The sequence below is a fragment of the Mirounga leonina genome, unplaced genomic scaffold (genome assembly GCF_011800145.1).
Source record: "Mirounga leonina isolate KUSES-001 unplaced genomic scaffold, KU_Mleo_1.0 Mir_151, whole genome shotgun sequence".
NCBI classification, from domain to species: domain Eukaryota; kingdom Metazoa; phylum Chordata; class Mammalia; order Carnivora; family Phocidae; genus Mirounga; species Mirounga leonina.
Genome location: NW_023270377.1, coordinates 64,691,071 through 64,942,405, shown reverse-complemented (window position 1 = coordinate 64,942,405; position 251,335 = coordinate 64,691,071). Strand labels below are relative to the sequence as shown.

General features: G+C 37.4%; 1 protein-coding gene across 1 annotated transcript; it reads left to right on the top strand.

Moving 5' to 3' along the window:
* The first annotated feature begins 92,530 nt into the window (after nt 1-92,530).
* Nucleotides 92,531-241,227, top strand: CSRNP3 (cysteine and serine rich nuclear protein 3). Its single transcript, XM_035007866.1, has 6 exons — nt 92,531-92,551; nt 97,040-97,128; nt 171,501-171,671; nt 222,618-222,877; nt 237,622-237,918; nt 239,982-241,227. Exons 2-6 carry the CDS (start codon nt 97,116-97,118, stop codon nt 241,062-241,064), a joined length of 1,824 nt encoding a protein of 607 aa, XP_034863757.1. The 5' UTR covers nt 92,531-92,551; nt 97,040-97,115; the 3' UTR covers nt 241,065-241,227.
* The last annotated feature ends 10,108 nt before the right edge of the window (nt 241,228-251,335 follow it).

Genomic DNA, 251,335 nt, shown 5'->3' with positions numbered 1-251,335 from the left:
GTTTCTTACCTTAAATTCCAGGGAGGGAATCTGGATGGCCTGGCTACATACCCGTGCTTGGAAGGAATCATGCCAGCCCACTTTGGATGGTTGTCTTGAGATAGGTACCCACCTGTGCATATAAAGGAATGAAGAATATTGAACTTACTAACCATAGGTTGGGGCCAATCTGTTAAAGGCATTTTAAATTAAAATGAGAGAAATATTCTGGATTCTCTGCCTAAGTAGCTTAAAAGATCCCTGTAAGGAACTGTGAAATGGACATAAGAACCAGAAAATGACACTTTCACCGTTAATATTTAGACCTCTCCTTCAGCCATGTAATCAGGTAAAAGCAATGAAAAATGTATCTGATAAGAAAATTGTATTTATTAAGAAGTTGGCCAAAAACATTAAACATTATCAAGAAGTCTGCAAAAATATTATATAATATATCCTTCTGATTTTCTGGTTTATATATGTTTTATAACATGCACAATATACTATTACATTAATAAATTGGTAATTATTATGGATATATATATGTATAAAATTAGGGACATGTTTAAAAATTAACTAATAGTGTTTATATTCCAAAAAGTTATAACCTACCCACTCGACTATTAGCTTTATGAGGTCAGAGGTCCTTTCATTTGTTCACATCTCTCACTTAGCACCGAACATTTAACCATGTTGAGAATCTCTTGTAAGCCAGACCAGATACAATTTTTTTTATTGTGTGCCACCATCGCAAAGATCCATGTTTCTTGGAAAGGGATAAATCAGTTATAGTAGTCAATTACTTCTGCAGAAGAAGTAGAGATATTGTGGAGATATTGTGGGGGACCAAGTGCCCATGCTGAACAATGCTCTGTGCCATGGCTAAGCAGTGTGCAAGGGCAGAAATCCCCCCATGTGACCTAGAGCTGAGAGTTGGAATGGAATGGAAAGGGCACTCATACAAGAAGAATGCAAGCATCACAGGCAGGTAATGCAAGGCTCAAGAGCTGGCAGTTTCTGGTCCTGGCATGACCACATGGGTAACAGGGATGTAGAATTCGGCATCTGGCTACGATGGCAGGAGGTAGCATATAGGCAAGCTAAGGGTTAACATGGATGTTGGCAAGTTAGGACACAAAAAAACATTCTGGGGAGGAGCCAGACATCTGGAATCCTAGAGGAAAAACATACTGAATCAGGAAACAAAATGGGAACTAGCAGAGACCAAAAGCAGATCTAGTGTCGAGGGATGAAGCTAAATAGGCAATCGGATCAGGGAAGTCAAATATTGACTTGTAGGAAGCATCAGGGCGGCTCTTATTTTTGTTAAACTGCTGGTCTCTCAGTAAATTTTTCTTGGCCTCATTGGAAACAATTTGTAAGTATGAAGTAGATTTTTAGAAACATGATCGAGGCCCATTCTCTTTGTTAAAATCTTTTGAAATGCCACCATCTCACCGAATAGAAGTCATTCAGGTAAGGATCCTAGATGGTAACAAACACATACAGTAATAGGAAGAGATTTTCTATTATTAAAAATATAAGATCCTTGGGCTACTTTCAAAGATTCCTCATAAAATGTCCCTAAGCTGCTTTTTCTGGTTTGTCATTCATTTTATGCTTCAAAATATCTTAGACTCAAGCCACAGCCAGTGTTTAGTGTTTAGTCTCACAAGACATGTGTATTCAGGTCTCCATATTTCAGTGCCTATGGTCTCTGTTGTAAACTAAAAAATTTAATTGGGCTTTGTCTTCAGTCTCTGGGAACTAACCTCTAAATCCTTGGAATGTCCCAAGTGATAGCAGTGTTTTTGTCATTCACAGTGGTCTCTGACTGTTTATACTAAGGAGATGACTCATGGGGGGCCCTAGATCTTTCTGCTGAGATGACTCAGGACCAACCATGTGATTTGAGGGTTGGGGTTTGAGCCATGTGATAGCAGCCCAATATCCAGGGAGAAGGGAACTGGAGACTTAGTTCAATCATGTGGCCAGTGATTTATTCAATCATGCCTACGTAATGAAACCCAAATAAAAGTTCTAGGCACTGAAGCTTAAGTAAGCTCCCTGGACAGTAATACTCTGCGTACTGTCATACATCAATATGCTGAGAAAGGGACTCCTGCTTCCCGGGGGCGTGGAGGGGGTGGGAAACTTTGAATTTGGGACCCTCCCAGACCCCACCTAGGTGTCTGTCCCTTTGGCTAGTTCTATTTGCATCCTTTTGCTATAATAAAATAATAAAAATAATAGCACTTTCCTGAGTTCTGAGTTGTTCTAATGAATAGTTGAACTTGAGAAGGTAGTGGGAACTTCTCAGAATTGTAGCCAGCTGGTCAGAACGCAGGAGGCCTGGGGACCTTCTAACTTACAGCTGGGATCTGAAGTGAGGGCAGTCAGGTGGAGGACAGTGCCCTTGACCCGTGAAGTTTGGCTCAACTATGGGTAGCCCTGCTCAATGTCCCTCACCCAGTTACCCCATCCCCCCCACCCCTCTCCTCTCCAGCAACCATCAAAATAAACCAAGATGAAACTAGAGACGGAGACAAACCGTAAGAGACTCTTAATCATAGAGAACATACTTCTTCCTTTCTGATTTGATTGGATGCCTTTTAATTCTCTTTCTTACCTAATTCTCTGGCTGGGCCTTCCAGCACTATGCTGAATAAGAGTGGTGGGAGTGGACATAGTTGTCTTGTTCCTGATCTCAGAGGAAAAGCTTTCAGTTTTTCACTGTTGACTATGATCTTAGCTGGGGACTTGTCAATATGGCCTTTATTATGTTGAGGTTCACTTTCTTCATTTGTTGAGAGTTTCTATCATGAAAGAATGTTGAATTGTGTCAAATGTTTTTTCTGCATCTATTGAGATGATCGTATATTTATCCTTTGCATACTAATGTGATTTATCATCTTTATTGCTTTGTGCATGTTGAGACATCCTTGAATCCCAGGGATAGACCCCTCTTAATGTGCTGTTGAATTTGGCTTGCTCATATTTTGTTGAGGATTTTTGCATTTTTGTTCATCAGGGATATTGATCTGTAGTCTTGTTTTCTTGTAGTGTCCATATCTGGTATCAGGATAACACTGGCCTCCTAAAATGGGTTTGGAAGTGTTTCCTCTCTTCAGTTTTTTGGAAGGGTTTGAGAAGGATTGCGATTGATTCTTTAAATGTTTAATAGAATTCAACAGTGAAGTCTTCTGGTCCTGGAAATTTTTGATTACTGATACAACGTCTAACAATTCTACTCACTACTGGTCTGTGTCCTGTCGTGTTTCTTGTAACCTCCCATTGATAGCTGCACATTTGATGTAGCACTCACCTGTCCCGGGCTTTACCGGCTGGTTTTGTTTGCGAAAGAGACTTCACTTACTCGCGGTGAGTGGAGAGACCCTCTGGACGGAGTCTGGCGGTTCCCGCTGCGGGAAAGGCTCAGCAGTGCCGTTTCCCCGGGGCTCCCGCAGCTGAGGCCCGTGTTGGGGAAGATTTCAGCGGTTCTCAAGGGCCCAGGATGTCTGTTCCTGCAGTAGTGGTGAGAACGGTTAGATCCTCTGGTGGCAAAGGCTGCTAGAGACCTCGCGACCTCCTTCCTCCCATGGAGGGTCCAGTGGCCGACAGGATCGCTCCTCAGCGCCAGGTGTGGTTGGCAGGCGCCCTGAAGTCACAGGAGTGCTGCTGTCTGATGTGCTGTAACCGCGGAGCAGCCAGAGGGCCGCCCGGAGCGGGGGCGGTCAGGCGCGGGCCAGCCCCCCGCGGCCGTGGCTCGGCTACTAGGGACGCTTGCGTGTGCACGCGGAGCAGCTGCGCGGTTAGGGTCTGGCCTGGGGGTGCCTACGGACCGTCCTGGGAGCCAAGGTCTGGAGTGCAGGTACGTGCTCCGTGGCTGCAGCTCTGGGGTGCAAGGCCTACTCGGGATTGGGGGTAGCGGACCTGGCAGCCCTGGTCCCAGGGCCACACAACCGTAGCTCCGTCCCGGGGGTCCGCAGCAGTGAGGATGCCCCTGGGGACCTGGACGGCACCAGTCACGTGGCCGATACTGATCCTGACACGGGCAGTGATAGCCCCTGCTCTTCTTGCTTTCTAGCCTTCTTGGGAAGTCTCGGCTCTGCCATTACCCAGCCATCCTTTCTGTGTGGTTACTCTCCATTCTTTTTTTTTGGGGGGGGGGGGGCTCCACTGTGTTTCTGTAAGGTGAATTTAAATCTTGAGCCCTCCTAGGACTATTTTCATTCATGGATAGCTAACTGTATTTTCTTTTTCTTTTTCTTTCCTTTCCTTTCCTTTTCTTTCTTTCTTTTTTTTTTTAATGGGACGGTAAAAGAAAGCTCTGCCATCTTGCTGAAGTCCTACATCCAATAGTCAAAAGACGTTTACTCTAGGGTCAAGATTTAATAAAATTAATTTTTACTGCTTCATTAAGTACATCCTGAAGTACAACTGGCTTTTTCCGTTTTTCTCCTGCACGTGTGTGGCCCTAAGAATACAATGACTAGAAATGCAGAACAGTTGGTAGTACTGTCGATATTTGTGTTAAGGCACCCACGGTCTGACCCTTCATTGCTTCTGTACCATCTATGCAAATGTCAACAAAGTTAAGGGGCGGGGGGGGGGGGCGGGGAGCAAATGTCTTAGTGTTATTATGAAAAGTTTTTTGACCGCATGGGCCTGCTGCAAGAGTCTTGGGGAACCCCAAAGTTCCATGGACCACACTTTGAGAACTGCTTCTTAAATAGAGTTCCCTATTGCTTGGTGGTGCTTCCAGTAGAACGTAGGCTTCTTGGGATTAGGGATACCCCCTGTCTGCTTTGTCATTTTACTTTCAAAGCCTAGAGAAATGCTCAGCATAAAATACTGCAAAATAAATATGTGCATACAAAACAAATGAATTTAATGTTAGCTATATTTGAAGCTTGAACTGCACTGTTTGCTTACAGTGTTCCCCTTATAAATGTCTATCAGTTACTTTGGCTGATAGAAAAAACAAAACAAAACAAAAAGACAGACTATATAAAACTGGTTTCTTAAAAGGCTTTCCTTGCATGTGGAGATATCTTAAATCATAGTCAAAATGATCGTCTCTAATTCCATAGGGAAACTAGTCTTGTGTCTGAAAGCAATAGAAGCTGCTTGTGACCCATGCTCTGGTAGCTTCCTCATCAGTGAGCTGTGCACAGATGCAAAACACATTCTTCTCTTTTACAAAGCTTCATTTAAAAGGCAGTGCAGAGGGCGCCTGGGTGGCTCAGTTGTTTAAGCGACTGCCTTCGGCTCAGGTCATGATCCTAGAGTTCTGGGATCGAGTCCCGCATCGGGCTCCCTGCTCAGCAAGGGGTCTGCTTCTCCCTCTGACCCTCCCCCCTCATGTGCTCTCTCTCTCAATCTCTCTCTCAAATAAATAAATAAAATCTTTTTTAAAAAATTAAATAAATAAATAAATAAATAAATAAATAAATAAATAAATAAAAGGCAGTGCAGAGAGTAATTACAGAAAATTTAATATCCACTTGCTTTTTCAAGTACTTTTTTAAAGATTTTTTTTATTATTATTTATTTATTTGAGAGAGAGAGAGAATGAGAGACAGAGAGCATGAGAGGGAGGAGGGTGAGAGGGAGAAGCAGACTCCCCGCTGAGCAGGGAGCCTGATGTGGGACTCGATCCCGGGACTCCAGGATCATGACCTGAGCCGAAGGCAGTCGCTTAACCAACTGAGCCACCCAGGCGCCCTCAAGTACTTTTTTAAAAACAAATATCTGCTTCTTATTTCAATTATTTGTCACTGTGAATAACATAATACTATTTCTCACTGCAATGCTAATTTTATTTGTTGGGTAGTGAACTTGTCAGATAAAGAGCATAACACTCACCATCAGAAGTCGGCTGCAAGGACAAGTGCCTCTACACCTTTGTGCCTGCCGTATTCTCGGCAGAGAATGTTCTCTCCCCGCTTTCCTGGCAGGTAAACCTTACCTATCATTCAAGCCTTAACTCAAGTTTTACCTCTTCGCAACAGCCTTTCACTCTTCCCCATATGCAAGTTATTTTTCCATCTGTTTCTCCTGTCATTTATGCATACCCGACTATAGCACTTAACACGATGAATTTTAGGTCTTTACCAGTAGGGATGGTGTGATTTTCAACTTTGAATCCCCAGGACCTGGTAGAGTGCCTGGAACACAGTATCTGTTTAACAAATGGTCTTTGAGATTGTTGTTGTTGTTGTTTTAAAAAAAAAAATACAACATTGTTATACTGTTTCAAGAATCAGGCAAAGCTGTTTTATCTTCTGATTATCATACAGCTACATCATGATGCATGCCCTAGTACAACATTACCACCTAAGAAAAGCTGTAGATTTCACAAATGCTGTGTAAATCCTGGCAACCTTGGGGCGCCTGGGTAGTTTAGTCAGTTAAGCTTACGACTCTTGATCTCAGCTCAGGTCTTGATCTCAGGGTCGTGAGTTCAAGCCCCACACTGGGCTCCACTCTGGGCAAGAAACCTACTTAAAAATCAATCAATCAGTCAATCAATCAATCAATGCTGGCAACCTTGAGTAAATGCAAAGAATAATAAAGTAGCAAGAAAAAATAATGAAAAATAGTTTCTTGAGTGTTTTTCAGAACCTTCGAGGAAGGAGTGATTTCTTTTTTATCTTTTTTTTTAAAGATTTTATTTATTTATTTGTCAGAGAGAGAGAGAGAGAGCACAAGCAGGGGAAGCAGCAGGCAGAGGGAGAAGCAGGCTCCCCACTGAGCAGGGAGTCCGATGTGGGGCTCGATCCCAGGACCCTGGGATCATGACCTGAGCTGAAGACAGACGCTTAACGACTGAGCTGCCCAAGTGTCCCAGGATTGCTTTCATATAGAGAACAGTCTGACTCCTTGCCACCAAGCCAAGAGTGGTTCATGGATCAGCAACATTAGTATCACTGAGAACTTGTCAGAAATGCAAAAGTCTCAGGTCTCACCCCCAAAATAGACATTTTTACAAAGTCTTCAGGAGATTTGTAAACTCATTCATTAAGATTGAAAAGCAGTGGTCTCATCTCTTAAAAATCACATCCATCCATTCTTTCATTTTGGGGGTCTTCAGAGCAGCTGCTCCCATATCTCTGATCTGTGATTTGTAACTGATTTATAACTCTAAACTTCTGCCACTGGGTAACAGAAATATTCCTGAAAAGGAAAACAATCCCTGAAAAAGAAAATAAAGGAAGGACAGTTAGGAGGATAGGGGTCCTGGGAAGGATGTGGAAGAATAGTAGTCCCAGTGGGAAGATGCTATAGAAGGTGTGAGAGCCTTCTAGAAAGCTCTAGAACATCTGGAAGTTTGTTGTATTGTCAGTGACGAGTAGGACAAATTTTATTTTTTAAGTGTATGCTCTTGAAGAAAATTGCCTAGCCTACTAGAATCCAGATTACTTTGCTCAGATTCAGCTTTTTAGCAATAGTATTAATTAAAATGAAACTACTAAACTGCTGGTGGTGATAAAGTCATGTGAGTTCTGAAAAACATTTTAAAGTCTCTGATCTTTAAAGAGTAAAAGGATAAACCATTGATTTACCAAAATTGTTCTATTTCAGCTCACTTGTTTGTGGTCTGTGATTTAGCAACTCAGAAGTGGTTTTTTCCCTGAAGCTTCTTAAACTGGTGACTTTGTGGTTTTAACTCACTACACGTAGCAAAAAATATGAACTTCAACATGAGTCTAGTACAAATGATCTAGGAAGCCTCAGATGCTGACTTTTCACAATGGAAGCAGTCTTTTTTTTTTTTTTCATATACTCATTGCATGTTGCTTCATATTGAAGTGGTCCAGAATAAGCCAGTGGGCATAAAAGTTATTTTGAGCCAAAGACATTTGAATTCCTGAAATCCCTTATCTGCCTAAAAGCAAAGCCTCCCAAGAGAACCCAACTGTCATAAATCCCCTCTCCACCCCCACCCAGGGGCAACTCTAATCAACTCTTCTTGGAGACCAGAAGTCTACACACCCAAGCAGACATTGCCACAAAGCTATCATATTTTTCATCTATTTTCCTAAAGACCCATTCCAAAAGTCATTTTTTTTCCATAAGTGCCCCTTCATCCTCCTCTAACAAGTAATTTCTTCCTCCAAAAGTGTCACTCTGCCTATCCCCATCCCCAGTGAAGATGGGATATAAGCCCCAGATTCAATCACCTCCCTGACTTACCTTTCTTTGTGAACTCCCAAGTACATATATAATTAAATCTGTTTTTTTTTTCTTGCTAATCTGTCACTTGTCAGCTTAATGAGAGGCCTTCAAACACTAAACATAACAGGGTGAAATTTTTTGGCTTGCTGACAATTTACTTTTATCAAATTTAAAGCAATCTAAATTAGTATTAAAATGGTGGATATACCCAGACCAGAATTAGAATGTTTTAACCATTATATACCTATTTATCCAATAAAAGTTTGGCAAGTGTGAGATGAATTCACTCTGCATAGTCAGTAAATCCATATGAAGCAGGCGGTGGTGTCATGGACATCAATGGTGCATTTACATTTATCATCAGTAGTGATTCTTCAACTATTCGGGAGTCACAAGCTGGTGTTTTCTTCAGCCCCATGGTAGTAAAAGAAACACACTGAATTTGAATACCTTTAGGAGAGGCTAATACTCTGCTTTTACATCATTCCTACTACTCTGTAGTGTCCTACATGTTTATGTCATTCATTTTACATATTTTTAATATCTCCCTGGCCCCTGAAGACAGTTGGGCAAGTGTCTCCTGATTTCAATCAGATTGGTAGAGATAACTGTGAGATATCTGCTAAATTCTGAATTATATTATCCTAAACATAGAGCTCCATCTAAATACATATCATGAAATTTAATTTCAGCAGACCCTTGTTATGTCAACATTATATAAAGACAGCAATAATTCCCATTAACAACAAAATAATAATCCAACTGGACTTTTATAGTAATGGCTCTAAAACTTTGGGGGATTACAGATTAGGGGAGAATCTGATGAAAGCCATATACCTTCTCTCCAGCAAAATGTACACACTTCCCCTCTCCCCCAAAATGTTTTGCAAGCCATCTCAAGTTATTTATAGGCTTCCTACAGCCCGTTTTTAGATTTCTTTTTCCTAAGTACTTAATATGGTAAAAACGAAAGAACATATTTAAAAACTGAGCTTTTGAATAAACGACCGTAAGTTTGGGTTAGTGTAAGGGTGACACGATCTTGGATCTCGGCACTTTTCTCATAGTTTTGTCTTCTCAGATTGAATGCTTTATGTTACGAATTCTTGGAGAAAGGACTCTATCTGTTGTATTTCTCTCCCAATGCAAAGCGTAATTCCGTACCTGGTACTACTTCTACTACTACTACTGTATTTCTAACCTTTCATATTTGACAAGTGCATCTGAAAGTTGCATCTAGGTTGGAAAGGTGACACGTCCCGGGGTTTGGAACGCTTTAGTGCTTGCTGTCGGTAGCAGCGCAACATGAAGGGTATTATTAAATATATTTTTTATAAAAGATGGGACATTTATATTAATTTATCATTACTATTTGACTACATAGCTTACCATTTGACATCTATGCTATGTTATGCTAAGTCTGCAGATATTTTATTTTATCTTATCACGTGCATCCGTACATGACTGCAGACCCCACCTCTCTAACCACTGTTGTGCAGGATACTGGGCCATCCACGTTAGTATTTCTGAGAGCCGATGGGCAAAAGTAAGGAAGTGGCTGCAATAGAAACTTAGGTACATGTGACCTAAAAGCCACAGAGTTGTCCTCACATACAAGATACTCTTTCTTGAAGAGCTGTGTTGATATAAAATGATTTATACTAGATGCGTGTGATTTATTAAATATCCTTCAGGAAGAAGCAGGTCTTACTATAAATCAAGACTTTGTTTCATTCCTTCTTAATATAAACACTAGCATGAGCACCTTTGTTCTTAAAAAATAACCGATTTAGTAAATATAAAAAAATCTTTGAATTCCAAGAAAAAATTAACCAAACATTCTAATATGCTGGATTATTCACCTCATCATTTGTCTCATTTAATAAGTACTATCAGTTGAATCCTGACTTCACAATGTAACAACGGAAAAAATTTGAAAAGCTGACCATCATAAAGAGTTTCGAAAATTAAATCTAATGAATTGACTGGTATGCAGTGTTTACTCGATATTGGTTCCATCCTTCTTCCCTTATCAATGTGATGGCATAAGGATTTCAGGCAAAATTTTCAGAGCATTAAAGTCAGGCAGCATCTGAGAACACTAGCTGTATGGTCTTTCTAAATATACAAAATTAACATTGTTCTCTGTTAAGTTTTCCCTCCAAATACTTAAATAAACATGTGATTGTTTCCTTTTGTTCAGAAAGTATGAGAAAGATTAAGCCTCATCTATCTTGGCTGATTTTGGTTCATTTCTATCTGAGGAACTCAATAAGTGTTTTTCAAAGTTCTTTTAAAGAAATTAAAGAAGGGACAATATATTTAAGCAGCACCAAATCTTGGCTTGTCCTCACTTTTCTCCTTATAAGAATAATTAAGGAAAGCTTTCAGAATGATTGGTCATTTAAGTGACATAGACCCCGAGGAATAGCCAAAGCATAGATAAAGAAAAAGTTAAGGAAAGAGCATTCCAGAACCAAGGAACAGCATGGGCTAAAACACAGATATGAGAAGACAAAAATTATGTACAGAAAATATGAGTAGCAAGATTAATCCTGCAGGACAGTGGTTGTCAAACTGTGTTCCGGGAAGCCCGAGATTTGTGTGGAGTGAATTAGGTGCCATGGTAGAGGGGAAGGGATGCAAGTATTCGGGTCTCCACAGAGCCCTTCAACACCTACAAACCTGGAGCATTTCCACGTTTGTTTCTTTACATGTTGGGGTTCCATTTATATTCATTTTGAACAAAGTTTTCCACACTGAAACAAATGGAGGAAAATTGCTGTTGAAAAACAACTTTAGCTAGCTTAAGCAAAATAAAGATGATTATAAAGAAACTGGGCATTTCTCAGAAACCAAGAACAAAAATGTGGGCAAGAATTGAGCCTGTTACTCCAAAGACAAGAATTTGTAAAGCCGCAGGCGGAACTGAATCCAGGACATGAAAAAAAAAAAACAAAAAAACAAAACCAGAGTTCAGAGAACATGCTTTCTCTGTCTCTCAGTCCTATTTCTCTCTGTGGACAGATTTTATTATTATTTTTTCGGCAGAGAAGTTTTATCTGCTACTCTGTCAGCACGGTTGGCAGAAGCAGCCCAGTCAACGCTAGAATGTTTACATGGTGCCAAGGACTGGCTGATTGGAGCTCTGATCACAAGTAAAGAGAGTGTAGAGACTGAAAAAAAAAAAAAAAAAGATAAGCGGAGAATCGGTGACCTGTAGGACAGCATCAACTGGCCACATTTATGTGTAATTGGTGTCCCGAAAGGAAGGTGGGAGGAACAGAAAAAGTATTTAAGGAGATAATGGCTGGAAATTTCCAAGTTTAATAAAATGTATAAATTAATAGCTCAAAGAAGCTTAATCACCCCAAACAGACTAAAAGAAAACAATATCAAGACATATCACAAGCAAATTGTTGAAAATCAAGTCATAAAAAGACAATCTTGAAAATAACCAGAGAGGGCGCCTGGGTGGCTCAGTTGGTTAAGCGACTGCCTTCGGCTCAGGTCATGATCCCAGAGTCCCGGGATCGAGTCCCGCATCGGGCTCCCTGCTTGGCGGGGAGTCTGCTTCTCCCTCTGACCCTCTTCCCTCTCGTGCTCTCTGTCTCTCATTCTCTCTCTCAAATAAATAAATAAAATCTTAAAAAAAAAAAGAGAGAGAGAGAGAATAGCCAGAGAAAAAAAGGCAGACTGAGTACAAAGGGGAAAAAAAGAAAGAAAAGAAAAGAAAAGAAAAAAATGAAAAGGAAAGAAAAGAAAAAAAATAATGGCAGACTGGTAAGAAGCACAATAGAGCAGTATCTTCGAGTACTTTAAAAAAGAAAGAGAAAAACCTTTTATTCTAGGCTGCTTATCCAGCAAAATTGTTTTCCAAAAAATGAAAGTGAAATAAAAACTTTCTTAGACACACAGATGCTTAGAGAATTCATCCCCAGTAAACCTTCACCAGAAGGAATGTTGAGGAAAGTTTGTTAAGTAGGAGGAAAATTGTATCAGAGAGAAATATAAATCCTCACAAAAAATGAGGAGTACCAGCAATGGTAAATATCTGGGCAAATATAAAAATGTATTTTCTCATTTTTAAGTTCTTTAAAAGATACTTAACTGTTTAATACAAAAGTAATAATACACTGGAGGGTTTAAGCACAGGACCAATGAATCTGATGGGATAGCACTCCAGTCATTAGGGCACTCATCAGCTGACACTGAGTTAATAAAAATAAAGATGATCATGTCTGGATCTGATATAATGAAGGGGAGGCCTTTAAAATGAGGTGAAGTCTAGGGCACCTGCGTGGTGCAGTCGGTTAAGCAACCAACTCTTGGTTTTGGCTCAGGTCATGATCTCAGGGTTCTGAGATGGAGCCCCGCATCAGGCTCTTTGCTCAGTGTGGAGTCTGCTTGAGATTCTCTCTCTCCCTCTGCTCCACCTGTTCATGCTCTTTCTCTCTCTCTCAAATAAATAAATCTTTAAAGGAAAAAAAAAAAGGAGGTGGAGTCTAAGAAAGCTGTTTTCCTGCTGACCGTAAAGAATGAGCCACCCTGAGTTCTACAAGTGCAAGGATATGCATTCTACCAAAAACGACACAAGCTTGGAAGAGGAGGTTCGAGTCGTGAGGCTCAGATAAGACTCCAGCCCTGGCTGACACCTTGAATGCAGCTTTACAGGCCCCGAACAGAGAATACAGTAATGAGCTTGGGACCTACAAAAACTGAGATGATAAACGGATATTGTTTGAAGCTGCTAAATCTGTGGTAATTTGTTACATAGCAATGAAAAACTAATAAGCCCATACAAAGGAGGTGCTGAAGTCCCATTCTGCTAATTATGCCATTTACCCTCAAAAAAGCATTTCTTTACCACCAGTGCTAGCTGTATGTTTGTAATGGTGAGAAATTCCCTCACTACATACAGTAAGAAGAAACTGGAGAGGAAACGGTCCAAGACTGAGTTGTGTGACATTCTTTCCCATCATGTAAAAAGTTGTATAGGTAAAATTTTCTGTTTTACCTCTCCAACTAGATTGTTCATTCCATGCGAGGGGAGCATGTGCTTTATATTTTTTGTGACCATTTAAAAAGTACTGAGGCACCTGGGTGGCTCAGTCGGTTAAGCGTCTGCCTTCAGTTCAGGTCATGATCCCAGGGTCCTGGGATCGAGCCCTGCATCAGGCTCCCTGCTCAGCGGGGAGCCTGCTTCTCCCTCTCCCTCTACACCTCCCCCCCCGCTCCTGCTCTCTCACTCTCTCTCTCACGCTCTCTCTCAAATACATAAATAAAATCTTTAAAAAAAAAAAAAGTACTTATACTGTATGTTGCTCAAAGTCTACACAGTGTATGATAGAAAAGCAAATTATATTTTTTTAAATGGGTGAATCGTTCACTGATTCCCCAAAGATGGTTAATATAATTTAGCTAAAATATTTATTTCCGTGACTTTCAATTTCAAGATGCTGGTTAACATGCACTCAACTATAATGCCATAACCTTTTCTGACACTAGACACTATTTACTCACAAAAGGAATAAGTGTCAGTCACCTTTAGCTCAATGATTATTTAGTAGTTACAAATTTTTAACATCTATAGCAGGTAGCATTAACACAATGCTTATAATACACACATAATTAATATCCACATCACTATCCTCAATTGGTAATTCATAAATGAGAAAAGAATTTCTAACTTATTGACTAGATCTCTAAGGAAAACTATTTTCTCTAATCCATTATTTTAACAACTATTTTAATTTAAAAAGGAACAAAACATTTTTTCCTTAAAAATAAATATACATTATGTTACAGGGGATAAAATTAATATTTAACATGCCTCATTATTTGCAAAAACATTCTGGCCTCACACTTTATAATATAGAAATTTGTAGGTCTGGGTTTAACTTCAGCTTACTTAGATATTTGGGTTTAGAAGTCCATCTGAGCTGACAAAAAAAAGATGCAGATCCAAATGGAAAAATCATGTCTGTTTTTCAATTTTTGCTTACCAAATCATTCTACTCATTTCTCCATGTTGTCCACTAAAGATTTTTATTGAAATTCAAGCAAATTTTAATCTTCCTCAAATTCTATCAGGTTTTTTTTTTTAAACTAATCAAGTGTTAATTATACCTTAATTTTGTTTTGTTAATTATATCTTTAAACAGTGGTTCAAAACTTACTGAAATCCTTTTGAAGATTTTTTTTTAAAGTAAGCTCTTTTTTTTTTTTAGTATTTTTTTTTAAGTAATCTCTACACCTAATGTGGGGCTTGAACTTAAAACCCCAAGATCAAGACTTGCATGTTCTACTGACTGAGCCAGCCAGGAGCTCCTCCTTTTTGAAGATTTTTAATCAGGGTGCCTGGGTGGCTCAGTTGGTTAAGCAACTGCCTTCAGCTCTGGTCATGATGCCAGAGTCCTGGGATGGAGTCCCATATCGGGCTCCCGGCTCAGCAGGGAGCCTGCTTCTCCCTCTGACCCTTTCCCCTCTCATGCTGTTTCTCTCTCTCTCTCAAATAAATAAATAAAATCTTTTTTAAAAAGATTTTTAATCAAAGTAGAACATTTGGATTCCATGTTTTTAAGTGTGCAAATTTTTAACAACGAGCCTATATAATGATAGGAACATTTATTTTAAATACGCTCTGTCCACAGCCTGCATTTCTTGCAGAAAAGAGTTACTTTCTCTTCATTGATCAACTTCTTGGATCTTAGATTATTCTTCTTAATCAGGTTGGGAAACAGCTTGCACTAAGAGCAGGAAATGGTATGAGTTGTGCCATTTCAGGTGGCTTACTTGTGGTTACATTAGTTGCAATGTCTTCAATCAATAGCAATTCTTTTCAAACCACTAACCCATTTTCCGAAGGCTTAGGTCAGTGAAAACTAGGGAAAATAAATCCATAAATCTACCTAAATAAGTCCCAATGAACTGCTCTGTGTTGTAATAATACATGAACCAGACAGAGTATTGCTGTCAACACCCCACGCTCCCCAACCCCCACCTCTGACAAAGGTCCCTCTTCCCTCCTGCAGTAGGTGATTCATGACTGTTCAGGACTCACTTTGAGAGAAAGAGTTCTGAGTAAAGCTTAATGTCTTTCTTAGTTTTCAGATAAAAATATCTTTTTTTAAAAAAAAGATTTTATTTTTATTTATTTATTTGAGAGAGAGTGAGAGAGAGAGAGAGCAAGAATGGGGAGAGAGAAGCAGACTCCCGGCTGAGCAGGGAGGCCGATGCTGAGCTCTATCCCAGGACCCTGGAATCATGACCTGAGCTGAAGGCAGACGCTTAACTGTCTGAGCCACCCAGGCGCCCCCAGATAAAAATATCTTTAAAAAAAAAAAAGAGTTCTAGTATTTTTCCCCCATCTTCAATAGATATCTTGAATAAGCCATTTTGAAGACTGATATGTGTGGTCACTTCACCAAGTCCTAGTGGTGGTTGACAGAATTTCAATTCCTGGGTTCCATCCAGAGCTACTGAACCTGAGGAGATGGGGCAATGATTAAAGTTTTAAAACAAGCTTTACAGGTGATTGTGATGTACCACAAAGTGACAACTTGCCTCCAATTAGTAAACCAAGCAAAGTAGAGAAACAAGCTTACATCAGAATCATCTTGGGATGCTTGTTAAAAATATCTAGATGCTGGCTTCTATCCAAGACAAACTAAAACCAAAAATCTCGAGGGGTAAGACCTGGAATTTTATATTTTTTAAATGATTTCTCATGCAGGACCGGGTATAGAAACCACTGCAGTTTATATTATTGAAATGAGCTTTGTAATAAGAATTGACGTTTTTCTTATTCCTCTGAAAATTCTCTTGCTAGCAAGCTTTTAGAGTTCTCTGAGATTCTGTGGTTCTCAAAATGCAGATCCAGGGTCAGAAGCAATAGCATCACCCGGGAACTTTAGAAATACAAATTCTCAGACCCCACCCCATCTTACTGAATCAGAAACTTATGGCGCGGGGCCCAGCGGTCTAAGTTTTAGCAAGCCCTGCATGCAATTCCAATACACATTTAAGTTTGAGATCACTGGTTGAGGTCAAGTAATGAAAATTACTTGTCCTTTTCTTCTGTGTGTGTGTTTGGAGGGCGGGGAACTTTATAAGAAACAATTTGATATTGAATAAATAACTTAATTCCTTAAAAGTTGTATTACTGGCAATGAATGAAGCATCATGTTTTCTCTCTGTATTTCTCGTTATGTTGTGTGCTGCATGTGTTGACAAGAATAGCACCATTTTATATATTTGCATTGGGGGAGTCTGAGATCAGGGGTGAGGAAATCTTTTAAGGTTAAATTCTCACAAATCCTTCCTCCCAAAGACCTTGTGCCAGGCCGTGATTTCCCAGCAGATGTTTTCCATTATATAGCTACTGGGTCATGACAGACTTTCCCCGGTTTGCAGTTGCCATGACAACCACATTTTTTGGTCTGCAGAGAATAGTATACAGCTCAGAGGTGTACGTTTTCTCGTAGTAATGGAAATGTTGATCCATCAAAGAAATTGATTAGTTGACAACTGTACATTTGATAAATCAGCAGTAAATTTGAAGGATCACATTTATTGTACATGGTTTATCCAGTGGACAGTATGCTGTTTCCACTAAATTTTCTAGACAAATAAAGATCCTGTGGTAAGCATACCAGCTTCTGAGGCTGTGAAAAGCTGGGGAAAATGTTTTGTTATTATTATAAACCATATTTTATACGTAGGAGGAAATGATTGTGAGTAGAAATAGCTACAAATTTTATTCATATTTTCTGTTTTACATTCATTTTGAGCCTATTTTGCCCTTGGTCACTTACTATAAAAATGAAAGCAAGTATTAATTTGCAAAACAATGATAATTTAATAACATCGTAGACTTGAAAACAATATACGTAACATCTAATTGTTTGTAATTTCATCTGGGAGCTTGTTATCTAAGGTATCATCAGGTTTTACATACACAAAAAGGCTATGGCAAAACATTTTCAGAATTAAGGCCCTTTGAAAAATGAACCAATTATCACTTTCAAATTAAATCAAAAGAAAGTTTTTTTTTTTCTCTACCAGTATATGTCTGGACATGGTAATTTTTCTCTCAAGTATTATTCATAACATACTGAAATCATGTTCCGCTTTGTTTATGACATATATGAGAATGAAAATCTTTCAAACAGAGGTATTTTAAGTTGTGGTAATTACTTTCAGTCCTAGGTCCCATGAAGTCTTGGTCAAAGTGTAATGTTCATCCAGTAACTGTGAAATTGAACTCTATTTCTTGTACTACCACAATGACTGGGGGCAGGCTTTATATTCTACTTTGATTTTTTTTGCAATAGTTTAATACTTTTTGTCTTGGAATAATTTTGATTAAGTATAATCATGTATATGCATCACACTGATAGGCAATTGTTTTGTTTTAGTCAATTCCTTATTTCTTGAATTGCATCATTTGATATAAATGAAAATTTGAAGATGTGTTCTTTGTCTTGGAGCATATAAAATTCTTTATATTCTTTTCTTGGCAAGTTTCTTTGAATTACAGACCTTGAAAGTATTGTATTTTTGGTCTTTTTTCCTTATATCAGGGGTATGTAACCTGTATTATTTCCTCCTCATAGATTATGTGCTTCCTGAAGTTCAACAGTATTTCTTTGGTTTGTCTTTGTTTTGCATGCCTCGTAGTACCTAACACACATATAGGTGCTCAATAGATCCTTGTTATAATCAATAGATAGAAAATCTTTTATCCCTCTGTAGATTGACTTCAATGGATGTTAATTTGCAACTGCTTTATACCTCTTTTTATTTTCCAAATGTTCTGAGATGAACGTAAATGATTTTATAATATGAAAAAAAACTAATCTAAGTTTCAGGGCACCTGGGTGGCTCAGTCAGTTGGGCATCTAGCTCTTTATTAGGCCAGGGTCATGATCTCAAGGTTGTGAGATCGGTCCCTGTGTTGGGCTCCGTGCTGAGCATGGAGCCTGCTTGGGATTCTCTTTCTCCCTCTCCCTCTGCTCCTGCCCCCTCTAAACAAACAAATAAACAAACAGAAAACTAATCTAAGTTTTAAAATAACAGAAAGGAAATTCAGTAGCTACCTTTCTATCTTGATGTTCTCTTTGTTCCATATCACTTGGTATATGACTGCGGTGTTTGTAGGTATCTCTCACCCTTTATCCGCCCCTGAAATTGTAGATTAAATTTTTGAAGGGAATAGTTCTATTTAAGAGAAGTTATACATCTACACTCAAAGGAAGCTGAGAATTCCCCTCTCTCCCCATCCTGTTCTAACCCTTTCCATCCACCTCTCATCCTGTCCTGCTCCATGTGTTTGTGTTTAGTGAAAAGGAGAATCATAGGATTTCAGACCTGGAAGGGACCTAAGAGATTCTTAGGTCACAGATTGCAATCTTTATGCTCCTGGAGCCAGGCAGTACTACAGTGTGTGAAGTAGGTCTGCTTGGAACTGTGATGTCTCAGAGAACAAGCCATATCTAAAGGAGGGAGTGAAGACACAGCTCCAGCTGATTACTGCTAAGTGAGAATATAGGTGAACTCTACCAATTTTTTCAAAAAAAATTAAAAATGGATTTGTAGGTAAACATCCCAATTTTTAAATGTTGGCAGCTGATGCCTGCAAAAAAAAAAAAAAAAAAAAAAGGTAATGCCTGTCAAACGAAACATATCTTCAGGCCAAAATGAGGCCATGAGCTACCAGTTTTCCCATGTGGTTAGACTACATCCTCATTTCGTAGATGAGGAAACTTAAGCTCAGACTGATGTAAAAAAAAACTTGCCTAAGACCATCCTGGATCTTAGACAAAAAAACTCCAGTGCTCTTCAACTATAGATGTTGGTGACTTGAGTAGATATATCCTTAGGTCAGGAAGGAAGTTTGTGAGCATATCCTCTGTGGGAATGGAGTGTCTGGAAACCATTTTATATCTTTGATCATGAAAACAAGAAGGCATTTGTCTTGTGGATCAGAAAGTAGAAACAAGGCTTTGTTTGAGTAGGTGATGTGGTCCAACATCTGAGAGGAAGAAAGGGTAATATTGTTTACTTTGTAGTCATTGCATTTTTTTAGTAACTCCAAACTCTTTTTTGTTCAGTAAAACCTAACAATCTCTGAATTTCAGTTAGAGGTTTGCTAATGGAAGGAAATTTGTATGTTCTATACTACTTCTACTGGATTATTATTTCTATTTAGGGATTACTTGTAATTTAGAAAAAGAGAAAATTATTTCCTAAAATTGCACGAATGATCTCTTTCCCTGAATTTCTATTATCACATTGCATTTTGCTTTTTGCTTAAAGTTTCCTTTCCCTAAATACTCAAGAAATTTCCTATAGATCTTTGGTAGTATCAAACAGATCATTCTTATAAGAAGGTTTCTATTTCCTTAGATAAAATTTTAGCCACTGATTAGATTTTATATTCAAATGGGGTCCAGCATGCATTGCTTCTTGTTCCACAAACTATACAAGATCAACTAGGACCAGAAATGGCTGAAATCTGAAGATGAGAATATGACTGCAAAGATTAAGGAAGGCCTAAATCACAAAATACATCACAAGGCACACTTCAAATCCGTAATAAAGATGGCTTTCTACATCAGTGATTCTCAGACCAGATTCCTCAAATCACCTGGGAAACTTAAAAAATACCAGTGCCCAACCATGGATTCTGACTTAATTGATCTGGAAGCTGGGCACACATATATCTTATGCCAGTCCATCTCCACGTACTGGGACCAGCACATGGTAGAAATAGTAATGGGTCCAGGAGTTAGATAAATTCTCCTCTAAATCCTTACACCAATCACTGTCGTGTATCCCAGGATATCCAGCATCAGTACCTAAAGAGGAGTGACAAATCTGTCTTGGTCCCCTATTGTATTTGCAATACCAGGAGTTACAGAGTTATGAGAAGTTGGTGAAGGTTATGAGGTTAACCACATACCCCAGCCATCTAATTATAACACTTGTGATGGTCTAAGAACTGGCTGATTGTCAAAACAGTTCTTGAACACAAAGGTTAGGTCAGAGAGGGAGGCCAAATCCTCTAGTATGGCCAGTGCCACAGGTCTTGAAGTGAAAATGCTTTTGGGAAAACATTAGTCCTCTGAACCATACTCCGTGGTGAGGCCTTCATTCTTGACTAGCCTTGACTCCACAGGATTATAGCTCCTAGTGTTCATTTATTTAAGTTCACCAACACAAACATCTCTCAGAGGGCTGGATTCGGTGTCGTTACCAGGATGTGTCCCCTCATGGATTCAGAATCCTCATCTTCTACCTCCTCTTCAGTGGCCACTCTGATAGCTAAATTTTTGACCCAATAATATCAAAATTCTTATTACCTTTATCTATAGAATAACGAGGGCAAATTGCCATAAGATTGTTCCTCAGGGATCCCATGGTGATTTTCTGTGCCAGCATTTAAAGAGTTGCCACTTATTTTAAGGAAGAGAGAAAATATGAAAAAATATATTTATCCATATTTTATATATGTATTCATATATGTATATATTTTATATATATTTTATCCATATATATATTTATTTACATTAAAGCTCTGAGCAATTCCCTAATTTACATTTAATTCTCTGAGTGCCTTCAGATAGAGGTTTATACAGTAGAGATAACTTTTATAAATTTCAACACTTTAAGCTTAATACTTTAAGTTTTAATTTTAAAACCGGAAGTTTTAATACTTAACCTCAGAAGAATATGCCTAGTGAGCCCAAAACTTTAAATTGGTATTTCCCAAACTATGTTCTGCAGATCTTGAGTTTTATGGTTTATTAACAGCTGCCATATATACTTACCTACAGGTGTAAACACACCCCCCAACAGGATTTACTGGATTGGGAAATGCTGTCTTAAACAAATGTAAATGAGCTTATTTACTTTAAGATTTCAAAAGTTTTTGCCAGTTAACATTAGAAAGATGTAATTTAATACATTTTCAAAATTATTCAACCAATTAATCTGTTTTGGAGGACCATGTAATGAGACTAGCGTTTCTTAAAAAGAACTTCAGAAGATGTCCAATATGATGAATTGGAAAGTCATGGATTTTGGAATTCCAGACAGTGTTCAAATTCTAGCTCTGTCCCTTGCCCAGTCACGCGGCCATGGGCAAGTACTGGGTTTCTTGAGTAGATATTGAATAAATAATATCTGTCTCACAAGATTGACCTGAGATTAAAAGAGACAAGTTATATAAAAATATTGGGACACAGAGGTCCTCAATATATCAATAAACCTGAATTCAATCCCTTTCTTCACTTCAGGGGCTTCTGATGGCTCTTCATGCATAGGTCTATGTATTTATATGACTCTAATCAGGTTTCACAGATGGATCTTATTTTTTGACTTCACTCAGTTATTTACCATAAATATGCGCCTGTATTAACTAGTCCATACAACTTAACAGGCCATCTAGTATTTCAGGGTATTAAACACTAGTTTCCTTGGATAATCATTTATTGGTGGACATTTGAGTTATTTTCAAATTTCCCCTTTCCTAACAGTTTTGTATGAAAAGCTTGGAACAAATTACTTGTTTGCTTTTAGGTTATTTTCTAGGAGTATATTCCCCAAAGTGAAATTACTAGGTCAAAGGAAAGAAACCATTATATAGTTTTTGTCACAAATAGCTCTGCAGAAAATTTGAACCAATTTACAATGTCGCTTAAAATATATAAGCGTACCTTTATACCTTAACCTGTCACCAATGGATTTTTAGTGCTTTTGCTAGTTTAATAGGTACATACTGGTAACTTAAATTTGCCTTAAGCCAATTTTATTTAATACCCATAATGCTGTGGATTTTTGAGTATATCACTTTACTATATTTTTGTGTAAGTGTGCTAGCTGTTTATTCTACTTCTTTGATGTTTATTGACTAAAATCTGATTTCCAGGGTATAGGATCTCCAGCCAACCTCATGTTTTAGGGAAAATATGGATAATATGTAGTAACTACTTCTGTGGGATGACTAGCAAGCTTTGACACGTGACATCAACCCTTTGTTCTCCCACCACTTCCCTTCCCCCATTCTACCCTCTGAACTTGAACTTAATGGATCTCAAATTTTTTTAAATACAGGAGTGATTCTACAAATATCCAGTGCTTGCTTAAGTCTCTGCTTATGGTTGGCCAAAAGTGTTTGTGATGTTAAAATTCCTCTTAAAACTCGGAAGAGCCATGATCCCAAACTTATATCAATAATTTATACCCATGGGCAACCTTTAAATGGGATCCTGATAATTTTTAAATTAATATGGAGAGTGACTAAACTATATTATATAAAATTATTACAGAGGATTGTCTACTTCATGTGTCAAACTCTGCCTACAGTATTTTTCCCTATTGCCAAGGCCACTTGGCCACTGTCAGGTCTATTCTTTAGGAACCAATCCTGACTTTAGATAGTAGCTTCCTTCTCAGTATTATATAGTTTAGCATTAAGTTACAAGTCCTGCTAGTCCAGCCTTGGTCATGAACTTCAGTACTGATAACTAACTTACCTGTCTTGAACCCAAGCATTAAGGTTGGTGAAGGAAGGGTTGGTCTGTGACCTGTTGACTGACTATAGATACTGACTTTCTGCTTGTCCTACACCTTAGCAAATACGGACTCATCTTATTAACTACTAACAGATGAAAAGCTAGGTGAATCATAATCCAAAGCCTGAAATCCAAAGTCTTTGTTTTTCAGAGAAAAGAGCATGTGTTATTTACATGGCAAACTGAACAGGTTTCTCTTGCCAAGGTGCACAAAATGAGAAATCTCATATATCCCTACACATGACTCAAATATTGCCTTCTCTATATTGAGGACATATGCATGCTCTGAAAAAGGACACATCTGTAGGACTATGTACTGAAAGCAAAGAAGCAGGAGAGGGAGACATAGAGGGATAACCCGGCAATCATCTACAGAAACAGTTCACTAGATGTCACCCCACACTTGAGTCAGGATTAATGTTTTTCTAACAGAACACACTATCAGGAAAGGGGCCTTCTGTTACCAGGAAAAGAACTCTTGTTTCTCCCCAACCTAAACTGGTGGAATATCTTTGTGTTGAAAATTATTTGAAGTCATAAAAGTAACTTTTGGCTTTAACCAAAGAGTTTTTGATGTCCATGAATTCTTGACATTTGAACAGGGATGTACTATGCTAACCTATTATGTAATTTTATATAGTGCATATTTATTACATAGAAATTTGAAGATGCAAATAAGCAAAAGAAAAGAAAAAAGGCCTACATGACATGACCTCACCTCCAGAAATAAAATTATAAACATTTTGATACGTTCTTCTAGAATTCTTTCTATACACACAACACTAAATAGTTGGTTCATAAAGTACATTTTATTTTTTCCTCGTCAATACATTTTTACTGTGAATTTACAATATCACTTAAATGGCATAATAACATTTTATTATTTATTAATCAATTCTATATAATTAAACATTGATACTATATGCTTGAGATTCTAATATGTTGAAAAAAGATGTGAGCCTCAATGTGTTTTTCTAATATGTTTTATTTTAATATTTATGACATCACCAAATCTTACTTAAACCATTTTAACATCTTTCTTTGAAGAAATTGTTCAGACTTTTAAAAATCAGAGAGTAAGCCACCTTTATCCACGTGCTCCATATCAAAATCTGTGTTACCACTGTGAAAATTAATAAAGGGAAATCTCACTAGAATGAAGTCAGGAGGTTCAGCAGGGAAGCTCTCCTGCCCTACCATTCCTATTAATTGCAAATCCGATAGGAAGAGAGGGACCTTGTCTTGGATACTACTTTACTACCCCCATCCCCTTACCCCCACCCTCAACAACCCAGCCAATGAAGGACAGTCACAACTCAGCCAATGAAAAGCCACTATACTTCGAATTCCCAGTTTACTCCAATGGAGTTTTTACTTATAACAATCCCTCTATAAAAGAGTGCTCCTTTCCTTTGTTCAACAGACTTGTCTATGATTTTTGTTGTAGCTTGGTTGTCCAGCATTGCGATTTTCTGATATTCCCAAATAAATTCATTTTTGCTGGTAAAATAACTGGCTTTTATTTTTTTTTAAGGTTAACTTCACCAAGTTTTTGATTCTGAGGAAGAAAATGATGGCTTGCTTGATGTGAGTATTCACTCTGAGGAAGCCTGCTATGGCCCAGGTTTCTTGTATGAAAATGGGCAGGGCTGGGGAAATCAGTGGAAGGCTCTAATGTCCAAAATATTGTGTGGATGTCCTTTACTGGCAAGAGACTATAGACTTCAAGTTTTTTGAAAGATGTTAGTGATATATTCCAGAGAATAAGATGTTCCCGTGTTCAAATCCCTTACTGAGTTAATTCAAATAATTTATTTAATTTCTCTGATCTCATTTTCCTACCTGTAGATTAGGGGGCATGATATCTACCATGAAGTGTCATTGGAATTAAACAAGATCATGCTTTTAAAGCTCCTGATTCATAAAAGCACCAGGAGTTTTTTTATTTATTTAAATGGATCATTCCCTTTTTCAGAAATATAATCATGCTTTCTCACATCAGTTCAGTGTATGAGTAAGTAATACATGTTTAACTCTGTACAGTACTTCACCATATTTTATCGATTATGAGTAAACCATGTTTGCCGCTATTATATACATGTGGCTTTTATCAATAGGCTTTTGATCTATTTACTCTAAGCCCTATACATCCTTGCAATTTTGGTCTTCTTCTGATGTTAGTTTCTTTTCTCCCCCTCTCTTTTGAATCTTTTCCTACCTGGCAAACAAATGAGGTGGGAATTTGTTAATCCCTATTTGCAAGCCTTGCTCTTCTAATACCATTTTCTTTCTATTTTTCCTTCCTTCCTTCCTTCCTTCCTTCCTTCCTTCCTTCCTTCCTTCCTTCCTTCCTTCCTTCCTTCCTTCCTTCCTTCCTTCCTTTTTTCCCAAGGTGGGCTTATCTGAATGTTTCCAGAAGAAGCTGGTAGGTGGCGGCTTTCATCTATGCCTTTTACCTTGGATACTGTGCAGACCGTGGGGCTCCAGGTGTTTTACTCTTCACTACTGCTGTAACATCGAGACCTAAACATTTAAAGAGAAGTCAAAATAAACACATCCTGTTCCCTTAGTCGGTGGGTATTTATGGAGGTCTTAGTATGCACCAGAGACTACCTGTGTTGTTAAGTGTTCAATTCTTCTATTAAATTCTTCCTTTTAGGTGTGTTTATTGTCATTTCCAGAAAGAGAAAGTATTTATTCAGACTATAGTATTATATTCCATATATACCTTAAATTCAATCTGTGTCTGATTGTGTCTGATTTATGAGGTGTACTAGTTTTTACCTTTTTTATGAATTTTGACAGAAAGATTGGAAACATTTAGAATCCGTTCCATCATTTCAAAGTTTAGGAAGGATTTATCCTAAGTTTATTGAATAAATGAGTCACCTACTTACCCCCATTAAACAAATTTCCTGGTCCCTATAAATTGAGATCAACTAGTAGGAATAAAACTAGATATTCAGGGGGCTCCTGGAGGAGCACAGTCAGTTAAGAGTCTGACTCTTGGTTTCAGCTCAGGTCGTGATCTCAGGGTTGTGAGATCAAGCCCCATGTCGAGCTCCATGTTCAGTGTGGAGTCTGCTTAGAGTCTCTCTCCCTCTGCCCCTCCCCATTTCAAATAAATAAATAAATCTTAAACAACAACAACAAAAAAACCCACTAGATATTTGGTCTTGAACCCAACTGTAAATTGACATAGAGTAGTGTTATTTATTCAGTTATATTTTGCAACATCTTTTTACACACCTGGCAGAGTGCAGAACAGTGGAGATTCAATGATGAATAGAACTGCTGCCCTGACAGAGGCTTCGGGGTAAGTGATGGGCTGAGCTGTTTTGCTCCATCTGATGGAAGGATGATAGAAACTTCCACAGGCTTTCCCTTTTACACACAGCTAAGGGTTAAATTACAAACTCAACACTGAGTCACTAAGTGTTCCTAAAATTAAGTATTTATTAGTTATAAAATCAGTACACTACTAATATGTACTGAAAAATCTATATTACTATTTTATTATTTATTCTTTCAGCAAATATTTATTTTAAAAATATCTAGCATTTATTTTTTATTTATTTATTTATTTTAAAGATTTTATTTATTTATTTTACAGAGAGAGACACAGCGAGAGAGGGAACACAAGCAGGGGGAGTGGGAGAGGGAGAAGCAGGCTTCCCGCGGAGCAGGAAGCCCGATGCAGGTCTTGATCCCAGGACCCTGGGATCATGACCTGAGCTGAAGGCAGTTGCTTAACGACTGAGCCACCCAGGCACCCCTCTAGCATTTATTTATAATTGTTACATGCATTATACTAAATATATATGTGTTAGAAATAGAAATATTGTCTCTTTAAGCACAAAAACAACCCTACAGAGAAGGGTATTATTACTGATCTAATTACACAGAAGAAGAAACCAAACTTTAGAGAGGTTTACATGATAGAGCCTGGACTGGAATCGAGGCTCTAGACCTGGGCCCATGCTTTTAATTCCATTGTACTACATATTAGGGATTGAATGTGAGCAAATCAAACACTTGCCTGACCTCATGGAGCTTATAGTCTAGTCGAGGAAACAGATACTAACTAAACCATCACACAAATATATAAGCACAAATAGTAACATGGACTTTGAAGTGCCAATACAGGATGTCAGAACAAAACTGTAACAGGGAACATGATAGAATCTGACAGGGCAAGATAAAACATCCCTGAAAAAATTAAATTTGAGCTGCTTTCTGAAGTGTAAGCAAGCATTAAGTTGGTGAACATAGTAGGAAAGGGAATGGAGGTGAGATAAAGCATCCACAGATAGCGGGCAAGGCCATGAAGCAGAAGAGTATGGTAGAATTAAGGGAAATCCAAAATGGCTGAGACAGCTCTGATGAAGAAGAGAGTGGCATGAAAATGGTGAAGCATTCAAGGCCAGACTGTGCTGGATGATCCAGGCAATGTTAGGAATGCTTGTCCTTTTCCTAAGAGCTTTGCAAATCCATTCAGTGATTTTAAGCTTCTAGAAGTTCTAGCTACCTCAAAACCCTTGGGAATTTTGCAAACTTACTATGCAAATATAAACACGAAGACATATTTGAAATTTCTTCAATTTTTGGCAAGAACATTTCATTATAAGTATGTCGTGAGTTTTCTGAGGTCTTCATTTGAAGTTATTTATTACTTTAAAATTTTAATTACTTTTAGCTTATCTTCATTAACTACTTAGTTGGTTATAGAATTTTTGGCTAGCCCCATCCACCTGGAATGTGTATAAATCAATAATATTTTTGGTTTATAATTTTTTAAAAGATTTTACTTCTTTATTTGTGTGTGTGAGAGAGAGAGGGAAAGCCAGCACACAAGCAGGGGAAGTAGCAAGCAGAGGGAGAAGGCTCCACGCTGAGCAGGGAGCCCGATGTGGGGCTCGATCCCAAGGCCCTGGGATCATGACCTGAGCCGAAGGCAGATGCTTCACCAACTGAGCCACCCAGGCACCCCAGGTTTATAATTTTGAAATATTACCTCAAGATTAAGGTATGTTATAGTGTAAATATTGTCTTAGTCCATTTGGACAGCTTATAACAGAATACTATAGATTGGATGGCTTATAAACAAAATAAAAATTTTTTTTAACAAAAGAAATTTCTCTCTCACAGAAGGCTGAGAACTCTCAGGTAAAGGCACAAGGAGATTCAGAGTCTGGTGAGCGTCTGCTTCCTGGTTGATAGAAGACCATCTTCTTACTATGTCCTTACATGATAGACTGCACAGGGGAGCTCCCTGGGGTCTCTATTATAAGGGAAGTAATCTCATTCATGAGATCTCCAGTCACCTCCCAAAGGTCCCATTTCCCAGTCCCGCCACATTGGAAATTAGAAGTTCGACATACAAATTTGGGGGGGGGGGGCGGGCACAAACTTTCAGTCCATAACAAACATGATGATGTCTATCCATATTTCTATAGAAAATGTATGCAAAATTTCACTCTCAAAATTTTATTATAAGGAGGCACTATATTATTATCATTAGGTATTTTTCTTTCCTGCTTTAGAATGTGGGGCATAAGTAGAGTATGTTTTACCAAAAGTCTTTATTTTCAGTGTGCCAAGTTCAAAACCTATTTGAGAGCCATATGTGCCCACATTGCATGGGTCAGTCATGAAACAAGCCGTTACCACATAACAATGCTATTTCTGTAGTGGAGAGGGGGACAAAAGACAGCAGGGCTAGCAGGCAAAGAGACACCACCACCATCACCACCGCCACTGCCACCCCCAGAAGACTTCCTGAAAGAAACAGGAAGGGCTTCAGACCAGGCAGTGTCTGTTCTGAGGCTCTATGGCTCAGTGGCATTTGCTAGGTTTTTTTAACAGAGGAGAGCAGAGGAAATAAAATGTGTGAGTGCATGGAAATGAGAAAGTATTGCATAATTGCAAAATTATGATGAACTTAGAATTCCAGGAAGTGAGCAAGGCCATGGCAGGTGATAAGGCAGGACAGGTATGCAGTTTGTGAGACATCCAGGGGGAAGTGTCGAGTTTGTCGACTTTGGAAAACAAATCTACTTTTCACTGAGGTAGATCTTACGACCCTATAACAACAGGAGACCTATGACCAATAGAGGAGCGAGAGTCTGCGTTAAACCACGAGACAGTCTCTTGAGAATGGTAAATTATTTGACTTTCATGTGAGAAATCACATAAAAATATTGTGATAGATATTGTTCAAAGGGAATGCACGTTGCTGAGACTCCTTAAGCCTCTTATTTTTATGGAAATCAGTAGTCAGGAAAAACACAAAAAGGAGATGATCAATATGTATGTACAGAGATTTGGCTCCTGATAAACACCCATATGATAACATCGGGTCTACTCAGCACATTAATGAAATTTGGCAAGATTTATGAATTGTCTTAGCAACCTCCCCAGGAAATGGAATTTGGCTGATGTAATGCCATCTTAAGAAAGGCCAGATCTGCATATCATTAACATTTGTGTTGGTGGGTTCCCAAAAATGGGTGTAGTCTGACCCAAAATGAATGTTATAATAAAAGCCCCCGCTTGCTACAGGAGTGTGAAACCATCTGAGGGAAGCAAAAAATTAGACATTTCTTCAAGCACAAATGGCTGGTGTCAAAACTAGTTGCAACACTGCTATGTTCAGCAGCTGCACCTGCGTGGTAACTAGGGAGCTATCTGGCTATGAATGTTTGTTTTACACATCAGAATTTAAAGCACAGGATGGAGTACACTGGGCAACATCTCATGAAAATGGAATGGGGTTTTCTTCCTCCCTCCATAATTTGAGCCTCAAGCCTTAAAACAGGAGTACACCATGACATAATGGTGTTTTCATCTGTGGAAAAATACATATTTTTCTATCCTAGTAATGGCATTTAAAAGGGAAACATGCCTATTTGGTCACTGACCCCTCCCATATCATAACTATCTTGGAATTTCCTTTTTAAGCAATCTTTCCTAGAGACCCAGTATTGGCCCGAGACCAATTTACTCTTTGCCAAAAAAAGTTATTTCTCAGGCCCAATTATCTAGAAAGCTCATGAAATGTGTGCCTTGGCAGGCTGAAGAAAAAAGATTTTGTAATCAGGTTTTCCAGAGGAACTCTCAGAATTTCCAATCCAAGATCCTGTTTTGGTTGGAAGAGGGTGCACAGATAGAAACATTAAGAGAGAGAAATGAGAAGTGTTGTCTCTTATATAACTCCAGGCAGATTTGCTGTATCCAGTCCCTCCTAGTGGAAGTGAAGGGAATGGTAAAAGGAAGGGATCTAGAACTAAGGATTTCCTAAAATGCCCATACATGACCATTTGGGTAACCTTAAAGAAAGGCCTAAACATTAGAAGCAGGATAAAGGTTTCTTTTGCTGCAATTTGAGCCAGGTGAGTATGTCCAAAGCAAAGAGGATCAAGAGGTTAGTCTGAGATCTGTATCAGATAGAGGTCCAAGAGATTGATAATGATCTGGAACTTGGTTTATTTATATCCAGTTGCCAGTTGCAACACCAGCCATGTGGCTAAGTCCAAACAGGAGCCACACCTTCAGCTATTCAGAAACTCCCTTGAATCCTTTTACTTCTGCTCCCTTATTTCTATAGCCTAGAAAAAATTATCTTCCACCCCCAAACCCAAGATCTACTCCCTTCCGTTTTTTCTTTCTAAGGAGAAGGATACTCCTTTAAGGAAAAAAGAAAAAAACAAAACAAAACAAAACAAAACCGTTTACTTAAAAGAAAATGGATCTCGATCTCTAGAGTTTGCTAAGCCTATTTCTTGTCATTTCTTACAATTAGCTTCTTCCAATTTCTGCCTTTGAACAAACCTCCCAAACTCTACTGCAGAAACAAAAGCATCCTTCACACTGTTCTACTTAAAATCCAGCATGCATCTCACCTCGTTCAGGAAAATACCCAGAATATACTAGATCTAATCATGTACTGAAATTCTGTATTCAAAAACCTACATTTCATTTATCACTAATCTGATTGACAGAAATTCAAAACTTTACAAAATACTCTGCTGGCGAGGCTGTGGCAAAACAAACAGTAGCACTTCGCACGACTCTGACGGTTATACAGAGTGGCAGAACCTCCTTTAAAAAAGGAATCTGTTAAATTCTAGCAAAATTACACATATGTATAATCTCTAACCTATTATATTTTATTATTTTGAAAGATGATAAATGAAGGGGAAAAATAGATTCACTTTGCCCCGTGTATATGAACTCTTAAGGCAGAATAAAAATTGAAGTAAGTTATTCAATGTACGAGGAATGATAGCTTTAGATTGTCACTAATTTTCAGCTTCCACTCAAACAATGGGTCTAACTTATAATTATGAATACTTAATATCAAAAACAAACAAAACAAACCCAAGTCATACTTATACTAGTAGAAGTACATATACAACCTAGGAAGTAAAAGCCTGAAGGTGATCAAAACTCCAGATGCAAATACAAGAGGAGCATAAAAACACTATGGAGATACAATCAGCAAAACTGGAAACTAATTGAGCAATCTCGTTTTCATGACAATATAATTATTTGCAAAAGTTCAACAAGAATCTGTTTTCCTTGTAAGAAGACACAATTGGAAAATTTAGTTATGTTACCAAGATTTTGACGAGAATCCTATTTGAGCATGATGTGCATAGAATCAGATATGATAGGTTTTAAGAAACCAAGGTCAAGACAATAAAGCCCCCTTTCAAAAAACCTCCTGGTCTCTTGCTGTGAGGGTTTCTGGCACCTTTGATGTGAGTGAGGACGGTCACTTCCTGGCAGGTTCAGGAACCTCAGGATATTTGGAGACTTTGAGAAGAGAGGAATTCACCCAAATCTATAGGTATTATACGTAAAGCCTTAATGGCAAGTCCTTGGCTTGGCTCTCTCGCTGTGAGAGATTTTTAAAAGTCCAATCTGAGATTTCTTATGAAGAGTGGCAGCAAAGCAGATTTCAGAAGGGCATATTATGGTCGTCACTATTCTTGTTGCACTTGTGTAAGCAATCAGACCAAGTTTAATGAGACTGGATTTATTTTGCAAACAAATTAGTCTTACTGTGATTATTTTTGATAGAAACGGGGGTGACTGTAGATAGAAAAATTATGTTTCATTGGAAAACTATCACAGACCGTTGAGGATATCAGATTCTAGTTCTGTGCATTGTCTTTGAAAAGGTTTTGTTATCCCATCTCTAAGCTGGACTGGATCCTGAACTCTTTTAGTTTCCTCAAATATCTGGCTATGACTCTCTGAACTAACATTTCCAATTGTATCCCACTCTTCTGACCCAGAATAACTGAGAACAAACATCATCCTTTTCCCGAAGCCCTGCCGGCTGACGTTGGACGACTCACTACAGACGTAAGAGAAATCACCACAACTGTTCAGGTATGGACAAGCTTCCTGCCTGATGCTGTGTGGGCCACTCAGAAAGTTCACCAGAATACCTGATGACATCACCAGAGACATTCAAACTGCACAAGATGCTTCAGGTTTGACATGCAGACATCTCAACAGACTGCCCTCCAGACTCAAAGTAGGTTTCTAGTCGACTCCAATCCTTAACTTTTGTTTTTCTTTTGCTTCCATGTAAATGCCTCCTATGAAATACCTGATTGCTCCCAACACATAAGCCCAACTTTGGGAGCCCACCCAGCGTCACCATTTCCTGAAATGAGACTGACCTGATCTCTTCTCAGATCTAAGAGACTGGTATAGTGAATTGTCTACTAACTCAGCTTCTAGACTGTGAAACTTCCTCAAGAAGTTTCAAATGTAGAGAATGAAGGGAAGCAGATGATGCCACCCCAAAATATGACTCTTTGGCACAAGGTTTATCTTGGGGTGGTTATTTTGAGAACCAGAAGACACAGAAGAAACTCTGAAAACAGTAGAGGTTACTCTCTTGTAAGGAAATTTAAAGAGGAAATCTCCATGTGTCTAAGGGTATCTCTCTTTTTATACCAGGAAGAGAGGATGACTAAACCGCAAGAAACTCTTGTCTTTGGAGAAGGCATCAACTTAAATGTGTGTAAGAAACTGTACCCTTGTTTACTGTGCTTTTCCTGGGGACCTTCCTATAACTGGCCTTCCCACACCTTTCTTTCATCTTTAGCTGAAGATGGTCTTTAGGCCACCCTGGGTGTTACTCATTTTAACCTGGGTATCTCCCATGTATATATGAGGTATACATGTTAATAAACTTCTGCTTGTTTTTCTTTCATTAATCTGTCTGTTGTTATAGGGGTCTCAGCCAAGAACGCAGAGGGTTTCCTCCTCTACAATGCAGTACTGTGAAAGGACTGAAATCTAAAATGGAACCAGAGGATGTGAAATGGAGAATCTCATGCATGTGCCCTCAGAAGAAACAAATTTAAAAACTGAGAGCCCGATTTCCCACAAACACCTGATTCACAAAAGACCGAGACTTATCTTCTGTCCAATGAACATCCACCAAGAACCCCTCCCAATCTTAAGCCAATGAACTTCCTGCTTGGATTCCGGCTGGACATTCCCCCTCTTTGCACTCCTTGCCCATAAATACAGCCCAGCCCAAACCCTCAACAGCCCTGCTGCCTACAGCTTGTTACCGTAGGTGTTTCCTGCAGAAGTGGATAGGTATGTGACTGACACAGTACCAGTCATGAGTTGATTATTGGTGAAGCTGGGTGATGGATACACTGGAGTTATTTCATCTATTCTCCTTAATTTTGTATCTTTTTGAAATTATCTTTAATAAGACTAAAGAAATAAGCTAAAGAATCATGTATATTACCTTGTGAAAATATAGATTTTTTGGGCCATGATTTTAATTTTGCAAATCTGAGATGAGGAACAGGGATTTGTTTCCTAGTTCAGGTCCCAAATGTTTATTATGGAGGTTATCAAAAATATATACTTTTGTGTATCTGAATTATAAAATAGTGCTTGGCATTTGTATCTGTCATGATTTTCAGGTGTGTTTTTATCTTCACAACTAGACAACAGTTAATCTTTATTCCTGTTTTTCCTGCTATTTCTCTAGTACAGTTCCTTTATATAATACATATATAATATATATTATATATATACACACACATATATAATACCTTCAAACATATTAACTTCTTATTCTTCTTGAAGAAAGTGTATATGCCTTAATCCAGAAGAAATTCTCCTGAAACTCACAAAACAAAGGTAGGATGCTGAGACATTTTATTGTATAAAGGCTTCTCATCAGTCAATTGCCATTTACTTCAAACACTTAGGTGAGAAAAAGATCACAAAACATACCCTATTCATTTTTATCCTTTTGTAAGCTTAAGAGTTTATTCTTAATCCCTTGCTTTAAAGAAGTCCATGACCGCAAAGTGATATTTATAATAATAATAATCACTTCATACCATCTGCTTTGGGATGATCAGAACTTAAAATCTCGATGTCATTTTTTGTTCTTGCAAATGGAGATAGGAAGAAAAACTGGGAGGATGAAAAGACTTCAGAATTGTGTGTGTGTGTGTGTGTGTGTGTGTGAGAAAGAGAGAGAGAGAGGCAAGGGAATGCAGTGATTTAGACTGGATTGGTTTAAACTGGATCAAAGAATTTAAACGGGATGCAAAAATTGGCCCTGGCCAATTACCCTCTATGGATTGCTTTAAGAAGTCAGTTTAGGGTCTGCTGGGTGTCAAAGTGGATCAGCTGCTGCTTTCTTTTACTTTGGGAGAGAGGAAAACCAAAAGTTATTCTTTGAAATTTATAAAGACTGAGACCTACCTATGTACACTTTAAAAATTTGCATTAGGATTCTCAGTTTTGAAGGACATTTTGAGAAAAAGAAAATTCACCTGAAAAACTTCTACTGCCCATGTCTATCGGGATGCCTGCTGCCATTCCAAAATTTTGAATTACACAGGAAACTTTGGCCAAACCTCACCTTATAGCCATGGCAAGATGGACCTTGTTCCTTTTGCTGTCTTGCAAAAGAACTCTTCTGTTTGCAGTGTGTGGCAAAGGATACCATTTATTTTCTTCCTGTATGAGCAGGACAAAACAAATGGACTTAAATATTTCATTTATCAAACATTATTATGTTGCTACTTGTTTTCTTTTACTTGCTGAAAATTCACATTTAAATATTTTTTAGAAATTCCAGGAAGTAATGCGTTTGCCCTCGTTTTTATCTTTAACATAAACAGCCCTGAATTGCTAGGATGTCTTGCTGTGATCATCCCAGATTTGTAATAAGTATCTATTTGCTGATAAGGAAAGAGTGCCTCTGCACAACACTAAGGGAGAAATGCCTCCCTAGGGGTTATGGCTGAGATCAACTTGGAGGTAATAAAATGACAAAGCATCTTTCATTTCTATCATTCCCTCCGAAATGACTACAGAACAGGATGTATAGTCCTGAAGTACCCATCGTAAAGATTTACACAAATTGTTCCTTTCTTTCAGATTGCTGTTACTTTCCTCGGTGTTACATACTGTCATTAAATTCTCCACCCTCACTATTACAGCTTCCATTACCACCCACATGGCACTACGGCTTTATCCATGGGTGGCAGATGTTATCACCATATGTCATCCGATCAATTTTCCATTCAAGGGTAATGTAATGTTTGGGGGAAAGCCAACTCACATTTTAGTAAAGGCTTTCTCTGTAGTCCTCACCAGCCGTAAATGCAAGCTTCCTTTCAACTTCTTGGCTCTGATACCTAACCAAAAATCAGCAGGCATCTTAGAGATGCTTTGCATGTTTCCGTGTTAGTTGGGCTCTCTCTCACTGTCACCTGCCAGATTGTTTCCCATTAAGGAGTTTGGCACTATTTTGCTTCCCTCTCCTTTTATTCATCTCAGAATATTCTGGACAGAGAATCATTAGCTAGATGAATACCCAAGGAGAGTAGCAGTTTCAGTCTGGTTCACAAGGCTGTTACTTCTTGTTTATTTCTAGGATCTATATCTCACCTCCTTGTTCCAGAAGTTGGCATTGCTCAGAGAGTTTGAAATTCTTTTTCTATATAATTCTAAAGGGTAGCCAAAGTTAAGACAAGATCAATTTATCCATACGGTTCTGATTTGTGCTTGCACGTGCTCTCTCCCTCTCTCTCTTTCATTCTTTTTTGTTTCTTTTTTTTTTTTTTCTCTACATTTTCTCCCAACTCCAGTCTCACTCTTGCTGTGGATTTTTATCTTTCCACACTTATTGAACACTTATTATTTGCCACTCCTTGGGCTATGTGCTGCATATTTAAATATTAAATACAATTCTTCCAAGCTTTAAAAATCTTAAAGATTTTCCTTAAGTTGTTTTGAAAGCAGTCCAGTCTAAATCACTGCATTTCCCATCCATGTTGAGTAATTCAGATGTGGGGTATTTGGGAGGATAGGAAGTGGAAACAATTACTTGTTTTTATTGATCATGAAATGATCGCCCTTCCAAGTGCTCCCACTGCCTATAATTTGGTAAAGAAATTTCTGTTTACATTATCCAAACTCATCAATAATTTAAAGACTTGGATTATGTCTTTTTTCCATTTTTGTACCAGTTTCGAGTTATCCAAATCTCATGGCCAAACTCATTTGAAACCCCTTAATTCCAATGATCCCTTGATTTGCCTTTCTCCAGATATTTTCGTTATTCTATGTCTTTCTCAAAATGTGATCACTGGTAATTACTATGGTGTTTCAAGTGTAGACGGCAAGAAATAATGTCTTTAGGCACCAAAGTGGTAATCTTTTCTTGAGTTACAAATGATGTTCAAACATCATCATATTTTGAAGTTTAAATTACTTATCCTTAAGTTATAACTTTATATCTACCTAGTACTTTATTGTTCATTCATGCTAACCTGTAAAGTTCTCTATAGCTTATTCTCATTTATTTCTTATGGCACTCTCCTGGAAATATATGTAGAATCAGAACACTTGGCTATTTTGCTGTTCCTCAAGAACATTTTATTAATACTACTTAATTGTTGCAAGATTAACAACACTATTTGCAGCTGTTTTTAATATGAATCCCTGCAGAGACTAGGTTATCAATTTTATTTTTATCCAGAGCATCTCATCACTAAGAAAATTCTTTATTTTTGATACAGTTTTCCACAATCCTCTTCTAACTGAAGTGTCATATTTTATGATAGTATTGGAAGCAATTTTTAAAAATTACCCTTACCCGGGGCGCCTGGGTGGCTCAGGCATTGAGTGTCTGCCTTCGGCTCAGGTCATGATCCCAGGGTCCTGGGATGGAGCCCTGCATTGGGCTCCCTGCTCAGCGGGAGGCCTGCTTCTCTCTCTCCCACTTATCCTGCTTGTGTTCTCTCTCTGGCTGTCTCTCTCTGTCAAATAAATAAATAAAATCTTAAAAAAAAAATTACCCTTACCCACATAAAAATTTATACTCTTAAATCTCTTTAACCAAGGGATCGTAAGGCACATTTTTTTTCCTTACAAAAATACATTGTAACCTTTGCTATTTCAGTTACTGCTGTAGTCCAAAATCCTTTTTGTTATACATTCTGCTGGGATGCATCTCGAGGGTAGGAAACGCATCTGCTGTTTAGTTTGGGTCTCTACACATTGCTTAATTCAGCACTCCACTTCCATAGTGTAGATCATATATGTATATGTAAGATATAATTTGTCTCCTTTAGAATGGAAACTCCATAAAATCAGAGACTTGCTTTTGTTTACTGAAGTATTTTAATACCAAGTACAGTATTTTTCACATAAAATGCTTAATACATATTTGTGAATTTATACTTTTGGAAGTACATTGTTAATTTCCTACAAGTCACTAATGAATAGATTCTTGTTAAGCTGCATTGAACCCTAAGTGATTTTATTAAATATCACTGAGCATCTCTTGCTGTCCAATGGTTATCATGGTGTTCTCACATGGGTAGAAGCCACACTAATTGATGGTCTACTAGTGTCCTGGCACCCAGGCAACTTAACAGCGACATGCAAAATACTTTGGCCTGTTGCACCAAATTTTATCATCGAATCCTTACAGACATTTGGGTGGTTGCCAACAAGTCGTGCTGGTCTGTTTACTAAAGAGTCTTAGTCCTTTTTTTTTTTGAGTCCTAGTATTCTTTAACACCTTTTGATTTGATAGTTCCGAATCCCAATTTCAAAAGGCAATTTAAGAATTCTTTAATGACTTCCTCAGTAAAGTTGGAGTAAAAAAATAATTCTCTATATGATTTTTAACCCTCAATATGCTTGAGAGACCAGAAACATGAAATAGTTCATTGATCCTTCAGCTTGAATTAATATATTTGAAGGTCTTTTAACTTTGACAGTTTGGTTCCTTGCAAAGGTCTTCTTGCTTCTGAACTGCATAATTTTGGATGCATCTGGACTACCACTCCTCAAGATGGTCCCAATTCCATTCACTTGGCAAGTCCTTGACTTTCAAAATATTAGGTTTTATTAAGATAATCTCTTTAGCCAGTTAAGCATGAATAATTTTTATTTAATCATTTGGAGTGCCAAGCCTCATTTGTTTCCTTAGTGGTCACTTGTATTATCCTGAAACCTTACCTCTACAGCTCAACTGGAGGAAGCTTCATCCAGTTAATGCATAACATATTGACGTCCCTTCCTATGAAAACCAGTTCTAATTCTGAGACTTCCTTAAACACTGGCAATTGGGTTATCTTTTTTTTCCAGTTTTTTAAGAATTCTTAAATTATGTCATAATGGTATTTAACCTTTAGAGATTTTTCTAATATTGCCTTGTCATGAAGGATTTTTAAAGTCGCTCAGACTACTCTCAGAAGGTCTGTTACCTTTGCTCTTGGCAATATGTGGCTGAGCTCCTGTGGTGATCAGGAGTCCAACTGTCATTATTCCTTAGGAAAGAGTCTCCTCTCTCACTATCAGCCTCTGTTACTCTTGTCACTTCTGTGAGAGGAGTGGACAAGGCAGAGACCTGCATCAGCAAACTAGGCCACTTTACGCCACTGTTCATATTCAGCTCCTTTGAACTGAGACAGCCTGGTGATCGGTGTGCTAGAAGATCCTTGTTCTGGGTGTATATAAACACTGAGCTCGTCTTCGTTTCTTTATTTCCCATTCGATCTTACAACCACTTCAATCTGCCTCTTGCCAAAACTGCGTACTTTCAGTTCACCAAGAACTAAACCTCAAATTCAATGGGTGGCAACAGTGTTTCTAAAACTCAAGTCAGAGAAAGACAAGTACTGTATGATATCACTTATAGGCAGAAATTTTTTAAAAAGCCAAACTTGTAAAAACAGAGAAAATGGTGGTTACCAGGGGATGGGGGTTGGGGGGACAGAACAGATGTTGTTTACGGGTACAAACTTACAGCAAGTAGTAAATAAGCCCCAGACACACACACATATAGACAACAATATATATTATAATCGTCAAACTTGCTAAGAGACTAGAACTTAATTATTCCAACTACTAAAAAGAAAGGATAATTATGTATCGTGATAGAGGTACCAATTATCACTACAACGACATTTATATATTACAGTATATAAATGTATCAAATTAACATGTTGTACACCTTAGATTTATTCCATATTATATGTCAAATATATTTCAATGAAAAAAACTAAATGAATAAAGAATAAAACTAAATTGTGCATCAAACTCACCTGAAGATCTTATTTAAATGCAGATTGTGACTCAGTTTCCTGGGATGGGGCCTGTGATTGTGCATTAAAACAAACTCCAGGGGAGGCCTAAACTGACTTCAGTGAATTGCACTTTGTATAAAGCAAGGCACTAGACCCTGACAGAGCCTTTGATAGGGCATCTTTCCAAAATCCTCTACTCCTTTGGATTTTGCTAGACCACTCTCTTCGTTCTCCTCCTCCTGGCTAATTGTTCCTCCCACAGTCTTTTCTTCCTTCCACTTCTTCTGTTTGTTCTGAAATGTAAATATACCCCAGAGTTTCATTCTCAGTCTACTTCTCTTTTCAGAGTGATGGTTCTCAAACTTTAGGGTACAAAGAGAGTTGGCTGGGAAATTTAGTGGAAATGGAGCATCCCGAACTTCACTCCAGAGATTCTGATTCAGGAGCTTTGGGGTGGAGTCCATTAGTCTGCATTTTTTTAATTCTGTTCAAGGAGTTTCTTGGGCCACACTTTTGAGAAGCACTGACCTAAGAGCACTCACCTACTCTCAATGCTTTAACCATGCTCTAGATGTTTCCAAATCACACCTACACTCTGGACCTATCCGTCATATCAGCTGACTACTTAATATTTCAATCTGGATATCAAAAAATGAAAACCGTCTAAGCTAAATTTGTTAACCTCCTTCCTCACCCAACCTCTTCTTCTTCCTCTGAAATAATGATGAAATCTGGTTAGAGTTTGTGTCCAAGGAATACTTGTCTACTGGGGATTGCTGCCTACAGCACGGTTGGCATAAAAATCACCCCAGGAGAATTTGCTAAAAATGTTGAGTCGCAAACTCCTCAAATGCCGATTCCTTAAATCTGCAGTGAGGCCCACAGATCCTACTTTTAACAAGGCTTCCAGCAATGATTCTGATTTAGATAGCCCCCAGCCCCCACTTTGAAAAATGCTCTCCTAGGGATTCCTCCAGCAAGTCCTAGCAATAGGACCATAGAGGCTTTGAAAGCATTTTCCACAGCAGAGAGGTTGGGTGTGAATAAAGGTTAGTCTAACCTTCCCCTTATCTCTAGTAGAGTCTCCCAAAGATACTCCAAATAACTGCATACACTAAGTGAAATCAGTGCACTTCTATCTAAAGTCAGTCTCAGGTCAAGTTACTGGCCACTCCCTGCTAAGAAGATTGATACCCCTAAACTCTTTCCATATAGTTATTTCTGGACCACCAATGATTTGCTCCCATGTTACTCTCGGAGATAAGGAATACTTTCTTGCCACTTCTTTTCTCTCCCTGTGGTCTTATTTCCATGAAGATACATTAGCGATTTAAGAAACTGAATACCAAAACCCATAATATCTCAAGTAGACATACCACTAAGGGGGAGAAAATATCTATCGTTTAATTTATATCTCCCCAAGGAAACTTTTTCAGACCACCTACACTAGCAGAAGCTCAATTAATAATACTTTTTATCTTTTTTTTTTTTAAAGATTTTATTTATTTGACAGAGAGAGACACAGCGAGAGAGGGAACACAAGCAGGGGGAGTGGGAGAGGGAGAAGCAGGCTTCCAGCAGAGCAGGGAGCCGGATGTGGGGGCTGGATCCCAGGACCCTGGGATCATGACCTGAGCTGAAGGCAGACGCTTAACGACTGAGCCACCCAGGCGCCCCAACACTTTTTATCTTAAAGAGACATGGTTTGTATTCTATTTTTAAAATTAAGAGTGCAATCTGTGTATAGTTTAAATTCTTTGTTAGTCCTAACGTAACCTCCTTAAAGCTGTGGACGAATTTGCTTTGTTGCCTTAAAGAATTTTAACTGGATGCTTTCCTCAGTTGTCCTTTTATACATGTTACACCCTGAGTTCAAAAGTGAAATGATTTTGCCCAAGGTTATTAGAATAAAATTGGAGTTCAATTAGTCACTTTGAGACATGGCAACTAAGTGGATGATCCCTTTTTAATCTTTAACAAGCTCCATTATTCACAAAGGCAAATTGATGCCGGCTTTTAAGGAATCTGAAGTAATGCAAACCACATAGCTTTGAAATATTTAAATACTCTAATTCTCAGGAAGAAACATCTTTTTCATACTGATTAGACTCTGAAACTGGTTTTAAATGAAAACCGTGCCAAACAGAGGTTGGAATGCAAATACATTACATTTACATCAACGGGAAGGGTCTTGATTCATTTTAATTTTATCTCTTTGCAAACTGCCTATGCATGATGTTATCTTGATGTTCAGTCTCAACCTCCTCTATCTACATATCAAAATGTACAACGGAGAGATCTTTTTTGTTTTTTTCCCCTTAATAAAATCAGTGGGAGCTGGAAAGACAGGCAATTTACCTAGGTTTTATCATGAGTGTTTGGCTTTAATTTCAGGTGCTTGAGACACTGATGATTAACCCTATTTTCCTAAATCCAAAGCAAGGCATTTTTCCTTCAGCTGAGTTCACCTGCAGATATGTCTTTTTTATAGTTTGGAGCTATTCTTTGAATATCTTTCATCTCTTTATTCCTTTGCTCTTCGTGTTCCTGTTCTCCACTCCCTCTCTCCCAGCTGCCAGGATTTGCCCTCTGAGAGAGGGGGGGAGGGAGGAAACAAGGGATGGCAGCAGAGCGGGGAGCGTGAGCCCGAGAGCGCCAGGATCTGGCTTTGTTATTGGCTGGCTGCTGCCTGATGGATGGACGAGGGAGGAGTGAACTCTTCAGTCTGTTCTGACGGAGCTCAAGTACAGAAACCATATTTACAGGTAAGAGCAAAAAAGAAAAAAAATCTTTTTCTTCAAAACAGAATGCTTCTCAATGCCTGTGGAGACAATTCCATGATACGAAAATTATTCTGAAGACGTTTCTCGAAAGTGTGTCCCATTCATTGCTGAAGGGAGCTTTGCAATGAGCGGTTTTTTTCTCCCTGCCAAACCATTAGCTGATAAAAACACCAGAGGCACGTCTTATACCCTGTTTAACTTTCTAGGAAAGTGTTCTTGAAGCAAAATTAATAGACACCATGAGTCGCCATGTGTCTTTTTTGTTTCTCTCCAAGTTTGTGTGATTGGGGATGAAAGCAAAGATGAGGAAAGCCCGGTAAATTCCACAGGTTCGGAGAAAATGGAGCTTTCTCTGAATATACGACATAAAATTTCATGTGGTGTCTTTTAATATTTAAAATACAGTAAATGGTCTAGGAAAATAATTTTTGTAGGTTGTAGACTCTTTAAGTGCTGAATTAGAGTGGATGATTTGCGTTTAAGCTCTTTTATTTAACTTAACTCCTCTTGATAAATCTCATGCTATTGAATAGTTGTATCATTTTATTTAGTAAATTGTAAGCTTATGTGATGAGAAAATAGCAACATGCATAGGGCTGTTTTCATTTTAAAAGCTCAGAAACCTGTTTGTGAAGGATTAAACATGGCTGTAAAAAAATAGCATCTTAATAGGCAAATTTCATTGGCAGTTTCATTTATCAATCAAATATATTTAGATAAAGGATTCTTCACAGCATTTAAATTGTTGGTAATATCCCTAGGGCAATATATATTTTTTTTAACAGCTCAGAAGTTATGATTTTACTTCACCAGTTGCTTGTATCTCTTAATACTGTCTTTGATTTTCTCTTAGGGAAAATAGGTGAGAGTTCTAAATATATAGACTAAATGACACACTTGCAGTAAAAAGAAGAAAAATAATTTTACTACAAGTCATTTAATTTTCTAGTTATTTTAATTCATAAACATGGGGCAGTTAAGGGAGGGGTGATCTCATTAAAATCAAGCTTCTTTTAAGAAATATTGCTACTGACCTGGCACACTGGCAATCAAGACTTGTTGATTATAATAAAATAAAAGTCTTTTACTGATGTAAATGATGTGTTCAAGTATTTTTAAAATACTTCCTTTGAATGAATCACAAACTAACAGGGATGAATATGTATCATATCTAAGAATTTTTTTTGATCCTGTCTTTGCTTTTTGTTTTTGTTTGAGAAATGGATTTTGTTTTTGAAAGACCAACAAAAGCAAAACAGTTCTTGAAAGATTAAAAAAAGAGAGGGGGAGAAAAACTACTGAATATTGGGAAAAGATCATCTAAATGAATGGAGAACTATCTTAAATTTCCTAAACATATTAAATATAGCTAATAATATGTTTACACACTTATGTCCTATTGACCCAAGCAAATACACTTGCATGGTTTATTTTGAACTATTTCTGGATTTCAAAAATCATTATACAATACTGAAGTGTTGCTATGTTTCTAATTATTGATGGAATCTTCTGAGCTTGTTTTTTTAAAACAAAATGATGGTAGAAATTAATCTACCCCTAGATTGGGATTAAAGGTGATATATAAGACCAGATAGTTGTCACCTCCTAAAATGTGTTAGAAAAAAATAAATCAAAGCAATTATGTTTTTTGGAAATTATAAATTCCGAGTAAAGCTACCTCCAGGAATGAAGGGGAATTGATGAAAATTAGAGAGCAGAGTTCCACATGGTTTTAAATTATTCTGTTTCCTTGGAAACCAGCTGCTGCAGATGCATTTTGCTTTCTTTGGCTAAAAATATCATCCTTTTAATAATCGCTAAGGGAAAGGTTCTGAATAAAACCAGAGTACATTGTTGCTGCTTTTTATAATTTCCTTAATGGTTCACATATTTTGGATGAAAAGTAGATAAACCCTTTCTCAATCAGCATTTCCTATCATCCACTGGCAGACGTCTGCATGAGGCGTCTGCGTGAGACATCTCCATGAGATAACTATGGTAGGTTTTACTGCAGAGACTACAGGAAAAAGAGTGTGTGTTGGGGGGGAGTGGGTGTGTGTGGAGGGGGATGAGGTGTGTGTGTGCGCGCGCTGGAGTGGAGGCAAGAGAGGGAAAAAAAAGCATGAAAGAAAACAGTTAAGAGCTTCCTGTCCAAGTGAAGGATGAAACAAGGCAAATGAAAACCATGTAAGGCTGTTCTGTGAGAGATGGCAAACACAATACCATTTGTTTTTTCCTTTAGAGCATTTTTAAGATTCAAATATAGGTTTTTATATGTTATGTGTTTATATGTTATGTATGTTCCTTTTGCATAATACTTTCCTTTTTCTATTTATGTTTGTAGTGGTTAGTAGTATACTGAATGAGACAATAAAATTATGAAACATTTTAATGCATCAATCTAATCATAGAAAGAAAAGCTTGAGATCTATATTCAGGCTATGGATAGTGAAGAAGATCAAATTCATATTTTGACAGATGAAGACTTATTTAAACTTAATGTCCATACTGTTTCTATAATGGAATAATTTCCTTACATTTGGAATCTAATATATAAAAAATTACACATCACAACAACCTAAAAACTGTTTTAATATTATTAACATAATGTATTTGAAATTTAAAAGGAATTATTATAAATACACATATATTCTTTTCATTTTATTTGAAGCCTTTTGCTTTACTTGGAAATAAAATTTCATTCTATGTGGCTTTTTTTTAATAAGAAGTAAAAATCACAATTATCATCATATTTTACCCTAGGCAATTTCCTAAATTAAAACATTTTCATTATAAATATTTTTTCTCTCGGCTAATTATTGAGAGGGAAAGTCATCATAAAGCTGTTATATCTTTCCTATTATTTTATTATAATTCAGGTAAGATTCCTATTTTCTCTTTTACCTCTCACTTCAATGTTTTTGACGTATAATACTTTATTTTCATAACAGTAGCCTTAGTCTATTAGATTTATTGTTGGCAATGCAGCAAGTAAAACACCACATGCTTAAACTATATTTTAATATATTTAATATCTAACCAATACATTACTTAAATTAATTTGGTACATCAGAACATTATTTTTCACAAGGAGTTAGGGTGATGGGAGGTGTTTAGTTTTCATCAATTAACATGAACAAAGCCCTTCAGGGGCAACACGTTCAACATAAAGACAGATGACGTTAAAGAGCACACTGACAACAAAGCAGATGGATGAGGAGATGGGTCGTACAACCTGTGCGGATAACCCTTATTGCAGGCACGATCAAAGTTATAAAGTGCATTTCAGGCTCCTGAAAATAACACATTGCATAGGCTCACCTACAGATGATTTTAAAATACAGTTGGTTAGTAGCATCTCTTTGCTGCTCCGTGGCTCTTTATTTGCTGCAAGTAGCTTGCCAGATTCGTAGGTATGTTTACATGGGTCTCTTAAGTCTCACAAAATGTATTCAGGAAAATGAAATAGTGATAGCTGCCCCTATAATGTAGGTAGACAACTTTATATCTGGTCATGGAAATATGCTAGTTTGGCAAATAACCCCACATTGCTGGGAATGGACGGTGGGATTTAAAAGAAATGAAAATTACACCTGGGTAAGAAAGCCTGGGTCTGGTTTCCCAGCGTTCAAATCGTGCTGGGTACTCAGGTAATTCAAGTAGATGAACATTTGCTTTAACATTTGTACTATGGTAGGCCATAATTCAAAAATATTGTTGATCGGAAGTTAGTTTTGACTTTGTATATATTTAATAACTGATAATTATAAGAGAGGGCTTATCTAGGTATAGAAAGCAGGTTGGTCCAAAGCAGCATCATTACATTTTAATTACCACTTTGTACATCAAAAAGTAAGAACTGGATTTGATTATCAAGCTAATGATCACATTTGGATGTTTCCCATACTCTGTGAATCAGCTGGGCAGATCATTTGATTTGTCAGTCAATTATTCAGATCTTAGTTGTTATAATAGACTGAAGAGTTTGACCCAAAAATTGCTGAGTGTGCATACTCTGAGAATACCAACTCAACATAACTTTTCAAGCATTTAATTCAAGATTATGATGACCTTGATAAATGTCAATGCTAATTCTAAGAATAACACTCTAGCAAGAAAAACCATGTGACAGGAGCTCAACTTTGCCATTCCTTTTCATCTTATGGCTAAGAGGTGAATAAAACCTATGTAATAGGTTCTATCTATGTAATAGAACCTTATTTCCAAAGACTTTCTACTTTAGTTAGATCAGGAGATCAAGAGCTTAACACAGGGGCTCCTGGTTGGCTCAGTCAGTTAAGCATCTGCCTTCAGCTCAGTTCATGATCCTGGATCCTGGGATCGAGCCCTGCTTAGGGCTCCCTGCTTCGAGGGGAGCCTGCTTCTCCTTCCTCTGCAGCTCCCCATGCTTGTGCCCTCTCTCTCTCTCAAATAAATAAAATGAAATCTTAAAAAAGAGCTTAACCCACTAACTTCCAATAGAATAACAAAAAGTGGTACACACATTTCAATATTTCTCCTGACTTACATTGCACATTTGTACAAAAACCATCAGCCACCAGGCAAAAGTAGTTCTTATGTGAATTTTTGTATCTTTAAAGAATATTGATTATAAAATCCTTTGGCAAGTACTCATTTTATTTTCACATATTCCCTTTGAATATTTTAGTCTTCTGTTACCGTAGAAACATGGGACTGGCCTGTAGAGATAGTTTCTTCCTAGGTTCCTCATTTTACCTATGAAAGAAAGGCACAGAGAGGGATTCCCACAGAGATTTTTTAGTAAGAAACTGAGCATTTGCTTATGCAAAATAACAACAGCCAAACACTATGTGTTTGTATTAAATATTGGATATAATGCATTAAATACTGGATGCAAGAAAAGCATCAGTTTAGGAGGACTTTGGAAGAAGGCGAAAAAGCATGGTGTGGCCAGATGGTCCACAAAGCATAACAGCACAGGAATTTTAGAGTTGCACGGAACTCTCCACTTTAGACCTGCCCCTGGTATCCTTTTACTGATCTCTTTGACTTACTGTCACAGTCTCCTTGACTTTTTGTGAGCTTGCTGTCACCATAAAAAATGCATTTTAGTTTTGTTTTCTAGTAAGTGTTGGTACAGTTAGCTGCTGTCATGTTGTGGATATATCACAATATATTTAATAAGTGAAACAAATAATTTCCCAAACAGGACTCCTGAATGCATTTACAAAGATTTCCTTTTCTCTCCCAGGTTGGGCTAGCCACAGAAAATCAATATCTGTCATCAGTCATTACCCAGGTAATACTGGTTGTGATGCTGTCAGCATATTAAGCCAGAAAGACTCTAGAAAAGGTTTTCTAACATTATTTAGAAAAGCCTTGTTTTACTTTCCCAAAATTCCTTTCTGGTAGCTCATAAAACTCATCCTTAAAGTTTGAGATTCTTTGCCCACTGTTACACCTAAATCAGTAAGGGCCCCAAGTGGACTCTCCCATGCTACACAATGAAGTCCTCTAGGGCTCAGTGTCACATGGGAAGCTGAGCCTGGGGACTCCCCTTTTCAGCTTCTATATTCAGAGATCTCCACACAACTTCTGTGCAGAGTCAATGAAAACAATCCAGAACCACCTCGGGCTTGTCCTGTGCTTCCTGCTATGGCTTCTTGATGTGGTCATGACGGCCACTTTTTTGACCTCTCCATAAATTTTTATTCAACTATCTTAACTATAATTCTTGGTGGCAGGGGTGTCCTTTGTCTCTATCAACAACATCTAATATAATGCCTGATACATACTATGTGCCCCCAAATTGTTTTGCTGGCTGACTAAGGGAGTAATTATTTCAGGTAGTCATCTTACCCTTGTCTTGTACCCTCCCAATGACAGACACCCATTCCATTCTGAGATAGTACCCTCCTTCCATGGGCTTCTCTGTTAAGGCTTTTCAATGTAACAATGTCCACGTCATGTAAATGTTGTTAAGCCATGCAAAATTACGTATTGCAGACATTTTATTGTGCAAACTCCATTTGAGCTCACCTACTCTAACAGGGGATTTCATCTGCATACGTTCCACATCTCATGACTCCCTGTTCTGTGCTGTTTCATTATCTATTACTCTGTTTTTGACACACACATCATCATCATCACCATGTATTAAGTGAATAGATTAATTGTATATTAACAGAATTAATTATAATTTTTGTATTAATATGTAATAAACATTAAATCATGTTTGCATAAGAAAATGTAGTAATATCTATTTTACCAATCTCTCAGTGTTCTCATACATATACTCTTATTCAATTATTCTTCACTCTCTTGAGTTAAGTTGTTCAGCAACATTTGATTAAAATTAGAATTATTCAGCATTACTTTTCTTCTGCTCTGGGCCCTTGTTCTGCCATTTATATTGTGTTCTGGTGAACAAGTCTAAGCCATAATGTTTGGCAAGTGACAATGCTGAATTACCTACAAAGAAATCAAGGTTGCATGCTGAGAGTTTATATATCCATTTTACTGGGGTTTCATATGTCTTGAGGTAAAGGTAGGCAGATAATATAAGACTAGTGGAAGTCCCAAAGTCTACCACAGCCAGGTAGAACTGACCAAAAAGAAAAAAAGGAATGTTATGCCCTGATGTGAGGTCTGGGAGTTTAAAGAGAAAGAGTGATTCCTAATATACCATTACTGTGGTCATTTATGTGGGAACTATACTGTGGTATACATATATACCCCTTAAATGAATGATTTAGTCAGCCAGTCAGCATGCCTGCTTCTAGAAAGGCATACTTTGAGCTAACGGGGTATTTTAACTTTGGCTGACCTATTAGTTTTTTAGGTAGTATAGTGTAATAATTGATGGGATGCATAATGGACTTTGCCATCAGGCCGACTGTCCTTCAGCTCTTAGACATGCCATCTTACTCCCTTTGTAAATTTGAGCAAGTGACTTAAGCTATCTGAGCCTCTTTTTCTTTCTGTAAAATCTGGTTATCAAACTTGGGTGATATTGTAAAGACTGATAGATATATGTTGAACACTTTTCACCACAGAATTTGGAACATAATATGGAATTGTGTGGAATTTTCATTGTTATTACTAGTCATCCTTTTCTGTTTATAAGCTAAGAATTAGAAACTAGGAATGGAAGAATGGAACCAAACAATACCCAGGGTTTTTTATGGCCTCCTAAGTATTATTCTTTATTAAGGTATTAAAAAGCCCATAAAATTCCTCTTGATTGGCAAGTTTTTCTACTCTTCCACATTAACTGCAATTAGATCATTGGACATCAGATAGTTAAGTTAGTATTGTATGAGATGATATTTTTCCATGTTTTCATAATGGTGAAAACAAATCCTAGAATCATTAATGGATAACAATGGCAGGACTTTCAAAATATCAAACTGGTAAAGCATTTTTCAAAGTTCTGAGAAATGTTATTGAATATTCCATGAAAAATATATTCTATGCTTAAATAAATTTGCAAGAATCTGGACGAAATTTAAACAATACCAATTTCTGTATAGCTTTATTATGCTAATGCACAGTGAGATGCTTCAGAAAGGATATATAGTATTAAGAATTTTCAAGACTTATTTGAGGGCACCCGGGTGGCTCAGTCGGTTAAGCATCTGCCTTCGGCTCGGGTCAGATCCCAGGGTCCTGGGATCAAGTCCTGTATCGGGCACCCTGCTCAGCAGGGTGTCTGCTTCTCCCTCTACCCCCTCCCCCTGCTCATGATCTCTCTTTCTCACTCTCTCTCTCTCAAAACAAAAGACTTATTTGATCATAGACTCTCTTTCCAACACAAAACTTCATCCACTAAAATTTTGTGGATCAAGTTTGGTATATGCTACATTAGTCATTTTTAAGACAGATGTGTATCTGTAATCTCCTGAAGATCTCTAATTCAGAGGTTAAAACATGGTATATGCTTTAATAATTTTTCAATATGAAAATAGTTCTGATGTTTCCAATATAAAAACATTTCCAAGATTACTCCATGAATTGCGTATTCTTCATAAGAGTAATATATCCAAATTTTATATTCTCTTTTTCCCCCTATGGTTTGTTTTTAAATCTCTACAAAGTAGCATGTGCGCTTATGTTTCAAAATATTTGCTGTCACAAAGGAGCCTTATGTCCAAAATACATAAGTAACGTACATTCTAAGCTTCATCTTGCTCAATTATAACAAGGAAACAATAATACTCATTTCAGAGTCATTATAAGTGCAAATGAGACAGCACATACACAGAATTTAGTTTCTGACACCAAGTAAGGACTCAGCAACATTATTATGATCTATTTATTTAAAAGAAAATCAATTTATTAATTAAGAAAAAAAATAGAACATAATGGACAGTATGAAGAAATCCCAAGGGATTCTGATTTAAATTCTAAGAACCGACTCGGATGTAAAAAGTGTTCATGACCTATTTCTTCTGTAAAAGTAATGTAAAAATACCAAAAATCACAAACTGGAGTGTGTTCCTTCTAGCTATAATAAAATGTCTCTAAACACAAACTTGATGTACACTTTACTGGGAAAAAGGATGTTAGGTAACTTGGACAAATGCAGACAACACGAACACACAGAAACCCATTAAGAATGGAAAGAAAGCTAATGGGAAAAAATAGTTCTAACTCACAAATATTCAGAGAAAACCAATTTCAAGCAGTAAGATACCATCAAAAGTCAAGAAACAGTATGGTGATTAAAAGTATGATTCCAAGTGCCAAAATGCCTGGGTTCGAATGCCGCCTCTAAGACTAATTAACTCTATGATCTTCGCCTAGTCAGCTCCTTTCTCTATGCTTTGGTTTTTCTTTGGAAAATGTTATTAATTATAAAGTCTACTTCATATATGTGCAATGAAGATTAAATTAGATGATGTTATACTAGTTTTTTTATTACTGTGTAACAAATGACCACAAATTTAGCAACTTAAAACAATGCCTGTTTATTAGCATATAGGTCAGAAGTCCTGCACTGTGTGGCTAAGTTCTTTGCTCAGGATCTCACAAGGTGGAAACCAAGGTGTCAGTTTGGCTGAGTTCTTGTCTGGTAATTCTGGGGGGTGGAACTCTACCTCCCAGGTCATCCTTTTTGGCAGAATTCAGCTCCTTGTGGTTATAGGACTGGGGTCTGTGTTTCCTGCTTGCTGGGGCTGGAGCTGCTCTTGGAACTCTTAGAGGCTGTACATGTCCCATGTCACAGGACCCCTTCCATCCTCAAAGTCAGCTACAGAGAATCTCTTACTTTGAATCCTTCTCACCCTTAATTCTCATCTCTAGATTTAAAGGGTTCATGTGATTAGGTCAGGCCCACCTAGATAATCTCTTATCAGGTCACTGATATGGGACCTTAAGTACTTACTCAAAATCCTTTTGCCCTGTAATGTGAACATAGTCACAGGAGTGATATCTCACCATATTTGCAATCCTGGGGGTGTACAAGGCATACACACTGGGGGATAAGGATGCCACTTTAGAATCCAGTCTAATATATATGTGAGATGCTAGAACAGTGCCTGGCATATAGTAAATATTATATGTGTATAGCTCTTATTCTTACGGAGTATCTGAAAAACTCACAGATATTTTATTTTATTTTATTTTTATTTTTTATTTTTTTGAACATTATTTATTAGAGAGAGAGAGACAGAGGGAGAGTGTGAGCAGGGGAAGGGGCAGAGGGAGAGAGTATCCAAGCAGACTCCCACAGAGTGCGGAGCCCCACATGGGGCTGGAGCCTGACACGGGGCAGAATCCCACGACCCACGAGATCAGGACCTGAGATCAAACCAAGAGTCAGACGCTTAACTGACTTTTGTTCAGCTATAATGCTATTAAAAATAGCAATGCCATATTCATGGTAAGGGTGTGGTAAAATGATATCCCAATGCACCATTAAAGAAACAAATTGGTAGAACCTTTCTGCCAGGTAATTTGACAATGTATATTGAAAGCTTAGTACTTCCACTTCTAGGGCTTTATCCTAAAGATATAATCAGAGATATACACAAAGGTATGCAAAGAAAAGTTAATTATACTTGATTTATAATAATAAACACTTAAAGAGAAACTAAACATCTCCCTTTAGAGTTTTAGTTAAATATTATGGCATAGCCATTCAATGAAATGCTATGTAGCCTTAAGCACAAAAGTAAAATTGAAATAAAATAGTAACACATAGTTTTTGAAAAATATTGAATGAGAAGGATCCTCATGATAGAAGTGGAGAAATTATAGGTTACAAAATTGCATATGCAGTGTTAATCAACTCACGCTTTTTCCTAGAATGCTAGGTGGCCTTTTAGCAAAACATGCTCACTTGACAAGGGAGGGAACAGACCCTGACAAGCATCGTCAGATTGCTGTAGGTACGACTAGGTTTCTAGAGACTTCTTAGGGAGCCTCAGCATCCTTCCTAAAGTTTGAGGTAGGTTTTTGGCTAGACAGGGTCACTTGACAAGGAAGGAAACATACTCACATGTCTGTCCATGTCCATCAATCAGAACAACATGGGCATCCTCAGAAGACTTTGCATCATCTCTCCTCACTTTTTTTTTTTTTTTTTTTTTGTGCTGTTAACATTCATTCAATGCCTCAAAATGCAAATAGTGTGGTCTGGTCACTCATTCCTAATGTATAGCCCTGCTTTATATTAAAGTGGCTAAATTATGGTCTCAGTCAAGATTTTAGAGAATGGTTTTCGTTTGTTTCAGCTATAATGCAAGATTCTGCAACACATAATAATACATACCACTGGAGGAGGTAGAAGTGAACGATTATGAGGAAAGCACTGTAGTGCACATTCTACCACTATACCACAGCTGTTAGCTGTGAGAAAATGTTGGCTCAGAGAAATTAAGTAACTTGCTGAAAAACTACTATTAGAAAATGGTGAAAACAAATTTTTGAGCAACTGGCTTCCCTCTTTTCATCATGTCATGATTCCCAATGGTTCCTGAGACTCTATATTTTTAAAGATATCCTCTGGAAATGTTAATGATTAACCTAGTTTAAATCCTCTGCAGTATGTATGTTCCTTGTACCTGAAGGCAAATTAGTGGTGACAGTAACAACACAGATTGTTTTTTTTTCTCTTTTCCAGCTCCAGCTTCTCAGATCTTAAATTTCAAAGTAACAGATGTGTTTTTAATTGGGGATCAAGATTACCACCACAAATTCAGATTAAAGAAATTCTTCCCATTTCCCTCTCAGTCAAATGGTCCCATAATCTTTGGAACTAGCATTTCTCCAGACTCTAGAGCCCAGGGTAGTTTCTACTACCTCTTGCTTTCTGCAATTAAATCCTTGATAAAAATCAATGCCCGGATCTCCCAAGTCACTTAATTGTCCATTTCTCCTTTGGGGATTTCCCTCTATCTTTCTCAGACTCTTCTCCTTTGCCCTACTTTCCCTCCGTATTCCCAGGACCATCCATTCATTTTTATTCACCTTTATTCTGCCTCCTTCTCTAGCTCCAGCAATCTGTCCCACTCTTGTTCTAGTTTTTGCCAATTAACCTCAGTAATCAACCCAAGGCTACAGTTGTATTCTAGCTCTATAGGAAGTGTCCCTATTGCAGAGGAAATAAAAAGAACATAAAAATACATTTATGTGGTTGTGGATCTTTACTATTTAGATATTTGGGCTCTCTGGTATTAGCATTATCTAATAAAAAAATCAACCATTGGGTATTTTGTTCTGTAAAACTTGCCTAATAACAACAAATATTTAAGTTCATAGGGGAGATCCATATAAGTTCTAAACTATTATTTAAAAAAAATTCCATTTGTAGAAAGGTCAATGTACAGAACATTCATAGTAGTTCTGACCTCAAAATGGCAAATTATATTTTTACCTTTACATTCTTTTAGCAATCTGTCTTGACTCAGTTACTTCTCAGTACATCATCAATTGAACATAAAAATTAAGAACGTACAATTTTCTTCTCTTAAATACTAATAATCTCCTGCCTTTTGAGGGTCTGGGTTTGTGTTAAAGTATTAAACTATTGTTTCAAATATTTTAATTCAAAATCTGACTGTTCTATTTGACGGATATACAAATTTTAAGTATTTTCATATTAGAGCAGTACTAAGAAAATTATATTTTATATTCTTCTCAAAAGGAATTACTAGATATAGAATCTGTAATAATATAGTATTCCCATTAGGTAGAGCAAGAAAACCGAGAGAGAGAGAGAGAGAAGAAAGAAGAAAGAAAGAAAAGAAAGAAAGAAAGAAAGAAAGAAAAGAAAGAAAGAAAAGAAAGAAAAAGAAAGCCAAAGAAAACTTTACTTTTTTGGACCTAGGAAATGCAAGACCTTTTTGGGGACTCTGAAGTAGAATTATAAAACTTCTGACTTCTAACAAATACACAAAAAATAGCATAATCTTTTTGATGCTTGCAAATTTAAATTAAGCCATCTGTATTTCCCTGTTTGCTAACATTTTCTTCCAGCCACATGCTCTCAAAACAGTATTCTATGTCCTAGGGTGATTTAATATTGTTTAGGACTGTTTCCACTTGACTATGTGGATGGGGAAAACTCATCCAAGGACATTCATAACTTTTCTTTGGTCTTCCTTCCCACTTCTTAACTGCAGAAATCTGAATGGGGAAGCATCTTAATCTCACAATTTAGCTTCTCCTGCATGATCTCATGTCTGTTGCCATGGAAATAAGTGTAGTATTGCAATTTTAGTCCTACAACCAGAGCACACTCCAGTGGGATCAGATTGGCAGACACAATCTGTAGGATGAAATCCCTCTCTTTCAACAAGTGTCTGCTATACTTTGGGACATTTTTTCCCCCTTACCTTTCCTTTCTTTGTGTTTCCTCTGTGTTGAAGTCTACATCCCATCTCTCTTCAATGACTTTGTCCAAGATTCTTCAGGGCCACCATGGCCTAAAAGCATAAATACGAGAAAATCCACATAAATTATTTATATTGATTTCATATCACCTAAGGAAAATTTTTCAAATAGTTTCCTATAACTAATAAACTTAAGTTTTACCAACATTTTAAAAAAATCTATCAACAGTTTTCAGTCTTTAGGATCTTTTCTATAATTCTTCTAAAATCTCTGTAAGTCACCTGAAGATTGGAAAGTCACTTCAACCAAATAATGAACGGTTATATTAGGTTACTACATGACTTTTTAAGCTGGAGACTGTCTAACTTTTAAACAGATCCAGAGTCCTATAATCCCTGCAGTAGCAGGTGATTGTTGTATATTTGACTTTTTAAAAATCTAGAATAGGGGCACCTGGGTGGCTTAGTCATTAAGCGTCTGCCTTCGGCTCAGGTCATGGTCCCAGGGTCTTGGGATCGAGCCCCACATTGGGCTCCCTGCTTGGTGGGAAGCCTGCTTCTCCCTCTCCCACTCCCCCTGCTTGTGTTCCTTCTCTCTCTGTCAAATAAATAAATAAAATCTTTAAAAAAATAAAAATAATAAAAATCTTGAATAAGTAACTTTAGAAAGGATGGTGAATCAAATAGTTATTAACTCCTTGCCTCTATTTTCCCATGGATAATGACCATTGTCCATTTATTCTCTCTTTTCTGCCAAACTAAAAGAAATATTCCTTTAGAGTGACAAAGGAAAGCTTACTTTTTTATTGTTAATTTTATTTGCCAAAGCAACATCATAAAGTGGTACCAATGTATCTGAATTGGTTCTATTTGAAACCTAGCAGCAGGATGGCCTTCACTGTCATAAAATAATTGTTAAATCTAAAGACAGAAGTGGTTCTAGGTAAAATTAAGTAATCCTATTGCTTTGGGAAGCACTTTGGTTCCCTTCTCCTTCTAAACTCTTTCTAAATTCTTCCTCCCCAAAAGAAACTATGACCTCTCCAGTCCTCTGACTAGTCAGGTTTTCTGATTCTAACTGCTCATCTGAGGCACTAAGTCCTCTCTAGGTATGTTCCTTAATTCCAGACCTTTCCCTTTCCCCATGAAATCTGTTGTCCCTTTACCATTGGCCCTGTGTTTTCTTATGAAATAAGAGGCTAATGGGTACACCTTTAAAAAATATAAGTCAGATCTTGTCACTCCATGACTTAAGGCCTGTGGTGGCTTCCATCTCATATAATGGCCGAAGTCCTCCCAGGTGCTACACAATCTAGCCCCCATTCCCGTCTGCCCTAATTGTGCACTATGCCCAGCCCAAGACCTTGGCACACATCATTTTTTTTTGTCCTGGAATTCTTTTCCCCCAGATATCAAAATTGCTGGCCCCATTACCTTCTCCATATCTTCATGATATCCTTCCTTGCTGTGACATTAGCTCTCCAATCAATTAAAAATGGAATATTCCCTATCAGCCAAACTTGTAGTCACTATACCACTTAACTGCTTATTTTTCTCCATAACACTGATCTCCATATGACATATTATATATTTAATTTATCTGTTTATTATTATTTATCTGACTTTTTATTATTATTTACTTATTTGACTTATCTGTAGCTAGTAAATAAGCACCACTGGAGAAAGGAATTTTTTTCCTGTGCTCTAATTTATCATTTAATGATAAGATAGTCACTAGTTCCTGATAGAAGCATCTATTGAAATGTTTACTAGGGGCACCTGGGTGGCTCAGGTGGTTGGGCGTCTGCCTTTGGCTCAGGTCATGATCCCAGGGTCCTGGGATCGAGCCCCACATTGGGCTCCTGGCTCAGCGGGGAGCCTGCTTCTCCTTATCCCTCTGCTCTCCCCCTGCTCATGCTCTCTCTCTCTCTCTATCTCTGTGTCTCAAATGAATAAATAAAAAATCTATAAAAAATAAAAAAATGAAATGTTTACTAAATAAATAATAAATAACCTCTAAACTAAGGGCAAAAAACAAACAAATCTCATTTCTGTAGAATGGCATAAATGACTAAATGAGGACCCTCAGATTCACTTTCTCAATAATTTGAACTGAGGTGTACGGAAAGAATGAGTCAACTAGTGTTCAGAGTTGAAACTTGCGAGATACAATGAAGTAGAGGCAGATCTGTCCAAAGCCAAAGCCACGCACCCACTGGGGATATAAGGAATCAGAGAACAAAGAACAGAGAGAGTCAGTCAGCAGAAAGACTTGGAACAAGTATATCCCAAGGAAATGTAGCTACCGCAACAGGAGACTGTGAGGTCAATAAGAGGCCCAAGGAGGGTAGCCAGTCCCAAGGTCGCTACGTTTTCATGAAAGTCACTCTAGTTAGACTTGTTCTGTATTACCAAAAGACATAGATAGGCCTGCCATGCTGAGATATAATGGCTTCAGATGTTACCTTTCCTTGGTAGCATATATCGTGCAATGGCTTTTGTAAAACCAGTTTGTTCCTCCAGCTGATATTTTCTAGCAAAGGCATTTTGGGTATTGTGCTGAGTAACTGGAGAAGAGAATGTTTTGATTTCTTAGTCTGTGAGCCCTTCTGCGTCACCTATCTGAACCATTCTTTGTCATTCTTCTAGAGCCAGTCCAAGTTGGGCTTTAAATTACAACATAATCTAAAAATTGCTCCTCTAATTTTATAAACAAGATTAATAAGAGAAAAGGGGATGGGGAATGTAAAACGTAACAGTGCAAAGGACTGCTTCTGAATGTGAAGGGGACACCAGCCAAGCGTTAGAGCAGCTTCAGCAGGGAAAGCATGGGGCTGGAATGACCTGGACCTTAGTAGCAGCTTCCCCCTTTGGCCTGACTGTGCATCCCTACTTCACCACAGTTCATGCTTACTACCAGCTATCTCCTTGGTTATGAGAACATTTATTATTGTGCTTATGCTCTCAGAGTGATACAGGCTGGCGGGGTTTGAGGATCCAGAGGGGTCCCGCAGGACCAGCCAAGAGGGTCCTTGGCTTTGCACAGGATAGAAGAGAGGAAGAGAGAGCAGAGTTTAGAGAGAGAGAGAGTGCACATACAGGCAGAGCTTCTGGGAGACTTGGAAGGGAAAAAAGAGTGAGTCTCATCTTTGCTAGGGGCCTGGGGTTTTTATTGAGGATGGTGGTCTGGTGCACATGTCTTCTCAGGCATCCAGGAACAAAAACAAGTGTTTAGGTGTCCTCCATGAGTCACTTAGGCTCTGGAGGCAGAGGTCCTGGTGAGTCAGTGGTCTTGGAGAACCCTGCCCGGTCACTCCTTAGATGTTATCTACTGTGCTGGAAGACTCCAAAGAAGTCATTAACTCTGACCTTTACAAGGAGTAGGTGCATTATCTGTTCTATAAGGCATGTGTAATGTGGAGACATAGGTCCTAATAAGAATAGAAGCGGGAAAAGGAGCCAAAAAAAAAAAAAAAAAAGCAGTTTTTCATGGTTTCCCTTTAATTTTCCTGTCTCAGTAGGGTAGAGGAGTATTTCCTGATACCTTTGTTACAAATAACAGTAGACAAGAAAGAAGACTGAGATGACTTCATGATTTTATTACATCTGACCCTCTTTACTCATTGAGGCTACCTGTTACTGGAGGAACTGCTGATCATCTTAACAGTTACTCTGTAGCTATGAAGAAATTATTATGCTCAGAGGTTTAATGACTCATCCAAATTGACATTAACAAAATTTTTTAAATACATCAGGCTACCTCTGACTGGCTTTCACTGACCATGTTGATGCAGAGAGTGAGGAGTCTCAAATTAATATTTTATCCAGTAAAAGATTTAGGGACTGTGGTTTACCCTGCATAAAATCTATTCAGCCAAGCTCCTGGGCATAGGACTCAAGTATTCCCTGCAGCTCTGCTGAATTGACTAGAAACATGATAAGACATCTAAATTCTGCAGGTATAGCCAGCCATTCCTAGCAACCAATTTGATTTTTGACGGACAAAGAGCCCCAGGAAAGTAGATGCCTTTGTACCCGAGAAAAAAGAAATCTCAAGCAAGACAGACATGCCCTAATCAGTATGCTCTGGGTATGACAGCATGCAAGTGAGTGATCTATTTTGTTCTGAACTCTAGCTCTGTCAATGACAGGACACGATTTACTAGAACAAATCAAATAAGTGTAGTGGACTCCTGTTTTGACGTTTCAACACAGTGAACCGTATTTCCTTTTGCAGTGCTCTGATTCCACCTTCTTAATTTGGGCTTTTTCTTATAAAATGCCGTTGTCAGAAATGAGAATGCAAATAACAATGAATCAGGGTAGAATTGTTTCCAACACTCTCAAACATTACGGGGAGAATAATTTCTGCACAGAGATGATAACGTGGTAGATGCGGTTCAAAAAATTCCAGCCTCAGAAAACGATTTGGAGACTTGGACTATGCCGTGGTCAAACGTTTCAGGGCTCTGTTGTTCCTGGTCCTGTTACAGGTACATGTGACAGCGCTGCAGCTATGAGTGGAATTTTAAAGGGGAAGTTTGAAGAAATTGACGGCTCCTCACCCCGCTCCTCCGTGAGGGAATCAGATGATGAAGTTTTTAGCTGTGATGGTGCTGAGAATGTTGATAGTGTCAATCTGTCCACTTGTAATGTTTTCACTGGTAAGTATCTGAAGCTGTATTTCAGGCTGTACTCTATCTAAACTGTGTTGGACGGTCGATTCCCAGAGTTTCTCTCTTCATCCGCTGCCTTATATCTGCTCCAAGTTTTTCATCATATCAGACTTATTTGTAAAACGTGCTATCATTTTGGTTCATTAAATCTCAGTAGCATTCTTCTGTTCATCTCTATGGGGTGAGCCTGAGAGGCAGAAATGAGTCCAGCTGAAGGTAAGCCATTGAAAAGGATTTCCTCTGGGCCTTTAGCCTTCTAAAATCCATCTTTTTGAAATCTGATCAGCTGAGCTTTTTTGAACTTCTGATAATACTGGTCAATGAGCTATGGAATTTGCAGCGCTCAGTCCAGCATATTTATTTCCTAGGTGACAAAATGGTGTTTGTTTTTAGAAGACTGCTGCTCTGAACTCAAAGCCTTGAAAGCCCTCAGTTTCTGTCGTTTGAACACTGGCAAACCTCAGACTTGAGGCCAGGTTCATGCCCTATAGTAAGTGCCCCTTTCTGCACGTATATATCTTTCCTAAGCAGTTAATGTGAACAACATCATTTGCCTTTGTGTGGTATGTTCTAACTTAAAATTCTAGCCACTCCAAACTGCCTTCCTTGTAACTGATGTACATGTAACTGATTTTGGAATAGGTGAATCTTTTCCAACATCTCTGTGTCCATTCAATCCCAGTCATTAGGGAAAGAGGGATCTCTAAAATAGCTTTAGAAGTTAATCATCCAAAACAGAACTAAACAAGGTCACATAAAGTCCCAGAGGATGATGGATATCAACTTCCTTTTAAAGCTCCTTTCCAGAAGTAAAGTTATAAATTATCCAACACAAAAGAGAGGTCTTGTGGGTTTTTCTTTCCATAGTAGTTTTTTCTATATTATTTTTCTGAGGCATTTGTGTTTGGGGATTTTTACCAAACTTACCAAAACAACCTTTTCAAATTCACACTGATGTTCATGCAATGTGGCTCTACAACCCCTGAAATTCCATTTTTAATACTCTTTCCTCCACTCCCAAGAATTTGAAAGTTTGATATTCATGAATTCTCCCTCATCTCTGTGAGAAGCATTTAGAATAAAAATAGGTATAATTTTATAAGACCGTTTAGACTTTGTATCATTTATCTCTTGACTAAAGTTGAACTTACTTTTATGAACTTGTGGGAAGTATAAAAAGTAAGGAGGAGATAAAGGAAAACTTACAAGAAGGGAGAAAGCAGCAGCTGTTTTGAGAATGGGATTCTCTAGTTACCTAAGAAGGTTATTGTCAGTCAGTAGTTTTGGTGGGTAGGTTTGTTTAAGATTTATCCCTAGCCTTTCACCTCTTCTAAGCGACTGTCGCCCTTGCTTTCACCCGCAGTGCTGAAGAGTACTGAGCAATGAATAATGCTTAGACTTCTTTATTGAATGATTGGATTAAATTTAGATAATTCTTTTCTTCTTTTTTATAATAATTATCTTCTTTGACAATAAACATTGTACATATTTAAGATGTACAATATGATGTTGTGATACATGATGCATTGTGAAATGATCAGCACAATCAAGCTAATTAATATTCCATCACCTCACGTAGTTAGTTTTCATTGTTGATGGTGGTAAGAACACTTGAGATCTACTGTCTTAGCAAATTTCAAGTAGGCAATACATTATTTTTATAATTTCAGACAGTTTTTAAAAGCCAGAGAGAATGAATCTACTGGCTGTCTTTATCCTTAGTGTATATTTAAATACAAGATCCTCAAGGATGCTATTGAATACCTTGCCTGTGTACCTTGGAGAGTTCTCCTTCACCAAGCCCTAGAATACTGCAGGAGCTGCCTAGAATTTTTTGACTTTTTCCCCTTAGCCACTCCTAAAAAACGTCATCAATCTAGACTCTATTTCTTTGAGATACCATCTCACCAGGGCAGCAATTTCCACATGCCTGTGTTGTTTTTTTTAAACTTTCAGCATGCTTTCAACCTCCCTGGTGTCTATGTCTCTCCAAAAGTTACAAGTTGACTCTCTCCTGGAAAAATCAATTGTAGGACTCTCTATGCAAGATATCTATTGATTTCTATAGATTGTGAGTTCACAAAGTACCTATAATGTTCATTTAAACACCATCAGACCCTACAATTGTGGCTCAAGATGCTTTCCAGATGAAGGTGATGTTCTGGTAGCTTCGAGGAGCTTGAAAAATTATAGGTCAGGCACTTGTTATGAGCACCTGAGCACCCTGGAAAGGTAAAAGTTTGAGTGGAAAGAGGTTTTATTTGGATAAAATAAACTATTTGATAACTATTTGGACATCTGTTCACAAGTTTTCTGTTTCATCCCCATCATGAAAGTCTGTGGAGGAGGAGGCTCCAGGGTGCAGAGAGGAGAAGTCAGGCTGATAAAGAAAGTTGCTTCAAAGTTTCAGTAGCTCTCTTCCAGCACTGTTGCTAATGTACTTTGCTTAGTGAATTTTCAAGGGTTTTGAGGGAAATGTTTACCAATGTGACTCTGTAAGGAAATGGTATGCGTAATCGAACAACTTGTGATTGAATGTGTGATCAGAATCATGATTTGAGATAAATAGTGGGGAGGAGGGTAAAGAGGAAAGAATGGATGGAAAATGTGATCTATGGATGGTTTCCTGTTATTGTGAGATATTCTTAGCTTAATCACCAATATAAACCTTACTGATTATTTCATAAAGTTGGGCAAATGGAGGAAGAAAACCCATTTTAATTTCTTTTGAGAGAATCCAACACTGTGTAACAGAATAAGACGAAAACACTGGTGAAGAGTCAACCTCATTTTGAATTCAAAGAATGTTAGGACTAGTAGGGCCTTTCAGAACATCTAGACTGTTTCTTATTTTTACAGATGTGGAGACCGAGGCCCCAGCGAGAGTAACTAGAGAAGAATCCAAATGTCAGCTATTGGCAGAGGACTTTGTTGTAGATCCTTAGAGTCTACCTTTCTACTAGACTGCGACTGCTGCCCTCTGATGGGGCTGTTGTATCACTGACCACTAAGTAGGACCCAAATCATCAAGAGAGAGATATTGGCTGTATCTTTCGTGCCAGCTCCTCTTAGAAATAGAATGAGTTTATCTTTTGGTGAAAGGGCAATTGGCATTTCATCTCTTGTCTTTTTTTTTTTTTTTTCAGTTCGTTTCTAGTGAAAGTGCTAGTATCTCTTGGATGTAATATAGTGCCGGTGATGAGTTTATGAATAAATTCAATGAGCTAAAGAAATAGTGGACAGAAAATTCAATTTGAGTGTGAATGAACACTTTCCCTTCCCCTTTCTGTAAGTAAGTGACAAGGCAGACTGTTGAGATTTCCCTTGTATGTCACTGACATTGATGGAAATATCTTACAGCAAACATGTTGTTTTACATTTCCGTGAAGGAAATTGGTTTGTCTTGGTGACATAATGCTACTTGTGATAATGTGAAAATGCTACAGTGAAAAGAAGATGAGATGAAGTATGCAGTGTGCATCTTTAACAGCAGCTAACAAATAGGGGGTTATTTCATTTACTTTAAAAGTAAAACCTTTGTATATTCCACTTTTGCCAGAGGGGTGAATGGACATCCTGGACTCCCTAGGAAAAAAAAAAAAAGATAATGATATCTTTCCATCCCTTGAACGGGTGGACCCTACATTACTTGTTCAATAATTCAAGACTTCAGAAACCCACTTACCTTGCATTTTGATTAGACTCACTTAGTCACAGCTTCTGGCTGAATGCAGTAATTATATTCCATTTTACTGCCTAGGTACAGAATTGGCTTTTATATTTGCTTGTTTGTTTTAAGCCCTGAAAAACTTAAATTTGGCTTTAAACTTAAAAGCACAATTGGTCTGAATTTCAAATACATTTTTATATATATCACTGTCATAGTGAATCTAGAAAAACAACACTTATTGCTTGTGGTTTTAACTCTCAGTTAGCAGCCATAAAAAACTGAATGTAAAGGTGTTCCTAAGTGAAGTTAATGGTACGATTTCTCACAGTATACAAGTGATAAAGCCCTAGTAGGATGGGATCCAAAATATATCATAGCAAATCTTCTGATTTCCCACATCTGTTATTTACTCAGGATGTCTATAGATGGAATTGATAGGGTAGCTGTATTTTTTTTTTAAAGATTTTATTTATTTTTATTTGACACAGAGACAGAGATAATGAGAGAGAGAGCACAAGCAGGGGCAGCAGCAGGCAGAGGGAGAGGGAGAAGCAGACTCCCCACTGAGCAGGGAGCCTGATGCGGGGCTCAATCCCAGGACTCCGGGATCATGACCTGAGCTGAAGGCGGCCGCTTAACTGACTGAGCCACCCAGGCACTCCGGGTAGCTGTATTTCATAAGAGCACAAGAATTAGAGTTGCTATTAAATATTAAAGACACCATCTTCACCTTAGTGATCAGAATATTTTCATCTGACAATGTAATTTCTTTACAAATATTTCATAGAGTATTTGCATGTTTTATAAACCTCTTGATAAGAATCACATCCTTATTTTGGGGTCACCTAGGAATAGTCACAGACAATAAATAGATGATTGCCCAACTGCAAAAGATGGTGACTTAAAAAATGGATCCAAATGAAATTGAGGTGATTAAAATTCTACTAACCATTTTCAAAACCCCATGATCTTTTGCCTTTGGTTTGAATACCAAAGGTTGACTGGCTTTATACTTGTTTATGATGGTGACGATGAAATCATAGTGCCTGAAGCAAATGTCCTTGTGTTTCTCAAAAGATTTTAAAATTCATCATGCAGATTAGGCACTCTGATGCCTTCTGACAGCTCAAGGGAAGTATATTTGTGTGCATGTGAATGCAGAAAAGAATTAAATCTGGTCTTGCTTAAAAAAAAAAAAAAAGAGCCAGTTGGTGCTATTTCTGAATTGGCTGCGATATTTAACCATTTCACTCTGGAGAGTACATGTTTGTACTCTGAAAATGTTCCTTTTTTTTTTGTCTGAGGAATTTGGGAGTAAACTGGGAATGTTTTAGGGCCACAGAATTGTTGTAGCATATGTCTTATATGTTCAGCTACAGTGATCTGGCATGAACTAGAATTGTTAAATATCTCAATTTTACTGAATTCATTTGACAGTGGGATTAAGGTTAAAAGTATCGTTTTCACATGTAATGAAGAATGAACAATCATAATAAGTATAATTAAGACAAATATTTGATTTTCAATCAAAGGTCAGCTCATAAAAATTAGGAAGACACTTTTAAAAATGATATTTAATGTTCAAGTAGGAAAGTGTATGAATTAAAATTGTAATGGATGCTCAGTTTGTTGTATTTGGTTTTATTTTATCTCACAAATATAATAATAGAATAGTAATAAAGATTGATTTATGTAATTTAGAATTCTAGGACTTTGAATGAAATGTTATGAAACTTGATTTACATAATGAACTATTAAATCACTTTAAGATCCTTAATGGATAGCTGCCGTGGTCTTAATTAGCATGACCAAAAAAGCAAACTCTATTAAAACAATTTACAAAGCAACATGAAAGCTAGGGAAGATTGCTAGACAGAGTGCTAAAAGCACTAGATATTTTTGGCTGAAATGCAATAGTGAGTCCCATTAGTTGTGATATGGTAAAGACCTGAAATGCATGTAAAACTACATATTTTTATGCCATGATTGGATGATCATGGTAATGGATATATTGTAAGATGTAAAATGTACACATTTAGTATTAAATCATCTTAATAAAATTACTTTTAAATATTCACAATCGAAGAATATTTAGTATATTTCATCCTAAAATGGCTCTGATGCTTACAGCTTATACATTTTTTTTAAATGTATATACTTTAAATCTTAACAATGTCAGGTTTGTGGTACTTAATTCCATCCCTGAGAAACTTGGTTTGGAAGAAATAATGACTATTAATTTTAAACATGGTTATTTTTTCTAATATAGCCGTCCTATTTCACAATTTCTTCAAAGATGCTCTTCACTATTTTCTTGTTATGTCAGATCTGACTTTCTGCTGTTTGCTATTTCTATGACAACCGTCATTTTAGTGTGGAGAGAGTAGTACCTATTTTAAATATATATACGTTTTCAGATACACACACACATTTCAAGAATATTTTACTTACCAAAATAGTTGATCGTTAGGCTGGCAATTATCATGGTCATTAATCAATACTAAAATTAAATGTTATGCTAAGATCATGGCTACATTAGGACATATATATCTTACATTTGTCCTAGATTTTTAAAAAAATATGCATAAAGCTAGAGAGGCTGCTAAAGAAAATCTAAGAATTAAACTTGACTTAAGTAATTTATGGGTACTAATAAAGAAACATACATAGTTAGAAATTCCCCTCAATTATGAGGTAAATAAAAGTTTTGATGAAAAATTTATAAATGAATGGAATCCAAAAAGGATAAATACAGCCTAAATAAATATTGTTATATTTCAAATAACTTTTTTTAAGCATACATTAGCTTCGTAGCCAGAATATGGAAAATGGTTGAAATTTATCATTATAATTATTTTAAGCTCCTTGATAGTAAGAGCTGTAACCTATACTCACCCCACATTGCTTAATGGTAATAATCACAACAAGCTTTATTGAACATTTATAATTTGCCAGGCATTGTGCTAGATGCTTTAAACAAATTATTTCATTTCATTCTGATATTAGGTCTTAAATAAATTTATTTCTGATTGTCATGTTCATGTCTTTTTGAAAAAGGAAATGTTTAATTGAGTAAATGATTTATTGTTTTAAACAGGACATGAGTTAACTGAAATAGGCTAATTGTAGAGAAATTAAGATTTTTGGATACAATTGGGGTGACCTTCAACAGGTGCAGACTCATAGGAAAAATGTTTTTATATCAAATTTTCATGAAATTTCCAATTTATGCACACAATATTGCCAGTATAAGTAAATCCCTCTCCAACCCCTCTACGTAGCTTTGCCAACCTTTAAGTTTATTCATTAAGTCAGAATATTCTAAGATTAGAACATTGAAGTATTTTGAATCAAGATGTTTAACATTTACTTATTACTTTTAAAAGCTGAATGTATAAAAATTTTAGCTTTAAGGATGATTTTTGCAATATTTTTTCTTATGGTGAAAAGTAGTATAGAACCTAAATACCACACAATTAGTTAAATAATCTATGGAAAACCCATACTGTCAATTACTATGTGGTCAATAAAAACAGTTGAACAAATGTATCTATTGACATAAATATATATTCACATTAATAAAGAAGTTTGCAAAATTATATTACATTTTCATCCCATTTGTAAAATCATATATGTATGAGGTAGGTATAAAATAAGATCTAGAGGTAAAAAGAGAAACATATTTTCTGTAGAAATATAGAAAACCTTAAGAGACATTTTCTCTGGGTAATAAAATTGTGGATAATAAATTTTGTTATTTATATATTTCTCAGTTTCACAATATCTATATATTTTCTCAAATTATTTTCTTATATTTTTCACCTAATAAGACTTGTGTTCATTAATTATAATAGCTTTCTGGATTTTTCACTAATATAATTACTGCTGTTATGACATGCTCATAGATAAATCTTAGAATAAATCCTTAAAAATGGAAATCATAGTTAAAAGGGTATCATTTTAATTGTCCTCCAGAAAGCTTTACCAAGTATATGCCTACTTTAAGTAATTGAGTGCCTATTGCCCCACATCTTGCCCGTATATACCCCTTGGCCAATTTGGTTGGTAAAAACTGATTCCACTGGTGTTTTAACTTGAATTTCTCAGAATACTACGAAGCCAACTACTTATATGTTTATTTATCTGCTTTTTTTCCTATGTATATAAATGGTCTATTTTGGTTCTCTTCTTATTATGATGATGATTTCTCTTTTATTGCTTTATAATATTAAGGATTATTTGATTAACACATATGCAATAATGTCTTTCCTATTTTGCCATTTGTCTTTTAACTCTGTTTATGTTTGCCATAGAAATATGTTTATGTGGTCAAATATATCATGGATTTGGCTTTTAGGAAATGCTTAGGCAGAACTTCTCTGCTCCCAAGATTAACTGTGCAAAAATAACTTCTTCTAGAACTTTCATAACTTTCTGTTATATATTTAAATCTTTAGACCAGTTGAAAATTATGTTGGCATATTGTGTGAAATAGATAATTTTCCAGTTTTCCAAAAATCACATACTGAATAATATATTTTCTATTCATATGAAATTGTAGTCTTTTCTTGAACCAAATTCTTACATACAATAGGGCCAGTGTCTGTGGTCTCCTTTCTGTTTCATGATCTGGGTGGTCATTCCAAAACCAACAATAGTGTTATGTTATGACTCTATAGTAAGTTTTACTATCTCACATAAGAGTTCCCAATTTTCCTTAACCAGAACAGAAACACCACACACTACCATACTCTTTAAAGGCTTCTATAAGCTATTTCACATGATCATTATTTGAATTTTAAAAGAATACTATCAAGTTACCAAACAAACCATTGCTATGACATTGGAATTACATTAAATTTGTAGGTTAATTTGGTTCACAAGGAAGGTTAACATCTTTGCTATATTGCTTTTGCATTTTAGGAATGCCAGATAATCCTTTCATCTTTAACTGTTATTTTGCCCACAGTAGAGTTTTGTGCTTTTCTTCTTGCCATGCATTTTCCTTGCTGAGTCCCTAAGTTTTTAAAATATTTTTGTCCCTATTATGAATGAAACTTTTTTATATATGTTGTAACAGATTATTTTTGGTACTAAAGAGACATTGTTTTTCTTTTTTTAATGGAAATCTTCCCAGGGTTGCATCTTTATTTGGCCATAGGATATTCTTTACCCTACTTGAAGGAGGTATCTTTCCATTAAGAGTTTTTAATTAATAATCACTATAAAGTTACATCAAAATCCTCATTAGTACATATCAAAACAATCCCATTTTTTATGACCTGTGAATATTATGAACTGAAAAATATTTTTCCAAATATAAAACTATTATTGCCTAGAGTCTATTACATCATAAGGTAATTTAATCTCACATGAGGAAGGGCGCCTGGGTGGCTCAGTCAGTTAAGTGTCTGTCTTTGGCTCAGGTCCTGATCTGAGGGTTCTGGGAGCCAGTCCTGCATTGGGCTCCCCCTTAGTCGGGAGTCTGCTTCTCCCTCTGGCCCTCTCCCCCGCTCGTGTGCACTCTCTCTCGCAAAAATAAAAATAAATAAAATCTTTAATCTCACATGAGGATCAAATTTAGTCTGGCAATGTGTGTGCATTAAAGGGCCCTTAGAAATGTTCAAGGTTAATTTAAAATCCATTTTAAAATGTGTTTCATTAAGAAACAACAAAGCTGAAGGCAACACTCTTCCTGATTTCAAACTATATTATAAAACTATAGTAATTAAAGCAATATGGTACTGACATAAAAACAGATACATGGATCAATGAAACAGAATAGAGACCCCCAAAATAAACTCATGCATATATGGCCAACTAGTGATTCACAAGGGAGCCAAAATATGCATTGGAGAAAGGTTAGTCTCTTCAGTAAATGGTGTTTTAAAAACTGGATAGTCACATACAAAAGAACAAAAATGGATTCCTATCGTACACCATTCACAAAAATTTCATTTTAATTTTGAATGCCTTTGAATCATTATCTCATTTAATCCTCACAAGACAACCTATGAGATGAGTGAAGGTGGTGATCTTGGTGGGATTATTCCCATGTTACAGATGAGGAAACTGAGAAGAAAATAGCATAAACACACCTAAATTCCCACAGTTTATACATGCTGGTGCTAGAATTAAAACCAGCTCATTTGCCAGAGCCAGCATTGTTAACCACTACACTCTGACATTCTTTCCTGCTTTGTCGAAGATGAGTTGACCATAGAGTTGAGGGCCCATTTCTGGGCTCTCTATTCTGTTCCATTGATCTATGTGTCTGTTTTTGTGCCAGTACCATACTGTCTTGATGATGACAGCTTTCTAATAGAGCTGGAAGTCCGGAATTGTGATGCCGCCAGCTTTGCTTTCCTTTTTCAACATTCCTCTGGCTATGCGGGGTCTTTTCTGGTTCCATACAATTTTAGGATTATTTGTTCCATTTCTTTGAAAAAAGTTGATGATATTTTGATAGGGATTGCATTAAATGTGTAGATTGCTCTAGGTAGCATTGACATCTTCACAATATTTGTTCTACCAATCCATGAGCATGGAACGTTTTTCCATTTCTTTGGGTCTTCCTCAATTTCTTTCATGAGTATTTTATAGTTTTCTGAGTACAGATCCTTTGCCTCTTTTGTTAGATTTATTCCTAGGTATCTTACGGTTTTGGGTGCAATTGTAAATGGGATCGACTCCTTAATTTCTCTTTCTTCTGTCTTGTTGGAGGTGTATAGAAATGCAACTGATTTCTGTGCATTGATTTTCTATCCTGCCACTTTACTGAATTCCTGTATGAGTTCTAGCAGTTTTGGGGTGGAGTCTGGGGTTTTCCATATAAAGTATCATATCATCTGCAAAGAGTGAGAGTTTGATTTCTTCTTTGCTGATTCGGATGCCTTTTATTTTTTTTTTTGTTGTCTGATTGCTGTGGCTAGGACTTTTAGTACTATGTTGAATAGCAGTGGTGACAGTGGACATCCCTGCCGTGTTCCTGACCTTAGGGGGAAAGCTCTCAGTTTTTCCCCATTGAGAATGATATTCGCTGTGGGTTTTTCATAGATGGCTTTTATGATATTGAGGTATATACCCTCTATCCCTACACTGTGAAGAGTTTTAATCAAGAAAGGATGCTGTACTTTGTCAAATGCTTTTTCTGCATCTATTGAGAGGATCATATGGTTCTTGTTCTTTCTTTTATTAATGTATTATATCACATTGATTGATTTGCAGATGTTGAACCAAACTTGCAGCCCAGGGATAAATCCCACTTGGTCGTGGTGAATAATCCTTTTAATGTACTGTTGGATCCGGTTGGCTAGTATTTTGGTGAGAATTTTTGCATCCATGTTCATCAGGGATATTGGTCTGTAATTCTCCTTTTTGATGGGGTCTTTGTCTGATTTTGGGATCAAGGTAATGCTGGCCTCATGAAATGAGTTTGGAAGTTTTCCTTCCATTTCTTTTTTTGGAACAGTTTCCATTTCTATTTTTTGGAACAGTTTTTGGAATAGGTATTAATTCTTCTTTAAATGTTTGGAAGAATTCCCCTGGGAAGCCATCTGGCCCTGGGCTCTTGTTTGTTGGGAGATTTTTGATTACTGCTTCAATTTTCTTAGTGGTTATAGGTCTGTTCGGGTTTTCTATTTCTTCCTGGCTCAGTTCTGGGAGTTGATACATCTCTAGGAATGCATCCATTTCTTCCAGATTATCTAATTTGCTGGCATATAGTTGCTCGTAATATGTTCTTATAACTGTTTGTATTTCTTTGGTGTTGGTTGTGATCTCTCCTCTTTCATTCATGATTTTATTTATTTGGGTCATTTCTCTTCTTTTTGATAAGTCTGGCCAGGGGTTTATGAATCTTGTTAATTCTTTCAAAGAACCAGCTCCTAGTTTTGTTGATCTGTTCTACTGTTCTTTCTGTTACTATTTCATTGATTTCTGCTCTGATCTTTATGATTTCTCTTCTCCTGCTGGGTTTAGGCTTTATTTGCTATTCTTTCTCCAGCTCCTTTAGGTGTAGGGTTAGGTTGTGTATTTGAGACCTTTCTTGTTTCTTGAGAAAGGCTTGTGTTGCTATATACTTTCCTCTTAGGACTGCCTTTGCTGCATCCAAAGATTTTGAACAGTTGTGTTTTCATTTTCATTTGTTTCCATGAATTTTTTAAATTCTTCTTTAATTTCCTGGTTGACCCATTCATTCTTTAGTACGATGCTCTTTAGCCTCCATGTATTTGAGTTCTTTCTGACTTTCCTCTTGTGATTGAGTTCTAGTTTGAAAGCATTGTGGTCTGAAAATATGCAGGGAATGATCCCAATCTTTTGGTACTGGTTGAGACCTGATTTGTGACCTAGGATGTGATCTATTCTGGAGAATGTTCCATGGGCACTAGAAAAGAATGTGTATTCTGTTCCTTTGGGATGGAATGTTCTGACTATATCTGTGAAGTCCATTTGGTCCAGTGTGTCATTTAAAGTCTTTATTTCCTTGTTGATCTTTTGCTTAGATGATCTGTCCATTTCAGTGAGGGGGGTGTTAAAGTCCCTTACTATTATTGTATTGTTGTCGATGTGTTTCTTTGATTTTGTTATTAATTGGCTTATATAACTGGCTGCTCCCATGTTAGGGGCATAGATATTTACAGTTGTTAGATCTTCTTGTTGGATAAACCCTTTAAGCATATATAGTGTCCTTCCTCATCTGTTATTATAGTCTTTGGTTTAAAATCTAATTTGTCTGATATAAGGATTGCCACCCCAGCTTTCTTTTGATGTCCATTAGCATGGTAAATGGCTTTCCACCCCCTCACTTTCAATCTGGAAGTGTCTTTGGGTCTAAAATGAGTCTCTTGCAGACAGCATATCGATGGGTCTTGTTTTTTAATCCAATCTGATAGCCTGTGTCTTTTGATTGGGGCATTTAGCCCATTTACATTCAGAGTAACTATTGAAAGATATGAATTTAGTGCCATTGTATTGCCTCTAAGGTGACTGTTACTGTATATTGTCTGTGTTCCTTTCTGGTCTATGTTACTTTTAGGCTCTCTCTTTGCTTAGAGGACCCCTTTGGATATTTCTTGTAGGGCTGGTTTCGTGTTTGCAAATTCCTTTAGTTTTTGTTTGTCCTGGAAGCTTTTAATCTCTCCTTCTATTTTCAATGACAGTCTAGCTGGATATAGTATTTTTTTATTATTATTATGTTATGTTAATCACCATACATTACATCATTAGTTTTTGATGTAGTGTAGTGTAGTGTAGTGATTCATTGTTTGCGTATAACACCCAGTGCCCCATGCAGTACATGCCCTCTTTAATACCCATCACCAGCCTAACCCATCCCCCCACCCACTCCCCTCTAGAACCCTCAGTTTGTTTCATTCTTGGCTGCATATTTTTCTCGTTTAGTACTCTAAATATATCATGCCAGTCCTTTCTGGCCTGCCAGGTCTCTGTGGATAGGTCTGTTGTCAATCTAATATTTCTACCATTGTAGGTTACAGACCTCTTGTCCCAAGCTGCTTTCAGGATTTTCTATTTGTCTCTGAGACTTGTAGGTTTTGCTATTTGATGTCGAGGTGTTGACCTATTTTTATTGATTTTGAGGGGGGCTCTCTGGCCTCCCGAATTTTGATGCCTGTTTCCTTCCCCAAATTAGGGAAGTTCTCTGCTATAATTTGCTCCAATATACCTTCAGCCCCTGTATCTCTTTCTTCTTCTTCTGAGATCCCAATTATTCTAATATTGCTTCATCTTATGGTATCGCTTATCTCTCGAATTCTGCCCTGGTGATCCAGTAGTTGTTTATGTCTCTTTTTCTCAGCTTCTTTATTCTCCATCATTTGGTCTTCTATATCACTAATTCTCTCTTCTGCCTCATTTACCCTAGCAGTTAGAGCCTCCATTTTTTATTGCACCTCATTAATAGCCTTTTTGATTTCGACTTGGTTAGATTTTAGTTCTTTTATTTCTCCAGAAAATGCTTCTCTAGTATCTTCCATGCTTTTCTCAAGCCCAGCGAGTATCTTTAAAATCGTAATTCTGAACTCTAGTTCCGACATCTTACTAATGTCCATATTGATTAGGTCCCTGGCAGTTGGTACTGCCTCTTGTTCTTTTTTTTTGAGGTGAGTTTTTCTGTCTTGTCATTTTGTCCAGAGAAGAACAGATGAATGAGAGAACAAAATGTTAACAGGGTAACAATGACCCCAGAAAAATATACATTAAACAAATCAGAAGAGATCTGAAACCAGGGAAAAAGAAAGGGAAAGAAAGAAAAAAGAAAAAAAGAATAAGATCAAATATGATCAGGCTGGTGAATAGATCAGTGCCACACACTAGATTTTGGGTGTATTTTGGTCTGTTAGAAGAAACTGCCTCCCAAAATTTTAAAGAAAGAAGAACTTATATATGTACAAAACTAAGGGTAAATATGAAGAAGGGATAGACTGTGACTGTAAAGATGAAAATTATAAAAGATTTATAAAAGGAATTAATAAGATAAGAAGTTAGTTGAAAAAACAAAGAAGAGAAATTAAAGAAAAAAGGGAGAGAATGTGTTCAGGCAGGAGACTAGAACAAAGCCATACACTAGAGATTCAGGGTGTATTTTGGTCTGTTAGAAGAAACTGTATCCCAAAATTTTAAAGAGAGAACAACTTATATATATACCAAAAATAAGGTTAACTACAATGAAGGGATAGAATATGACTCTAAAAATGAAAAATAAAAAAGATTTTTAAAAAAGGGATTGATAAGATGTTGGTTGAAAAAGGGAAAAAGGAAAATTCAAAAAAAAATAGAAAATAAAAGAAAATTAAAAAAATTAACTTTGAAAGACTAAAGAATCAGGGGGAAAAAAGCCATGAATTCTATGTGCTGTATTCCCCTAGCGCTGGAGTTCTGCCATTCTCATTGATCGGTAAACTTGGTCTTGGCTGGCTGTTCTCGCTGATCTTCTGGGGGAGGGGCCTGTTGCCATGGTTCCCAAATGTCTTTACCAGAGGCGGAATTGCCCCGCCCTTCCTGGGTCCGGGCTAAGTAATCTGCTCGGGTTTGCTCGGGAGCTTTTGTTCCCTGCAAGATTTCTGTACAGCTTTGGAAGACAAGAGTGAAAATGGTGGCCTCCCAATCTCCGCCCTGGAGGAGCCGAGAACTCGGGGCCCCGCTCCTCAGTGTGTTCCCAGAGAAAAGCAGTCAGTCACTCCCGGCTTCCTGGTCTCCAGCCACACTCCGTGCTCAACTGGCCTGTGACCAAGCGTTTCTATCTCTGGCATCCAACTCTGTGTGGAGTCTCCAAACCCAGCAGATCCCTGCGGTGCACTCCCGTGCCACTCCTCCCAGGGGAAGAAGGAGAGATCATGGTTTATGGCAACCCCGAGCTGAGAGCCCACTCCTCAGCTCTGTCTCTGCAGCCGGCTTCCCTGCTCTGATACCTGGGAGCTCTGCCACACTCAGGCACCCCCTCTGTTTCTGTCACCCTAAAGGTCCTGAGACCACACTGTCCCAGTGAGGGTTCCAACCCCTGCTTAGCCACTGGAGCAACGTCCCTCAGTGGAGCAGACTTCTAAAAGTTACGATTTTGTGCTCTGCGGCTCTATCACTTGCCAGTAGCGGCCAACGGAGACCCCCTCCCCCACCGTCTATCCTCCCGAATATCGCCTCAGATTCACTTCTCCGCACGTCCTACCTTCCAGAAAGTGGTTGCTTTTCTGTTCAAAGAGTTGCTGCTATTCTTTTCTTCAATCTCCTGTTGAGATCATAGGTGTTCAGAATGGTTTGATCCCTATCTAGCTGAATTCCTGGGACCAGACGAAATTTAGGTCTCCTACTCCTCCACCATCTCGCTCCTCCCCTCAAAATCCTTAATTTTTGAAGAACTTGCTACATTAAAGACAAGTGGTTCTTCAGTCCTCCTTTACATGAAAACTAGTGAGAATAAAATGAAATGCCACTGGAAATGATAGAGATTGAGATTCTGGTCAAGTTTAACCCATCTATGCTGATTGCCACTAAAATTAGTTTCGTTAAGTGCCGTACCTCTGGTGTTCTTGCCCCTAGTACCTCCATGACTGAATGGGTATAAGTTCTTCCCATATATCAAGAGTCTATTAAGATTCTATCCCTAAGAGAATTAATGGAGAACACTGTGTGTAGAAGACTATGGCGATGTATTACAGAGTACCAGCAGAGTAAAAGCAGGCTCCTGTCCCAGGGAATATTCTCACTAGACGAGTAGTCCAGACTAATAGACATGAAACCATACTGAGAAATATCATTTTTATCTGGCAAATTATGTAGAATGGAGAAAAATCATCTCTGATCTCCAAAGGAAACTTTGACCTAGAAGAAGGTGCATCATTGAATGGAAAGAGCCTTGGCGGGTGGGGGGAGGTTTGTAAATTCATTTTTTTTTAAATTTTATTATGTTATGTTAGTCACCATACAATACATCATTAGTTTTTGATGTAGTGATCCATGATCCATTATTTTCGTATAACACCCAGTGCTCCATGCAGTACATGCCCTCCTTAATACCCATCACCGAGCTAACTAATCCTCCCTCCCCCCTCCCCTCTAAAACCCTGTTTGTTTCTCAGGTCCATAGTCTCTCATGGTTCATCTCTCCCTCCAATTCCCCCCGCCCATTTTTCCCTTCCTTCTCTTAATGTCCTCCATGTTATTCCTTATGTTCCACAAATAAGTGAAACCATATGATAATTGACTTTCTCTGCTTGACCTATTTCACTTAGCATAATCTCCTCCAGTCCCATCCGTGTTGATGTAAAAGTTGGGTATTCATCTTTTCTGATGGCTGAGTAATATTCCATTGTTTATATGGACCACATCTTCTTTGTCCATTCATCTGTTGAAGGGCATCTCGGCTCTTTCCCCAGTTTGGCTATTGCGGACATTGCTGCTATGAACATTGGGGTGCATATGGCCCTTCTTTTCACTACATCTGTGTCTTTGGGGTAAATACCCAGTAGTGCAATTGCTGGGTCATAGCGTAGCTCTATTTTAAAATTTTTGAGGAACCTCCACACTGGTTTCCGAAGTGGCTGTGTCAACTTGCATTCCCACCAACAGTGTAAGAGGGTTCCCCTTTCTCCACAACCTCTCCAACATTTGTTGTTTCTTTCCCTGTCCATTTTTGCCATTCTAACTGGTGTAAGGTGGTATCTCAATGTGGTTTTGATTTGGATTTCCCTGATGGCTAATGATGATGAACATTTTTTCATGTGTCAATTAGCCATTTGTATGTCTTCTTCAGAGAAGTGTCTGTTCATCTCTTCTGTCCACTTTTTGACTTGATTATTTGTTTTTTGGGTGTTGAGTTTGAGAAGTTCTTTATAGATCTTGGATACCAGCCCTTTATCTGTAGTGTCATTTGCAAATATATTCTCCCATTCTGTGGGTTGCCTCTGTTTTGTTGACTGTTTCCTTTGCTGTGCAGAAGCTTTTTATCTTGATGAAGTCCCAAAAGTTCATTTTTGCTTTTGTTTCACTAGCTTTTGGAGATGTATCTTGAAAGAAGTTGCTGTGGGCGATGTCAAAGAAGTTACTGCCTATGTTCTCCTCTAGGATTTGGATGGATTCCTGTCTCACATTGAGGTCTCTCATCCACTTTGAGTTTATCTTTGTGAATGGTGTTAGAGAATGGTCGAGTTTCATTCTTCTGCATGTGGCTGTCCAATTTTCCCAGCACCATTTATTGAAGAGACTGTCTTTTTTCCATTGCATGTTTTTTCCTGCTTTGTCAAAGATTATTTGACCATAGAGTTGAGGGTCCATATCTGGGTTCTCTATTCTGTTCCATTGCTCTGTATGTCTGTTTTTGTGCCAGTACCATGCTGTCTTGGTGATCACTGCTTTGTAATATAGCTTGAAATCGGGCAACGTGATGCCCCCAGCTTTGTTTTTCTTTTTCAACATCTCCTTGGCGATTCGGGGTCTTTTCTGAGTCCATACAAATTTTAGGATTGTTTGTTCCAGCACTTTGAAAAATGTCATTGGAATTTTGATCGGTTTGGCATTGAAGGTATAGATTGCTCTGGGTAGCATAGACATTTTAACAATGTTTATTCTTCCGATCCATGAGCATGGAATATTTTTCCATCTTTCTGTGTCTTCAGTTTCTTTCATGAGTGTTTTGTAGTTCCTAGAGTATAGATCCTTTACCTCTTTGGTTAGGTTTATTCCGAGGTATCTTATGGTTTTTGGTGCTATTGTAAATGGAATCGTTTCTTTAATTTCTCTTTCTACAGTTGCTTTGTTAGTGTATAAGAAAGCAACTGATTTCTGTGCATTGATTTTGTATCCTGCCACATTACTGAATTGCTGGATGAGTTCTAGTAATTTGGGGGTGGAGTCTTTTGGGTTTTCCACATAAAGTATCATGTCGTCTGCGAAAAGAGAGAGTTTGACTTCTTCTTTGCCAATTTGAATACCTTTTATTTCTTTTTGTTGTCTGATTGCTGTTGCTAGGACTTCTAGTACTATGTTGAACAACAGTGGTGAGAGTGGGCACCCTTGACGTGTTCCTAATCTTAAGGGAAAGGCTCTCAACTTTTCCCCATTGAGGATGATATTCGCTGTGGGTTTTTCATAGATGGATTTTATGAGCTTGAGGAATGTTCCCTCTATCCCTATACTCTGGAGAGTTTTAATCAGGAAAGGATGTTGTATTTTGTCAAATGCTTTTTCTGCATCAATTGAGAGGACCATATGGTTCTTCTCCCTCCTATTATTAATGTGTTCTATCACATTGATTGATTTGCGAATGTTGAACCACCCTTGCGTCCCGGGGATAAATCCCACTTGGTCGTGGTGGGTGATCCTTTTAATGTATTGTTGGATCCTATTAACTAGGATTTTGTTGAGGATTTTGGAATCCATATTCATCAGGGATATCGGTCTGAAATTCTCCTTTTTGATGGGGTCTTTGCCTGGTTTGTGGATTAAGGTAATGCTGGCCTCATAGAATGAGTTTGGAAGTTTTCCTTCTGTTTCTATTTTTTAAAACAGTTTCAGTAGAATAGGTATTATTTCTTCTTTGAATGCTTGGTAGAATTCCCCAGGGAATCCATCAGGCCCTGGACTCTTGTTTTTTGGGAGGTTTTTGATCACTGCTTCAATCTCGTTACTGGTTATTGGCCTATTCAGGTTGTCAATTTCTTCCTGTTTCAGTCTTGGCAGCTTATAGGTTTCCAGGAAGGCCTCCATTTCATCCAGATTGCTCAGTTTATTGGCAAATAGTTGTTGATAATAATTTCTAATAATTGTTTCTATGTCCTTGGTGTTGGTCGTGATCTCTCCCCTTTCATTCATAATTTTATTAATTTGGGTCCTTTCTCTCTTCTTTTGGATAAGTCTGGCCAGTGGTTTATCAATCTTATTAATTCTTTCAAAGAACCAACTTCTAGTTTCATTGATCTGATCTACTGTGTTTCTGGTTTCTAATTCATTGATTTCTGCTCTAATTTTAATTACTACACTTCTAATGCGTGGCTTAGGCGTCGTTTGTTGCTTTTTCTCTAGTTCTTTAAGGTGTAGAGTTAGTTGGTGAATTCGGGATTTTTCTATTTTATTTATTTATTTATTTATTTATTTATTTATTTATTTATTTATTATTCTTATGTTAATCCCCATACATTACATCATTAGTTTTAGATGTAGTGTTCCATGATTCATTGTTTGTGTATAACACCCAGTGCTCCATGCAGAATGTGCCCTCCTCAATACCCATCACCAGGCTAACCCATCCTCCCACCCCCCTCCCCTCTAGAACCCTCAGTTTGTTTTTCAGAGTCCATCATCTCTCATGGTTTGTCTACCCCTCCGATTTCCCCCCCTTCATTCTTCCCCTCCTGCTACCTTCTTCTTCTTCTTTTTTTTTTTTTTCTTAACATATATTGCATTATTTGTTTCAGAGGTACAGATCTGAGATTCAATAGTCTTGCACAATTCACAGTGCTTACCAGAGCACATACCCTCCCCAGTGTCTATCACCCAGTCACCCCATCCCTCCCACCCCACCCCCCACTCCAGCAACCCTCCGTTTGATTTTTCTATTTTCTTGAGTGAGGCTTGGATGGCTATGTATTTCCCCTTTAGGACCACCTTTGCAGTATCCCATAGGTTTTGGACCGATGTGTTTTCGTTCTCATTGATTTCCATGAATTGTTTAAGTCCTTCTTTGATTTCTTGGTTGATCCAAACATTCTTGAGCAGAGTGGTCTTTAGCTTCCAAGTGTTTGAATTTCTGCCAAATTTTTTCTTGTGATTGAGTTCCAGTTTTAGGGCATTGTGGTCTGAGAATATGCAGGGAATAATCTCAATCTTTTGGTATCAGTTTGAGACCTGATTTGTGACCCAGTATATGGTCTATTCTGGAGAAAGTTCCATGTGCACTTGAGAAGAATGAGTATTGTGTTGTTTTAGGGTGGAATGTTCTGTAAATATCTATGAGGTCCATCTGGTCCTATGTATCATTCAAAGCTCTTGTTTCCTTGTTGATTTTCTGCTTAGATGATCTGTCCATTGCTGAGAGTGGAGTAGTGAGGTCTCCTACAATTAACGTACTGTTATCAATGTGACTCTTTATTTTGGTTAACAGTTGGCTTATGTAGATGGCTGCTCCCATGTTGGGGGCATAGATATTTACAATTGTTAGATCTTCTTGTTGGATAGACCCTTTAAGAATGATATAGTGTCCTTCTGTGTCTCTAATTACAGACTTTAGTTTAAAATCTAATTTGTCTGATATAAGAATTGCTACCCCAGCTTTCTTTTGAGGTCCGCTGGCATGGAAGATAGATCTCTATCCCTTCACTTTCAGTCTGGGTGTATCTTTAGGTTCAAAATGAGTCTCTTGTAGACAGCATACGGATGGGTCCTGTCTTTTTATCCAATCTGCAACCCTGTGCCGTTTTATGGGAGCGTAGGCCATTCGTGTTGAGAGTGATTATTGAAAGATATGAATTAATTGTCATCATGTTGCCTGTGAAGACGTTGTTTTTATAGATTGTCCCTGTAAATTTCTGTTGTAGATCACTCTTGGGGTCTTTCTCCTTTTATAGAACCCCCCTTAATATTTCTTGCAGGGCCAGCTTAGTGGTCACATATTCTTTCAACTTCTGCTGGTTATGGAAGCTCTGCATTTCTCCATCCATTCTAAATGAAAGCCTTGCTGGATAAAGTATTCTTGGCTGCATGTTCTTCTCATTTAGTACCCTGAATATGTCTTGCCAGGCCTTTCTGGCTTGCCAGGTCCTGTGGATAGGTCTGACATTATTCTGATGTTCCTCCCTTTGTACGTAAGGAATCTCTTCCGCCTAACTGCCCTTAAGATGGTTTCCTTGGTTCTAAGATTTGCAAGTTTTACTATTACCTGCCGGGGTGTTGGCCTGTTTTCCTTGATCTTAGGAGGGGTCCTCTCTGCCTCTAGGACTCGAATGTTTGTTTCATTCCCCAGATTAGGGAAGTTCTCAGCTATGATTTGCTCAAATACATCTTCTAGCCCTCTCTCTCCACTCCCTCCGGGATTCCAGTGATTCTGAGAATGCCTCATGGTGTCATTTATTTCTCTGATTCTATTTTCATGGATTCTGAGTTGTTTTTCCCTGGCCTCCTCTTTTCCCTTTTTATCTATTATACTGTCTTCCAGATCGCTTATTCTCTCTTCTGTCTCAGTTACCCTAGCTGTTAGATTATCTAGATTGGATTGGATCTCATTGATAGCATTTTTAAGTTCTGCCAATTCACCTTTCATTTCTGCCCTTAGAGAGTCTATGTTGCCATTAATTGATTTCTCCTTTCTAGCCATTGTCTTCACAATTGCTAGCCTGAATTCCATCTCCGACATCTTGGTTATATCTGCATCCATTTGTAAATCTGCAGCATAAGTCTTAATCTCTGAGTCTTTTCTCTTTTGGGGGCTCCTCCTCCTAGTCATTCTGTTGATGGGTGTTTGAGGGAATGTATAGAGTCCAAATTATTGGCCAGAACCCAAGCAAGATGCACCTGTTTTCTTGGGACCTTAGGGTTGCTGGCCTCTTGTTTTCCCAGCCTGTCTTCTGCGGGAGGGGCCTGCCGCGCTGTTACTCAGGCAACCCTGTTTGGGCGGAGTTGCCCTGCGCCCCTGTGGCAGGGGATGGGCTCAGTGGGAATCAATCTTTGGGGTTTTTGTTCTCTGGCGCCTTTCCCTGGTGGCTTTCCGAGTCTCTTCCGTGAGTCAGAGCAGAAGAGACCATTTCCAACCCTCTGCCTCAGAGCAGAGAGACCTCAGTCTGTTCTTCAGTGAGCCCTCCAGGCCACACCGTCTCCGTTTCTGTCCGTCCTGCTATAAACTGCAGCGTCCTGGGTTGTGCGCCCCTCCGCAGCACCCCCAGTCCTGCCTCCAGGTCCGGGCACGTCTCTGTCCTTTGTGCTTCTAAAACCACCAGCTCTCCACCACTAGGGGTCCTGTCCCGGGGACTGCAGTTCACGTGCGCAGGACTCCGCCGCTTGGGGTTTCCACCCCAGAGGTTGCAGTTCACCGGCGGGACCCCAGCGCACCGGGTTTCTGTCTCAGAGGCTGCAGTTTGCGTGTGCGCAACCTTCACTCCGGATTTCTGTCTGGGCGGCTGCGGTTTGCGTGCGCGCAACTCCGCCAGTCTGGTCCTCCACCCCGGGGGCTGCCCTAAAGTCCTTTCCCGACGCTACTGGTCTGCGAGTCTGTGCCCGTCCGCAGCGCGCGAGGCTGTCACTCACCGGCGGTGTAGGATCCCCACATCCAGGCTCCCTCCCGCTGCCGTTTATCCTCCGATATCTGCCCGCAGAATCTCGGCTCTCTGCTTCGTACCTCACAACCAACCGCCTGCAATATTCTGTTTGTAGAGATCCAGATCTTCTTACATCTCAGGCTGGTTTCGTGGGTGCTCAGAGTGGTCTGGTAGATATCCAGCTCAATTCCGGGGACCAGTTGAAATAGGGTCCCCTACTCCTCCGCCATCTTTCCCCCCTCCTAAATTCATTTTTCAAACAAAAATCCTTATTGGCAAGTGAGATCTTACTCTTAGTTCTACATAGTCAAAGCAAACAAACTGCTAACCACCTTTAGGATTCCAAGGATTTCTGTTCTATGAAGCAAAACCTATTAATTTCTATTTTCCACTTAATTGAGGAGTAGTAAAAAGAATAAGTACAGATATTGATTGATATGCAAGATGGAAAAGTTAGAAACAATAGTGTTCAGCACAAGTAAACAGATACGGTAGTTGACTGGGCCTCCTTTACCTTTTCTGCAAATGGGTTAAGGATAAATCATTCACTTACATTATTAAAAAAATTCTCTCTTGAATTGTTGAAGTGGGATAAAAGAGGATGAAACTGCTCTGTTTAGCATCCCACATATTATAGCTGCAGATTAACTTTAAATACATTTTTGTTTCTTTGTGGCCAATTTTTGTTTTGATAGCCTCCATCTGGCATTGATCTGCATTCCTTTTGTAGTCTGATTACCAGGCATGAATCAAAGAAATCAACCCACTCCTCTGTCTTAAGAGGCTGGGGGAAATTACCTTTTTAGATTCCTTTTTTTTTTTTTTTTTGTATTTAAATTCCTTATTTAAGATAAAAGAGAAAGAGAATTCATTCAATATTATGTCAACCAAGACCTGTCAGCATAACCATGTTCATTTAATTTCTTTTACTGGTAACACATAACTATATCCATTCTTTAATTTCTTCTTTTTTTTTTTTACTGGTGATATTCGACATTTGTCCTCGTCCTCTTTAAAATATTCAGTTAATGGTCATGGTTGTGTTAGTCAAGATTTTTTATTGCAAGGCGAAAAAGCCCTAAATAATCTAGTTTAAACCAGAAAGAGACCTCTTAGTTCATGTAATCAAGAAAGACAGGGGTGAGGTCATATCAGGCAAAATTGTTGTGGGGCTCAAGTAGCAACCTCAGCGCTCTCCCCGCCCCCTCTGACTTGGTTCTCTTCTCATTATGAGAAGGCCTCATTTTCTCTGACTGCATATGGGATTATGGGTTTCCCTAATCTGCACAGGATATCTGCCTGCATGTAGACACAGATGTCTTCCTAGCACTATGTTCTTGAAGGCAAGGAACAATCTCTTCTAATCCTGGCTCCAGCAAATTAGATGATGAAATATCTCGTCTTTGTGAAAATTATCTTAGTGTGTCAACTGTGTGCCCATTTGTGTTCAGATCTAGCCTGCCCTTCCTCTGAAAATTGTACCTTGCCCACTGGTTTCCAGGTGGATTCAACAAATGAGAGGCACTGGTGGGACAATATAGGGCAGGATGAAGGGATAAACCAGAGTATTCCCACCCACTCATCCATGCTTCTGCTGATACTTCCAGTGGCCACCACATCTCCACCATAGTTAAGCCTTTGCTGTAATGACCCTACTTTTGTGGTCACAGACTCCATGGAGCAGCCTTTCCCCATATCTAGCTCCTATGAGGTAGCACCAGGTTTTGAGTTCTGGTGACGTCCATCCTTCTGTTTTGCCTCCAGCTGTAGGAGTGTTAGCTTCTTCTTACTACTACTGTTCTCTGAGTTCCTTTGTTTTCTGTTTTGTTTGGCACCTCAGCTCTTAGAAAATCGTTACAACCAGTTCACCATATGAAATTCCTTCCATTTGGGGGCGCCTGGGTGGCTCAGTTGGTTAAGCGTCTGCCTTCGGCTCAGGTCATGATCCCAGGGGCCTGGGATCGAGCCCCACATCGGGCTCCCTGCTCAGCAGAGAGCCTGCTTCTCCCTTTCCCTCTGCCTGCTGCTCTGCCTACTTGTGCTATCTCTCTGTCAAATAAATAAATTAAAAAAAAAAAAAAAAAGGAAATTCCTTCCATTTGGACCATCTAGCATTGCCTCTGTTCTCTGAATTGGACCCTGCCTCATAACTCTAGCCTGGGTCACCTGCCCTTCACTGAACCAATCACTGTGGCCAAGGAATGAGGTTCTTTGATTGACTAGATCATGGTCATTTACCCACTATTGTGGTAATAAAAAAGGAGATGTGGAGTATGTTACCAGAAAAAAAAAAAATAGGAGAAAGAAAAATATGTTGGGCCACCAAAATAATGGCTATCATATAAGTAATTCATTTTGGTACCATAGTTAATAAACATGAAAATCTAAATTGATTTTTCAAAAATAACACTACACAAATAAATCATGAATAGTGGAAATATCTCATGTCAATCGCTTTTTAAATTTGTAAATACTCTATCAAAATTCTGCCTTTTTGCTTATAAAATAATAAGTATAAAATAAATGAGAAAATTAGGGGAAAGGAAAGCAAGGTAAAAACAAGATTAAGTCAGGAGTGACATTAGGTTACCCTTCTTCTGATTAAGAAAGAGAACCAATATGTTAAAGATCTGCTATGAGTCACATGTTGTTTTAAGTGCCTTATTTATCTTTCCTGAAAAATACAAAAATAAGAGTTTATATGCCCATTTAACAGATGAAGAAACAGTGTTTCTTAACCTGATGTTAATTGCCCAAAATCACAAGGTAAGATGAAACCATCAGTAAGATGTTAACGTCTGTGTTTTTGATACTCCAGAGCCTAAGCCCTTTATATTATGTTATTATGCCACTAATATTTCTCCCTTGAACTGTACTGAATCAATATTTCCCTGCTTGTATTTAAAAAAAAAAAAATCTTCACTTAGGGTTCATTCATATTCACCTTCTGGTAAAATCACTTTATTATAGAGTCATCTATCATGAAGTCTATTAACAGACTTCTGTAACAAAATTCCCTCATATAATATTCAGAATGAATCCCTCTTTCCTTTATTCACACTTCATACTCAGCATTGGCACAATGTGTAACAATATGATGTTACAAGCAGACCAATTTGTAACCAAGTTAATTACATGATTGTATACACCCCACTTCTGCCTGCCACAACATGCAATGTTTCTGAAATATGAAGAAAGTACATAAACATTTATGAAATAGTAGGTGCTGGGCACTTCCTACAGGAGCATATCTGTGAGGCTCCTTACATCTTATTGTGGCAGAGAAGATAAGAACATATTCTATAACACGATGTCTCTGATTTGTTCCTCATTATTCTTTAAGGGAATGCAAGTTGTCAGGGCAGCCCCAGCAACCATTCAAGACTTTATCTGGGTGTCCCTACCCTGTGGGACAGTAACAGTATGGTTTCCATGGGAGGAAATGCCCACCATAACAATTAAGGTAGATACCACAGGCTGCTTCGACAACTAAAAGTTGAGTGAACAAATTCTGAAAGTTCTTCCTCTTTTATTCCTGTCCGTGGATATTGCTTTTTCTTTTTTTAGGTTTGATTTCTATTTTCTGCAGTATACTAAAAGTACACCGACTAACATAGGCTGCAATTTAGCTGTGTTCCTAGGACCATCTGTAAGAATTTATGCATTTCCTGGGAATCTGATCAATTCTAGCAGTAATCCTCTGTTTTCTCTCTGAGATTAAGGAGCCTGCAATCAATTTTATATTTAAAAGTTGATTTCTGCTTGAAAAAATTGGGGGCCCAATGTCCAGAAACCATTCTGTGCTTCAGAATTGATTTCCTGAATAATTCTTTCATGCAGACACACATGCATTTTTATGTGAAATCATAAATATTGTTTCACAAAATCTCTTTAAGTTCTTTCCTCCCTCCCTTCCTTCTTTCCTCCCTTCCTTCTTCCTCTCTTTCTCTTTCTTTCTTCATAGTATTCCACAGCACAAGTTTACCCCAATATAGTCATCTATTCTCCTGCCAGTTGTTTTTTAAGTTGTTCTCACTTTCTTGATATTAAAACCTATGCTGCTCTAAATATTCATGTACATAGTGTATGTTCAATTTTATACATTGTTCTATCAATTACTGTTAAATTATTTTGATGGTATTTCCCGGTTTCAACATAATCCAGACATAATTTAATTAAAATATAATCTTATTTTGAGCTCCCTCCCTCTCTCTCTTTTTCTTTTTCTTATCCCTACTTCCTTCCCTCCCTCCCTCTTTTTTTCCCCTTTCTTTTTATTTTGCTTGGTTTTTCCCTTTTCTTCCCCTGTGTTCATCATCTACATCTCTTGCTCCTGTAGGTAACTCTTATTTTCCTAGTTTATATCCTTTCATTTTTTTTCAATATCAAATAATTATAAATAAACTTACTGTCACAAAAGATTTTTTTATCAAAAGTGGATCATCGTATATACATTTCTCTTCATCTTGATTTTTTCATTGAACAATACCTTATGAAAATTCCCCAAAGTATTTTTCATACCTCTATTTTATTCTTTTTGATGATTGCAAAATATTGGGTATATCCTGTTTTTATCAATCTTTCCCCTATGAGTGTTCATTTGTTTCAGCTTAGTTTTTATGCTACTATGAGCAAGGCTGTAATGCATGTTCTTTTGAAAAAGTCTTTATAACTGGTGCTTGATTTTTTTCCCTCTTTTTTTTAGAGGAGGGAAAGAGAGGGAGGGGTGGGAGAGAGAACCCCAAGCAGGCTCCATACCCAGTGTGAAGCCATCACAGGGCTCTATCTCACAACCCTGAAATCATGACCTGAGCTGAAATCAGGAGTTGGATGCTTAACTGACTGAGTCACCCAGGTGCCCCAATGCTTTGCTTTTTTTAAAAAAAAAATATTTATTTATTTATTTGAGAGAGAGAGGGAGAAGGAGAGAGTCCCAAGCAGACTCTGCTATGCATGGAGCCTGAGGCGGGGCTCAATCACACCACCCCGAGATCATGACCTGAGCTGAAACCAAGAGTCGGAGCCCCAACCAACTGCACCACCCAGGTGCCCCTATTGCTTTACTTTTTTGAGGCTAGATTCTTAATAGTAGAAGCACTGACTTAATAGATATTGGCATGTTGCTTTTTCAAAAGACAGCAAAACACATACTTCTACCAACTTTGCATATGATTATACTTTTCTCCATAAGTCCCAAGCAGAAAGTGTTTATTTATTTATTCAAAAAGATGAAGTCCTTCATCTCATGATGTTTATTTACATTAGTAGTCAAGAAAACTAGTAAGTGAATAATATGATGATGACACAAATATACTGTGAAGAAAAATAAAGCCAAGTTTGGCGTATAGAAATAGGGATGGCTATTTTAAATAAGTTGGTCATAAAAAGCTTCTGCAAGGAGTTGCTATTTTGATAGAGGTTTAATGGAGTGAGGGAGTGGGCCATGTAATATCTGGAGTAGCAGGAGACTTCTAGAGGGAATGAAGAACAAATGCAAGACGTCGGCAAAGAGCTTGATACTTGTGTGGATGGACAATGGGGAATCAATGGAGAAGGCATAGACCAGGTGGGAGGCTATTGTCGAGTGACAGAAGTGAGAGATGTGGGACTTGGGGAGAAGTGCTCAGATTTACGATAAATCTTAAAGGTAGAGCTGATGGGAGATGCTGATGTTTAGATGGGAGATTTAAGAAAAAGAGATAGACATGAATAAGTCTTGGGCTTTTTAACTAAACTTTATATTTTGGAATAATTTTAGATTCACAGCAAAGTTGCAAAAATAGCACAGAATTAGCTAAAACCTTTGCTCAGCTTCCCCCAGTGTTAACATCTTACATAACCATGATACAGTTGTCCAGACTAAGATATTAACATTGTATCATTTATTATTATATTAACTACAGACTCTTTTCAGATTTATTCACGGATATCCTTTTTCTATTCTAATAAGATCTACTCAAGGATACCGTGTCGAATTTAGTCATCATGTCTCCTTATTTTCCTCTGTTTTCTCAGTCTTCCCTTGTTTTTTATGGCCATTACTTTTTGAAGAGCATAGTTAGAAGTTCCTCAATTTTAGTTTTCTCTGGTGTTTTCTCATGATTACATGGGGTGTGGAAGAAGAAAGCCACAGGAAATGAAATGCTCTTCTTGTCCAAATATATGAAGGACTAGATGATACCAGCATGCTGGTGATATTAATATTAGTCATTTGGTTAAGATGGTATCTGCCAGGTTTCCCCAATTTATCATTACTTTTTTTCCTTTTCTCATATTCTATTCTTTGGAAACAACTTATTTAAATACAGCTCACACTTAAGGTGGAGGGTAGGGATCGAATTCTACTTCCTGAAGGGGAGAAGTATCTACATTTATTTTTTGGAATACTTGTAAGAAAGATTTGTTCCTTCTCCCCTATTTATTGATGCAGTCATTTATTTACATGAGTATAGACTCATTGATATTCATTTTATTCTTTGTGTTATAATCTAATACTGCCATTATTATTATTATTATTATTATTATTATTATTATTTGCTTAAATTATTCCAACTTTGATCATTGAGAGTTCCTTAAGGTTTGTTCTTGTATCCTTTTGACATGCCTGTGCCTGTTCTTTTTTTCTTTCTCTTCCTTTCTTTCCAGTACCATAAGATGCTTCAAGTTCATTTTGTGTTTTCCCTGCCCCAATCCTAGAATTAGCCATTTCTCGAGGAGTTACATTTTCATTATGAGTCACTGGGTAAACAGTGATGTCATTTACTGCACTGGGAAAGACTGGAGGAGGAGGAGGAAGCCTGGAGTATATTATTTTCTTTCTTTCTTTCTTTCCCTCCCTTCCTTCCTTTCTTCTTTCCTTCCTTCCTTTGTTTCTTCCTTCTTTCCTTTCTTTCATATTATTATTATTATTATATTAACATGTTAACTTTCAAAAGCATATAAGCCATTCAAGCGGAGATGTGGAATAGGCTGTGGATATAAGAATCTACAGCCCAGAGAAGAGGTTCAAGCTAAAGAGCAAAATTGGGGATTCATAAATAAATGGTGGTATTTAAAGACATAGGACTGGATCTGCTTTTGTAAGAAAGAATCAGGGAAGAAATATCAGACCTCAATCTACTAAAGGATTTTGACATCAGGAAGATTAGAAGAAATTAGGCAAAGAGGTTAAGAAAGGGCAGCAGATGAGGTAGGAGATAAGCCTACTTCGTGCATGGTATCCTAGAAGCCAAGTTAAAAAAAAAAAAAGGAAAGTGATTATCTGATTCAAACTTTCTTGAGAGAAAATTTACCGTTTGGTTTGTCAATATCCGAGTTCACTGCTGACCTTGGGAAGCGCTACTTCAGTGGAGTGGTAAAAATGAAGCCTAATTTGGAGGTGTTCAATATAGAATTGCATCTGAGGAATGGAGAATGCCCTCTCTGGGGAAGTTGCTATAAAATGGAGTTGAGAAATAAAGAGATCAGATGGGGAACTGATGTAAAGGGATTTTTTAATTACGTTTTTAATTTTAATTCCAGAATAGGTAACATACAGTGTAATATTAGTTTCAGATGTACAATATAGTGATTCAACATATACATCACTCAGTGCTCATCAAGATAAGGGTACTCTTAATCTCCTCCACCTATTTCACTCATCTCCCCCCACCTCCCTCTGGCAATCATCTGTTCTCTATAGTCAAGAGTCTGTTTCTTAGTTTCTCTCTCTCTCTTTTCCTTTGCTCGTTTGTTTTGTTTCTTAAATTCCACATGAGTGAAACATATGGTATTTGTCTTTCTCTGACTGACTTATTTCACTTAGCATAATACTCTCTAACTCCATCCATGTTGTAAATGGCAAGATTTCATTCCTTTTTATGGTTGAATTATATTCTACTGTGTATATACACCACATCTTCTTCATCCATTCATTTACTGGTGGACACTTGGGCTGCTTCTATAATTTGGTCATTGTAAATAATGCTGTACGTATTAGGGTGCATGTATCCCTTCAAATTAGTGTTTTTGAATTTTTTTTTTGGTAATGAAATTACTGGATTGTAGGATAGTTCTATTTTTAACTTTCTGAGGAACCCCCATACTGTTTTCCACAGTGGCTATACTACTTTGTGTTCCCACCAACAGTGCATGAGTGTTCCTTTCCCCCTCATCCTCGCCAACACTTGTTTTTTCTTGTGTTTTTGACTTTAGTCATTCTGACAGGTGTGAGGTCATATTTCACTGTGGTTTTCATTTGCATTTCCCTGATGATGAATGATGTTGAACATCTTTTCATGTGTCTGTTAGCCATCTGTATGTCTTTTTTGGAGAAATGTCTGTTCATGATTTCTGCCAATTTTTAAATTAGATTGTTCATTTTTTGGATGTTGATTTTATCAGTTTATTTTATTTTTTTAAAAAGATTTTATTTATTTATTTATTTGACAGAGAAAGAGACAGACAGAGAGGGAACACAAGCAGGGGGAATGCGAGAGGGAGAAGCAGGCTTCCCGCTGAGCAGGGAGCCCGATGCGGGACTTGATCACAGGACCCCGTGATCATGACCCAAGCTGAAGGCAGACGCTTAATGATTGAGCCACCCAGGCACCCCAAGTTTTTTAATATATTTTGGATACTAATCCTTTTTTGGATATGTCATTTGCAAATATCTCCTCCCATTTGGTAGGGTGCCTTTTAGTTTTATTGATTGTTTCCTTTGCTGTACTTCTAGAAGTTTTTATTTTGATGTAGTCCCAATAGTTTATTTTTGCTTTTTATATTCTTTGCCTTGTATCTAGAAAAACAGTGCTACAGCTGATGTCAGAGAAATTACTGCTTGTGCCCTCTTCTAGGATTTTTATGGTTTCAGGTCTCACATTTAGGTGTTTAATCTATTTTGAGTTTATTTGTGTGTATAGTGTAAAAAAGTAGTGCTGTTTCCCTCTTTTGTATGTGGCTGTCCAGTTTTCCAAACACGTTTGTTGGAGAGACTGTCTTTTTTCCATTGTATATTCCTTTCCTCTTTTGTTGCAAATGAATTGACCATATAACTGTGGGTTTATTTCTGGATTTTCTATTCTATTCCATTGACCTATGTCTGTTTTTGTGCCAGTGCTACACTGTTTTGATTACTATAGCTTTGTAACATAATTTAAAGTCTAGAATTGTGATATCTCCAGTTCTGTTTTTCTATTTCAAGATTGCTTTGCCTATTGGGGGTCTTTGTGGTTCTATACACATTTAGGATTGTTTGTTCCAGTTTTGTGAAAAATGCTGTTGGTATTTTGATAAGGATTGCATAAAATGTGTAGATTGTTTTAACAGTACTTGCTCTTCCAACCATGAGCATGGACTGTCTTTCCATTTCTTTGTGTCATCTTCAATTTCTTTCATCAGTGTTTTATAGTTTTCACCTCTTTGGTTAAGTTTATTCCTAGGTATTTTCTTATTATTGGTACAACTGTAAATGGGATTGTTTTCTTAATTTATTTTTCTGCTGCTTCATTATTAGTGTATAGAAATGGAACAGAATTCTGGAACAGATTTCCTACAACTTTATAAAATTCATTTATCAGTTCTGATAGTTTTTTGGTAGAGTCTTTTGGGTTTTCTGTATACAGTATCATGTCATCTGCAAATAGTGAAAGTTTTACTTCTTCCTTGCCAATTTGGATACCTTTTATTTCTTTTCATTGTCTGATTGCTGCAGCTAGGACTTCCAGTACTTTGTTGAATAAAAGGGATTTTTTAAAGTTGGGAGATATTACAACATATTTGCAGACAGATGGGAATAATCTGGTAAAATGGAGGGGGGAATGATGATGCAGGAGCAAGAGGGAATAACTGAAGTAGCAAAGACCTAAAATTGGTGAGAGGAAATAGAATCCAAGAGAAGGGATTGATCTTAGGTGGGAGAGAGGAGTTTCTCCATTATAACAGGATTGAAGGCTGACTATATGCGTATAAATATCAAGAGTATACAAGATACAGGTAAGAAGAGGAAATTGAATTGTTCTTCCAGTTTTCTTAGAAGCAGTATCATAAACTGAGAGAGAGATGGGCAGAAATGTTGGGGAATTGCAAAGAAGTAAAGGTACTTCTGTTAGTGGTGTCAAAGAGTTGAAGCCTATGACCATATATCAATAGTTATGCCCGTAATGCAGTATCCTACATTTTCTCTAGTCATAATCATCTGTTCGGCGACTACGGGTAGTTTCATAGTAGAAAGAGATCTGAATTTAACCAAGTGATTTTTTTTCCTCTTTTTTTTAAAAATTTTATTATGTTATGTTAATCACCATACATTACTTCATTAATTTTTGGTGTAGTGTTCCATGATTCATTGTTTGTGTATAACACCCAGTGCTCCATTCAATATGTGCCCTCTTTAATACCCATCACCAGGCTAACCTATCCCCCCACACCCCTCCCCTCTAGAACCCTCAGTTTGTTTCTCAGAGTCCATAGTCTTTTTTAATCCTGCTGATCTGAAGAGGAGAGAGAAAACTCCTGGAGGTGAGTCTATATGCAAGGATAATCTGCCATGTTGAATAACAGACCCTAAACTGGGAAGTGTGAACATGAGTGGTGGGGAGTGAAAAACGTGTAAAGGTTGAGAAACATTTTTGGTGGTCAAGTGTACGCTCTAAACAACTTGCAACATTTTGTTATAAAGGTTCATTAAGGCTTCCCTATAACCTGCTTGTGCCCTGTGACCGCAGAGCCCGAAACAACTTTTTAATCTCTTTTAATCTGTTTTATCAAGTTTGTACCTCTTCTTGGGTCAATTTCACTAATTGGAAATTTCCTAGAAAATTATATAATTCTTTAGGTTTTAAAGTTTTTACCTAAATTTTCACCTAGATTTTCTTATAATTCTTGCAAATTTCCCATAATTATCGTTGTTTTCTCCCACGTGTTAAATAGAGATCCATCTGAACAATTCTAGAGAAATGTGTGTAAAATTTTGAGCACAGCTGATTGAGTGGAAGAATCCCATGGTGACTACCTGATACATAAACAGCCTAATTAGGACTGATTAATTTGTTTCAGTAACTCTTGTCCACTTTACTGAAATGGAATGACTAAGTGCTCTCATTTTAGAAAGCTTTCTTGGTCATGTGATACTACTTTATTATAGTTCAACACATGTTAGGAAGACACAGAAATTCATTTTTTGTGGTTTGGTAAATGAGTAGATGCTGTTTGTATTTTGATAACTGCACTTCGACATGTGTGTGAAGTTACAAAATTAGAGTGATCTTGTTACTTAAGAAAGAATTCTAAATAGAATCAATGTGACTGTCAGTGGGATTTTATTCTTTTAGAAAGATAGCGTCAAACTTTACATGGCAGATTGGTCTTTCCTGCTAGATTCTTTTGCCCTAGGCCCTTTGTTTCTGTCAGGAAGCTGTCTTTCAGAGAGAATAATGCTTTTGCCGGTTGCAGGCATATTAATTATGCAATACTATATTTTAAGATGCAGTTGCAAATGCAATTAAACTACTGTATTGAACTTATAAGTCTTATTATCACCTTAGAAATAGTGAACAGCAAATTCACATTTCCTCACTTCTGTTCACAAAGTGACCTTTCCTTTTGACATACTGAAACTGATACGAAGCAGGCTTCCAGACATGCAGAAATGGTCAGCTTGGGGATCTCAAATTCTGTGATCCTCAGAGAAACAAGTTTATTCTCAAAATCTTGGCATTTGCAAGAGATTTTTTTTTAAAAGACAGCAACAAGAGTGTCTTAAGCAAGTTGTATTTCCTTATAGTTAATCAATGAATCATCCATTAAAAATAATACAAGCTGATCTGATAGCTCAGTCAAGGCTACCACTGAGATGTGCCTTCAGTAACCTCAGTGAAGTCTAGCATGCCTATTGATTAAAACATGCCAACAAGAGCTTTGTGCCTCACCGACCTACTAAAGGTGCCCTTTAGAGAAAATGTTGACAAACACGGGAGAGTGCTTTTACCCTTGCCACTACAAACAGCTGCTGGGATTTGTAGGATTGCTTGCAGTAATGTCCCTGGGCAACTAGGAAGTCAAGGAACCGGACACAAGGAGAGGTGGTATTCCCCATTCCCTCTAGCTTCGCAAGACTGCAGAAATTTCTAAAAGTGAAAAACTGGGTCTCAGGGAATTTCTTAATCGAATCCCAGATATTAGAAAAGACCAGATATGAACCATGAATGTTAGGTGCACATTCCTAAATGATAACATAGGTTTATGTCAATATTACTTTTCATAGAACTTATAATCCTAAACCAGGATTCTTTACATGAGTACCACAAAAATTTATGAAGACAAATGATGGTGCATTTACATTAGTGTGTACATGTATACATTACATACATTCGTGTACATGTTCCTAGTCTTCCATAAATTTCGCTCTCCTTGAATATTTTACTTAGTGCCTAGGATGGTTATATTTATCCACAAATCAGTCCCGATGTCACTTGTCACTGCTAAGGCCATCCATAGGACTGGGATCCCACTCAAGTACAACTTTAACAGGCTATGCTAGGGGTATGCATCTTAGGTCGTGATTACTTCATAGACATAGGATTCCAGGAAAATGGCAGTCCCCACCAATCTTGTGTACATCACCACTGTTGTGCCCAGAGGGTTTGCAGAGGAAGAATAACAGCCCCTAGGTCTTTCTGAGATACATTACCTAGAGATTATTCCTTTACAAAGTTGCCTGGGTCTCAGAGTGAGTTCTATTGATCTGTAGATCTTAGCACAACTCTTCAAATTCTCTCTCTCTCAGTAAGTGTACCCACACTTGCTCACAGTCTCATACAGCCCATGTCCCCAAGTCACATCCAGAGAACCAAGCTGCTGGGTTGGAATGGTTTTCAGCAATAACTACTGCACATTGCCCCAGAACTAGCACGATCCTCAGATGCCCAATCTTGGGAATTTGCATTGAAAATTACTTGTTCTTCCAGAATTATTTTTCCTTTGTGATGGACTCCTCCCAGGGGCTCGACTGGCCTCAGTTTGGGTCAACCCTGTCCATCAAATATATGTTTATGTATTTGACTTTCAAACAGGTCAGAGTTTGGGTTCCTTTTTTCCATTATCAAGGGTCCTTTGGCCTCTATCTAAATTACAGGATAATTGCAGGTATGTAAATAGACTACCCTCAATGTCTATAAAAAGTCTTTTATTTATTTGATTTGAAAATACAGTTATGTTTTCAATTCCAATTTTAACAATAAGCAGTCAAAAAGTATTTCATCTCTTACTTCAGGTTTAGCTACATGTCAAATATATGGCAGTTTTCATATTTATAAAATAGGGAGACTGAACTAGATAGCAGTTTCCCCATTTTTTTAAATAACAGTAAAAACTTTTTATTTTTAGGATAACATCTTAAACAATACCTCACTAGGTAAAAGTGACATTTAAATAATATGGAATTCATTAACAAGAAAATTTGAGTTGAGATTATGAATGACATTTATAGACATATTCAACTCAGCATCTAACTTATTTTTGGTATTTTTTTTAATTGCAAATAATTTGTAAAATCTTTATTCAGTGGATATATTACAAACAGGTAGAGAGATCTGTTAATATACTTGCTTATTGGTTTTTAATTGCTTGACCTGCAATCTTAGGATATGTACATGTCATTAACAGAGAAGACAGAAAAAGTTATATTCTGAAATATTCCTCAAAATGAGTGTAACAGGTGATACAAGAGATTGTTTCAGTGGTCTTTAGTATGTCATCATTTGAGGGTATAATGTTCTCAACAGAGTTTAAGATATTTAAAATTATATTTAAAACTGAATTTTGAATCAATCTCTCCAAAATTTCTCAAGTTCTTCTGCTGAATCTGGAATTCCTCAGAACCAAACTAAACTCAGTAACCTCTAGTTAGCTCTATAATTGCAACTATAATTTGATAACATTTGTGAGTGAGTACCACGGATATTCTAGTCTGCTCTAAATCCATGTATAATGTAGATGTACATAAAGTTAAAGGAAGAAAGAGGCTCTCAGAGACACACTGTTCCTGAGACCTTTTTTTTTTCCTTAAAGATTTTGATGTTTTAAGCTTGTCTGAACAACATTCACTCACTTTGTTTGTTCAGGCTATTTCTTCATTCAAGTAACTCATGTATAGTATTTCCACACTACCTATTGTTATTGGCCATGGTCTATGATGGTTCATTTCTGGCTGTTGTGGAAATAATAAATGAACCCCCTTCACAAACTTCTCTATCCCATCTTTAAGGAAAACTTTTACATTTGTATCTGACATAATGATTTACTTCAATATTTTAGAAGGGAAAGTTCATTAATTCTTTAGAAAAAGTGATTATGTACATTTTAGTTTGAGAAAAATACTAGTGTATAATCATAGTGAGGATTTCATCACCTTTTAAAATTATTACACTAATCACTTTGAATTATGGCACTGTAATTTTTAAAATTAGATTTTTCTTAAGGCATGTTTATTTTAAAGAATGATTTGTCTAAATTATTTTCTTAAAGCCTAAGATATCTTAAAACCAGGACATATAAATATTTGAGTTAATTTTATTATTAAATAGTTTCCTTTAAGCAAATCAAAAAACATAATAAACATTCATTGTGATTGCTACCAATTATATAGCTATGACATTTTGGATGATTTTCCTGGATTTTTGTGTGTCTTGAAGATATGAATCCCCTGGAAACCAGAAAGTTATTGAAATCTAGTGTAATGCTGATTAATAGGATGGAATGTCTTGAACTTCTTGTGCATAGTAGTTATTTGTTTATTGATTAGAAATTTGCTATATTCTTCTAGGATGGATATTCTTTCTGCTAAATTATATACAGTGTGAGTAATTAGTTCTATATTTAATGCTTTGTTTATATTCTAGGATTCCTACTGATTTTCCTGTGTCACATTATATTTATACTATGTAGTTAGCTTTACTTTTTGCAAATATAACCTTATGTGACATATTGAGACATGTTTTCTTTTTTAAGGAAAAAATAAGGAGATGTCAACAGACTGAAAAGATGTTTTCAGAAGCATAGAGTCTTCAGAAAGATACTGGAGTTCATGAGATCTCAAGGTTAGCAGTTCACACATTATTATTTTCATGCTTTTATAGATCTGAGATATAAACTGCTCCAAGTTGTTCCTGCTAATGTGTAATTGGATGCTAAGGACACATGTTTACTTAAAATACATATTTTAACAAGATCTCTTCAAAATTTTTTTAAAAATTCATTTATACCAGAAATATAATATTTAGTTCACTTGGGAATGGTTAAAAGAAAATATTGTTTCAGTAGAAAACCATTGGTTATTAAAATTTGCTTTGCTTTTTATAAAGGGCAGCACTGTTAAAATAAAAATAAATAAATATTAGGCATCTTTATAAAATTTTATTTCTGATTTGTTAAGAAATGTATACCTACTCTGCAAATTTTTCATTTATTTTGTATCTTTGGCTGCAACATATAGCATGTGCACAAATAGTTTAGAAGGATAGCTGATCATCAATCTTTCTACAATCCTTTGAATCCTACTCCCTGACTTTCCCTAAGTACAATCAAATAAATTATGCTTTTGTTGGAAAATGTGGTCTTAATAAAATGACAATTCATATGAATGAGCAGAAGAATATTTGAGGACCTTTTCTATGTTGTTTAGAGTCCTAAGTCTGGAAAAGCAAAGCAAAATAAAACAGCTTATTAAACAACTTATTATAATAATAGCCTACCATAAAATATTCATTTGGAAGTTTGAATTACAGTGTAGGTTGAAATAGTTTATTCTCATGGGATAGCTTGAGAAAGTGGATGATTTCTACCTTCTTTACTTTGTGGGACCCAATATCAAATATTCATAATTTAAAATGAAAAAGTATTGATGATCTTTTATTTTGATTGCCTTGGTCAGGCTTGTCTTCTACATCTTCTACATCTTTTCCTCATTCATCCAAGGGTATATTCATTCAAAATTTATTTAGTACTTACCATATGCATGGCAATGGGCTAAGTGCTTTGGTTGTTTCAAAATGAATAAGATATGGTTCCTGTTCTCAAGAATTGCCCCACCAATATGTTACTCAGAAATTAATTTTATTATTAACACAAGCAACAGATAATTAAAAAGACAAGCCAGATTTAAAAGGGCATGTAATGAATTCTAAAATGCAATGAGAATTATATGGGGATTATTCATATTTTCACATTATGGCTTTTATTAACCTAGCATAGTGAAGGTTTATACCAATGGGAGTGTTGTTACTCTATTACAACCCACACCCGATTGACGTTTTATGAAGTAGCTCTTTAAGTGCAACACAAGTAATATGAAATTTCTAAAAAGAAGCTTCTCTTTTGCCACAACTACAAATTTAATGTTGTAGGAAGTCGTTAATGCAAACACCTATGAAAAGAACAAAGGTGAGCATTACCTACTTGGTGTTCTTTATTTTTATTCCAATACATTTAACTTCTTTATTAAGCTCACCAGAGAATTAAATCATTTCCCCAATGACCTAGAAAGGCATGTATGTAGGCTTGAAAAGGATTGAACGCTATAAACCTCTAAGGGATCCACATGCAAATAGTAGCTGGATGAGTAAAGAATTTGCAGTGGTGTGGGAGTCCAGACTGCTTGAAATGGCACTGCATGCTTCTCATGAAAAGCATTTAAGAAGGGGATAACTGAAGAAGTTAAAACAGATCAAGTCATTAAAAACAGTAAAATTGTTTTTTGAAAAGTCAGTGAAGACCTCTCTTGCTTAATTGTGCCATTAGACAAGTGGTTAGATTAATTTACATAACAACTACAATTATTCAACAAATATTTATTTATCTAGTACCTACTATGTGCATGGGAGCAGCAGTGAATAAAATACACCAATATCCTTGCCTCCGTGGAAATTATATTCTAGAGGGTGAAAATATATAAGCAATAAAAAAATTAATTATATATTATGTTAGGTGGTTAGAGTGCTATAAGGGAAAGGGAATAGAGAATGTAGAGGGATGAAATTTTAAAATAAGCCTAATGACTTAGTACTGCATAATTTACACAAAAGAGATAGATACTACCTTTGCCCAAATAGTGCCAACTTTTCTGAAAATGAATGTGATGAAATACAATGCCTACTGGTAAGTTTTCTAAATCATCATTTTTAAAGTAAATGTTGTTAATGTATATAAAATAACTAGTGCTTGTCTTCCTTAATTTCAGCAGAAGGAAAGGATGTATTTTTAAAATGATAATACACTTACTACATGTACATAAAATGTGGTCAAAGAAAGGTACAATTGAACATGGATTAGTCCAATCACTTACTAAAGGGGTAGAGGCTATAACTATTCATCTGTGTAGGGGAGAAAATTAATCCAATTTTTTTAATTGAATAAATATTATGAACCTAAAGTAGTTACAGATGTCTATGTCAATACATATAGATGACACATGGTGTTAAAAAGCTCTATATTATTGTCTTTCTGTTGTTTCATCATCAGTCTTACCATTTTAGGAGAGCTCTAAGTACTGGGACTACAGACAGAAGGGAATTATTTAAATACCATCTCATTCCTATAGTACTAATTTTTTAAAGGACACATGTCTTCCTTTGTACATTTAGTAGAAGATACATGGAGATTTGGAAATTAAAATAAATTCATCTATTTGTGATCATCAGCAAATGAGTCATCAAGTTTCTTTTGATGTAATCTGGTTGGAATTTTTCTATGAAACGTTAAGAAACATAAAGTACAGAGCACAGGAATCTGGAGGTGTGTATGGCCCAGAAGACCTGTGCATTTTTTGCAACCCATCTAAACTATAGATGAATGTATCACATAAATTGATATTATCTTAAAAGCCATTCAGTATTGACTTTACTGGATAGAATTAAAAGGTTTAGCCAACTTGCTATGCAGAAAAAGAGGTTAAATCAATTCTTTTTCAGTGTTAATAAGATGTTAATAAGTGAAAGGAATATCTAATCATCCAAATAAACAAAAATTGGATTAGGAGTTCTCACAACCTAATAAATATTGCAACTCCTTCAGTATTCCAAAAGGCAGGTATTTTAAACAGCTTATCATCTAAAGGAAATAAATGTCCAGTATTGGAGTATTACAAGAATGATGCAGTGAAGGTCACAATTGTTTAGAAAGTCTATTTTAATTAAATAAGAGAATACTTATTACATGTAGTGTGAACAGAACAGACAGTCAGCTCTATGAGTTTGACCAAAAGAGGCAACTGGTACTATTTGCTTTGGGAAAACCAAAAGAAAAGAAAACATGAGAGATGCAGAGGACTGGTGGAAGGCTATGGAGAAAATAAGGACATCTTCTTTTTCTTTTACTAAAATATTTTTAAAAAATTTTTAGTTTTTTAAATTTTTTATTTAAATTCAATTTAGTTAACATATAGTGTATTGTTAGTTCCAGGGGTAAAATTTAGTGCTTTATCAGTTGCATATAACAAGGACTTATGTAATGTCACAGTGTCAGAGATAAATTCTTTCCAAACCAATATTAATCTTTGTTGCATTCATCTGAAAACTTCAAAGGAAAGAGCTAGAAGCTCTTTTGTTTAAGGGTAACTGAAATGTGACTTTTCAAAAGCAAGTGGAAAATTTAAATTCCCTTACTTTCATCCTCCCTATATTTGCTTTATAATAGTTAAACCCAGGAATCATTTACAAATTTGTACCACAAATCCAGTTCCCCGTGGGCTGACTCTTCCATCCTTTCGCAAATCACCACCCAAAAATACACATCTTTGAATCCCACGTTACCTGGCATGCCTATTGCCCTGGGTCAGTTCTTCTCCTCCCCCTTTCTTCAGTGGTTCTCCAGATGATTTCCTACCATTCTCAATATTCCGTCAGTCTTATAAATAGTTTTAACTAATCCAGGTTTCTCAACCTCATCAATATTGACATTTTGATCAGATAATTCTTTGTTGTGGGGGCAATTTTGTGCACTGTGGGATGATCAGTAGCATCCCTGACTGTTCCAACCCCCGTTGGAGGGACACCAGGGATACTCCAACCCCCATTGGGAAAACCAAAAAATGTCTCTAGACATTGCCTAGTGTCCCCTGGGGACAAAATTACCCCAAGATGAGAACTACTGAACAAACCCTAACCTCCACAACCTCAATAAACATCCACTCCCTATCAACCAGAAAGCCTCCTAAACACCTTCAGCATCTTGTTTTCAGTTAAACCTCAACTGAGACACCTGACAGCTTCTCTTGTCAAAATGAAAGTTACCTCTGTCTGACCATCTGTGTGCTTTTAGTTTCCTTTTATTTGCTTATGCCTGGCCTTGTACCTAAAATGTGTCTTACAAAATAATGAGTGGATATAAAGTAAGTGAGGAAAATTAGGGAAAGGGAAAAATAAGGTAAAAACAAGATTAAGCCAGAAGTGATGCTAGGTTCAAATGACATAAACCCTTTTCTTGTCACTTCTTTTTCTTTGAATTCAGGGAGACTTGGATCTTTCCATGTTCTCCGAGTCTTGCTTGAAATTTAGCTTGGACACCAGCACCTTACTGTCTACATTTCTACAGCCTGTCCTTTCTCACTGCAACCTTCAATCCAAAGTAGAGTGGACCTTCTCTTCTCTTACACCCAGGCGCAAGAGTGCTCCAGGAGCAAATAATCCACTCTGCAGATTTATGGTTTTCTAATCCAAGTTAGCTCCTCAATAGCATCCACTAATCCTTCACTCTGACTACAGTCAGCCACTATTTCAAAGGTTTATCACCCCACTCCAGCCATACAATCTCCCCCCTTCATTCTCGGTGCACCTGTTATTTTAACAAGAAAATTGAGGTCATTGTGTGGAAACTACTTGTGCCTCCTTGCAATTCCCTCCAGCATCAAACAGCTACATCTATCAACATTCTTACTTTCTTTCCTCCTATCTTAAATGATCAGGAATCCTTTCTATTCAAGGCAAAGCCTGTGTTTGATTGTATTCCCTCTCACTGATGCTGAGGCTTTGGCCATTAGTTACTTCCTTTTTGTCCTTTATCTTCAACTTCTTCTCCCTTGCTCACTCTTTTCCTTCAACCTGTATACATTCTTCAGATTTCTATCCAAAAAAGTAAGTCAGCATACAAAACAAACTGACCTCTCTCTTCACTAGATTTCACAGGCACTACTATTCAATTTCTCTCCTCCCAACCCATTCAAACTCTCCATACAGCAGTCTACATTCATTATCTCTGGTTTCTAAGATCCAGTCACTCCTCAGCACAGTGCCATCTGATTTCTAACCCCATTTAGCAGAGCACGCTCTCTCTAAAGGCACAGATGACCTGGCAGCCCGTATCTTGACTGGCTCTCTCAGGGGTATTTGACACTGTTAAGTTCATTTTTCTTCTTCCACATCCTGGACTGTTGTGACACCCCACCTCTTGGTTTGCCTTACACCTTGTAGATCCTTTTGTAAAGGCCCCTCTGACAGGTTCTGCATTCTCTCCTCTCTCACAAAGTCTCGAATCACAAACTCAAATACTGATAAGTGGCCATAGGTAATATAAACGAGTGAAGTCAGCTAATTTAAAACAATAAACAATGTAGAGGCCAAATAACAGGCCCAAAAAAGTTCTTGAAATTTGACTCTTGCTCAAATCACAGTGCTCCCCAGAGATCCACCCTCAGCTTATTGTTCATCTATCCTCCCCATTGTCCCTGATCAAGCCAAACCACTCTTACAGTTTTGTTAATTACATAGATGATAATGACTCCAACCTTTTTCTTCGATTAGGCGACAGAATTACATATTACCCACACGTGTCTATAGGATATCAGTGCCTAACAAGGACACACACACACACACACACAAACAAATCATCAGAGCAATGAAATGGAATAGAAAGTCCAAAAATAGACACTATATACATGCAATAATAAAATGCAACAAAGAAATAATCATAAGTCAATGGAGAGGCCCCTCAATGAACGGCTATTAACACTCCAAGTACACGTAATTAATTAGTGTCTGCTAAAGAGGGCATTTCAAATGGGGGAGGGGGAATGAAGCAGAGAAGGAAAACGGCTTACTGAATAGAAGGTACTAGAACAATGTAACTATTTGGAGAAAAATAAAGTGTGATCTACGCATCATATAATATTAAAGTAAAATGTAGGGGCGCCTGTGTGGCTCAGTTGGTTAAGTGTCGGCCTTCGGTTCAGGTCATGATCCCAGGGTCCTGGAATCAAGCCCTGTATTGGGCTCCCTGCTCAGGGGGGAACCTGCTTCTCCCTCTCCCTCTGCCTGCAGCTCCCCCTGCTTGTACCCTCTCTCCCTCTGTTAAATAAATAAATAAAATCTTTAAAAAAAATAAAGTAAAATGTAGGTAAAGATTTAAGATATTATTTTAAAATATTTTAAATTATATATTTTTCAACATTTAAATTATTATTAAACATTAAATAAATTCAATAGCTTTCAGGTTTTTATGTACCTTTGGTTTAGGAAAGCATTTAAATACTGCAAAAAAGCAAAGAAAAATGAGAAGTCATTTATTTAGCTTTATATTTATAAGCAATAAAATTCACTCTTCTTGTTTATAGTTTCATGAGATTCGATAATTGCACAGAGTCTTGTAATCTTTACCACAATCAAGATACAGAACAGTTCTATCACCCCCAAAATAACCTTGAGCTGCCCCTTGTCTACTCCACCCTTCCCCTGAAATCCCTGGCAACTGATCTGCTCTGTGTCACTATACTTTTGCCTTTTCCAGAATATCATATCAATAGAAACATACAGAATGTAATCTTTCACATCTGGCCTTTTTCAGTTAGCATAATGCATTTGAGATTCAGTCATGTTGTTATGTGTATCAATAGTTTGTTCTCCATTATTGCTAAGTAGTATTCCATTGTCTGTATGTACCGCAGTTTGTTTATCCATTCACCCATTGAAGGACACCTGGGTTGTTGAGCTCTTAATGTTTGGAATAGAGCTGCAGTTAGCATCCACGTAGAAATTTTTGTGAGAAACTATGTTTTCACTTATCACGGGTAAATACCCTAGTGAGATTGTGTATTGCATGTTAAGTATATGTTTAACTTTCTAAGACACCATAAAACTGTTTTCCAGAACAGCTAATACCGCCTTGCATTTCCACCAACAATGTATGAACATTTACTTTGCTCCATGCCTTCACCAGCATTTGGTGTTATCAGTTTTTATTTTATTTCAGTCATTCTAATTGTCATGGTGGTTTTTAATTTTCAGGTCCTTAAGGAATAATAATATTGAGCAATTTTCTTTGTGCTTATTCACCACCTATACCTTTATGAAGTGTGTGTTCAAGTATTTTGAAATATTTTGGCCAACTTTTCAAAAAGACTATTTTTTTAGGGCAGTTTTATTTAGATTCACAGCAAAATTGAGAAGAAAGTCTAGAAATTTCACATGTATTCCCTGCCCCTACATGTGCACAGTCTCCCCCATTATTAACAACCCCTACCAGAGTGAGACATTAGTCATAATTGATGAACCTCCTTTGACATATTATAATCACTCAAAGTTCACAGTTTACATTAGGTTTCATTCTTGGTATTATATATTCAGTGGGTTTGGACAAATGTATAATGCCATCGTTGTAGTTTCTATAGAGTATTTTCATTATCCTAAAAATGTTCCATCTATTTACTTTCCTCCCCACCCCCACAATCCCCTGGCAAACACTAATTTTTTACTGTCTCCATAGTTTTGCCCTTTTCAGTATGTTATATAGTTGGAATCATACAGTATGTATACTTCTCAGATTGGTTTTTTTCACTTAGTAATACACATTTAAGTTTTCTCCGTGTCTTTTTTGTGGCTTGATAATCCATTCCTTTTTAGCACTAAAAAATATTCCATGGTCTGGATGTATCACACTTTATTTATCCATTCACCTACCTGAGGACATCTTGGTTGCCTCTAAGTTTTGGCAATTATGAATGAAGCTTCTAGAAACATTCATGTGCAGAACTTTTGCTTGGACATAAGTTTTCAACTCCTTTGGGTAAATACCAAGGAGCACAATTGCTAAGTCATATGGTAAGAGTAGGTTTAGTTTTATAACAACCCACCAAATGAGGGCCCCTGGGTGGCTCAATCAGTTAGCCTTTGACTCTTGATTTTGGCTCAGGTCGTGATTTCAGGGTCGTAGGTTTGAGTCCCAAGTGGGGCTCCGTGCTCAGCGGGGAGTCTGCTTGAGGTTATCTTTCCCTCTCCCTCTGCTCCTCCCCCACCCACTCTCTCTAACAAAACAAAACAAAACAAAAGAATAAAATAAAAAAGAACCCATGAAAATGTCATTTGAAGTGTCTACACCATTTTGCATTCCCAACAATGAATGAGAATTCTTCTTGCTCCTCATTCTCTCCAGCATTTGGTATTGTCAGTGTTTTGGATTTTGGCCATTTAATAGGTGTAAATAGTACCTTGTTTTAATTTGTATTTCCCTGATGACATATGATATGGAACACCTTTTCGTATGCTCATTTGTCATCTGTATATATTTTTTGGTGAGGTATTTGTGCAGGTCTTTGGCCATTTTTTAAATGCTTTGCTTCTTTTTGCTAAGTTTTAAGAATTCTTTGTATATTTTTAAAAAAATATTTATTTATTTTTAAATCAGAAAGAGAGTGAGCACAAGCAGGGGGAGTGGCAGGCAGAAGGAGAAGCAGGCTCCCTGCTGAGCAAGGTGCCCAATGTGGGACTAGATTCCAGGACCCTGGGATCATGACCTGAGCCGAAAGCAGCCACTTAACCAGCTGAGCCACCCAGGCAGCCCAAGAATTCTTTGTATATTTTATTTTGCTCTATTTTTTATTGAGTTGCTTTCTATTGTTGAGTTTTGAGAGTTCTTTATAAATATTTTGGATAAAAATCTTTTGGGAAATGTGAAATTTGTAAACTTTTCCCTTTCTGTGGCTTGTTTTTTATATTCTTTACTGTTTTTCATAGAGTAGGGGTTTTTGACTTTATGAAGTCTTATCTATCAAAGTTTTTCTTTTATGGGTTATGGTTTTGGTTTTGTATCAGTAAATTCTTTGCCTAACCTAAGGTCACAAGGATTTTCACCTATTCTAAATATTTTATAATTTCATGTTTTACTTTTACGTATATGATTAATTTTGAGTAAATTTTTGTATAAGGTTCAATATTTTGCGTATAGACATCCAACTGTTCTATCACCATTTTTTTAAAAGGCTATCTTTTCCCTATTAAATTGCCTCTGTACCTTTGTCAAAAATCCATCATATTTGTTCAGGTCTATTTCTGGTCTCTGTATTCTTTCCCACTGATGTATGTACTTATATGTTTTCCCATTATCACATTGTCTTGGTTACTGTAGCTTTATAGTAAATCTTCAGATCAGATAGTGTGCATCCTCTTCTCTTTCAAAATTGCTTTGGTATTTTAACTCCTTTGCCTTGACCTATAAATTTTAGAATCAGCTTGTTGATATCTGCAAAAAATCCTGCTGGGATTTTGATTGGAAAATTCATAGATGTATATTAGAAAATGCTCCAAATACAACTTACATAAGAAAAGACACTTGAAAAAATATTTGCAGCATATGTAAGTACAAATGGTCAATATTATTAAAATATAGAGAGTTGTTAGACATCACTGAGAAAATATAAACTTCATTAGGATAATTGGCAAGGCCTTGAGGGAACTTTTTACAAAAGAAATTCTGGTGACCTCTAAACTTGAAAAAGAAAATGTTCAACCTAACTAGTAGTCAAAGACACTTGATAAATAATGCTCATATAAACATATAAAGCTTTGGGAAATAGTGTAGCATACTGACAGAGAGCATCATTTTTAAGGTCAGACTGAACTTTGAGTTCATTTTCCACTTATCTGTGAGGTTTTAGGCAAACTATTTTTTTAAAGATTTTATTTGTTTATTTGAGAAAGAGAGAGAGAGAGTGCATGCACAAGCAGAAGGAAAGGCAGAGGAAGAGGAGAGAGAAAATCCAAAGCAGACCCCATGCTGAGTGTGGAGCCTGACGTAGAGCTCAATCCCACAAGCCTGAGATCATGACCTGAGCTGAAATCAAGAGTCGGAAGCTTAACTGACTGAGCCACCCAGGTGCTCCAGGAGTTAGGCAAACTTTAAGCTTTCTGACGTTCAGACACTTTACCAGTAAAGTAGATACAGAACCTGGCACATGGTAAACACACAAATCATAAATTTATCTAATGTTATCATAAATATATCTAATATTGGTGAAGATGTGGAGAAATGAACCATGTCACACTATAGGAATGGACAGGTAAATTGGTTCAACTTTTCTCAAAAACAATTTGTTATTATGTATAAATGACCTTACTCTCTGTATACTCTTTGACCTAGGGATTCCAAATTTTTAAAAGCCTTAATGAAAAAGTCAATTATGAACAAAGAGCTATGTGTACAAAGATATTTACTGAGATGATATTTAAATTAATGAAAATGAGAAACCTCTGCATGTCTGGAAATAATGAATTAATTAAATAAATTATTAAATATCCACACAAAGCAATATTCTGATGTGGTTAAAATAAAAGTTTTTCCACAACATAGTTTATTATTGGAGACCTAAGTGAAAAAGGAAGCTATAAAACAGCCCTCACAGTGTGATGCCACTATGCTTTCAAATGATGTGTAATGCATGGAAGAAAGGATGATTATGTAAATGCATTTGTATATATGTGTATGCACATGCACACACACATGTAATAAAACTGGTTATATATGGGTGGTTAAGTGTAGATTTAATTTATTGCCTTCCTGGTATTTTTCAGTAATCTCCAAATTTCCTCAAAATGCATCTTATTATTATAAGAAAAGATAACTTAAAATGTGAAGTATGAAAAGATAGAAAATCATAAACTACTCTAAACTATAAAAAGATAAATAGCCAACTACTTAAAACATTTCATAGGTGACAGTGAAGGGTGATTACCCTTATTATTTAAGGAAATCCACAAATTAATAAGAACATCAATAAGGCTCCTTAAAAAAAATGGGGTAAAAGAAATGAAGGAACAACTTGCATTAAAAAAGAAATATAAATAGCTAATTAACATATAGAAAAGTTCATCTTCAAAAGTACTCAAAGAAATGGGAATAAAATGTAATTTTATACCTATCAAATGAGCAAGATTTTTTACTGCATATCTGTTTCACTGACATATCCTCTTAATGGAAATATGCTAGGGGCAAAATATGTCAAGAAACTTTCATATGCTTATGCTTTCTTAACTTAAGCAGTAGATTTCCAGACAAGAGGAAATATATCATAGCATTATATGTAATTGTTTGAAATATTGAAAATAACATACATGTTCTATATTAGGAGAATTGTTTTAAAAACTGTGTTACATCCAGAAGATATCACATTACACAGCTACTAAAATTTCATTTACAGGAAATCTCAATGACGTGAAATGTCACTAAATATGACATTTATTAGAATATGTTAGATGAGAAAAATAGACATAAAAAGTGGAGTTAATATAAATTATATATACACAAAGGACCATTAAAATAAATAAAGGACAGGGAGAATAAATCAAATGATTTACCAATATATTATAATAATGTAAATATTATAGTGTCTGAAATGCAAAAATTTCCTTTCAGAAGTAGAATGACAAGTGATTTGTTCTTTTTTTATTCATTTCTAAATGTTTACAATTTTTATGTAAATCTTAATTTAAAAAAGAATCTATCTCCTCCCTGGCCCAAATCTTTTGCTGCTACTATGTTCACCATCTCAGTTATAAGTAGCCAGTCATCTTGACAGGTGGGTGGCTCGGTCGGTTAAGTGACTGACTTTTGGTTTTGGCTCAGGTCATGATCTCAGGGTCCTGAGATCAAGCCCCATGTCCGGCTCTGTTCTCAGTGCAGAGTCCGCTTCAGATTCTCTTTACTGCTCCCTCCAGCTTGCATGCTCTCTCTCTCTCTCTCTTGCTTTCTCTCTCTCAAATAAATAAGTAAAATCTTAAAAAAGAATAAGTAGCCAGTCATCTAAGTCAGGAAGTTACAAAGTAACTAAGATTACTACTTCTTACTCACCAGCCACTTCCAGAAAATCATGACTGAATTCTATGGAGTTTCTTCCTCATGCTACTTTTCTTCTCCTCCTGAGAACTGCATTGTCACTTCTTTAATTCTGTTGCTCTTCATCTCTCACCCAGATAATGTGATAGTCTACTGATGAGTATCACAGATTCCATTTGTGTCTTTTCACATCCATTCTCGATACAGCTGCCCAGAAGCTCAATCTGAAACAAATATCTGACCATGACCTTCAGTTACCCTCTTAAATTTCTTCAAAGATTTCTTATACATTTTTAGGATCCAAGCTCTACCACTGAGCCAGCCAGGTGCCCCACCACAATCTCCTCTTCACACAGAGAGGCTTAGATCTAGTGACTTTTGCAGGAAGTCTTTCTGTGTTCTAGCACCTTGTGTTTATGTCTATTAGATAATTGACCACTTTATTTAAATTACCTATTTACATGTTATCCTCCCCTCAAGACCAGTGAGTTCCGAAGTCTAATGCATATAACCTCCTATGGGGTGAGCAAGTGAGAAGCAAAGTAAAAATATTAGTATCTTTCTAGAATTTAAATAAAAATTTGAAAAAAATGAGTTGCATTTAACCTTGTTATTCCTATTATTTTTATTTTCACATGAATATTATAATAAAAATTGTTGAAAAATAACCAAATTGATCGAAAAATATTAGTATCTATATTTATGATTTTTTATCATTTCTAACTTCTATGTCTAAATATTCATATAATTTAGATAATATAATACATTATATTACATATAAGTACATATACATATGTATATATATACATTTACTACATATATGCATATATTTTATATATATATGTATATATATATATGGGTGAAGTACATGCAGAAACTTTCTTTTTTACTGGTGGGGATGTGTGATTTAAAATACATGAAGACAGGGTGCTGGGTGGCTCAGTCAGTTAAGCAACTGCCTTCAGCTTGGATCAAGATCCCGGAGTCCTGGGATCAAGTCCTGCATCGGGCTCCACTCAGGGGGAAGTCTGCTTCTCCCTCTGCCCCTTACCCAGCTCATGCTCTCTCTCTGTCAAATAAAGTCTTTAAAAAAATAAATAAAATGCATGAAAACCTTTGCTCTGAACCTTTTCAAGAGCAAAGGATAAATAAAATGTATTTTTTTTTTTTTGTAGACACTTGCATTGTTGTTTTTTTTTTTTTTTTACTTTTTGGTATTTTAACATGGAAAAAAACCCAACACATATAACATTAAATTTACAGTCTTAACCATTTATAAGTGTACAGTTCAGGAGTGTTAAGTATATTCATATACTGAATGAAATACTATACCCATTAAACACTTATCACTCCCTTCCCCCCATCCACTCCCACACCCACCCTTGGCAACCACCTTTCTACTTTGTTTCTGTTATTTTGACTAGTGCAGATACTTCATATGAGTGGAATCATACAATATTTGTCCTTCTGTGACCAGCTTACTTCATTTAGCCTAAGGGTCCTCAAGGTTCACCCATGCTGTAGCATGTAACAGATTTCCTTCTTCAAGGCTGTATAATATTCGTGTGTGTGTGCGTGTGTGTGTATATACACACACACACACACACTATACCTTCTTTATCCATTCATCCACTGATGGACATTCGGGTTACTTCTACCTCTTATCTGTGAATAACGTTGCAATAAATATGAGCATGCAAATATCTCTCAAGATTCTGCTTCTAATTCTTTTGGATATATACCTAGAAGTGGGATCACTGGATAAAATGAATTTTTTTTTAATGTCATTTGGTTATAAGCAGAGAACCAAAACTCAAAATGGAAAAACAAAACAAAAAACTGTATGTCGGATAAGAAAATATGTGAAAATCACCACTTAAAGAAGAAAAAAAAAAAGAAAAAAGGGGGTGGTCTGAGAGCATGGCCAAGTTAGAGACAGGACAAAATAAACATTCCAGTATACAAACTCTCTGTGAACTTCACTGAAATTAAAGTTTTAGCAAACTCTTATCTACATTTATGCAGTTAGTAGTGAAGTTATTAAAAATTTGGATTAAGGTGGAAAATTCTCTCATTTACTAACCTGATGTGTATGAGAGTTAGAGAGAACTTAAAAGAGAAAAACAGAAAGCAACAGAGGAACTGTCCATACTAAAGTAACTTTCATGATTAAGAATGTTTTAAAATTGTGAGGACTATAAAGTTTTAACAGATACGTGCTTATAGTATTTCAAAGGAAGCTAAAATTCAACAGTGTTATAGACTAGAAGATCTATGGGGATTTATAAAAGGGAGTATACATTTTTGAAGCAAATGAAATTTTGAAGATAGAGTATGTTTGTTGACCCCAACTCTATAAGCTCAGAACTCGCAAGACCTTTAAAATTCTTTTCAAGGAGCTGTCCAATTTATATAGTATGTACATATGCATGGGGGATATCTGCCAATCAATTCCAATACTAATCTGATAGAAGAACCAGAAGTCTAAACCACAGAGAGTTCCATTCAAATAAGTTTGATTACCTTATAGTGAATGACTCTCTTAATTTTAATAAAATTATAATTGCAGTTATGTATAATTCCAGGCAACAAGTGTAGGAAAAATGTAAAGAAAAGTCAACTTTTGGTTTGTATAAGAGCAAATGGATACAAATGAATGAATAAAACATTAAAAGCTGTGTTTCAGTGTTGTTTTCAGGGTAAAGTTGAAAGTATATATCTAAATATAACATCAGATGTTGGAAAGGAATTTTTCTCTCTGATTAGTTTTTAAGAAACATTTTATGAACATGATGAATTTGGAGGCCCTCTTGGGTTTTTTCCCTATACAATATTGTAGCTCTATGTTTTCCTGCCCCCCTCCTTTATTTTAAGCAGAGCTGATTCTAATTTAATTGTTTTTAGGTTTTTAACATCAAGTCCAAAATAAGCTTCTAAAACTTTGTGTTACTCTTTGAAAATTCTCTTCTATTCTAAGCATACATTTTCTGAAAGAATGCTATTTTTATCTCACTCAAGATTACCTTTAAGAATCAGAAGAAATGAATCCATGGTATGAGATAGTTCTCATACGGTCTCATATATTAGAAAAATATAAAAATAACAGATGGAACCTATTTCAGAACACCTAAAAAAATCCCTTAGTATTAAAGTTCTTTTATCTTCCAAAATGACTTTTCAAAACAGGGTAATATTTTATATTTTGAGCACAATCAGTTAAGGAATTGTTCTCAACACAAGTTTGCTTTCCGGTTGTCAATACCATCTAACTATTTCTTTTACACCCAGCAGAGGTGGTAGCTTTATACCTTTTTCTTAAATATAAATTGAAAGTGTTGAAAAATGGCTGTAATTTTATGCTTTATTTTATCTCTAGGTATTTTATTTTTCAGGTCTAAAGAAAGAAATATGGCATAAATAACAGCCCAAAATACAAAAGTACAATTAGAATTACATACTGACTCATTCCCAAACTCTCCTTAATCATCATCACCCTCATCTCAGACTGACTGAGGAACTATTCTGCTTTGAAATCCATTTTTTGTTGCACCCTGTAGCAATGGGAATCCTTTACTTGAATCTCTGTGCTTGACAATCTCATAAGGGTCAAGGGCATAACAAAGTGCTAAAAGAGGCCAAGCTGCCTCATGCTCACATTGTGTGCTCTGTGTTGAAACTTCGAGTGGTTTATTGATGCAGTGGGACTAGAAAAATGAGAACAGAACCAATTTTCTCCATGGCCTTCACCCTTTCTCACAGACCACAAGATAACTACTGTTATCAAAAGGAAACTAGAATTTTCCTCTTCTGTTTTTTGTCAAGCTAAAATAATGGGATTTCTTTTTTCTTCTCAAGGATGTTTTACTAGGTTAAATATCAATCTTAGCAGGATATTACTTATATTCGGGACAAGTAGTGTATTTCCATTTCTTTTTCTCTATTACTGATATGTGAATAATACGAGTATTAAAATGATCTTACATTTAAGTTTAAAGATTTTATACCAACTTGACAAAAGTTAGAAAATTTTGTTTATACACGAACAAAATATAAGATAATATTTTTTATGGTTTTCAATGTATCATAAAAGGTTTGTGTTGATAAAATCAATACAACACATAATAAATCCTAAATCTAGGAGAGAATGAATTCTCATATTTGTAAAATTTGAGAAAAAATACAAAGAAAGAAAATTAGGTTAAAATAAGATGTTATATAGTGAAATTAATTATCTCATCAAAGATTATGCTACTTTCTCTAGTGAAGGAATATCTTGCTTTAAAATTAAAGAATCAAAGTGAGATGTATTTCACTAAGACAAGGGCTGAAAAAACTGGCAGCCCGAGAACTAAAGATGTATTTGGTTTGGCCATCATAGTCCCTACCCCCCGCCAGTCAAATTTCCACTACTTCCCCTTTTCTTACTCTGTGTTATTTCACATATTTTGTTACCTGTCCGGTCCTGAAGTCATCTGAATTTGTAACCTCAGCTTTAAAAAGTTATTGCATGATTTCCAAAACATTGACAAGTGTGTAGAACAGATTCTTTTATATATTATCGGTAGACATGTAAATTCTTTACAACACCTTTGAGGGTATTTGGCAATATTTACCAAAACTTTGATTCCTTCGACTCTTCTCGCTCTCTGAAGTTATTCTACAGAAACACTTATATAGGTGCATAAAGGTTGTTCACTGATACATTGATGAAATTAAAAATCAGAAACCTTCCAAGTATCTGTCAATAAGGTATTAATTAGTGTAATAAATTCTAGTAAATCCATATAATCAAATATTATATAGCTCTTTAATAAAAGAATGAGGTATTTCTAATATACTTTGATGTGAAAAGATATTAAGTAAATATTAAGTAAAAAAAGAAAGTGGCAAAATATTTTCATGTTTCTATGAAAAATTAAGTCATTAAAACAGTAATACATTAGTATATTGCTAATAAATATCAAACTGGTAATAATGGCTACCTTTGGTGGGGTGGGTGGGGTTATGACAGATTTCTTATATTCTAAACCCATATCCCTATAATATTTAAATTAGTAGAACAAGCATATGTAACACATAATAAAAATCTAAACTATAGAATCCAAAACACTGAAACTTTCTATAAAAATTTATCAGCTAAAAAATCACTTTCTTATATTTAAACTTGTGTCAGAGCTTGACTATTGATACAGTAAGAATAATGGTATATAATATGGTTCAAATCGTAAACAATCTTTGGGTTATGTTTACTAGCTTCTTGCTACTTTATGTCTTCTTATTTAAAAGAATAAAATGCATTTTTAGAGGTATAAGAAAATTGTTAAATTTTAACTCATTCTTAGGAAGAAGAAAACAAATATTTAGGGACATATTTTTCATAGACATAAGAAGAGAAACATGTTTGGAGCTTCATGAAAAGTGTTATGCTGGGGACCAGGTCTATACCAAATGCTTTAGATATCTCTTCTCCTGACTCACATTTTAAAATTCTGTAATAACCTGTTTGGAAAGGAAAGAAAAAGTGTAATCCTCCTACTGTTGAGAAGAAAAATTTGTCATCTCTGACTTAATCATGAACTAGGCAGTAAGTTACAAAATAAACTGGGCAAAATTTAGATGCCCTGTCCTTGTAAACCATTTGGTCTACAAATGGACAGATGATATACAATATGACCTTCCTGTCATCAAGGATAGGATCAAGAGTGAGTCAAGCTTGCATGCAAGAGAAGGAATTTGTGTGCTAGCCTTGGAAAATTTTATGTCTGACCTGATCTCAGTGACAGGTTTATTGCCATGATGAGAAAGAATTAAAACCTTGCTGGCCTAGAGAGGAACTTGAAAATAAAGAGGGGAATCATAGTCTGGAAAATGAGATCATGGCTTAGACTATTGTCATCATTATCAACAGCAAACATATACCAAGAACCCACCAGATGAAAGGTATTGAATTAAGTGTGGTGAGCCTGATGTGATAAAACCCACATGAGAAGCTGACAGAATGATATATAGTCACATAGTTGACTTAATAGTGTATTTAGTTATTCTAGACATCATCAGAAGTGGTAACATTTGAACATTTCTGTCTCCCATGACACCACGTCTCCTCTCTCAGAAAAATGCACACAAAAGTTTGCAGGTGAAATCAGAGGTTCATTCCTCCATAGATCCCTGGTTTTACTTTAAAATGAGTTTCTTAGGTTAACACTCGAGATGGAAAAGACAATCTGGATTTGAGCGCCAGCATATATGTACATTTGTGTGCCAATAATAAGCTTCTAAAATTTATTTTAATTAAATATTAACCAAGTATGTCAACACAAACTTTCTGAGCATTTGTCAGTTTAAACAGAAAATGTCATATATTCTAGTTGCTTGTCAAATGGTAGTGTTGTTGTTGTTGTTGCTTTAATGTTGTTAGTTCAGGGCGCCTGGGTGGCTCAGTCGGTTAAGCGACTGCCTTCAGCTCAGGTCATGATCCTGGAGTCCCGGGATCGAGTCCCGCATCGGGCTCCCTGCTCGGCGGGGAGTCTGCTTCTCCCTCTGACCCTCCTCCCTCTCATGCTCTCTCTATCTCATTCTCTCTGTCTCAAATAAATAAATAAAATCTTAAAAAAAAAAAATTTAATGTTGTTAGTTCAGGACAGGCAGCCTCAAAGTTTTAAAATGCAGATTCATTTGGCCTCAAATAACTCTTATCTATTTATTATTAATCATGCGGAAACAGGTTGCTTCAGAGTGCATCTGGGTATGCCTTTTACTCCTTTCCTAAGAGTTGATGACTAAAGTTTCTACAGTGTTGCCGTAAATTAAAGCTGAATATACTTTTCACATGATTCTACCCATCAATGAACATGCTCATATCCAATGGCCACATGAAAACTATACTTTTTCATTGAAAGTATTGGTTCTTGGGGCGCCTGGGTGGCTCAGTTGGTTAAGCGACTGCCTTCGGCTCGGGTCGTGCTCCCAGGGTCCTGGGATCGAGTCCCGCATCGGGCTCCCTGCTCGGCGGGAAGCCTGCTTCTCCCTCTCCCACTCCCCCTGCTTGTGTTCCCTCTCTCGCTGTGTCTCTCTCTGTCAAATAAATAAATAAAATCTTTAAAAAAAAAAAAAAAAGAAAGTATTGGTTCTTTCGGGTGACAAATAGATAATAACTGTCTTTAAGACTTTAGGTGTTTATTGACCTCACCTTTATGAAATTACTCTTAGAATTTCTAGAGTATGTTATGTGAAACATGTGTCAAGCCCTTCAAATCAGTATCATGAACAGAAATGTATATAAGGTTGTTTGAGCTCTGACTCTGCCACAGAGATGCTGATACAAACACAGATTCTGGCAGAATCTGCTCATCTTCCCCAAAGGGATATTTAATCATGATCCACTATACGTAACTCCTTCACGTTTGTTAGCTATTGGACACATTCAATGTTATATCCTAGGAGAACAAGATCTTAAAGTATGTTTTCAATTAAACAGATGAATAAATAATATGCTTTCATATTAGTTAATATGTATTAATTAAGATCTGCTCTAAGACTATATGTCGTTGCACTGGGTACAGCTATTGTTTCCATATTGTATCAGATGTATGGCAGTCCGCAAAGGGATATTGAAAACAGGATACTTAAAGTGAACAGTTAACCAGGAAACTCTGCATTCCCTTTCCTCTCTGGCTCAGTGGACCCTCCAGAAGAACTTTCCACTGCAGTTCATACATCTATTTTTCACAAAACTCTCTTGTCTCTGCTGCCCAGGACCAAAGATAAATCAACTTCTTCAAATGTCAGGAAAGAAGGACAGTGGATAACAAACTTGACTGCTACCGACACATTCAAGTCCATGCTGCTTTTTCGTATTTGTGGCAAAGGGACAAAGGAAGGGGGAAAGTAACCGCTTACTGAGCGCCGGTGGTTTATAGTTTCTGACTTGGTGAATACTGAGCTTTAGGGATCTGTTGGCCATACAGTAAATATATTCAGACACCAAACAACAGGGAACCCAAAGGCCCTTAATGCCAGAAACTTCACCTTGAATTTCCCAAAAGAGAATATCCCTGGATCCTAGATATAGAACGAATCATATTTATCTGCTCTGTTACATCAGTGTTGTATTGTGAGTAGCTGAAAGAAATAGTTTTTACCATTACCAATTAATATTTTCTGTCAGTATTGTAAGTGTAAATGGCGGAAAAGTTATTACTAACTTTAGACTCATTTCTTATGAATTATTAGCAATTATACAGAATGTAACACCTCCTCTCAATGAGCTCGTATTTTTTTTTTTACATCTAATTTATGGTGCCTCAAAGGAGCATCATTATGCTCCCTTTTCCGTGCCCTCTTGGTGTTTCCTCATCTCTTTCTCTTGCTTTTCCTTTTCCCCACCTTCCCCTTTCCATTTTCTTCTCTTCTTATTGATCTTCAAGTTTCCTTCCCTCTACCTTAATTACATGTATGACCTAGAACTGCAGCTTGCCTTCCATTTTTCTTTTTGATTTGTTCAATCCAGAAAACATTTATTATCTACCATGTGTACATACCATGCTCAGTGCTTGCTGAGCATTGTAAGTGAAGAAGAAATAATTTCTGCCTTGAGGAAACTAGGGAGCTTTTTTTTCCCTTCGGCTCCCAAGGAGTAAGAAAAGCAAAGCTAGAATGCTTGAGGATAAAGGAAGAGGACAGAGTCAGCCTCCATCGTTAGCATTCTTAGCAAGGACCACTACTCCAGCAGTAACCTCAGTAGTTCAGCTGTGGCCACAGTTCCTTACAGGGACAGAAGCTGACGTTTGATGCTATAGCAGTGCCTATAAATACAAATACCCCTGAGAGAAATCTAGTTAATTAAGCTCTCCTTATTTGGGATTCCCATGGTGCATTGTTTAATTTCTTTTATTATTATTATCATTATATACCATTCTGCCTATAATTGTGCCATTTCCCCCAAACCAGTAGGAGAAAAGTGGGGCAGGCCATTTTGAGACTCTGGGATTCTAATTTCCAGTGATACCTTCATCCCTCTCATTAGTATTCTCGCTTCTTCGAAGATCATATTAGCCGCCTCTACTTTCTCATATTCTTCATAAAGTAATTATCCTTGTGTTCTCTATGACTTACCCACTGCCCACACTTCCATTCTATCTGTTCCTCTATAACTCTTAGGAAGGAGGAGCATGTCCAGTCTGTCCAGATTATTTCCATGTAGCTTTAAGAACCATTTTCTGGAATTGCTTTTGAAATGGATCATTGCCATTTTCAATGGCATTCCTCCTTAGTATCTTGCCTTGACATTTCTATCATGTTTTTCACAATAGTCTCCAGGAATAGAAACGGATATTCTATTCCTTTGCTTCAGCTGAAGTGTCCCCTTCCCCTTAATTAAAGAATAATGAAACGGCTTCTCTTTACACTGAGTCTTGACATATTTTCTGGAATGTGATGATACATTTGTGAATACTATTTTAGGGACATTCTCCTCATTTATGAAGGATCTAGCATCTGTCACCATTGCTAAGTACCTGCCTTAGCAAATTCTCAAATAGCAAAAACTGCTATGTATAACATTTCAGCCACTTCTTACTTTAAAATCACCCCAAATATATTTGGGGTTTTCCCACACTTGTTAAAAGAACTTTTCTTAATGATGGACTAGCAAACATGAGCTATCATGGGGTAGAGGTTGAGAAAGTAAAATGTTATTTAAGTAACCATGTCAAGCTTAAGTTTTCTTTGAGTCTTGCCCTTTTTCTTTAAAATTCATGCAACTCTTTGCATTCAACTCCATGGCATATTTACATTGATTATAAAACAATAGGATGTTTTGATTACTTAAAGCATTTTCTCCAAAGTGTTTTCAGTAAAACCATCAGATCAATATGCACTGTTTTTACTCTGTGGTTTCATGTTAAGTCCAACTTGCCTCCCCTGATAGGTGGGAAAAGACAAGAATTTGCTTTCTCTTTCACCCTGTTCAACTAAGGTAGAATTTTCATAGCTAACCTACTTGATTTTCTTCCTAGTCATGTACACCCCCACTTTTTCCCTCACTCTTAAATAAGCTGACATTTTACCTGACATTATATAAAAGCCTCACCTGTTTGTCCAATATTTAATTATTTTTCCCAATGCTTATATATTTTGAGCATTTTTACATAGCTCCTTCTAGATGTCTTTGATTAAGAGCTCCAAGAGGACAAATGCTTTGTTCTTTTCTATAATTTACAGTGTGACTTGCATAGCTAATGTATAACCAGATGTTTAATAAATGCATTTTGATGACGATTTTTAAATTTATTTTCCAGCTTCCTTTATATAACCTTCTTGCTTGAACTACTGTGGATTTCTATTGCACTCCAAGTGGTTCGCTGCCAGAGACATGGTTAACAATAAGAGAAAAGTAGGCAATAACAGCAGTAATTGTTGATATCAAAATGGCATAAATTTTAAAAATTAATTTAATATGTAAGAGAATTTAATTTTGATTTGAGACTAGTTCTTGGCTGAGGACGTCTGTTAGTGACTATGTTGGGACAAGTTGTAAAAATCCTTCTTGACTTAAAACCAAAGGTGCTAGAAATCAGGATAAATCTGCAGGTAAAGCCTAATCCTTGAACTTGAGAGATCTCCAGAGCTGCTGATAATATGCCAATAAACCCAAAGGATGAAATGCCAGAAGTAATTGACCTGTAGGCCATCCCTAATAAAACAACATGAAATTACAAGTCTCTCCAGCCCAAACCTCTAAGCTATTGCTGTTCCTGGAGAGAAGAGTGCATTGTTTCACCAAGGCAAGGTGTCAGCAGGCAACCGGTGCTCCCTCTCTTTTTTGCTCGAAAATGGCATTGAATAAGCTGTTGAACTTGTTTATATTATTTGCTTCAGTGCCTTGCCTTGGCAAATTACTCCCTGTCTTTATTGTTAAATTCAGTGCACTGGTAGTGTTTTAATTTTAGTTTGTAGCCTAGTGTTTAATGTTTCCACCAGTGTAAGCAATATTGGATAAGTTGATATTCTCTCTGAGACAGAAGCTTATACATTTTATCTGGTCCTCTCTTTGGAAGTCTTTTACTTGCTCCCTAGAAAGTCTTTATTTTTTGCATTTAAAGGTATCCTAATTTTATGGGAACCATAATTAGTACCTATAATCTTGTCCTCTGCTCTGCTGCTATAGGCAAGGCATTCTCGTCCTTATGTCCTTTGAATGCTTAATGGCGAAGTCAGTTTCTCCCTACCGTTCTTAGCTCACTAAGCTCTGGAGACAAACAGACTTGCCCCTCTATTTCACAAGACACCTCATTGATCTTTCCAGTTTTATCACACCAGTTCTTTGTTTTCCACAGGAATCCCTGCTGGCTTGTCCCTACAGGATTCTTGCTGTATTCTGAATTACCTAATTAGTCTAAATCTCTAAACCTGAACTCTGGATTCTGTAACTCAGAGGGAGAACTTAGCTGCCTGGTCTTGCCTGGAAGAGACAATCCATTTTCTGTCCTTGGTAGTTTGATAGTCCTTCTGTATTTATCTTTAACATAGTTTCTAGATATTAGTGTGATTTGTGCATCTAGAAATAGCATCCCAGGAACATTTTGTGTATATTTTAAAAAGCCAAATAATTTTATGTGGCAGGGTTTCCTTTGGAAAGTGTGCCTTTCCAAAGAAAAAGTCAAATAATAACATACATACATTGCCCTGACTGCTTGAGTTTGGAATAGTTCATATTCCATCAAACAATCAACCTCTTTTGCTTGAATAGCCATCTGCAGGGTCAGTTGCTGTTCAGAGTTCAAAATCTAGCTCAATCCCAATCTGGCCTCTCTCTACCTCATTGCCTGGTAGGTAATCACATGCTTTCTACCACATGGAGTTTTTTAGACAGTGAGGAAGGACTGTCAGGTTCTATTACTTATTGCATAACTCACGTATTGGAGATTATAGTTTATAAAGGAAAAGTCCTTTTGCCTTATTCTCTACCTGATTGATGGCTTTCCACATAGCTTCTAGAATTTGGTCTTTCAGTGACTCATGAGCATTATAGAGATTGTCCTAAGGCCTCTCTCCTTTGTTTTCAGCTACTTCAGGATGACCTTAAAATTGGTGGTCTGCCTATCACATAATGGGTGGTACCTCCCACCAAAGTTTTCTGCCCATTTGAAAGCACAGATTCTTCTCACACATCTGGAGCACTGCGGGGCATCCAGCCCAACTGACACACAGCGTGAGATGCAAAGATGAATTAGGTCATCTATGCCTACAGAAACCATGGATATTGACACAATAGCTGCTGAGCTCACATGTGGCCATGACAGATGTCATGTCCCTCAGCAGCTCTTTCTACTCTTAAGTACATGGGTCATAACCTAAGCCGTTGTTTCCATCCCTGTATTGTGCACTCCATGAAGGCACAAGTCTCCACAAACCCCAGGTCTAGGGTAAATGCTCACATTTGCCAAGTTAGTGGGGCAGACAGTGAATTATTGCTTTCCACAGATTTTTTTTTTTCAAGATGTTTATATAATATCAGAAAATGAAGGTTCCGTAGGTAGAGGGCAAAACTGCCTTCTTACCACTGAGGAAACTGAGACTTTGTGTGGTCCAGTGATTTGTCCAAAGTCTTAGCCAGGTCTAGAACTTGGAAATCTGTTTACTACTGTAGTGTCCTTGCAGGCAGTTTTGAAATACAGCAATCACAGCCTTGGAGCAGTGATTAAAATTGTCAAAGACTATTCTTTTCAACTTGCCCATTCCCTTCTAGAACTTTTGATACATCACCCTAACACTTCTGACATTCTACTCCCTCTTCTGGAAAAATTAGTTTGCCTATTTCAGAGTATCCCTGATAGGATTGTTCTGTGTGAGTGAATGGCATGAAAAAACTAGAGGTATTGAAAACCAGGCCTTTGAGAATTAGATGAGCTTTCTTTAAAAAAAGAAAAACAAAACACACATACACACACACAAAAACCCATACCCACAAATTTTTGTATATAATTTCCTAAGACTCATGAATCTCTTAAAGCTCATGATTACCACTTGGTGTTGATCTTGCTAGCATTAGTGAAAAAAAATATATATATATGATACATGTTGTGAAATATATATAGTGATGCACAATAGATATGTGTATGTATATAAGACATATGTATATAAACATCTAATACTTAAACCGAAAGACTCAATTCATAATGTTAACATTAGCTGCGTTTTTCAGTTGTCAGTATATTATGAACCTCTTTTCATATAAGCAAATATTCAATGACCTCATAATTTTAATGGCTGAGTAATATCACACTCAGTATGGATATATCATATTATACTATCCAGTACATATTATAATATGTTCTAAACAGTGAGGTTGTTTATATTTTCCCACTATTCACAATGATCCTTAGAGTTAAATTTTTAAATACATATATGATTGTTCTCTGTGCATAAATCCTAGAAATGAATTTTAAGACATTTGATAAGAAGCGCCGAACCAATGGACATTTATCTTACATAATTCTAATTGCAAATGATTGTGGTATTCTCTCTCAGTAATAGATTGTTATGTTGGAATAGACATGATTATTTAGAATAGTCATACCTTTTAAGATCTCTGGTGACAAGTTTTTATGGAGTATTCAGGAGTAAATCTGAATGATAGTTTTCTGAATTTATCAGGAATCTGTGCTTTAATACGTAGTAGTGGATTCTCAAACTCCTCTGAATCAGATCAAACAACCGGTTGGCTCTTATTAGCAGTTTAGATATGTTGTGTGGCTGTGTCCTCTCCTGAATAGGCTGAGGGTGACTGTTATCTGGCTTCCTGGAATGGCTGAAACATCAGCTGACTCATATTTAATTTGAGGCCTTGGGATTTTCTTCTACTTGAGCTAGACCAGGCTGTCTCGTCCATCTTCCCTAACTATGCCAGACATCTACCTGGACTGCAGAGCTCCAGCTGCTTTTATCCCTAAGGTCTTCCTAGATTCTAATATTTGTTAACCTTTCATTAATGAAATTTTTATCTAATTGGTTAGCTTTTTTAAATTAATAGAATAAAATGCTTGTCACAAAAGGCATACAACTTAAATTATACTTAGCTAGTAAATATAGAAATAAAAATTAGTTGAAATGATTTACCTAAGATCTTGTGAACATTTAAATTATATTTTAATCAGGATTTGAAACTGAATGTGCAGTTATTTTTTTAAGTAAACTCTATGCTTGAACTCATGACCCTGAGATCAAGAGTCACACGATCTACCAACTGAGCCAGCCAGGCATCCTTGCATGTGCAATTATTACCACATTTTAAATATCATTTAGTTATAGCTTGAAAAGGTCAAATATATTATTTTCTGTTTATCTAAAAAAAAAAAAAGCTGATTTATCTGGAGGAGGGGCAAAGACTTCTCAGTCATTGAATTCAATTATTTTCGTCCTAATCAGGATTGTGTTGATTCTTCTAATGAAGCTAGAAGTTGATCTAAATAGTAGGATTTAGCCTGTTTTAAACTTACAATAACATCAGTAATTTTAAATCATTCATTGAATAAATATTGATGAAGCTTCTACTTACTATGTGCAAGGTACTATTCTAGGGCCTTGAACACATCAATGAATAAAAGAGATCCAAATACCGCCTTCCAGGAGCTTATTTTCTAGTGAAAGGAGACACACAATTAGCGACTAATGTATTCTATAAAAACAGAAAATATGTGAGGAAGTGATATGGACAAAAGGAAAATAGAACTGGGGAAATGGGATCTGAAACACAGAGTAGGGAGGAGATTGTAGTATTAAATAAAGTAGATAATTTAGGCTTTAATGAAAGGGAGAAAAGGGAAAGAAGTGGAGAAGGTAGCCCAGGGTTACCTGGGGCATTAATGTTCCAGGCAGAGGAGCCAGCCAGAATGGAGGCTCTCGGTGGGAGGAAGCTCCCATGACCACAGTGCAGCAGGGAGGCTATGTGTGGCTGAGGTGATGAAGAATGACTAAAGGAAGAGTTGTAGGTGGTAGTCAGAGCGGTGGAGGGACTTCGTTTATATAGGCCCTTTTGGCTAATGAAAGACTTTATTACTCTGAGTAAACAGAGGAGCCCATGAAGGGTTTTGAGAAGAGGGTGGTGTCATCTGATTTAGAGATTTAAAAGGATCCTCCAGGCTGCTATGTTAAACATTTCCTGTACAAGAGAAGGAAGACAGAAACCTTTTAGGCATTTTAGACTGAGTGATAGCCGTGGAGGTGAAAAAGGGGTCTAATTTTAGATATGTTTTGAAGGCATTCCAGTGGGATGTATTGATAGTTTGCATGTGCTAGAAAAAGACAAGAGACCAAGATAACGGAGCAACTGGGAGTAAAATATGATCAGTAGACATAGAGAAGGTCACAGATAGCAAGATTGAGCAGAAAATCAGAAGTTCAGGTGAGGACATAGTAAGTTTAAAATATCTGTGAGGGGCGCCTGGGTGGTTCAGTCTGTTAAATGTCAGAATCTTGATTTTGGCTTAGGTCATAATCTCAGGGTTGTGAGATGGAGCTCTGTTCGGGCTCTGTGCTGGGTGTGGAGTCTGCTTGGGATTCTCTCTCTCCCTCTCTCTCTCTGCCACTCCCACTCCTCTCTTTCTCTCTCTCTCTATAAGTAAGTAAGTAAATAAATAAATAACTGTTATATATTCAAGTGGAGATATTGAGAGGGGCAGCTAGATATCAGGGCATTGACTTCAGAACAGTCTGAACAGAATATATGGGTTTGGGAATCTTCAGACTACAGATGATGTGTAAAACCATGAGGAAGCATGAGATCACAAAGGCAGTAAATATAAATTAAAATAAGAGCCAAGATTTGAGATCTGACCCTCTCCAGTTTAATTAAGGTGTAGGAGAGAAGAGCAGTACCACAAAGAGGAAACTGAGAAAGACCAATCAGTGAAGTAGGATTGAAACCCAAAAGATGTGGCTCCATGGGTCACAAGTGAAGAATGTGCATCAATGAGAAGGAAGTGATTGGTTTTGTTAATTGCTTCTGGCAGGTCAAGTAAAAGGCAGATTAAGAATTGACCATTGCTTTTAACATCATGGAGACCACTAATGGCCTTGATGAGAGCAGTTTTAGTGTGCTGGTGGGATTAAAGCACAATTTAGGAGGGTTTAAGAGAGAATGGGTAGAGAAGATTTAGTGTGTGCATAGATAATTATTTCAAGGTGTTGAGCCACAAAAGGGAGCAAAGACAGCGACAGTAACTGGAGGGGAGAAGGTATCAGGAGAAGGTTGTTATTTTTTTAAACAAAGAAATAACAGAATATTTACCTGAAAATAATCCGATGGAGGGTGAGAAATTAATGACATTGGAGAAGGAAAGAATTACTGCTTCAACTTCCTTGAGCAAGCAAGATGGGATAAGATCTAGTGCATAGAGAAAAGGAAGATATTGGAGAGATTTTAATATACTTTGACACTGTGTAATGTCAGGGGGTCATTCTAAATAGTTCAAGGAGTCCAAGATTCAGAGTGGAGGTTGGGGGCACGTGGATAGGTATCTGGGGTTGTTATCACTTTTTTTCTAAGTTATTAATTTTTTTTTTTTTTTTTTAGCTCTTAAACAGTGGCCATGAGGATAGTGACCAAATCTATTTGATCTGCTTTGTGTGTTTGGTGCCTAGCATGGGTCCTGGCACATTAAATACGTACTTAATAAATATTTTCCAATTGACTGATTAGATGAAGGAGATATTTTCTTTTCCTCTCTTTTACCTGTATTTCTTAAAATTAACCTAACATTTATTACTTTTTTTTTTTTTTGAAACTTCAAGCTCTTTTAATACGAGGCTCTCTGGGCATTTATTACTTTTTAAATGAAAGAATGAGCATTATTAATCTTAAAGAGATCAATGGATCCAGGAATCTATGATTGATGATTTCAAGCAAAGTGTAACATTTGAGAAATAGTCTACCTTGGGTGATTTGCTAAATACTGTATAGTTGTGAACCAAAATTAAATAATAATAATTTTTTATATATAATATTTTATATATAAATTTTATTATGTATAATAAATTTATATATACATTTTTATATACAATATTTTATATATAATAAAATAATAAAAAAATAATTGGCGTGGATGCCAATAATGTGGTAGGGGTTACATTTATGTAGTAAAATATTATAATCACCTCCATTTCATAGATGAGGGAACTGAGACTCACAGATGTTAAGTAACTTGCCTGACATCACAATGTGAATTGAAGACCTGGACTCATTCTGGGTCTGCCTGACTCCCTGCTCCTTTCACTCAATCCCCCACTTCACAAATCTGTCTATTGCAGTTCTGGTTCCCTGCATAAAAATATTACCCAAATGCCTAATGCGATGTTTTCTTCAAATCAGACTCATTCTGAGCAGTTTCTTCACCACAAAAATTCAGAACTGGCTGTTTTATCCCGGCTTAAGGAATATTTTAAATTATTAGTCTTTTAAGAGTTGTAGAAGCACATTTGAATGAGTTCAGAGCATTGTCCTCAAATGTATAGCCAGATTGTGTTTTATGGTAGGTACCTATCTTTATTACTCAAGGGGAGGTGGGGGAAGAGAAGCAAATTATAGTATTGAAACCCATCCATAATTTGGGACCCTGGAAAACTACAAAGCAGAAAGTGAATTACTTGTGCTTTTTTCAAAAGTGGAATTCCAATTGACCGAGAGAAAAGTACGGAACTTAAGTCAATTTTAGCTATGTTCTGATTTTTTAAAAATTTGATGTACATTCGTAAGCATTGTAAAAATCTTTTCAAATAACATTAAATATATTAAGCAAAAAGTGAATGCTTCCTCCATATCTCCCTCTGATTTACTCCCCTCGTAATTGGTAAGCCCAGTCCATGCTGATCATGCGTCCTCTTTTTTTTTTTTTTAAGATTTTATTATTTATTTATTTATTTGAGAGAGAGAGAATGAGAGAGAGCACATGAGAGGGGGGAGGGTCAGAGGGAGAAGCAGACTCCCTGCCGAGCAGCGAGCCCGATGCGGGACTCGATCCCGGGACTCCAGGATCATGACCTGAGCCGAAGGCAGTCGCTTAACCGACTGAGCCACCCAGGCGCCCGATCATGCATCCTCTTAAAACTTTTACTGTGTTTAGTAAAAAAAACCCACTATCTTAGTGTTCTCTTCTTTGGAACATACTGATGAACCACATTCAAGTTAACACCTGCAGAGTGTATCATATTGTGAACATGTCATTACTCATTTAACTATTTCTATATAAAAGGACATTTGAGAGTCTTTTCAAAATGTCACTATTATGAATAGTGCTACAACAAGCACCTAAGTATTTCCAAAGAATATGTTCCTAGTAAAATTACGAATTGAAAGTTTTGGGCATTTGAAAAATTTGACAAATTATGCCAAATTACTGAACAAAAAGACTGTGTCCTCAACAATGTAGGCAGAAGCCTGCTTTCATAGCCCTTTGTCAACACTGGACATTATTAGTCTTAAAATCTGCCAATCTGGGTGAGTGTGTGTGTGTGTGTGTGTGTGTGTGATTGGTGTCTGAGGTTTGTTGTTGTTTTGGGTGTCTGGGTTTTAATTTGCATTTTTGTGATTATTGGAGATATATGTATTGGCAGTTGGTATTTTTTTTCTCTATGAAGTACCTGAATAGAATTCAAAATATGTCCAGCTTCTCAATGATCTTCTTTTACTTTTTACTGGAATATTCCAGAGGGTACCTGAATTTCACCCAGAAAATAATAGTATATATGTCCAGGTCATTGTTTTCAAAATAGAAAGTATTTCTTTTTGTGGAATCTTTTCTTGACTATAAAAGTAAATTACGATAATGGTAGAAAAGAAAGATCCAGGTGTGCAGAAAATTTAAAAAATTATTAAGAATGCCATTAAGAAAAATGTTAAAACCACTTACAATAACAACAGGGGTAGCCACTAGTAACATTTGGGTTAACATCTATATATGCTTAACATGGTTTTGTAGTACACCATTTTACAAAAGTGACAGAAGATTACACATATCGTTGTGAAACCTGAAGGATTATTTCAAATTTTAATTTATTTTGTTTTTATTGTGAAAATAATGCACACTCATGGTAAAGCATGCAAATACATAGAAATGATGTAGAACTCGAAAGTTTCTGCTGTACCCTGCCCTTGGTGATTTTTTGGTTTGTTAAATTACTTCCTTAAAACCTGCCTTACTATTTTGGCATTCTGACTCATATAGAAAGCCTACTTAAACAAGAGTGAGGTAGAAATCCCCTCAAAATATGCACTGACAATAACTAATCCAGAATTTTGCTTTTCCTGAAGTTTCATAGATGAAACATAGCCTTGGGGCTTGAAGACATGATTGGAGTCCCATTTCTGCTATTTACAGCATTAAAAACTGCTTCATTCCTCCTCAGTTGTAAAATGAGATTAGTAACACATCCTCTCCAACATACTCTGTGAATTAAATGCCAATACTGTCTGACACATGGGGAAGTGCCCAATAAATTTGATTTGACTTTGAATTATCCAAACTACTCTATCTAACTGTATTTATCTTATAACTAGACTTATATAGGAAATGATGTTATGTTCACCTCATTTATTCATAACCCAAAGTCTGTCTTATCACAAAGATGGCAAAGAAGATTTTTTTTTTAAGTATTGTATCATAAAACTTAAGAGCTTCACCAGGTCATAACATTTATTATTTTCAAGCAAAGGGAGTCTAAACTGTTTTGAAATCATTTATGTCATCAAAATTAAGAGATGCATAAATATGAACAAGCACATAAAACCTACAAGTAGCCTCTGGTTTTGTTGTTCTTCTCGTTTTTATTGACATGCGAGTGACATATTTAATTATGATATCTTAATATTTCTGTGAAGCATCTATTGTGGACAGGATAGCCTCTAAATAAAAGGTTTAGCCACAATGATGTCAACAGTTAATACAATCCATATTCGTGGCATTTTTCAGGACTACTCCTTCAGGAATTTCTGTTCCGGTCTAAATAAAAGGGGAATTAGCTCTGGGGCGCCTGGGTGGCTCAGTTGGTTAAGCGACTGCCTTCGGCTCAGGTCATGATCCTGGAGTCCCTGGATCGAGTCCCGCATCAGGCTCCCTGCTTGGCGGAGAGTCTGCTTCTCCCTCTGACCCTCCCCCCTCTCATGTGCTCTCTCTCATTCTCTCTCTCTCAAATAAATAAATAAAAATCTTTAAAAAAAAGGGGGGGGGAATTAGCTCTTAAAAATATTTTCCCATTGCTTACTATCTTATCCTTTTAACTTTTCAAAAACTGTTTTCTAGGTAATGTCTATGATTTTTTTTAAGTAGTAAAGTAGTAAAGATTTTTATGGCTTACTTAAGGGAAACTACTTTTGCATTCTTGATTTTTTGACTCTGGCTACTTAATCTACTCTTAGTAGATAAAAGGCCTTGAAGGGAGAATTTTGAGCTGGTGTTTCCTATTGTGAAGATGTTTCTATTTATAACCTGTGCGAATAGAGACTGCATTGTTACGAAGTTTCCATCTTGGAACTCTGTTAGATGTGGTAAGGACCGGAAATGATTGTCATTTTTTTCAGTGTGAAAATATGATAGTGTTTCCAAGACTCAGAACTAAAACCTATTCATTTAATTGGGAGGGTTGAAAGTCAGGGTAATAAATGTAAATTTAAACTTATGTGACCAATTTGAAAGTTTGCATCTATAGTCCACTAACCCAAGGTAATAGCTATTGTCTGCTTATGAAACTAGGCTAATAGAAAATTTGGCCTCTCTAACACAGTTAGTGCTGGAGTTCAGTCAATTCTTTACTTTACTTGAGAAATATATCCTAGTTATTTACTCAACCTTAATTTAAGCTTAAATGTGGTAGCTCTCAGTCACATACAACATTATTGTTCTTAAAGCGCTGTTACATTTTTCTTCTATGTTATTCCATTTAAATCTTTGCAAAATTGCTGAAAGACCCATCTCTTCACTAGCACTCAAATTGGGAAGAATCGAAGGGGTGGGGAATATGACACAATCTAGCATGGGAAGGAGTGAGAGACCATATTTTTCTCTACCCATTAAAACCCCCTACAAGGCCACGCAGGCTCTAGAGTACAATGAAGATTCATTGTTACGGAGGAGCTTTCAATTTTTCTGTAGTCCATATGGTGCAGATGATGTGTCTTTTCACATTTGTATTGACGTCTAGAGATAATCATCAAAATGACCTTGGACATGTGCAGAGGGAAAAAAAAAAAAAAGAACAATCCAGCCCATGATTTTCCTGTAGTCTGTGGCTCTTCACTAAAGTATCCTAATATTTTAGACTGGGAAACATATCAAATCTTTAGCAATAAAATTATTATTACATGTGTAGAACCATGAGTATTCTAAGATCTGGCTGAATAACCTTAGCCTTAGCAAGGAATTCAACATGTAGTAAAGTGATAAACATTCTTCCCAGACTATGCTGATCATTGTTAATGACTTGAGGGCAAAAAAAAAGGACATTTGAGGGAAAAAAATAATTTAAAAAAACCACCAAATTTTCAAATGTCACTGGCAATGCGTGAACAAAAACAGAAAAGAGAAAGAAAGAAATGCAAGCCAACTGAAAGAAGGCAAAATGTTACTCTGATATTGTAGAATGTTATTGAAAATAAGACCTTATTTTAGAGAGCAATTTAATATATCTGTGAGCCTTTGGATGAATTATGATGTGGTTCTGTGGGAGAAAGAAAATCAAGGGGAACAGAGTGGACAATTTATTTTGAGTAGAGTGGGGATGATATTAACAGCTCAATTAAGTGCCAAGAGTTTAGAATTAGCTAAGAGTCATTGTCTTCCTGGGACAGATAAATTCTAGCTGTTTTAACTTGCTTTATGTTTTTCACATAAATGTGAACTAAAATGTGCTTACATTATTCTGTTGACAACAGAACAAACCAAAAAGGCTACATTTGCTGAGGAGAAATGAAGATTCATCCATCTTTGTTTTCTAGATCATTGTCAAGACACAAATTCTTTTACATTTCTATATTTAGATTAATGTAGCTACATTTCCACTGCAGAAATCTGGCCCAATCTATTCTGAATCTTTCCCATTCCTACCTGTCCTACTTTCTCCCTCTGTCTCCAGCACTTGTCACTAGCTGGCTGTCTTGGGAGGTCACCATCACTCTGTAGGTAAATAATGTTTTTTCATCAGTTCTGTACTGTGTTCAGGGCTCTGACAAGAACAATTGTTTGATAAAACAGCAGAGGTCAGCTTTTCCTCAAACACAGTTTTTCTGCACTTTTCCTTTTATCATGTAATCTTGCTTTTTCTACCTCACCTCCTGAAGAATTGTTTTGCTTTACCTCTAAAGTCACTCCTTCAGGTCTACCTTCTCTTACCATTTTCTATCATTTGTTTTCAGAGCTAAACAGCTTTTACACTTCCTTCCTGTGCTACCACTCTCTGAGTCCAGATCTACCTGAGCTTTAAACATAATCCCAAAGTCATACCACATGGAGTGGTAAAGCTCTTGTTTCACACTTGCTAGATCAATCTAATACCCCTAGTCAGTTCATCTCCCCTCAGAGCCCGAGGATATACTATTACGTGTTGTTCCCACCCAATACGAACTCCATAAAAGAATATTTAAACAGACATTTTGAAAGATCCTACCAAGAGAAAATGAAGTATCCTTCACACCTTATTTCCATAGTGCCTTGTCTATTTCCCCCCAAATCTTTTAGTCTCCTCCAATACGCAAGAGAGTAGTGGGAACTCCTGCTGTCTGGCTGTCTGCCCCTCATCTTTCTCTTTTTCTGTTGTCCCTAAGTGCTAAATCACAAGAGAAGATGGAAATTACACATTAAAAACTCTCTTGTGTATCCAGCAATGGCAGAAGTCCATTTCAAAAGCCCCTACAGATCTTGATAATAACTATTTCTTTCTAATTCTAGCTGTTCATTGTTCAAATAGAAAGCTGGGAGCAGAACAAAGTTGTATTTCCAGAGAAATCTAACTGGTAGCACTTCGTAACAAGGTAAAAATTATGCTTACTAAAGTGCTGATTTATAAACTATGACTATGTCATAAAATACTGGGTTATCACACTGGATCTGGTAGCAAAACAGGAATATGTGGATAATTCCAAAAAGAATAGGTCAGAACCCCATACAAGTGTAAGCTATAACATCAACCTGTCTTTAAGTGAGCCAGATACATAGAGGGAAATCTTTAAGAGTATTGGAACAGCCACAGAAATTAAATAAATATGAAAAGTGTGAAAAAGCAATCATGTTTATTTCCAATGAAGAGTCTAGCCTATTAATTCCCATGACATGATGATAAATCAGTAAGAGAGCCTATATCCTTGGTTTCTGAAGACTTTATAAAGAATACTGTCCTCCAAAGTATGGAAATTTCACTTTACTGGGAAAGCCAGTGTCTCATATAAAATCTCTGATCACTCCCCTTGCCCCACATCTTTTATTTATAAGCATGTTGGGCAGCGTTGCTCAAGGAAAATTTAATTAAGAGACGAAAAAGCTATTAGTTTGTCTGTAAATAGGTAAATCATAATTATATGGAATTCCTTGTCCATATAAGATTATATACTCAAATAGTCTCATCAGAGGATTTGCACTTCTTGGTGCTCTGAAGCCCACCCCTACTACAGACCACTGCAGCCATCCTGATCAGTCATCTGGATAGAAAACCAAAGGTCAGTTGCAACACAGAGCTCATCCTGTCAGTATTAAGGTGAGTCATGCTTTGGTGTTGGCAACATAGTTGTCAGCTATGGACAAGGTAGGATCATAAAAGCTGGTATTTATTGAGCTCACCATGTACTGGTTACTCTGTTAATCACTTTATGTTCATATCTCCTTTCATCTGCAGCAACCTGAAAGGTACAAACTATCATTATCTTCCTATAGAGTTATTTACAGGCCCCATATCACTCCTTCCTTCCCTGAATATTGTAGCATTTATCTCACTGTTACTCTCTCTAACATCATGCCTTCATAATTCTTGGATTATATGAAAATCCACGTAGATGATATCCAGTAGTAGCTTTACGACTACCTTCTCCAATAGTGTTATCTTTTACTTTCCTTCTCTGTACAAACCATACAACTTTTTATAACCAATAACTGCAATCCTTCTATGATCTCAATCTCAAAAAGCCCATTCTTCAACCACTAATTCCTATCTTTCTAGCTCCTTCCCTCTAGTAATCTGATTCTTATAATTCTTCAGCCCCATTAGGACCTACCATGCATTGATCTCACCACTTTTCCATTCATGCCTTCCTTTCTTCCTGAAATAAACGAGATTCCATGGCCCATCATTGTAATTACTTTCTTAAATTTACCCTCAACTCCCTTTGCCTACCTCTTTTGCTGGCATGACTCCAGCTCAGGTTCACACTCTGCCTATTTCATACCTATTCCTAGCCAAACATGCCTGGAAAAATATGTGTAACTATTTATTAAAATATTTAAATTAATAACTACTAATTTCAACTGAGCCTTGTCTGTAGTCACTAATCCTATCTTATTTTCCAGGTCCACCCAGTTCCTTCCTATCTAGATTCTCTCTTCTTACAACAAAACTTTAACACCTTCCCCACCATCTTCAAGATCAGCTTTTGGTCTTGTTTCCTATTTCACTGAAAAGATAGAAGCAGAAGAGAACTTTCATAGGTTCTCTCCCCGCCTACCCATACCTCTACCTTCTATTTGTCATTATGGATGAACTCTTTATGTTTCTATTCAAGACTAGATATCAACTCGTGTACTAGCTCTCATTCGTTGTTGCTTACTCAAAGATATTTCTCCAGTAGATAACCCTCTCTGCTATATATATATTATCAATATATCTACTATATCATCTCTATCAGCATCTGAGTATACTTTTTTCTTTAAAAGTGAAAAGTATCTTTTCTCCCACATTACCTTCTACCTACTGCCCCATTTCTATCCACTCACTCAGCAAAACTCCTTGAAGGAGCTGTTTACACTCTCTGGTCAGGCATTGCCCTTACCACTTTATCAAAACCTCTTGTCAAGGTCACATTGCCCTCCATGTTTCTAAATCTAATTGCAAACTCTCAGTCTTCCACTTACTTGATCCATCAGTAGCTTTTGAGAGAAGTGATCACTCCCTCCAGAACGTTGTCCCCCCCACCCCAACTTTTTTTAAACCTTCTTTACTTTGTTGGCAGGAAACCACACTTTCCTGGTTTCTTCTTACCAGTTTTGCTGCCTCTTCTCAGTTTCCTTTACTGGTTCTTCCTCATTTCCCCAGTCACTACATATTGGAGGGCACAAGCCTCAGTCCTCAGACTGCCTCTCTTCTCTGTTTACAGTCTAGAGGCTTTAAATATTTGTTCAATGGAAAATTTGTATCTTTATCTTAAAATCCTTCCGTGAACTTCAGCTTAGATAGATAGATAGATAGATAGATAGATAGATAGATAGATAGATATAGATAGAGCTACCTATTTGACTTCTCCACCTCAACAGATAATAGACATCTCAAAGTTAATTTGGCTGAACCTGAACTCCTGTTCTTACCCATCCTTTGGAAAACTTTTGCAGGCTTTCCCAGCACGAAGTGCTAACACCCTCCTTGAAACTGCACAAATGAGGATCCTTGGAATCAAGTTATCTCCTCTCTTTTCTCTCACTCAACATCCAGCAAATCCTTTTGACTCTACTCTAAAATATATTCAGAATAAATCATGTTTGACCATCTTCACCTGATCCAAGCCACCATCATCCTTCATCCAGATTACAGTAACAGCCTCCTAACTTGTCCTTCTTTCAGCCCTTGCCCTGCTACAGTGTATTTTCAACACTGCAGCCAGAATCATCTTTAACCTTAACCAGATCATTCATTCCTTTGCTCAAGACCTTCCAGTGACTATTTATTTCACATGGAATAAAAATCAAAGTCCTTTGAATGGGCTACAAATGATAGCACTGTCTCTTGCTCTTCTTACTCCCTAACCACCTTGCCCAAATCCCTGATCTTGTCTCCTCTTCCTCTCTCCCTTGCTTACTGTTCTCCAACATTTTGCTCCTATGTTATTCCTGAAACATGCCAGAGCCTTTGCTGTTACTATTTCTTTCCAGAATTTTCTTCACTTCAGCTATTCTCATGGCTCATTTCCTTATTTCCTTCAGGTCTTTGCTCAAATATCACTGAGTGAGGCCCTCTGTAATCACTGTATTTAAAATTTGCTAACCACTTCCTATGTTTCACTTTACTCCCCGTCCCTTGTGTACTTACCACTATATAACATACAGTGTAATTTATTTAGTTGTTTTCTTTTTACCTACTTATTTTGTCTCTTTTGTCACCTACTTCCACTAGAATGAATGTTCCTAGAAGGTGAAAAAAAATTTGTGTCTAGAAGAATGCCTGGAACATAGTATATGTTTAGTATTTTTTCAAGAATGAATTTAGTTTCCAGTTTAAAGATGAGGCTTAGAAAGTATAAGCTCAAAACCAGAGAGCAAGTATGCTTGGCTTGCCAAGTTCTTCACTTCGGCCTGATTACTAGGTACTGGAGGAGGAGCTGGAGAGGCAATGATGAACCTACCTTGTTTACTCAATAATGATGAAGCTGAGACAGTTACAGAAGAGAGAAGTTGTATCTTCAATACAATTTGGTAAATCAAATGGAAACAATGAAGAAAGGCTCTTACAAATTCAGAGGTGGAATCTGAATAGATAAGTAGGCATTAGCTAGATGAAGAAAATAAATATTCTAGGTGATAAGAATAGCATGTACAAAGACATGAGGTATATAGTTGCATTTTATGTTCCGTCTCTATTCCTGGGGGATAATAATAATTCACACACACACACACACAGAGGATTGGATAGAAGATAAGACGGAGGCAGGAAGCAGAGTCCAAGTGGTGAAGAGACTTGGTGCCATGCTAAGTATCGTGACAGTGAGTCACTCAGGAGTTCATTAGGGGAGTTTCTTGATTACATTGGTTTTAGATTGCCCACCTGGTGGTAGTGTGAAGGGGTGAGACCAGAAACTAGACTAGTGCAATAGTCCAGTTCAGCAAAGAAGCGCTGGCTTAGGACAGCAGCAGTAGGGATGCTGCTGAAGAGGCAGATGAAAGAAACATTTGGAAGGCAAGCCCGTTATTCTTAGTACTTAATTAAGTAGAACTAGGAGTGACAGCAGGAAAGCACTGAGGATGATTCCAATTTCTTCACTTCAGCAGCAGGGGTGGTGTCACTGGACTAAGACCACAGGATGTACAGGTTCATTGTTGGACGCACTGACTTTGAGTTGCCTCAGGGAAATCCAAGTGGTGAAATGAGTTTGACTATCTAGTGAGATGTCAAGATCGGAGACATAGACATGAAGGTCACCTGCATAAAAGTGAAAAATCAAACCTTGAGAATAGATTAGGCTGGCAAGGCAAGAACAGGGTACAGGAAACAGTGGGCTGGGAATGCTGGGGAATACCACTTGGGAAGGGTTGCAGGAAAGAGGGTTGGATGACGGGGAACTGCCATGGCAGTCAAGAATCAAAAGTCAGAGAGGTGGAAGATAACCAGGGGAATTTAATGCAAGTGACAGAAGTAGAATATTTTCAAAAGGGGAAAAGGGAAAAGTTTCTTCTGGAAAGGTCAGTTTTAAAGAAATGGTGGGAGCACATACCTTATTAAAGAATGGATTGAGAGATTTTAAATTAGAATGATTTTCAAAAATACTGGCTATAAAGAGGAGAGAAGGGGGCAATATCAAGATGGCAGTGGAAGATTTTGTTCTCTGAATGAGATAAGAAACCTATGATCTGGGCTGATGTTTACACTAAGATTACCCACTAATTTTTTTTCCTTAAAAATTTATTTATTTGAGAGAGAGAGAGAGTACATGGGGAGCAGGGAGGGACAGAGGGAGAAGGAGAGAGAATTCAAGCAGACTCTGTACTGAGCATGGAGCCCGATGTGGGGCTCGATCTCACGAGGCTGAGATCACGACCTGAGCTAAAACCAAGAGTTGGACGCTTAACCCACTGCACCACCCAGGAGCCTCTACCCACTAGTTTTTAAGGCTGGTACCAGATCTGGTTGGCTGGTTTATCTATTCTGAATGGTCAGAACCCAGAGTCATTAGTCAATGCTCAGAGTCCCTGCTAAATATTTTCAATATTCCCTCGATTATAGGATATGAGGAAGAAAATAGAAAAGAGGAATGGCAAACTTTTATAGCAGAGGTCAGCAAACTAAGGCTGAGGGCCAAATTCGGCCACTACCTCTTCTTATATGGCCCTCAAAGAAGGGCTCTTAAGTGGTTGAAAAAACAAAAATAAGAACATTTCACAGCACATAACAATTTTATGAAATTCAAATTTTGGTGTCCGTATATAAAGTTTTATTGGAACATGGACACATCCGTGTGTTTACATATTGTCTACAGCTGCTTTCACATTACAGCAACAGAGTTGAGTAGTTGTGACAGCCTCCATATGTCTTGCAAAAGCCTAGAATATTTACTATCTGGTCTATTACAGAGAAGACTTGTTGACTACTGATTTATAGTACAATTTCCAAGACAAGAAAGGAAGATGGGATCAAGGCACACAGAGTGGTATTGGACTCAAACAGGAAAAAGGATACCTGATCCTATGAAGTGGGGAAAGGGTGAGAGGACTGTGCGAATACAAACAGGTTTGTAGCTAGAGGAGAAAGAGGAGGGAGCCCTGCACCACATCCACTCCCACACTCTTAAGTTAAATGTGTTGGCTGCCATCGACCATGACATTCTGGAGGACAAAAACTGTGTCGTGTTCATCTGTCTCCCCCACAGCATTCAGCACAGTGCTTTCCTTTCAGCCACTCTCACTAAATATTTAATTGAATCCCAGGTGAAACTCTATTATAAGCACATTCCTAGAAACCTCCACCCTTAGGGCCTTGCATTTAATTCTCTTACTATCTGGGCCCACATTTATTAAAGTTTGATGTTACGTTTAGAGGTGTGAAGAGCATGGAAGATGGCTTCTTTAGTTAATTTCCAGTTAGCTAAATGGAGGCAATATAGTCAGAAAGTTAATATTCTTATTCAAATTCACCTGTTTTCCCCTTTATTTTCAGCCTGAATAGTTCCATATATCACTAAGGGATTTTGAGATTAAAACTAGTATTTATGGAGCTACTAGCAATGCAAAAAAAAAAAAACAAAAAAGGAACCATAGGAGACTTGAAAAAGTTAAGGGGGGAAATTATTACAGAGTACAATATATGGCAACCCTTAGTTATTTTATTTAGCCAGCATGCTGAGTTTTAAGAGTTTGAATTTTAACACCCTTAGCTATACACTACTCATTCACAATTCAGTCTCACACCTGCTCATACAAATATATTGCCAGCCTACCTGAGAAGTACTTAAATTTGCTAATGAAGAGTTATCTGAAAACACAAGAACAGTCCAGATCACCAGCTTGAGTTTAGTTTTATTATGACCTAAATATATGCACACACACACACCTACATATATGTTCACATGAATATATATATATTCACCTCAATTACCCAAATCACCAGATCGCTCTTATTTACTTAAAAAGTAACAGCATGACAGTGGTAATCTTACTGCAAAAGATAAATGTATCAAACCAACACCATTGTACACCTTAAACTTATACAGTGTTATATGTCAGTTACAACTTAATAAATTAATAAACATCAAATTAAAAAAATAACAGCATGTATGTGAAAGTCTCAGTGATTTTTCCTATTCATCCATTGAGAATGGAAAGATTAATTTTTCAAGCACTCAGTTATCTAATGTTCTTTAGTCCCTTCAATAAATCTTTGCATCTCCAAAGGGAGTTATACATGTGATGACCTATAATGCTGTTCATCTTGCCATGATCATCCTTATCATTAATCTTCTAGTAAGGCATAGATTGCTGAAAGGAATGCTCCAAAGTGACTGATGACAGCATCGTAGTGCTCAAAGACCGAGAATGTATCTATGCGTGCAACCTAATAGTAACAAGCACATTTTCATACTCCCATACCACAGCCTCTGATCTACAGACTAACTTATCTATAGTATAGCACCAACTTACAGGAAAGCAATGTGTCAGAAGCTGTTAAGAGAGAGAATGAAAAAAAAATGTGTAAAGAAAAAGAAAGCAAAATATGTTCCTCGTTAACTCATATGGGAATTGGAATATAAGGAGTGTTAGTTTCTTCTTTCCGACTGCATTATTTTCAACATAAGCAAATTTTGTTTCTTTGCCACTTTCTTCAATAAATCACTCTGGTACCAGAGAAAAGCAGTGTTTGGTCTGTGAAGGTGAGAGAAAACAGCAATAAAAATATAGTCTGTCAACTGTTGATTTCCACTGATAGAGGTGTACCACTAAAATAACTTGTTCTAAATGGTATTAAACTCCTCATAAATAAAGGCTAGGAAAAACAGGATACAGTCATCAGTTGTGCATGCTTTTTACTAAATACCTTATTTTAGACTTTCTAACTGAAGAATATTTAAATGCACTAGACCAAGATAAATGTTGGAAAGCTGACTTCTAAAAAAAAAAAAAAAATGAACTAAACATAATTTATTAGCAGACTATTCTTTGGAAGGTGTCCCAGAGTCATCCATGAGTAAAGAAAAGGGATATAAAATAGAACTAATAGTTGTACTAATGAGAAAAATCAGGTTCTATTGCCACCATTTAGCTTTGACATATTAGAATTTAAGGGAATATAACTAAATTGAGAGATCTGTAAGAACTAATAGGAAAAATATTAAATTTGTGTTTTTAAGTCATTTTTATACTGTCCTATTTGTCCTGTATTATGGAATTACTCTGTATGTCATACTTTTAAAAAAATGAATGGACCATTTTTTATTTATCCTTAATCCAAGGACTAAAGGTTATAGTTGGGAAGCTCACAAATCCTTTTATTATTTTACCTGGGAAATATCCCCCTTGTTAAATGGTGGAGGGAATGGAATTTTTTTCCTAAAAATATTTTTTGAATGGGAATATCAGATTTAAATAGTTTAGATGTACTCCTTCTAGAGGCAGATGACATTGTTCAGTGACTTCTGTAAAGCCATTTTGAAAATGACCCATGGTCCTGAACTGTGTAGTAAGAGTACCAGATAGTTACAACTCTTTGTTAGCACTCCCCTCCGCCACACTTTTCATAATCATCTGCGAACAATGCTTATCTATCTATTTTCCTGTATCCTCTTCTGTCATGTTACTCTAGAGCCAACCCAAGGTGTATGCTATCTTTTCCCTCGGGGTTCTTGATGAATGATTCTGACTACTCCACAGCTTTCCCATCTCCTCTGAGCGTCCACCAAACCACCGGAAGTCTGACTGCCATATTACAGCATTTGCTACCAAACTGAGCTTGAGTTGCTCAAATCATTTGGTTTTTCACAGTAAGAAAAGCAATACAGTAATCAGGTGACAAAGTACTATCTAAAAGCAAAGCTCAAAATACTTATGTATAATTTGGTGAACTACTCGATCAGTTATGAAATGCCAGGTCCATATGGTGAACCAGATGTTGTCCCTTTATGGACTTGGCTTGTAGATCTAGTTTTTGAGTGATCTGTCTTTAATCTCTAAACGATTTGTTTCACGAGTGTTCATGAGGTGGTTTGGTTCACTGAAGCTTAAACATTCAAGAGACCAAAAAATGCTATTATTTTTATATTTAGCTGTCCACTTTGGTACAGTGTGTTTAAGTCCAAGAAACATCTCTTTAAACGCTATCCATTCATCTAACATATAAAGGAGATACTTTTAATTCCCTATATTAGTTACTAAGGACTACCACTTGTCAAATACATTCCTGCAGTTAAATAATAAAAAGCCAGAGTACTTGAGTGAAAAAAGCATTTCTCTAAGCTAAGAAAATGGCCACTTGAAATATTTATGCCTTACTTTTCCTGACGGTAAAGCGGATAAGGTTACAAGTGATCTTCCTACTTGCGCATGGTGACTTAATGATGAAAAAAACCGTTTAAAACATCTCAGGAGAAAATTCAAGTCCTTAAAAATGTTGAACAAATTCAAGTTAGGCAGCACAAACCCCCTAAAAGGCCATATGAAATTGGACTTATAAAGAGAGAATGGCTGAGATCTCTTTTCTTCCTCTCCAAGAATAATTTCTTACTTTTCCAATTCAGTAATAATTCTTCTGTTTGTTCTGTGTTCTTGATATTCCACAAAAAGTAATTTCAATTTTGGCAATATAGTCACTGAATCCAAAAATGGACTGTTCATTTGGATTTTATTTTCTCTGCAAATATTATAAAATTACATTTACTCTCTCTTCTACAAATTTAATGCCAATGTTTATAAAATTGGTTCAGTATAGGCCACATTAAAATCTCTTTTGTCTCTGTGAAATTCTGTATAACTAAATTGAAATCTTACAATTTTCCACAGCACAGTATGTCCCTTGCCTGAAGAGGAAAGAATAGACAGTTGTGATAGACGAAAACTTAGGAAGGAATTTCTACTTTGTAAACCCTTTTTCTTTCTGGTCCATCTGTTGTAGGTTTGATGGGGGAGAGGGGCTTCTCATTATCAATCAATGTCTGAACAAGTATTTCTTATGTTAATGACTATTGAGGTCCAGTGAAATTAATGCTGAATGAATACAAATGAAAAGTTCTTCTATATGTAATATTACACATGGACATTTTAGTCTACCTTATATAGCTTTATATAACACATGTCATGAATTGACAGAAGCCTCTGTGGACAGAAATAGTATTCTTAAAATGTCTTACATATTGGCGGAGGTGTTGATCCAAAATATGAAAATGTTTGCGAAGGTTCATTAGCAAAGCCTTAATACCTCTTGCTGTGCATGCATCTGTATTCTAAAAGAAATCTACCTATGACTTCAAAGAGACTGTGTTGGGTAAATAAGTGTGTGCAAAGTAAGTGTGAAGCACATCTTTTCTGTATTTGAAGGAAAAGAAGGGAAGGGAGGAAAATTATTGGCAAGAGGAATAGTAATGATGATTGATATTTGAGAAAAAGGCTCAAGAAGTTTTATCAGTAGAAGTTTTTAACAAAGCTGAAAATGTGTTACCAGCTGTGGAATGGCTATAAGAGGAGTTAAATTGCAAGATATCCTGTCTGATCCAATTTTCCTAACTGTTGTGGGGGGTATGGGGGAGGAAGGTTGTGCAAGATCTCCAGCTTCTCATCATTTTTTTTTTTTAATTTAGACAAGCTCCAAAAACACAAACTGGAAACAAGTGTTAAACAATAATTCTGTCCTCTGAATAACAGCCTGCATGTTACAAACATTATCAGACATTCTAAAGACAGCTTTCTAAAGGCTTGTATACACTTTATATTCTAAAAACACATTCACAAGAACTTGTTCAACAGCACTGAGCATCTCTAATGTGAAAGGCTCTAAGGATATAAATATGAAGATGACAGAGCCTTGACATCCCAGTTTATTGGTGTCTTTCTAGAATGCAAACACATTAATACAGTATGATGTTATAAAAATTATAGTAGACTAATAAACATGGAAGAGAGAGAAAGGAGTGGCCTCTTTTTCCCCCATGCGCAAAGGATATGGAGATAGGCTTTAGGATGGCACTTTTGAGCTGAGTCTTTAAGAGGGACTCAGAGTTCACCTGATGAAGGGAGGAAGAGAGTGTAAGAAATCAGAGTCCATCTTACAATGAATACTGTGCTGTGGACTGCGAATGGGCTTCTATTCCAAACTCTCATTTATAGCCAAAGATACATTGGTTAATACAGATTAAAAGTTGCCCCTCACATTGTTGCCTGGAAAACACTCTCAGACTCTATTATGGTTAGTTCTTGCCAATATACAATTAATAACTGTACCCAGGGGTGCCTGGGTGGCTCAGTCGTTAAGCGTCTGCCTTTGGTTCAGGTCATGATTCCCAGGGTCCTGGGATCGAGCCCCGCATTGGGCTCCCTGCTCTACGGGAAGAATGCTTTTCCCTCTCCCGCTCCCCCCTCCCACTCCCCCCCACTCCGCCTGCTCATGTTCCCTCTCTTGCTGTGTCTCTCTGTCAAATAAATAAATAAAATCTTTAAAAAATAATAATAATAGGGGTGCCTGGGTAGCTCAGTTGTTGAGCGTCTGCCTTTGTCTCGGGTTGTGATCCCAGGGTTCTGGGATCGAGCCCCACATCAGGCTCACTGCTCAGTGGGAAGCCTGCTTCTCCCTCTCCCACTCCCCCTGCTTGTGTTCCCTCTCTCGCTGTCTTTCTCTCTGTCAAATAAATAAATAAAAACCTTTAAAAAAATAATAATAACTGTACCCAGATTCACTGACAGTGTGTTTAGTTTTAGATGTCTCAGCGTCACGTCTCTGGGAGAGCAAGAAAGCAGGAGTTCAGTTGCTGGACTTTTGCATTGCAGGCACTCTCCAAGCCTAAGGAAGACTTAGTAGGAAGACACTAATATTTTCCCAATTCAGCATTTCATTCCAGGCCTTCCACTTTTTCTGTTGTTAAATTTCTACTGGAACAACATAATGCCCAGCTACAGATTTTTTTTTTTTAATTCTCAAGCTCTTTCTCCATTTTAAGTATGTATCAGGTTCTTCTAGTGCCCTTACTAGTTTTGTTATAATATAATCTCTTTCCTCCAGGTAAGTAAAATAATTCACCACAATGTAGAGCTTAGCAATTGGGTCAGAAGTAAGGTTACTCACTGACACCTCATTGTGCCACCTGCAATCACACCTTTGGGTCCATTGCCACTTAAACAGAGGGTGGGAGTAGATATGTGAACCTCTTTGCAGTGCCTCACAGTGAATTTAGAAAAAACAACACAGCGTGTGGTTGCCCAAAAAAAGTGTTGGAAAGATATCTGTTCATCAATCAAAAGCAATCATGTCTTAAGGGAGCCTCATAGACAGGATGGCATCAAGCGCCAAATCCGACCCGAGGGTAGAATATGGAGACAGAGTTCAATTTCCCTGATAGCTAAAAGCTTAAACGTACAGCAGCTGAAATAATTTGAACAATATTCTTATTTTGAAATGCTTTTCTTATTATTAAACTAATTTTAGCATAATTACATTCAATATAACAAGTCTAATATTATTAAATTTTACATTGCATTATTAGTAACAGAAAAAAGAACACTTGTAAAATATTTAAAAAGCCAAAATCAAAAATCAAAATCACCTATTACCTAACATCCAAGAGATAACTAGTTTTATGATTTTGATTCTATTTTTCCAATTATTTTATGCTTACATATATTTAAAATACTGAGATCAAAGTGTGTATATTGCTTCATAGTCACATATACTCCCTTAAGACCTTTAGTTCTTCTCCAGTCTTTTTCCATACATCTTAATCATAACAGTATTTGTTAGTATTTCTGGTAAATTTTTTCACTAATTTTGTACACATTTTTATTGTTTTTAAATAGGCACAATGATTCTGATTTTAATGGCTGTCTCAAATTCCACCACATTAATAAACCTATATTAAGTATATTTAGATGATTTCAAGGTTTAATTATTCTAAGTGTGCTATCTTGAAATATCTTTGTCTTTAAAAGCCTTATTCTTTCTGTAGTCCATTAAACCATAAATCTATTGCAGCTACCTGGCTCCATAGTGGCCGCAGAACATAGTAAATTAGAGTTAAGTTGCAAGTGGAATAATGTCCTCATCAGCTTCCCAGGTCAGAGAAACACTATATAAATACAATGTAGCAAACATATACACACAAGGTTAAAGTCACCTCACCATGAGTGGCTGGAAAACAGTAGCAATATGATGCTCAATTTTTTCTCAGCCATCATAATTGCATGTTCCATAGATAACTATCAGTAATTAAAGAGGCAAAGATCCCAGTCATGCTCTGGCCTCCAAAGAGTAGCAATTGCTGCAGTATCCATGGCTGTCAACTAAAGTTATCATGGATCATAATATTCAAATAAAATGTGTCTACACTTCACTTTATTCTTAATCCTCCACGGTTTGCTACTGACCTAAGAAATTCTTAGAATATCTAGAGTTTCTTGAGACTATGATCAAAACTTGTTTTTACTAGTTTATTTACAGGACAGATGGCTTTTTTTTTTCAATGGCATGTTGATATTCTAAACTAAAACAGGTGTGAAAAGAATATCTGTCCTTTAGACTGACCACCCAAATTAAGTAGCACCATCTTCTAATATGAAGGGACACGTATATGCTATGATCACATACGTACATAACAATCATATTCCAGTATAGTAAGGGTGTATAATTTTCTTCCCTCCACAGATAAAAATTAGACCATGCTTGGATCATGGTTTCATGTAATCGTGCTCTTTGATAAAAATAGACATGAATAATGAATACTAAATAGGAAGCTGACTATATGAACAAGAAAGAAAATGCATGCCTCATTTCAAAGAAGCCAGTCACTAGCATTAATAGCAAGCCACAGGATTAAGCTCATTAAAACATTTGCCTAAAGGAGAAATCTAATTTATTTCTTGTATTTCTTCATGTTGTATGATTAATAGAAAGCATGGAGGTGGATTTTGTGATCTGGATCATGATTTTAAACTGCGCAGAACACTTTTATATAGATATATATATATAACACCACCATAATTAAGTTCAATTGGTGGTATTCCAGACTTGAAGTTTTATTGTGGAAAAGTCACTCTTTGTTCTTTTTTAACCTTTAATCAGGCCACTGAGAGAAATTCTATACTCTCACAAGTTATCTGTGATGGAGGGAATTGTGTATTTGCGTAATAGGTTTTGTCTGTGAGCTCCTCTGGCAGGCACTGAGCACGCAGGGGCCAAAATGGCATCTTTGTATCCTTAAAACTTTATACTCTTGCCTGGTGCATGGTAGACCTTCTACTACTGAATGGCTTCACATCTAAGCTTCTTTTGCTATTTCTAACCAAGGCTAGTGGTGTCCTTATCCATGCTGTCTCCCAAATTAAAATTCCTGGATTCAGGGTTCTCCCTCACTTCCAGCCTAAATATCTGTTGATTTACTTTCTCAATATGTTTTCCTCTCAGTTCCCAGGGGGGGCCACTGTCTTCATTCAGAGCTTTGTAACTGTTTTCTGGGATATTTCAACAGTTCTCATTAGGTCTCCATTCTTCTAGGCCCTCTCTCCAATTCATTCTCCAGAGTTACCTAATAAATCACAAGCAAGCCACTTAAACACCCCCTGTGAGTACAAACTGAAGCCAAGGTGAGTTCCAAACATCCCAGCATCCCAAATGCACAATCCCATGAAGATCAAATAACCTTATTCTCACAGTGAAATTTTTAGTTTTCTTCATACGTATATCAGTCATGCTTCAGAATCTATATATTCCAGCCCTTCTGCCTAGAATATACTTCTCCTTTTCCACAAAAGAACTTCTACTCATCCCTTCAGGGTTATTTCCCATGTCACCCCTTCTGTGAAGACCACCATGACTGCCTTAGGTTACACGCTCCCAGTAGAGCCATACTGCCTGGGTCTGGACACTGATTGTTGCATTGGCAAGTCACTTAACCAGTCTGGGCCTCAATTGTCTCATCCAAGAAGTAGAGATGGTAAAAGTAGTTATTTCATAGGCTTTTGCAATGGTCATATGAGTTAATTAATACATATACAGTAAAGCATTTTGGTCTTAGTAAGTGCTTGATAACTTTTAACTATTTTTATATAGTATTATTCACACCTGTCTTGATGTTCTTACATATTCTTCAATTATAGAACTTATCCCATTATGCTATAACTTTTTATATCTGTTTCTACCTCTAGATGGAGAGCCACTTAGTTTGTAGACTGTGACTTATTCATCTCTTTAAACTATCAGAGCACTGAACCAGGTTCTGAGCATATAGTACTCAGTGAATGTGAAATGAAAAAAATGTATGAATGAATGAATGAATGAACAAATGAACGAATGAACTCAGGTAAATAATATGCCAAAGCTGTTTCTGTATGACTCTATTATACAAATCAAAGTAGATTCAGTCTATCAGCCAATTCTATGGGTGAAATAAAATATAGGAAACTTTTTTGTGTGCCTTACCTCAAAAGCAGCCCTTTTAGTTATGGTGCAACCTTCCCATTGACAAGGAAAAGCCGCCAGTCCTATTAAATTATTCTTTTTTCTTTTTTTACCTGTTCAGTTCACATTTAATTTTTGTATATGCTGTTTGACTCCATATTTTTTGTCCCAGGTTAGACATCTAATTCAGCATAAGAAGAATTCATTGTAGTAGTTAACTTTGATGGTTACTAAGAAATAATGTATTCTTTGTGTTCTCAGGGAGGACGTTTGCTTCATTTACTCTTTTCTCTTGATAAATGCAGTTTTTAATGCCTTTGAGGTGATAAAGAGACTGAAGGGTAGGGGGGAAATCTGGATACTTTCTTCTCTGGGTCACTTTGCATAAAGACTTCTTTACAGCCATGTTCCCATGATTTATGTACATATTGTATGTGCTGTACCAGCAATTATAGAGCTATTCCTACCATTTAACCTGCATCATTCTGAGTGGCCATTCACTGGCCACTTAACATCTGTTACTTTGGTAGCCTAATATCCAGATAGAATGAAGGTTCAAAAGGATAAAACTCCCAACAGGCTTGTTTACTTTGGTAGGTAATGGTGTGTGTGTGCTGTCTTAGCTTGCATTATCCAAAACTACCTGTTTTTTTATCTTAACAGAACTAGGGCATATTTGTCTTTTCCCTACAGTGTTTTCCTAACTTAGGAATCAGACAACAGGAAGAAACAAAAGTGCCGTCCTCTACGTACTTTATTTAGGGAAGGTCTCATTGTTTCAGTCTTTTGCAGACTCCCAAACACAACATTAACCATATTTGATAGGAACAATTTTTCACAATATCTGAAGGTTGACAAACTGAGGCCAGTACAAATGAAAATACCTGTGAAATTACTAAATCTGTCTAACAAAACCAGTTTGATGTTCTCCACTTGTCATATGTAATTGGTAACTGATTCATAGAACCATTGACTTTTTTTTTTTTTAAGATTTTATTTATTTATTTGAGAGAGAGAGAATGAGAGACAGAGAGCATGAGAAGGAGGAAGGTCAGAGGGAGAAGCAGACTCCTTGCTGAGCAGGGAGCCCGATGCGGGACTCGATCCCGGGACTCCAGGATCATGACCTGAGCCGAAGGCAGTCGCTTAACCAACTGAGCCACCCAGGCGCCCTCATCCAACCAATTTTAAATTCCTTCTTTCTTCATTAGGAGTTTCTTGCTTCTCATTCCTCACTCGGTACCTTTAGTTCAGATGCTCATCATTTCTTCCCATCTCTTCTTCATCAGCCTCCCTGCTGCTGCCTCAGCGCCCAATGGTCTAGCCACTCCCCAACTGTCAGAGTTGCTTTCTTTGACACTTTGACCACACCACTTTTCTTATGCCTTGGTGACTTCTCAGCATCAATGTTGCAAAAATCTCCTCATCTCAAGCTTCAGAGCACTCCCAGAAAGATCATTAGACTTCCCTTTTCTCTTTCAACCTCCCATCACTTGCCTGTCATCCAAATTTCCTCAGAGTCCCTCTCATAGTTAGTTAGTTTCTGGGCTTTTCCCCAAGTACCATTTTGCAGATAGGAATTCTTTCCTCTCGGCTAGTTATGCCATTTCTTCCCTATTTGTTCAGAAAGCCAGTTCCTGCAGTACAATCTTCTCAGATATCTCAGTCCTTCTTTGCTTTGAACACTCCTTGAATGTTTTTGCTTCTCTTTTTTCATGCTCCCAAGTTGTATTTCCTTTTAATACACCCATTCATTTTATTGAATGAAATTCCTTGCTTTCATTGAATATGTGTATCAGATTGTAGTTTCATGTACTTTAGGTTTATTGTATTGTCTCTGTCATACATGTCAATATGTTCTAGTTAGTAATTGCCAAGTAACTGCCACAATACTTAGTGGCTTAAAACAGCAACCATTTGATTATATCTTACGAATTCCACATGACAAAAATTTGAGAAAAGCTCAGCTAAGTGATTCTTCTCCACATAGTGACAACTAGGATCATTTTTTTGGTGTCCATTTGGTGGGCGGGTAGGTTTCAAGGGTCCAAGATAGCACTTTATACATGTGTCAGGCATCAGGAATGGCTAAAATGTTGGGCTCAGTTGGGACTGTTGACCAGAAAGCCTATATGCGACTTCACCCTGGCAGTCTTATGGTAGTTAATCCTCTTATGTGGCAGTCAAGGCTCCTGGAGAGAGTGTTCCAAGAGCTTCAAGTGGAAATGGCAACATTTCTTAGCACCTAGCCTTAGAATTTCCAAAACATCCATTCTGCAGCCTCTCTTGGTTAAGCAAATCATTAAGACTAGCTTAGAATAAAAGTGAGTAAAATTAGATTCAACCTCTTGGTGGGAAGTATAGCATAGAATTTGTAGTCATCATATATGTGTGTGTGTATTTGATAAATGATTTTTAATTATAATAATGATTTTCTGATTTTAGGAAACAATAATGAAAATGTACAAATTGTACTAATTGTACATAAAATGCATGTTAAGTCAATAAAATATTCAAACTTTAAAAAATCATGTCCATACTTTACTACCCTCCCATAACAGGCTCAGCAATTTATTTCTTCTTATTTATTTATTTATTTATTTATTAGCTAGCTAGAGAGACTACAATCTTCTTAGGAACAGTGTATATTTCATTTTTTATATCCCTAGCAACTGTTTCAGAGCTTGGTACATGGTAACCTCTCAGTAAAGGTTTGTTGAATTGAATTGAATTAGTCTTGGATTTTGAGGCTGACCGGGCAACTTATTGACTTCTCTGAATGTGTTGTAAAGGAGGATGAAACGTAGCAAGAAAATCCTGCCTGATCAAGGGTAAATCCAGCAGGAGATGCTGGTATATATGCCAATTAAGGAAACACAGGTGATGGTATAAGGAACTCTCCTCCATCTTCCTTCATGCAGTAGAATGCTCAAAGGATCATCCATTTAACATGTCTCTGCCCAAATTACTGGATGAGCTGGACAGCACACATTTTGGGTTACTTCTGATAAGCTTTGGTTATTTTTTGGGGGGGGGGCAGATGAAATGATTTTATGATGTATCTTTCTCATTAGAGAAAAAACAAGCTAATAAGAGTCATTAGTAAGAAACAAATATCTTCTTTCAATTCACAGGTTTTAGTGTAACAAAGTAAATTAAAACATCCTTTTAATCTTGGATAGAATTTGCTCCTTTAAGTTGTGATCTTGTGTTTCTCTGTTAATTTCAAATTTTAAGAATTCTTGGCTGATGAAACTGTTACATAAACAGAGGCACCATTGTTCATTGTGTAATGTGAGAATCAGATGCTCTGCTGCAATTCTCTTGTCATGTCACTGACAGAGAGTTCCAGAATTTTGATTGGAAAGATGGGTATATTTTGTCATTTGTCTTAATCCTGAGACAATTTTATGAGTGTTGTTTCAAATTAGTTACTAAATTTATTTCTATTTTTTTCTGCATGTATTAGAAAAATAAAATCACCTCTTGCTTCAAAAGTCCTGTTTGTCTCTGCTATTAGGATAACGTGTTTAAAAATTCTTTTAAACAATCATTAGGATTTTACATCATCTTTTCTTATTTTATTAATATTAGTTGACAATGCTTGGTTAAAGCCAATTTAGAGAACTGAACTATAAAAATATGCTATATATTTCCATGACATGCTTTCCAAAGACTTTGCTCTTCCTGTTTTGCAGACTTAAAAACTAAAGCATGAAATGCTAGAATAATTCACCAAATGACCAAGGTCATTTAAGACAATAGCAGATCTGGAAAGATTATTACTATTTCATGATCATTCTGTCCTTTTCTAGATCTTTCTAGCTCCGTTGTCCTCCTTTAAAAACTTTTTTTTTTAAATATTAGTGGACTTAATAGGCTTTTACATTTTATATATATATAGATATATTTTATCTATATCTATATCTATGTCTATATCTATATCTATATCTATATCTATATCTATATCTATATCTATATCTATGGTTTATATAGTCTTTCCGTGGGAGAGTCTTTATTTTACTGGTATTTGTTTTAATTGCTAGCTATTTCTATATTCCTTGTATTTATTTATTTATTTATTTTCCTTATTATAAATTATTTCTTTACATGCATTCATTCAAACTTCACATACATGTAGTTTTTATTTCCAATTTCACACCCCTTCCCTCCCTCTCCCAAGAATTTGGAAGTAATTTGATTTTCTGCTGATTCTTTCCTTCCATTTGGCAACCATTTTATTTCACTGTTTTTGAGGGTGATGCAGTAAAAGAAAAATGGCTGCCTTTTGTTTATTTCCTTGTACATTAACATGATGACATCATCAAAGATATTAGCTAGAATGTACATATCTTTAAAAACCTAGAGGCACAATATAATACATGAGCACTCTGTTTCCCTTTTTCTTTTAATGCCCCAAGGTTTTGTAGCTTTAGCGTAGCTCTTGTGTGCAGAGGAAAAAAATGAACATGAGCATTTTGGAACAAATGCATTAAAATGGTGGCATTTAAAACATATCTGAATAGTTTTCAATGTTAAGAAAAGCCCACCAAAAGGCATCTGTTTAAGTCATAAAACATTCTAAATCAATGTTAACCCAACAAAAAAATATTGTAAAGAACAATGTTAGGTCACTGTATTTAGGGGACTGGGCTATTTAGCTACACTTGCCTAGTCTGGCTTAAAATTATTTTTAAAAAATTTCAATTGACACCAAAAATTTTAAGTTTTAATTGTTTCCAGAAAATAATTTCTTATTAATGGAAGGCTTAAGCAGGTATATATGTTTACTATTTTTAAGATTACTGAATTATTTACAAATACTATTAAAATATACTGTATGTCTATACAGAAAATTTATTTTCTGGTCTTCATTTATGATGCTTCTGTCTTTTCCTTCTGTGCTCTTTGTTGCACTTTGCATGTATTTGTCATAAAATTTCACCTGAGATTAACAAACAACAAGCTTTCAATTACCAATTCAACGTAGACAGATTATTAAAGAGATAAGAAATCGATTGTTTTTTCATCAAGTTCCAATAACTAAATAGCTTTTTCATTTGGAAATCCACAATCCATTTTCGAATGTGAAGAAATAATTTTAGGCAGTTATTTAATTATTAAAAAACATTTTTAGAATGATACTCTGACTATATATATGTACATATGTAGACATGTATGTACATACACACATATATGTGTGTGTAGATATTAATTTAACATCTATAGAGCAGAAAATTCCTGTAAATGTTAAATAGTCAGCTCTGAAACTACTTGTTAACACTGAAATCAGATAAGGTAAACCATATGCTTTATTGAGGTTAGCTGTCTAAAATAAGTTACTGCGATTTTAAGAATTAATATGAACCACATGTCCTTTAGATCTTTAAATTGAAATCTTCATTGTTCTTTTAAGTCAGCTGTTCTAGGAATGTGTCATCTTTTGAGAAGATAAATTAATCACCTACCTCATTCATACACATCAATAAGAGAGTCACCCTCTTATCTACTTTATCAAAAGTAATTAGAGTAACTGTTTTTATTCATATATAGTATCTATTAGTGATTGAGATTTTTCATTGAGGAGATTTTGAGGGAAACAGCCACTTATCCTTTTAGAAAATAACCTCCTCCAAGAAAAAGAAACCCCAGCAACCTAAAGGTTAAAACATACTGTCAAATCATTCAGTTGAGCAAGGCTCTTTAATAACATTTATACAAAAGTACTTTCAGAAAGCAGAAGGTAGAAAACCGCTTTTTGCTAGTTCCCTTTCCTTAAATTATTATTCAGCCTCTTATTAAAATAAAATCTAGTTAACTTCTTTTGAATGCCTGCTCAAACGTTTTCCATAATAATAATAATAAAAAAAATCTTGTGAAAGGATTTCCATAAGTCGGGCTGCATTAATGACTTAGAGCAGCTTCATAATCTGTTATTCCTTCCTCCTAGCAGACCTCAGCTGATAAAAATATCCATAGACACAGTGAAGTCAGTGGCATGCCTGGCTTTCTCAGACAAAACTCCCATGTGATCACATATAGGCAGCCTCAGTGAGGCTGATGCCGTGCAGCAAGCAGTAGGTAATGAGTCTTTGTGCAGAGTGAAGCTCTTGTCGCTGAACAATAAAGCATACGGTACCAGCAATAAAACACAGGGCTGGCAAATTTAAGAAGATTCCGCTGAACCAGGAAGAACAGTGCCTTCGGTGATGCTGACACATATTGTAAAATGATAATCTATTTATTTCGGATTCTAATTGATAAAGAGTGCAAGGACTAAGACTACAGCTATTTGAACAGGTCAGTGATTTTATAAATTACTCCAACACTTCCTTGTGTTTGATTGGATTTAAATTAGGATGGGCTAATGTGTGTTTTCCCTTAAACAAAAACTTTGCAAGATATTTGCAGTGTGTAATATGAAGGATGCACTTGAATTGACCCAGTGTGATTAAATTGTTGCTGTAGTCAGATGTGATAGAGAAATGTTTATATGATTATAGTGAACTGAAAAGTTATTTATCCTATTTAAAAATTTATGGGTAAGAAAAAAATGTATCCAATGATTTCTAATCTTTTGTATATGCAGAAATAATATAAATCAGAATACTACTAATAAATAGCTCAAATACAAAGCTCCAAATTTATTTTTCCAGTGCTAAAAATTCCTGTATTGCAATAGTTTACATGTGTTATAAATTGATGATATATCATTCAGATTTTATTGATGTCTCTCTGTACACTGCAAGAGGAAGGTTTGGCGTATTTAATTATTTAAATGAAAAAAATTTAAATAAGAAAATTTTGAAACGTTAATAATGTTACTATTAGAACAATGCATTTTGTACTTAACTACAGTAATATATATCTATACTAGTTGGTTGTGTCCCTTTTATTTTTCATTTTATGTATCTTTTGATAGGTGGAAAATACTTCATAAAGCCTTTTATTTTATAGATATCATTCACTCACTAATGGAGAAAAACATATTAGCTTAATTTTCAAAAGAAGAGTGGATTAATTTTGTGATGATGCATATATCCATTGACTTACCATTTAGAAAAGAATGTGTGCCTTCATGTATATTTATAAAAATATGTACACACATGACCTTCTGTATCTAGAAAATAACCACTTCTTTGGTTTATGAGCAATGGAGAAGTTTATGTTTTAAATAGAGAGATTGCTGTGTGTAGGAAGACAAGGGAAGAAATAACTCTAGCAAATAATAGCACAACACTGAACATCTTTGCCAAAGACAGACAAGCATTACTGCTACATGAATCTTTAAATTTCAACACATAGTTTAACTTTGCTCTACATTTTTACTGCTGTATTGTTTGAAAGGCATCTTGGGAGCTAAATTCTTAACAATTAATTTCTTGGACACCATTTAGGATGATCGTCTTTAAGACACGAGGGCACATTTAACATTTTATAGAATTACCATAGTGACTTCATGTATTTGTACAGTAACTAAAAGATATTTATGCTTGTAAAATGCTGTTTAAACCACCACCACCACCACCACCACAACAGAAAATACCCCACGTCCCTGATTATGCAGGCAACATCTATGCCAATGGGAGAGAAAATAGCTATGTTTCAAAAACAAGAGAAGTTAATGAAATTTTTAAATTGGTTTTCCACATGTATTTTAATGAAGTATTTGACTATTTGGGTTTCCTTGGTTACCATAGTTGCTGCTGACAGCTTCTTTTGGTGGGGAGGGGTGGAAAGCAGGACTCTGTTTAAAACAAAGAGTTAAAGACACTTATGCATTAATAGACTCGGGGTCTGTGATGCAGGCAGCCCAGAGAAGTCCGTACCCACTCCCCAACGCCCGTTCCATCCCTCTGGTGATGCAGGTATTCGGGCACAACTGCAGTTCCACACTTCCTTACCCAGCATTCCGTTTCAGCTGCTGGAGGGCTGCCTGAGCCTTATGCAAATGAGACCAGCTCTGAGGCTTTGACTGCAGAAGCGGGGGGGGGGGGGGGGTGCAGAAGGGAGTTCAAAGGTCGCAGGGCCGGTGGAAGGCTGGATCAGTTGCCTGAAAAAAATGCACGGGGCTTCCCTGCAGCAGTGTTTTGCAGCAGTTAAATGAAGTGTGCTTTATTTCTCAGAGTGAAGATTTTACAGCGTGTGTGCCGTAGTCGTTTTAGGTGCACGCAGGTACGGTGACAGATTGCATGATGCGCCTAATTTTATTTCTATAAAAGACGCTGATGAGGACTGGCTATTTTAATTCATTGTGGAAATTGGCAGGGTGGTCTCAGTTTTCAGCTTCCCCTAACTAGTTTATTAAATCTTCTTAATGTTTTTTTCAATTTGAAACATGGGTGTTTTGTTCCAGTGGAATAATTTCATGTGAGGAAAACATTGAATTTGGGCTTCTAAATAATTCTATCTTTTGGAAAGTTTTTGAAGGCAGAGAGATGTCTGGGTTGAGACATCTAGATAAATAAATATCGAGACTTATAACTTTTACGGGATTTTCACATTTTTAAAAAATGTATTTTTAGTTAGACCTGGGTTCATAGCCTAAGATTCTTGTGAGGTGTCTGGAATTAAATAATGGAATTCTTTTGTTCATATCCCACAAGGCATCATAAGGACAGTTTTAATAAGTTGTATTTTCATTTCATTTTAAGAGAGGGTTTCAGTTTTGATGGTGTTCATTCTATATTTTATTGCTAAGCGCTGCATCAAAGAAAGAATTTCTTATCTGGGGGTTATAGTTTTTAAATGCTGCTTTAATTTTTCTAGTTGTTACTAATTTTCTTTGGGAGTTTTTAGACAATGACATTTTGAACTCAACATGTTCAACTTCCTATGACTTTTCCTTTCAGTTAAGTCTGGGCTGTAAAGTGATCCTCATAAATGTCACAGGCAGGACAACAGTCTTCTTTTTCCATGCACTAAATATCACACTTTGGTAAAATGTGTGATTACATCATAGTAAAGTCTGACCCGTACCAAACAAATGTGTACTCACGTTTATTGTTCATACTGCTTTTTTATTTCCAAAACATATTTTTAAATAAACTTAATTAAAGCAGCATGATCAGACTACGTTTATCCATATCATTAAAAATTTTAAATATATCAATTCAGCAGTAAAAATGTTGATGGGGAAAAAATGTTATCTAATTTGCATCAAGTGTGCATCTGTCTATATTACAGGTTGTATGTGTATGAAAATTTATGTTGGAAAGATGAAGAGACAAAATAATGTTTAGTCATGAAATTACTGCTTTATAAAGCTTTTTTATTTGCATAAGATTTTAAAATGAATTTTATGAAGCTTACATACAAAGAGCTAATACATATTTAGATAAACTTAATTACTTTCTCTGCACTGAAAAGAGGGCGTTAATTTTATTATAACGATTAAGGCTTAGTAGTTTGGCAACAATATCTTTTATTTAAAAATGGGGGGTGGGGTGGATAGAGGGTGGACCAAAACAGGAGGATAGCTGTTTAAAACAGTGAAGGACAGTTATTTCAAATATTTATGAAATCCCTTTGTGGTAGTTATTTAGGGCCAGATTCTTACCATTTATCACTTTGTGGGGACATTATGACATTTATCCTGGATCCTGAGATTAATTTAGGAAAAGAAATTCATGTTTTGTGTAAGTTTTTTAAAAATGCAAAAACTGCCATTTTTTTCTAAACTCCTTCTCTTTTGAAACTTTCAGTAATGACTGCAGCTAAAGGGGTATATTTTAAATAATTTCCTTCTTATGTTGAATAGAATATGCTGTCCTCTGACCCAAACAACATATTTGCAGACTTTTGTTTTATATATATATAAATTGCGTGTGTGTGTGTGTGTATAATTATATATCATGAAATAAATATGTATAAATACTTTTCATATATGTTATATATTATAATATATGTGATATATATTATATACATACAAAGTCAAATAAAATCTTTCTTATGGCCAACCATATTTAATTGAACAATTTTGAAACACAAAAATTTTTATTTTACTTTTACCTCAGGTCATGCCCATAGTTTGGGTCTACCAACCTCTGTGTGTGTTCTAGGCAGAGCATAGTGAGGAGGAAAGAGCCCTGCTTAAAATTCATTTAGGCAGTGCAATACTGTTAACTTTTAAATGCAACCAGTACCAGGTAGCACATTCTGAATATTGAAATAAAAACAGTATGGGCCAAAGAGGAGACCCTGTGACAGTTCTTGGAGAAAACCTGGTCATAGACAAATATGAAATAAAGAGAATTGTGCTTCCGTAAGCCACAAGAGAGCTATATATGTCCTGCAGCAAATTTATGGCTTTGAATATCCTGGATAATTTATGTCTCTATGCAAATTCAGTCAAAACTTTGAAGTCTTTTTTGCATTAGCTTGAGCACACTACTTCCATACAAATCTCAGCAGCGTGGACATTGTAGGTTCATGGACTGGATATTTAAATGTATATAGAAAAATGTGCTTGTGTCAATGCAGGTCAAATCAAAATTGTAAAGTAGAAGAGTAAATAGAGTAATATAAAAACAAATCATTGAAGGATATGCAGTTAGTGTACTTGAAGAAATGGTGTTATATCAGATTTCAAAGGAATCTTTAATGATTTTTCAAAAATTAATTTCCTGCTTTCTGATTACCAGTCTGTCTTTGTCATCACTCAGAACTAGAGACCATATTGTAAGCTTGGAAAAGATTTTAGGGCAAATATGTTTTACTCAGTCTAGCAGTATGGAACATAGTCTAAAATCTACAAATAACTGTTGTCATCTTAAAATCACTTGTGTAAGTTTTAGGTTGTATTATCACTGTATATGTACTTCTCCTGAACTTCTGGTGGCTATAAATAAGAGCAAAATGACTTATGATATATAAAAGGCAAATGCTCAAAATAATTGAGTATTCAAAGCAATCACATTTCTTTCTTTCTTTTAACCTGGCATTTCTTAGGAAACAAGCAAAATAAATGATTGCGTTTTTAGTCACCTATTCTGGAATTTAAATAGAATTATATTTATTTTATCAAAAAGTATAGTAAGATTGTAAGGTGATTTTAAAGACTTATTCCATATTATTAGACACATAGCAATGCTATAGTAATACTTTGTCTAGAACAGTTGGGAAATAATCTGCACTAAATAAACCAATTTTCCAAATAGGTGAAGTTTATAACCTTAATGGCCAGTTTTTTTAAATATTAATTGCTTTCAGGGAAGCAAAATATAGAACATATCATTCTACTTTGTTGAGCAAGTAGAAATCAGTTTAGGCTTTTCTTCATGGCATAAGAATCATTATTCCCACCATTACATTGGACTTACTGGAAAAGATAAAACTGCTCCCCAACTGTTCCCCAACACCAAACAGTGTTGCTATTATATGTTTTTGGTATACAATGGTATATGCTTTTTATATATTTTATATGCTTTTTATAATTTTACTCTTTTCTCATGTTACTACTTATTATTTTTTAATACATTTAGTCATTGCTCTTTATCTGAGAATAATTTAAAAATCAAGTTAATGCACTCTGTTTTACATTAAATTCTAAATCTTTTAGGCTTTGGCAGGCAAAGGGAGGGAGATAAACATCCCTCCATACTTTTCTTATATACTGAACTTCTGGTACGTGCACATACACAGTATTGTAAACACAGGGACATAAAAAATAAAATTTATCTTAGTTTTTCTTACATTCAGGATATTGAGAACCGTATTTGAACTCCAGTTCTTGTTACTACAATGAGAATCTGGCATATTACACCATCAATAGGAACTTGAAACTGCTTTGTTTAATAGGGAAATGAGGAATTTCTAACAGGTATACCAAAGAAAACACACAGACCAATTTTTTGTGTGTGTGTGTGGCATTTGACTAAACGTTGGTGCCATATACCTATTCTTACCAACTTTGGAGGTTGTGGTCTATTTCATTCTCAAATCCTGGGGCTCTGAGATTCACTACCTCTTACTACCATGCTAGTTAGGAAGAGTTGTTGTTTGAATAATCTTTTATCTCCATACAAGTTTATGAATCCACATATTGATGCAGAAATGTATTTAGTTGTGTGCATGTGTGTGTGGGGGGGTGTGCATTTTCCCTAATCACATACAAAAAAAGTCAGTCAGCTGAGCCATCAATCTTCATGTCTTTGAAAATTCACTAATACAAGGTATGTGTTAAGATATACAAGGTAGCTAATGCCATGCTAGCAGGCCAGGGTTCTGAGTTCACAAGTTTATTATAAAAAACACTGCAGCATTCTTATGCAGTAACATCATCCTACAGGAGGGGGAAAACTGTTCTATTCAAAACAACTCACCAGGTTCTGACAATAACAAAGAAAAACATGAGGTTGAGATTTGAGAAGGGAAATAAACTGAGTGCAGAAAAATCATACGATTAAATTAATGGTATCCCTGAAAATAAACAATGATTTCAGAATTCACAAGTAGAGGGGAGGCCTCGGTACTTTTTTCTTTTTAATGTTCATTAAGCTCCAGTAATTGTTTACTGCCATCTTTATCTATAGTCATGCTGAGTAAAGCTATAGCTAAATGGAAGTTAAAGTGCATTCACAAGGTGTTAGTGTTTATATCTTATTATCTGCAGTCTCTCAGAGAAAGCAAAGGTAACTACAAATAGCGCTCTGCCAGAAACTGGTTTCTTGACCAACAGTGTCGCTTTAGCACGAAATGCATTGGTTCATTCTAAAGTGGTCACAGCTGTTGATGACAAGCGGCTTTGTATTTTACATGGTACATCTTTTGGTGCATGTGGGCAAGTTTTTTTTGAATGTTAACTGTTCTCAGACACTTTGGAGTTACTGTCATCCTTCCTATTTCCATTAGGTCAATAGGTGGTCTCATACACTGTGAAGAGCTTTGAAGATGTGAAGGAATGTTGGTTCCATGAACTTAGTGTCAAAAGATACTCTGTAAGAATGAAAGCTAGTCCAAAGTATTGGAGGGAGGGGGAGCTTCCTATTCTGGTCTTCTTTTGCCTGTTAGCATTTTAAAGAGCCTGAGAACTAGACCTCAACAAACCTGGGTAATTTTGTTTAATACAATAGTGCCTTACAAATTTAGGGCAATTCATGAACAACCAAACAACCAGGAAAATATTGTGTCGTTTTCTTGATAGGTAAATGCCTTCATTATGTAGTTTCCTGGGTATGTGAGTTCAAAGTATGAAGAAGAGTGTGAAGAAGCTGAATAGGTTAGGAGCTAAGATTTAAATTCCAACCCTGTGTCACTTCCAAGACATGGTCTGCTGCTTAGAATCCATGTGGCCTTGGACATGATACTTGGATCTGTAAGCCTCATCTTTATCTGCGCAGTGGGGTACATCATCTCTATGGTTTTTATGAACATGAAATGGCATGATGCATGCCTGGCACATAATAAGAACCTTGTAAAGGATAGCTAATATTTTTCAACCCATAGGAGTTGATTCCCTGGTGCTGATAAGGCAAGTTCAGCTTAAGCCTGTAGTTGCAGAGACTTTTGATGAAACATCTTAGATTTCAGCAGATGAGGAAGAGACCTGCTTTCCAAAAATAGAAACTCATGAGCAGTTTACTGGAGGTCATACCTCCCTAGTACCATCTTCTATTCAAATGCGGCGAGTAGAGAAGGGCAGTACCACAGTCATCAAAGTTCAAGCTATATGTGGCTTCAGAGGAACCTTGAATCTTAACAAGTGGAAGCACAATCTCCACAAAAATCCTCACATATGTTGTGGCTATATGTACTTTCATGAGCTCTCACTTTATATCTTTTATTGCTTTAAAAATTCTCATCAATGTGCCTTTCTCTACTTTTTTCCATTTCCATATTGACTACAACTAAGGTGTTAGTCATTCATCTCTGCTCCATCCAGAGTTCCTGTCTCATCCACAGACTATGAACTTCTCAATTATAGAGAGCTCCTGGCACATAGTAGAGGCCCAAGAAATAGTTGCTGATCCAAGCTGTAATGCAGCATAAAGAGTCTGATTCTAACGAATGAGTTAAAAGGGCTAATTTCTCTGAATCATGAAACAATCTCTGTGTCACGGGTTTACTGTTTTAAAGTTCCTCTAGATCAGAACGATGTTTAGAAATATTGTATCAATTGATGTTATCATAAAGTTTCTCAAAAGAAATTTAGTAGCATTCCTAGAAGGGCTTTTTGATAAATATACATGAATAACAAATGTTGGGTAAATTGGTGGGGAGGAGGATCATGACTCTCTGCTTTTGTAAAACTTGTTTGAATGGTGGAACTTCTCTAAATAGTGAGTTTCCACCTTCTGGGAGATTGTATGAGTTTGATGTGACTTCTGTTGTGAACCAGTTTTAATCTGTGCCAGTCAAACCTTCACTGAGACTTCAAAACCCAGGTATTTAATCTTACACTCTATATTATTTTTTACTAATTGCTCTTTAATGCAATGTTAGCCTCAGGTTGAAAACTTGTTCTATGCCTTAGGTAGTAAAAATCTAGATCTTGCCTAAGGTGGTGATTTATTTATTTTTTTTAAGTTCATTGTTCTTTTTTTTTTTAATGTTATGTTAATCACCATACATTACAGCATTAGTTTTTGATGTAGTGTTCCATGATTCATTGTTTGTGTATAACACCCAGTGCTCCATTCAGTATGTGCCCTCTTTAATACCCATCACCAGGCTAGCCCTACCTCCACACCCCCTCCACTCTAGAACCCTCAGTTTGTTTCTCAGACTCCATAGTCTCTCGTGGTTCATCTCCTCCTCCGATTTCCCCCCCTTCATTTTTCCTTTCCTGCTATCTTCTCCTTTTTTTTTTTTTTTTAACATATAATGTTTATTTGTTTCAGAGGTACAGGTCTGTGATTCAACAGTCTTACACATTTCACAGCGCTCATCATAGCACATACCCTCCCCAATGTCTCTCACCCAGCCACCCCATCCCTCCTACCCCCCGGTGGTGATTCATTTTAAAGAATGCCCAAAGTACTTTTTTCTACTTATTCCAATTTTTTAAATCTCCTTTATTTTTTGCACAGTGTCTTTGGCAGGATCACAGTGCTTGGATGGTTATGGTCTTAAAGTGTGGCCATATATTACCCTGATGTCCACTTTAGAGTACTTTATGAGGAAAATGTTTTCAAGGTTCTTTTCCCTTTGGACTATTCTGATGATTCTTCTGAAGTAAAAGGATATCATATCCCTTAAATACCCTGTGATCTACACTGGCTAGTCTACTTTATTATTTAATCAGAAGCTTTCTAAAAGACTGAAGAGAAACTTCTTAAGTGCTAGGGAGAAAAAAAAAATGTTGTCTTTCAGTGTTGCTGTAATAATTCTAAGTTCTTCTATGTATGTGAGGTCTTTTTTTCCCCCTTAATGCAGTAAGTCTTGCTATTCATCCAAGGAATTAGGCTAAATACTGTTCTTTAGTCTTAATAGCAAGCACATAAAATAAATTTTTCATTGGCACTTTTCTTAGAGTAGGAAAAATAGGCTTACAATGGACACTTGATCAATTTTCAACAGTTTTAAAAGCCTAATCATGTTCTTGGTTAGTTTTCTCTGCTCTTGCTACGTAACAGATTTAACCTGGAAGTTAACTTTAGGGAAGGACTTGGGCTTCTAGTTCACAGGTATTTCAGGATGCCATCTTGCCAAATACCAACTAGTGATCAATGTTTAGGGTTAAGAGGCATTAAAAACCAAGTTCTGTCTTTCTTATATTGGTACTAATCTTAATGGCAGGTAATGCAGAAAGCTTCTTGGGGTCCCCCCAGCCAGAGAGAGTCATAAAGAACACTTTTTCCATTAGTAATGGTGGAGGAGCCTTTCATCAGCAAGGTCTTTATCAGCAAAGCGTAAGTCAATTTACCCGTTGGCATTTGCACACAGTAAGGGAAGTGGGTATGGACAATTAAGAGGCACCCACCTTTGATGGAGGCCATGGCTCTTATCATTTACTGCCAGGTAGTGGGAAATGCATTGCATCAGAGCCTATTCTTACCAGTTATGTCTGTCCCTTATTTTAACAGAAGTGGAAATTGAGACCCAAGGAGGTAATCCTCTTACTTAAAATTAGGCCACTTATTAGTAGCTGATCCAGGATTAGACTCCAAATTGATGACCATTCATTTACTGAGCAATCAGTGGTGTACATATTCAGTCCCTGAGGAACCTTACAGTCAAGTGTGAGAAAATGGCAGGTAAGCTAGCAATTATGATACAGTTTGATAAGTACCACGTGCTGTGAATGCAGAGAAGTCATTTAACCTACAGTGTAGTGCTGGTCATGGAATACTTTTCAGAGAAAGTTTGGATCAGATCTCTTGGGAAAGTGATCTAGATTTCTGAAATCTCGGTTTCCTTTGTTAAAATTACCTTGCAGGATTGGGAGAACAATTGCATAGAGAGAATAGGTATAAAGAGTCTAGCCATAGTAGGTGCTCACTAAAAGCTAACTGGTATTATAAATGGAACAAGGCAATCTACCTTTTAGGGAAGACAGATGATGTTTGGGGGAAATTGTAATGCAACCTAGAACCATTCACCAAGCCACAAAGTTCCAGAGGAAGTCAGTTTGGAGTAGTTTTAGAGTAGTAGGTGGTAGCCAAGAGAACAGTGAAGAAAAGAACCCCCAAAATTGGTATGGAATGTCCCCTTGAGATTCAGTAGACCCCTTAGCACAGATGGCAGAAGGAACTGAGAGACCTGGAAGGACCCCTGCCGTTGGAAGTGGATGACCCTGGTGGTAAAAGCGATAGGAGGCAATAGATTCTCAAACTTCTCTGATACCTTGAGCTAATGTGTTCACAATGAATCATTTTTCCAGGTTCAGGATAACCACTGACGCTGGAGAAATGTTATAAATCACCAGAGGAGAGGTCCTTAACCACCGAGTCCATGGATAGATGGCATGCATTTGTGCTTATGTGCACTTTTTTTCTGGGGAAAGCATTCATTTCTTTCATCAAATTCGCAAGCTACAAATCAGCAAGCTGCAAACATTTTGAGATCCAAAGCACATAAAATAATTCAGACCTTTAACTCAAGGTCACAGGCAACTCTGGCACAAGAAATTCATACATAATCGGGGAACCCTGCAATCATTTCTCCAACAAAAATATTCATTAGACAGGAGTGCCTCCAGGGTTCTTGGCTTAAGCCGGTACCTGGGCAAGAGAGGTGTATTTGGCCAACTTGCGCTTCCCAGATTGGCAAGCCACCAGCAGCATTTTTCACATTGGTGGTGCCCCATGGAAACACCTTGCAGGATTTTACCTTGTGAAATCGTTGCCAAATCCCTATTCTCTTGGCGGCAGATATGTTCATTTCTTGCCAAATGGGTTAAAGCAGAAATGGTCCTAGTATTGTGGAAGATGATATCCCCTCTTTTTTTTTTTTTAATAAGAGAAATGCATAGTTCTGAGAATGTGTGGAGTGATGTGTTCAAGGCATAACATCTGATGCCAACTTTTTAAAATAATTATTTTCTTATTCAGCAGAAACTTTAGTCCATAATCAGTGTTTGATTAACAGAATAGTGTCAGGGCAGTAGTAATGTCAGTGTTTAGGGCAAACATCACAGATTACAGATTACTCAAACTCATGGCTTAAAAAAATCGGGGATGAGGGACGCCTGGGTGGCTCAGTCAGTTAAGAGTCTGCCTTCGGCTCAGGTCATGATCCCGGGGTCCTGGGATCGAATCCCACATCGGGCTCCCTTCTCAGCGGGAAGCCTGCTTCTCCCTCTGTCTGCTGCTCCCCCTGCTTGTGCTCTCTCCCTCTCTGACAAATAAATAAATAAATAAAAACCTTTAAAAAATAAATTAATTAAAAAATCAGGGATGAAAAGGATTTGATACAAACTAACTTGATTAAAATCGTATCCTGATAGTTAGGAACACATCTAGATAACTAAAGATATCCCACCAAAGAATTCAAAATAACAGAGTATGATTTTTCTTAGCTAATCTCTGCTTTCTTAAATATTGGAATAAAACCTATACACCATTAATTGAGCAACTGTCCTCTTCATCTTCTATCTGGCCCAGTAACAATCTGGCTGATGAAGTGTGACATTGTGAATAATCTCGCTTTTGCCAGCTAGGCTTTTCCCACCTGCTATCACAGATGAGCCACACACCAGTATTTTTGTCAACCTGTTTGCAATACCGCTCAGCTCATCATTAATTTGGTGAAGCAACCAGAAGAAACATCAAAACTGCTTTCCATTCTGAAAGAAAAAAAAAGTAAGCTTCTTTTTCTATGCAACTTAATCCTCACACTGGTGCTTCCTGGGTCCCAGGCCCATCGTTGATTGAAGCCAGCAGCCTCACCTTATCAAAGTCATTGGAGTAGAATTTTATCATAGTTTCTTAGCTTTTTGTGCTTATTGGAAGAATTTGATGAGATCATAAAATAAATGATTTTGTTCTTTGATAAATCATGAAGAAATGTCCTCCCTGTTGTGTTGTAATGCAAGGTAACATGCCCCTTGATGTATGCCACATCACCAAGATACCAAGCGTCCTTGTGAATGACCCTTGCAGTTAAAGATGAGCCTCACTTGGGGTAATTACAAAACTAGCAAGGAAGCAATGCAGAGGATAAACCCAGGCCCCCAGGAAAAAGTGAACAGAGGGTTCAAAAGTGAACTCTCTTTTTTCCTAAGAGAGTACCATGTAAGGCTTCTGGTCTCAGCATCCTCCATGGAATAAGGACCTACCAGGTCAGATGAACTGGGAACTCACAGCTCACCACTCTTTTCTTTTTCTTTTTTTTTCACCAGGCCAGGGAAGAGACAGCATCTCACTAAAAAGACCTCCTCATTCTCATAGAAGGAAATTCTTGCCATGCCAAAATTACTTCCTTTTAAATTCATTTCTTCCTGTACCAGTGATAGGCCAGACCTGCCCTTAACCTATTAACCACTACCCACCTCCTCACCTTTTTTTTTTTCAGTTGTTTGATAAACTCATTATTCACCCTAATGACCTTTCAAGTTTTACTTACTGAGTTTCATCTGATTGGTAAAGGGCAAAAATATTCATGTATGATAGCTCCAGTTGGTGGGTGGCATTTCTTATTTAGATGTTTTTGTTCATTTCATAGTCATTCTTTCTCCTTAAGAGCCATGAGCACCCCTTAGGGTTGTCAGCAGAAATGCAGGATGCCCAGTTACATTTGAATTTCAGATAAACAACAAATAGTAGGTACAGATATATCTTGAAGGTGATTTATTTTTTTATCTAAAATTCAAATGTAACTGTGTGTCCTATATTTTTATTTGCTAAACCTGGCAACCCTGAAGTGGTTCTGCAAATCAGATCACTCACTCCTCAGAATTTGGGGACCAGTGATATTCTTAAGGCATATTCTCTGTGGTCATTTCCTTATGATACATAGCAAAGCATTATGACATCAGGACAGAATGAAAGGAGAAAACAGGATTAAACATTAGATGAATATAAGTGGGATAGTAAGAACTCAATGAGCTACCTATGAAAGCTATGAAATTTTTACGCTGTCAGAAGAGAGTGATATGAACAAGATTCCAACAAATGTCCAAAGTTAGCTTCAGTCATTCTTCCAAATGCATTAAAATGTACATTTCTATCCAGCTTCTTGATTTGGCATTCTTAACGAAGCTCTCCCACTTACTTCAGTCTGCATCCTTCTGGCTGCTGATATTTTTTCCAGAAATACATTAAACAAAAGAATTGCACTTATAACCATAAAACATCTAGTGTAGTTCATCGACATTTTTGTGTGTGTGTGTGGAGAGATTTGAAAACATTTATACTATTTTACTACTTTTTCATTAAATGTGCCCAGAGGCTTCTGAGCAATGGTTACATCCAATAAAAATTTGAGAGCAATAGTATATGTTAGTCAAGAAGAGTGGATATCCAAGACCACAAGATGCTTATTAGAGTTTTATAACAAAGTGGTTATTAATTAAACTTGGCAATAGGAAGGGTATGAGGGTGCAGGGAGAGGGGAAGCTGTCCAAGTGGTGAATTTATAGACTATATTAATAAATGAAAAAATAAGATAAATCAGTGTTAGACAAGGAGAAAACACTGGCTTTGAAATGCAGTTGAACTTATTGAGGCCTCTGAGTGAGATTCTCTGGAGTAGTACCTAATTGAGTGGCTCTTTGCCTTCTGGCCATGCAGTTGAGTGATCAAAGGGCTGACCTCTGACCCAAGATGGGCTAAACTGTTACTTACTCCTTGGAACATTAAACTTGAACTGTGAGACATAGAGAGAAGTTCCTGGGCTTAAACCTGGTAACGGTGGTGCTCTAGAGAAAAGATCAAGGAATTTCTACAGTCATAATCCTAGAAGATGTCCTTATTCCTGCATTCCTTTAATTTTGGATTTCAGCTCGATCTTAGATTGCATGAACTAGTTCAGTATTTTTCCAACAGATGTCTGTGTGCTTAAGTTAGCTAGAATTTGCTTTTGGGTTGCTTGCAAGCAAAAAAAAAAAAAAATTGTATGACGTTTTGAGGTCAATTTCATCTTTCATTTTGATTCTCATTCAATCAAAAATGCCAGATATTTTATTAGTCAGGAGGGATAGAGTAGTGAATGAGATGAACCTGATTGTTTCATGGAGCTTTCAGACTAGCAGAGAAAACAGACACTGATAAAGTAGTTAAAGTATAGAAATGGAAGGGTTTTCTTATTCATTCATCAACAGACATTTATTAAGCACCTATAATCTATAAGGCACTATTCTAGACTGTTGGTACATCAGTAAAGAAGACAAAGATCCCTGCCCTTGTCTTAGCAGGGGATGAACACGGTAAGCAGTAAACATCGAAATATATAAATAAATAACATGGATTTAGAAGATGGTAAGTGCTATGGGAAAACAAATTAGATAGGAGATTGGAAGGAATGGTATATCAACAGTCCGGGAGGCCAGAGAGAAGTGGTGGGTTGGAGAAACTGAAAGATTATTAGAGCTAAAATAGTTGACAACAAGGCAGTGGCTCAAAATGAAAATGAAGAGGTTAGCCAAAGTAGATTGTTAAGGTCTTTATAAGCCATTTTGAGGATTTTGGACTCATCCTAAGACAATCCAAAGCCACTTAAGAGTTTTAAGCTATAGACTGACATGATCAGATTTGCATTTTAGATTTATCATTCTGCCTGCAACCTGGAAAACACATTGAAAGCAAACAGTAGTGGATGGGAGAGAATAATTGGGAAGCTCTTGTCCTAGTCCAAATGAGAAATGGTGATGCTCTTGACTAGCATATGTTTCATGAATTGGAAAACAGTAGCTGTGTTAAAATGGCTGTTATTGAGGCTTAGACTTTCAGCTTCTCATATTTAGAACAAATTAATGCCTGTCCAGATTTATCTTCTGTTCTTTGGGCTTTGATGCTATATAAAGCCAATTTGAAATGTTGACCACTTTTTCATTGGCTTCATATCCATGAAGTTTAATTATGCCTCATCTTTAGGAACAAAAATATGATAAGTGGATATTTAAGGAGCCATGGCAGCCATAAGACAGGCATTCATTCTACTCACTTGCATCTGTACCTAACTAGCCATGTATTGTCATCCTCGAATTCTGAGAGAACCAGTACAGGATACAAGCAAACCAGGAATATACAACTCCTTTATCAACAGGGCCTTTCCCTAAATTCTCGTATCCTTTTCCTCCCTAGTGAGATAGTGTAGATGATGTAGGAGAAAACCACATGCTCTTTTTACCACCCCACGTTGGGTTTAGATGAGGGGTTACATTCCTATAAGCAGTGGGTCATTTCATCCTCCTAATTTGTTGTGACATCTTGTTACACTCATGTAGTATTTTTTAAAGGCAATGCAACTAAATAAGTGTTATACTTGCTGCACTTAACAATATTGGTTAAGTTTAGCACTTAACCAGCATCATGGGTATATGTTAAGGTTATGCCCCTTTGTAATTATTTGAAATTTTAATTTCCAGCTTACATACTAATCCCAAACTAAGTGGTCAAACGTTTCTTCTTTCCTTCGAACTGTGTCTAGCTCAGGCTCTCTTTCAATCTCAAAGATGTAGGCAAAAATTGTATCTAACCTTCAACTCCTTTGCTTGCCAGTCCCAAATATAACAGCAAAAATAAAGAGAGACTTTTCAATTTCCTTACCATCCCTCCAAAAATTTCCCCTCTCATTTCTGAAGAGTACCTAGTACCACTTTTTACCATATTGGAACATGGTTCTCTGCAGTCCAATTGAATGTCCTTGGTTCTTGAGACATCTGCCTTTCCTAAGGAAGCTGGGATGGGGAAATGGAACTTAAGGATATGGTTTTTAACTGTTCCCATTGCAATACCTTATTATAAAAATGTACTTTTTAAACATGGGTTCCCATCTTGTATTACTTTTTGTCTTGGAGTCTCTCCCTCATGAATTACTTTGCATCTTGTTTGAAGTGAACCATTTTAAAATTTATATCCTGTCCTACTTTTATTTCAAGAACTTTATTTAAAATATCTTTTTTTTCTCTTGCCCTGCTCAGATATGCATGAACATTTTATGCATTTCACACTCTTTAAGATAGAGAAAATAATATGCTAATTTGAATAGTGGTAAAATCAGAGTCAGAATAGAGATTTTATTCTCAGAGAGTGGACAGTGCAATATCTTCTTAGGGCTATCAGTTATCTCCATTGTTAATATAAGTCATGCAAAAGACATGGATTGGTAAAACAAGGCAGTAGGAGTATTCTCAGTTGGATGGAGCCAGCATAGTGGATGTTTGCTCCTCGAGGACAGGTAACCTGTTCTACTCCCTTTTCTATCTCCTACTCCACCCAAGGAGTCAAGCATATATACATACCAATTACTCAACATGTAGTTAGATGAGTAAATTGAGATAAATGATAAATACTTATGAGACATCTAATACTATACTTAATTTTACTAGAAATCACACAAGAGATAGTGAAAGAAGAGATTTTGATTAGGTTTTGAGACTGGGTTATGTCACTCTAGGGCTGGTATGGGGACACCCCCAAGGAAGGAAGAACCTAGGAAGGGAGCTGCTGGAGAGAAGACTAGAAATCAGACAAGTCGTCCTCCAATTTGAGTATGCAGAGTGCTAGGCACTGCCTCCTGGGAGTTTCCGATCCAGTAGACCTGAAGTGGGGCACGAGAATTTGCGTTTCTCACAATTTCCCTCCCAGGTGATGCTGATGCTGCTAATCCAAGTAGCCCACTTAAAAAACTACAGAATTAGACCTTGGAGAGCTGGCTCCGCTGAAGGGACCTGGACAGGCTGCTTGCTGTGTGATCTGCACAGAGAAGGGGTGATTTCAGACATGTCTGAGGGCAGTATCGAGAATAGTTTTTAAGTCTTGCCTCCTCTCGATCAACAGGACTGATGGCTACACTCTGGCAAGAAAAGGAGAGAATGGTTTTACAAACTCAAATGAGAGTTAAAATCAGCTGACATAAATAAGATGGAAGATGGGATACATGAAATCAACTTAGTAATACTTACAGCAAAGTTAACCTAATTTAGGAATGTAAGACCATGTACATATATATCTAAGCTAATTTATATATAGGTTATTCCCCAAAATACCCTTACACTGCAAGGAAAGTTTATGCTCTTTAGCTGAGTGTGCAGACGTCAAGGTAAATGGGAAAGGTGGAGAAAGGGCAGCCCAAGGAGAGAGAAAAGCCCATTCATCCTAGAGAAAGCATTTAGGAGAAACCACTCCCACCCTTCCCCCTTCCCACTCAGCGCTGTCTCTCAGGTAAATAGCCTTAGAATTTTCTGAAACCGTGGCAAGGGCTTCAATAACCAGGGGTCCTAGGAACACATCTCATCTCATTGCAGTATTGAAATGGAAACTACCTAAAATTTAGAACTGATTTCATAGGCTTTGTTGTGTTCAGCTAATTAGGTTCTTGCATTTTAAAACTCGACTCTCAAGTTTTTGCATAATTATCTGTGTTTCTTCCACATGAATTTTGTATAAGGCAGGAATCATTTAGGACTCTGGGTGACGTTGGCATTTTTTTCATTATAGAACTTCATGACTCAGGTGGATTTTCTCAATTTGCCAACAAAAAAGGAATAGAGATATTACATTAAAATGAACTGTGGCTTTAACAAAATGATACATTTTGGTAACCAAATTTTCAATTGCTCGTATTAATTTAATTTTTGTTAATTTGAAAATATTACAAAAAGTAAACTCTGCTTAGTGATCCTTCCAAGGAAAGGCTCAGCTCATGTTTAATAAAACCACATAAAATGACTCTGGAGACCTTGGCTACACATCTAGCGGTCAAATATTTCAATGCTTCGTTGCTCTCGTTCCTTTTACAGGTACATGTGACAGCGCTGCAGCTATGAGTGGAATTTTAAAGAGGAAGTTTGAAGAAGTTGACGGCTCCTCACCCTGCTCTTCTGTGCGGGAATCAGATGATGAAGTTTCCAGCAGTGAAAGTGCTGACAGTGGGGACAGTGTCAATCCATCCACCTCGAATCATTTTCCCCGTGAGTATGGAAACCATACCTGAAGCTGCTTGTCTGGTTCTGCAGTGAAAATAATTGTGTCACCTTGGTCCTTTTTTTAAACCTTTATTACTACTTTTGTTTTGTTTTTGTAATTGACTAAAAACAAGACATGATTAAGTAAAAATGAAATCTCTTTGAGGTAGCGGTAGATTCTTCTATTTGGATTGCTTTTGGCAGTGGATTATTTGATTGTGTTAATCAACTGACTCAATGAAAACAATGGTATTTTATTATCATTAATTTTAAGGAAGCACCTACTGAGAGTAGATAGGGAAAGACAAGTCCAGGCACAAAAATGTATCCTCCCATAGCTGAAATGATATTCTGGGGTGGGGGACGCAGGGAGCGGGGGGGGGGCGGAGAAAATAGATGCATTTGGGAGTGGAAGGTCTAGGTTATGATGAGAAAGAGCTTGCCAGCATGAAGAGATGAGAAAGCTGCAAAACTCTCCCAAGTGGTCAAGTGCATGCAGTTTATACTTCTTTCCACCCATTCTTTTATCCTTCATCCTCAAGAATAATATGTAAAGCCCACAAAGGAAAAAAGAGATGTATGCCTTCTCAATGATTCCTTTTTCTGCCACACTGTAATGTGAGCCCTTCCTGTCATGAAAGGTATTGTGAAGATTGCAGGACTGAGAAAAATTCTTAAAGTAATACAATCTATAAGTTAAAAGAAACTGACTAGTAATAGCTAAAAGATCTTATATTTATGTTTCCAACAGGAAGATTTTACTATATCATGATACCACGGTAGATAACTAGTCTTAGTTTTTCCATTTTTCAATTAAGTGGCTATATTTTATTAATATATGATCTATAACATAGAATTTACTTTGGAAATGTGACAACCCAGAAAACCAAAAAAATTAACAGTAGTTTTAAGGGGGTAATAAGAATCTCAATAAAACTGTTGAGTATGAAACAAACACACTAAAATCAAAAGCATTGCCTTAAACAGGCAAAACTAATAGAAAATGTAATGAAAGGACAATTACAATGATCATAGCAGATAAAAAACCATAAAATATTCAGGGACAAGGTTATTGTGTAATGTAGGGGATCTGCAAATACATTTACATATGTCATGATGATATGAGATGAGCTTTTGTTTTTGATTTAAAAGAAGATGCAGGGCGCCTGGGTGGCTCAGTTGGTTAAGCGACTGCCTTCGGCTCAGGTCATGATCCCGGGGTCCTGGGATCGAGTCCCACGTCGGGCTCCCGGCTCAGCGGGGAGCCTGCTTCTCCCTCTGACCCTCCCCCATCTCATGCTCTCTCTCTCTCTCATTCTCTCTCTCAAATAAATAAATAAATAAAATCTTTAAAAAAAAATAAAAAAAATAAAAGAAGATGCATTGTACCTATTTGGTCTTAATAGTGATAATAGCAACAACATGATCATCTGATGGAATTTCATGAAGATCAACAGAACAAGTGAGATAATATACATGAAAGAACTTGGTAAAATGTTAACTACTAAGCACATGTTATACTGGAAATTATGATCATAGCTAACATTTCTTGGGTACATAAATGCTCCAATAGCTTTATATACATTATCCCTACTCTTTGCATCAATTCTGTAAGTGCCACTACCTTCAATTTAAGAGGAAATACCTAAGGCTCAGAGGCTAAGCATCTTGCCCAGTATCACACACGATTTGAGCCTAGGTACATAAGTGTATGTGTGTGTCTCATTCCATAGTCTTCACTTTTTCCATTACCTCATGCTTCCCCTTAATTGTATAATATTGGACATATCTTTAAAATGTTGTTTATTCTGAATTGTAAAAGTATTAGGTGAATTAGTAAAGAGATGAGTTATGTTTCTGGATATAAAGATAAATAAAGTTATCAAAGCTTTCCACATTAATTTATACATATGAGTATAATATCAATAAAATCCTCAAGGGCATTTTCTTAGAAGGCGATAGAATGATAAAAATCTATTTGGGAAAATAAGCTAATGAGAATAAAGGTATATTTTAAAAAAGAAACTATAAATGTTGAAAAGCCATTCCAGATCTCAAATCATAATAGAAGATTATATAACTTATCTTTTTTGAAACTCTGCTAGATCTAGGAAAGTATAGAAAAATCTCAACATGTTATATATAAGAGTTTAATGTAAAAGAATAGAGCATTACAGAGCAATGGCAAAGGGAAGAAGTATTTAATAAATGGTTGTGGTGTTAGAGTTTGAAAAAGAAGTAATTTAGATACACATCTCACAACATATGCCAAAATACATTCCAGATGGATTAAATAGATAATTTTAAAAAATCAAATTACGGGGATATTGCTTATTTATCAGACATTTGGTAAGATCATTACCTGAGCTTTGAAGTAACAACAACAACAAAAAACTCACATTGCAAAATACTTATAATAAATACATTATTTATTATATTTAATTTAGTAAAAAACACATGTAAATTTTTTACATAACCCCCAAAGGCATTCCACACAATAGCAAGTATGATTAGCGAACATTTGAAAACATTTAACAATAATAATAACAATTCAGATTAAAATAATCCTAATGATATTCCATTAGTGTGAAATCACAGAAATTTCATCTCCATGAAATTAGCACTCCTCTCTCCAATAAAAACTACTGATACCTAAGTGCTGGTGAAAGTCACAGCGTAAATCATAGGTACATACTTTGTGACTGATGGCAATGAAATTTAGAAAGCACTGGGTTAATAAAAGAGCCATAATAATATTCGTATCTATAAGTCTGTACTTCAGATAATTTACCTGAAGGGGGAAACATCAAAAACAAGGGGAAAACTACATAAGTGAAAATGGTGGTGGTTAGTGGTAGTACCAAAAAACGGGGGTTAAAAAAAATGGGGGTTGGAGGTGGAGAAGGAAAAGATAACAGGTCTCAGAGAAGGAAAATGCTTTAAGTTATGGTGACTTACACAATTTATTTTCATGATAGTTATGAAGACCTTATGACAATTATGTAAAATGCTCATGAGATAATGTTAAGAAAAATCAAACACAAAATCTTAACATACTGTCAGGGAAAATCTAATATGCATAAAGGCAAGGAATGGTATGGCGCCCTAAGCACTGAAAGTGATTTGATTTTTTGAGGTATTAAAAAGATGGGTGGATTTTCATATTTATTAATTTAAAACAAATAAGTTTTAAATTTAAACTAAAACGATAATTGTAGTTCAAATTGTGTTTGTATATGTGGACAGCAGATTGAAATGGTGTGATCACCTAAATCATTCAGTGCTGCAGCTAACTAGTAAAAGCTTTTATAAGTTAAGTCTAACAGAAGTGATTTTTCCTATTAAAGAAAATAGACCTATTTTATGATGTCCAACAAGTCATCAAAATGGGGGCACTGGCTGGCTCAGTCAGTTGAACATGCAATGCTTGATCTCAGGGTTGTGAGTGCGAGCCCGACATCGGGTGTAGAGATTACTTAAAAATAAAATCTTAAAAAAATTAAAATACATATTTAAAAAGAGAAGTTATCAAAATATTTCAGCTCATCATTTATTATCAGTGGTAGTTGGCAATGTGTTAGTTTACTAAATTGCTGATTTAACTGTATTAAATGAAATCTGACAGAGATTAATTTTTAAAGATAATTAAATGATTAATTAAAAAGTGCCCTTTTCATTAAATAGTCTGCTTAGGTCACCATATTCATATTATGGAGAAGGGAGGAAAAAGTGGGAGGAAAAAGTGGGAGGAAAAAGCACAGAATCAAGAGATAAAAATTCTACCTAGGATATTTATTGTATGAAAGACCTGAGCATGTTAACTAATGTGAGAGGGGTAGTTGAAAAGCCTTCTTGTTTCTAGAAATGTATTTCTAATTATTCACTTGCCCCAAAATTTATATACAAGCTTTAAGAAAATTTTTTTTTTCATCTCGATTAAAGTATGTACTTAGTGGCAGTGGTCTTATCTGCATGTAAATCTATGGATATAAACTTTTAGGAATGTTATCATTGGTGAATCCTGTTTATTTAATATATCTCTCCACTTTCCAAAAAAAACCTGTCTTAGAGTAAAGAAGGATTTTTGATGACTATCAAATTTGTGTAGCATTAGGAAACCAAATTTAGTTTCACATTGAGAGTTTTTTAAATGTGGTTATTTAAATCTCACCCATCATGAGCTCATCTTTCGAATTAAAAATACCCCATGTACTCAGTGCTTTATAGGCATTAACATATTGTGTAACATAACATTTTGTTGTCATTACAGATAGAGGTATTGATAAGATTGTTTGGTAAGTGTCAGCAGCTATGGTAGTAAAAAATTCCATGCTATTCTAAGCTTTCTGTAAAGATATTCATTTTGCAGCACATCACATTATGATAATAAAAGCTTCAAAATATAAATCAATAAGGGAATTATGCCTTTTTCCGTGGACTTCTGAGTTTTGCTGGCAGCTTGCATGCTCACCGGCAATCAACCAAGGTCATATCTTATACTTCCCTTGAGATAGAAGCATCTGGATTCTGTATTGCTGTTGAACGCTTTGTTTCATCAAATCCCTGTGGCTCTATAGCCAATCAGCCTGTACTTGAGCGCTGTCGAAAGGAAAGCTGCAAGAAGCTAGAGAGGAAGGATTTTTTTTCCTGCCCTCTCAAGGTTCTTGGCACTTCACACGAGTAATGAGAGGCTGTGTGATGAAACATCCTCCCAAAAGGAACACATTATTTTTCCTGAAACAGGGTGTTTCTACAAATAAATGTACAGTATTTAGGAAGTGAAAATATCAAGAGGTAAAAGGATAGATCTAAACTGCGCGTGAAAGCAGGTAGTCAATGTCTCACATACGGATACTATTTTCTAATTGATAAAACACTTTCACATTCTTGAGTTCATTTGATATCCCAAAGTTGTCATGTAACCATTTTATAAAAGTAGAAATTACCATTCAGAGATGTATTCCTAATTTACCCAAGAGCTAAGATTATAATGTTTCCCTCCCTCCCTCTTTTTTTCTTTCTTACTTCCCTCCCTTTTCTCTCTGAACCTGCACAGGGCATAAGTATGCTACCATGCTCACCCAAAAAGGCTGTTTCTCCAATGTCATTTCCCTCCCACTGACTGCACATTTCTTAATGGGATTAGAGATAAAGAATTCACAGAAAACAGATTTTGCCATGAAACTTTGTACTGGAAGTATGACTGAAACATACCTATTCTCTTACCCAAGCAGTTAAAATGCATTGAAGATTTAGATTCAGTTCCAACAAATAGAGTGTATCTTATGTTCCAAGCTCTGAGGTAGTTGCTTTCAGACAGGACAAAATGATAGACTACAAGTAGTAAATAAAACTTAAAAATACAGGGAGAGACCATGTCTACACAGCACTGTGGTTTACTTCGAGAACTTACTATGCCAAAGATAAATGTAGCAATCTGCCTCTGAGCCTTTGATTTTTCAAACAATGGAGGAGTGTTCAGGCAGAAACCCAACACAGGAGTTTTAAGGGAAGTCTTTGATTAAGCAGGAGACAGGGTCACATGACCCTCAAAATCTCCTTTCTACTCTGTGATGATATGATTCTAAGAGCAAGGATCAAAATAGCATCTTAAGTTAGAGCTAAGACCAAGTAAGAAAAGGTAAGCAGCATAAGTCAAGAAAAGCTACTATTAAACTAAGAGATCTCCAGACCCTCTGCATCCCCTTATGTTGAAGAAGGCCAATTAGCATGGCCCTTGTCAGATCAGGCCTGAAACCAGTTGCAGATACACTTATACTAGGTCAGTGTCTCTATCTGAACACCAGACATGGACCAGTTGAATAATTAGGTATTTAGTTGGTTGGGGATATGGGGATATGGGATATAATTTAGAGTGGAGGAAGATATGAGTTAGTGGTCCATTTAGAAAATATTCATTTGAACCTACTGTAAAGTCCCAATTCCAATGCAATGGAATTGTTTTCAGATCATCTCATCTGAGAGATCTGAGAGATCCAGTATGATGAGTCGGAGATGGTGCCTCCATTGCTGCCTCCACTGTCAGACCGTCCTTCAGGCTGAAATGTCTTCTCTGCCTCCCAGTCTCTATGAAGTTCAATACCTGCTTTAAGGGTCACATCAGATATTTCTTTCTCCATGAAAACTTTACCAAGTCTTTCATTTTACTCTGCTCTTTACCTGAATCTTCTGGTATTTTGCCAACATTCAAAAACGTTGACAGTGGTTTTGTGTCTTCTTTCCATCCCAGGATCTCCCCCCAAACCATGATGTCAGTAGCCCCATGAGGGCTCATTGAACCATTGGCCTCATATTCCTTGACAACCTCTGTTCTGAAGTCTTTATTTCTATCCCATTTCTGTCCTTTACCTCCACTCCATTCAGCTGCTTATGTCCACAGCCTCACCCATAATAGTGTTACAAACTAGAACAGCCCTACCCCCCAAAAATCAAATTTCAGTGTTCCAAACTCAGACCACAACCCCTTTTCCTCCCATGTCCTTCCTCCCCAACCACTTTTTTAACTCATCCTCTTGTTTTCCCCAATATAACACCCACCTCTTGTTTTTATGTACCTTTCTACCCTTTACCATTTGCTCCATTATTTCTGTTTTTTGGTTTTTTGTTTTTTGATTTGGAGGTCAGGACTCTTCACCATTTTCCTCCTGTATTCTTCACTCCATATTCCCTTTTTATTCAAATATCTGAAAACTTGAAAGAAGTTTTGAAGAAAATAGCAAAAACTGTGTTTTCAGATTCAGTGCTCATGGTTGCCATGCTGCCATCCTGCTAGGCACCCCCGGTTGGCTTTCTCTCCCATCTCACAGCGCAGAGTGTGTCAGACTGGCGTCACTCCACCTCCCACCTCGTACACAGCAGACCTTTCCTTCTCATCATGGTGGACCCCGCCTTCAATATTTGTCTTTCTCCCTTTAAGCAGGGCACTCAAAATGAGTTTTGAAGGAATGAGTGTAAGCTCATTAAAGGCAGGAACTAGGTCTTTGTATGCCCAGCTGCTAGTAAGCCTTTAATGAATATTTGCATAAATGGATGAAGGAATGGATGCTTATTAAGCACATGCTGTTTGCTATTCACTGCACAAGTAGTAGGAGCTAGAACTATGAAAGTACATGAGACATGATTCAGCTTCTGTAGAAACTCACAGTCTAATAGCACTGAAGCACATCTCCAACACCACCCGAATTCTGTTTCCCATTGTAGTTATTGGTGTACCCACCTTATCTTTTCTGGAGATTTACAGAGCTCAAGCTTGTGTTCTTCTCAGTACTTAGACTGGTGCAAGTTCAATTACTGTTAAATTCTTGCTTAGCTTTGTAAAGAGTGGTCTTTTTTTAGTACAACTAAACCATACAAAGAAAAAAAAGAATGCATTTATTGTAGGACTTTATAAGGGCATGGACATCAGTGGGAATAAATACCAATTTACAAGCTAACTCTGTAATTTATGATTTTGATGGGTGTCATTGTGATATATCAGGATCCTGATTTAACAGTTATTATATCCTAATACATGTAATGGTGAACTGTGTTTTAAATAGGGCCCCGTTGTAATTATGTATTCCTAACATGTACCTTTCTGGTTTCATTTGCTTATATATAGCTTTCCCAGGCAGAAACATCACTGTTTAATTGGATGCTGTGCAGCTCTTTATGCAGTCGCTGTATAACACACTTGAGGGAATCCAAGTTGCTTTCACCTTCACCATCCTTTGAATCAGCTCAGAAAAAAAAAGGCATTACCAAGTCAGATCACTAACATTACATAAATACAGTTTTTTTAGTTGTTGTTTGGTTTAAATTCAGCAGCAGGACCTCAGATTTAGCCTTAATAAATGGCAACATTAGATTTAGCTCTTCATTCCAGCTGATCAAAAATTCTGTTATTGTTTTATTTGCTTTTCCTCCCCCAGTCGTGTGTTATATAAATATGTCTCAAATCTGTCCACTTCCCTCCATTCATGTTGCCACCCAAGCACATCTGACTTTCCTCTCTCCTGGACTGCTGCAGGAGCCTTCCAGATGTTTTCTGCTTCCTCTCGTGTGGGAGCCTCAGTCTTATCTCTATGTGGGAGTCCATTGGCTCTCTTCACTTTTCTACTTAAATCCTTAAGGTGCTTTCAGATGTACTCATTGCCTCCAAAACCCTGTACAGCCCCATGATTGAGCCTTTTGCTCTCCCCCCACAGCCTCCCACCCTCCTTTTCTCTCCATCTCCAAAATTCGGTCACACTGATCTTGACTCAGGTTTTTTTTTTTTTTATGTTTTTATTTAAATTCTATTTAGCTAACATACAGTGTAATATTCCCTTCAAGTGTAACATAACAAACCTTTCCTGCCCTAAGATCCTGCCTGGAACAGTCTTCACATGACTGACTTTATATTTCAGGTTCAGCTTAAATATCAGCTCTTTCCCGGAGCTGTCCCTGATCATTCATCCAAAGTAGGCAGGTCCAAAGTCCTCATCTCTTAGAGATGTATATGGAAGTTTTACAGGAAAAATGATAGATATCTTGGAGTTACTTTCAAATAACCCAGGGGGGAGGGGGGAGGGAAAGAGTGAGAAAGAGAAAATGAGATTGAAAAAAATATTTATATTACTCTGTATTTTTATATAATTAACACTTTACATAATTCATTTTAAAAATATGTAGATCCAGTTTATCCTAAAATTACTCTGAAAGAGTCAAGGGTTAAAAAATGACCAAGTAAAATTTTGAAAAAGAATAAGGAAAAGGGAAAGCATACTGACCCTTACAGATTTCAATATTTCAAATGCTAAAATAGTTAAAACACATAAAATTAGCTCAGACAGACTGCACATGGAATAAATAAAGAGCTTAGAAACAGACCCACATTTAAATGGCAACTTGGTATGTGACAGAGGACACTGCAGATGAGTTGGAAAAGGAGGGACTGCTCTAATAACTGACCTTTTAACAACTGGCTAGTCACATTAAAAAAGATAAAATTAGTGGGGCGCCTGGGTGGCTCAGTGGGTCGAGCACTGACTCTTGATTTTGAGTCAGGTCATGATCTCAGAGTCGTGAGATCCGGCCCCTCTTCAGGCTCCGTGCTCAGCCTACTTAAGATTCTCTCTCTCCCTCTCCCCTCCGTCCCTTCCCCCCAGCTAGCGTGCACACATGTTATCTCCCTAAAAAAAAAAAAACCAAAAACAAACAAGATAAAGTTAGATCCCTACCTCTTACCATACATGAAAATTAATTCCCAGTGGACTAAATACCTAAATGTAAAAAAACAAATGAAAACTATAAAACTTGTAGAAAAAAATCGGAAAATATCTTTAGTCAGATATGATGCAAAAAAGACAAAGCATAAGAAAATATGTCTGAATACATTAAACTTGTTTATATGATCCATTATGCCATCAAGAAAGTGAAAAGATGGGCTACAGACTGGAAAAATATATTTGCAATTCATTAACTGACAAGAAATTAGTATTTGAATATAAAAGGAACCCCTACAAAAATAAAGAGCCAATGCAATAAAAAATAGTTATAGAATATGAACAGATAACACACAGGAAAAAAACTAATACAATCATGAACAAATGTTCAATTCTGTTAATAATTAGGGAAATTAAAATTGAAAGAAGACACCATATCACATGTATCGTAATATCAGATTGGCAAAATTTTAAAGTTTAACAATATCATGTATTGACAAGTGTGTGCTGAAGCATGAACTCTCATAATGCTAGTGTGAGTGTCACATGGTTCAATCACCTAGAAAACCCCGTAGTGAAAATTAAAAGAAAGATTAACTGTGCATCGGTAGAGGATTGGATAACTGTAGTTTGTTCATATAATGATAAATTGGATAACTCTGAACCAAATAGTCAAGTTTACATGTGTGTATTATTGAGTGACATATGCAAACTGCAAAACTCTATATGATACACTTACATAATGAAAACACACAGAGCAACACTATATTTTATGGAAGTAAAAATATGCATAGGAAAGAATGATACCCAGCAATGTGAGGAATGGTACACATAAAGATGAAAAGTATAAAAATAGGTGGTAGGTGCTTACCTGTACTTTCTCACTTTTGTCTATATTTTAAAAGTAGCAATCTTGGGGCACCTGGGTGGCTCAGTCGTTAAGCGTCTGCCTTTGGCTCAGGTCATGATCCCAGGGTCCTGGGATCGAGCCCCGCATCGGGCTCCCTGCTCGGCAGGAAGCCTGCTTCTCCCTCTCCCACTCCCCTTGCTTGTGTTCCCTCTCTCGCCGTGTCTCTCTCTGTCAAATAAATAAATCTTTAAAAAAAATAAAATAAATAAAAGTAGCAATCTGAAGTAAATGTGGTAAAATATTAACATCCATTAAATATGAATAGTGAGTACATATTATTTCTGGAAGTTTGGAATATTTTATAATTTTTAATAAGTTCTACATACCTTTCACTAGAGATTAAAGTCTATGGATTACCCCACCATTCTCTTTTCCATCATTTTCTTTCTCAGCACCCTTTTTTTTCAGTCACAGACAATTTGCAACTATTTTATAGTATATTTGTTTTGGTTTGGTTTTTTTTGGGCGGGGGAGAGAGCATGCGCACACACGTGTGAATGAGGGGAAAGGCAGAAAAGAGAAAGAATCCCAAGCAGGCTCCATGCCCAGCATGAAGCTTAGTCTTGTGACCCTGAGATCATGACCTGAGCTGAAATCAAGAGTCAAATGCTTAACCAACTGAGAGCCACCCAGGTGGCCCAGTATATTTGTTTATACTCGTGTATTTTTATATTTGTTTATATTTGTGTACCTGTTTTGTTTAGCATTGTATTCCTATTAGGAAAAGGCAGAAGAGCCCTGTAGCACATTAGAAACTTCCAGGCCAAATTAGGCCATTAAGTAGAACTAAATTTAATATATTCATTGAGAGTCTTCATCTTGTCCACAGTGATAGCCAAGTGATACTGCCAAATGTTTCCTTGAAATCCCTTCACACAATTCATTGCCTAAGGGAGCCATATCTTCCCCAGGTGTTAGGCTCTAGGATGCACAGTGACATTTAGAAAAATTCCCATTGGAAATTGCTTCTTGTGCTTATAAAATACACTACCCACTGTTGCACTATATATATAGTAAGTCCCACATGGCCTTTTCCCCCCTGTGGTGTTAAGGTAGAATATTGTTTCTTTAGTTGATCATCAGTGAAGTAGTTGCTTGTGTTTGGGAGCCATTGTGAGAGAAAAATATTTAGGTTTTCTGTGATTTTTCTTTCCCTAGTGCATCAGTTAAATTTGTGAAAATGGGACTCTTGGAAATTCCTTCGGTTTGTTATAATTGGAAAATCCACAACCAAGGAGCCACGAGATTCTCAATCTAGTTTTAGTTCTGTTGAAAGTAGCTCTGACTGTAGTTAAATCATTTAACCTGTTTCTTCATTTGGAAAATGTGAGAATAGATTGATTTTCAAAGTATGGAAATTTGCATAAGTTTTGGGTATTCCTCCTTCCCTCCGAATATAATATGCTACTGATAATACTTTATGCTTGAGTTATTTATATCATATTTGAGGGTATCTTTGTGTTTTCAATGTTTATGCTGTGTACCACTGAAATACCTATATACAAGTCCAATAGAATATTCCATTTGGTGATTTTAGCTTGTAGTTTCCACATAAAGAAGTGAAAATCATGTGAATTATTTTAATTGATTTGTTTTGGGATGTCTTGATTAAGTAGATAATATTCTCAAAGCATAGTATATTAGAACTATAAAAGACAGTTTAATAATATAGGACTGAGTAAAAATAAATGATGATATTTAGAGTAAGGAGTTTTATATGTTGGTCTGTTGGCAGAGAAATTTTGGAGAAATAAATAGAATATTCATGTGCTTAATGATTTTTAAAAATTATTTTCAGAGTTGTCCTTAGCTGAAATGTATAAGTGAACACTCTGGAACATCTCATTACCACAAAGGAATATTCTAACTGAAAATTTCTAAAGAAAGTCACAAAAGGATGAAAGATTAGCAGAAATGATTTATCTGGAACATTTTTAAAATGCATAGTCATTTGATATCCTGAAATGTTATTTATAACTGAATATCCACATTTGTCTCATTTATGTGCTAATTGTGTTTTAATATTGGTGAGGTCAACCCTGCTTGTGAACAGATTGTGTAGGCATTTAGACAGTATATTTTAAGAGGCATTTCTGTCCTAAAATATCTTTTACCACATGACTGAAAATTTCATCATGAATGTAATCCCTTTGGGATGACTATATTAAAATATACATATATGTGGCTTATCTAGTAGTTTAAAATGTGATGTCTGGACTGAAATTTCCTGGATTCTCATCAAAAATTCTCTACTCAGAGGCAAGTAACGTAATTTCTCTGATATTTGGCTTCCTCATCTATAAATACCGATAGAAAACAATACTACCGGGGCGCCTGGGTGGCTCAGTCGTTAAGTGTCTGCCCTCGGCTCAGGTCATGATCCCAGGGTCCTGGGATCAAGCCCTGCATCAGGCTCCCTGCTCGGCAGGAAGCCTGCTTCTCCCTCTCCCACTCCCCTTGCTTGTGTTCCCTCTCTCGCTGTGTCTCTCTCTGTCAAATAAATAAATAAAATCTTAAAAAAAAAAAAAGAAAACAATACTACCTACATTGTAAGTTTGATGGTGTCTTAAATGAGTGAATATTGCTTTATACTGTACTTGATATTTAGTAAATACCCAAACAGTATTAGCTATGCTAATGATGATTCCAATGAGGGACAACACAAATTTTATTTTATTTTATTTTTAAAGATATTATTTATTTATTTGAGAAAGAGAGAGAGGGAGAACACAAGTAGGGGGAGTGGGAGAGGGAGAAGCAGGCTCCCCGCAGAGCAGAGAGCCAGATGTGGGGCTCGATTCCAGGACCCTGGGATCATGACCTGAGCCGAGGGCAGATGCTTAACCAACTGAGCCACCCAGGTGTCCTAACACAAATTTTATAGTTCTTCTGGAAAACTACCTATATAGACAGTAGGTACTCAGAGGAAAAATACATATTTCAGTTATGTTTTTGATAGAGTGGCAGAGACGTCTGGAAAGATCTAGATTACAGATGTAAATCCTGGATCTTCAGATCCAGGCAAGTCATGTAAGTGTGAGAAAGCAGACAGGTAAATGACAAGAGGGTATGGTGGACCTAGAGTATATCTTCCTAAAAGGCTTTATATTTAATAATAATAATAATAATAATAATAATAATAATAAACCTATCTAATCCAGTGAAATTCTTCTTCAAGCTATTTTCAGTTTACCATCTACCTATTTGCTCATCCTGGTCTAAGTAGTGGGACATTATTCAGGGAACATCATGAAATTCAATCACAAGCTGCTGCAGAAGGAAGAATTTCCAGCATACACTCACCATTTTTGGCAGCATTAGTTCTTAAAAAATTGTAAGGATTCAGAATAATAATCCTACCAGTAATAACTGGCATTTATTGAACTTTCATTAAACGTTCAGTGCTAGGAACTGCACTCACATCTTATGTGCGTTCTCTTACTTAATTAGCACAACCTATGAAGCATCTGATGCTGTTTTTAAGTAGGTACCCAGAATCACCAAGCTAATAAGCTTGTGATCTTTGCATCACTCTGACTTGGAATCCTGTACTTTATACATTGTTTCCTGTAATTAATGTTGAAAACAGCATTGTCAATCTTTCTCATGCTAGCATCGCTTCTCAGACTTCTGAAAACATTTCCTGACAGTTGGCATTCAATTCCAGAAAATCTAATAAAGTCTACTGCTAATGATTCAAATAGCATAAAGATTCCATTTTAAATTAGAGAAGCTCAATAAATAGTGCATGGGTTGAGTTCACAGAGAATAAGCTCGATTTGCTTACTAAGTCTTGCATGCATATGGCTTTTTGCACTGGCATCATAAGCCTTTGTATTCAAATGCCACAGTCGATAGAACTTTGCCCGCTTAGAGTTCTCTGCAGCTAAATCACCCAGTCTCTTTCTGAGTGGTGTTTTCTTTTCCAAGTAAAAGGAGTAGGGAGGAAGGGAAGAGATGCTGACATTGTTATGACTGAGGGGGTAAGACGGGGCATTGTGGCACCTCTCAGCCAGGCTCACCTCCCTGCAGGAAGTGTTTCAGAGCTGCAGGGAAGGGGGCATCTTGGCAGCTGCCTCCTCTTTGATTGACCACATCAGGCTTTAAAAGCATCTATGGGTTCATTAGCATCAGCCATTTGCGGGGCTCTTCTGTAGACCATCTTAATGGGAACGAGTGAGAGCTTTTATGAGTGTACTCCAAGATAAGATTTATGGGAAATAGTCACAGCAAGTGTTTGATGTCTTTTGGACTTATTCTCCTAAACTCTAGGCACCATCAGAATATCAATAAAGCATGACTTTTGTGTAAATATCAGGACAGAGAAGTAAGTGTTGGCACAGGTATTTCTGGGAATGTTTCTGTAACAGTTATCAAGGACAATTTACTAGAAGAAATGGAGAGTAACTTGGGACTTAAAAGTCAAGCAGAGGGAAGAAAGGAGGGAGAGAGAAGATAATGCAGTCGATTGGACTGAAGATGTATACTTGTATACTCAGAATATGGGACTGAAAGGAAGAGGTAGTGAACAGGAAAACCATTGCAGGACGGAGGGCTGTGCTTGCTCAAGCACACGGCACAGATAGCAAGCACGTAGGTGGTAAATAAACATAGGCATTATGATACCAGTCGTTACTGTTCCAGTTAGCGTCTCTCAAAGTTCCCAGGTAAGAGACAAAAATCTATTGCTACCTCCTCAGAAGGGTGGGCTTCTTTTGAAATGGTAAAAGAAATGTGAGTTTTCAAAAATATTTGCTACTACACTTTACATGCATTAACGCATGCAAGGGTCACAGCAATCCTAGGAAATGCGTATTACTTTTAATCCTAATTATACAGATAATAAAATGGGAGTTCAGAGGTTAGTGACTTTTCCAGAGTCCTAAGGGGGTAAAACCAGATTCCAGCCCTGGCCAACCCCACTCTGGTGTTTGACCCCTTAAACATACGCTTTCTTATGGAAACCTCAAAGGACCAGCTCAGTGAAAACTTCATTTCTTAATCCAGGCTTAATCTAAGCTTTGTAGAAATCTATGGGGGTGTGATTTAATTTTCTAAGTAGAAAATAAAATCATTGTCAAATGATTTCATTTTATTTTTTTATTTTTTAAAGATTTTATTTATTTATTTGAGACAGAGAATGAGATAGAGCATGAGAAGGTCAGAGGGAGAAGCAGACTCCCTGCCGAGCAGGGAGCCCGATGTGGGACTCGATCCAGGGACTCCAGGATCATGACCTGAGCCGAAGGCAGTCGCTTAACCAACTGAGCCACCCAGGCCCCCAAATGATTTCATTTTAAAAGTCTTTGTTATACAGCTTTGATTTGTATTGCCTAAAAAGTAAAAACATCTATAATTTAACATATTTGCTCTTGCCTTTAACTCCTCTTTATAACGATCACATTCATATTGTCTAGGAAATATTTATAAAACCACAAGATGTTTTCCAAGGTGTTAAATGCTATTTGCATTCCTTAAAAACATTATTTTTGTTGTTTTTCTTGGTACTCAGCTTGTTCTCTAATTTTTCAAAATTGTATTTTGTATAGAGTAGCAAAATTGATTACCTTAGAAGTGCTGAATAATAGAACTATATCTGTGTAAAGGAGAGTGAGAGTACTATATGACTTGCATTCATTTTTTTCAAAGGTTTAATGATATATGGGTGAGCATATCCATTGTAACCATCAAAACAGTGAAATTCCAAAAAGGTTGTCTTACATATATCAAACAGCTCTTTTTCTTTTGTTTTCATGCTTATTTTGTACTTTGAATCATTCCCATAAAAATTATATTAACATAAAATTTATATTAACTTAATTTTTCAGCCGTGGTGTGGGTATTTGCACCAGGGAAATTGGCAAACACCATACATCAAAATGACCGATTTATTATTTTGTAGATTGTGTAGACTTAAGAAAGCAATGAGATAAAATGTGAATACAAATTAAAATTGTCATTTCTGTAGCTTTTGCATGGTACATAGCATAAGAAGATGAAAAAAATATTCTTCTAATAGTCCAAAATTATCTTACCTAGCAAAGAATTCATTCGTGTCATGGATGAATGAGCTGTCTCAACATGCCTTCAATTCTTCATTTTCCTTTTACTCCTTTACTTAAATGAAAATGTCAACCAATATATATACCTAAACCACACTTATCTGTCAATTGCAACCAGAGGTTGGTGATGGATACGTAATTAAGAAAAAATCAATTGACAGTTGATTCGTGAGAACCAATTGATTAAATGGAATTACAATAAAGAGTATTTATATTTTATTATTATTTGCAAATCATGGGCTATGCATCCTTTATATAAGTAAAATTTATAATAAATGTATGCATTTTTGTGGGGAGCCAGTTGTTAAACATACTCCAGAACACCACTGGGTTTGCTCTATGATTATATTTAAACTCACCAGTTTTTTTGTGTTTTTAAATTTTTCTGCACTTTTCTTTTATTCCTTTGAATGCCCTGGGTATAAAATTTTAGTGTTTTTTAACTGACAAAATATTTTGTCAACTTTTGTAAATATGAACTCATTACAAATTCTTAAAACTATAAGAATTTGGGGGGGGAAAGAATTATATGCCATTCATGACAATGAAATGAAAAAATAATTCGAGTGATAACTTGTAGTTATTTACATTTAAGTATTTAATTTAAAAATCTAGCTTTGCGGGCGCCTGGGTGGCTCAGTTGGTTAAGCAACTGCCTTCGGCTCAGGTCATGATCCTGGAGTCCCGGGATCGAGTCCCGCATCGGGCTCCCTGCTCGGCAGGGAGTCTGCTTTGCCCTCTGACCCTATCCCCTCTCATGTGCTCTCTCTCATTCTCTCTCTCTCAAATAAATAAATAAAATCTTAAAAAAAAAAAATCTAGCTTTGCTTTTATGTTTCTCAACTGTTTACAGTCCTCTTTTGCAGCAAGGTTTTGTCTGATTTGTGGTCAGTTAACTCAGTTAGAATTTGAATGTTAATATCAAGCTCAATCCCAGACTGACTGCTGGACAGCTTTATTCTCCACTGTTACGGGTTAACCCTAATTCTGATCAGATAGCTACAGTATCTGTTCTTCAATACTAAGGAAACTAGAAGATAAATAAGTAAATGAAAACCTATCACAGTAACAGAAAAACACAATTTGAAATGTGTGTGCTGGATCATTTTTGTATACAGACCATAGTCACAAAGGATCAACAAAAATATTCCATCTGTGGCTTTTCAACACAGTTGTGGCAGGTCTTTTTGCTGTGCTGTCTTCAAGCAGTTGCTTGAAAAGCTATGAGTGTCTTTTTTTCCCCCTCTCTTGGAAATTGAAGTGTATTATCTTATTAACATAGCTGTCATTGTCATCAACATTAGCTAACATTAACACCCAAATGGCACTGTCATTTAATTGGACTCCATGAAATTCACGAAGTTAGGCACCCTTGCTACTTAGGAGCAATTGTAGCAGGAAGACAGGATGAACAAGAACTGAACAAATTGCCATTTACACAGATTATGCCATTTATATAATTGTGTAGCTGGCATAAGGAAATCTTTGCTATTCATTCACCTCTTCCCCCGTCCACAGCGCATACAGTGCAAATTATATATGTGGAAGGATTATAGAGTGCTAGAATAACAGCTGTCACAGGGCCAGGAAATCCTCTGAGGGTTTTTTTTTTTATAAAGGGTTTATTAGGAGAACCAAACTTTGAGTTGGACTTAAAGAATGATGTGGTAATGTATTAGAAGTTAGAAAAAGAAGTGTATAGCGAGATTAAGCTAGATTATCCTTATGAAAGTTATTATTTATATGGTGTGAGTTTGGAAAGCTATTCAAAAATGCTATAACATGTTACAAACACATTCCTTTTTATTTAGATGCACTTTTTCCATTCTCTCTTTTGGGGTGGTTAATATTAGCACTTTACAGTCACAAAACTATCAGGCACACCCAAGGTAGTATGAGTGATTTGTTTCTAATAGAAGGTGTATGGGGTCCCAGTAGTGTTCTGTGTATCTGAATAACAGAAGAACTACAATAAAATCAAGAAAAGGAACAAGAAAAGAGAACTAAAGCCAAATCTCTTCTAATTTATAATTTTACCTGAAATTGTTCCTAGGAGAATACAGAGTAGATGAGAGATTTATTATAGGAAAATCCCCTCTTCTACATCCTAATTTTCTATTTGTTGAGTTGTGAAATTAAAACTCACACGGTATTTTTTTTCTTCCTGTCTAAACTTTTTTTGACTCAAGTTGTAATCTGCAGATTACAAGTATGGAATCACATTGACTCCTTCTGCTACTATAATAATTTCATTACATTAGTAGTGAGCCTAGGGAGCAAACAGTGCTTTGCAGTGAGTTGGGTTGTTGGCAGCCACGTGCGATCGCTCCACCCATACACCCATATTGTACGTCATAGCTTCTGGCAAAATCAAGAAAGTGACAGAAATATCAAGAGAGAACATGTCAGAGAGAGAGAGAACATGTCTTTTTAAATGAATTATAAATTTCTGCACACACAATGTGTAAAGCATTATCAAACAGAAAAGAGTTGGAGGCTCAGAAATGCTTGCCTTGCATCCTAGAATTTATTTACTGGCAGATCCTACTATAGGTCATTTTGACCTAGGGTATTTCCCTACTAGCTCAATCTGATAAAGATACTGAATTGCTATATAACCACCGAAGTCAAGAGGACTTAGAAATTCCAAGGATAAAGAGTTTAAAGAGTTCTTTAAAACTTAATAGGGAAGTCATTCATTTCATTATTAATTAAGCTAAACTTACTACTCTGGTTGGAATAATAGCCTCTTCCTAAGGATTGGAAATCAAAGAAAAATTCTCAAATGAAGGACATATATCCAAAGTGGGCACCCAAAGGAAATGCACCCTTTTTTCTTCTTTTATTTCTTGGGATTATACGGTGGACCCTCTGTCAGCTGAAACTCTGTATATAACTGTTGACTCCCCCAAAGCTTACTTACTAATAGCCTACTGTTGTCCAGAAGCTTTACTGATAACATACAGTTGATTAGCACATATTTTTTATGTCATATGTGTTATATACTGTATTACTACAAGAAAATAAACTAGAGAATAGAAGTTATTAAAGTCATAAGGAAGAGGAAATACATTTGTAGAACTGTACTGTATTTATAAGAAAAACCCATGTATAAGTAGATGTGTGCAGTTCAAAACTGTGTTGTTTAAAGGTCAACTGTAAATCACATAAGCAAAAATATTTTATTGCAAAAATTGTAAAAAGTTGAATTAAAGGCAGCTTTGGAGTTAATAATTATTGGTAATATGGTTTTCTATAAATATTACAGGATAAACCATCTAAGCAATTTAAAGGTTTACAGTTTTTCTTTTTGATCAATTTGATCCAGCCAGAGTTTATGCCTGTATAAACCTTCCAAAAATTATCTAAGGTATCTGATCATCTACTGTCCAAAAAAAAAAAAAAAAGAAAGAAACATCATCTGCAAAGTGAATAAATATTCTTAATGTTCTAATTTTTTTTGGAAATCTATACAGATGCTGTTATATGTAGTTAAATAAAACAAATTCAGTTAAAATAATTACAAGTCCAAAGTGGCTTTTCTTTTCATGTATTTCTCAATTAAAAGATCATGTGGGGGACCCCTGGGTGGCTCATTCGGTTAAGCGTCTGCCTTCAGCTCAGGTCATGATCCCTGGGTCCTGGGATCGAGTCCTGCCTCAGGCTCTCTGCCCATTGGGGAGCACACTTCTCCCTCTGCCTGCCACACTCCTGCTTGTGTTCTCTCTCTCTCTGACAAATAAATAAAATCTTCAAAAAAAATAAAAATAAAAATAAAAGATAATGTGGGGGAATGGTAATTTTGATAGTAAAAGGGGGCTTCAGTCTTGAAAACATTGAAAAACCATTGCTCTAGATATTAAAATACGATTTAATCAGAAATAAGGATATGTCCGAGGGTGCTCATAAGGTAGATCATTCAGCACTTACTAGTTTCTCATAGATGTCTCTGTCACTTCCTAGAAGATTACTTTGTACAAATTAACACTACATAAATGTCTATTTTAAGAATTGTGTAGGTTAATAAAGCAGAAAAGTTTTTAAATATTACCAAAGAATTTGTGAAATATTGTAAGCATGCCCTTGATAATTTGTGACTGTTTTCCTATTATATTCTATAATGTTAGCCCATAGTGGGTACTGTTACTATTGGTATCCCATAATTGCAGTGGCTGAAATCTTACATTTGGTTTTTACAAGGTGCCTCCTCATTCAATGGATGCTCACATATATTCATAGAAGGAACTTATCTGAAGGATATTACATTATAATTCCTTTCTACAACTGAAATATCAATGTTCCCTATGGATTAAATGGCCTCAAATTTTGTTTATCATCCGCCAATTTCATCCTTTCATGTGTATGTATGTGAGATATGATTACATATAACAAATGCGTATTATTTATTATGATAAATATGCATCATATAATAAACATCTTATATATATGTATATGTATATAATGATCAGTTCTTTAACTGACCTCTTTCTACTCCGTTTTTCTTCATATTTACACTTTCTAAGAGAAATGACCACCACATAGTAACCTCACTTTCTTACCTTATTTTAATTTCTTTCTTCATTGTAAAAGAACATAAAGGTACAGTGACACTATGAAGCTGGAAACCAGAAGGCAAACTAAAGAAATAGCAGTTCTTGGTAAGCAGTCTTGGATCATTGTAGTCCTGGGTGTTAGGCGGAGTCTTGTCGGACCACAGCTGTTCTTGGCAGCTTTGACTGCCGGCGCCCTACCAAAATATTATTATTTGTGTTCTTCTCGCCTCCTTCGGTCCTTTTTTCGAAATACCATTGAACCAACTCCGGCTTTCTTTCCTGGCTTTTCATCTCACTTTCCTTCCAGCAGGCACAATTTTCCTCAAGTATTCTTCCATTTGATATGCTAAGAAATAAAGAAATAAAACATGGCCAGGCCCTTAAGGAACTCCCAGTTTCGCTGATGGGAGAAGAAGGTGCAAACAATTTTTAGCAGAGCAGAAAATGAGTCGGTAAAAACAAGGGAAAATCTGTGAAACAGCACAGAAGCAGAGTGTGTTACTGTTTAAGAGGGATACGGACCGAGAAAGTCTTACAGGTGAGGGGATGTTGGAACTCTTATGTTCTTTCATGGCAAATCACATCGTTTCTGTGTTAAAGTGAATTTAGAGTGAAGGTCTCGTCATTGCCCCTCTCTGTCTTTTCTTGGTCTTAATACAATTTATATCACTGAAAAAAAAATCTATCTGTTTTAAACAGTCTCTCCCCATTTTGTCTTCTTACCTGTGTGTGTGCGTAACCTCACACGCACTCTGTCTTGCGTCCCCTATTCTGGCCCCATTTGTTCCTTGCCTTCCCACTTGATATTTCTACCTATGTGTGATATTGAATGTTTCTACAGACGAGAATGCTTAGTTTGTCCTTCAGAGCCTTCGGCTTTCTTACTTAGAGAATTTTCTTCGGCTCATTTAACATGTCCCCCTACTCTTACAACTCTCAAAGGCAGGCAGGACTTCCCTCTTTGTGCTGGTCTTTTGATTCTACTTTGAAATGTCTCCTTTCTAATTCAACTCTTGCTATATTTCTGCCGTATTTTCCACAGTAAAAAATGATTTCTGAAGTTATGGTGGCAGTCAGAAACGAGAAGGTCTCAAATTGAATTTAAAAAATTCTTCTTCCTTGCAAATAAATATTTTAAATTCTAGCAGCCCATTTCCCTTCTTTCATATGGTATTTTTCCACCATGTTACTATCCAGCAAATCCTCCCTAATTCTCATTTGGCTTTATAGATCTCTTGATGGATTAGTTCTGGGTCTGTAGTTTTTTGTACGAGTCAAAATAAGTACTTTGAAAAAACAATGTATTAAAGAGAGGCATATATTTAAATCACTTTTTCTTTGGTATCTATGTATTAGTTTGGCTGCTGTAACAAAATAATAGTAGTTTTAGCTACATTGTAGAATATAGCTGATGCTCAAGCTTATTATGTAGCTTAAACAAAATGGAGGTTTTACTTCTCTCTAAACATAAGGGTCCACTCATAAACAGCCCACTGCCATATGGCGGCTCCCTGATTTTGGGAACTCAGGTTACTTCTATCCTCTTGATCTATCATACTTAATGAAGTTTCCATGTTATGGTTAAGATTGCTCTTTGGTCCCCTACCACTGTTGTTCACATTCCGACCAGTGAGGAGAGAGTAAGAAAAAAAATGGGGGAAAAGACACTTCCTTTAAAAACAGGATCCAGAAGTTGCACACACTATTTTTTACTCATACATATTGGTCAGAATCCAGTCACTTCATGACCCCACTTAAATGCTGGCAAAGCCAGGTGACTAGTTTAAAATGGTATGACTAGAGAAGAAGTCAAGATGTTGGGGAAAGAACTACCAGTCTCTACGCCAATGTACACACGTACATTCTACTTCCCTGTCCAACTCAGACCTCCGGTCTTTAAATCCATTGGTACTCCGCCTTTCTGAAGAGTCTCTGTGCCTTTTGATACAATAGGCTCTTGTGCTACATTCATTGTTTCTTTGATGTCCCTAAGCAGCAGTCTTCAGCCCTCCAATATTTTGAGGATGTCAGTCACAAATGGGCTCTTTCCCTTCCTCCTGGATTCCCACTCCTGAGAGTTGGATTCTACTTCTCGGTGGCTGTTGTCTAAGCTTTTTGTCCCCTGCCATTACTTTTTCTAATGCTCTTCTCTTCCCTTTTTGAGCAGCGTCGAGTGGGATGACTCTTGCATGTCTCCTTCTCCCCACAAAGGCAGCTGTCTCCTTGTCTGGCTTCTTCTGGCTCCTCTGGTCCCAGCAGCACAGGAGGTCTGTCACTTTCATTTTTCCATTCTTCTCTGGATTTTCCTCTTGCTACCCCCAATCCCTACATACAGTAACAAGAGTCCCAGCTACCCTGTCCTGTCAGTCCTGCTCAGTTACCTTGTTGTCTTCTTTCATCCTGGGCCATAAAGAAGATTCAGGAAAACTATCCTGGAATTTTGGGGGGGGGGAAATTAGCCCTTAATTTACATAATTTTGATTTTTTAATAAAGGAATTTTATTATTTTTATTTATTTTAAGCTTTTCCATATATATTCGGAAGCTAAAGGGTAAAATAATCTTTATCAAAACACAGGCCCAGGTTTGGATTCTGAATATGTGCATCCTACCCTGGTTCCATGGGGCCTCCTGGGGGAAGGAACAAAGGTTCCAGCGCCTGCTCTATAGAATTGCCACAGAGAGCTTCCATCAGGCTGGTCCTTTTTTCTTCCTAAAACCTTCTCCAAAGTCAGTCTTTTTTTTTTTTTTTTCCTTTGATGTAAGCTTACAATTTCCTCACTTTCAGGGATTTAAATTACTGCAAATGTTCTGTGGTTTCAACCATTTTTTTCTCCTTGATTTTTTTTCCTTTGAGGTGAAATTCACATAAAATCAACATTTTGAAAATGTACAATTTTCTCTCTCTCTCTCTCTATATATATATTCCAAAAAATATATTTTTTAAAATTAACTTTGATTTTCTTCATTTACCATGAAGGATCAAGATACCTGTTTCATTATTATTTTTTAACAAAAATGCATACATTTAAGGTATATAATGATTACTACAATCAAGCTAATTCACACCCATCTCCACATCGTTATCGTGTGTGTGTGTGTGTGTGTGTGTGTGGCGTGGGGGGGGGGGGGTGAGAGCACCTGAAATCTACTCTCTTAGTAAATTTCCAGTTTACGGTACAGTATTATTAGTAGTCATCATGCTGTACATTAGCTCCCTGGACTTATTCATCCTACATTCCTACAACTTTTAAGGGTTTGTCCATTTTGAGGTACCATGGCACCTGCAGAGTCCCTTGCTGGCCAGCCGCTCTCATCCATTGTTAAACTGGCACTTCATAAATCTCCCCTTAGAGCTCCTTTCTCTTCACAAAAGCTGCCTGGGTTTTCTTCCCTTAACTAAGAAGCCTTCTGTTCGTCCCACAGCCCTCGAGGAAAGCCAAATATACTTTGGAAGGCCAAAGTTCTCACCTTTCCTTCCCCTGCCTCTCCATATTTCCTCCTTTTTCCTAACATCTCATTCCTTTATTTATTCTGTCCACTCCAGTGGTGTCAGCTACCATTCACTAGGATTCTCTTAGGTGCCAGATGTTATACTTGTTAATCTCCACAACCCGGTGGGGGAGATATTCTCATCTTACACAGAGGGAACAGGCATAGAGAGGTTACAAAGTCTCAAGCAGGTGGGAAACTAAATAGTGGCTGAGCCAGGATGGAAATCCCATTGTGACCCTGGAGCCAACACTGTGTCACACTGCCCTTTGGGCACATTTGTCACGTCATGTTTTCAGAGAGGTCATGCAGAATAATTGAAACAGTGCGACCATCCAAAAGATCCAATTTCAAACCCTGATTCCATCATTTTGGTTGTCTCCTAGGCAAATCACTACACTTCTGAGATCATTTCCTCACCTGCAAAATGGGGCCAGTGATCCATTCTTTCATTCAAACAATATTTACCGAGCACTTCTTTTGTGCCAGCCACTGTTCTGGCCATTTAGAGGATGGCAGTGAATAAGACCGATGCTACTCTGTTCTCAAAGAACCAAGGTATTAGTGGGGACACATAGAGTAAGTATACATATCGCATAGTTGTAAGGGCTCTAAAGAAAAACGAGACAAGGAAAGAAAGGGTAAGGAAAGGCTTTTCCAAGAAGGTGAAACTTAGGCAAAGTAAGTAAGCGGGGAGCCACATGGACATCGGGGATAAGAATATTCTAGGCATTATTTGTTTCAGAGGTATAGATCTGAGATTCAACAGTCTTGCACAATTCACAGCGCTTACCAGAGCACATACCCTCCCCAGTGTCAAAAGGAAAAGTGCAAAAACCTAAAGGCTGAATTTAGTAGTAACTAACTCAAAAGCTTGTAATGATTAAGTTAATCTTTACAGTATATATAAATTGGTATATTTCAGGCACATTAATGTCTTCTTTCTCCCTTCAAAGTTTCCATGTATTGCTAATGCTTAATATTTCCTTGTCCAAAGCATATTCGAGTGCTGAACACATTTAAAAACCTACTGTTTTGCCTCATTGCTCTGACATGCAGGGACTGTGACCAGCCTCCAAACAGGTCAGCCCAGAGGGCCTGCAGCTACTGCTCACGTTCTGCCACCTTCCATCCTGCTGCTCTGTCCTCTTTGTACCGAGTGACCAAGTGGCTTCACCGCAACGTGAACCAATCTCTTCCCACAGGTGGAAGTGCTTCCTCCTTCCATGCTTTTTAACATAGAGTTACTTATATTGTCTCATGCCAGAGAAAATGCCCACTCCATGCCCTCAATTACATCCCATTTCCTGACGAACACAATGATCAGATTCTTTATCCCCCCTAGCTGCTCTTCCTTCACCATCACGCAGGCCTGTCGCCGGCCTCCTGCTTCCCCATGTGATACATGGGTGTTTTTGTGGCTTTATGCTTGCGTGCACTTGAGAGAAGGTTATTTCTTCAGGGCTTCCTTTGAACCCCTTCACCTCCTATCTCACTATTCTCTTTCAGCCCCTGCTGGTTACCCTGGCTCTTCTATTAATGGGTCTTCTTCCCGCCCAGTATTTGACCACCCTGAGATCTTGTGGAAACCATTGAACTTGGGCTTGATGTTCCCCCTCGATATTCTCCTTCCACTCCAGGGCTGAGACCTTTACCTCTGACGCAAGCTCACCGATCGCGTCTGTAATAATTTTCCTTTCATTTTCTTGATTTCCCCATTGTGTCTACGGAGCTAGTTTGTTTGGCTTCCCACCACCTGAAATCCTTTGCCATTTCCCCTGCAAGCCCTTTTGCACTAGCTGCCTTTTCCATTTTAGCCACAAGTAGCTCTCCTGAGTTCTGTTCCCTTTCACTCTGGACCCTTGAAGTAGGCATAGCTTTACTGAGAAGTGATTTGTGCTGGTCTGTTGGAAATAGCTTGCTCTATCTCTTTTAAAAAAGAATGCACTCAGGGCGCCTGGGTGGCTCAGTTGGTTAAGCGACTGCCTTCGGCTTAGGTCATGATCCTGGAGTCCCCGGATCGAGTCCCTCATCGGGCTCCCTGCTCAGCGAGGAGCCTGCTTCTCCCTCTGACCCTCCCCCCTCTCATGTACTCTCTCTCTCTCTCATTCTCGCTCTCTCAAATAAATAAATAAATAAATCTTTAAAAAAAAAAAAAGAAAAAGAAAGAAAGAAAAGAAAAGTAACTGCCTCCCGGGTGACTGGGTGGCTCAGTCGGTTAGGTGACTGCCTTCGGCTCAGGTCATGATCCTGGAGTCCCGGGATCGAGTCCTGCATCGGGCTTCCTGCTCGGCAGGGAGTCTGCTTCTCCCTCTCACCCTCCCCCCTCTCATGCTCTCTGTATCTCATTCTCTCTCTCAAATAAATAAATAAAATCTTTAAAAAAAAAAACTTATAAAAAAGAATGCACTCATAGTCTCTCTCCTTTGAAACCCCACTTTTCCCTCGACATGGCCATGATTACTTGAGTCACCCACAAACTATGTTTTTGGTGCCCTCCTTTATTCGTTAGAAGCACTATCTACCTAAAAGAAAATGTCCCAGTAACACTTTCTTCCTCTTGTCATACGACCTTACTTAGTTTTTACAAATATTGCCCCACCCACGAGTAAATACAATTGAATAAATACCTTTATTTTATCCTCACCACCCAGGGACAAGGTCAGTGTATGACACTTGTTCTTCTGTGGATGAAAAACTATGATCTGAGAGGTTGTGCAATTCCACAGCCCCTCCCCCCCAAGCACACGGTCAATAGACAGCTGCCAGTTGGACCCTGTCTTCTGTAGACCCTCCCTCTCCAGTGCCCTCTTACACATGCCCCAGCAAGTGGCACTGGGGTTGTCAATGCCTTACAACGCTTGCTGAAACCAACTAAGGAACTAACAGATTCTCTTGGAGTGGTCGTTGAATGCCTAAAGAGCATGAGTAGTTCTTAGCCTCAGCCTATTCCATGGAATTGCCTCAAAATGTTTCCCGCTACTCTACTCCAGTATCATTTTATTAGTAAGCCCTACCCTTAGATTTCTGGGCAGGGGGGGGTTACTTCTAGTCTGGTTTAGTAGACTCGCATTACCATTCAGCCCTGGGGGATGTGCTCCAGATATGTCCCTACCCGCAACCACAAACATACTCTTCTTTCTGGTCTACTTTATTCTCGTGACACCATTTTATGCCCTTTACCCCCTATTCTACCTCTCTTGTCCTCTTGGTTTACCAATGTGCCACCACTTATCAATTACTTTCTGTACTTACTAGCTCCTGATTCATGCACCTCATTCACACAGATAACGAAAGCTCCCGGGACTTTTCTTCAAAATGCTATGAATTCCGGAGGGCACGTATGCTCTCTATCTCTGTGAAGCTGCTGGAGCAGGTGACTGCTCCAAGGTCGTTCGATTACTCGTCAAGTCAGGAGAAAGGGCAGAATCCGAGGCAGAGTGTCATCTTGTCCCTTCAGCATCACTCATGAAATATTCAACCAAGGGACAAATGAAGATATCTCTAGACATGTTCATCTCCCATTAGTAAACATTAAGCTCCAGGACCATCAAATTACTGTTTGAGAAAACCTGCAGCAGCGGCCAAGCATTAATCCTATTCGATCACCCTTTTCTTCCCTTTAAAAGTTTTCGTCTTTATGTATCGTCATTTTGCATTCTACCTTTCATTGATTTCCTCTTTTATCCCTGGATGCCCTGCCTGCAGCATTCAGGAGACCATTCCTTCTCTCAGATCTAGAGGACCCCAAGCTGATTTCCTGTGGTTCAGTTCTCAACCACTTTAAAGAAAGGTTGCAGCTTTTCCTTTTGTAGTCAGGTGAATTTGATTGTTTAAAACAAGCTCGCTTTCAAAGAACCTCAACAGACTCTACAAAAGCTTAATCATCGTTTCTGTATGTAGACTAAAATAAGACCTAGGGCACACCACCCAAGGGTGCCTGTTCTTTGATTTTTGAAGAAATAAAACCCCTTTTTGTCTCCTCTTTTGCCTGAAAAATTAAATTCTAGTATTCTTAGTGAACAATGTATTAATCCTAAAAGCATGCATATGTATTTTGAATTGGTCTTTTCATTTTTAATTGCAATTCTTATTTCTTCTACACCTAAATCTGACTCCCTTCCTCCAACTGTTTATTCACCCTGCTTTTCTGACTTTCCTGCCTTCTCCTTAATCACTTTAAAGTCCACCATATTTTCTCCTGTCTGTTCTCCGCCCCTCTTACCTCCGTAGGGCATTAACTCCAGTGAGGGTGGTGACGTTTTGGGTACCCATGGCTGCCTGTCCTGGATCTTTGCCCCTTTAGCTGGACACCAACAGCTCTCCGGCCTGGGGCTCCAGGGGTCTCTCATTGCATCTCCTTCTCTCCCAGATATAAAATAGACACTTTATGTTTATTCTGTACATGAATGTATCTCTCACCGTCGTAAACTTTAACACCACTTGAGGAAATACTGACCTTGTATAGCTCTCCTCGTGGGAATTTTATCAGAAATTCTTTTATTTCTCATATCATAAAATTGCTCAGATTTCACATGCTCCAAATCAGCCCTTCAGTTCTTCGGAGCTGGTGGAGCCAAGGCTCATTGCCCTCATTCACTCAACAAACATTTATTATAACCCTACCCAGGGACATACCAGGACATGTGAATGCCCCAGGGAGGCTAATTATTTGTTCAACGTTCTCTTATTAGGGCCAGGGTTTTCAATTATTTGTGTACCTTTTTCATTATGTTCAAAATGAGAGATTTATTACCTGCACTAAACATTATGTAACATTATAACTTAATTGTAATTGCCTTTCTATTGCAATTTGCTGAACCAGATAACTTCTGAGGAGGCATAGAAGAGGGTTTTAAATTTAAATGATAAAATAAATCACACGTTCCCCGTAAACAGCAGTTACGCCACGCGTCGTGCACCGTGAGAATTTCAGCTCTCAGTGACTGCGACTTGAGGCAGTGGACTCGGGCCGGGGACAGCATCTGTGCGGGAACACGGCGGTTCTGCCTGTCGCTGCAAGGAGCAGTGCGCTGTGCCTGCCATGTGTATCCGCAACAGAGATGAGTGATGCCAGTGAAGTCTTTTTATATTCTCACTCCTGGGAGCTGTTAACTTCGGTGGGAACAAGACCAATGTATATGTTGCCAGTTTTCTGGGGAAATCCAGGTTTACTGGCACATATCTTTTATTTATTCCAGTGATACTTCTGTAACCCATGATGGATGCCTCTATAGAATAGAATATAGAGTAGGGGCATCCATCATGGGTTACAGAAATATCACTGGAATAAAAGCAAGATGCACTCCATGCCCCAAAAGACCTCAGGCTAACAGACGAGGAAACAGATAAATTACATAAATCAGTAATTAGACAACCAGAATATGTCACGGTGTTTAGATTCTATTTTTATAGCAATCATCTATTTTATAGCTTTCAGCAAAACTACAACCCTCGCAGGCCAAACCCATCCTGTCATCTTGTTTTGTAAGTTAAGTTTTATTAGGAGGCAACTACTCTCATTCGTTTGCATATTGCACATATGGTCCGTGGCAGCTCTTTCACTAGAAAGGCAGAGCCGAATAGCTGCAAGAGACCGAATGGCCCACAAAACCAAAATGCTTACCATCTGGCCCTTTATAGACAAAGTTTGTTGACCCCTGCAATAAAATATGTATGAACCTGTTTCAAAGGGCTGGGTTCAAATACCGTTGGCATTTAAAGCATCGCCTCAAGACTTGCTTGTAGTACTTTCACAGTTTCTGTGCTGCATGGCCAGGCCTAGAGACAAAATGAAATACGACCCTCATACACTAATGATAATAGAAAACCATTAAACATCTCATGAGTACTTAGAATACAACCTAGGTATTAATTCCGAATTTAGTGAGGAAATATTCTTTTTTATTTTCTTACCAATGTCACAAAGCTGTCATCCTTTTAAGGAAAAGAAGGTGAAATAAACCAAATGTTGTTGTCTCTCTCTTCATTAATAGTCTATCCCTGCAATGGGAACTTAGAGCCTTACATCTATACTTTTTAAATCTGTATCTAAAGATCAACACATCTAAATCTTTTATATTTTAATAAGTTCTTCGTCACAATATCTCATTTTGATGCATAAAGAAAAACCTTGGATTAAAGGACTATTCTTTCATGGGATACTTCAACAAGTATAATTATGGCCTACCCCATGGTTCACCCACATCTTTATTTTGCTCCTGTTTTTATCAGAACTTTGCACTCTCAAGATTGGTTGAACAACAACTAAACTAAGCAACTTACCAGCTGTCAATTTCCACTTTTTGCAAAATAGAAATCCTTTATCTCATTTGTAGGGCTGTGCCGAGAATTAATGAAACAAAACTCGAAAAATGCTTTGCACCGTGGTAGACATGTGAAACATGTTAGTTTCCTTCCCTTTTTTGATATATTCTGTAATACTTGAACAATTTTATGTCATATTTAACGCAAATGTTCCTGTCCCCTTAAGCTTAGGAAAAGGACCCTCTGAGTGAGCCAGACATTGATTACAGGGGTTAAGCTTGTTTAATGTCTCCTAAGGCATTCATCCCAGTCGTTACCAGATTATACCAGCAAGTGATTTAAATTTAGGGATGCCCTACTCCAGAGGACTGATAATGCAATAATATTGTGCAAAGGGAGGCAGTCAGGACTGTCCTTTATTGTTTCTTTCTATCATTTAAATCACCCATAACTGTTGGAATAGGAGCATTAACCTCCTGCAGCCAGCAGGTTTTTGAGTCTCTATCTTTAAGAAAGAACGTACCGGCCTCTCACGAAGCCTCAAACTCTGCCCTTAATACTATTTTGATCTTGTCATTTTTCCAGGATTTCCTATGAACCTGCATGGGAAATGTTCAGATATTTTTTTAATTAAAAAAAGAAAGCAATCCCTTTGGAGATTTGCAGCTTCCTCCGGTCTTGCTTTATTCAACATTCTAATGCCTTTCTTTGTTTTCCACACAATAGCTCCAATCCCCCGGCTCACTAGCTTCCCAAGACTCCCCACTGAGTACAGAATAAAATCCAGTCTCCTGACTGCAAGATTTAAACTTAAAGCTGAACTAGCCTGTTCACCTATTTCCTATTGGATACCAGGTCTCGTGTCTTAGGTCTGTGTTCATTTCCTCAGTGCTGAGAATAGTGCCTGACACATAGTAGGGGCTCAGTAAATATGTTAATTGAACTAGTAAGTGAAGTATAAACAGACCCTCCTCTGTAAGCACCCACCAAAGATACAGTGGCGAATAAGAATGACAAGGGCCCCGTTCTTAGAAAGCGTATATATTGATTGATGGTCAAGACGGATAATAGACTGACACATAATATCAGGCAGTGCTATGGACTCGGACAAAAAAATAGAAGAGGGAAAGGAATGGGTGGGTGGAAGGAATGGAGGAAAGGATGGGCAGGTGGCTCTCCACCCCCCCACAGGGATGTTAGCGACCGCCTCTGTGAATAAAAACATTTATTTCACGAGGAAGTAACTGGGTCTTGTGCGAGGTGCCAAAAATATAGAGACCAGTGAAGCATGTTCCTTGCTCATAACGTCGTGAAGAGACCTACCTGCCAACCTGTGGAGGAAAGCCATTCTAACACTGTTATGGTGGCCTTGCTGTTTTATGTGCTTCTGTGTGCTTTACTGTAACCTCGTCCAGAGCTATGTGCTGCTCATCTTGGTATGCCCTGGAGTGCTTACAGTCCCCAGGTGTTCTAGGCCCAGCAGGCTGATGGATTCAGCCCCTGCATCCTGAGGAGAGCTGGCCCAGCTGGGGGAGGAGCCGCCTGGACCTCCTGTCTTGGTGTTCTCAGCAGAGGGAGCTGAACGCTCTCCTCCTGTGACTTACTGTGCACACTGAGAAGCCCGGTGGCAGTGGGGAGAGCTGTCAAAACAGTGCAGCCGGGTCGGGCCCCTGGGGTGCCTGTGAGGTCATCCTCTAATGCTTGAAAAGCTTACTGTGATCATAGCGGAGATGAGTGGGCAGAGCCTGGATAAACGCACTCTTTTCTCTCCATATATATCAAAAATGTACCCCAGCACCACGCAGGACATTCTAATTCATCTTGGTTGACAAAAGCCTGCCTCTATTTTCCTCCGAGGAAAAGAGGGAATTTTAAGTGGAAATTTTAAATTCCAAAGTCTTTAGAAACTCATTCTCAAAGGCACATTTGAGACTTGACTCTCGGGGATAATCAGCCACTTCAATAAGGGAGCTGGTGTTTGGTGAGGCAGAAAGAAAAAGAGCAAGTGAGAAAGGGCAAGTGAGTAATTTGTGCTCAGGTAAGAATATGGCATCATAGAATGTTCGTACTCACGGGACAAATGCCTATTTTAAATCCCCAATCTTATTCATGTATTATTTACATATGAGACAATACTGTCTTGTTTACACACAGTCTCTTACCTAATGGTATGACTAGTCTAGGCTGGTCTAGATTTTGTGTTAGATGATATTAGTCATCTAGAGGTTGTGGTCATGGCCCAGTGCAGCTCACCAGGATTGCGAACCAGAATTGTGTGATTCTGTAGAGTTGAAAATTGATTTCGGAGTCATGGGTAATCATTGCATGATAAAACATGCAACCTTCCTCCATCTCCGTGACTCTACTTTTCCTCGCTCCATAGCCATTATCTTTTCCCTTCTGAATTGCTGCCCTGAGAGCTGCAAGTCACTTCCTTCCATTATGCAAAGCCCTTTTGCTCCCTCCAGCTTCTGCTCCCAAACTCACATATCCAAACACAACATGGGGAGAAGCAGACTCGGGGTAAAAAAAAAAACAAACCTGGTTTTCGTTGTAACTCTGTTTCCTGAATCTGTGTAAATACATGACATTGTTTTAATAGAACTCCTATTAACATTAAGAGCAACAATGTCTTCTGTTGGGTCAAATGACCTTACTTGTTCTTATCAGCTATGGCCAGTGACAGACTTATACGTAAGCAGATTGACAATTTATGCAGAAGCCACTAAGAAACTACTTAGGTTATAGGTGCTTAATAGATATTTATTCAGTGAATGAATACATATGAATGCATGCATTCATAATCGGATGCATAAATTAGGAGTGTGTAGGTGAAGAGCTCTTTGAAAGAGTGAAAAACATAGGAAGATAATCTGTGTGTTTTTAGAGATCTGTGTATGAGGACAGTTTTTCTAATTCCATTGATAAGACGTGTCTTGTGATGTTTTCCCAGTAACACTGATGTTTTTGTGTTATTCAAATACCTCTCTCCCATGTTAAGTTCTCATAACTAATAGCATCGATGTGCAAGACAGGCAGGTGATCACTATCACCATGTATAATCTTGGCTTCACAAGAACCAAATTAGCAAATGAACCAGATATACTTATCATAAATGGGTTATGACTGTAAAACATAAATATGTGATATCTGTATATGTAAGTCACATGCATATTTAAATTTTAGAAAACTTACACTTTATGGATATTTTCCCACCCATTCCAAAATTCCATCATGCTAATACTGTTAAATTTTTTTTTTTTTTTAGTTTTTTAAAGATTATAGTTTTAAGCATTAGCTACTCATTAGCCTAAAATATTTTTGGGTTTTTATCAGTGCTGGAGCAGAACACACAGAGATTTGGGTGGATTGGGACTGAGGGCAGTCACTGGGCAGTAGGGTTTACCCCCAAGGAAGACAACCAGCAGTCCTATTCACAATGCTGCAGGTCTTATGGCATACTCAGTTCTGATCTAAGCCAATTTTCTAGGGTTTTTTTATTTTTTGTTTTTTTATTTTTAGGTAAAATGTCTGATATGGTGGAGAGAAGTATGGCAGAAAGTATGGCTAAATGAAAGAAATAGACAGGTTACAAAGCTGTGATTTTAGGATGACTTGACAAATCTATAGCAGGAACTCGTAAAATAGCTTGGAATTAAAGGAGCAAGACCAAGTCCTGAGTAGGACGAAAGGGGTAAAAGAGACTAACACTCTTAACCCGCTTCTAACTGTCTGGGTCTTTATATACAGATTTAGCAAAAATGCTACTATCCAGTGGATGTGAGTACGCCCTGAGAAAAAGAAAGGGCTAATTGTGTACCTGGCGTGGTAATGCAGATGGAGCTATTAATATATTTCCAGGCTCATTCTCATTGACTCGGAATTAGTACTTACAGTTGGTCATGATAGGACAGGCAAGGAATGATACACTTATAGCCACTGTGGAGTGGTTTAGGCTCTTGAATATACTTCATGGAATTCTATATCAGTGCTTGTACCCATGTTTAATGGAATTTTGAAAATGGGAAACATGGTTGTAAGTGCTAGGGTATAAGATGACTCATTTATAGTAATGCCACTTCATGAATGTATTAAACAATTTTGTTGTCTTATGTTCAGAAAGCTATAGAAGTGTTTCTTGGGGCGCCTGGGTGGCTCAGTTGGTTAAGCGACTGCCTTCGGCTCAGGTCATGATCCTGGAGTCCCTGGATCGAGTCCCGCATCGGGCTCCCTGCTCGGCAGGGAGCCTGCTTCTCCCTCTGACCCTCCCCCCTCTCATGTGCTCTCTCTCTCTCTCATTCTGTCTCAAATAAATAAATAAAATCTTTTAAAAAAAAAAGTGTTTCTTAAAATATAAAATGGAGGAGCTTAAAGTCGGAAAACTTTTGACTCTTTGTGATGTTAATTGTATAAAAGTTGGAAAATTCAAAACAGTGTAAAGAAGCAGATTTAAAAATACTTATATAATCCTATCACTCTGAAACAAACAATATTCGCTTTTTAGTGTACTGTCCTATTATTTCCTTGGTGTATTAGGTAGTTGCTACATATCGTTTGGCAATTTTTTTCTAATCTGTTTTTTTTCCACTGGACACTATAACAGGCATTATCTAGTATTGTTAAAAAAAAATCTGCAAAATCTTATTAATTTTATTGGCTCTAAAAATATCTCTTCATATAGATAGAACTTCATCTTACTCAACCATTTCTATAGTCTCGAGTATTTAAGTGGTTTTCGATTTGTCATTATTATGTATAGCTTAACGATGGACATGCTTGGATACAAATAATTCTCTAAAGCTCTGATTATATCCTTAAGGCTTATTCCTAGATCCAGAATTGTTTTTATTCAAAAAAGGTGAAGATTTGTATAGTGGTATAGAAAAGTACTCATTTCTTTGCATTATTGCCACAAATTAAGATTATTATAATTCTGTATTATTTACTAAGTAGATGAGAGAAGCTTGAATTTAATTATTGTCTTGATTTTTATTTATTAGTGAGGTTGAACACTTTATATGTTTTAAACCTTTGAATATCATTTTATGTCACTTTTCTATTTATTAACTTCACTTGTCAATCAATTGTTGGAAAAATGGCCCACAAAGAGGAAGAGTACATATAGCTGGTTATCATTATCGTGGTGGTCATGTTCTATAAGGTTACAATGAACATTAAATTAGCAAATACTGAACCACTGCTATCCTAGGGGACATACAGAGTTAGGTTTCCGGGAGCTTCTGGTCATAATGTTTTCATCCACTGATCAATACATATCTTGTTGAGTGCATTTCTGTCTTGAAGACACCTTATTTAATATATATTATTGATTGATTAACATTATACTTGTGGGCAACAGCGCTGTGACTCACACTTGAACAAAGCTTATGTAACACATCCATTTTCTCAAGAAGACACATCACAACCTTCTCACGCTTGGGAACACAAGGCAGCACTTGAACACTTCGCTGTGGGGCCATTTTAAACAGCAAAATGACCAATAGAAAGCCCAAAAGTGCAAATAATGTGGCACTAAACATACCACCTGCAGGACGCTTTTTACACTAGGAGAGCTAAAACAAGAAGGAGGGCTGTCACCTTGTTCGGCCTCAGCTGGGATTGTGAGGCTAGTTCAATTTTTCACCGCTCTGGGCCTGTCCGTGAATGACCACGAAAGCACTACGAATATTGATTTGGGGGTTACAAAGAAGTTTTAGCGAGTAGGCAAATTTACAAACACAGAATCCGGGAATAATGAGGATTGACTCTATCTTCCTATCTCAGCAGTCTGGCCACAGGTGAATGGTGAGAACTATGGGTGAGTAAAGAAATGAATGAATGGACAGATGCATGCAAATCAATTCATTTTAAAGGGAGTAAAAACAGGTGTCCTTTAAGTCCCATAATTTTGAAATATAGGCAGGAACTGCCATACCCACAGCAAGGAAAGTGCAAAACTGAGGCTGGCAAAGGCAAAATGCTGACACCTGGGGAGAAACAGCCCACGGGGCAAGGCAATGCAAAGGGCTCCCACGTGAAGGCAGACAGAGACAAATGTGGACCTCATTTCCCAGCTTGTGACCTTGGTGAGAGCCACTTGGAACCTCCATTTTCTTCTCCACAAAATCAATATTAACATAGTCTCCTTAGACTAAAAGTCCCTTAAGGGTACATTTTATCCCTTATTCACAGTTACAACCCTAGGATTTTGCAAAATTCCATATATATATGCAGTATATGTATTGCAGTTTATATTTGCAGTATACACACACACACACATATCGATTATCTGTCAGACCTATTTGTCAGATACTCAATGCCAAAAATGTACCAAAATGAATGCAAAAGCCTCCCTAAAAAAGTTTTTAAAACACATAATGTCGCGCATTTAAAATACAGAATAGGGGCGCCTGGGTGGCTCAGATGGTTAAGCGTCTGCCTTCGGCTCAGGTCATGATCCCAGGGTCCTGGGATCGAGTCCCGCATCAGGCTCCCTGCTAGGTGGAGAGCCTGCTTCTCCCTCTGCCTCTGCCTCTCTCTCTCTCTCTCTGACTCTCATGAATAAATAAATAAAACATTTAAAAAAAATAATAAAATAAAATACAGAATAAAACATTTTAATTGTAAAGCCCTAGGCATGTGGGACCAGTCCCTGCCAATAAATAGTTTACACATATTGATCATTCTATTCCAGACATTCTACTGCTTTCTATAAATGATTTATGTGAATCCAAAATACATGATTTATTGATTTCTTTATTTTTATTTAACCACTTACATAGCACTATGCACTAAGCATTGTTTAACACTTTATAAATATTAATTTATAATCCTTGTAACAACATTATGCAGTAGGTATTATTATTAAAACCGTTTTAAAACAGGAGGCGTAGAAAGAAGAGGTAACTTACCCAAGGTCATACAGCAAGTAAATGGCAGACCCAGGATTTAAGCTAAGTGCTTTGGCGGCAGAGTTCGTGTTTATAACCTCCACTTTTTCGCGATAGCCCTAGGAGATTCCAGACAAGGAAACAGGGGTTAAGCAACTGACCCAAGGTGGCAATGAACCTACTGGTGTGTCTGATTCCAAAACCTGTGTCTTTAGGATTGATGGCTCCAGGCCACTAGCGGTCTGGTAATAAAATAACAGAAGTTCACGACGGTTTACTACTAATCTGCTTCTAACTGCTTCTAAGGCCCAGGCAACTTGCTTTCTCTCTTTCTGTTCTCTTAATAACGCAGTTAGATTATCATTGCCATAATTCTGGATTTTGTGGGTTCTGGGAGCAGGTGTTCAAGGAATATAAGAAAGAGTATTAGCCTATTCTAGAACTAGGGAAGGGAGGCGGTATATTGTCAAGATTAACAGCTTGAGCTATGGACTGACAGTGTTTTCATTCAAATCAGCCTGCTCTGCTACCAGCTGTGAAGTTTTGATTAATTTTTTCACCTCTCTGGACCTCACCTTCATTTATAAAATTGGTACAGTTCTACCCATTCAAACCATGATTGCATTGATTCAGGGATTCAATGAATTAATACCTGTAAAGCAATGAGAAAGGTCTTTGGCACATGGTAAGCATACAAATAAAATTTCGCCCCTGGGTGGCTCAGAAATTGAGCAGCTGCCTTCAGCTCAGGTCGTGATCTCAAGGTCCTGCGATCGAGCCCCACGTCCGGCTCCCTGCTCAGCGGAGAGCCTGCTTCTCCCTCTCCCTCTGCCTGCCATACTTGTGCTCTCTCTCTATCTCTCTGTCAAATAAATAAATAAAATCTTAAAAAAAAAAAAATTTCACGGATAGATGCAATACCTTCAAAGTATCCAAGTTTGTCTTTTAGACAGTTTAGTGTCTTGTGTACTAGTAATTTTCCAGATTCTTGTGGTCACACACCTCTGTCAGCGCAATTAGTATGTATACCAATATCCTTATTTTATGTATAAATTATGGAAATTATATTGCTGTAGTAATGGATTTCATGCAATTTTAAACTAGACCACAGGTTCACCAAGCCCTCTTTCATCTTTCCCCAATACACCCAAGCTGCCCTGGGGCACCCCTGGATTGTTGCTCCTCCCTTCCCCGAAGAATTCTTTGTTCAAAGCTACCTCCGGCCTCCTCCAGTCTTTCTCAATTCCAGTGACTTACTAAAGAAAAAAGGGTAGCTGTTGAAAGAAAGTAATTATATCCATTACCCTCTGGGAATAATAGTAGTCCCTCAACTCTCCCAAGATTATTCACACACTCAAAAAATATCCCCTGTTATCTTTACTGAATCCTTCACCAAAGGCCAGAAGTCTGGGGGCCAAGGCAGGGTTGGCCTTAAATTGATGCTGCTTCTCACTTTTTCCTTCTCTAACTCAAAACTCCAAGAGCCCCTTTGGTGAGTGCCATGGTCTCTGGCGATGTCAATGATGAATATTTTGCTGGTGTAAGTCACTTAAAAATTGGAAGACCTTATGTATGTGAGAACAAAGTCAGAGGAACTGGTCAGTGGAGAATGCTGAGAACCAGATTTTGGAATTTGAGTTTGCTCCGGGTGATAAAACAGAAGTTCTTGAGAAGTGATGCTCTTTAAAAGTAGAAGAGGTCGAATCCTGCTTTTATAAAATACAGTATACTCATTACTCTGCTCAGTTTTTATTTCCATCCCAAGAAATATAAACTCTTAAAAGGTAGAAGGAAAAGAAACCTCTTTATTCTTTCCTTCCTTCCTTATACAGTCCAAACCTGAGATTACATTTGGCTTTGGAAAAACAAAATATATTTATTGTAACAAATAACCCACATCTCATAAGAGTAGCATAGAAAAGGGCAAACATCAAACATGGAACCTTTGTGATTGCTATGCATGCAGGAGATACCGGAGATACCTAAGAATGAATATATATATATATGTATATATATATATATATATATATATATATATATATATATATATATATATCCCTACATGCCACATAGATGTGATAGTAATGTTGTAGCTGATACCACTCCTGGGAGCTGCCAAAATTGTTCTAAAGATCTTTGGACTGATTCTCTCCTTTGGCAAGCTATGAAGAGACCTAGGGAAAAAATGCTCTACTTCATAGGAATAAAAATACCTCACTAAGCATTCTTCAAGAAACTCTTTAGTTCAGAGATACTTTGCAGGAAAGATTGTTTCTTCGTGTGTTATGAATATTGCTTTTGCATAATAAGTGATAGTTACAATATACATGCCTGTGAAATGATCATTTCACAAGAATTACAGTGTTTAATAAGAGTAGAAGCCTATCAATAAATCCCACTCATTCATTAAACAGCTATGTACTAAATATCTACTGTATGCCAGACCCTATTCCAGGTGCTTGGGATAGATGAATGAACAAAACAAAAATTCTGTTGGGAAACACTCCTCCATAGGGTTTTGTGTTCCTTTGTGTCTTTCTGAGGATGTCAAGAATGCACTGCCCTGACTCTCCTTCCCCAGGGCCATTTCTCAGTGTTGGGTTTGTAGGAAGCAACCTTGAGGGATGAGGTTATGTCTCCTCCTGGGACAAAGAACAGGATTGCTAATTGCAGCTAAAAACCAGTGGGTTCTCAAGCTTGTTAGGCCTTTGGTACAGTGCAGACCTACTATGTGTAGCATTTCTCTGGTCCCTCCATATTGCCTCTGTGGACAATTTGGGGGACAAGGAATACCAACAGAAACATGATGCTCATGCTGTTTGCTGTGTTACGAACAGTAAAGTTTGTTTTGGACCCAGAAGTCTGGTGTCTTTTGCCCCCATCAGTGAAACATCAACAGGAGAACTTTTTAGCTTCAGGGTAAAATCAGTCCCACACATGACAGATTTCTGCCCTCATTCCACTTCTATTCTAGCCCATATTGTTTCGGTTCTGTCTTGCTTTTACATTTTAATAAAAGTTTAGAGGGTGGCACCTGGGTGGCTCAGTCGTTAAGCGTCTGCCTTCGGCTCAGGTCATGATCCCAGGGTCCTGGGATCGAGCCCCGCATAGGGCTTCCTGCTCTGCAGGAGGCCTGCTTCTCCCTCACCCACTCCCCCTGCTTGTGTTCTCTCTCTCGCTGTGTATCTCGCTCCGTCAAATAAATAAAATCTTAAAAAAAAAAAAAAAAAAAAGTTTAGAATTCTCCTTGCTTATTTCTGCTCCTTGTCTCAAGAAGTCATCTGGGCCTTTTACTTATGTGTCATCGCCACTCCCACCAAAAAGAGAAAAATTATCTGTCTTACAACATGACTATATATTATAAAACTTCATAGGAAATTAATAAATCTTGAGCAATATGATTTTATTTTTACAGGACGGTCACTGCTCTGAGGCAAAGATGACAATTTAAATACTAAGAGAGAATCATTTTGTAGATCTATCACTAAGGGACTGCTAAAGGCAGGACTTTCAGTCATGTTTTTGCTGGAGGTCAATAGTAATTAGTGATATTTTATCAGCAGGATTTCTCTTTCAAAATCATTTTATAATACTCAGGTAACTCTTCCCCTACCAAACACTTGCTTTTTGGAGTTGGATTTACAGGCTCATTATTGATGGATTGGTTAGAGGTTTATTATGATGCCAGAGTTGGTTGGTTATGTTAGATCTTCTGATATGTAAAATATAGTGTATTTCAAATGGCTTCTAATACAAAAGTTATGTGTACCCTCAAGCCATGAGGGCAAAGTGTCCTCTCTCCAATACACATTTTTGTACTGAAAAGTACCCCAGGAAAATAAAGTGACTAGAAGTAAGGAAGGAAGGAAAACGTGTTGACCCTGGAGCTCCAGGGGAAAGCTGTTAAATGTCACTTTACCATTTAAAATTAAGGAAAACATATTTAGGAAATGTAAATATATGCTTAACCCAGAGTTCAGTTATTCATTCATCCAATTTAGTTAAACAAACACTAATCAAGGAAGTCCTAGGTGCCCAGCGGTGTGTTGGTGTGTTGTATGCTGAGAGTTCCCCAGGGAGTGAGAGATGGTCCCCTACCCTACGTCCGAAGCTGGTGGTAGAGTAGAAACACACACTCATATTATAGGTACCAAAGCAGGGATGATCTGGAAATGTGTAGAAAGAGCATTCACCTCATTCTTAGGGGGGTCTATGAAAGGCTTTCTGGAGTTGACATTGGAGATGAGTCTTAATTTTGTTTTTGTAGTAGATATTGGGTGATCATTCTATGCCAGACATTGTGCTGAAGCAATTCATAGTTTTAAAAAATATTAAAACGGACAACAAGGGCAATATTAAAAACCTGAAGTATATGCTCAATCAAAAAATTTGTACATTTGTAGAAAAAATCATAGTTAAAATTTCTCTTTTGTTTTTGATGTTTACAATCCTCCCAAATCACTCATTGACAACCAGGAAACAGCACCTCAGTAACCCCAGCTGCCCCCCACCGCTGCATTCCCAACCTCATCTTTCATCCCAATTTTGCAACCCTGCGTCTCTTTTTTAAACTTAGATTTCTGACATAGGGAGCCAGTAATATAGCATTGATGAATCTCTTCCTTTTATGTTTCTCAGTGATTTGGATTTCTGTTTGGGATAAATATAGTAAAGGCTTTTTAATCTAATATATTAAAAAAAAATGCTTCCAGATTTCATCCTTCCTGGCAAAGGTCAAAGTTCAGTGTATAATCTTTGACTCAGTGTTGCTCTCCTGAATGACTGGATCTTAGAAAAGTTTTGTTGCTCTTGTTTTTGGAGGTTTGATTTTATTTTGTTTTCGTTATTGTTAGGTGATGTGCTGACCTGGATTATCATGATATATTAGGCTTGATGGGGCTGTATTGTTAGACCAGATGAGATACTGTGTGGGAAAGTCATTGAGCAGGTGGAAAGTGCTGTTTAATTCTTCTAACAGGAGAGGCTCATGGTGGTATGGAGAAAATGTAAAATGCGGCGGAACAGGTTACTAGAGACGAAAAACAGCAAATCTCTCCTCTGTCATTGTGTGCGAATTTTAATCAAATGGCCTGCGTCATGCAGCTTTATTTTGCACTGAGATATTCCATGTCCCCCAAATATTTCTCCGATGGTGGTAATGAATTGCATTGCCCTCTCAGTTGTAAGAGTACGGGTATTCTGCTGCGGAGCCATATGGTTCCCATTTATTTTAATGAGCCTTTGACATCAGGAGAATTGCTGAGACAGCAGAGGAAAGTGCTCACATCTTGGACTGCAGCCAGAGCTACGATTATTTATGTGTAGTAACGACTACCTTTTTCCCCAATAAGAAAGAATACCGTCTTAAGATGGTATCCATCCAATCTTGAGATTTTAATGAAATGAAAGTATAAGTTTATATATTTTGGAAATGGCTGTCACTTTAATAGTAGTGAAATGTGTTTCTTAAGCATGAAGTTTTAGGATTTAATTGCACATATGAGAAATTAAGGAAACAAGCTGGGAAGTAGGTGTCCTTATTTGCTCACTGATAATAAAGGAATGCTCTTTTTATTTGGTTTAACGGCATCACCGTTAGTACTCTGCATATGTAATGTTTTCTGTCTGTGATTCTTAAGGCTTTTTACAAAGGTAATTATTCCTGGTAATATTCCTAGGAGGTAGATAAACATAATTCTGAAAATATTAATGGAGGAACTGAGAAATGCAGATGCTCATGGATGTAATCTGTACAATGGATCTTAGCAATTATTAGAATTCAGATTTTTTTAAATTGATTACATTATTTAACAGTTCATTATTTTCCACGTCCCAGGACAGGATGATGTTGTCTCTAATTCATTAGTAATATGACATGCTTACAATCAAGAATTATCCTTTAAAAAGGTGAAGACAAATAAATACCTCCACAACAATCAATGTATGTTCCATATGTTCGACGTGTAAATGCTAACACTGACTCTGTAGAGATCTTCAAGATTCCTTGAAAGATGTTAATATTACCTAAAGAAATGTATATAGTGTGAAAAGAGAAAATAATTGATCTGGTCAAAATTCTATAAAAATAGCTCTTACCGGTAACAATGTCAGATGGCTAGATGAGTATGTGGACCAGGGGAGAAAACGTGTCCTTTTCCAGTCTGCTCTGGGCAAAAGGGAGCCGAGCTCAGGGCCTAGATTTAGCAAAACTGTATCCTATTACATTGTGTTTCAAATATTTTACACAAGGATTTGAACATATAAATTTTTATTTAAGTGATGTCTTACATAAAGACAAAACGGAACCAGAAGGAAGACTGCACATCAAACAACAAAATTCATGATACTAGTCACTGTACATTTATGGGTGAATTGATAAAAAAGGAAAATTAGAATGAAAATCAGTAGATCATTCAGTTAGTGGTATTATTTCATCTATCATTTGATCTAAATTTGCTTTAGTTTGGCAATTCACCATCCCCAATATCAGTCACATTTTCTGGTGATGGCTAGAGCACTCTGTGGTCATAGCACATTTGCAGGAGAACGTCAAATTAATGCAAAGGGGACAAGGGTCAATGTTAAGTCAATTATATATTAAGATTTTTCTACATAAAAGAGAGAATGATTTCTTTTTAAAATTTTTGACCCTTCCATTTTCAATTTCAATTTTATAACTTTAAAATACAGTATTTATTCCTTCCATCCCAATACATATGAGAACAAATGATTCCTTCCCCCCCCTTTTTTTTTATTCCCAAGAATTAGTGGGAAAGTGCAGGGGACATCGTTAATAAAATAGAAATGTGTGCATGAAAAATAGCTAGTTCTGAAAAATGATCATTCTTTGTGAGTTAATCATTTTAATTATTTATGATATCAAAGCTGGGAGGTCAAAATTTATACTTAGACTTAATTTTTGTATGCAGCTTTCTGAATTCACATAAAAATCTTGGGTGGTAAATTTTATTTTTTTTTCTAAGTTGAAAATTGCAAATAGATGATTATGCTATTAAAGCACCCCTAAATGTCGAATCCAGCTTGCAGCGTCTGAGGAGCTTGGGCTGGAGCTGTCTGGAGAGGCTAAGGAGAGAGCTCATCCCCTCTGTGCATTTCTCTCGCTTGCTTGTGTGGATATAGCCGACAGACTGAATGGATGACGACGTGACGTGCATGTTCATGATCCAAAACAAAGCTTTAGTCATCCAGCCTCAAGGGTCATCTTTTTATATTATTTCTATTTTTGCTGATTTTTTTTTGTTTGTTTAACTGCATGTGCAGTATTTGGACGTATCTTGATAGAATACTTACTGCACACAGTCTTAGATGAGAAGGTTTTTGTTTTGTTTTGTTTTGCAAACTGGTGACTTAAACAAAAGAGTGTCATCTTGAATTTTTTCACTTAGAAGCTGCAATTCACAAAAGACATGAGTCTTGAGGGCAATCCTTTGTGAATATTTTCAACTTAATATGAGAATGGAAAAGACATGTAGCTAAATGATTAAACAACCTAATCTTGCCTAAGAATTATAAAACTATTCCTCCTCTGCAGAAGGACTGAAATCAGAATGATGACTGGTTCTTATGTATGTTTATCATATTTTATATGGTGCAAGTCTGTTTGCCCCTTTACCAGCACACGAGTTATTTGGTTGGTTTGAGATGGGGAAGAGTGACATTTAGAGCCTCGGGAGAGAGATGTGCTACAATTTTAAAAGCATTTGGAGCTATCATTCACACTGTAGGGAGCCAAATACAAACTTGGATTTGACATCACGAGCATCCTTGTATGTGGGAGCTATTTTTTCTTGATTTTTGTTTTTGAATGCTCTTTCAGAGTAAAAGGGCAATAATACAAGGGGGGAAAAAAACCCTGATTTGCCGTCCATTTGGAGGATTCTGACATTTTCTTACATTTGTCGATTCTGCCTCAGTTCTGATTACTTTTTTGGAAATGCAAAGCACTTCGACTGTAAAGTATTGGGTAGACCCAAGTATTGCCTGTCCAGTTGTTTGGGAGATTCTCTTTCTTTTGTTTGTGACTGTGTGTATGCATTTTATACCCTTCATAACTCAGTATAAAATAACATACTGAGTACACAATAATGTAACATTGATTTAGCCATAGATAATAGATCACTTTACATTCCATACTTAAGGTAATTTGGATTTTATTCGTGGTTGGAAAGAAAATATCCCCAATTAGTCTTTACTTCTGTCTTGCCTCTCATTCACTCATGCCCCAAGATATTACCTTATTATCAGTCTTGTAGAGTTTCTCCCACTTGAATGATTTACTACTGCCTTAAAGACCTTACTTGAGCAAAATAATGAAAGATGCAACTGGGGCAAGTATGTTCAGGAAACTTGAGGATGTAACTTAAAAGAATAAAAGGGGAGAATTAGAACAAGGAAGGATTGCTTTTAATAGCAAACTAGCCTTCATTTTCAAAGAAACTATTCCTATATTTCTTGGTTGCTGGATCCATTTTCACTTTTGTGGTTAGAATTTGAGACCATGTGGTTGACACCTAATCAAGAGGGGCCAACCTGGACACTCATGTCAAGCTGGAGAGGATATGAGAATATGATCACAGGCCATTTGCAGAAGTCACTTGTAAAGATTAGGGACATATTTTGTTTTAATCTTAATAACTTTACCCATTGGAAATTGATGTAATATTTGAGCTATGAGGCTAATTTTTATACAAAATATTTTCTGGTGAAACTGGATTTTCTGTTTGTAAGCTAAGCTTCATGACTTCATAACTGACTTGATCTTGATTTCTTCTTCAAAAGGTAAGACGCAGCATGCACACTTGCGGAGCCCCTGATTAATTTGGTGTGTATGTTTTAAAAAACAAGAGTTTTTATTGCCCAGGATTTACCAGATAAACAAGTTAATTTCAGTCATGTCATTTTGCTTAGACTAAATTTTCCCCAAATAAATGAAAAATAAACTCAAAATGTAGACTTACAAGTCATCTGGCATTTTCCTTTTGAGCATAGTGCATAGGAGAGAGAAATATATTATTGACTTTAGACCCACATGGTAGAATTAATATTTTCCATAATTTGCCCCTTGTTCAACATCAGACTGGACCACTAACTCTCAACCTCTGTGTACCAAATTTGGTGCCAAAACACATAGCTCAGTTTACTGCTTTCTGCCTTTCAGGCTATGCCAGTGCTTTGCTGATGGTTGTTGGCACTAAAAAGAACAACTGCTTTGAGAGGGTCACTGGCTTGCTGCTCAAGCATTATTAGCTCCAGAGTGCTGCACTACAGTGGGATCAATGGTCTAAGATGTGGTCTTCAGTCTTCCAGGCCCAGACACAGGATGGTCTCTTGCATGCAGAGAAGGCAATCTCAGATGGAACGACACATACTAACCACATTCAGAAATGACTGACTTGCACATCTGAAACAAATTTGATTATTTTCAGCAAGAGATAAAATTAATGAGTCAACTGGGTAGTCTTGTTGATCTGAAGATGTGTTCCAATTTGTATGAACAGGTTGGTTTATGAGTGTGGAAGTGGAGCAAAGTCAGATGAATTTTCTTAGAGCTTAATTTGATTCAACGACGATACCTTGATCTATTCATCTCCTCTATGGGATCAGAATATTCAGAATATTTGTCTCATCAAAGCATTGACTTCCCTGGATGGTCTTGCAAATACGCGTCCAACTTTTAGTTTTGGCTTCCGTTTCAAATCCACTCTGTTCATAAACTCTTTATATAACTTATGGCACAGATTATTTTAGTTTATCCACTTACATTCTTATCCTGGCATTGTGAATTAGGCAATTGCTCAATTCTCTTCTCCATTCACTTCTAAAGCAGTATTTTAGGAAGGCTATATTCTGCAGATAACTAACATCAGTAACTCTGTGCTCTTTATTCCTTTAGTTGACCAAGATCGATATTATCTCCATAATATGTGATCATTTTACAGTAACACCAGTGTGCCCTGATGGGAACCATAATGGTGTTCTCAGGAGCTGTGTCCTGGGTAGTATACATAGCACTGTTGCATTTAGACACTTCCATTTCAGGGTGGCGACTGTGAATGGGATAAAAGAAATTGGGATGAAAGACACGAAAAACTTAGTATCATGTATGAAAACAGACTAATTATTTTTCAAAGAAGTAGTGAAAGACACCTTCACCCTTCTTCTACTTGCTCTTGACCTCACAGTGGTAAAGTGAATTTTGAACTCTGTAGAGACACAAAGTAGAGTTCAATCCCTCTGCAAATGGCACAAATTGCTAGGTAGGCATATGAGGGAGGTTTCAGATTCCCTAAGGCAGATGTGCTGAGTGAATTTGGCCTGTTTTTTCCAGGCTTGAAGAACACAGACTCTTTTTTATGACTTCATTTTGTGATGTTAGTCAAATTGGGGCCTGGAGGCAGGAGATAGTCCATAAAGGCCCATTCTAGTGCTCCAATTCAATCACCAGAAGAGAGACGTGGGTGGCTCCTATATTCAGGAAAGCCACATTTGAAATATCTCCCACAAGGCTGATCTTATAGTATTTCAAAGCTTTCCTTTTAAATATATTCCATAGGCATTTTGGTCATTGTTTTTACAGTGCTATTTATAATATGCAAATTCTAGGACAAGGATAAGCACAGGTTTGAATTATAAACCCTCGTGGATAGGAACTGACACCAATCCAATCCTAACACACTTTGACCATGTTAGCAATGCCAAGAGCCCAGGGGAAGGGACTCAACAGTCTGCCACTATCGTTATCCTCAAAGCCTTGGAAAATTGTCTTTTTGGGAAAAGGTAATCTGGCTTTTTAGGAAGTGGTAGATTCATATCACAATAGATTCATCCAGAAGATTGAAGAATTCTTATAATCTAAAAGTACAGGTACAAATCTAAATAGATATTAAGAAGAAAAATTTGTCTAGACTACCATGAATTGTCTAAAAAATAAGTAATAAAATCATGAGAGATGTTTATAATAATTATTTTAAATGAGTTCATTAAAGTCTTTTTTTTTTTAATCTAAAGTCATGGCCTTGAAAGGTAATGTCTTAAGGGCATAATTTTATGATATCAAGAGTGAAAAAGGTTGAAGGTTATCACCCCCAAAACCAGAGGCTCTCGCCTGCTATAAGGTGGTGACGGATGAGGCTGTCAGATAGGGTGGCAGATTACTAGGCAGGTTGTTGAATTTTTCTTTCGACGGTAATCTTTTACATTTTGACAAATTCTTCCCTGTTTTGAGATGATTTAAATATACCATTATGAAGCAGATCAGGGTTTTTAAATCAAAGTTGAAAACTGTCTCTGCTGCCAGGAGCACAAGTATGTGCAGTGAACATATACATAAATAAAATGGGAAAATTGTGTACATGTTTGAAAGCCTTTGCTTTCTGGCAATCTCTTCCGGAGAAGTAAAACAGTAGAGAAGAGAAGAAGTTGGGAAAATGAAATTCTTGCCCAAATGTCATATTTCTCTTAACTCTGTAAACTTCTGAGTCTGTTCATTCTGTCTGAGTTTCTCATCACTGGAAATGAAAGCTCCATGTGGGCAGGAATCACCATCTGGTTTTTTCACCAATATATCCAATCATCTGGAATGTGCCTGGCACATAGCGGGCCCTTGGTTTATAGTTATTGAATAAACCAATTCATGAAATGAGATGAATCATAACAGCCTCCCTGTATTTGGTTGGAATGCTTTGTGAGGTGGGGGCAGGGGGATATGAGACAAAGGAATTGAACCCCTTTGGAAGAAAGTGATACTGTAGTCCCTTTTCTCTCGTTGCTTATACGGCCTTCTAAATCAAAACCCTCTTTGAAGGCAGTAGCAGTTGACATCTACCAGAAGTAGTATGACACCAAGTCTCAGCCTCGTTCAGCTCCCTTAGGGTGGCTTCAGCTCTCTGTGATACGGTGGTTAAGAGCCTGGACCCTGGAATAATGAATCCCAGCTTCACTACTGGTTACGTGACTTTGATAATATTATTTAACCTTTGGTGACTTGGTTTCCTCAAATGGAGACATGGGTAATACCAACCCAAGGAGATGTAAGGATAAAATGAGATCATTCATGTAAAATGCTTCGCGCAGTATAGCACTTGGGAAGCCCTCCATAAATGTTAGCTTGTATTACTTGTTGCTATCCAAGGATTTTTGCTCGATTTGTTGTTTCTATTTTTCTGAACATGCATATTAGTTTAGAAACAAAGTACTGCTAACTCAGTGGCTTAGCACGACAGATATTTCTGTCCCACAGTTCTGGAGACTAGATTGAAATCAACGTGTTAGCAGAACCGTGCTCTCTCGGAAAGCTGTAGCTTTCCTTGCATTTCCAGCTTCTGGTAGTGCTAGGCATCACTTAGCTCTCTGCAGCACATTCCCAATCGCTGTATCCATCTTCACACGAACTTCTCCCTTTGCCTTTTTACATCATCCCCCTGTGCGTGTGTGTTTAAATTTTCCCTTTTTATATGGACACCAGTTGTACTGGATTAACACCCACCCCAATGACCTCAACTGATCATCTGTTTGAAGACCTCGTTCCCTAATAAGGTTACAACCTGGGGTCTTGAGGGTTAGAACCTCAACATACTGGTGGCGGTGGTGGGGAAATGACCCATAAGAGCACGATTCTATATTTTTCTTCTCAATTCAGTGTACTTTTCCTTCTCCAGTGGAGAAGCGTCATATAATATGGCACCGGGTTGGAGGCACTTAAGTTTAAGTTTAGCTTCGCCACTACCTGCACTGAAAAAACGCACTCAAATTCTGCAAGTCTGGGCTACTTTATAAAATAGAAGGACTGGGTTAGATGATGTCTAGCATGTCTTCCAACTCCAGAAAGGTCATGTTTATAATGTGTGGCTCTCTTTTCCTCAACTACAGTGTGTATCTCAAACTTCCATGATGTTCAATGCATCTTGGTGTCCCTGTAACTAACAAAGGTTCTGATGTATTTCATGACCATCTTCAACCGTCTCAGTGTATACTTGTATTAAAATCCCACTGTCTGTAATGCTATTTAAGTGTGGTTCTTATCAAATGAAAGCTTTGTTAGATTTAGGTTGTAAAAATGTCTAAATAGTGCCACTGAGCCTTTTTTGTGAGTTTTTACTGCTTTTTGAAATTTTCTAAAATTCGTGAATAGACATTTTTCTATGCCAAGTGCCCTCAATATCAAAATAAGATCCAGAATATAAGAGTTTGTAGTGTGTCTTTTCTGATTAGAGTATGATGCAACTCACGTGAAAACCATGAAACCTAAACTTAAGACGTTAGGGGAAATAAAATTAAATTCTGCCACTGACTCATAGACTATTGGCAACTTTCCTGAAAGTTTGCTTAGACTGCCATTATAGAGGACTTAAAAGTCTACTCCACTACAGCTAGAAGGAAATTTAAGAAAGGAAATAGAGATCTGCGCCAGCTCTCAGATAGAATATTTTTAGTGTCTCCTAGCCAGAAAGGGGTGACTGTAGATTCAGTATCATCAAATGGCACTTTCTAATTCTTCACCTCATCTGAAAACCGCTGCCCTGGGTGTTCACTGAATTGTTCCTTTCTCTTTCAGCTTCCTCCATCCTCAAAAGAGAGAAGCGGCTAAGGACAAAGAATGTGCATTTTAGTTGTGTCACCGTGTACTACTTCACCAGGAGGCAGGGCTTCACGAGCGTGCCCAGTCAAGGGGGCAGCACCTTGGGCATGTCCAGCCGCCATAACAGCGTGCGACAGTACACTCTTGGTGAATTTGCAAGAGAACAAGAGAGGCTCCACCGGGAGATGTTGAGAGAACACCTCAGGGAGGAAAAGCTGAACTCTTTAAAACTGAAGGTAAAAAAGCATTAGGAACTCCCTTTCTGCAAAACCTCATATCCTTACCTTGGCTTGGTTGAATTAACCATTTTCATGTTTGTATTCCTAGACCAAACTGGACATTTTACACAACAGATTGCCTGCTAAGGCTCTTTTTTTTTTCTTTTTAAAGATTTTATTTATTTATCTGACAGAGTGAGAGAGAACAAGTAGGCAGAGAGACAGGCAGAGGCAGAGGGAGGAGCAGGCTGCCCGCTGAGCAGGGAGCCCGATGTGGGGCTCGATCCCAGCACCCTGGGATCATGACCTGAGCCGAAGGCAGACGCTTAACTGGCTGAGCCACCCAGGCACCCTTTTTTTTTTCTTTTAAGCAAAAACAGTGAAGTGTCTTCCCTGAAAGCAATGTGGAAAACTTACCTGACATCATTTATTTATTCATTCAATAAATATTTGTTATTGAGTACCACCGGGTCATAGACCCTATGCTTGGGCTGGGCCAACTGGTATCAAAAATAGGTATGGTCCCTTCTCTCCTGGAACTTTCTTTTCTTTTCTTTTCTTTTTTTAAGATTTTATTTATTTATTTGAGAGAGAGAATGAGAGAGAGCACATGAGAGGGGGGAGGGGCAGAGGGAGAAGCAGACTCCCCGCCGAGCAGGGAGCCCAATGCGGGACTCGATCCCGGGACTCCAGGATCATGACCTGAGCCGAAGGCAGTCGCTTAACCAACTGAGCCACCCAGGCGCCCTCTCCTGGAACTTTCTTAGTAATAGGAAAGAAAAATATCAATCATGTAGACAAAATCAAATCATAGGTTCATTAAGTGCTATAAAAGGAGAGTTGCAAGGGGCTATGAAAGTTTGAAACAGGGAATTGGTATGGTCCAGAGGTCAAGGCAGGTTTCCTTAAGGAATTGACGACTGAACTGAAATCTGAACAGATAACTAGGCCAAAGGGTTGGCACGAGTGGTTCAGGCAGCAGCAAGAGCCATAACTGCCTTGTGCTGGAGGAAGCACAGGGAGCACACAAAGGCTAGTGTGGCTGGAGCAGAGACAAAAAGAATAGGTTATTCATGAAGTAGATTATACATGAAGGAGGCAGGACGGGGCTTTGTAGATCATGTCAAGGCATTTTTTATTTTTCCTCTTCTTCCTAAGAACGTCAAGAGTCATCCAACAGTTTTGAGCATGGGGTCGGGGTGGTAGACTAATATGATCGGGTTCATGCTATGATGCAAGAATAGTTTTGGGGTAAGGGCTGCCATGCTGGTGGGGGAGCATGCAAGGTTAGACCAGTTAGGAAGCTATCACAGTAGTCCAGGAGAGAGATGATGGGAAGTTAGATAGACCGATGGTAGGGGAGATGAAGAGAAATAGACAGAGGGAGGAGGTTAGGAAGTAAAATCAACAGTTCCTGATGACGAGCTGGATTTGAAAGGAAAGGAGGGGTAGGGTCAAGAATGACTCCTAAACTTCTGGCTTACAAAACTGAACAGTTTGTGGGTAATAGTACTTTTCTCTATGAGGAGGATATGGCAAGGAATCCAGGAAGAGAAGCAGGTTAGAGCTGGGATTGGAAGGGAAGGGATAGATAATGAGATTATTTTTGGACATAACTGATTTTGGGGAGGTTTTGATTTACTAAAGAGATGTCAAGGAGGTGTCCAGGCCACATTAGAGATTAAGTGGAGAGAAACACAGCTCAGAAAATGTCTTTCATCAACCAAAGACAATCTTTAAATATGTACTGATCCATCAGCCTCTCAGTATATAGGAAACGCTCTCCCGCTCTCCCATCATTATCTAATGACAAAGGAAATGTTTTTTAGGTAATCCAGGATACTTAACATAAAAAGCCTTTTATTAAATAGCTGAAACCCCAATAAATACATCTGTGTTACCTGTTACTTTAGTTCCCAGTATAAAGTCAAGCAGCGGAGGTGTGCCATGTGTTTTAAAATACCTTGTTTTTATGTATCTTGCAATTTATATATCTGCCTTGTTCCCCACTGTGTAAGAAGGCAGTTGCTTAAATTAAGCTAGGCACTACCTAGCCTAGAACAGGTCTCATATTTCCTTTGTTGGTATTTTTGACAAATTTCACCAGAAGTCTTCTAAGATTTTTTTGGTAGCAATCCACTATTATTGTTGTTTTTCATGATGGCTTTGCATATAGCTTAGCTTAATAATAATTCTTAGATTTGCTTCTGAAATCCACCCTCTGCCTTTCTAACCCACCGTAAACCAACTCTATGCCCTACTCGAAGAACAAAGTCGTTCTCCAAACTCAAATATTGGCAGAACAATGGTAATGGCTGCCATTCATTAAGGGATTTTTATTTGCTAGGCATTCTGTAAACTTTATTCAATTTAATCTTAACAAAGACCCAGTGGGATAGGTAAATTATGAGACCATGTGTGCTGAAGAAAAAGAAGCACGATGATGTTAAACACTGACTCACTCAGTAGAAAACTGGTTATATTATCCTGTTACTTCCTATTCTAAAATTAATTGATTATCCCCCCTAGGCTTTGGGAAAGACAATCTCTGTATCTATAGGGAGTCGTACCTTTCTGGGGTTTGGTACTGTGTGCAGTGGTCTTTAACAGCTGGGAGACTATAATTCTATCTGAGAACCAAAAGATTTATTGGGGCAAACTTTGAGGTACATTATACATGTGATGAATGTTAGGAAGAGCCACACACCTACAGGAACCTTCCATATCAGGCAGTAATATATTCTGATCCTATAATTTGTATTCAGCTACTTTTATGCTTTTTCTTTAATAAGCTGAAGAAGAAAAGAAGAGGCAAAAAAAATTCTCCTATTGATTCATTTTTTTTTTTTTCTTATTGTGCTTAGTGTTGGAAGTTGGAGAGGCAGTCATTCGAGTGGGTGTCATGGCTTGGTTTGTCATTGATAAGTGAAAACATGCAACTTTCCCTTTTGGTGAAGATATAAACAGAAGATATTTGGATATCATTGCTCCTTTCAAATGAATACCAAGCAAAAAGATAATGGGATTCTAAGGTGATCTGATCTTAGCCTTGCTGTACTAAAAATATTTAGAAACTCAGAAACATATTACACAAACCTAATGAAAGATCATAGCAATGTGGACCAGTTTGCTAAAAAAAATCTGAGAAGACCGAATGAAGAAACAGTTGTATATTTTAATTATAATTCCTTTAGCATATTAGCTTTTATGATTTTTAAAATATCATTGACTATACTTGTCTAAGGTTTAGCTATCCAAAATCTAAAATTAGCTATCCAAAAACATTAGCTATCCAAAAATAATCACTCAGATACGTGAAATTTCACTTTTCATGTAACATTTGTCTTGAAATATTAATATCTCTGGAGTAAGGAATAAAATAAATGTAGCTAAATTGATTCTATATTTTGACTGGGGCAGCAGTAGGGTCTCTGGCACAGAGAGGGGTCAAAAGAGGAAAGCAAGGAGTGTTATAAGCTTCTCCACTTTGTCTTTGATTGGAGGTGGACCTCTGTGAGTAGCTGTGAACTAACTATCTATTGAGTACGGAGAGAGAAGGTAACATCTGGCAAGACACTTTCTAAAGCCCTCCCCATGGAGACCAGATACAACACCACAGGAAACTCACTGGACATGGAACTGAGTAGTTTCCCTTTTCCTTATTTGAGAACCAACAGCCTAGAAGTTTCTCTTTCCACTGTGTCTCCAAGTCTTTCCAGGCTGTTTCTCTAGGTTCCAAATAGAGAACCCACTTATGCAATGGCACTCCTTCTGTTGGGGTCTTCCTAGTGAAAGATTAGTAAACAGAAACATACACTACCCTCTTCTAGATGTTCCCTTATAATAAATAGTTTGGAAACAAAATAAGAATAGGAATTTAGTTTCTCACTGTAACATTGCTTCTTATTGAGTAATCCATCTCTTAATCAAATGAGTTAGACACATTGGGCAATAATCTATACAATTAGATGTGTAGAACAAGTCCAATTCCATTTGGGGGTTCAAGTGTCTTTTTTGTTGGTGGTGTTGGTGTTCAAAACATTGTCAAAAAACAATAGAGAAAGCTAAATGAATAAAATGCTTGTTCCTAGAAGAAATAACTAGCTTTAGATTTCTGAATTACAGAGAATAGTCCATTTTCCCTGTCAAGCCCATTCAAACATGTCATACTCTTCACAGAATCAAGGCAGTCATCTTAATACTATACTCTTCTCCAAATTAAGTGCTTAGATTTCATCATCTGCACCACATTGTTGAACAATTACATTAGCCTTTATTCCCATTTCACATGTATCTGTAAAATGCATTAAGCAGCCATTTATGTTCCAAAGAGTGTTGGCATTCCAACTGACTCTGGGTTATATCTTACTGGATTCTACTACCTTGTTCTAGGAAATTTAATTTAGCTTTCACAGCCTTGACTGGCTCTCCTTCTCAATGTTTTTTCAACTTTGATTGTTCTCTTTCTCCTTTCTGAGATCAAGGGTCTGGCTCCACTCTGGTACCATTTCCAACTACTTCCCAGAGTTACATAGTTTTCCCAATTTTTCAGTCATGCATGTGTTCCTTGAGTGATGCTTGGTTGTTTGCTCTCTTTCTTCATTAAACAAGAGTTACCACCTGGTAGCTTTTAATGATCAACCTTTAATGGTCAACCTTTTAAAAATTTCTATCTAAATTTTCTTCAGTTGAAATCTTACATTTATGGTCGTGCTTTATTCACTTAGTGACTCACCCATGCGACATAATTCTCCACCTTCACCTCCAGCCCTGTTCCTTATATCCCTTCAACAGTCTTGTGATTTACTAACCTCTAGGTGAATATCCCAAATGCTCTAGAAGATATAAAGGATTGGGGGTTTGTGGGAGATGGTTGACACAGACTATTATCTCAAATCTAGTTTCCAAATTTTTGTATGTGTCTTTAACTATTTCATCATACTATAGTTCTTTATTAGATGGGTCAAAGTCTGGTCATGGTATTTTTAAACTGCATTTATCCCTACAGAACTTCTCTGTTATATTCTGGAGAGATTGCTCAAGAGCATAGTTAGTGCCAGTGTTTCCAGAATGTATTCCTAAACGGAGGCCTGTTCCAACACCAGATGAAAAACTTTGGTATTTGCCAAATACCTGTCATGTCATCTCTACAACCTATTTTGACAAGTACAGAAAAAATACACCTAACCATAGTGATGGAGACTGAGAGACCAGGCTTCAGCCCTGGGCAAATGCAATACATTTAAGAATATGTTCTTTCAAAATATTGCTGGTATTTTAGTTTTTTTTTTTTTAAGATTTTATTTATTTATTTGAGAGAGAGAATGAGATAGAGAGAGCATGAGAGGGGGAGGGTCAGAGGGAGAAGCAGACTCCCTGCCGAGCAGGGAGCCCGATGTGGGACTCGATCCCAGGACTCCAGGATCATGACCAGAGCCGAAGGCAGTCGCTTAACCAACTGAGCCACCCAGGCGCCCCGCTGGTATTTTAATTCTAATGGAACAATCAAACATATGTCATCAAATCTTTACATTCTTCCTATGCAATATATGTTGATCCTCTGGTTCAGGAGAAGTCAGCTGAACTGATTCTCCTGATTAAACTATGGAATGCATCCAGTGCTGTGCTAGAGGCAGCTCACGAAAGTAGCTCACTAAATTGTATTGTGCGTATATCTTCCCAGTGGTAGCTGGAAGTCAGCTATGATGAGGACTCTTTACACCATGGAACTTGACAAACACAACATATTAGAACTTTTTTTTTTTTTCAGAGACACCATCATTAAATATTTACCTGCACAATGTTGGCTTCATTTGGCTTAGTAACCACCACTAAAAGAAGCAATGTTGATCTAAACCAGAGGGAGGATAACGGAACATATGAAAGTTTACATGTCTTATGTGTTGATGTTATCATCCTTTCTGGTGACTTTGGTGATGGTATGTAAGCCACAGACACACTGTAAATTCAGGTTGCTGAAATTCTTACAGGCTGGCAAAACAAGCAAATCTTCCTGGCTCTTTGAGGGTATAATTAAATTGGTTCCAATTTGCCACCTGCAATTAACAACTAATGAATAGAAGAGTTATCCTGTAAGATTTGACTGAATATCAAAAGAATATGAATATTTTTCTTTATTTTGCCAGAGAATTAGTGACTAGATTGTCTATCCAACTCATAGCACAAAACTATGTCCAGTACAAAGCCACTGACTGCACATCTTTGATGACCCAGAGCACATTGCTTTTTGAGAGAGCTGATTCTACTTATCCAGTTGTAATTGTTAGAAAGTTCTTTACATTGACCAGAATGCTGCCATCTAATTCTATCTTTTAACCCTAATTCTGCCCTCTAGGCACACAGAATAAATCCTGCCCCTGTTCTCTAAACTCCAAGTGTTTGAAAGCAATGGTGGTGGATATGCCAATATTTGACAAGTGGGTTATGTGGGCTCCATATGTTTCTTTCTATAGGTTTAGACATCCTTAGTTCTTCCCATTAATCCTCCTAAGACACTTTTCACTCTGGTAACATTCCCCTGGATATAATGCTGTTTGTTAATGTCTACCTCAGGATATGGTAGAATATTGTACCATAATACCAAAATATTGTACGCCAGAGAGGATCTATCCGGTATAAAGGAATGTGTTACATTATCCCCTCCCAAGTTGTGGATGCTCTATCCCTGAGTATACACTAAAGGCACAGTAGCTTTTTGGACCTTGATCATTTTGTTTGTTCATATTAAATAAGTAAATGTAAGTAAAAGAGCAACAACAAAAAGCAAGCAAACAAACAAAGCCCAGGTAAATCAGGTCAGCATCATCATATAAATTAAAACTTACTACATCTCCAGGCAATAATCCTCTTTAGTGCTGGACAGAACATACACGAGAGTGATCAATAAAGTTTGTTCTTTAATTTGAATAAGCCTGATGTTGTCATCCTCAAATGTGATAAGCCCACCCCTTAGCCTTCATCCAAGATATGATTTGAAAATTATATTTAACAAGACAGGGTCTAGGTTCAGGATATCCTCTCAGAGTAGTGATCCTCAATGGGAAAAGGGAACTTTCCCTTTCACCATCCCACCATGACCTCCACTGAGACTTGTTGTTGTATGTGCCACACCCCTCTTCCCAGCCTCACTGATCGTGTGAAAGTGCTGAGTGTCCCTGTTACTAGAGACATTTTCAACTGTACAAATAACTAAAAATTCATGTATCCAACCATACTCTTATTAATGAGTTCGCATTTTGCCCTTCTATGTAAAGAACATGAAAAATTTTGTCTGAGAATCACAGGACTAGATCAGTGGTTTTCTAGTTATGTTCCACGAGGTCAGGGCTCTATACCTTACTCCTGCTTTTATCTATTTTATATAGCTTGAGGTTCTGCACAGAGTCTAATTTGACAAATGGACATTCTCGCTTTAGTGACCTAAGTTATAACTCCAGTAGTCATGGCTCTCTTTCTTCAAATATTCAGAGACCATCTGTTTAAATAATCCTTTCTAGAGTATTACCTAGAATTAGGTTTTATTTTAAACAATTCACTCCCATTTTGATCATCTTTTGATATCTTTCCCCATTGCACTTCACACATATTAGACTGAACAACCATAGCTTCAAGCTTTTTCATTGCTCGAGAGTGTGAATGGCCTGGACCTGGAGATTCTTACATATAACAGCTGAGTACTATCTCACTGTCTCCCCACCTCTTTTTTATATGTTAAATCCTTACTAACATATCTGTTCTCCCGTTTCTGGTTTGAAGGTTTTCTCCTTGATAGAGATAGTGGAATCAGAATAGGAGCTAAATAATCCTTTGTGTCTTTGTCTCTACCCTTCCATTTCACTTGTCTATCATTTCCTTCTCCCCGCTGCTTCTATAACTTGCACGTATATTTTGTTGCCCTTACTGCACTGTATCACATTTATTTCATGGTCATCTCTCCACCAGGCTGGAAGCTCTTTAGATGGCAGAACTGTCATACATCTGTAAATCCTGTCACTTGTACAATAGCTGGCAGTATAGTGATTAAGCATGCATTCATTCATTCACTCATTCATTTATTCAAAAATATTTATTAATCAATTACTGTCGGACTGCAATTAACAAAGTTCTGGGGATACAGTGGTGAAAAAGACAGACTTGGTCTCTGTTCTCAATGCGTGCACATTATGTTGGGAGAAAGATACATGAAGCTAAGCACCAAAAATAATATATTATTACAAAATTAGGCAGCATACTATGCTAATTAAATACAGGCCAGGGTAAATGAGTTGAAAGTCGGCTGGGAAAGTTCAACAGTGAACTTGGACCAGTTTCTTCTGCTGACATCTCCATTAGAAAGTCCGCCACCACATGCTCACAGAATAGGTGCCCAGAGAAATGTCATTTATCTTCAGCTTGCTTCCAGTTTTCTTCTGTTCTAAGCTCTTATTCTCTGTGTCTGAATCATATCTTTCATTTCTGAATGAGCTAAGTCTAAGGAAGCTTGTACTGCTCTTCTGTCTGCTCCCATAGCACTGGGATCGGCTCTTGGAATGTAGCTGCAACCGTATCCTTTTTTCCCCCCTTCTGTGTAGGGTTCTACTATTGCCCTAAGAATTCTTACTTTAAACCGCTCTTAAGAGCCTGGCTTTAGCTTTGAGGTCAAATAGACCTGAGTTTGATTCTCAGTACGATCACTAGCTAGACTTTGGCAAATTATCTTCTCTAGGCTCCAGTTTTCTCAACAATTAAAAAATATTTCATAAGATTGTTGTACAAATTAGATGAGATAATTTATATAAAGTATAGAGCCCAGTGACTGGTTTTCAATATAAGGTAGCTTGGGTCATTCTCAACATCATTATCATCACTACAATAAGCAGTAATCAGTGTTTGTGGAATTGAATTATTTTCATATTCTGATTTCTTTCCACTGTCATTTTTACATGTGCTAATAACTTTGTAATAACCAGGAGACTTTATTACTAAGAATACCTTTTAACTGCTAAAAGGGAGTGTTTTTATTTTTGTTGGTTTTGGTCTTGTTTTTAGCATTTTAGTAAATCCACATTTATGGTGGAATTCATCCCCACATGACATGGCAAAAAAAAAAAAAAAAAAAAGGCAGGGGGTTGAATGCTGACTTTCATTTGAGCCCCCCTTACCCTGTGCTTGACTAAAGCAGTCTGAGAATCATTCCACTGATTCTGACAGTAATGTATCCCATCCTTCAAGTGTATTTAGATGGGCAAAGGTTTTACTCTATTGGGCTTATGAACTATTTGTTCATACTTATCAGTACAAATCAGACAGATTTGCAAAATTAAGATGTTTGCATTCTATTTAAAGAAAGTTATAGTCCTTTCAATTGTAGAATGAGTCTGGACAAGTTTACACAGTGACTCAAGAACTAAGTCCCATCTTAATTATCATTCCTGGAACAAAGCAAGCAAAAGTACACACACACACACACAAGTCTTTGACCTTGATATTTTTCCATTATAATATAAATAAATGCACACAAGTAGGATAAATCTAAAGATAAAGATCATTTAACCAAATCCTGATATAGGTCATTACTTATCACCTCTGAGGTGACTAAGGCAGGGGAACAGAGGAACTACTCTCTAGAGGCCTACAATTTATTTACTTTTTGTTCTTTGCTTATGGACCAAGACAGGAAGTGATCCTGCACAAGTCCAGTCTTCTGAATAATTTGTAGGCCAATAAAACACCATGCTCTGTTCCATCTCAGACCTTTGAAACTATATTGTTGCTGAGTGTGGAACGCCTTCTGCCCCCACTTGGTCATCTCACTGCTACTCCATCTTCAGAGTTTAGCTTAGATGTGGAAGTCTTCCTTCCTCACTCCACCACCAGCACCCCCAGGTGCCCTGTGTTCACTCTCAGCTAGAAAATCCCTATGAACTGGATAAAAATTACTAGATTCCTCATCTCTTTACTCCAATCCATTGAGATCAACACCTGTATCTTGTGCTCTGACATACCTAATGCTTAAATGCAAAGTAAGCACAAAAACTATTCAATATACTTTAATATATAAAAGCAGTGTATATATGTAATATCATGGCAATTAAGAGCACAAGCCGTGGAGTCAAATATCTAAGATTGTGACTTGGTGCCCACCCTTACTGCTTGAGATCTTGGACAAGTTATTTAGCACCCTGTGCCTCACTTTCCTCATCAGTTAAATGAGTATAATGATAGTATCTACCTGATGAGATTTTTGTGACGCTAAATGAGTGCATGCAGGTAAAGTGCTTAGAGCAGCGCCAGGCACGCAGAGTCAAAAACTGCTCTTATTAATATTGTTATAGGTATTTTTTTTAAAGATTTTATTTACTTATTTGACAGAGAGAGACACAGAGAGAGAGGACACAAGCAGGGGGTGTGGGAGAGGCAGAAGCAGGCTTCCCACAGAGCAGGGAACCCAATGCGGGGTTCGATCCCAAGACCCTGGGATCATGACCTGAGCCGAAGGCAGAAGCTTAATGACTGAGCCACCCAGGCGCCCCTCTTATTAATATTGTTAATCTCATCTCATATCTCTCCCACCTCCCTTTCATCCTCACTTCCAAGCTCTCTCTTTTTACACACACGTACACAGAAACAAAAGTATGTTTGAGGGCCAGCATTATTTGGTAGTTAACCACAGTGTAATTAAACCACATTTTGGCAAGTTTTTTTTAGCTCTTGGGAAGTCAATGTTACTTTGGGGAAAGAGCACTGAACTAGAAATGGTCCACGTCCCAGACTATCTTCTAAGGTATCTATCTCAAAAAGGAGCATTCCTTTGAATGTGCTCATTACTCTGTATGCATTTTTTTTTTATAAACAGAATAGATTTTTAGATACATTGTGTTTAATTACATGTAAGAGTTCCAGCACTGCATTGTCTACCATCAGAACCTTGGAACCTTGAGGTACAGGGAAAAGCATATTAAATAGGAGTCAGGGCATTAGGTATTATAAGTGTGTGTTGGAGAGGTCACAATTAATCTGGGCCTTATTACTGCATAAAATAAGGAGGCTGCATCTGATGAACTAAAGCCTGAAAATTCAATGGATCTATTTTGAGATAGAGAAAAGACATTTAAAGGTAACCCTCATATTGACAGAGAGAAATGTCATATATATGCAATGGAATCTTATCCTGCCATGAGAAATCCTGCCATCTGCGACAAATGGATGGACCTTGAGGGCATTATGCTAAGTGGAGTAACTCAAAGAAAGACAAATGTGGTATAATAGCACTTACATGTGGAACCTAAAAAAGCAGAACTCATAGAAATAGAGAGCAGAATAGTGGTTGCCAGGAGCTGGAAAGTAAGGGAAATGGGGAGATGCTGGTCAAAGGCTATAAACTTCTAGTTATAAGATGAATACGTTCTGTAGATCTCATGTACAGCATGGTGATTGTGGCTCACACTACTGTGTTACATACTTGAAAGTTGCCAGGAGAGTACATCTGAAATGGTCCCATCACAAAAAAGAAGTGGTAATTATGTGATACGATGGCAATATCAGCTAATGCTACAGTGGTGTTCATTATTCAATATACAAGTGTCTTAAATCGACACATACACCTTAAGCTTACACAATGTTCTAGGTCAATTATGTTTCAATAAAGTTGGGGGAGGGGGAGAGAAAGAAATGTACAAAATGAATATTCTTGTGAAAATGGGTGGTAGAGTAAAGAAGTAAGGAAATGTAGGTGAGGCAGTCTTGAAGACTCTCTGGTTTCTTTGCTCCAGATCTTGAGAGCATGATGGACGTGAGTTGTGCCCCAAAATAGGGAGCTCACTGACTTTTTTCCCTATTGCTCTAATATGAGAAGATGCTTTTGAAAATAATCTATATAATGCTCCAATTTTAAAGAGCATTTAAACTTGGTAGGTTTGGCCTGGGTTTTAAAGGAGCAAATGGGCACAGACCACAGGAGGGGCTGGGGAGGGAGAGAGTATCTCTCAATGGCTACCACACCAGAAACTGTAAGGAAGGGGAGAAAAGGCAACTGACTAGGAGGAACTCAAATATTTCCAATCTTCATTAGAAATGGCAGAGATGACGGGTGCTTGGGTGGCTCAGTCAGTTAAGCATCCGACTCTTGATTTTGGCTCAGGTCATGATCTCAGCGTCGTAAGATCTAGCCCCCCATGGTGCTCTGTGCTCAGCAGGGAGTATGCTTGGGATTCTCTCTCTCCCTTTGCCCCTCCCCCTGCTGTCACAAGCTTTCTCTCTCTCTCTCAAATAAAATAAATAAATTAAACTTAAAAAAAAATTGAAATGACAAAGGTGATAGTGGGGAGGTGAGGAGAAAACCTTGCCAGATCACCTCAGTGTTAACACGAGGTTTTGAAATCTGGATTAGGGCCCCTGTGGGTTCCTAAACGAGAGTGAAAACAGTGTGTAGCTCTGTGTGAAGAGTTTTTAGATTCTTGATTGAATTTTTATCTTGAAATGAAATTGTTTATTGTAATTTAAATATGTGGGAATAAGAGGCGCATATTGTATTTCTAAGAGCACTTATATTTGGAATAAGCGTCATCTCTAATTTATTTGAGATAGCTTTTTTTTTAATTTTTAGATGCCAATTGCTAATTCATATTCCCCTAACAATTTTCACTGATATATTAGCGGCCGTTTATTTTTTTAAAAATCAGGCCCTGTTGATATAAAATGGAGGGTTTTTCATTGTTTTGTGATGTTACCAGTTGCACGAGGGAACATAAAGATAGAACACGGAGAGTAAGTAGGAAAGAAATATTAAAATGAATCATGCTCACCAAGTCCTGGGTGTTCTACATGAGCTATGGAATCAGACCTTGACACGGCTCACACAGACAGGCCAAGAATTAATGAAAACAAATCTAAATGCCACTAAGTGACAAGATGGGAAAGGTAATGCTTCCTATTTGTTAATGCAGCATTACCTATCACAGAGGGTTGAGTATGTGCTAGATAATTACACACTTGAATTTCCTAGGAAATCAGATCTTCACAGATAGAAAGATGCTTATGCTTCTATTAGCAAATAAGAATTAACAAAAGTGATAACAGCTATCAATCAAAGTAACATCCTAGTAGTGGATATCACAGAAACGTGGAAACCGCTTAGCCAACATGGCATAAAGAAATGCCAACAAAGGAAATGCATTTGCAGATCCCACTGAGAAGTAAAACTCCATAAAGGGGAAGGCCCATTGTTGCAAGAACACAGGCTTAAGCTCTGAATTATTCAAAAAATATAATTTAGTGGCATTTGAAAATGCAGTTCAGAGGCCCTCTGTAATATATTTTACTATACACTTGCTACTGTATTGTTTCCTCTTCTTGAGGGTAAAGACCAGTCTTCTACTTGTTTTCCAGTGTATTCAGAGTTTTCCAGTTTGTGGTTTTGGGTCAATAATAAATATTTTTATCTGACTGTTGGACTTTCTCCTATGAAGATCAAAGGATGATGTCTGATGTCTGAGTATTTTAACTGTGGAATAACTGAACTGTTGTTAAGATTAAAAAAAAAAAATAGCATGGGGGTGCCTGGGTGGCTCAGTCGGTTAAGCGTCTGCCTTCGACTCAGGTCCTGATCTCGGGGTCCTGGGACCAAGCCCTACATGGGGCTCCCTGCTCAGTGGGGAGTCTGCTTCTAGCTCTGCCTCTGCCTCTTCCCCCCCATCAAATAAATAAATTTTTAAAAGTGGCATGGTAATAATTGCAAGTAATGAAGCTTATGAAGTAAAAAATTTAAAAATTAAAGAATCAAAATAGCTTTACATTTAGAGTAAGCCCTTATGGCGTTTCTACATTTATTCCTGTGTTGCTTCTCAGGGTACGTTTCTCGCTCATATTCAGAGAAAATGTCTCTTTCTAAGTGCTTTTTTATGAAGGAAACATAATATGTGCTGGCCCAACAGTAAGAAGTGAAACACTGATTCAGGGTTTCCTGATGGATGAAATTAATTTAGAAAAGAAATATAAATAGAAGCAGAATAATTATGAGTAGATGAGACATAGCTGTCCACATGAGCTATGACGCAGAAGCTCTTGCTTTGGGCACAGGTTCACGTGAAGTCCTTTGAGGGCTGAGTTTATTGTTTCGGTTGCCCGTTGGCGAGAGCCTGCCCGCGCTGCTCTCTGCTCCTTGTCTTTCTGATAGCACACTGACCTGACTGATTACTGCATATCCAGCCCTCATTCTTGGAATGTCCTGTAGGGTAACCGCGTTTGTGATCCCAATAGCACAGTACAGGACGATGTTATTTCCTAGTTCACGGTTTTGCTGGCGCCCCAAAAGACATAGTGGTTATTTCAAGGACATGTTTGCTGAGTTAGGTGGCAGTGGCTTCCACTGAGATGCTATCACCTCTGAACAAGGACACATTTATTCCACCATCAGGGCTGCCCATCACGAACTGAGTCTAAAGATAGCTTTCCCTAATGGGCATCTGTAACCTTGGCCTTTTTCACATCGCACTGGCTAAAAACTCTAACTCCTTACATTAGGAGGTTCAGAGTTCCAATGAAGTCTTCTGTTACCAGTGCATTTAAAAGCCTATCATTTTGATGCCTTCCTTTTTCTTTCCTGTGACTTCTCCAAAGAGAAAAATAAAAGGAAATAAGATGACCCACAAACACTCTGGATTATGGGGACATGATGTTTTATAATGGTTTTATTCTACCACGGGTAAAAGTAGGAACTTGAGACCCTGCCAATGCTAAGTGTATTTGCTGCTTCGTGTTTCCAGATGACCAAGAATGGCACAGTGGAATCTGAAGAAGCCAGCACTCTTACCGTGGATGACATTTCTGATGATGATATTGATTTAGACAACACAGAGGTAGACGAGTACTTCTTTCTACAACCCCTGCCGACGAAAAAAAGGAGAGCACTGCTGCGGGCCTCGGGGGTGAAAAAGATTGATGTAGAAGAAAAGCACGAGCTGCGCGCCATCCGCCTGTCGAGAGAGGACTGTGGCTGCGACTGCCGAGTATTCTGTGATCCAGAAACGTGTACCTGCAGCCTGGCAGGCATTAAGTGTCAGGTAAGGATCTGGATTTCAAGGACTCCCAAGAGGAGACCTCATACCCCCCACCCCCCACGTGACAGAGAAAGAAGTTGCTCCCGTATAGGAAGAAACTTTGCAGCAAGGCACAACCTATGGCTCAAGAAGAGAGAAATACTAAGTCAGGGACATCTCTGGGTGTACATAATACGCTGATACAAATAAGATATGATGTGAGAGGCAACCCAAGCTGTAGCTTAGTCCATCAGAATTATTTCCTCTTGGATTCATTTAATGTACCAGCGTATTGTGGGTTTTTACAAGCGCTCAGAGAGATCGTGACATCTCTGACATAGGAGTTTGTGTTTCCGGATCCATCGACCGGGTACAAAACAACGATAGGTGAGTGGTGGCACACACTGGTGGGAAAATGACAAGACTGGGACTTAAGAAAACGGAGTTCGACTCCTGGCTCTGCTTTCCACCAGCTGTGTGAAATTGGCAAGTCAGGTAAGCTTTCTGGGCTCAGTTTCCTTATCTCAAAAATGAGAGGGCTGTCCTGAACCGGTGGTTGGCAAACTGTGGTTCACGGGACAAATCTGGCTGCCATCCGTTTCTGTAAATAACATCTGAGCGAAGCCCAGCCATTTTGCGTCTCTTTGTTTGTTTTGGTGTCGTCTGTGACCGCTGTTGGTGCTTTTACAGCAGCAGTGGGTAGTTGCCAGGGACACTGTAGGGCCCACAAAACCTAAAATATTTCTTCTCTGGCCCTTTACCAAAAAAAAGAAAGAAAGAAAGAAAGAAAAGGAAAAGGAAAGAAAGGAAGAGTTTACGAACCTGGGGACTAGATGATCCTCAAGTCCCCGTACGTCTGTATGATTTATGCTCCATGATTGGTTAGGTGTCATTATTTTATGAGGAAACTTGCCTTTTTTGATAAGGACAGACACTCAGGCAGGCAAAAAAAAAAAGAGGCTAGTTCTCATCTGCTAAACAGTTGCTTAAAGTGGATTAACAGAAAAGGGATTCATGAGTAAGAAAACAGTTACAGATCTGGCTCTGCCCCCTGCTGTTACTTTTTACTGAAACCAGGATGACTGTGCTGAATCTGCCTTCTCCTCTGTGACAGAGGACATTCCCTGCGCCTGGATAAGGTGGCAAGCGGGGCCGGTTCTTGGTGGGGGCCCGCGCTCTGGTCTGCATACAGCTTAATTGGTAGCAATTAGCAAAGGTCTTGGGAGGGCCCTTGGATTGCCGAGAATTCCACCTACGATCACCTGAGCGACGAGTTCAGTCCCGCCACACTTGGTGAACCCAAACACTCTGCTGACAGAGTCCAATCGCTCTAATTCTAGGATGTCGGTGACATGAGCATCCCTCTCCCTCAAGAAGCTTATAGCCTCCTGGAGTGGGGAGGGGCAGCGGAGGGCCAGGACCTAAATGCATGGGTCCACCAGCCAGAGTCATAAATGGGCACAACGGTCCCAGCCCTGCAGGACACGTACATGCACCGTGGACCGGGGATCCAAACAAATGGAAGGAAAACCAAGGAGAACGAACTATCAGGCTACATGAGACTAAGTGGTGTCAGTCTGGCCATGTCCGGCAGAAAAGTTCATTTTATAATAAGCCAAGAAGAGGGGGGTGGCTAGTATGGAAAATGTCCTCTAGATTAAAAATAGCAGGTAGGGATGGGGACAGTAAGTTTGTGTCGTTTAACATTGGGCATGTGAGGCCGCGTGCTGTGGGGGTGAAGGGAGAGACTTTGAAAAGATGGGAGCAAAAGTAATAGGCTGGGGAGAAAGGGGGGAGGGGAGAACGGAGAGAGAAGAAAGCATGGGGAGGGGTGTCCGTGAACTAAAATGCCACACTTAACAGCCGTGACTCGTTTTTCTTTTGAATACAGGTTTTAAGCCCAGGCTGACGCTTAAGACGGTTACAGTCTTCCCTTGCCCTCTTCGTTTCTTTGCAGTATGATTATCATTGGTTCCGTCGCGAGTGGGATTAAGCGATGCCAGATTCAAAGGGGTTGCGGAGAGGTGCTGGAGTTGTCTCTGGTCTCTAAGAGTTCCACGGCGCTAATCTGTGTTCTTCCTTCCAAGGTGGATCGAATGTCTTTCCCATGCGGCTGCACTAAAGAAGGATGTAGTAACACAGCAGGTAGAATCGAATTTAATCCGATCCGTGTCCGGACTCACTTTTTGCACACGATCATGAAACTTGAACTGGAGAAAACCCGGGAGCAGCAGATCCCCACGCTGAACGGCTGCCACGGTGAGATAAGCGCTCACAGTAGCTCCATGGGCCCCGTCGCGCACTCGGTGGAGTATTCCATCGCAGACAATTTCGAGATTGAGACGGAGCCCCAGGCCGCCGTGCTGCACCTGCAGTCGGCAGAGGAATTAGACTGCCAAGGGGAGGAGGAGGAGGAGGACGAGGAGGAGGAGGAGGAGGAGGACGGCAGCAGCTTCTGCAGCGGAGTCACCGATTCCAGCACGCAGAGCCTGGCGCCTAGTGAGTCAGATGAGGAGGAGGAAGAGGAGGAGGAGGAGGAAGAGGAGGAGGAGGAGGAGGACGACGACGACGACGAGAAAGGGGACAGCTTCGTGGAAGGCTTGGGCACCCATGCGGAAGTCGTCCCGCTCCCTTCCGTCCTTTGTTACTCCGACGGCTCGGCCGTCCACGAAGGGCACGCGAAAAATGCTTCTTTTTATGCCAACTCTTCCACTCTGTATTACCAAATCGATAGCCACATTCCAGCAACGCCTAACCAGATCTCTGAGAGCTATTCGGAAAGAGATCCCGTGAAAACAGGTACCCTGTCGCTGGTGCCTTACACCATGACCCCGGAGCAGTTTGTTGACTATGCCCGGCAAGCTGAAGAGGCCTACGGCGCCCCCCACTACCCAGCCGCCAACCCCTCTGTCATCGTTTGCTGCTCCTCTGCAGAAAGTGACAGCGGTGTGCCCTGCAATAGCTTATATCCCGAACCCAGGTCCAATCATCCTCAAGTGGAATTTCACTCATACTTGAAAGGCCCCTCCCAGGAAGGGTTTGTCTCCGCGTTGAATGGTGACAGTCACATTTCAGAGCACCCTGCAGAAAATTCTTTGAGCCTGGCAGAAAAGAGCAGGTTGCACGAAGAGTGCATCAAATCACCCGTGGTTGAGACCGTCCCCGTTTAGTAGCTCAAATGCTCCTAGGACCACCCCTTCTCTTACCGAAAGCCCAGTATTTCTTTCATTCGCTTTCCTGGGCCCGTGGTTGTTTAAACTGAGGACCAAGAACACCCGGACTGCGGTGAATCTTCCAGACTGCCTTTCGTTTTCTCCTTTCTAGCTACGTGAACTGTGGCGTTGCACAAATACGGTCTCTATGAGGATTTTAAAAGATTTCGGACTGTTTTGATAGAAAAATGCTAATTTTAAAAAAGCATAGCTCACAGTTGCCTACCTGTCAAACTGTGTGAAACCTGCCAAGCTGTGTAGATCAGAGCTCCAAGTTTTGGATTATCGGGCCTGTGCAAGATTGCTAACTGAGACTGGGAAGTAATAAGATTTAGAGTCCTAATTTTCGATAAATCTGAAGATGATGGTGACCTTTTAATGTAAAAGTAATTATTGTAAGAAAAAGATTTAATCGTTCCATGTGTATTTTATTTATGGTAGTTAGAAGTCACGTTTTGATGAAAATGAACAGCAGCATGTTCCTTTAAGCTGAAGACGCAGAGTTAGTACCACCGCGCATGCCCATGTGGATTGCGTCTGGAGCCCCTTCACGTTTTTATGATCCTGAGTGATCAGATTTGCAAATACTTTCTTAAGGGTGAAATAGGCCTATTTTTGCTATTTTGGACAAATAAATGAGTCTATATGTGCAGGTCCTTACACAGTTTTCTCTAAAGTTAGGAGTTAGGACAATCCTCTGGTGAGGGTCTAGTCATTGCCCTCCCTCAGCTGACTCCAGAGTTGGAGGTAGAAGGAATTGCCTTTCTTTTTTAAACAGCATCATCTTGGTTCTTAGCTTGGACAGCACCTTTAAACTCTACTCCCCTACATCCAAATGCACTTTAGTGCCCCTTCATGGTACCTTGTGAGGGGTGGGGACTGAGAACTCTTTGAGATGAAAAATTAAAAAAGAATTTTTTTTTAATCTGTAGCTATTATAAAGTTCATATAATTAATAAAGAGGAATCATCCAATGATACTTTATGAAGGAAAAATGACCTATTTTCCTTCGCCACTCTGAAGACCTAACTCGGTAAAAGCAGAGGAGGCAGAAGAAACCTGGAAGAGACACATCCTCAGCAACCAGCCTTTTCTACTGCGTGATCAATCCATCTCTACAAAATGAATATATAAGGAGATTTCCTTTTAGTGACTAGCTGATTGAAGGGGGCCTTTACCCAAATACTCAACTAGGCCTTACTTTTCTGAAGCGTTTTGATTTCTCTTGCCTGGGACAATTAGCAAAACAGTCCAGAATGCGTTGAATACTTTCTAATTACCTCACGTTCTCTTATTAAAGGGGACAGATAGAAATTAAAACATGCACTCCCCACCTTTAGATTATCTGCACTTGGTTCGTCGGAGGACTTCTAAGATCCCGTTTTCCTGTACATTAATTTAGGTACCTAACTAGTGTGTTCTACCTTCCCCCCCCCCAATGCAATATGACTATGCTAAGTCTGTTTCATATTTTCAACCTTCTGTTGTTACAGCATTTCACATTTTATGCCTCTTTGAAATGTGGACATGCCTTGCTATTCAGTGACTGCATTGCTAATTTTTATGTCTTCTAGGCTTAGGTGTTTAGAAATATGGATATAAATATATGGTAGATCTCAATTCTTTAAAAAATACTATTTTATTTCATTGAACTTAAAAATGTTTGATCTCAAGAAAGTCCTCCAGTGGAAAAGATTCTACTAAAACTTGGTTTGGGGAAAACATGTCTCCTGGGCAGCTCCTTCCTCTTTGCGGTCAGTCCCGCCCTATCTCCCCCCTCCAGGGGACCAGATTTATAACTATTAATGTTAACATTAAAGGAGCTGTGGGTGTGTCCTTATGGAAGTAGCAGTAAGGAGGGCAGGCATGTGACTCTTGAATGATAAGCCCTTTGGGTTAATCAGATTGGGGTTTTTGCTCAAATCTCAATAGTATGTCTCACGTTGTCTACAAAGTTACACTTTTTAGTGCTTGGTTTCCAAAACTGTTTCCCTTACCAATACAATCTAAAGAGCGCAGGCCCAAAGAAAAATGACAAGAGGCTACTGTCCCTTCATTTAGGCGTGTGAAAAAAACCACATGGGCCCTATTTGCTGGACCATTACAAGCCCTTGAAATATTTACTCGTGAAGCAGTCAGCATATTCTTGGAACACAGACGGTGGCGGGGGGAGAAGAGACTCTGGCTGGGGCAAATTTGAAGGGTAGAATGTCAGTCCAGTTTCTGCAAGGATAGATACTTAATTTGGTTCAGCTTTGTATTCGCAAGAAGGTTGATGCCTACTTGTTTGTTTGGCTAGGTCTCTGTTTTGTAGCTTCATTTCCAAAAGGATGCTTAACCTAGAAACAGGCAAACAAAAAAAATCAGAGCTTTTTCCCCCTGTCCATTTGGAGTTGAAAGTCACTGGGCACAGAAGGATTAACCTTCTAAGCATGAATTCCATTCCAAATTTTCATACACATAAACTAACCCCTAAACATCTCCCACAAACTACATACACAGATTACCTATTAAAATACACACACACACATACACACGATGTATACTACACACTGGAGAATGACAGATTTTAGGCTATGGCCAATAATAAATACTGTATTTTTTCCCTACCCTAGGACAGGATGCCGTTTTATGATCAAAAAGGAAGGTCTAGAAAAGAGGATAATTTGTAAAGCTATAGTTTGAAAATGTTGGGTCAAAGTTGCAAATAATATTAATGATGGATTCATTTCATTGTTACTTCCTTTCCCAGAAATGCTGAGAGAGCACAGTGTTCTATCTGACTTTTTTTTTCCTTTAATAGCCCTTCTATTCAACAAAAACTGCCCACATGCCAGGAGAGCGCTACAGTTTTTCTAAGCTTTTTAAAATGGGGATCAAGCTAGATGCGGCCGGTTGGGATACTTAAGATCTTTATACTGAGACACAGTGACACCTGACCTGCAGCTGTTGTATTGCCCCCATAGTATATCTAACCAAATTTCTGTCTTTTTCTGACACGTGGCTTTTTAGTCATTGACTGCCAGGCAAAGCGTCGTGCTTTGGTCCCTGTTGTTTTAGCACCAGCCCTACACTTTTTATTGGGACTTAATTCCTAGTTATAATACGGACTAGATTGATTTGCAAATCAAGTGGCTGGAGCAGCTTGCATTTTCTTTGTCATTCTAGGTTTCCTTTGGGAGAAAGAAGTCAACGAAAGAGATTTACTTAAGTTCCCCACCGCCCATCGTTTAATCATTGATTATTAAGACATAAGTAAAACGTGTTCGACTCATGTCTTTTGTTAGCTGAATAATATAGTTACTTTTTAAAAGTCAGTCTTTTCTTTGTGATAAAACTGTATTTTTCCCAGTGTACCAGCCACATATAAAATGTGAAATGAATATTATTCGAGTCATAAAATCTTCACAATCATTTATGGCCCAGCAATACCCTCCCCCCCACACACACAAAACTCTATGAATTACAGAAACACTCGCCACAAAATAATCAAGAAGCTAAGATATTATGTGATTATGTTCTTTATATTTTTATATTCTAACAGATGATATCCCAGCAAAATTCTGGTTTGGTTATCATTAAACAGGGAAATAGATCATGATTTATTTCCTATACATTGATATATCATTGGTTCTCTAATTAAACTTCTGATATTGTACAAGTTTATAATTCTTTGATCTTGATATTTAGAATTTACTAAGTATCAACTCTATCAACAAATATTTATAAAACACCTACCCTGTTAGAGGAAGTGTTCTAAGTGGGTAAAAAGAGGAGGTAAAACACTACACATTCTAAGGGATTGTGATGATGAAGAGGTACGGCATGAAATAAGCCTCACTGTAATTCTTTTTTGTTGTTGTTCTTTTTTTTTTATTATGTTGTTAGTCACCATACTTCTAAGATCCCGTTTTCCTGTACATTAATTTAGGTACCTAACTAGTGTGTTCTACCTTCCCCCCCCCCCAATGCAATATGACTATGCTAAGTCTGTTTCATATTTTCAACCTTCTGTTGTTACAGCATTTCACATTTTATGCCTCTTTGAAATGTGGACATGCCTTGCTATTCATACATCATTAGTTTTTTTTTATGTTATGTTAATCACCATACATTACCTCATTAGTTTTTGATGTAGTGTTCCATGATTCATTGTGCATAACACCCAGTGCTCCATGCAGAACGTGCCCTCTTTAATACCCATCACCTGGCTAACCCATCCTCCCACCCCCCTCCACTCTAGAACCCTCAGTTTGTTTCTCAGAGTCCATAGTCTCTCATGGTTCGTCTCCCCCTCTGATTTCCCCCCCTTCATTCTTCCCCTCTTGCTATCTTCTTCTTCTTTTTTTTTTTTTTAACATATAATGTATTATTTGCTTCAGAGGTACAGATCCGTGATTCAACAGTCTTGCACAATTCACAGCGCTCACCATAGCACATACCCTCCCCAATGTCTATCACCCAGCCACACCATCCCTCCCACCCCCCCACCACTCCAGCAACCCTCAGTTTGTTTCCTGAGATTAAGAATTCCTCACTATAATTCTTTTAACTGGTGATTTTATATCACGAATTAGAAAAAGTGACATCAATTCTTGTCTAATTATATGCAAACTGTAACTAAAAGGATACTTCTTCTCCCTAAATTAATGGAATTCACTGGATGCTCTTCTTTTCCTCTCCCCCTGTCCAAAATTTCTGAATTAAATCTAGACTCAGCTAGAGGAACTGAATCGAATGAAAAAGAGATTTTCAGCTAATTGCTTCTTCAGTGTTAGGTCTATATAAGCGATGCTAAATTTATACTAGCAAATTCCTACCAGATAGTTTCCAAAGCTGGTTGACTCATACATAAACCAGGAAACATTTCAGGAAAACTTTGAAACAATGATGTGGAACATAATCACCTTTACTTCTATTTATAAACAAACAGTTTAAAAAATTAGCAAAACCATAGTTCCAAGTTCCAAAGGCATTGCCTTGTAGCCTGTAGAAAACAGAGGTCATTCGGGCCACCTCAGTTTTCGCTGGGGTTACGAAACCATCAAATGAGCAGGTGGAAAATGGACATTCTCAGAAGTCAGATAGAGACTGCTTTTTTAAAAGGTGCCACGAGGCCTTCCATTTCTCCAAATATGACTTCACCTTCCTGTTTAAAAATGGCATCTGTCCTTATTCTCTCGCAGAAAGTTTAGAGTGTCATTACTGTAGCCAGCGTATAAAAGACCAACCTTGAGTGGGAAGTACCTTCTTACTTTCAAAGGCAAGACTCGAGTGTAATTTGAAACCAGAACTCTCTGTGTATCCTTTACCACAACCAACATGGAAAGCTTAAAGCCTTAATTGCTCTCCGTTCTAACACAAATTTGCAACTTCTGATTATATTATTCTGAGATCTGCTAACTTGTGCTCAAGCAACTTAAATACCTAAGCCACATGCCACAGCTTCGCACAAATAGCACAGCTCAACAGATGTTTACTGGTGCATTAAAGAATTCAATTGACTTAATTTAACTGAATATCAGCAATTGAAAAGCCCACTAAAATTATGGCGGTGTCAGGGTGGGGTGGGGTGAGGACGGAATCTAAGCAAAATAAGTGGTAGTGTCTCCCGGGAACTGTAATGTTTCCGCAGAGCTGAACAACTAGAATTTTCACCAGAAAAACTAGATTCACAAATGGCAGCCTGAAACCTAGAAGGGGCAGTGACAATCTCGAAACTCAGAGCCCAGTTGGTGTTCACATCTGCTGCCCACCATCCACATCGATTACGTCTTACTCTCTAAAGATCATTTGATGCTTGCTTTAAAAAATAAAAAAACCAAGCTCCAACATGCTAAAGAAACTATTTTTAAGATTTAGACACATTTTATATTAAAGTGACTGACAGACTATTGTCAAAAGTGATGAATATGGAAATAAAAGAGCTCTTTAATATTTTACCTGTCAAATCTGCATATTTAATGTGACTTTTTAAAATAGTCACTTCTAAGTTTTACTTCAACTCCTCTCAGCTTTCAAACTAGACCATGAGACCCCCTTCCAACCAACCAATGAAGGTGGGGGTTTTTGTTTATTTTCTTTCTTATCATAAATTCAAACTCAAAGCTTGATATGACCTGGGTTTTACCTGGTGAGTGGTCCCGCGGTTAGTCTAACTTTGGGCTGTCGGGAGAGTAAATGGACTGCCTTGGGTTTTGATCTCTGACAGTAGTAATTCAGACAGAATAATTGGAAGCAGGAAGGTGATTACAACCAGAATCAAAGCCTAAACCAGTTCATTCTTTATATGCAATTATTGTAATCTAATTAACATATAACCTGGAATTTTAGTAAATACAGGTACATGTTACATTCATGGAAAATGAAGTAATTTCAAAGATTTAAGTCATGTTGTTGAGTACTTTCTTTCACTTGTGATAAATATATCACTATACAGGGTAATTGTTTCTTAGTTGCTACTTTACACTTGCTTATAATTCAAGAAAAGTCAACTCTAGTGTGTCATTTTATTTCATCTCATAAGTTGCTGGCAGAACTCAAGTTTCAAGAGATTATGATAGAATTTATTTTGGACAATATTTGCATTTAATGTGCTAATGATGACATTCCTTTCTTCGCATTACTCATTACCCTGGTGATAATCAAATCAGTTCAGTAACTCTCATTTTTGTGACATGTATGAGGCCATTTCAATATTTTAAGATGATGTATATTGATTCAAAGGATTTAGGAAAAGACAAATTGATGGTAGAAGTTAGCCTTGCCTTTGTCTACGTGAATTTATGTGGCCTGGTTGTATGGTTTTAGTGGCAATTTTGGAATAACTGTTTTGTTAGGTATGCCTTTCCTTCTACTTTGGCTTTCTTGTGATATTTTTATCTGGCTTGGGGGTGTCTTAAAAGTTTTTTATTGATGAGTATTTGGAAGGACATTGATTGAGAAAATATCTCTTTAAAAATTATGTAGGTGCTTCTATCACCAGAGAACTTTATCAAGTCTTACTGCCCACTATGTAAGACCAGAAACCCCTCTGACAGGGATGTGTCCTCCAAATACGTTTTTGCTGTTGTCTCTACATAGGAAGCCTATTCAAAATTAGATAAGAATTTTAAACTTTGTAACATAATTTATCCAATTTTGTTTTGCTTCTCCTTTTTATGTTGGTCAGCAAGCTTTTCCCCTTAGCCGTAAAGAAAGCCACCCATCCTTAAAACAATTTCAAAGGAATTTGAAATTTTACTTATTTATTTTTGGAAATTTTATTTAAATATAAAAGAAAGGAAGGAAGGAAATAAAATCAAAATCTGAATTCTCCTAAAGAGGAAAAACATAAATATCTAAGCCTAAGAAATAAATTGCCTGAGGTTATTCTTTTTTTAATTAAGTGTTGTTCCTTGGATGCTTTAATGATACCCAAATGATATCTGAACTTGATAGACTTTAAATTTTAGTAGTTGGCACAGTCATTTCCTTTGTACCATGATTAAATAGGGTCCCCTGCCAAAGGTTACGCTCTGAATCTTGATTCATTAGGCGCTAGTCATGCCAAACGGGTGTCTTAGACTAGTTTAATCTTTTCATGGATACTCACAATGGCCAACTGTGTGTGAATAATGAAAAGTTTGAGATTCTTGTGTATTCTTCAAATTTTATAGTCCTGAGACTAGAAGAGATCTCCAGAGGTCATCTGCTTCATCCATCTATCTCCAGGGAGGACTGTCATTCAGGCATGCCCAACAGGATAGATACCCATCTATTCTTAACATCGCTAGGGAAAGCGGTTTCCTTGGCAACACAATCCAGTCCTCTTAGGTTTTTCTCACAATAAGAAAATATCTTGGCCAGTCTTTGTGGGCTAGGCACCTGGCAACAGTTGTGGTGATTTGGGCCATTGTCCTGGCAGACTCAAAGGACACTGGGTTTCCCCTTACTTTGATGATTATTGTATTTGATGACTCCGCAAGTCCCCTAAGAAATCAGATTCTTAAAAAATAAAGATGTGAGTATTGAGACCATGTTCAGTACCATGACCTGCTTTCAACAAATATGACGGTAGTTTTTTTTAAATTATTTTTATTTTTTCATTTGTGTTCACCACTGCTGTAATGTCAGGAGGTAATGCTAAGAAAGGTGACTGTTTCAGATCCCCAGTGACAGACATCAGAGTTAGGATCAAGTGACTTGACTCACTCAATTTTCTGAGAAGTTACAATGACATCAAGTGAGCATTTTCTACCTTCTTGCTTCTAAATAAGTACCTTCTCATTAATCTTTCTTTACCCTAAAATGACAAATGAGAATCTCAAGCTTTTCCACTCCTTCTGGGGAAGATGTGACTAGTTTTGGAGAGTCTGCTATAGAATAAAATGACTCTGAAGAATTACTCAGCCACCATTTGATCCCAGCCTTTGTCCCCATGTTATTTTAAACAATGGCTGCCTGCCTTCTCAGGGATCAGCAGAATGATTTAAAAATTTGTCATCTTGACAAGGCCTGAAATCGAAGGGAGGAGTCTGGGAAGATGGTGATTTTTTTTTTTTTTTTCTGATTACATCACTTGACCCCCTGCAGCTTTCAGAGCATTTTCTGTTTGCTCAGACTCGTTTCCAACTCAGAGTCAGAACTAACCAGAAGATGAGGAGCACTCCGGAAATCAATGTTTCCTTTCTCCATGGGATTTTTTTCAATCTAGATACAACTGCTTATCTCCCCAACTCGGATGCTCTTGGTGAAATGACAGCCACATCAGTGTGGTTGTTCCCCACAAATAACACTAGGGGAAATAACCCTTTTGCTTTAAAAAAAAAAAAAAAAAAAAGCTATAGAATGTTTATGTAAAGAATTTTGAATAATTTGGCCCATGTTTTAATTGACTCTAGACACCTCTATGGAAGTAAGTCTGAGGCGTAGTTTGTGAAACATGTTTCAAAAGTGTTTGATGTAAAATAAATGCTAGACATTTACAGTACAGACATAGTTAAAAAAATTTAAGAACCTGTAGATTACAACTCTGTTCCTAAGAACCTCAGCCTTTATTGTGTCTTAGTAAAGTTGATCTGCTTTCATTTTAGTTTATTGCATTTCTGGTGTAATAGCCTCTTAAGATAGAACTATTAATACATATGTACTGGTTAATGCCTGTTAATGCAGAAAATGGCACTTTGTTATTTCAGTGTGCTTCCCTCAGTGTCACAGGGTATATCAATTTGATAGGAAAAGGTCATTTGACATTGGTCAAAAATGCATTTTCCCCATTTAAAATATATATGTATAATTGGTTGCATAGACAAATGGCACCTTTTGCAGTATCTTTATCTTGATCATAGTCTTAGATGTCAACTGTGTCTCCACTTTCCAGCTGCCATAGCAATTTGGAACATTTGCAAATTCTGGTGAAATTGAGTGAGCTGAATGTAATGGTAGATCGAAGAATCCAAAGGACTTGAGTGTTATCCTTCAGTCTATGTTGAACCATTCACACATTGGGAATGGTCTTTACACAAGGGAAGTCTTTTGAGTGTGTTTTTTTGGTTTGGTTTGGTTTGGTTTGGGGTTTTTTGTTTATTTTTTGCTGACGAAAACAGTAATTTAAAAACTCAGTGAGACAAACTCACTGTAACATTTTGTTGACATTGTGATTGGTTTTATTTCTTCATTGATTTCTGTTACCGCTTCTACTCAATTTCAACAGCATTTCAACAGACATTTTCTTACTGTTATGTTCAATTTAATCACTCAGAAAAGTTGAAAGGGAAGAAAATCAAACAACAGTTCATACATACAATCGCTCTACACTAAAACGTCATATTGTATGTCACACAGTTTCTAGATTGATTTCTCTTGTGTATAAGTTATAACATCAAAGATGCCAAAGGGTATATAAAATAAGCTACAATAATATTCAACAGAACTTAACCTGGATCTTATGTTGTAATAATTTATTCATATTAGATGTAGTCTTCTGTATTTATATTTTCAGTATTTATTATGAATGACATGGAAATTCGTGTATTTATTGTGGCTTTTTATTGCAGTGTGTATATATATAAATCACAAATAAGCATTTTTAAGTCTTATCCTTAAGTTTCTTTTACTAGTGGCACTTGTATTATGCTGTACTTTTTATTATATATTGTACAATATCTTGTCCCTTTGTTTGCAGCAGAGTAAAACCGGTTTCTAAGTTGTATCTACTGTTGCATTCTTTTGTATTTTGTGTAAATCCT

Coding starts and splice junctions, on each gene's coding strand:
- CSRNP3 (XM_035007866.1), top strand. Junction 171,672..222,617: donor CACCTCGAATCATTTTCCCC/GTGAGTATGGAA, acceptor TTTCTCTTTCAG/CTTCCTCCATCCTCAAAAGA. Junction 237,919..239,981: donor TGGCAGGCATTAAGTGTCAG/GTAAGGATCTGG, acceptor CTTCCTTCCAAG/GTGGATCGAATGTCTTTCCC.